At 46.9% G+C, this 243,980-nt stretch overlaps 1 protein-coding gene across 2 annotated transcripts; it reads left to right on the forward strand.

The window, feature by feature from the left end:
* The first annotated feature begins 62,133 nt into the window (after window positions 1-62,133).
* Window positions 62,134-223,133, forward strand: LDHB (lactate dehydrogenase B). 2 transcript variants are annotated; one of them, XM_069628278.1, is made up of 8 exons: window positions 62,134-62,352; window positions 209,721-209,860; window positions 210,753-210,870; window positions 216,426-216,599; window positions 216,753-216,926; window positions 218,375-218,492; window positions 222,509-222,632; window positions 222,886-223,133. In XM_069628278.1, the coding sequence occupies exons 2-8, from the start codon at window positions 209,732-209,734 to the stop codon at window positions 223,051-223,053; spliced, it is 1,005 nt and encodes a 334-aa protein (XP_069484379.1). In that variant the 5' UTR covers window positions 62,134-62,352; window positions 209,721-209,731; the 3' UTR covers window positions 223,054-223,133. The 2 variants fall into 2 exon arrangements, with proteins under 2 accessions (XP_069484379.1, XP_069484378.1); XM_069628277.1 differs by lacking the exon at window positions 62,134-62,352 and adding an exon at window positions 201,547-201,680.
* Window positions 223,134-243,980: the final 20,847 nt, after the last annotated feature.

Below are 243,980 nucleotides of genomic sequence, written 5' to 3' on the forward strand. Positions count from 1 at the left end.
GGGACAGTTATCCTTCCCGTGATCAACCTAGGATGGACCAGAGAACCCTGTACCAGCCAGAGCGGGTGTCCCAACTGGAACACCAGGTCCAGAACTTGGCACAGGATCTGGGTCGCATGTTGAGGACTCAGCAGAACCCTCAGATGAACATGGCGGCCCAGAACCCCTCAAAACAAGGGTCTGGTACTCCAGAGCAATGATGGGGAGAGAACCCCGACAACCCACTGGTTCCCAGGGAGGAGGCACAGGGAGAAGGGGGTGTAAAGCCTTAGAGATGCTTCCTTTCCCACTTGTGAAAAGCCCCTGGAAACCCAGGAACCAGAACCAAAATCTCCTGCCCCAGAAAATCTGCAACCTAAGGAACAGAGGGCGGATAGGAGAAATAAAGGGCCTAAAAATACCCATTTTATGGAGGAGGTTAGAATCTTCCAATTTGAAGGAGAGGGGTCCTCAGAGGATTCTGGGAAAAAGATCTTCTTCAGGGATGGGGGAACTCCTCCCTAAGAAAAATGGGTCCCAAGAGATCCTAATACAGACTGGGTGGATGTGGGGACTGAGTTAAAACCACCCAACATTGAACTTCAAAATGACCTGCCAGAAAATCACCTGGCCCAAACCAATTCTGGTGACTGCATCCAAAAAGGGGTGGGGCAGCCCAGAATCAGAACCAGGGGAGTCCAAACCTCCCCCAATATCCAACTGTCACCTTTTTCTGACAGGTTCCCAAGCGCCCAAACAGAATCCTGCCCAAACTACCCCTCTGTCAGAATCCAGAGCATAGAAATTAACCCACCAATTGGCCCAAAATGCGCATTATCTTTGCCCCCTTGAGGAAAGGAGGGAAGATTGTATGCCCCGGTCCAAATACAGGGGCAATGTACTTTTTTGGCACTGGCGGACACTGGATCCCAAGCCACCCTTCTGTCAAAAAGGGCCTTTGATCAGCTGAATTCAGGAAGGGGGGAGAGATACCACATCACTCGCACCCCTCTTCCTGGACAACTTCAGAACTTCGATGGGAAGGAAATTCCTGTCGAGGGGACTGCAATTTTAGACATTAAAATTGGGCCACACAAGGTAAAACACCCGGTCATAGTTGTGACTCCACAGGGCACACCATGTTTACTAGGGAATGACATCCTGCGTAGACTGTCTCCCCTCATAGATTGTGTAAACAAGGTCCTCTGGACCCAGAGTAACAGACCAATAAAATTAAAACATAGCGTCAACCATGGTAGTTTAAATGGCACATGCCACATGGTTGAACAAAAAACCTGACCAAATTGAATTCCATTTCCAAAACCACCAAATCACTGACGTGACAGTAATTGCAGTAGGATCAACCTTCCTTCCCGTCTCATTCCACACTGGAAGGAATACTCTGAAATTCTATACAAATCAGAAAATCCCACTGCTATAATCCAAAATGATGAGAAATCAGCACAAAGCTTGGCAGACATCCAGAATATTAGAGAACAGTTGTTCATCCCCGTTCAGTTAAATGGGGGGTAGGACTCTGTTCTCGCCTGAGTGTGCGTGAACAACGGTAAGAGCTTCATCAGCGAGGCCATGTTCCGAAAACTCCCAAAAGATCCAGCCATTCCCACATTTAAATTGGTAGACAAATGGGAAATGGACCTGGAAACAAAACACATTTCTCCTGCCTAGCAGGTGTATGCTCAGAATTTCCATAGGCAACAATAGCATAGTCCATAATTGTTGGGTCGTGCAAGATGTCCTTGCTGCATTTTATTTAGGCAGTGACATTCTCAATCGCTTTGCTATTAGTTTGGACCTAATAAACTTCAAAGCTTGGTCCCGATTAGCAGGTAATCCCATGGACTTTGATGACCCAGAGAAAGCATTTAGGTCTGCTCAATTGCTACCTTATGCAGTTGAAATTCAAATTGGAGAGGAAGTCACCATCCCAGAACGGACCCGACAATTCGCACTTAAAGTAAAATTAAAAGAGGACAGAAACTGAAAAATCCTGACGCCTATGTTCACCTTAATGCCCATTTCCAACAGCAAGGGTTGGGGTTAAACCCAACACCACTAGTCAAGACAGAACACAACACCATTCCAATTGTGGTGGATAACAGTGACCTTAGGAGTATCACTCTGGGCGCAAGCAACATTATTGGAATGGCAGTTGATGACCGACATTTTTGCATAGATTTAGGTAATGAACTGGTAGGACCAATCCCCAATGACTATTTTGACAGTGATAGCGAAAAGGACACAACACCAGACAGGATCTTCACCCGGCATGGGGGGAATTTCCTGGTGCACTCTTCCTGCCCTTATGGTCAGGAAGATGTGACCTGTGACTTCAGGAGGGAGGAAGTGATCTTTCAAGTCCACCAGCACTGCCTTCCCCACCTGAAGCCATCGGTCCAAGTCAGTATTGTAACCAGGGACTTCTCCACCCAGCTAGAGGAAGCCGCTGAGATAGCCAAATAAGAAATCTTTCCTGGCTTCAGGCAGATGGATGAAGAGAGAGTCAACCTAGCTTATGCCTGTGAGACTCTGGAGCAGAAGCAAAAATTGAAACAAGTTCAGATTTAGATTTTCAAGATCTCTTTGCGGTGGACTCATATGACTGTGGTCGCACCAAAATCCATACAACAACATTTCCCACGGACCCTGGCATGACTCCAGTGTTTGTGAAGCAATATCACCTGCCCCTCGCATCAATAGAGTCCCTTACAGAAATAATTAAGAACCTTGAGTCCCAAGGGATAATTCGTCCAGTCCACGGCACCTTCAATAATCTGTTGCTGGGGATTTTGAAACCAAACGGCCAGTGGAGACTCTGTGCTGACCTAAAGGAGCTAAACAAATAGGTCCGCACTTCCCGATGGCCTCTTCCCTACATTGACCAAGGGCTGGACCAGATCCAGGGGTCAAAGGTATTCACTGCCATTTACCTGACCAATGGGTACTGGACTGTATCTGTCAGTAGGGAGGACCAATACAAGCTGGCCTTTACCTTCGGGGGGGGGAAGCAGTACACTTGGACCCGAACTCCCTTCAGATACATCAACTCCGGCAATGAATGTAATGTTTTCCTGCATAAGACCATGCCCGACTTGGGTGAAAGGGGTAACCTGGCCTATGTAGATGATGTTTTAATCAAAAGTTCAACTGTGGAGGAGCACATAGCGGTGATCCGTTATGTTCTGACACAGTTGAGGGCTGCCGGAGCAAAACTCTCTTTCCAAAAGACATAGTGGTGCAAGACCCATGTCAATTTCTTGGGGCATGAGATAACTCCTGAGGGTATCTGTCCCCAGGAAAAGAAAGTAGAAGCACTTCAGAAGCTAAAAGACCCCACAACTCTGCAGGAGCTAAGGAGCCTCCTTAGACTGACTAATTACAGCAGAAAGTTCATTGAGGACTATGCAGAGATCACAAGACCCCTGATCCATCTGTTGAAGGAGGGGGTCAAGTGGGAGTGGAGTCCAGAATAAGCTGAGGCAGAAAGACAACTCAAAAGAAGCCTCTCACAAGCGCCTTGCCTAGCTTACCCTGTCAAAAACAAGGGGTTCTTCTTGGAGACAGGGTTCTCAAATACATGCTTGACTGCAGTATTATACAAAAAGCATGACAAGGTCATTAAAGTAATCTCCTATGTGAGTAAGACTTTATCCTTTGTGGAGGAAAAAATCCTTGATTGTGATAAGGCACTCCTGGCAATGGTGTGGGCATTGAAAAATTCCCCCCCCCGTTTATCCAGGGGGAACACATCATAGTGGTGACTCCACACCAGTCTCTGCAATCTCTTCAAAGTGACAGAATCTGTGCCTGAAATGTGAGTAATTCCCGAATTACTTCCTGGATTCTGTCAATGCAAGGCTTTCCTGTTGAGGTCAGATATGGCCAAAACAAGAAGAGTCCCCTCGTGCAAGGTCTGGCTGACTTGCATGATTGTGCCAGAGAAAACTGTCTCGAGGACAAAAGTCTAAAAATAAAGGACAACATGGAGGCATACCTTAATTCACCACACAAAGTCTATGAACAAGACCAGTGTGAGGGAATGCCCACTGTCTATGTGGATGGGTGCTCCTACCATGTTGCCAACAACGGGGAAAAGGAACTTGTGGCCGGAGTGGGGAATGCCTGGGTGAATGATGTCCCAGAACCCTTCGCTGGGTACAAAATCGGTCCCTGCAGTAGTCAAGTGGCAGAGCTCATGGCTGTGCATCAAGCCATCCTCACTGCCATCCAACACCCACTCCACGAACTGGTCATAATCACTGATTCAGATTATGTACAGAACGGGTTCGTGGAGCACCTGGTTAACTGGAAAACCAGAGGCATGCTATGTGCTAATAATAAACCATTAAAACATGGAAAATTAATACAAAATATTGATGATCTGGTCACCTTGAATGGGATGACCATCTACTGGAAAAAGATCAAGGGTCATTCTAAAGTAGAGGGACCAGACAAAACTGGAAATGACCTAGCTGACCAGCTGGCCAAGAACAGAGCCATCCAAGAGGATCTACTTGGGATTGAGTCCCTGTTGGGGGAAATCCAGGACACTGCTATCACTAGGTCCCAGACAAATGCTCACAATGAACTCTCAACTGCCCAATGGAATGAGTAGACCCCTTGATGTTGATTTGATTACGGCTCAAAAAGGGGATCCAATAATTGGTAAGTTTTATCAACACATTGAGTACCCTGAGAACTTTCCCCTGACAAATACCGATTACATTGGGAAAGAGGACCGCAGAGTGTTGATTAAATGTCCAAAAATTTTCCAAATCCAAGACGGATTGTTGGTGAGGAAATCCATATCTGGGCATGACCAATGGGTGGTCCCTACCTCATTCCGAAGCGTGATGCTAAGTCACACCCATGATGCGGCCACAGCAGGTCATCGGGGGTTTCATACGACATCAGAAATCTTACGAGAGGTTGCATGCTGGCCACACATGGGGCAGGATCTCGACCAATACTTGAAGGGGTGTCTTGTGTGTGCACAATTTCAGCCAACATCACTCACACACTGTGCTCCCCTCCAAAAGAGGGGGATGGCACTGCCTTGGTCAGATTTGCAAGTCGATTTTATTGGGCCCGTGATTCGCTCCTCTAGGGGGAACAAGTACATGTTGACCGTAAGATGGTTATTTGCTAAATGGGTGGAATGTCTCCTGGCCCCAAATTGCAAGGCAGAAACAGCAGCTGCCCTGATGATCAATCACATCTTCTCGCGTTTTGGATTACCCCAAAGGATTGAGTCAGACCGAGGTAGCCACTTCACTAGCGAAGTGATGACAAAGATGTGGGAGATACTTGGGGTAAAAAGGAAACTACACATTGCCTACCATCTGACCTCTAGTGGTGGAGTTAAGAGGTACAATAAGACTATTGTGAGCATATTAAAAAAGTTTGCGGCAGATTCTGGGCCAAGTTGGTACATTCGATTACCCCTTGTCCTGATGATCTACCCCTTCTTCTGCAACAAAAATGTCTTCATTTGAGCTGATGACTGGACGAAGGATGGTGCTACCCCAGCATCTGCTCTACAGAACCCAAGAGCAGACTTATATAAATGCCTCCACAACTCATGAGTATGTTGGGAATCTGAGAAAACATGCTTTTGCCTATGCTCAGCGGAATCCAGAAAGATCTGCATACAATATGAAGACCCACTATGACCTTAAAACAACTAAAAAAGAAGATCAAGTAGGAGACCGGGTCTACTTGTACAATTTCCAAAGGAACGAAGCCAAAGAGTGCAAATTCCTCCCAACTTGGCGGGGTCCTTTTGAAATTGTGGACAGAATCTCACCAGTCGCCTACAGAAGCCGCATCCCCAAGGGCAGTTTGACAGATGGGGTTGACAAGTGGGTCCACATAAACAGGAAACCCAGAGAGGGAAAATCTGGACATCTAGAAAAATTATTAAATATTCAGTGATTACACCGAAGAAAATGAGTAAATTATCACTGAATAATAGATGGGGAATATTGCCAATTATTAAGGAATGCAAGTGTCTTTCCCACTGCTGACATCCCCCGAAGATGTGTGGACACAGTAGTGGGAAAATTTCCATAACCATGCTATGTTCTGTTTTCTAGCATTTGAAGTAAGAATCATCCCAAGAATCACCAAGGAAGACCACTCAGGGACTGGGAGGAAAAACCCAAGGAATCCAGAGTATCGTCCCATCCCAACCTGAACTCGCGAGGAGAGCATGTTGCCTCAATTACTGACAGGAGAAGCAACTGAATCTCTCCACATGGACAGAGAAGAACATCCCAATTGCCCGACTCCCTCTCGATTGGAAGTCAAAATGAAGTTGTGAGGGGGGATTTGTGGGATGTATTGACCTACTCTGCTATACTATGCGTCATTGCTCTACTATCTAAGGTGCAAGAAAAAGCAGAAATGGCGGCAAAACCTTTGTGCGTGCCAAACCCTCCAAAACCACGTTTTCCAAAACACAAAAAGATGGCTGCACAACCTGCCACCCATGGTGCATGTGTGATGGAATAGAGCACACACTGCAGAAAAAGTGCCGGTGGGCTCCATGACAAGAAACATAGAGTGCAGAGGGAAAAGCAGCGTTTTGCAAGTGAAACTCCAAAATTCACCGTAAATGACATTTACTTTGCTGCTAAAACTCCAAAATGCCAGTACACACTTCCCAACACTCAAAAGCTTGCTTGGCGCTAACATTCATTTAACCTAATGAAGCACTGTGAATGTACAAAGTCCTGAAAGGTTGAGAGCAAAACATTTTTTCAGCAAAACTGGATTTCCTGTGAATGACAGTTCCTGTCAAAAATCTGAGTGCAGCCACACTGCGCTACCTGTGAATGACAGTTCCTGTCAAATGGGCTTTTCTGATAAAACTGTAAAGTTATCCTTTTTTTTTAATTAGTTTATTACAAACTTAAAAAAAATGTTTTACAGCAGATCAATTTCCTACTTAACTCTACATATCTTTCTCTTTCTTAAGATATACATTTTAATCTTTTATCATGCTGCGTCCATTTTTGCTTTCAAATTTCTTGCTATTAGTTCTAGAAATGCAGTTAGCGCAAACATTATTTTGTTATTCTCTCCGATGTGTAGAGCTCTCCACCATTCTTCGTCAGTATATGTAGAGTATTTATTTCTCTCTTGTCCCAAGCATCTTGTTCTGTCATCTCGTATCGTCGGACATACTAACACCAAGTGCTTCAATGTGTCTTCCCCAATATTGCAGAGTCGACAACTAGGATCTTCTTCTGGTCGTTCTCTTCTTTGATATGAGGTTTCCAGTGTTTCCCATTCATTTAACCTGAATAGCATGAACGTTCGTCTCCTCCTTTTGCATGGGAATTTTGACAGATATTTCGGAATTTTGTTTAGTTTCTTTGCTTCAAAGGGAGTATTTTTCATTCTTTTGTGTTGCCTGTGTCTCAATCCAGTCAGATATTAATAATCTTTTTTTGACTGCATCCGGATTCTGCACTAAGGTTTGCGTGGTAGTGTTCAATTGCTTTAAGATGGTTTCACAATGTCCCTTCCAGGTTTTGTACAGGTCGTCTCTTTTTTCCTCTTTCTTTTGTTTTAGGATATCGAATTATGGAGAGCTATTCTCATCTACAATTTTCCTGTATAGGTTTAGGGCATTCCATGTGATGTTAACATGCATAGATGATAGGCATAGCTCATATCTCATACATGCAGTTGGAAAGCCTTTGGGTAACTTAAGGCCTCTTCGTCATATTACATGTTCACATTGTTTCCAGAACTCTTGCCTGATTCCAAATAGAGCCTCAGCTCCATAGGTCAGTGCAGGGAGTATTTTATTTCTGTAGAACCGAGCCACAGGAACCATGGAGAATTTTTTTCCATACTTTGTGTCGAGTTTTGAGGCTTGCGTAGCAAGTGGATTGCATTTGGATATCAATTTTTTGGTCATTGGTTCATCGCAAATGCTCGCACTTATCGTTACCCCCAGATATTTCACTTCTGAGACAACATTGATGGTCTTGTTGCCTAGCTTCCATTTGAATTTATCACATGCACTTTGATTGCGTGCACCCTGAACGTTCTTCAGTATTAGGATTTCTGTTTTTTGCACATTGATTTCTAGTCATTTTTTCATTTTTTTTCAATGTAGGCTTTTAAGGCATTGATGTTTCTCTGGAGCCCGATTGGTGTTAAGTCCAAGATTGCGCGGTCATCTGCATATACAATCATATTGATGTGTTCTTGATTCCATTTTGGTGGAAAGGATTTTACGTCGCTCAGAGCCTCACCCACATCTGAAATAAAGAAATTAAAGAGCGTAGCTCCTAATGGGCAACCCTGTTTTCCACCCCGCGTAGTTGACATGGGGGCTGTAATATGACCTCTGTGATCAAGGTGAACTAGTACAGAGGTGTCAGAGTAGAGTGCTGCTACAGCTGCTACCAAACTTGGTGGGCATCCTTTGTTTTTCATTTTTTCCCACAGCATTTCTCATGTACACTCCATCAAAGGCGTGGGCCAAGTCAATAAAGGCAACATAAATTACTTGTTTTTGCCTTATCATCTCCATTTTTAGTGTGTTCAGGATGAATAGGTTCAGATTGCAACCCATTCCTTTGACAAAGCCAGTCTGTCGTAGATCTGCGGCCCCTGATGTCGGATCCATGCTGTCAGTTGGATCAGCATCTGACTTGCAAACAATTTCACCACCACATCAAGCAAGGCTATAGGTCTATAATTGGTGACTTCCAATCTCGATCCTTTTTGAAAAATCAGGATGATTATTGCTTGTTTCCAAGTTCTGGTAATTCTTCCCCGTGTTAGAATCATCTTAAACAACGTAAAGCAGAAATCCGCCCACTCTTCAGGGTCGTTTTTTAGCATGAGATTTGTTAGGCCGTCGGGTCCTGGTGCCCTTGATGTACTTAGCCTCTTGATATTATTTAGAATGTCTTCTCTCTTGATACAGAGATTCCAAGGCCCCTCATTTGCCGTTTTAGGTGGTTTGCCATCTTTATGTTTCTGGAAGAGTGTCGTGTAATGTGCAGTCCACCGAGCTTCTGTAACCACATTGCTTAAACTGGCAGCTTGTGGGTTCTCTAGTTGATTTATTGCCGCCCAGAAGTCTCTTGAATTTCTTTGTGATAAACATAGCATCATGGTCTCAGCATCTTTTTGTTCCATTGCAGCTTTATGCCATTTTATCCAGTTTTTATATTGCGTTTTCTTTTTTTTTCTATGTTTTTTTCCTCTCTTGGTTTATTGCTACTCTCAATTGCACGCAGTTGTTTTCTCTGGGTTCCTTTCTTCACGACAACTTCTGGATCATATTCATGTTTTTTTGCGCTGTCCTTAGCTCTTGTTTGTGATGCGGTTTTGTATACTTGGAGAAGAATGTCATACTCCAGTTTTTCTTCTTCATTTTTATTATCACAGTTATTTAATTTGTTTGTTAGATCTTTTTTTTTTGCACCACTAATACGCAGGCGATTACCCCCCGGCAGGACTTCAATTTTTTGGTCCCATTTCGCTGGTTTTTCTGGTGGCTCCATGTTAAAGCTAACAGTAACCAGGTTATGTTCGCTTGCACATGTTTTGTTGACCTTCATGTATTGGGTCTTGTCTGTCATGGCAAAGTTATCTAAACTAAAAGCTGCCGGATTAGCAAATATAAAAGGATTGTTGCTAAAAGGAACACAGATTTCAATTGTTTTTGATCCCACAGATTTAAAGCTAAGAATGTAATTTATCTATGTCATTTGATGCAACAAGTTTGTTTTCTGCTGGATTTTAAGTCAAAGAATTAAGAATAAATTAGCCTGGCTGGTCTGCAAGAAGTGTAAAAACAGGTTTCACCCAAGGGGGTGGGGGCATTCCTCTCAGCAGATACTCACTGGCATATTATAATTGTGGGTAGGACAGACTTTTGTCTACAGCCAGAGACTGAACAATGGCAGATTCTCCAGGCCAGGAAATTGACATGTGAAGAGGTTGTAAACTTGGCTTGCAGAAGGTTCCCAAAGGATGGGGCTACTCCTTGAGCTCCAGAGAGAGACAAAAGGCGGACCATTTGCTGTTAAAAAACATGTAATGAACAATTTTTAGAGACTCATAACTTGCTATCAGAAATGGTGAAAAATATCAAAAGGACAGATTTGGTAGTCTAATTTATGGCTTTACATTTCAAGATGTAGTGGAATTGTGTAACAAATTCGGAACAGGAATGGTGATATATGTGATTTTATGGGAACAGTATTTATGCTAGAAATGTTAAACTTTACAAACACATCTATATGGTAAACACACATATGTGTGGAAATTTGGAGAAATGTTGGAAATTGTTTTCATGAAGAAATTGACAAAATGCTGCAAAAAGGTGAAACAAGATCTCGCAGCTGCAGGATGTTGATGATCAGATACTCCATAAAATGTGGAATCCTTGTATGCAATTTTCATAGAGGTTACAAATGTATAAATATGTATTCAGGACAAAATTTGATTTTGATACTAGTGGCTAGGGGAGGTTTCTAAGGACTGTAAAAGCCAAACCATAAATGTGACATTATCCATCCTTGATCCAATTACTCGGGTGCAAGGCGGAGATGAGGCTCTGATCAAATCCCCGTCCACAGGGGCGAGTTTAGTTAAGCCGGCCCACACACCCATTTTGTGATGTCATTTGAAAGGATAAATAGAGACAGCTGACAACACATAGGGACTGACTCTTCTGATTCCAGCGAAGCACTCTGATCCAGAAGTCAACATCCAGCCCTCAACATCCTTCCAGTTCCAGATGCCAAGGACCAGGCCAAGCAGTAGCTGAACCATTTTCAGCAAGGCCTCAATCTTCAATTTATCCTCACAACCCAGTGTAGCGCTTTGGTGTGAGAAAGCATCCTGAAACTAACATCCAGAAACTATTGCTGCCATAATGCTTGCCTGATGAACTCACCATCCCGCTGATCTGAAATACCCAGAAACAAGAAGGGCAGATCCTGTGCAGTTCTGGTGACCGGCCTAGCTGATCCAGTCCCACACCGGATGTGCTGTTTTTCCTTGATAGATCCAATCCATTGACCAGACTTTCAAAAATCTTAAATCCTAGTGGATTGTGAGTATTAATAGGATGCTAGAGAACTATTGTATACCTTGCATTATCTTGTTCCATTCTGATCTCTGAACTATCCCTACTTTCCCAGCCAGTAGTCATCTTTATTTGTTTAACTCTGATCCATAAATCCCACTTTGAGTGTTTGGATTGGTGCCACCGGGGAAGGTGATGGGGATATGTTACTGAAGTCATGAATCAGTCTCAGAGCTTACTTCGTCCCGACTTGGTTGCCTAGCCTGAACGCTCTAGCTTTGAATGAAAGTATAAGCCATATTTTCTGATTCTAAACTGAAGTCTGTTTCCAAATTTGTGTCTTTATTTTCGAAAAACACCTCTCACTAAAACCTCTAAGATAGAAGCGAAATCTCAACTCCCACGTGCACCTAACATCCTTAGCTACATCTAAAAATCAAAATCGCATTCCGAAACAGTGCGATTGACCCGTTATATTAAAAATCGCATAAGTAAAAGTTTGCCGCAAATTGACATGTGGAAAGGTTTTAGACGTGTGAATTACCTTTGCATTATTTCAAACTTGGCCTTTGAGATCCCAACTGTTTCCTTTTGAGTAAATCATTGCTTGTGTTCGCTTGCATCTGTTCAAAGCGGCTCCCGTAGGAATTTATAATAATTTAAGCATTTTGAACATATTTTGTGTTTTTGCTCAGCCAATTTCAAAGCCATCCTGACAGTTGAACAGTCAAATCGGTGTTTCTCTTGTGTTTAAGGGGGGAAGGTGGGAGTGATATTCTGTTTGTTCTGCATAATTCCTGAATACCTGATCTCTCCTCACATCTATTTAAATTGCCTATTGGTGGGTTGGCGGGTGTTGCAAGGGGAACCCCTGTGCATACTCCTATCTGTTCCAAACCAACTCAGAAGTATTCTTTTCTTTGCTGCATTCTTTTTGTGTTCATTACTTCATTCCTAGTGCATTAAAGATCTTGTTCATTGTTCCTGTCACCCCATTGGTGATTTTTGTTACCTTTTAAAAATATATTGTTATTTTAAATCCTAAATACATAAACAAATAATTACCTTTACAACTAGCCTGATTCCTGGTTCAGTGTAACCTGGGGGGAATTTTGAGGAGGGTGTGATATGAGTGGTATATCATTCAGAATATTGAACTTATAGATAAAAAGAAATAAGGGTTTCATTTGCGCTCTACATGCTGGGCAAGACTTGGGGGTGTGCCTGATTAAAATCACTTACAAGGCCTAACAGCTCCAAATCTGTAGCTTGGGTTTTATTTCGAGTATCAAACAACCGACTCAATGCATTGATCAAAGCGTCACAATCGTAGAGCATATGACTGCCCTCTTCCAATTGCGGGTTTGCCCAAGCTGCAGCAGTACCCCCTAAATGAGAGAGTACAAAATCTGCCTTTGTAGTGGAATCAGGGACAGAGTTGGGGCAGCACAAGAAATGGAGCGGGCATTGATTGAGAAAGGTACAGAAATACCTTAGGATCTCCATTAAAGCGTTCCGGAGGTGCAAGTGGAAACTCGCCACAATATAGACAGGGCCTTGCACCTGCCTAGGAAGCTGCACCCTGGATCCTGACGGTAGTGCGACTGGTGGTGTTGTAGCACCACCAGAGGGAATCACAGCCTGAAGTTCATCTATACGACGCTGCGTAGCATTGTGAGCCACGGCCATGTCAGCATGCAACTCAGCAACTAATTGCACAATGTTTGCCAGGGTCTCGTTCGTATCCATAAGGCTTCTGATATTGTCAGAATTTGTCTCTCTGAAGTGCTTGAACATGTAGAGTAGCCGACAAATTCTTTTTAGTAATGTAACTCTTTGGTAGGCCAAAGTACACACAAAGGGATCTATTAGAAAGAAGATGGAACACCCGACGAGAACCGCAGGCTGCAAGAAGATAACAGAATGATATCAATGCATGTTGCAACAAAAAGAGCAGTGAACATCCACAATAACGAAGGAGAACCTGACCAGAACTCTGGGAGTCTTATGAATTTGGGTAAAAAAACATGGGGTTCAGATCTCTGTGCAACCCTACCAACAAAGGGATAGAGTATATAACAAGACTGAGAACAGAATCGAGGTGTTAAGGTAAGTACAACTGAACTGAGGAAGCTTAACGTGGTTTCCAGATGACGAAGTCCAAATGTCCCGGTAGTTCAGATATTGCATAGTTAATATGAGTTCCAAGATGATACTGTTTGCAAATCTAGTCTGAGGAAACAAGGGCGCCTAAGCTAAGGTGGTGCCTGTCTCTGGTCCCTTAATGGGCCACCGGAAACCGATGGCACGCGGACGCCTAAAGACGTTCCAATAGTAGGTATGTAGAAAAGCAGCAATGGCGCAGTTCGTCTTAGATAACAATGTTGAGTTTGACAGCAGTTGAGCAAGGATCAGTTCAGAGTGTGAAGACAATTCAATCTATAAGCGGTCCGGGTCGTAATGAGGAAGACAATCAGAGTTTGTAGTCGGAAGGCAAACGAAGTTGCGGATGGAGTGCGAGGTTGAATAACGTAGTAACAGGAATTCACATGAGGGCATAAGCTGAGGCAATCCGGGGATGATGCAGCGTTCGGCAACAGATTCGAGTAACAATTACGTAATCACAGAAAGGGGTAAGTGAAGACAATCCGATGGCATGGCAAGGTTCGGGAACAATTTCACAAGAAAGACAAAAGCCAAGAGAGCAACAAAGTAGCTACCTGGAATGAATCAGAAGCACTGCAGCAATGTTACAAGCCGTTTAAATTGTGATCATATGATCTTGCCGTTACGTGACTGGCCACGTGACATGTGAAGTGGACGCCACTGTCTCCAAGGCAACTGCCAACACTCAAGCATTCTGGATATTCCTGTTATGAAAACATTATGCGATGAACCCGAAGAATGCTTTCTGGAGCGTACCATGGAACCGTGATGCATAGAAGCAGAACTTTGCTTGTCTTTATTTCGTAATGCATTATGTGTTGCTGGAAATCTATCGTTAACCCACTGATTCCTGACAGCTGTCAATTGACGCCGAAAAAGCTTTCCGCCGGGTTGATTGGTCATATCTCCAGAAAGTATTACAGTAATTTGGATTCAGAGCTAACTTCATGAAGTTCATACTAGCCAATTTTATCTATCCAGTCGCAAAGATTAAAATGAATGGTAATTTATCAATGCCGATTCAACTGACAATGGGTACCCAACAGGGTTGCCCCCTATCTCCCTTATTCTTTGCATTAGCCATAGAGCCATTGGCTCAAAGGGTCCAGTCTCATGGGCATATTAGAGGTATAGAAATTGCCCAGTCTTATCACAAATAGCACACTATGCAGATGATTTATTATTCTTTACACATAACTTTTACGCAACATTACAACATATAATATCCTTTTTTAAATTATTTCACAGAGTATCTGGTTTTAAAATATACTATACAAAGTCACATATCCTTAATATTACAATATAGGCTGAAAATGTCAAATCCCATTACTGTGAGGACAAAAATGTGGGGGTTTTGTTTTTCCTTTTTTTTCAACTTTTTTCACACAAATGGATGGTAAGTAGGGTAGGGATATTTACTAGACGTGGCGGGTTGTGTGACTGTGAAGAAAAGTGCAAAAAACCAGAGGAAATGAAATCTGCCTGTTCGGCATTCACAGTAATCTTTTCACAGTGATCGCATAGATCCAATATCAAAGAGTCAGAGTATGTAGTGAACTTGCAGAAAGCGCTGTATAGCTTTCAATGGAATCAATTGACTCTAGATCACCTGGGGGTCTAGCTAACAACACCTCATTCACTTTTTTATCAACAGAAAATGCTACCAATATATAAGGAGGAGAAAGACATGACACGATGGGTGCATCATGAGATCTCCTGACTAGATAGGATTACAGCCATAAAAATGACCCTCTTATCTAAACTTTTATATGTGATTATAGCCCTCCCCTATAATTCTCCCCAAAAAGATTTTACAAGATCTTAAAGCATACATATTAAAGTTTATTTGGGCTAAGAAGCACCGTGGGGTTTCTCGCCATCAATTAAAGGCTGCTAGGGAAAAGGGTAGGTTGGGAGTCGCTGATCTCAAAAGTAATTTCTACATAACCCAATTAGCTAAATTTCTGGATAGTTACTCCTCCCCGGATAAGAATAGAACAGGCAGGACTGGGTTTACCGATTCAAGAGTGGTGTTAGATTGCCCCGAAAGCAACACAACCCTAAAGCGATATTGCCATCCAAAAAGACAGCGCTTTATAATTGGGATCAGGTGATTAAGAAATATAGCACGACTTCTGTCCCCTTGTCTCTCCAGTGCTACAGAATCCCACATTGCCACCAGGCCTAAACTCCTTTCCTATTAGGGCATTGTCAGAAGGGAGCTAAATTTCTGGATAGTTACTCCTCCCCGGATAAGAATGGAACAGGCAGGACTGGGTTTACCGATTCAAGAGTGGTGTTAGATAGCCCTGAAAGCAACACAACCATAAAGCGATATTGCCATCCAAAAAGACAGCGGTTTATAATTGGGATCAGGTGATTAGGAAATATAGCACGACTTCTGTCCCCTTGCCTCTCCAGTGCTACAGAATCCCACATTGCCACCAGGCCTAAACTCCTTTCCTATTAGGGCATTGTCAGAAGGGAGAGTAAAGAGGATTGGCCCAACAGTGGATGAGCTATGACCTTTAATGAATGCAAACAAATGTTCATGCTCCCAGATTTAGCTAAAGATACATACATACAATTGAGTCACTGGTTTAGCACTCCCAAAATGACTCGGGGTGGGAGCAGAGAAACTACAAAATTCGAGGATCTATTTATTGGGGACCCTCCTACTTGGAGGATCTCCACGCTATATAGGATTCTTAATGCTAACCTTTTTGAACCTCCACATACTTGTATGACCAAATGGGAGGAGGACCTATGGGCTCCTATAGATGACATAACATATTATGCTGTATGAACTACACCATTCATATCATCACGTTGTGCACAATTGAAAGAGAACAGTTGCAAATTGTTATTCGGTTGGTATCTCACTCCCGAACGGCTTCACCATATGGATCCATCAATAGCCCCTAATTGTTGGCGATGTGGAAAGACACAAGGCATACTATTTCATGTGTGGTGGACCTGTGAACCCATCCAATAATATTGGAAAGAGGTGCTTCAAGCACATAGGTAATGAAGATGCAGGGGGCGCATCTAAGATGGCCGGTAAAAATGCAAAACTAATAACCCACCTATTGGTAGCTACAGAGGTTCACTGGCCCACAATTGGGAAGCACCCAAACCCCAGATATGCTAGAGTGTTGGGGGAGGATATGTTTCGGTGTAGTGTGAGAAACCAGAGGGTGTCTCATCCGCTTGTCCCTGGGGATATCTCTCTCAGGTGGCCAGGGCACGCCCATCGCCTTTGGATCCAGACCCCTCGGGTGGACCAGTGCAGGAGGATAACCTGGGCAAGAGGTCTTCAAGGAGTGGGTGTGAGACAGTCAATGGTAAGATACGGTATTCCCCCCTTTTTTGTTCATCTACCCCATCCTATTTTGTAGGATTTTCCAAAGTCTCAGCCCCCACCTCCCTTTTTGCACAAACACTGGGCCAAGGAAGAGGGTGACTGAAAGTAACCAGATTAACTCTCCCACATCGTACTGGGCATGTCCCGTTAATCGGGTCAGGCAAACTCAGGCACTTTACTCTAAGTGCATACACCTAATACCAATTAGCTCTCCTCAAGCAAATAAAAGGCAACACCTAAAGACACACTCTGAGCAAGGTGGAACACGAGTACGAGTAGAACTTCTGGGACGAAGGCACACCTACTGGAGCAGAACAATGGACTAAGGGACGAGAACAGCGGGTCAAAAACCCCAAAAGTACCCTACTGGAGGTTGTTGCCTCCGACAGGCCGCGAAAGACACGTGGAGAACGCCAGATCCCACAAGTGAAGACTGCATTGTGTTACAAGGACGCCAGCGACCCTCCCGGGGAACAGCAGAGTTGGCGGAGGCAAGGCCAAGCCTGTGGTACTAACCTTAACTCATGAATTGGAAATAGCAAAAACAAGAAAGAGACGCACACTGCTGGTGAGTTGGCAAGCGGCCTGAGAGACTGGTGTGTGTTATAGTGAATGAAGCAGTAAAATTATATCGCAAGTAAAGGCTGCATGCGTGTGGATGAGATGCAAAGAAAGTCAGTAGTCCGGCGAAAGGAAGTAGCCCACACAAAAGTCTCAGTGAAAGGTACATTGTTTGAAGCAATAAAGAAAATGAACAGAAAAAGTGAAGCAACCAAAAGTTAACGTGAACTTTGGGTCGAAGTGGTCCTGCAGTGTTCTGTAAAGAAAGCTACACACATTCGAAAGTCTTTGACATCCATAAGTGGTCTGAGTACGACTGAGGGAGACCCAAAGTATAATAACCTTGGGGAAGGGAGCCCCCTTGCAAGTTTGTGTTGAACTTTAATGTAAGAGGTCTGAGCCTGACAGAGGGGGACCTACGTGAACTGTGTGATAAAAGGTCTGAGCCCAACAGAGGGGGACCTTTGTGAATTTGTGTTGAAGTATTATTTTGTAAGTCTAGAAAAGAGACTTTAACGTGGAAGGTCATGCGTGCTCAATCCACATTTTGGAACTGTTTATAGTGTTGGAAAGCGAGCCAGAGTGTGTCATCCTGCCTACAGGGACAGCCTTACTCTGTGATGTGTAATGTGGGGAGGAGAGCTGGTTCAACCACATTTATTCTTTTGAACATTGATTTTTCCTTTGCATACATTTCTCCTTGCTACACTTTTTGTACAAAAGATAGGGCAGGCGTTAGGTTTTGTTAGCATTGGCCAATTTAATTTGACAGACACCACTAGGACTGCTTTTTTTTAAAATGTGATGGTCAAGACTACTCCCAGTTATAGGGCAAAGTAGGAGTTTCTCAAACCCCAACATTTTCAATAAAGGTTTTACAAATTGTCAGTGTCATACTTGTGATACCATGTCTCCCCTACATATGGTGTCAGTAATGGGATGTGACCCGATTGAGACAAATTGGAGGACCCTAAAATTATCAAAAAGTAGTCACAGAGCCTCAAAACCCTCGACCGCCACACAAGAATCCATAGCCTTTTGATATTTGTAGCAGCTGAGAAGCCACTCTCTCTCCTGGGAAAAGAGGGATGATTCTCACAGAGTTACTCCTAACAGCCCCTGCTGGTTTAATTATTATATTGGTCCCAAAATCTGACCTTGCCTGGAAGTTTGGTGTAGATGTCCTAGCAGGCGTTATAGATCCAGACTTTCGGGGAGACAGATGTCGAAACTCTGTTTGAAATACACCATGGGGACACAATTGCACAGGGAATTTTTGAGAAGGCTCTGTTTCCCTCTTTTGGGGAATAAAGTGAACCAGGGGAAACTGAGAGAGGTAGCTTAGGCTTTGGAGAGGCTGATGAGACACGTATCACTGAGGCAAAAAGAGAAGAAGAACCTACAATCATTCCTGATTTAGCCTTTGCTAACCAAAATGATCCAGCACTCGCAGAGGCTTTCTTACAAGTGATTCGTGAGGGAGAAGTACAAGAAAAGGGGAGCACCTTTTTCTTACTGGAACAGGGATTACTATATAAAAAGGAAACCTCTAGAGAAGGCCTAAGTAAAACTTAGCTAGTAATACCCAAAACCAATCGCAAGATCATGCTAGAGATTGCACATTCTCATTTGACAGGGGGACATTTAGGACAGTCTAAAACGCAAGGTGAAATCAGTGGGAAATTCTACTGGCCAGGTATCCATGCTGACATAAAGAACTAGATTCAGACATTTGAAATATGCCGGAAAACCAGTGCAAATATTCCCTTACCTGCCCCTTTAAACCCGTTACCGATAATAGAAGTCCCTTTCTCCCGAATTGCGATGGATATCTTTGGACCGTTGGAAACTTCTAGACTGGGTAATAAATATTGACATACGCTACCCGGTATCCAGAGGCCTTCACCATGTGGAACAATACAACCCAGCAAATTGTAAAACGACTGCTGCCATTCTTTGCTAGGCTTGGTTTCTCCAAAGAAATTCTAACGGGTCAGGAATCCAATTTCATAAGCAAACCTATAGGTGAAGGCAAGGAATTACTACACCACCTTAAGAACCTCAGCTTACCACCACCAAATGGACGGATTGGTAGAGAGATTTAACAAAACTCTTAAAATTATTTTGAGAAAATTGGTAGATGAGGATGGGAAGGACTGGGATCACATGATCCCATGGACCCTATTTGCAGTAAGAAAGCCCTCTCAGGCATCCACCCGATTCTCTCCTTGTGAGTTAATTTACAGTAGAGAACCAAAAGATGTCTTAGACATACTCCAGGAGACCTTGGAAGTGAGAGAAGAGGCACCTATTCCCCTCTCACAGACAGCTACCCAATTGCGAGAGCACATGAAATTAGTCCGGAGTCTAGTCCACACTCACATGGAGAAAACTCAAGCTCAACAGAAGTCCACCTATGACAAGAAGGTGAATTTAAGATATTTTTCAGTAGGACAGAAGGTATTAGTCCTCTTACCTACCTCTGAAAATAAACTTGTCTCAAAGTGGTCTGGGCCATTTGAGGTGCCAGAGCAAACAGGAACTTGTACCTATATAATAGCCCAACCTGATAGAAAGCAAAAGACCCATCTCTACCATTTAAATCTCTGAAAGGAGTGAAAAGAAAATCCTTCTGCCACCATGTCCTTGATATAGGGCCTCATTCCGAGTATGGAGGTAGTCATGGTGCTATTTGCGCCATGACTGCCTCCCATACCGGTACCGACTCCGGTTTGGTGAAAGGGGGACTTACCGGTCCAGTCCGACCTTGGCGGGACCGGTAAGTCCCCATTCACCAAACCTTTCCCCATTCTCATTTGAGCCCTGATAGGGCTCAATGGGAATGGGGAAGTAGCTAATAACAGTACCGCAAATTGCGGTACCGTTATTAGATCTAAAGTCCCTTAACGGGTCCCGTCCTTAACACCTGGTCAGACCAGGCGTTAAGGAAGGGACCCGCTAAGGGAACTCGGAATAGGGCGCAAAGGGATTACCGGCACCAGTGTCCTTAGCAGTGCCTGTAATCCCTTTGCGCCCAACTCGTAATGAGGCCCATTGTCTTGTTTGGTACCCGAGGAGATAGACAACTCTGAACGTATTCCTCAAGAAATATCTAAACGAAAACAAAAAGATTTGAACAACCTTATTTTGGCATTCTCCAATGTATTCTGTGAGAAACCAGGAAGAGCACAATGTACTTATCATTATATCAGAACTCCAAAAGGAGAAGTGGTCCATTTGAAACCAGAACTAGAACCACAAAAACAAATCGTGTTTGAGGAAGTGAAAAAAATGTTGAAAGCAAACATTATCGAGTCCTCTTGGAGTCCATGGTCCTGTCTTATTGTGTTGGTAACAAAACCCAATAATTCTTGGAGGTTTTGCATAGACTTCAGGCAGGTTAACGCTATATCCACCTTCGATGCCTATCCTATGCAATGCATCGATGAGTTAATAGATAAACTTGGAAATGCCACATTCCTATCAACCCTAGATTTAACCAAGGGATATTGGCAGGTCTCAGTACAAGCACCTGATAAGGAAAAGACAGCTTTTTGACACCCCTGGTACCATTCCAGTTCCAACTCCTCCCTTTTGGCCTGCATGGGCCCTAGCCACTTTCCAATGACTCATGGACAGGATATTACAGCCCTACTCTGATTTCTGTGGGGCCTATATTGACGACATCGTCATTTATAGTAAAACTTGGGAAGACCATCTTTTTCATCTTTCTACTATTATGAGAACCCTCAGAGAGGCCGACTTAACTGCCAAACCATCCTAATGTAAGCTTTTCAATTGGCTGTGAAATAACTAGGCTTCTTTGTAGGGAATGGCAGTGTCCAGCCCCAGCAAGAAAAAGTGAAAGCTGTCCTAGATACCCCCACACCCAAGACCAAGAGAGATCACAGGGCATTCCTAGGATTCATTGGTTATTATCGTAGGTTTATATTGAAACGAGTGAGCTGTACCCATCCCTAGGTCAAAACAACACATTTTGCAGCACATTTTGCAACAGGAATAGGAAGAAAGCCATATGATTTACAGAAAGGTATAAACATATAACAACCCAGTAACGGCCACCTAACATGCTGAGTTGCCTTTGCAATATTCTGCTATCGGATCCCTTGTTTCCGCCTACTATTCCTACACTCACCAAGCAGGTTTGGTCTGCTCATCCCCTCCAATCAAGGTTCAGGGGGTACATTGATGAGACTCGCTTCTCATTTAAGTGAGCAGCACTTGATAGTTTTGCAAGATGCATGCTATTTGTCACCAAGCCTGAACCCACGAGAGTAGACAGAAATCACACCATTCCAAGTGATTTAAGGATCGCCCCATGCAAACACTTTGCAGAATCTCCACAGGTGCAAAATTACACTCTTGGAGCCATTGTTCAAGGAGAATGGATGTAACTGCACCCTCTGCCCCTATGTGCTCTGCTCCTAAGCGTATAATATTGAGCCCCCCACACACTTAACCAAGTGTGTGCACCATGACAAATCCTTTATCTCACTATGCCTTGTCTGCCAAAATTAGAAGTCTCTACAAGTTATTCAGCTCACACTGTCTGCTACTTTATAAAAAGCCACACTCCTGATGTTGCCGCATAGGTAACAATCATTCGTACACTGGACGTCACAGTTTATTTGTCTCCTGCCTTACTCATGGAAATGTGTTTCTAATGTAACTTCCCATGATACATTTGCACATTAAAGACTCATTGGGCCTCATTCTGAGTTGGGCGGTAAGGGTTAACGGTCACCGGTAAGGAGAACGGTGCCGGGAAACCTTTACCGCCCAATTCCGAGGTCCCTTAGCGGGACCCGCAAAAGCCGTGTGGTCTGACCACACGTTCTTTGCGGGTCCCGCTAAGGGACCAGGGTGCTAATTACGGGCCCTCCATTTGCGGGCCCGTAATTAGCGCCTTCCCCATTCCCATTGAGCCCTATGGGAATGGTGAATGGTTTACTAAATGGGGAATTACCGGGTCCTCCAAGGTCGGAATGACCCGGTAAGTCCCCATTCAGCCAGACAAGACCGAGACTCGGGTTTGGAGGCAGCCATGGTGCTAATAGCACCAAGGCTACCTCCAAACTCGGAATGACCCCCATTCTGTGATATAATTTTCTGTAATATCGCTGATGTCACTATTTATGCAAATAAGGTGGCCCACACATCTGTTACCCCACAGGGCCCTGCAAATCCTGGGGCTGGCCCTGAGAAACGAGTTCCAGGATGTCTGGGTCTAGGAAATCAAACTGCACCTTTCTGATGAACCCCAACACATCCAAAACATATTTAGGGTTGCTTGTGCATACCCCAGAGTATTAATTTAAAAATATCGCTCGTTTTTTCTTTCTCCCGCCTAAAATAATTCTAACCCCAATGCAAACCTATGGGAACATTAATTTCTCCTGCTTTCTGTCATGAGATCTCCCTCCCAGCTGCTTTCGAATGTTGACGTGTATGTGTGTGTTCCTGGCCTTTGGTGGGCATTTCTGGGCGGTTTAGGCTGATCCATTGTTTCTCGAGTGCAGGGCCAAGACAAGCTACACTACCCTGAACTCTACCAAACTCTACCAACTCTATCGAAGCCTTATTGCAGGCGTCGGCATTTTCGTCATTTCCTGGATTGCTTGACCAGTCTACGACCTTCTGGTCACTGACACAGCTCCTGGAAATACAGAAACGGGGATTAGGTGGTTTGTGTTGCGACACGGACTGCCTTTGGCGCCTCTGTGTGTGCATGGATGCGTGAACTGTGTATTCAGGGCAGGGGGGTCATGGACATAGAGCAAACTGCAAGGGTCGTGATTGTATGTTTGACCTACTGTGGGGAATGCCAGATAGCTTAATTATAACCTTCCCGCAGACAGGAATGTGTCGGAGCCTAACAAACAGAAAATGCGGGCTGACAGGTCCTGCGGGGTCGCGCCTTGCATCATTCAAGCGCCTAAGGAATGTGTGCTGGAGGAGAAGAGACAAGCAGTGGGAGAGAGGGTAGAGAGGGAGAGAATGATATATGCAAAGAAAAAGAGAGGGGGCAAAATGAGAGACAGGGAAATAGGATGAAAGAGAAAGGGTAGGCGGGACAATGATACAAGAGAGAGCCTGAGGAAGAGAGAGAGAGAATGAAGGAGTCGAGCACTGCGAGAGATGGGGATAAAGAGAGGAGAGCAAGAGAGCACAATAGAGATGGAGAGTGAGTCAGTATAAGAAAAGTGGGAGAGATAAAAACTTGGACCAGCAGCGCATATAAATTAGGACTACTCTCCGCCACCGCACTCCTTCACCCGGCCCAAATAAGCCCACTGATGCCCACCACGTGGGATCCCATAGTGTGCCCAGCACGGCTCCTGCATATAAACTGTGTGATCTGTGAATCTAGGCACATAACTATCCAAGGCGCTTTTGCTCAGATTGATAGTACAGGCCTTGCAATGAATTCACTTCTCACCCAGTCTCTGTGGCAAAGTCAGTTAAAGCATCTGGCTGGTACCTGAAGGGTTGGGTGTTCTAGCCCATGCTGCAATGGCAGACATCTGTCTTAAGCGATATTGACATATTCTGAAACTGATATCATGTTTATTTGGTTTATAATCAGTGACGATTCAATCATTCCCTACAGACAGCTGGGATTGTGTCAGTAGCCACCCTCCTGACCCCAAAAACCAAGACTCCTCATTACGGGTCTGGCAGTAACCATGCCGGTACTATCGGCGGATTGCCGCCAGACCCATAAATATTTACTGCCGCCTGACTTGACGGTAACACCAAGGGATTATAACCCGGGCGCTCTGGAAAGTCAGGCGCCGGTAAATTGTACTTCCCCATTCCCATAGAGTCACATAGGACTGTATTGGAATGGGGAACACGGAAGCACCGGCACCGTTGTTAACGGTTCCTGGTGCTTCCGTTACGGTCTGCCTACCGCTGCCGCTGCATTTTATCTCTTGGGTTGGGGGACAGAGAGAGTAGAGTCCAGTGGCCGAAGTGAGTGGGAACGGTCAGGAGCGGTGTTCCACTACTTTTATTTTTTACTGTAAAACGATCCTCTACTTTTTGCAACCACTTTAACCATTCTGCAACTGTGCTTTGTGACACCGGATATCAGTTCCAGCTAAAGGGAAATCTGTTTCAATTCAATTGGCTGGGAACCATCATGACTGCCGCCCCTGAAATATGTTGCACGTTGCTCCCTTCCTTCCTACTCTGTCTGCCACCGGAGTCACAGTTGCACCACTATTTTGGTACACTTCTAACACTGACAACCACAGTACCATAATCAAGTAAGAGACACAGCACAGATCCCCAGCAGCTGATGCCCCATGGCAGGTTGCGAGGAACTGGTGTTCACCATATGAAAAACAACAAACAGCAACAATACTGACCCTGATTATCTTAGCTATAGCACACACTGAACGGGCACCTCAAACCAGTAAAAAGAGGCCTGAGACATTTATTGATTGAGGTTGCTGGAGTACTGATCTGACCGGAAACACATTCATCCGTGTGCACTCTGCATCCCAACCACTGAGTCCCCCATTTCACAACCAATAAACTTTCCAGAGCATAGAAGCAATCCAATCCAGGGGGGAAATCCTGATACTTAGTGAGCTGAACTCAAGAACCAGCACTGCAAGGGGCTACATCCGCGATGAAGGAAATAAGCATATCAACGACAACGAAAGCTTGACCAAAGCTCAAACAGAAAATAAAAGAGGCAACCGAGACCCAAAACGAATATTCATCAGAAAATAGTGTTAGGCCTAGGCAAGGCATTGGGAATATATATAATTAAGCAATAAACCCTGATGTAGGTGGTCATTATTAGGTCAGGTACTGGCCGAGGGGCCGAGCGGCTGAGTAGCTTGGGCCTTAACGTGGGCCCTGGGCCATTACCAAACCCGGCAATGCCCACCCATCGAGGGGTTTATGGCTTTTACCAACTCGGCATGCATTCCGGAGGGCACATCTTACAAAACAAGATGGACGCCATGGACAATGGAGAGTCCTTTCTTCATTTCCATGACTGCCATTGGCACTAAGGAGAGGGTATGAAAGCAGAAGAGAAGATGTTGCCACAGCCGCAGATAAATTGGGGGTGTTGTGGGGATGGGGCAGGGATTGAGAGTGTTGTTGGTTTTGGGGACGGCTGGCAAGAGTTGACCTTTGCCACAAGAGGCAAGATGGTGGCCTCCCACCGCTTTGGAGGCTCAGAACACAGGCAATACCATGAGGTAAATCCTGTAATCTGCATTCTGTGATTGACTGAGAGGCCCATGATGCCCCCTCCGGGAATTCTAATAAAAGAAAGAACAAAAGGATAATGACTTGAACTATTCACATAAAAATTAAATAGGGTTTTTAAAACGTGCTTCATGCTGGAGTACAGCTTCTATGCGTAAGAGTGGGTATTGAACCCATGCTGCTCAGTGTCATCATGCTTCCAAAACAAGTGTGTTGCCATAGCTATCATCCTATCATCTAGACAATAGGGTGATAGATGCATGATGACAGACCTGGCAACAAAAAATATAAAAACACCCATTGTCACTTCACAGTCCCACCTCTCTGACCACAACCAAATCATTCAATACCTGGGTAAACCTGCTACGGGGTATACAGGGACTGAGTGTTAGGGTTGGCTCTTATACTTGCATGTGTGCTGAGCCAGGATTGATGTCATCATCAGAATGTAGGCTCTGAGTGTGGAGTGTGAGGTCAGAATGTTTAGAGTTGATTGGGTTCTAACCCAGGCAGTTAGATTATGTGAGCCTGGGTGGTGGGAGCCAGTGGGCTCCTGTCCCTTTCCTCTTTATCTCCTAATAACTATGATGACATCTGATCCTTGTAACAGAAGAACCCTAATAAAGTAACCACTATGCGTACCTAGCCTGTGTATCCTGAGTGTCCCTTGGAGTGAACCCTATGACCAAGAGCCGGTCATAACACTGAGACATCAGGGAATCTGAAATACAAATGGACAACTCTCAGCAGAACCAAATGACAAAACAGATCAAAAGTGGAGAGCTAAGTGGGAGGCGTGACTTGCTGCCACACAATGAAGAACGCAAGGCTCTATTGACAAGCAAGTGACATTCATATCATAGCTGAGAAACAACTGACAGTGGAATAAAAAATGGTTACTATTGAATCAGAGGTTTCCACACTGCAGAAACAAGTTTTGTCTCTGTTGCAGACCATGAAGATCCTGGAAATGAGGGCTGACAAAGCAGAAGGCCACTTGTGAAGAAACAATGGCCCTAATTCCGAAGTCGGCGGTAACCTGCCGGTGCCACAGGTGGGCTGCCGCTGACCCGGAAACACTAAATCTGCCACCTAACTTCCCGGTGCCCCGGGAAATTACAAGTCCTGACGGCACAGGAAGTCAGGTGGTGGGTTTGGTAACTCCCCATTCCTGTGGCGTCCCATAGGGAGTGGGGAGACGGAAGCACCGGCATCGTTGATAATGGTGCCGGAGCTTCTGTGAAAAAAGTACACCTACTGGGGATGTTGCGCAGACCAGATCTGACCCTGCCGTGTGCACCAGCCCCTGCAGGCAGACGCGCAGTGTGGCGGTCCGGAAACAAGGGTGCCAAACTTGGAATAAGGCCCACTGGGCCTTCCAGAGGGGGCTGAAGGTGGATTTCCAGAGCTATTCCTGGAACAGTGGTTGAGAGTGTCCTTCGAATCGAAAGGTCCCGCGAATTGGTGTGCAGTGGAAGGAGCCCATAGGGCAGTGGCACAGAAACTGCCACCTGGCGCAAGACTCAGCCTGATGATTTCCAGGATTTTCAATTTCAGACACTCGGATGCTCTCTTGCAGGCTGAAGATGTCTGGGCCTGATCTCTAAAGTTACTGACCAGGATTCTCATGTTCCCTGACTGAAATGCATTCAACAGCAGCATCAGAGCTTCAATGAGGTGAAACAAGTCTTGCAGGACCATGAAACATTACATGCTATTGTATGCAGCCAAGCTTAAAATTATTCATGGTGACCGGAAGTCGTTCTGTGCTTTGCTGCAAGAAATGTGGCAATGGTGAAAGTCAAAGGGGAGCTGGAGCTCCAGTGCGCAAATGAGATCGAAAAGCGGCAGGAGTGATTGACGAAAATATGTGAGGTACCAGTGGAGGCTTACTGAGAAACATTGGCGCGTCAACTGAATCCCAAGTAAGTTCATGTTGCTGAAGATGGCACTTTACAGATGACTGGGAATGGTTGGACGGACATATCATCTGGGGATGATTCCGAAAGTCTCTGTATCCGCCCATGAGTGACACTGAGGATTTATATACTTGCCATTGTGTCCTTTATAGCCTTGATGATTTAGAATAAGGTCAGATTGTTATGTGTGCGGTTGGACAGGGGGTGTTTACTGGGAGAGAATGTTTCTTTTGTTAATCTCTCTGAGTTTTAGGTGTGGACATGCCCCCCTCTATGGAAAATGCCTACCCAATGCCCACCAAGTCGTCATGGTCACAGATTGCCTTCCACAACCATTATCGGTATTGACCGCATTGGTCACATGTGTACTATTATTGTTTGTAGAATTGGGGTCTTCTTGGGGGCAGGGGTATAAGGAGTTGGGAAGGGAAAGGAACAGGTGGGGTGTGTGACGAATCCCAGGGTATTGTCACTGCTCCCATGGGGGGAGCCCCTTCCCATGAGTCCAAGGAGGTTGGGTTGCTACCCAATAATCCCCCTGGGGGTGGTACTCAGGGGGTGGATCTTATGAGGAGGGAAGCCATCCCTGGTACCAGTGACAATTATCTTGGGAGAATGAGGTATAAACCCCCTCCATGTCTGTCCCCTCTTTCTTCTCACCCCACTCAGGCCTTTGTGGTCCCCCACAAGTCTATGTTTTTCTGAAGGGTAGAGGACCCCAACCATACAGATCATAATGGGATGAGGAAGAGTGATACTTACCCAGATAGAGTGCATACAACCACTGACACAAAGAAGAACAGGCAAGGAGGCAAAAGCCCACCGCGGGACCAACATACGCGGTACAGTCAATCGAGTCAGGCCTAGTGAGAAAAAAGGGAAGAAAGACTGTGTACCTTGTCTGATCCTCCCTGGAGGAACCGAGAGCCAGCTGGAGGCTCGCGGTGGAAAACAGGAAAGGCTGATGGAGCCTCCCCGAACACACACTGTATTCCCTGTTGTCCAAGCTGGAGAATTGGATGCCTGGGGAAGTATGGGAGTTGGATTCGCAGGCAGGCCGAGAAGCACACATCGAGAATGAACAGAGCTAGGAACGATGTGAGTACACGCAGAGACTGCTGGAAGATGTGCGGCAGCCCGCAGCAGGAAGTAGCAGTTCTGCAAAGGCGCCCCAGGCAAGTCAGTATTACCATAAATGGTACTTGGGGTACCGTAGCAGGAGGTAGAGATAAAAGAGAACAAAGGAGGCATTTAGGGAAGGCTGAAGAACTCAATCTCACTCATACCAGTTCTTGGGAAAAACTAAGAGACTCACCTGAAAACCAGTGCCTGAGCACAATATACCAAGTGGGGGAAGCCCAGCGAGAGCAGCATACCAGTGTCTTGGACACATATGAAGTCGGGAAAGTCCCCCAAGAGCAGCACACCAGGGTCTGGGACCCATACAAATTCGGGTGAGCCCTGCAAGAGCAGCACACAGAGGTCAAGGACACACGAAAATCCAAAGAGGCACACAATCAAGGGCTTGGGGCCCAGAGCAAATCTAAAGTGTAAAGGGGTCTAGAACCCACACAAAAGAGAGACAAGCTGCACAACAAGTTAGGGAGATCCTGAGACAACCGAGAAGGGTCTGGGACCCAAATAAGAGAGAAATAGAGGTGCGAGAAGTGAAGATAAGGGCTCAAAGACCCATTGCCAAAAGAAGAGCCATTTTCTGGAATACAGAGGTCCACAGTCAAGTCTGGCAGGATAGTGAACCAGACTTGAGGCTAAATTTGTGAACTGGAGAAGAAACAGAGGAAACCCCCCCCCTCCCTCCGATACTTGTGAACTGTGTTTTTGTGATAAGAAGGTCTACAGTCAAGTCTGGCAGAATAGTGAACCAGACTTAATACTACATTTGTGAACTGGAGAAAAGAAGAGGGGAAGAGTCCCCCTTGATACTTGGGAACAGTATTGTTTTGTATACGTGTGGAGGAGCATCCAAATCAAGACATTTTAAGTTAAAGAATCACTTATTGTGTTTTCTCATCAAGAAATTAACATTTGAATTTGCATCTAGAACGAGAGAAACCTCTTTCTGGATCAAGAGGACACCCAATTTTTCCTTAGCTAGTCTAGAGTGTAAGGGACGAAAATAGGTTTGGACACAGAATGGTGGACATTTTACTTTATTAGACATCCTGACAGAGTCCGTAGTCTTCTTGGTGAGGTAGGGCAACCCCTTGTAGAAATAGGACAATATAGGTTTTCTTTTTCTTTACTTTTATATATAAATAATAGGATTTGCCAACAAACATGACACCACTTTGTCAGACTCATACTTCTGCACCCTTATAAATGGTGTAAGGAATGGGACCTGGCTTGGCTAACCCAAACCGGGGAACTCTAAAGTTTACCAAACTTGGTGACAGGGCCTCCAACCCCTCAGTGGCAACTTCAAAGTCAATTGTTATAGAACGAGGGGAAAAACAAATGATATCTACTGGTCAAGTCTTGTCAGCTCTCAAGTGTACCTACATTAGGCTAACATCCAAATCTGGGTTAGCTTGGAATATGATAGCTGGGGTGGTGGACCCCAATTATAGGGGAGATGGTAAAGTCCTCCTTCAAAACAATGGAAGGCAGTCTTACGACAATAAGATGGCAGATACAATTGGGCGAGGGATATTAGAAAAGGCAGTCTTCCCTGACCTGCTAGAAGTCCCTGACTAAGATTAAACCGATATAGGGGAGAAAGGATTTGGTGAAGCGGACATAAGAGAAGAAGCTGAGGAAATTAAAATCCTGCAAGATCTCGCCTTTGCTCAGCGCAATGATCCTATATTAGCCGAGGCCTTCCAGAAGGTGGCATCGGAAAAAGAAGGAAGAGAGAGACGCTTCCTTTTTTTTCTCAAATGGGGGTTACTGTGTAGGGCAGACACAACCCCGGAAGGCATCGTCCAATCCCAAATTGTGGTCCCAAAAAGCCATTGTAGAGTAGTCTTGGAGATTGCACATACACACCTTACTTCGGGGCACTTAGGGGTAGCTAAGACCCCAGGGTAGGTAGTGAGTAGATTCTACTGGCCAGGAATGTTTGCTGAGATAAAAAGAAGACAACCCAACACCTTCCCCCTCGAACCCCCCTTCAACTTTTACCCACCGTAGATATACCTTTCTCCTGCATAAGGGTAGATATTGTACATCCTCTCAAACCATCCCGGCTCGGAAATAAATACATATTAGTCATTCTAGACAAGCTAGTTTTTTTCCTGCACTTCTTTTTTTTTTATTATTGTGTTCGGTTTATGCAATAAATCTTTACAAAATGTATTACAATTTCATAACAACAATATACTAATAATACACTAATGTAAATCCAAATATCTTGATGATTTAAAACATCCGCTTTCTAATACTTCTCATTCATCTAAAATTCACAAAGCACTGGAAATGCAGATTAAACATGTAAAATCAATAAAACAATTATATTAAAACATAAAAACAAACAAACAAGACCTTCTTTCAATTACATTCATGCCTTAGTTTGCATTAACGCCACTTGGGGTTAGATCCCCCAAGTGGCTAATGGACGGACTAGATCATAGTAAAAAAATATATTAATCTATTTATCTATTTGAGGGGATCACTATTTGGGTCTTGGAATTTTCCTTACAGTCAAATAAATAAAAACCTGTTTGATCCGACATACGTCCTTAGAGTTAGGAGGTTGGTTACCTCACCATGTGTCAAGTCAAACATTTCGCTTAATTCAGAGACAGATTAATCAAGTTTATTAAAAACATTATACAAATACAACAATAATCGACAAGTTAAATCAATTGATACATAATAACGCTCACAATTGTACATACAAGCATGCTCCTAAATTATTCCAAGCCCATGTAAATGTCAAGATATCTAACCATTATATATCATACAATTTTTCTCCATTTTGTATTTTTCTTTGATTTAACTTTTCTGGTCATTTTCTACAATTAAGAAAAACAAGCGTGTCAAAGCTAGAACAAGTGCTTGACTATTTCTCCACATACATCTTAACCAAAGGTTATCTCTAGACATCATAGTTGTGTTTATCATATATTTATAAAATATCATGTTACGATTATTTTTCGAAATGGATACAGTATATGATCAGATGTTTTAAAGTTTCAAGCTCATTTGTGTGAGAACAGAATGGACAGGATCCATTTCCACTCTGTAAATCATTGGGGTAGCAATACTGCAGGCGTTCATTAGTTGGCAATTGATTTAGCTTAAATCGCATATACAGCATTTGTGCCTTGTTACAAGGAAACGTAGCTATATAAGGTGCTCTATATCCATGTTTCCTGCTAAATTTAGCATATTCATAGTAAAATGTGTACCCCGCATTTTTCTCTATTAAAACGCACCAGTAGAAATCTTGGTGTTTTTGTTTGACACTTGACAGTCGAGCACCTTGATCTTTCGCACTTACATTTATCGTAAGTAAATTTTGTTTATTCTTTCAACAAAACTCACTATCGAGGGAGAATTAGAATCAATAATCATTTGGTATAAGTCCTCGTACAATGAGTTCTTCAGTGGGTTAATAATTTTGACATAGTTAGTCAGCAAGCGCCATTGCCACTTCGCTGAGAGTTGTAGCAATCCTAGTTCGTGGCAAAGTATAGAGTTAGGGAAGGATAATGCAAGACCTAAAGTATGTTTCCAGAGTGTGCCCTCTAGCATGTCCAAGAGAGTGTCAATATCCGCTAAGCACACATCCAAGACATACAATATTATAGGGACCAACCTTAAGTAGATCAAATTGAATCAGCGGGAGCAGTGAAAATGTGCAATATAATCGAAAGACTAGCTTCATTTGAGCCATCAATGGCTTAATTTTGAGATTTAAATACTCTTTCCACATCGCTCTATAGTTTATATCTGTAAGGGTATAGCCCAGGTAACGTAATGAGAGTGTGCGCTCAATAGGGGAATCGTCTATTGACCAAGTGAACCTAGTTATCTTTCGTTTTTTGTTCTCAAAAATTACCATGTAAGATTTAGAAGGATTTGCCTGCAAGTTGAAGCTGGTAGTACATGCTGCAAATAACTTCAATTTGTTTTGAAGGCCAAAGGAGGTCCTGTCGAAAAAGATTAAATCATCTGAAAAGGTAAGCCAATTTAATAACAATTTGTCTAACTTCACTGGGAAGATGTCTGCATCATTCCATGACTGGCCCAGATCACACATGTAAAGATTGAACAGCACAGCTGTCAAATTGCAGCCCTGCTTCACACCAATATTGGTGGAAATGGGGTCAGTGAGGACTCCTTTTCTATTTAGTCTAACCCTGTAATTTGTATTGGTGTAAGACATGGCTATTATGGCAACTAGATGGTCAGGGATTCCAAACGTAAGCATTTTTGTCCATAGATAGTTTCTAATAACTGTGTTGAATGCGGCCGTCATGTCCAGTGTGGCCATATAAACTGGACCACAATTTGATTATTTGGTTTGTTGCAAAATATGGGCTCAGATTGTTGCATTCAGTGGACACCCCAGGCCTCATTACAAGCATGGCGGTCTGGGAACTACGGTACCAGTAAGCATGCCGGTACTGTAGTCCCCGGACCGCCATACTACATGCTCTGCTCGCGGGTGCCGTTTCACCCGCCAGGTTTTTCCTTGCAGGTGTAACGGCACCCGCGAGCAGAGCACGTCGGATGCACCGGCACAACTTTGCATGTGCTGGTGTATCCGACTTCCCCATCCCCATTCAGCCATATGGGCAGTATGGGGATCGGGAGGCCCTTGATTTTGGCAACCGCAAATGGGCAATTACTGGGTCTGCCGAGCTCGGCATGACCCGATTCTTGCCCATTCACGGGTGCCGGAAAAAATGCAACTCCAGCGGCAACCGTGCCATTTTTAACGGCATGGCTACCGCCAGAGTTGTAATGAGGCCCCCATGTCCTTACAGAACCCCACCTGATATCTGAACAAAACATCATGCAGCCGAATGTATTTTTGGAGCTCTTCCAGAATCAATAAAGAGAAGACTTTGGACGAGGCATCCATTAAGGCTATTGGCCTGAAATTGTTGGGATTGGAAGGGTTGCCTTTTTTGTAAATAGCAATATGCAACCCGCTACGCCAAGGCCTTCCCAATGCAGAACAGCTAAACGCAACACATTCTTAAACCTCATTCCTTTCCTATCCCATGTAGGTTTCCCTAGAGAAATCCTCACAGATCAAGGAACCAATTTCATGAACAAACTGATGACTGAGGTAAAATGAGATCCTTCAGATTAGGACGCTCTGCATGTCTGTATATCATCCGCAGACCAACTGACTCATTGAGCATTTTAATAAGACCCCCAAAAGGATCCTCAGAATACTCATGGAAACAGATGAGACTGGGATGTAATGATCCCTTGGACTCTCTTTGCTTTTAGAAAAGCTACCCATGCATTCCCTAGGTTTTTCCCCATTTGAACATCTATATTGGTGTGAACAGTGGTGGCGCTTATTCGGGGTGTGGGGAACTACACTCCCTCCCCCCCAGGGAGTGCAGCGAAACGTGTTGTACACTTCTGTCTGTATTTATGTGGTTATGCAGAGCAGGATGGTGTGGCGTCAATGTGTAGTGAATAAATAAATAATTAATTATCTTGTGTTGCATTGTGGCTGGGCCTGACCACACAGAGCGGCGCTTCCCATTTCACAAAGTTTTCCTTTAGTGTATATTCTATGGATCTTGTAGCTCTGCGCACTTTATGTAATCATTTAATGTAGGAGGCTGGTGGGGCACTAGAGCAGTGGCCTTACCAGTATTGATGTGCGCAAACAGTGTAGGTTCAGTAGGGTCTGAGCGTCTGCATACAGTAACAGCATTGTAACAGAATTTAAAAATGTTCATTGGCTGATTGTGTGTTTGTGATGGGTGTGCAGTGCCACCTTCTCGCTTGAATTCAGATGTTGCAAAGTTGCCCAGAACATGGTCAGCTAGGTAGTAGCATAATTGACCTAAAAACATTTGACCTAAAACATTTGGTCGAATTTATTCGACCTTTATTTGGTCAGATTTTATTAAATATATATATTGGGGTGGGTAAGGGTATAGATTAGGTTGAGGGGAAGTGTGAGAGGGTGTGGCGGCTCTGCCATTGCATTTTAGACTGAATAAAAGATCAAATAAATTCAACCCAATGTGATTAGGTCAAATGTTTTAGGTCAAATATACTCGAACCGGTGGGCTACACAGAGAAAAGTTAGCAGCTGCAGAGCCTGAGCCAGCCAAGTGCGCGGCCTTGCCTTGCCTGGTGGATGGACCCGTCTGAGTCTGAACGGTAAGTAGTGTGTAAGAAGAGAAATTAAAGAACTGTTTATGGGCCCCCAGCTGCGGCTGGACTATGGACCAGTAGTCCAGCCGCAGTACTGCCTCCAATCTGGAGCCCTGCCCTGGGAATGGAGGCTGTACCGCAGCTGGACTCTGCCCTGCCTGGAACGTCCAGGCTGAGGCAGGTCAGGTTCCAACCAGGCTGAACCCAGTATTCAACAATCTCCTCTGTCCCCCCCCTTTGACAACATGGTCATGGTTGGACTCAGAGGGGGACAGAGAGTGGCAATCTGCAGTTTTGTGGCCTGAAGGGCAGCACGGCCTGTTGATGGTCTGGCTTCCCGCCCACACAGCCGCATCTGAAGCTGCCCGGTGTCACACTGGGGAGAGGCGGCCTCACACTGTCTCACCCAGTGCCTGCCTCCGCGGATTTGGAAATACATACATATCCAATGTTGCCTTCAGTTTGGGGCCTGTCAGAGCAGAACAGATACAGTCTGCCAGCTCTTTCTACAAGTCCTCTTATCAGCAGAGATCGATATCCACGTGTGCTTGTTTCATTTTCTTTAGTCTCTTTCTGCCTCAAGGCGTCTTGTTTGAAGGAGGACAGGTATTTGGCATCAGTGTGTTAACGAATGACACAAGTAATGTCAGAAGCAGTATTCTGTGGAAAATATTCAATGGGAAAATCTACCTTGACCCTTCTAATTGGCTTAAGTTTGCAAGCTGCACTCGGCGCGCGAGACCAATTGGGATGAAAAGGTCGACCTATTCACTTCAAGATTTGTCCAGCAACCACCAAGAGACCCTTGCAATGCTGCTACCCTTTTGCGATTGTTGGACCTTCAGCTTCCCGCATTGTACTAATTTTGAGTGTGGGTGATGTAAACCCTTCTGCTGTCTATCATGCCTCTTTGTGTGAAGGGTGTTTATAGGTCTTGGGACCCAGAGTTTTGAGAGGAAACTCAGCAGCTCTCACATTCTTCAAGATGCTCTAGAAATACCGCTGACTCTATAGTCTTGTTTTTGACATACATTAAGGAAGATGAAAACTCCCTGAGAAGGAGAATAGTTCACGTTAACTAAGGGACTTCACAGATTAGGACTGTGGGCTTCATAATGAGTTTGGTGGTAATTCCTACTGAATTAAGTCCAAACTCGTTTACCGTTAACACCACTCAAACCGGTAGATTGACAGCTGGATTATGAGTGATAGTAAAGCACCGTTATTCAGATTAACGCAGGTTTTCCTGAACCCGCCCTGGAATCGCCTATACACCCTCTCTCTTTAACCTAACTTCAAAATCCATGCAAAACAGACTAGCGCAGCACCTTAATCCCACACAGTTCCCCTAAATATCATCCAGTTTATTCGCCAATGATTTTAGGGTCAAATATACAATAAAATGTGACAAACACACAAGTGAAACACAATAGAATTTATCTGCTGGAAGAGCAGCAAAAGGAAAAAGAAGGGAACCAGTCAGGATGTGTCTCATAGGGGAAGCTCAGCCAGGATTGGTGGACTGCATAATTGGACAGAAATACAAAAACATAGAGGATTTATGGGGGTTTGTAGTCCCTCAGTTGCAGTTTTATTTTTTTAATGTTGTCTGTTAAAAAGAAAAAAAAGGAAAAGTTTGAATTTAAAAGGCTGCTGAAGAGTAAGCAAATAAAGAAAGTGAAGGCTAATGCTCGCCTCTGTGTCTTTAATAGAAGCAAGACTCCCTGAGCTGTAAACCTGGCTAATCTTCATTGACAGCTGGATTACGAGTGATGGTTAATCCCATATTTGGAGTGCATTGGAATGCATGGGGGGTTTTGTGGATTTGGGGCAAGCAGTAATCCTGCCACAGTAAATCCATCAATTTCCACCAAATCCTCAACTTCACCCGCAAATTCAGACTTTGGACAGTGTGCGAAAATGGCAGTAAAGTGACAGTAATTCCATTTTACTGCGATTTCTTTCACATACTGTCAAATGGTGTTATTTTCCACATGGTATATAATTGCCATTTCTGTGCCGCAGAAATTACGTTTTCGCGCTCAAGAAAGAAACGCTTGTGATTGACTCATAGATACAAAGAGTGTACAGTACAGCCTTTTCACATTGCCCTTCATCAAAATAGTTATCTCCCAACAACACTAAATGCACATTTATTGCAACAAACAAGAAATAATAAAATGAGCCACCGATGGCACTCGTGGTACATTTCCTGGATCTATTAATTTGTTTAGAAACAAATTGAATGAATCAAATTTTGTCGCATTTTATTGACAAATTTCTTTACCTCAAAATGCGGGGGAGATCTCCGCACCAACTCTCACCTATCCCTGTAACCTTCCTTTTCAAACTCTCAACCACAACCCAACATCTATATTTTCGAGGTAAAAAAATGTGCAAAATGTGATTGGACCAGTTTCAAAGACAAAGAAAGTGCAGAATACCTTATCCTGAAATAACATGTGCGCTCTCTCCTAATTCGTTTTCAACAATGGGGTTGTGTTAGATGCAAAGAGCACATTAAGATGGTATCAAAGATATGAATGGAAAATATCTCAGGAATGGTACATTTCCTATGTATTGTATTTCATTCTACATTGTAATTACTATAACACATTTTACCATTATTATAGTCTCCATGTGCTTTTCCATTCATACCTTTGTTACCATCTTACTGTACTCTTTGCATCTATCACGCCCTTGGGGACCGAAGTCCAGGATGATAGAGGTCATGGAGTAAGATTAAAATGCATGTGAGCATTTGGCCAAATAGTGCTTAGAGAGGATGGCCAGACTCCGGTATAGACCAATCCATGAGGTCAGGCATGTGGATGAGTGCTGAGGAGAGGAGTTGGTGGATGGCTTGAGTGCTAGAGATGTGTTATGTGTTCAGCATGGCCACATTTTATCAAAGGTCTGCGCTGCATACTGATGTCAGAGGTGTTGAGGCCTATTCAGGTGTAAGTAGGCAGAAGTAATTTGATCGACACAACAGAATTTTGTCATAGTCCTTGCTGTATTCTGATGTGTGTGGGTAGCCAAGGCGGTGGCTAGTGTCCACTGAAGTGGTGCATTATACATACTTAGCAGCTGCAGTGGTGAATTCGCTCATCCATCTATCATTTGTATAGTGCCTTTCATCACAGTTATGGTCCCCATGCATTGTTGGTTGAACGGCCTGGGAAGGGGTCCAAGTTTTGGAACAATTGGGGGTGCTACTATGCATGTGTGCATTTCAGCCATTAACGTTATGCAAGGCTGTCCAGGACCCTGCTAGTCACCCATGTGTGAATGGTGTGTGAATGTGCACGACGGGGGTATACTAAGCACTATTCATGAGGTTTGTGTTTAAGGAGACAGAGAATTTTGTGGGAAGCTAGCATTTGAGTATGTCGTTGAAGATAGCTTCATTCTAATGGCAAAGGTGTTGTGCAATAGTGTTTGAGTTATATGTGCGTGCAGGGTGTGTGGAATGAGCCTGTGCCTTCCACTGAGTTGCAAAGATGCAGTGTGTAGGAGGAGAAAATGAGTTAGTAGTGCAAACAACAATATCTAACCTCCTTGGTTACATCTTAGGACCACAACCAATAGGGCTAAATGGGTGATGTGGCTGACTAACACAAATGGGGTAAAAGCAAGGCCAAGCTAGCTAATACATTTAGGCTAAATGCGAGATATGGCTGACTAACACAAATGGGCTAAATGAGAGATATAGCTAACACAAACGTTCTAATTGCGAGGTTTGGCTGAACTAACACACATCAGCCAAATATGAGATATGTCTGACTAACTCAAATGGGTTAAAAGAAAGGCCATGCTACCCTATACAATTAGGCCAAATGCGAGATACGGCTAACAAAACACAAATGGGTCAATTGTGAAATTTGGCTGAATTAACACAAATGGTCTGTTATAGTTGGTAGTAAGAGTGGTGGGTTTCACTGGAGTACAGCAATGGCTGTCCTTCCCTCCCAGACCACACTTACCTTATTGGTTGCTGCTGGTTAACTGCTGCAGGCGTCCCAGGCGAACATGGCCAAACACAGAGAGAAGCTGCTTCTCTGGTAGCTGCCCTTTGCCTTGTGGCCCTTAGCGGAGGGCTGCCCAGGCAGAGGCTGCCCTAGCTCTGCCAGGGAAGAAGTGCTCCTGGAAAATGGGGAGCCAATCAGCACGGGAGGGAGGCGATAGCTGGGCAGGGAGGGGGGAGGCAAGGAAGGCAAGTGGCATGGGCTGCAAGGGGGGATTGGGAAAATTAAAAACTACAGCTCTTTGGGGGCAAAAGTTTTGCTAGGCCATATCTGATGCACCCTGTCTCCCAACTCGACCCTGAGAACTAAAGTGGTTGAGTTGGGGTCCCACTGGAAACAACACCACTTCTTGGAACATGGGAAGGACAAGACGGCCAATAGGCATGGAAGGGGTGGGAGCTGGAAAGGGAAAGGGGAGAAAAAAGGACAAGTGGCAAGGGCCGCAAGGTGGGATTTGGAAAATTAAAACTACGGCGCAATGGGGGCAAATGTGTTGCTCCCTGTCTCCCAACTCGACCCTGCAAGCTAAAGTGGTTAAGTTGGGGTCACGCCGGGAGCTACACCATTTCCTGGAACTTGGGAAGGACCAGACGGCCAATAGCCCTGGGAGAGATCAGGAGCTGGGCTGGGAAAGGGGAGGCAAGGAAGGCAAGTGGCAAAGGCTGCAGGGGGGATTGCGAAAATTAAAACTATGACGCCATGGGGCAGACGGGTTGCTAGGCCTTACCGGATGCACCCTGCCCCCCATCTCGATCCTGGAAGCTAAAGTGGTCGAGCTGGGTTCGCACTGGGAGCTACACCCCTTCCTGGAACATGGGAAGGACCAGACAGCCAATAAGCATGGGAGGGGGCGGCAGCTGGGCAGGGAAGGGCGAGGAAAGGAAGGCAAGTGCCAAGGGCCTCACGGGGGATTGTGAAAAGGAAAACTACAGTGCTATTGGGGCATACTGGTTGCTAGGCTTTACCTGATGCACCCTGTCTCCCTACTCAACCCTGGAACCCAAATTGGTTGAGTTGGGATCGCGCTGGGAGCTACACCGCTTCCTGAAACATGGGAAGGACTAGAAAGCCAATAGGCAGGGGAGGGGTGGAAACTGGGCAGGGAAGGGGGAGGCAAAGATGGCAAGCGGCAAGGGGAGATTGGGAAAATTAAAACTACAGTGCTGTGGGGGGTGCTCGAGAACCCGGACAAGATGGCAGTGCCACAGCGAAGCTCGGGGCAGCAATGTTAGGCCTGGTGGAAAGTGGAGCAGAGGCACAGCGCTGAGTTACGGGCACGACGGCTCAACAAACTGTATTACCTATCATGCTTTTGCTACCGAAGCAACAGACCTGGGGGTCGCCCCAGAGCCGAGTACGCTAAAAGGGCATAGGTGACCAAGAGCAGCTAAAGGGCAAAGTGGCTGGAGTGGCCTGAGTGCATCTTGGATGCGTGCCTTTTGAGTCGAGGGGATGGCGGAGGTGCTGCCGTTGTGGTGCCCCAACGTGGGTCCATTTTTCCCAGCTCTCAGGAAGAGGGTCGGTCCCTTGAAAGTAGGCACACTCTTTTCTTCTCCGAAGAGCCACGCAGCCCCACTGGGGGACAGAGGACCTAGTCGTTGGCACTTCCATGATGACACAGCTGAGAGAAGCACACACAAATGTGAACGGGCCTGACCTCGGATGGCCCTGGTATGCTGCAGTACTGCGGTGCATAGAGACTGAGACAGGAGGAGGGCATGTCCTTGAACCGCAAGTGAACCTAACTGACTGTGCTACATAGACTGCTTGCGAGAGGCACTCCAGCGTTATGGCGGGGGGGTGGGTCCTGGTAAAGGAAGTGACGTTGGGGAACCAGAGGTGACGGGTGGTGGGAGGAGGGTTGGGCAGGATGATGTGAGGTTGAAATAAAGGAAGACGTGTTACATGCATCTCTGTGTCTGTGATTCTTTGCACGTGCGGTGCACGCAGCAAGGGAGGCTCAACCCAGCGCCAACACTGGCGACGTGGCGGGTGGCCCCCCTGCCTGGCACACGTGCAGAGGACTGCGAGCGAGGGCAGATGCAAGGTAGCATCACGGCCCGTCACTCGCGGGTCATTTAATCACTGCTCCAGCTGCTGGTGCCAGAGCGCAGGGAGAATGTCGGAGGCCCGCGGAGTGGGCGGACGTTTCTGAGGACCAGCTGATAGAGAAATCAGCACACCCGGGCCATGGTGTTGAGACCAGAGGTCTGCTGGCAGACGTTTCTGTGGACCAGCTGATAGAGTAATCAGCACACCCGGGCCACGGCGGTGAGACCAGAGACCAGTGAAGCATCCAGCCTGAAGGCATAGGACCGGAAGAAGGTAGGCCTCAAGGCAACACCCACCCCACAGGAACACAGTCACATCGATGGTGCTCGTGCCCTGAGAGGCGGCCATCAGCAGGAGATGAGTGCAAGGAGGCTCATCCCTTAATCAGTGACACAGGGGGGTGCTAACAGCCCAGCAGGGAGTGGTGCTCGTGCCCCAGAGGCAGCCACACTGTGAGAGACTGGTGGAGAAAACAAACAGAAAGTCAAGATGTCAGGTCAGGACATTGATCAAGGGGCACAAGCCCAGGGACAAGGACAGGGCCCCCAAGTGGCTGACCAAGTCCCATATAGACTGCCGACAGCTCAGATGCCTGGAGCATTCAACGTCACAGACACTAGCAACATGGGCCCCAGATGGAGCAAGTGGATCAGGGACTTTGACTTGTATATGGGTGCCACAGGGCCCATAGAAGATGACCGACAGACATGCCTGTTAAAACTGGCTGTGGGATCTGCCACCAGAGACATCATCAACGAGATTCCTCCCGACTCCATTGGCTCTCTTTAAGAACTGAAAAATGCACTGGCAGTGTATTTTACACCCCACACCAACGTGGATTATGAAAGACACTTATTCCACAGCACCAAACAACAAAAAGGTGAGACGGTGGATGCCTACGTCATGAGGCTGCGCACCAAGATGAAACATTGTGACTTTGCGAATTACACCAACACTGAAGCACTGAGGTTGCAGATCATAGCCGGGTATGAATCGCAGACATTCAGACGAAAGCTGCTCCAAAAACAACGCACCCAGGACGAGATACTCGCGCTGGCCCGCGCTGAGCAAGCCATAGACTGACAGGGGAAAGCATCCACAGACTGCAACCCGAAAGAAAGTCAGAGGAGCTGTTTTGTTATAAGTGTGGGTTTGAATACCCCCACGAGGGGACTTGCCCTGCCATATGATATGATATGATATGATATGATATGATATGATATGATATGGCATTTGTAACGCGCCTATACACAAGTGTTTCAAGTGTTTCAAGGCGCGAGAGGTCAACGGTGTGCCACGTGTGGCGAAGAGGGCCATTTAAAGTCGGTGTGCTGACTCTTCAGAGATAGAGGAAGAGATTGGGCAAGTAAAAACCCACTCAAATACAAGACAAGACCCCAACTCCCCTCAGGTTACCACCCGTGTACCACCTCTCAAGGCCATCCACTCAGGTCAACCCCAATCCCCGTGAATGTGAGTCAGGGGATGACAAATAGAGGAGAGAGAGGAGAGATATAAGAAGATATGTCATGAGAGCGAGACCTGAGCAACGGTCAAGAAGACATGTACGCTACTTACTGGAGCAATCACCATCTGAATCAGACCCCAGCTCCTCAGGAAGCGATCACAAAAAAAGGCATGCGTCTATGCTCTGGGAAATCCCACCACCACAGCACACAGCTCCACTCTGACCATTAAACTAAATGAACAACCCACTGAGTTCCTGATGGACACGGGAGCCACCGTGAACGTTATCAGTGAGGCAGTTTTCAAGGAACTTCCTACAAGGCCGAAGCTGAGCCCCACCTGGTAGACATCTACGCTTATGGTGCCAAGGCACCCCTCAAGTGCCTAGGACAGTTTGAGGGCACATGTAGATACAAAGGACACGAGAAGAGGGTGCCTGTGCACGTTCTGACTACCGAAACAGACAGTGGATGTGTACTAAGCTTCGAAGCGGCGGTCCACATGCGACTCATCCATATTCTCTATAACATCATGGTCCACAAATACATCGACCCAGTAAAAATGATCACCAATCTATACCCCTGCATCTTCCGGGGCATTGGAAAATTGAAAAATAGATGGATCAAACTACACATAGACGAGTCCATACGTCCGGTGGCCGAACACTACCGTGGAATCCCTGTTAATATCCAAAGGAAGTTGGAAAATTAACTTTACAAACTGCTCGAGCAAGACATTATCGAGTCGGCCACCGGCCCCACCACCTAGGTATCACTGATAGTACCGGTCCCGAAGAAAGTGTCCAAAGCAATCAGGCTCTGCGTGGACATGTGGCGCCCGAACCATGCCATCCAGAGAGAGAGGCACTTGGCCCCACGCATCACCGATATGATACACCTTTTGAACGGAGACAAAGTATTTTTGAAGCTGGACCTACAAAAGGGCTATCACCAACTGGCATTGAGTCCTGAAAGCCGCAACATAATCACGTTTGTGACTCATCTACGTCTGTTTCGATACAAGAGGCTAAGTTTTGGGGTATCCTCGGCTGCAGAAATATTTCAGGCCGAGGTACACAATGTCATCAAGCATATACCCAACTGCCTTAATCATAGTGACGACATTCTGGTCTTCGGTGCGGATGTCAGCAAACATAAGGATGCCCTCATGAAGGTGTGCAAAGCCCTGGAAGTGGCCAACTTCACTCTAAATCAGGACAAATGTGAGTTCGGCAAGAGCACACTGAAATTCTTTGGCCACATCTTTTCGGAAACAGGCATGTCCCCAGACCCAGACAAAGTGGCAGCACTAAATGACAATGCACCCCGGCCAACGTCTCGGAACTACGATCCTTCGTAGGGCTCGCAAGTTACTGCACCCGGTACATCAGAGACTTTGCGACAGTGAGTGAGCCCCTGAGACTTCTCACTAAACAAGAAGCCATGTTTCAGTGGACGGAACAGTGTCAAACAGCATTTGAGGTCATCAGGAAAAGGGTCGCCAAAGCCGAGAACATGTCATACTATGACCCAGATCGTCAGACAGAGCTGACGGTGGACGCCAGCCCAGTCGGGGTAGGGGCAATAATGGCACAGAGGGACCGAAGTGATTCCTCGCAAACGCACATCGTCGCGTATGCCAGCCGAAGCCTATCGACTACGGAGCAAGCATATTCCCAGGCAGAGAAGGAAGGCCTTGCGGTAGTCTGGGCCTGCAAACATTTCCATCTCTTTCTGTATGGCAAGCCGTTCCGAGTGGTCACATACCACCAAGCACTGCTGTTCCTATATGGGAACCCCCAAGCCAAAATGCCACCTCGAATAGCACGCTGGGGGTTATGACTACAAGACTATGACTTTGAAATCGTGCACTGACCGGGAAAAGGAGACAACCCAGCAGACTTCTTATCTAGAAGACCCCGGGAGGGGTGCACACCAGAACCCTCAGTAGCGGACAGGTATCTCAGATATCTGATACACCAATCTACCCCAGCAGGGATTGACATTGGGATGGTAGCTCAGGAAACCGAGAGCGACCAGGCACGCCAGATAATCTGCGAGGGTCTTCAGTCGGGCAGGTGGAGAAGAGTCCGAGAGAAAGGAAGAGCATCAGGGGACATGATACACGCCGATGTGGAACGTTTGGCGCAGGTACGAGATGAACTAGCTCTATCCGATGACCACCTTCTGATCAAAGACCGCAAACTAGTGATCCTGCTAGCCCTACGAGACAGGATCATTGAGATGGCTCATGAAAATCACATGGGGATGGCATCAACCAAACGCATGCTGCGCCAGAAAGTCTGGTTCCCCAATCTAGACTCCATGGTAGATGATGCCCTGAAAGCCTGTCCTACCTGTAGCCTCATCACACCAAATCGACACCCAGAACCACTGAGGATGTCAGAACTTCCCCAAGGGGTATGGGAAGCCGTGGCGGCCGACTTCTTCATGCCCATAGAAGGAGGGAAATATGTGCTGGCGGTCATGAATGAGTACTTGCGATATCCCAAGACTCAACTCATTTCCTCGACTGCAGCCCACCATGTCATACCAGCACTGGACCGCATCTTCTCTGCCTATGGTGTCCTGAGTGTACTCAAGACGGACAATGGGCCCCCATTTAATGGACATTAGTTCACTCAGTTCGCAGATTATCTAGGTTTCCACCATTGCAAAATAACTCCTCAGTGGCCCCAAGCCAATGGGATGATAGAACGATTTATGGCAAACCTGAAGCGGGCGCTCCAGATAGCAAAGCTGACAGAACAGCCCAATGAACAAGTGCTAAACCAGATCATGAGAGACTATTGCAACACGCCACACAGCACTACGGGACGGACAGTTATGTTTGGGTAGAATGTCCAGACCCGCATTCCTCAAGCCCCGACACAAGAGTAGGCTGCCGGCCTGGATCGGGAACAGTGAGCAAGAGATGAGGCCGCCAAGGAACGGATGAAGGACTATGCTGATCGAAGGCGAGGGTCCCGGTCACCACAGATCGAGGTAGGGGATGGCGTGGCTGTATAACAGACACAAACCCACAAGCACACCCCTGTCTTTCAGGCAGAGCCACTGCTTGTCACTCAAAAAAAGGGGTCCATGATTACGGCGGAGGGTTCTGTAGGCCCTGTCACAAGGAACTCTTCCCATTTCAAGAACATTCCATCTCTGGAGGTGCATCAGCTCAGTGGGCGTGTAGTTATCCCCATCAATTATGCCTCAGATGACCCATATCTAGGGGATCATGGGGAGACGGATGATTTGGACCTTGAGGGTCCTATGGAACGTGAAGCCAGTGGGAAAACCCCAGAACGGGCAAGTGCCGCCCGCAGCGAGCTCGGAATAAGCCGCTCCACTGGATTGAAGAAATGGGCTAGGAGGCCCGCTTAGGATGTTTGCCTGTTGTGGACATCCTGGCACCTGTTTAAAAAGGGGGAGATGTCACGTTGACGTCTCCGGCGTTATGGGGGGTGGGTCCTGGTAAAGGAAGTGACGTTGGGGAACCGGAGGTGACGGGTGGTGGGAGGAGGGTTGGGCAGGATGATGTGAGGTTGCAATAAAGGAAGACGTGTTACACGCATCTCCGTGTCTGGGATTCTTTGCACGTGTGCTGTGCGCAGCGAGGGAGGCTCAACCCAGCACCAACAAAGAGGTGTCTCAATTTGCTGCAGGATACTCTGAGTGCATGCTGGCAGAAGCCCTTCTGTCATGCGGAGAGCTTACCAATCACTGTGTGTAGTGACTGAGACAAAGGATGTCCATTCTGTCAGAATTGCGGATTTGTGATTTTGAGGCAAAAACACGGCCCATGGCATCTGGGAAGTCCAAGAAGAAGCCTGCTGTGGACGACACCGTTTTTTTTGCACCCCATGGAGGACAACGTGGCTCAGAGAGACCCACACCCCAGGACCCTGTAATGGTGGCGCTGGGTCGCATAGAGCAATGAGTGTCCAGTTTGGAAGGCAAGTTTGATAAACTCACAGAGGGATTGGCTAAACTGGAAGGAAAGACCACCATGCTGGTGCAGAGGGACGGCGAGCTGCCTCAACAGTGCAGGCGGACGCCTCCCTTTGCAGAGAAAGCCAGAGCTGGAGTTGGTAATAAGAGGTCATAAAATAGTGGAGAACAGACTGGAATCTCTGGAAAATGCAATACCTTCCCCTCAGCTGTGAATTATAGCTCTTCCAGAGGAAGTGGAGGGTGAAGACCCCAAAGAACTTTTCTCTACTTGGATCCCTGAACAGCTTAATCTCGAGGTGGTGGAGGACCCGATTTACATAGTGAGATGCTATAGGCTGAAAACATATACATCTAAAGCAGTGCAGGCGTCTGGGTCAGTCCCACCCTGATGGTAAGACTCAGCGACTCCCGGGACAGAGATAGAATTCTGAAGGCGGCAGCAGCGAAGAACACCTTGTTATTTCGAGATCACAGAATTCATCTCTTCCCTGATAATTCGCCCGACACTAACAAAAAAAGAAAGTCACTGAATGTGGTCAAGAATTGTGAGCCGCAGGGTCAAGGCGGGCCTTTTTCGACCTGGTAAGCTCAGGGTGTCCAGGAAGGCCAAGGAATACATTTTCTGGGAGGCGGAGAGGGCCGAAAAATTGCTGAGATCCATTTCATTGCAGAAGCCAATGGGTAACAACACTGGGTGACTGATCGGGAGCAACACAACCTTCCCCCCAAATGTCCTATTTTATAGCAGTGGCTTCCTTTAATTGTGTTGTGCAGTCTTGTTAGCATCTTGTTGCAGTGTGCGGGTTATCGGATCCTGTGGTTTGGGTTAATCAGGGGCCTTGAATTGTAAACTTTGGGTGATCTCCATGAAGGATGGGTTCTATCCAGGTTGATCCCTCTGGGCACGCCCGAGGCGCTATTGGGCGTCCGATCTGGTTATGGGTGTTTCTCCGGTCTCTGCCCCCCCACACACTTGGCGTGGACTTCTAAAGTTACTGCCATATATGGATGAGGCATTTTGCATGTATGCTAGAATATAATATTGGTGATGCCTACTTGTGTTCCCTTGTGTTGTTTTTACAAGTTTGAAGACAAGAAAAATGTAAATAAAAAAAATACTGCGCTCTGGGGTCAAAAAGGTAGTTAGGCCTTAGCTGATGCACCCTGTCTCCCAACTCGACCCTGGAAGTTAAAATGATCAAGTCGGGGTCGCACTGAAAGCTACGCTACTTCCTGGAACGTGGAAAGGACCAGACGGTCAATAGGCACGTGAGGGGGCCAGAGCGGGGCATCGAAGGGGGAGGCAAGGAAGGCATGCAGCAAGGGCCGCAGGGGGATTGGGAAAACTAAAACCATGGCGCTATGGGGTCAAAAAGGTAGCTAGGGCTTAACTGATGCACCCTGTCTCCCAAGTCGACCCTGGAAGTTAAAATGATCAAGTCAGGGTCGCACTGGAAGCTACGCTACTTCCTGGAACGTGGGAAGGACCAGACTGCCAATAGGCACGTGAGGGGGCCAGAGCTGGGCATCGAAGGGGGAGGCAAGGAAGGGAAGCGGCAAGGGCCGCGGGGGGATTGGGAAAACTAAAACCACAGCGCTATGGGGTCAAAAAGGTAGCTAGGCCTTACCTGATGCACCCTGTCTCCCAAGTCGACCCTGGAAGCTAAAATGGTCAAGTCGGGGTCGCACTGGGAGTTACACCGCTTCCTGAACATGGGAAGGACCAGACAGCCAATAGGCATGGGAGGGGTTGAGAGCTGGTCAGGGAATGGGGAGGCAAGGAAGGCAAGCGGCAAGGGCCGTGGGGGGGTTGGGAAAACTAAAACCATGGCGCTATGGGGGGGGAAGGGTTGCTAGGCCTTACCTGATGCACGATGTCTCCCAACTTGACCTTGCAAGCTAAAGTGGTCAAGTTGGGGTCCACTGGAAGCTACACCGCTTCCTGGAACGTGGGAAGGACCAGACGGCCAATAGGCACGGGAGGGTGCGGGAGCTGGGCAGGGAAAGGGGAAGCAAGGAAGGCAAGCAGCAAGAGCAGCAGGGGGGGATTGTGAACATTAAATCTATGGCGCTATGGGGGCAGACGGGTTGCTAGGACTTACCTGATGCACCCTATCTCAAACCCCAACCCTGGAAGCTAAAGTGGTCGAGTTGGGGTCGGGCTGGTAGCGACACCGTTTCCTGGAACGTGGGAAGGACCAGACAGTCAATAGGCACGTGAGGGGGCGAGAGCTGGCCAAGGAAGGGGGAGGCAAGGAAGGCAAGCGGCAAGGCCCACAGGGGGGATTGGGAACATTAAAACTACGGCACAATGGGGCAGAAGGCTTGCTAGGCATTACCAGTCTCCCAATTCGATTCTGGAAAAAGAGATGATGGGTTTCTCAGCCAAGTAGAGTAGTGTTTTGGTTGTAACTGCTTTATAGATCATGCAGGTATTCCTGAACATGGTGCATGCTTGATGGGGTAGACCGTGCAGCCCCTTGAGGAAAGGGGTGATGTGGTCAACATTTCTCTGTACTGAGGTGAGGCATACTGCAGTGTGCTGAATGGCTTTCAGCGGGTGTGAGGTGGCATCTGAGACTCCTACGAGTAGAGAGTTGCCACCCTTCAACTGGAAGATTGCCAGCACTTGGACAACTGCTCTGAAATTCAGGGCAGGGATAAAAGGCTTGAGTTTGCTCTCCCACCTGGTACTATGCTGCTTAAGTCTTCTTGGCAAAGTGTGCTTTGAATAAGAGGTCACTATGGAAGGTAAAGCCAAGAGAATTTCCACTGGGAGAGAGTTGAGGCGTGAATCTGAGCTGTTCTTGTTGCAGGAGGAATAGCTCACCCTCCCCTCTACATTGGTCTATGTACAGTCCTATAAGATCTTACATTGAGGCTATTAAATCGTGTTTTTTTTTTTATCAAGGAAATGTCGGGCCACAGGCATCTACGATTTTTCCTGCAGATGTTTAACAATGCTAATTCCACTGAGTTTTGCTTTCCTGGCAAACTAGCCAACTTTATCAAGTCTATATGGGACGTTTGATATCACACAGAAACAGTGCTACTGTCACAGGTAGCAGATGATTGAATTGTGATAATTTTGCAAATTTGGGTGCCATATTGTGTCTCACTTTGATAACTTTATTGACATTTTGACACTTTGAACATTGAATTATGACCTCTTTCTGCTGGTGTAGAAAGAATAGATTTGTGGCAGGTTTCATCAACTTCAATTAATTTATTGCTACCACATTAATATGTACAAATTGGAGGTTCAACAAATAATTCTGATATTCTCCAATCTGCTCATAGCATTTACTAATTTGAAGTGATAATTCATTTAATTTGAGAATTGTACAGTTAATTTGCTAAGATGAAAGATAATTCAGGAGAATGTTTCTACTGTACGATGCTTTTCCTACCATCTTGTCAACCAATGTTTCCAGATATCCTCCGTGCAAGAATTTTGTTTTCATAATTTTTTGTTGCATTTGTAAATCTTCATTGTCAGATACCAATCCATTAACTCTTCATAGTAGACTTTACGGGGATTGTTGCATACTTGTGTAGGTTATAAATGTTGCTATGCAAGTATGCAATTGTGACTTTTTTTTAATACAAGTTTGTGGCCATGCATTTCAATTTCAATACCCTATCTAATTTGACCATGAATAGAATTTAGATAATATAGTCTTATAGGCCATGAGAGAGGCCATTCTCACGGGCCCATGGCCTGCAACCAGGCCATGGCCCGAGACCAAGATGAGAGTAATAGGTTAGGGAAGGGTCATTATCCCAAGCGATAATGACCCGCAGTATATCCATCTCCGCCATCCCACATCTGCGGGTATCCTCCTTCCAATGCACCAAGGACGGACCCTGGCGTCTTTTCCAAGCAATGGCCACTCACTTCCTTGCTAGTATCAGCATAAACTGGGCTGTCTAATTTCTCATTTTCTGTTGTTTCCCCCCTGGGAGTAAACCCCACAAGCACACCCTCGGGAGTACTCAAAACTAGAGCCAAGTAGTTCATTAATTTTCACTATCCCTGGCCACCAGTAACGTGTCACAACCGAGAACTCCCAGAGCCTATGCCATAACCCCGCTGTCCCCATCTCACAACGGGTGCAATCCCAACTCTGAGCACCATTCATCCATCACACGCCACTTAGTGAGAGTCACATATGTTCCATGGCTGACATTGAAATGAATAAACTGGAACCTTGCATTCTGCAAAACCTTGGCAACCTGCTCCCAGACTTTGATTTGATTTGATTGATTTGATTTATGTATTTATAGAGCACCAAAGCGCTGTACAATGGAACAACAAATACACAGAAATAACAACAAATTAACAGTGTGAGCAAAAAATTACAACTTGAATCATTCCATAAAACAGTGTAAAGAGAAATTACCTGAGGGGGGGGAGAGGTGGAGTTGGAGTTGGAGAGTTGAGGGGACCAGGAGAAGGATTGAAAAAGTGTAGAAGGAAGGGAGAGAGAGAGTAAAGGGAGAGGGGGGAGAGTAATTGAAGAGGGGAAATCAGGGGGGGTTACGAGAGGGCAGGAGGGGGCTTCACGGAGGGGGATGGAGAAGAAGGGATTTAAGGGAGATGGGAAATGAGGTGAGGGTGGTGGAAGATCGGATTAGGAGGGGGAGAGAGTTCCAGTGCAGAGGAGCAAGAAGATAGAAGAAGCAGAACCGGGAAGAAGCGCAGGGGGAAGGGGATACAGTGAGAAGGAAGTGGTCAGCTGAACGAAGGAAGCGAGGGGGGAGTAGAAGGAGAGAAGGGAGGAGAGATAAGGAGGAGCAAGACCATGGAGGGATTTGAAAACAAGGCAGAGAAAGTGGAATTTTAGTTGTAGGTGGAAAGGTAGCCAGCCAAGGTGAGAGAGCAAAGAGGAGATAGAATCACGGGGGGTAAGGAGACCAAGGGTACGAAAAGCAGAGTGGTAAATGGATTTAAGAGGGGCAAGATGAGAAGAGGGAAGTCCAAAGAGAAGAGTGGAGCAGTAGAAGAGACGGGAAAAGATGATTGAGGAAACTAGGAGTTTAGTAGGGTGGAAAGTGAGGGAGGGACGGATTTTGCGAATGTTATAGAGGTGGTATTGGCAGGAGCGGGAGGTGAGGGAGATGTGTTGCGAGAAGTTAAGAGAGGAGTCAAAAAGAACGCCTAGATTGCGAGCATGGGTGGAGATAGGGAGATCAGAAGGAGGAAAATGGATAAAAGGGGGAGGAGAGGGAAGGGGAAGAGTATTAGAGGGGAAGAAAAGGACTTGGGTTTTATTGGTGTTGAGAGAGAGAAAGCGGGAGGACATCCAGTTCTTGATGGCCGTGAGACAAGAGGAGAGTTTAAGATGGATGTCAGGTGTGAGGAAGGAGAACGAGAGAAAGAGTTGAGTATCATCCGCATAAAAATGATGGGAAATTCCAAAGGAGGAGATAACAGAGGCAATGAGAGAGGTGTAGAGAGAGAAGAGGAAAGGGCCAAGTACAGAGCCTTGAGGAACACCGTAAATTAGAGGGAAGGAAGTCGAGGTCTGGCCTCCCCATGAGACAGTAAAGGAACGGGCGGAAAGGTAGGAGGATAGCCATTTTAGAACAGGGCCTTTGAACCCGAAGGGGGAGAGAGTATGGCGCAGGAGTGGGTGATCGACAGTGTCAAAAGTGGCAGAGAGATCAAGGAGGATAAGAATAGAGGATTGCTTAGTATGACGAGCAGACAGGAGCGAGTTGAGAATGGAGGTGAGAGCAGTTTCATTGGAATGTTTAGGACGGAAGCCAGATTGAAAAGGAGGAAGGTGAGAGGAAGTAGAGACGAAGGAAGAGAGTTGAGAGTAGGCAAGGCGTTCAAGGATTTTAGAGAGGAAAGGCAGAAGAGAAATAGGTCTATAGTTAGCAGTGAGCAGTGGATCTGCAGAGGGTTTCTTAAGAATAGGAATAATCATTGCATGTTTGAAAACAGAGGGAAAGGTAGATGAAGATAAGCAGGAGTTGAAGAAAGTGGTGAGGTAAGGGAGAACAAGAGGGTAGATCTTCGGGATGAGAACAGAGGGGAGAGGGTCAGAGGGTCACTTTCCCATTCCCCCTCTGAAATCAGACCACCTATGTCTTTCTCCCATTTACTCTGAACCACCAATTCCTTTGTGGAGGATGTACTCCTCAATACCTGGTAAATCCGAGAGACCCTGGCACTCTGGCACCCCCATCTTACTGTGTCAGGAACACCTACATCAACCGGCTCATCTGCGGTTCCTCCGGGATAACCCTCCACATGGCGGACAGCTGGTTGGTCACCATACAATATGTTCACAAATGCCCTTTGGACACCCCATAGTGGGTACATCATTCCTCAAAGGACAATAGCCACACATCATTAAACATGTCCCCCATTTTATTACACCCCCTATCTCCCAAGTCAGTCACCCCTATCCTCCTTAGTGTCGAGCGGAATCCCGGGTCCACACCCATGGTAAATCTGCACTGTACAGACCAGACACCTGCAGTTTCCTAAGGAGCTTCCTCTAGAGCGTTCTCACCACTTGGAATACATTGGTGGCCACCAGCCCTCCTATCATGCTCCACAGCAGCTCTATCCCCTTCCTGTGAGTCGGGAGGGGCCCCAGCAACCCTGTCAGCAGTACACCCCTCATGTCTGTCCACACCAATACTGCCTGCAACTTCACCGCAATGAAGTACAGCTCATAATCTGGCAAATTAGTATTTTTTTTAATTTATTTGCATTTGTCAAGCACGCTTGCAGCCCATAAGGCATCGATGCACTGTTACAGAAGATGAACAGATTTATGATTTAGAAGCAGGTGCCTAGAGGTCTCATAGTTACACAGTAGCAAGCACAGATGCAGGAGATGACTGATACAGATTCATAGCGAAGGGAGAGGCAATTCAAACAAAGAGCCTGGTTTTGATAGCATTGCGAAAGGCTATGTGTGACTCAATAAGTCTTAAGTGAGGTGGCAGTGCATTCCAGTGCGTGGCTGCTTGGGTGGGGAAGCTGGAGCCACCAGCACGCACCTTTTGCGTTGTGGGTGTGACAATCGTGTTGGCATAGCACGATCTTAAGGGTCTTGTGGCAGTGTGCTTGGTAATTCTGTGTGTCAGGTAGGGAGGGGCAAGTTCATGAAGGCATTTGTGGGTGAGGGCAAGTGTTTTGAAGACAATTCTCTCTTTGACAGGGAGCCAGTGTGCCTGCCTTCTGATTTCGGAGATATGGTCTCCTCTTGCGGTACCTTTGGCTGCCCTAAATGCGTTGTTTTGAACTAGCTGCAATTTGGCAATGTTTTTGTTGGAGGTCCCAACAAGAAGGGCATTGCAGTACTCTAGCCTTGACCCGATAATTTCCCTGGCAATGGTGAGGCAGTTATCAGTTATGGCAGGACAGGAAGGGTCTGGCGGCGTTGAGGACTTGGAGTAGTACACTGAGGAGGCGGCGATAGCATTGACCTGTCTGTCCATGGACAGGTCAGAGTCCAAGTAGACTCCGAGTGTCTTCACGTGGTTGGAGACCTTGATGGTAATGGGTGTCCAGTCAAATGTTTGAAAACAAAGGGTCGAATTACTTTTTGTTCGAAAGTAAAAGGATCGAAAAAAGGTTTGATTTTTTTAAAATGTATTTATTTATATATTCTTTTTTTGTTTAGAATGTAAAACAAGTTTTTTATAAAAAGAAAATTGGAGGCTGGGGGGGATCTTTTTTTCGGTCCTTTGACTGTCGACAAAAAGGCATTTGAGCCTTTTGTTTTTGAAACTTTGACTGTGAACCATGGGAATGTTATCAATGGTGAAGGAGGTGTACTGATCTCCGAGGTTGCCCAGTGTGAAGGATGACCCTATGAGGAGGAGTTCAGTTTTTTCACTGTTGGGGCAGAGCCAGTTCTCTGCCATCCATGATTGGATGGTAGAGTAGATAGTGGTGAGGGTTTTGGTATCTGCTAGGTAACCACCCGTGAGTGGGTTAAGTACCTGTGTGTCATCCGCATAGTTGATATATGAGATGCCAAGGGAATCAAGGATGCTGAAGAGGGGCCTCGTGAAGAGGTTGTAAAGCATAGGCGCGATACAAGAACCCTGAGGAACACCGCAGGTGATGAGGCTGGGAGTGGCGGAGGCTGAATCAGAAAAAACTTTCATGGCCCTTTCTTGGAGAAAGGAGGTGATCCATTGAAAGGCTTTGGTGGAGAAGTTGGCTTGGGTGGCTAGATGGTGGCACAGGGTGTTGTGGTCAACCAAGTCAAAGGCGGCGGATAGATCCAGGAGCAATAGGAGAGCAGGTTTGCCTGCGTCTCTAAGATCATCCATTTGGTTCTTTAAGTCTAGGAGGGCCGTTTCGGTGCCGTGTCGTGGGCGGAAGCCAGATTGCCACAGGCCGAGGAGACGGTTATCTTCCAGGAACATTTGGACTTGCAGGTATGCTGCTTTGTCCAAAATTTTGAGCAGGAATGGTACAGTGGTGATGGGCCTGTAATTCCCAGGGACTGTTGGGTAGAGCAAGGGTTTTTTGAGGAGTGGGCGTACCCAAGCTTCCTTGAGTCCAGATGGAACATGGCCTGACTGGAAGGAGGAGTTAATAAATGCTGTAAGGAAGCGGATAGGGTAGGTGTGGAGTCTTTGACTCTGGCTGGGCAGGTATCACCCTTGCAGTTGGAGGGTTTGATGGAGTTGAGGAGGGCGATGACCTCTAGCTCAGTGATGTCTTTGAAGTCAAATAGAGGGGAGGAGGTGGTCTTAGTGGGTGGTTCAGCGCGCAGGTTAGCTATAAGGTTGGAGAGGGCTTTTTGGTGGCAGCGAATTTTGGTTTGGAGGGTGTTAAGCTTCTCTAGCATGGCAGATTGAATGCTATTATACCACTTGCCGTCTTTGATGACTGATGGGGGGAAGCAGATGGTTTTTCCAGTTCCCTAAAGATGGTGAATAGTTCCTTAGACCCTGACTTGGCGTCAGAGATCCTAGCGTTGAAGGAGGCAGCCTTTGCTAAGGTAATGTTTGTTTTGTAAGATTTGGAGATGGCTTTGAACTTCTGTTTGGTGGATTCAGAGGGGCTGGCTTTCCATGTGGAGAGGGCGATCCTCTTTTGCGCACGTTGGTCAAGAAGTTCTTTGGAGAACCATGAGTTAGCATGTTTGGCTTTTTTAGCTTTTTTAAGAGTCAGTGGAGCGATGGCGTCTACGGCTGACGTGATGACCTCCTTGAAGGTGTTAGCTAAGTTTTCAGGGTTATAGGAGGAAGGGACCTGCAGGGCGGGGTTGAGAAGGTAGGGTGCTAGGTTCTCGACTGTGAGTAGGCGTGAGCTCCTTGTGTAGGTGGCCGGGCAGGGTGGGGCAGGTGAGAGGGCCACTTTCTTGGTTCCAAGGTTGAATTGGATGTATAAAGATACAGGGAACTTTTTGAAACAAATCACTCTTGGACCTCCGCGACTGAAGTTCTAATCACCATTCAGGTGGTGTCGCAATGGTGCGTGCAGGAAAACCGGAGACACTGAGTTCCCCCACTCCGATTGTGACAATAATCCAAGAGACTGCACGCATCAACTTACTGCGCCACAACAAATTTTGAGAGAATTTGAGTTGTTGCCAAAAATTACAAGGTTTATTTATTAATAGCCCCTTATTTGATGACACGTGTTTCGGCACGATCCATGTGCCTTCCTCAGATCAGGGCAATATCCATCAACTTATTTCTCAGCGACACGTGTTTCGGCACGATCCATGTGCCTTCCTCAGATCAGGGCAATATCTATTTGATGCCACGAAATTATATAATTAAGGATATGCAAAAAGTCATGACATGACAATACAGCAAAAAACCCCATTGGGGTGAAACAAAAAACAAAAATGAAAATAAAAATAAAAATATTAATATTGTGAAATCATAGGTTTTACACCATTAACAAAAACACAAAACGACACAAATGGAACATTCATTATATGATAATATAGATCATATCCCGTAACATTACGTGACAGTCATATCAGATGCCAAAACAGCAAATCAATTAAAGTCAGAACATACCATTCGGTCGTCGAGGTTTCATACGAAGAGGGTGGAAATGGGGGTGGTAAATAATTGAAATTATGGGGAGGAGAAGAGGATGGGAGAGAGAAAAGAGAGAAAAGACATCCCGATTAGACAGTATACATTAAATAATACTGCGAGGATATGTTCGGTGGGAAAAAAAACCCCAAATGGGTACAGATAGCTTACCCATCAACTTATTTCTCAGCTACACATTAACGTAGTTTTCAAATGAGTCCCATCAGACTCTATTCGTCTTCTGAAAGTGGAGATAAGAGATAGAGGTCTATTTTGTGTATCAGTGTACTTTGACATTACAGCCATTTGATTTAATCAGATATAGTGTGCCCAATTCATAAGTATGGTTACATGCTAGTACCGGTTAGTTTAAATGCCACAATGTTTGCCTCTAATCACCAATGTATTCGTTTTCGCAGTGCCTAAGCACAATTATTTGAAAGTTATATACATGTTCTTAAACTCATTGTAACCATGCTCTATCTTGGCTGGCGTGTGTACCGCTGTACGGGTACAGGAAAAATAATGTGGTTGCACCCGTGTAGGGGGGAGGGGGGGGGATCTGTTTTCCACCCATAATGGGACCCTGTGCTCATTGGCGTAATAAGGGGTGGGCTTGAGAGCCCCGTTAGGGCTTACCTGAAAGTGTCAGAATTCCCGCATCACGCGTCGGAGTGTCAGAATAGAAGTCGCCATACTGTTTCCTTTATATAAAGAAAGCTGCTGTAGTAATCTTAATGGTCCTACCTCTATTTTCATCCTGTCACAGCTATCGGCCATGTTTTAAGAGTAACACGTACTGTTTCCTTTGTATATAGACTATTGCTATGGTGATCTTAATGGTCCCACCTCTATTGTCTTCCTGTCACAGCTATCGGCCATATTTAAAAGTAAAAAACATTGTTGTTGCCCATAAGTACGTATGTTATCGCAAGGGTAATTTGGGTCCTCCTTGGATGTAGTGGTGGTCGGACCAAGGGATGGGGGTGTTGGTGGTGATGAGAAGGGAACGGTTGTGATGACAGATCCAGTCGAGGGTGCGCCCTTTGAGATGAGTGGGGTCAGATATAGATTGTGTGACGCCGAGGCTAGACAGCGCCTTCTTGAGGGATTTGGCAGGGGAATCCTTGGGGTCGTTGAGCCCTAAGTTGAAGTCTCCCAGAAGTATGACCTGAGAGGTCTTTTTGATGTTGTTGGACAGTGCAGGGATCAGGGTATCATGGAAGTCGATACATGGGCCTGGGGGTCTGTAGACAGTGTGCATGGTTATGGTACAGTTAGGGGAGACATTAATTTTTAGTGGGAGGTAGTCGCTATTGTTGTCAAGCAGTCCTTCAACTTCTCTGATGGCAAGAGTTTCCCTGGCGATGAGGGCAACGCCTCTACCTCTCTGAGAGGTGCAGTCTTTCCTGAGGATGGAATACCCAGATGGAATGGCCAACGATAATGCTGGGCCTGAGCTCCCATCTTAACTCCCAGTTTTGGAACGTATGTAAATCGGAGCCACTTTATTGACGCGAAACCCAGACAGCGTGCAGAAATTACCCAGAATCTCTAACAACATTGGCATATTCTCCCACGGATTCGCCACATATAGTAGTAAGCCATCTGCATATAAGGAGACAATATGCCTCACCCCTCCTGCGACTATCCCTGCTTCTCCCATCTCCTTCCTGAGAAACCCTGCCTGGGGTTCCAATGCCATTGAAAACAAGATTGGCAAGACAGGGCACTCCTGTATCGTCCCCCTGCCTAAAGTCCACTGCGACGAAATCCAATTATTCGTTTTTACCCCTGCTACTGGCTTGCTGTATAACAATCGTAACCATCGACAGTAATTTTCCCCAAGTCCAAAGGCCCTCAGCACCCTAATCAACCAGTCCCGCTCCAATGAATCAAACATTTTAATTGCGTCAAAAGTTGCTAGCGCCATCTCCCTCTTAGCGTCTTTGACCTGATCCATCACATGGTGCAGCCAGGTCAGGTTCATGGAGGTGCTCCGCCCTCCTATAAAGCCGCATTGATCGGGGCACACCAGAATTGGGGCCACTTTAGATAATCTGGCAGCTAATATCTTCCCCTGGACTTTTGCGTCAGCATTCAATAATGAGATCGGGTGGTAGGACACGCAATCTGAATGATCTTTCCCCCCTTCAACAGGACTGTATTTCTACCTCCCCCATTGAACCAGGAAGTATCCAAGCCTGAAAGGCTTAGTCGTACAACTTTTTAAGGTGGGGAATCAAAAGATCTGCATATCTGCAATAGTATTCTACCAGGAAACCATTGCTCCCGGGGGCTCTACCTTTCCTCATTCCCTGCAACGCCCATCCGATATCTGTCTCTTCAATGGGCCCCTCCAGATCCTCCCGCATATTCCCCTGTAGAACCAGCAGCTGTACCAAGTCCAGCAATTTATCTGCCTCTGCCAAAGGATAGGTACCCTCACTCGTATATAGGGACGGATGAAACAGCCGGAAGGTCTTTTTAATCCCTTCTTGCGTACTAATCAGTTCTCCCTCTTCCCGCCTGACCTGCGTGATGGTGCTACCGGGCTGCTCCCGCCACTTTAGCCATCCAGCTTTCCCCACCTCCCGGGCATCTGGACATCACGCCTACTACCATCAAAGTGGGATAGCAAGGCCTGCCTATCACAATGAGAGGCCAGTGCCTCTGCCAGATCCTCCCCCGTCTGACTTCCATCCACAAGATCTTTCTCCAATGCAGACACCACCCTCTCTGTTTCTTGAAACTGATCTTTTAGCACCTGATGCACCTCAATCACCTTGGAGATACAAACCCCTCTGATTGTTGCCGTAAAGGCCTCTCACAAGGTCCCAGCTGATTCCACTGACCCATCATTAACTTCAAAGAACTGCACTATCTCCTCCCGTAGTATTCCCGCAAACGCCACATCCTCCAGGGATTTGGCGGATGGCTTCCATATTCTGTCCGGTAGAAGTCGCTCAAGCCCCTGTAGCTGCATAACCAGGGGTGAATGGTCAGAGATTGCTCCTCCAAATATTCCCCTTTATCAAAAGAATGAAAATCCTCTGCCCCATGAATATAAAATCCAGCCGGGAGTAGGATCCATGGACCCCCGGAAAAAAAAGAACAACCTCTCTCCTCACCGTGCAACTCCTGCCACAATTCCACCAGGTCTACGTCCCCCACCACCTCCCTCAGGGATGTCACTGCTTGCAGTGTAGGGCGCTTGGACCTCCCAGTACTGTCCAGGTGTGGGTCCAGGAGAAAATTGAAATTGAAATCCCCCCCAAGACAAACCAAACAGGCCTTCCCTCTATCCCCCAGCCAGGCTCATTGCCGATGGGTAATAGTCATTATGGTCCACATTTGGTGAGTAGGAATTAACAACACAGAGGTGCCTCACCTCAAGTGTACCCGACAGCACCACAGTCCTTCCCACATCATCTGTGAAAACTTTATCCACCTGGATTGGTACCCCTACTGCAACCTGAATTAAGACTCCTCTGGCGTATGATGAGCATGATGTCCCCTTGCTACTCCCCCCCCACCGTTTCCTAAGGGAATCCAGGTGCCTCTGCACGATATGTGTTTCCTGGAGCATAGCCAGTTGAATCCCATGCCGCCTCAAAAATCCCAGCACCTGCTGGCATTTCAGCCAGTTATCAAGCCTGTCAACATTCCAAGTCCCAATCTTCAGCCCTTCTCCCCCCATTGTGGAATTCCCTCACATCTTCCCCCTCCTGTTTCTGCGAGTACCCCATGACTCAATCTCCCACTCGAACATACAACCCAAGAACTTAAACCCCTATATCTCAACTGTCCCCTCTCCCAATCCTCTCTCTCATCTTCCCCAAAACCCCCCAACTCAAACACTCCTGGTCCCTCACACTGTCCCAGTCTCCTGTGCAGCTATCAGCCCCTCCTAAAACCCCATCTGTGTCGGAACACTCATTATAGTGTACTATCCACTCTATCAGACCTCCCCCTCGAACATACAACCCAGAAAGTTGAACCTCCATGCCCCAACTGTTAACCCTAACCTGTTCCCCAACCATAAGGTTCACTGTTCCAATGGCTCGAAAACCATGTCCCCAACTCCCCAGCCCTTCCCTCTCCACCCTCCCTCCCCCAATAGTTCCTCCATCCCCCATACCCAACACCCATTACCCATTCCCCCATCTGCTCCACCCTCCCATGTCTGTTCCCTCCTCCTCTCAGTCCATCGTCATACCGTTCACCATGCCTCCTCCCTCCAGCGAAGTGATGACCATGGGCATAAGGGGCTCGCCCCCATCAAACTCCCACCCCACCCACCTCATCCATTACACCTCACTGTTACTCTCTCACCCATACACCTCACCCAATGCGGTGCATCAGAGACTACCAGCGCTCTTCAGGTCCACAACTGTCAGTCCCCTGGTCGTGCCTCCCTCTCCACTCTCTCCCCTGCTGCTCTCCCCCCCTCTGTATCACTGATTCCAACCAGGCCCACACCTCCTGCTGAGACAAAACAGGCTTTGCCATCAGCAATAATCTTTAACTTTGCCGGGTAAAGCATCATGTACTTCACATTTAGCTCCCGTAGGTGCTGTCGCACTGCATTGAAAGTTCTAGGTTGCCGCTGCACCTCCAAAGTGAAGTCCGGGAAGATCCGTAACTTTGCGTTTCCCTCCTCATAGTATTCAGCTCTGCGTGAGTCTTGCAGGAGAGTGTCTCTGTCTCTAAAATGTAGTATCTTTGCCACAATCACCCGAGGTGGCCCCCCCAGTGGAGGCCCTGCCTGGCAACCAATGCGCTCGTTCTATAGTGAACAGTTTTGAGAGGCCCATCACTTGCAGCTGTTCCAGAAGTAGGCGTTCAACAAACAATTACACACTGGGCCCTTCCTCCATCTCTGCCACCCCACTAGACATTGCAACGTCTCTGCATCTTCTGCCCTGTACTCCAAAGTCCTTGTTGCTCTGACCAGACCAGCTATCTGATTCTTGAGGTGCAGTAGATCGTCCTCCACCATGCTGACACTCTGCTCCTCCTCCGTCATCCTTTTACATACCTTACGTAGGTCCGCTTGCACCAAAGACATGTCCAACCCCACCTCTTTGATACTTCCTTCCAAAGACGCTCTGATGGCCTGTATTGCCTCCATCAATGACTCCAGTGTAATGCCACCAGACCCCTCCTTTATCGCTCCTGCTCCCTCTTGGGACCCAATCTCTGGCTTGGTCTGTCTCTGCCTCGGGTCTGTATACTTGTCCATTTTCTGCTGGGCCTTGACCATGTTCTCCCTCGGGCTGGGACCCTGTCGCCACATGCCCCTCTGCCAATACAATCAATGCTCTCCCGCACTTGCAGTGTGCCCTCCACCTGGTGTTCCCCCAAGGTACTTCACCACTGCTGCTCACCAGCAACTGGAGGGCAGTCTGTCCCTGTTCAGTCTCTTCGTGCCCTCCACCACTCCTTGCCCCCTTGAGATTTAGTTGACAAGGCCTTGCACGAGACAATAACCACCAATATTAGCCACCTCCGGTCCACTTAGCATCCCCTTGCGAAAAGGCACCTTCCAGGTGGGCAAGGGATCACACACTCTGCCATCCAGCGGAGCCCCAGACCACACACCTTCTAGCTTGCCATGTCAGCTGTGTGCCCCCGACCAAGCTTTTCTCGCTGTGTCTTCCACTGAGGTCCTGCCCATGCACTCCTTCACTGTGTTGTCACTCCCAGCACAGTGCACAGTGCACCCTTGCAGCAAACATCCCAGACCGAGTATTGGTATCTGTGCCCATGCGGGCCGTGCACCACTTCACACCAGTGCTTCTCCTACACCAAGCACTTAGCTGCTGTCTCCCCGTCTGCAGTTGCCAGCTCAACCACAGCCCTCCTTTGCTGACGGCACCTTCCTCCGTGGCTGCGAGCCAAAAAACACGAGTTGGGCTGCCCGAGCAGCTCCACAGACAATTTCCGTGTCTGTCTCCTACTTCTGATGGCCCATTGCAGCCACCCAGCCACAACTCCTCCTGCTGCTCCTCGCTCGCACCCAGCGGGGTGCCGATCAAGCGCATGTGTCCGCTGATAACACAGCACTGCCTTCAGTATCTCCAGCATCCTCTTCCGACCTCCTCCAGCCCGCAACTCTCAGGTCAGGCGCCCTTAGGGCCTTGCAGCAGCCATTTTGGTAAGTGGAATACATTTCTCCCTCACCCGCATTCAAAGGCCAATATCAGCCACCAGGACAGTCTGCCTGCTACCAAATGCACAGTAGGCGGATTGCTGCCTCGTCCTCTCTCTGGTGCTACCGCTTATGCGCCAATTCGTGCGGTGCAAACGCTATATTTTTCAGGATCTTTGTGAGCAATGGCAGGAGTCCATGGGAAGCATGTCTACATGCCGTGCCTGCTGGCCACGTCCCCTTTGGAGTGTTAACTTGAATGTTGCAGTGAAATGAATATCCACCCAGAGAGGCAGTGTATTTTTTAAAAATATTTTTGCCGAAATCATATTATTGTTTCACTGCGTGCTTTTGAAATGGGAATGCTCAGAATGCAGTCAATACTAGTAGTTATTCACTGTACTCCGACAGAGGTGTTGCTGGGGGGGGCTCAGAGGGCTATATCCCCGGGTATTTTGGTTGTAGCCCCAGAAAAAAGCTCAGGAGCTACAGGTAATGTAGGTGGGACAGCACCTACGGGAGCTAAATGTGAAGTACATGATGCTAGCCTTGAGTCCCAACAGTCCTGACATTGGCCTAGCCCTAGATCTTTTCCAGACCTAGCAACACCCCTGCTCTTCAACAATAACAGTAGCTATTGACTGCACTCCAAACATTCTGATTGGCTGACAGGAGGTCAATAACGATCTCCATGTGCTAACAACAAATACTGCCTGTGTTCCTTTGCAAATGTTATTAACATCATCAGTATAACACTTCCACAGCACTAATTGACAGCTCCAATTCTGTCCTATTAAGATACATTCATGCTCAAGTTCATACATGAAGGTATTTGCATAACAGAGAGCAACTATGGCACCCATGGCTGTATGATGCAATTGAAGAGAAAATGTTGCTTAGATCTATAATAATTATATAGACCAATGTGTGATAATTAAATAATGAAGGTACAATAGGCTTTTATTTTGAGAGAATTAACCATCCACTGTCTCTTTGCCATCGTCATGTGCTATCAAACCGTAATGTGAATAATCAATCAAATCACCCGAGCACGGAGAGTTCGTACCACAACAAGGAAAACTATTCTCAAAACTGTGCAACATTGTTACTGTTTTAAGAATGGGAGAAAGAACATAGGTGGGATACGTAGGATAAGGTCACTCCTTTGTTTTAAATGCAAGATTATGGTTATTATTTGTCATTAGTGCCCTCAAAAGGGGGTGATAAATCTGACTTGACACATGTACTATAAATGGTGCCTTCTTAGTAAGACATGTACTTGCAATGCCTGCAGGTTGCCAGCATTGCTCCTCGGAGATGATAGTTTTTGATTTCAGCCTTTTGCCTAATGATTTAGTCCACAAAAGCTCCATAATCCGGGATATGTATGGGGCACAGGATAGTCAAGAACAGGTAGAGAAAAGAGATGACTGTTCCCAAATGCTTAGGATGTCTGGGAAGCCTAGATATGTGGTTTACTTTCTTTCACTTGCATGAGATTACCTGTGCCCTTAAGTCATTGATGCTTTACACACCCGCCACCTTGCCCATCTTGTATTTACTCCTTGGAGTCACTGTGTGATTAGCATATGAATTTCATCCTCATTCTTAATTAGGGGTTACCAGGGGTACACCTGCTATCTTTAATGAAATTACATTAGATTGGGTAAAACCAGGAGATTCTGCGTCGAAAATGAAGCTGCCCACTATGGGATGCTTCCCCTGGATAGGACATACAATGGGAACACCAGGGTCCGCACATACTCCCCATGTTCTGAGCAGAAGGCAAAAGTGTCCTTCTCCACCCCTCCAAGAACCCATTAAAATCAACATCAATCTTTGCAATCAAACACCCATTTTTGGTTTTGGAGTACAGAAGGTGATGACCACCCCGGCAGGTCAGGAACCTTCCCAGTAAAGACCACAATCGCTTTGATTCTGTATTGTCACAAGATCCCTTCAAAATGGGGGAGTTTTGGATTACATCTCTCATAATGCCTTCTCCCCTCAAACCAGAAACCCAGAGCAAATTATGGATTTTACAAACTTGAGTGGGAGACGAAAAAGGCAAAGGGAAGTCCGAAACATGAAGAGAAACTTTCTCCATGAAAGTAGAGCCCAAATAGCTATTCATAATATCAAGACAGCCCACGAAGTAAGCTGTTGACCTTCATCCACTCTCATGCAGACCTGAATAAAGGGGAAGCTCCTTCTCTCCATTCAGCAGCCGGGCTGAAAATGAAAAGGTCCCACACCTTCAAAATTCCCCTTGCTTAAACCCTACCATCTCGCTGGGACCATCAGACACATTTTTAGTACTCTGTATGCGTGGTTAAATTGTGCCCCCTCTCTGTTCTTCAGGCTCTAGCTCTCTTACCCCAGTCTGTGTAAAATCTGTGAGAGGGGCCGCACCTGGCATCGCTGATCACTGCTCTTAAGGGTTATCTCACAGAGATTTCTGTGCCTGCTGCTTTCAAGAGATGTGTGCATGCTTCAACACCTCACCACCACTGGGGCAGTAATTGTCAGACTGTGTGTCCATGTAGGCCATGTAGGTCAACCCCCTCTCTGTTGCACCTCCCCGGCAGTCCTGTATTGTTCTTCCATTCCACATATCTGTACACTTACTTTCACAGCAATATTATCCACAAACGGAGTTCCATAGACTAAGACTTGGGTTCACTCCCAACATCCAGGCGATCCAGCTATTTCTGTCTCATCAGGGAAATTCATTCTTTTCATCTCTTCAATAACCATCCTTTACTGTTGCAGGATACACAAGCATCTTGCTCTTCCATCCAGGTTCCTTTTCCATCTGTGTGATCTTGATGTAGTCATCCTGATATGGAAACAACCATTTCGTTCTCCATCGCAAAGTGGCCCAACTGCCTTGAAATTGTCCTCTGGTCACGCATGCTGCAAGATAGCTGAGGCACCTAGCATTGTGTTCTGGAACTTCTCTGGCAATAAAAGTTTGCACTGTATTCATGGCATAGGGTATGAGAGAGCAGTCGTGGCAACTCTCCTTAGATGTTCTTTCTCCCACCTTTCTCATGTGCTGATACCACATGATATTCCCCAAATGTGCTCCAATATCTAAATAGGTATTCATACCCTCACTATCTTCCTCTGCATTTCTCCTGTGTCTCCCAAAAGTTGTGTAATACTCATGAAGCAAATCAAAAGTAGATCTCATAGTGGGGAGAGCCGTAGGGACATCTTCCTCAATAGATGTACTAACAGGTAAAGAGTGTGAAAGAAGAGGAAGAGAAAGACAAAGAGAACAATCACGCAAGCATATATTATGCATAAGAACATTGGCATACATCTTTCGTGCCATCCTACTACTCATTGCACTTGTTCTTTGTCTTGTACCGTGCCACTTTCCTCTTTAATAATTTTTAATACAATTCATCAAAATTCCTTATCACAAGGCCATTTTTAGGCTCCTGTAAGAAAGTGAGAATATCAACGTTTCTTCTTACAAGCGCAGGGTAAGCTTGGAGTATAAACACAAAGACAGCAAGCAAAAGTCGATGAACATCACTGTCGGTAAACACCAGGGGCCTCATTACGAGTCAGGTGGAATGGGTTAACGGGGTCCGCTAATGGATGCGGACCCATTATTCCCATTCTGCCTGATTACGAGGTCCCCTCGCGGGACCCGGTAAGGATGCCTGGTAAAAACAGGCGTCATTACCGGGTCCCGCAAGGGGACCATGGAGCTAATAACAGGCCGGTTGTAACCGGCCCGTTGTTAGCTCCCTGCGCCCATTCACATTGAGCCCTATGGGGGCTCGAATGGGAATGTGGAAGGTCTGGGCCCGGGTTCCCTGAGGGAGGAATTACCGGGCCCTCCTAACTCGGAATGGCCCGGTAATTCCCCATTCAGGGAACCCGCACCCAGTTTTGGAGGCAGCCATGCCGCTAACAGCGGCATGGCTACCGCCAAAGCCGTAATAAGGCCCCCATATGATTAAATGCTTAGAACAAGTATTCTCTACGAAATGAATCTGGATACTGATCTTGTTTCCAATTTCTAATCCAGAACTGACATTTAGGCATGACACTGACACTTCGATGTGTATATCTAAAGTTCATTTTCAGCCTACTGAAATTCACTGCAAGTCTTTTCACTCACTGCTAAAATATCTATAGGGAGTGTCCATTTGACTTTCAGTCCAAAATAAATCTGTATTATCCACTGATAGTTGCTTGATCACCCTTCTTTTTCGTCATCCATCGAGTATGATCACGCTGAAATTCTTCTTCTTGCCTTGCTTCTGGATCAGCAACAGTGGGAGGGCGGGTCTCACCTTTTTAGGCCTTTACATCCCCTAAGTGAAGCCAAGCTCGTCTCCCTTGGACTTTCACAGCTGAAGGAGTTATATTCTCAATACAAAAGGGACCATTCAAATGTGGCTAATGCCACTTTCCAGTCACATTCTTCATTAGGACTAGGTCTCCAACATATAACTAAGGTGCTGGTAGTAATTGAATTGGGTTGGTTGTTGAATTGTATTCTTCTGTTTTCTGGGACCAACCCCCCTTGTGCTTGACTTAATCTGAAATGAGAGAGATGCTAGAGGTCATACATATTGCAATTTCTCCTTGTTACCTCATATCCCTTGTTTGCTAAAATGGTCATCAACTGATCAGAATCTTGTCTGCACTCATCTCCTGTTGTGCTAGCTACAAATTAAAATGTCATCTACGTATTGTATCACTGTACTCTTAAGATCAATATTGCCTAAATCCATCTGTAGGACTCTATTAAAGATCGATGGGTACTCACACTGCCCCTGGGGCAAACAAGTAAGTTTCAGTCGGGTGTGGCAAAATGTAAATGACGTCAAGTCTTGTGAGTCCTTGTGCAACGGGATCGACAAAAACACATTTTTCAAATCGATCACCGTGAAATATAGCGTTTCCATCGGGATACTGCACAGTATCATCCCTGGATTAGGAACTAATGGAAACTCTGCATCTACAATCTGGTTAATCGGTCTCATATCTTGTATAAATCTCCACGACCCTCCTTTAGATTTTTTGATCAGATACACTGCGATATTACACAACTATTATGTTGGCACCAGAATTCCTTGTTTCATCCGTGCTAAGATAGTCTGGAATATACCCTCCTCAGCTTCTCGAGACATGGGGTACTGCTTTGCTTGAGGTAAAATCACTCCTGGCTTAAGCTTTATTATAACTTCCCCTATTACCTTCAATAAACCTACGTCATAAGGGCCTGTGGTCCAAAGGACACTTGGCACCTTCTCCAAGTCTTCCTGAAAATATGCTGGACGTTACTGCATTATTGTCATTCTCTGTGGGACTTCCCTTTCTCTATTCTTATCCAGTATGTAATGTTCATAAAGAACACCACTTCATCATCTGTTTGGTCTTCACTGAACATGTCGTCATCAGTGATGTCAGTCAATCTGTACCCTTCCTCGAGAGTTATTACTGTCCTCCATGGTCTACCCTCATCATCTACAAGCATTGCAATTTCCTTTTGTACTATGGCTGCTTCCAATTCTATAGGGATAGTCTACCCCCCCCCTCGTCCATAGGTATTCACGGTCTAAACAAGAGCTCATCAGGTATCCTCACAATCTTTCCCACTAAGCCAGGTAGCCATGTCAGTAGAATACTCACTCCATACAGAAAAATCTCGGAATCTACTGGAATGCCTCGCAGAATCACTTGCCCTGTAAATGCCAGCATCAATAAATAGTGTATTCCTGGAGAGGAGCACACTATCCCTTGATCAGTGAATGAAATTGTCATGTTAAGTTTTGTCATAAAATCTTTTCCCAAAATATTAACCGGTGTCTGTCATGAATATAACCAAGGAACAGACAGTTCACACTCCCCTATAGAGACTGGTAATTCATTAGTAAAAGGAACTCCACTTGTAGCTCCAGAGGACCCTTATGCATTCATGGCAATTCCCGACATTGGATATTTTCCTTCTCGTATACATGCATGAGTAGCTCCAGGGTCTACTAGAAAAGAAAAAGAGTTGCCTCCTATCGTCACATCGACCCTTGGTTCCTCTTGAGGGTCTGGTGTCACAGATAGTACTGAACATATTAAGTCACCCTGTGAGGTTTCCTATTGTGGGTACAGGCTCACCTCTGTCCTTGTGAAAGGATTCCCTCCTACCACAGTGACACCTCCTATTCTGTGTGTCAGTACTTTTCCTGTGTTTACTGTCGTGTCTGCATGGGGGCTTGTTGCGACTGCCCTTGCAGTGGATTCATTTGCACTCATTCTTGCTGTTCCACCTGCTGCACTTTCGGCATTTGTGTCTGATACAATGTCTAATCTTGGGTGCACCCTTTGCTAGTCTGTGTACTATATGGTGGAGGATAAGCTGTCCCCATCTTCAAAATTGGCCATTCTGTACATTCCATTGGCTCCCAGATACAAGTGCAATGTGCCCTGTCATCCCACAAGTCCAACATACTGGGGCTACCTGTCTGACAAGTCCTCCTTGAATACACTGATTCCCATTCTGTGTACCTTGAAACCCACCTTGATTATTTTGAAATCCTCCTCTTCCTCTATAGCCTATACCTCTGCCTCGTGCACAAACCCATATCCACCTCGGTCCATCGGGTGCAAATTACTCGTCTGCGATGTACCCACTGCTTCCTGAATTCCAAATCCTTCTCCGCTTGTCAACACCGCTCCTTCTCTGACACATTTTGACCATTTGTTCTGAACTAACTTGGCTTCCTCAATTTTCCTATTCTCATCTTTCTTCTCCTATTTTTCTCCTGCAATAGCCGACAATGGTGTACTATTGTCCACTGTATCTCAGCCCAAGGCTTTGCTTCCATCCCCACGTGTTTCTTCATCTGTCTCTGCACTGGTTGAGGCAACCCCTGACATAAAATGTGGTAAAATAATGCCACTGTCTTTTCCCACAGCTCACGAGTTTCAAGTTGCCATTTCTCCTGAATATCCTGAATGTAAGAAATAGGGTCTTCATCTTCCTTCATCTTGCGTGTCATAATTGCACCCATATCTGATGTGTCAGGATACTGTACCTTGAGTGCTCTCCAAACAACTGCTCTACAATTATTAAACGGCGCTCCATCATGCGCTGTATTCTGTATTCTTGAATGTGCCGCTATTCTCCATATGTCATCAGCTCTTTCCCCAAGAAGAGCTTCCAGGAGACCTTTTATGTCCACTATGGCCTACGTATTTCCTCCTCTTATTTATTCTAATTCATATATCCATTTTCTAGCACCCAAAGTCAAACTGGGGAGCTTACACCTCAAATTATCCTTGTGCATCTGTGGGTGGCCATGGAATATACTGTGGTCTTGCTCCCCCTTTTTCCAAGAAGGGAAACTGCGTAAACCCTGCCCCACAGTCAGATCCTACTGTTAGGCTATCCCTGGCAGGGATGACCATCCCTGTCTGCCTTCTTGTGGCTAACGGCCTTAACCTGCTCACATACCTGGCGACTCTCCCTTCTCACTGTACGATCATCCTCGGGGATGCTCAGGATATGCTATGGAATCTGGTGTCCTATCATAAAGTTATTCCAGACCATACCATCTCACTTCCTTGTCCATTTGCAAGCTTCCTTTAGGGACACACACGCTCCCTCCTCCTACCTCAAGGGTAGATTCTCTTTCCTCATCTGACATGTCTTGTACCCAATGAGTGTGACTACTATCCCCTTAACCCTTCTCCAGATTCAATCCACTTAAAGACAATGCTCGACGTTCATCACTGAACAGGCTTCCCTCCTCTCTTCGTGATTGAGGCCTTAGGGATTGATCATCGTTCCCTCGAGTTTCATACTCGCTATTTTGTCTCAACTGTTGATAGACCTTATCAATCCTTTCTCTGATGCTCTCCGCATAAAATCTTTCTTCGTCTAAGGCAACCCTAGATGCCCCTGACATTGCTTCCTTTATCAGAAGAAACTCTTCTATTCTATCCCATCATATTTCTGGGCTCAGCCCTACTGGTTCTTTACGAGTGAGACTGGTGTCAAAACCTCGTTGTCTCCTCTTTCGTTCCATTTCTTCATCCATCTCTCTTCGCTTTCTCGCATTCCTTCTAATTTTTTCTTCCTCTTGCCCTCGTTTTTCCCTTCTCCTTATTCCTTCCTTTCCTCTTCTTCCCTTTGTATCTGTAATCTTTTGTCCCTTAGTCTTTGTGCTCCTCCTCTTTTTTCTTCTTTTCCTGTCTATTTATTTCTTCTATCACTCTCTGTCTATTGTCATACTTCCTTTGTACTTCTGTCTGTTCTTATTTTCTCTCTTGCTCCTCCTGGTATATCTGTCCTCTGTGGGTGGCCATGGAATATACTGTGGTCTGGCTCCCCCCTTTTCCAATAAGGGAAACTGCGTAAACCCTGCCCCACTGTTCTCTGCTCTTCCTTTTCTGCTCATCTTCTTTCAATCTCTTCTCTCGTTCTTTATCCTTTCTTTCTTGTTCATCCTTATCTTCTCTTTGCCTAACTTCCTCGATACTCTTCTCATCTATTTTAAGTAAGATCTGTCCTCCAATACATTTGTTCTGCATAAGTGCTATCTTGTCAGTTTTATCCTTCTTTCCTTTCCATCTCTTATTTTCCCTGTCTATTTCTGTCGACAATTTCAACCGCTCACTCATTTCTTCTATGTCTTGTATAATCTTATAGATCTCTTCTTTTCTCTTATTCTCCCCTGGACTATCATCACTATTGTAAACGGGGGTTCGTATATCAGATTACTGTACCCTGTTGCCGCTTTCAACTCCTTTAAAGGATCCAAACCTATTTCTTCCGTGCTATCGCCTTTTACTTTGGGCGAGGTAAGGGGAGCTGATGGCTGAACACCTTCCTCCTTTCACTGACTAAGCATCCACTCCTCAGGTGGAGGGTCTTCCCTTTCTTCCTGGTACATTTTGCAGAGCTCTAAAATTGATAATCTTTTCTCTAATTCCTTCCCGTGTACACAGCGTGCAAGTATGTGGTCATGTGTTGCAATACCACGCTTGACAACAGTCCCCCTTGTGGCCACAGCATGAACATTTTATCTGCTATGCCCTTTATCCATTATGCACTGTACTGTTTGTGCTTGGACATGTGCTTTGGTAAGTGCATCAGAGGAGTATCTCCCATAATGACAGTCTCAATTGACTGTCAATCTTTACCAGACTTATGAAATAGCCTTTGTTCTTTTGCTTAAATCACCACTTGTTTCAAAACAACAAATATGAGCATGCACCATCAATCGCTGCTCAAGCCTCTATTTTCTTAATTAGCTATCTCTATATTTTGATTGGTACCAATCACTTTGCTATGCTTAATCACTATTGTGCCTCAACTTTTTCAATTCCTTCACAACTTTTATCGCTCTTCTATATATTTGTTCTCAACAAACAACATACAGACTAGTCCACATTACATATTAATAAACACTGTGATCACCTTTCTCTCTCACCTTTACTTTATACAGTATACAGGGTTTGAGAGGTCACCTTAGGCAAACCTGTTTACGCGTTACATGTTTCTGCTCTACCCCCGCTGGGATTTGAAACATCTCCTTCTGAAACTCCCTGAGTCAGAACTTCTAGGTGCTTACTTTTCTTCACACAATATATCCTGTTACTTAAGAAATTATCACAAACCCAACCCCTTCATTTGCTGTTCCCCTTAGTCTACTCACCATTCGTTCGTTAATAGACTCAAGGCCTTTGGTATTGACTTTGCCTTCCGTCCACAGAGCACCATGGAAACCAGGCAGGGATTTCATTAAAGGGGGACCTGCCCACCGTCTTGGTTCTTCTTGCAAGTTTATTTCTATTGGCCGCTCTCCACAGGAAACCCTGCACTAATGGCGGAGGATACTCGATCGTCCGAAAGACTGGGGACAAACTGGTTTGGATCTTTTCCAACCATCTGCACCACTACCACGTGAACTTATGGTTCTTTAGTATTGTGCATGCAATGGATGGGGTTTGCAGAATAACTCTGAGTCCAAATAATCAAATCAACTCAGGAAGATGGCAGAAGTTGCTGTTCTATTAACAAACAATTATTTAAAACAGGGAGGTTACAATGGACATCAACAGACGTTCATTCTGTGCTTGACAAATTTCACATTAAAACATCCTTATATGCAAAAAATATGTCAGCAATGATGTCATACTATGTGGCAAATAAGAAAAACCTATGAGGTATTGTGATACGTTCAAGGGGACCATCTAAGTATACTTTCTATAAGAGTTGGGATTGTGATTGGCTGTCTACTGTCAGGTGGACAACTTATGCCTACCTCTAAAACATGTCATCTTCAACACTATTAAGTACACAGTATATCATTGCCTCTCAAAGTATAAGGCCCTTCGTTATACGGCCCTCTACAATTGGTTGGTACGCTTGTGCCATGTCTGGAGCATTCGGTTCACTTAGCAGCACATAAGGTCGCTCCAGGGTTCCAGGAGGTGGACTTGACTTTACCTCCCACACAATTAGCCCAACATCTCTCATCACCCATGCCTTCTGCCACGCAGATTGTCTTTGAACTTGGCCTTGCAGTGTATCCTTGGCTGTGGGAATATATGGGAGTACAGGGCTTTCACTATCAGTGTTCTAGGACTCCAAGCCCAACCCTATTTCCATCCTCAGCTCACATGACAGGAGACCATGAATCTGGGCTATTCTGCAGCATTTAAATGTCTTAAATGAATACAACTTGGCACACTTGATAAGAGACGATTCATCCTTCTTAAGTTTATTGCTTTCAAGAATAGATAACCGACCTTGGCTACTTCTGTTTTGATGCCACACCAAACAGCCCGGCCAGGCTCTTCCATGATCTAAGCTTATTCTTACTGCAACACAATTCTTGGCCTTTCCTCTCCATGGGGATCAGCTTACTAAAATTCATGACACTGATGTCCAGCCTCTATACAATGGCGGCTTCTATGATCACTTAGTCTACTTGCGTTTCAGCGGTTGTACAATCATTGAACGGTTGGATTTTTATAGCATTTCGCATGCATGCAATCTTCTTTTCTGCATATGAAAGTTTACTAGATTCTTAACTTCGTCATCAGTTTCCGCAAGAACCATACATTCTCTTCCGCCAGTATTCTCAGCGTGTCACGCTCGTCTCTTGTGACGTCACTAGGTTCTATTTCTCTCTTTTTTATAGTCCTTCAGGGAGTTCCTCCCTCAGATTGTCGTCTCTTTGGGGATACAATCGAAAGGGTTTTCACAGAGGATAGCTTTTCTCAAACAATCACTGCGGAATTGGCACAACTGCTGGTGTCAAACATGGCGCAGTCTCCGACTTCCAACATATAGGAGGCAGGGGGTGGGATTTCCGGCAAAGGCATGCAGCTGCTCCTCTACAACGCATTTTACGTGTGGGTTACATGTTCCAACACATTAATAATACCGAAACTCCCATAAGGAACATCTTATTTCACGGGGGGGCACCCGGACATCGTGACACGCAGAGGAGATAAAGACAAATTACATTTAGATCTGAATAACTAGCAGTCTATACGCAGATATTAAACTCCAGATGGACAGAACACAGGGCAATAAATAAAAGTGTATTTGAAGAAAATAGCTCTCAGGTGATCACGCCACCAGGATATGTTGAGATGCAGATCATGTACCAAGTTCACATGCAGAAGGCAAGAGTTTTATTACAGTGGCATGTGATGTTGTTAGGATCAAAGCGTATGTGATTTATAGGCAGGTCTAAACATATAACATCTCAGCAACAATCACCTAACCTGCTGAGGTGTCTTTCCAATATTCTGTTTTCGGATTGTCTAACTCACTGGTGCCTCCAAACAGCTTTGGCCTGTCCACCCACCGTACCCCACCCCACCTAAATCTAGGTGATGATAAGGCGGCTTTGCTGCTGTGCGTAGAAACACTTGTGTACAGGCGCGTTATAAATGCCATATCATATCAAGTGACCAGCACTTGCTAATTTTGTAAGATCTATGCTACCACTTTACCAACGATGAGTCCAGAGACCAGCAGGTGAGGAGCCAAAAGCCCTGCGCGCCAAGTGATTTAGGAAAGCAAGGGACACAATATGTTTTTTTTTTTGTTTGTAGTTGCAGAATCTCCACAGGGCAAAATGACACTCCTGCCCCCGTTGTTCAAGAGGAACAGCTGCAACTGTTCCCTCTGACCCCTGTGTTCTCAGCGCCTATGACTTTCGCAACCCACAAGCATTTTGTTGAATCAACGCCAATGTTTCAGGAATTTCAAAGTCTGGTTTGTATCTTTGATCTGATGTTTTGTCTCTGGTAAGCTTTCATTCTATTTTCAGCTGTTCCTGTATCTGCTCTCAGGGTTATCACCCCATTATTTTGCGGCCAAAAATGCTGAATTTCGAAATGCGCATTTCAAAGCCTTTATATGTGGAGGGGTGGCTTAGGGCACTAAATATTGTAAGGGGAGTATGTGGAGGATTGCGGGGGGGGTCTCCCCTGCATATAAGTGTGTTTAAATGTGCAGGGGAATAAAGAAATCAGTAGTTTTGGCCGCAGTATTTTATTTTAAAGAAAATCACATAGACCCCTCTCTGGAATAGCGTGTGATACATTTTTCAACTCTTGGGACTTAAATGTTTTCTCTCAAGTGACCCAACTGAGCACAGTGAGCAGTCCCAAAACAACACATGGTGGCAAGAGTTAGAGTGATAGCCCCTAGAAAAACCTGAATTTAGTGCAGCATATGACAGCACACATTTCAGCAACTGTAGGTACAAATCTATAGCATGAACAAACCAGTTCTGTAGAGAAACAGATAAAGTGATGACAGTAGATGTCAGGTCAGCAACACATTTTCATGTTAGCTGTGGGAAAAGGAAACCATCATGGGTCCCATCCTCAATAATAAACGCCAGCATTGCCACTGTAGAACATATTCTCATGCTCTTTGTTGCCCAAGTCTTTCCCCACTCTTCCCAACCTGTGTTACCAGTGCTTAATTTGTAAAAGAATGAGTGCCAATGCCCAAAAAATATTGGCCACATAATGCTGCGCGGGATGCTGCCCGTAGTGCAGGCGCGCGGCCTGCGCCAATTCACTGCTAGACCTAGATCGGCCCACCACCAGCCAATCACACTGCTGCTGCTCCATGTCACATGTTTGGTGCTGCAGCAACTGCTGCCATAGGCTAGTCATGGGATGGAAGGGGAAGGGCACACATGGGTTGAGAAAGCATAATGCTTTAAAGTTGGAAAACACTTTTTGGTTGTTGGAGAATGAGACTGTTTTCCTCACCTCCCCGTGCCTTTAAGCCTGAGATAGGGGATGGTCTAGGCCGCTCCCCCAAGCCCCCTTTTGCACCTCCTTGCTCCCTCCCTTCGCCTGTCTCCTTGTGCCATCCAGTCTGAGGAGGCCCCCCCACCCCTGATCCCCCCATCCTGTTGTTGGAGGGGGATGGGGTACATGGGCCCGAGTGTGTCCGACTGCATGTAGCGGCTATGATGGTGTCTGCTACATTCCTCCTTGCACTCGGCGCATCCACCTGCTTAGCCGCAACACCCCACACCGGCCTTCCACAGGCCCTGCATTTGATTTACCTGGTTTATAAATTCACTTTGGTTTAACCTGCGGCCCTGCACACATTTCCCTTTTCCCATAACCTCCCCCAACACCCCCCCAGAAATAATACACTGTCTCGGGTTGTGGATGTACAGGCCGCAGTTGCTTTATTATCAGGAGGTATCTTACAGGTGCTCCCTTACTTGTTACTTGGTAATACAGCATCAGGTTATTCTGCTCTGAGCTGCACACCCTTACACTCCCCACTTGGTGGATTGTAGAAACTCAAATTTGAGGGTAGGAAAAAGAAAGCCTAGGACACAGTGGGCCAAATCTGTAGGTATTGCAAGTAAGACATTTTACTAACAGGGCAAAGTTTCTATGGCAAGGTGCACTTAACATGACAGGACGTTACACACTGCACAATATTTTACTGACCTCCATCACAGCACCCGCAGACATATGTTTGACTTGCACTTGCCTTCAAAAATGCAGAGGGGAAGAAGGGGGTAGAGAGACAACCTTTGCTGTTGAAGTCAGGGTGAGATTACATTATTTGCCTGGGATCACACACTTATGCTGAACAGCGAAGCAGGGATGTTAACCCAATTTGGGAACAGAACAGCCACCTTCTTCCATGCTTTACATCGAACAAATATTTCAGTTTTGGTTGTCAACAAGACCTACAATACTGTCCTATAGTTTACTTGCAAAATACACACATTGCATAAAAGCTTCATGACAGCATGTAAATCCATATAGCAGCATGTTGGGCCAACATAATATCATTGTACCTTTATTTTCCACATCCTGGATGGAAAACTATAAGATGCAAAAGGCAAAATATTTATTTACCCACTTTATTTTCATCGCTTTAAGACTCACAATGAAATAAGTTTTGTCATAAACTCACTTAGGTTTGGTCTATACTGATTGCTCTAGCTCTCTGACTATGTGTGCCAAATAAGACAAAGTCCTCACTGGCGCATACAAGAGCGTTCTTTTTTCAGATCTTGTTCTTGCCATCTTTTCCAGGGTTGGAGGTAGGTATCCATTGTGTACGCCCATCAAGTAAAGGTCCCTTTTCACTGCTGCGTTGCAATCATTGTACCGGGACTCATGATAGCTCAGCGGCAATGTGCTCCACTTGGAAGCAAGACGACATGAAGCAACACAGGTTCGATCCCTGACTCCTCACTTCGAAACCTCTGGGTATTAAGCGCGTTATAAATACGCAACTAAGACATGCTCCTCCTGTAACTGCGCCTCGATGCCCCCGGGCTGTGTGAGCGCTTTAAAAATGCAAATAAATGAAAAAGCATTCTGTTTCAGTCACTGTTGCACTGTATTTGTCTCTACCCCTTCTGCCCCATCTGACAGTCTGTTAAAGTACACCAAGTATTGTTAATCGGTTACCTCCAGGAAGAGCACCCTCCACTCTGCCTGTTCTTCAGTCACCTCATCCAGGTGTTTTGTGTAATCAATTTACTCTCAAGCCCTTATCAGTCATCACATCTCATAAATGCATCCCCCCTCACCCTTCCTTCAAGCATGAGCATGGTGTTGTTGGGGCATACAATTGTCTCGAGTCGGGCACCAATGAAAAAGTGGCCAAAGTTGCAAACAACAATTCATTCCTTTTGTGACAGACCGAGTAGTACCCACGGGGGAGGCTTTTGGATAAAATGTGAGGCAAATTGTGCATTTTAAAGAGTATTTTTTCAGTGACACTGGCCCAAACTACTAGCCGAATGGTGAAGTAACTCGGCAAACTGGCCCACACGGGACAAAAAAGTGGCCCACATGGACCACAAAAGCTGGCCTACAGTAGCACTTAGTGTTTTGGTTTGTGCATTGCCCTATAGGCCAGTCTGAGCGGGATGCTATTTTTGCCCTATAGGACAGTCCGAGCCGGTGCTATCTTTTCAATGAAAACAAAACACTCAGCCTCTGCATCGCCTGAATCCTTTCCGGTACTCTGCCAGGTGTGCGTTTTGGGGTGAAGGAAGCAGTGCAGTATGTTAGTGCAGTGGAGAGAGGCATAGGTGACAAGACCATGGCTGCTCCTGCCTGCAATCAAAATGGTGTCAAACGGGCGGACGGGGGCCAGAAGGATCGAAATTATGCAAAAGGAAATATGCAAGTGTAAAAACCTGCACATGGCCTCGTGGTGTACCGTGTACCGCGTTGTGAAGGGGGGCTAAACGCACATCACTTGGGCCAAGGATTTTGGGACCCCCACTCGCTCCCCCCCAGGATATTGCAGCTTCGATCAGGTGATGTGGGGCATGGGGCTGGATTGCTAACTGACACAAATGAAGCTGCACGCGCTGTGCAGTCCTGAGGGGGCTGTCTGTGCACATGCTGTCCTGAGGGGCTGTGCACGCGTTGTCCTGGAGGCTGAGAGCACCCAATGTCCTGAGGGGCCGTGTACGCTGTGTCCGGGGGGGCTGTGCATGCAGTGTCCTATGGGGCTGTGCATGCAGTGTCCTAGGGGGCTGTGCATGCAGTGTCCTGGGGGGCTGTGCATGCGGTGACCTGGGGGGCTGCGCACGTGGTGACCTGGGGGGCTGCGCACGTGGTGACCTGGGGGGCTGTGCATGCAGTGTCCTGGGGGGCTGTGCATGCGGTGTCCTGGGGGGCTGTGCATTAGTGATCCCCTTGGCTGCCTGTGCACGTAGTGTGTGGGATGTTTTTACCCATGCATCCGAGCCCTACCAAAAAAAAACTGTGCATTACTGGCATTGAAAACATCATGATGGCCAGAGCTTCCAAGAAAATGCACAGGGAAATGCATGAAGAATAGGCTGCCACCCATTTTTGCCGATGTTATGGGCACAGAAGGGCACTGCCTAAAACCACCATTGGGCTACCCACACAGTAGCCTGAAACCATTGGGAATGGCAATGCTGATTGCCAACAGCAACCTAGAACTGTGGGGAATTCATTTTCTTAAATCCCAAAAATCGTTGCATTACCAGTACTCACCACTATCAGAAAGCCGGCGTTTTAAAACCACCAGACTTTTGTGTAAAACTGAATAAATGAAACAAAACCAGACCAAGGAAAGACTTGCTAAGAGGTGGATACAATGTAAAACTATATTCTGAAATGACTTGAAGGAAGTAATTATTTAATGTGTATGTAAAAATCGTAAGTGATTTAAACTGGGGGACAAAAAGTGACATTTTATCTGAAACCTGGCTTAATGAAACTGAATTCTGCCTGACATCTACCCCCACAGGAGTTAAAACCTGCTCAGCCACTCTTCCCCTTGCCAAAAGGAGTTGTCACCTCTCTGATTAGATTAGGGGTGGAGCAGCTACAGGGAGTTGAACAAAGGCCTGTCCTGGGCCCAGGCAGATGGTTTATTAGGGTGGTCGTAAATGGCTTCCTTTTGAACAAAGCCCTTCCTTGACTCAGGCAGATGATTTATAGGGGAGGTCGTAAAGTGGCTTCCTCTTGGCAGAAACGGGGAGGGGCAGCCCCTCTGAGGACAGGCTGAGCTTAAAGAAAGTGGATAGACTGGTTTCTCCACCATGTGACCTGGGAAGACACACCCCTGTTGGCCAGAATATGATTTTAAGAAAGATGTATAACTCATGGTGCGGACTTGTCAAAATTATCTAAATAATACCATAATTCTTGTGATTTTTCTGCCCACATTTTAAGAGGTTTTAGGACCTGGTGGTATGATCTGGGGGGTTGCTAGCGGAAAATAGGGTCTCACTCCAAATGTCTGCATGTTAAAAATCTGACACTTCATCAATTATTGTCCATACTCCTTGCGCACATGTGTGTAAATTTGGGTAAATGTCCGATATTGCAAAACCAGTTAAAAAGTGCAAAATGTTGCCATTTCTGAATGCAAGCCCCCAGGAAGAGCAGAGTTTGAACAGAGTATACCTCATGTGATATGTGATGGGTGCATGTAATTTTAAACAACTGTGTATCTGTGCAATATGTATTTGAATCAAATATAGATTTGTGGGCAAACTGACCAGGGGAGGATCCTCTGACCCATAAAACCTACAGCATCACTCTGACTCACATTTCCTTCCCCCAATCATGGGAGAGAGGAGAATTGGGCCAATGACAAGTAGAGAGGGGCAGGCTTAGCTAGGCCCAGGCACACACCCATTTTCAAAACACATAAAAAGAGACTGCTGGGACGGGTAGAGAGATTCAAATCCAGTTGCTGCAACGCGCTCTGCCGGACCACACAACATCCAGAAGATACCAGATCCAACACTTAGACTTTTAAACTCCAAAGAACTTGATTCAGAACTCAAAGCAAGGGCCTAAACCCACAAACTGAGAACTCTTCTCAGCAGGCCTCAGCATCCAGCAAACCTAACAGCGGTAGCAGCATCCAGGAGCCGTGCAGATCATCGCTGTGTCCAGAGAAAGCTGTGCAGAAAGATCCAGGAGCTGTGCACAGACGCTGTACCCAGAGATCCAGGAGCCGGGCCAGGAGCAGTGTCAGACCAGACCAGCAGAGCAGAGACCAGACGCTGTGCGCAGAGACCGTCCGGGGCGAAACCAGAACCGAAGCCATCTTGACCCGATCCGTGAGACCTAGACCTTCCAAATAGATTGTGAATACAGCTAGGACAGTGTGAAACCAAATCTCTTAGTTTCCAGTGATATAATTCAATCTATTTAATCTAAGTAGAACTGCCTCCTAACTGTCACTTGTCAATTCTGCAGCCGCATAGCTGTCACCTGTCATTTTTAAAAGCTGTCAGCTGTCAATTTGAGTTACTTTAAATCCGAAAAACGACCTTTACAAAATCGTTCATATCTTTGGAACCGTTTGGTTTAACTTTCCTCTGAAAGCTTAGAATCTTAGCGTTTCAACGAACCTAGAACCGACTTGCTACTCCTTATACTTTCGCTGTAATCGTGATTCACGCATTCGCGAATTTTGCCGCGATTCGTGATTTGGTTAAAAATCCAGCCACGTGTGAAAACAGCAGCTTCCTTGCTTTCCTTTGCCAAACATTTGTTTAACCTGCTAGTTACTCCTAGAGCATTGTTAAAGGGAGCCTGAGCTCATCCCAATTATCTTTCACTCACCCTGAACCTCCTAAAGGGAATTAAAACCATTTTCAGCATATTCCTCACTTCATTGCCAGCACATATAAAAGCATTTTGGGCCTGTGTTTCAACTTCTATCCGTAGTCTAAGCTTGCTGGGGTGAACTGAATTACATTTGATTGCATGTCTGAGAACTGTGTGCTACTCTTCATTTCCTTACAATGCATAAGGGGGGGAGTGGATTGCCAGAGAAAAGTGATTACATTGTTTTGTTGAAATCATATTGAGTATTTTCTGTACTGCATTTTCATTCAACATTGCATCCATCTGAACTTATATAAAGCATTCTCTACCACCTTATTCTTCTGTTCCTATTCACAAGTGTGCTACCTCATCCTTATACTACTCCTGGGTAACCAAATCAGTTTACTAGTAGGACATTATTCACTGTTGATCACTGCTCATGTTTTAAGTGTGATATTAATTATTAATTCATTATAAAAGTGTGATATATATACTGTTAATTTCTTTTTCAAATAAACCTTTTAAACTTGCAAAACAGAACTACTTCTTGGCTCAATGGGGTCAGGGGGATTCTAAGAGAGGGGTGTTATATAGGGGTAGTCATCCAGAACTCATGAACTGGACATAAAGATATATCACTAAGGGTTTCTATTCAGTATCCCAGACTAGGCATTGACTTAGCTGTAGTGTTGAATTGAATCTTCTTACAAGTGTTCTGGTGGGCTGTGCTCACATTGTTTCAGGGGGTATGTGGCTGTGCTCATGGAGTCCAGAGGGGGTGGGAGGGCTGTGCTCAGTGTCCCGGGACTGTGCTCATGGTGACCTGGGGGCTGTGCACGTAGTTTCCTGGGGGGCTTTGCACGCGGTGTCCGGGGGTGACCCATCCCATGTTCAATACTCGCAACTTCCACGAGACAAGAGGGCCACCCGGCCACGGCCACCCCAGTCGGACTATAATACAAAGGGGTCACAGACTCAGCAGGACTCAACCAGGGACGAGGAACACGCATCCGCCCGTGCCCCGCCCGGTCCTGGCCCTTGCTGCCTGAGCTGCCTCAATCACTTTAGGCTACCTTCTGTGGGGCCGCCCAGCCACCGCCACCGCGGCCATGCTGATGAGAAAAATAGGTGCGCAGCGGCCCCACAGAAGGTAAGATTTTAAAAGAAAAAATGTATATTTGGGCGGCTGGGGCCCATCACTTTTAAAGTGATGGGCCCCAGCCGCCACTCAAAAATACATATTTCTTTTAAAACCTACCTTCTGTGGGGCGGGGCCCCGGCCACCGGCCCCACGGAAGGTCAGGTTTTAAAAGAAAAAAGTAAAAAATGTACTAATTTGGGCACAATCCACGGGCCCGCGCCGCAGCAGAGTCATCCGACTCAGTCTGCGCCGCGGCAGCCCTGCCTGGTGGTCACAGAAATTGGCCTGGGCCTGGCACTGCAGTCAGCAGCACACAGGTCACACAGACAGAAGCCTGGGTGCGGACGGGCCCCTGGTGGGGTCCTGACTCCTGGGCAGTCAGGACACCACCAGGGGACCGCACCGCCCCCCGGCCCCCGACCTGGGCCTTCCTTGCCTGATCACTGTGACAGGCTCAGGGCAGGCTGCTGTTTTACGGTCCAGACTTACCTGCTTTTACCGACTGGGACTTGGTCTTCTCTCCTTTCGGGGCCTCAGGCTGGGGGGGGGGCGCACACTGCCACAAATGAAAAAGCAGGCAGAGGGGGGACCCAGGAAGCAACTAGGCCGCACCACGCAGTGCAGCCGGGCAGGCTCTCTCTCTCACATGCCACGCCTAGACGCCTTCACTTCACAGTAACTCATGAAATGAAGGTGGCGCTGCGCTGCCTCCTGTAACAACAACAGGTCACCATGTAATTTCACTGGCCCAAAAGAACAGCCAATGAAAAACTGCACATTCTGTGTTACTATACAGAATGTATCAAATACTGCATAGTAACAACAAAATTGCAGTTTTCATTGGCTCTTGTTTGTAACTTGTTGGTCATTGCTATTGCTGGCCCCTCCCAGGCCCAGCCAGCCATGGCCTGCACCTGCAAGCACAAGAGATCACAATGACAAACAAACCCAATGATTTATAATGAAGCAAAATGAAGTGGAAGAACAAATAAAGCAATTGCACGTGCGCTGGCCCCCCTATGATTAGTTCCGGTGCCCAAAAAAGAGTGCCGGTGTTGGGCACCGGCAAGCACCCCCACAAATTAAGCACTGTGTGTTACCCTGACTGCCTCAGGTCTGTCTTATCTGGTGCTTACTGGCACAGTAAAATCCCATGTGTCTCTCACTGCCACAGTTCTGCCACTATGTCACTCTCAATGTCCAGTGTTTGCCCCACAGTGATCCCAATCATAAAGGTGAAACATCCACATCCCTGTAGGCAACCTTCATCATCTCTTTTGGTAACGTGGGCCAAGGGCACACTATATCTTCAGCAGGGGTATGAACTGATACACTTGTAACACAAACAGCAAAAGGACAGTGACACCAAAATAAAAGAATGTCCAACCAAGGTTCTATAAAAAGAGGAACTTTATTAAAACTATCAGTGCACAAAACTAATCAAAAACAGTACATACACCCCCTATACATTAAACACAGAGAATGCAGACTTTTAGAATGAAATGCACTCTGGTTTGATGGGCAGGCAAGAGATTTCAGCAGCAATGTCAATGTACAAAGACATGTCTGCAAAAGGTACAAAGTTCAGTCTTATCAGTCAGTAGGGCCCTCCAGGGGGGACCGGGGAGGCAGAACCACTAACAGTACCTTTACATCTTACCTTTGGGGCTCAACACCATTAAACCAGGCTTCTAGGGGCTCTACTGCAGTAGAACTGGTGTTATGATGGACAAGACATGCTTTCCCAATGATGAGTCAGCATCAAGTCCGTGCCAGGCAGTAAATCAAGTTGGCATGTGAGAAGGTTGAGTTGATGTCAACCAGCTGTTCAGGTTAGCAATCAAGTCAGCGATGTGACGATGCTTCTGCTGGGTCGAGTTGGCATTCGAGGCAAAAGAGTTGATGGCTTCCAGCAGGTCGAATCAGTGTTTATGTCAGTTGCTTCCATCGAGTCGAGCTAGTGATCAGGTCGAGACGAGGGGATCCTTTGAATGGGTCGAATCAGCGTCTAGTGTCTCGAAGAGCACGTAAGCCGTTTGAAGAACTTAGTGTGCCAAATGCAGCACAGCAGATGTTCTAGTTGCTCAAAGTGTGTTATGCGTGGTGGAGCCTGCTTGGTGATGTCTTGAGCCGGTAAACAGGGTTCCTAGCTGCTTCTGGAATTCTAGGTTGCTGAGGGACACAATCAAGTGTCTCTAGGGACAAAGTGAGTCCTTAGTTCTGAACTTCGACCCCAGGAAGGTTCTGGCACCTACGGGTGTTCCTTCCCCTTTAATGAGCAGGATCCAAGTTCCAGTGCCCAGGCAGAAGGGTGGTGCCTTTGCAATTGTCACCCTCCACTGTTCCCAGGGAATGATCATGGAGTAGAGATTGATGCTACCTTGGAGTCTTCTGTCTTCACCTCTATGCCAGAGGACTTAAGAATAAACAGTATCCCCAATAGAGTTTCCATTGAATACTTCTTCTTTCAGATGCCAGAAATAAATGAACTAAGGATAGGGCTTCCTGTCCTCATAAATGCAAAATGCTACAGCTGATTGGACCAAAACAAGCCTGTTGCCAGTGTTCCAATCAAGGCTGCTATAACGAATAACCTTTGCATTTTGGCATTATACCCAGACTGCTTTGACTCGAGGAAGTAAAGGGGAGAAAAGTGTAGCGAGCCCTAGCAGAAAACAAGATGGTGGAACCCCTCTCTCCGCCTAAACTTCTCCTTTGGCTACTGTAACTCCAACCCCTTCCTCCATCTGCCTACATTAAAATGACTACAGTGATCAGCTTCCCGGTGTGAGAGTGGCTTTGGTATGTCTGCCTTTAAAGCACCAGTTCAGAAGCAACTCCTGTAGAGGGCCCCTGCGTGTTGGAAGGAAGGTGTAGGCCTTCCTCAGGGCGATCAAGGAAGCAGCTTCCTGGGCATTGTCCCACAAGGCTGTTGGGGAGACACTCAGCCCTGAAAGCTAACACATGCCATAGTAATAGTTGAAGCAGACAGTAGTGTGATGTCCAATGGTGTGGCTGCATAACTGTGGGACTCCATTAACCGCCATGCCACAAACAATCATGGCTCATATTTGCAGTTTAATGTACCACCAGGTTTGTGTTCCAGCAGCTGTCAGGAATTCACATATGACCTTTTAACTTGCCCCGCTGCCACTGCAGCGGAGTTGCTGGAGATGTCAGGAGACCAGTCACAGCAAAAAGCACATGCCTGCAATATGTTTTTGTCATGCAGCTTTATGAAAGCGGGTTGTGATTAGTACACCCCCCTTTGAGATGCAAAATGAAAGGGATAGTTCACTCTAAAATTTTATTGGCTAAAAAGATAGCCCATAATCAAATATATGTATAAAAATATTCCTATGTAAAGTTTTGAGCACATGAGGCTCAAACTCAAACATTTCAAGCACTAGGAGGCATCCATTGTGAAATGGATGAGCCTCCTGTGCTTGTGTTAATTTCTGCCCTTGCGGCACTAATAAAGCAAAAGCCAGTCAGCTGTAATAAACAAAAGCTACCATCAAGTGGCTTTTGCTTCATTATTACCGTAGAGCAGAGATTAACACAAGCTGCTGCTGGTAAGTGCTTTCAATGTAATTATTTTTTGAAAGCACTGCAAAATAAATGCTGCGGTTTTCTTTCTAATTCAGAAAGAAAACCACAGCATTTAAAACATTGTAGCAAAACATAATACATCGTTGTATTTAAATATGCTGCGGTCTTCTTTCTACGTTTCCCAGAGCCCAAGAAACATAGAAAGAAAACCGCAGCATTTAGAAATACAACAAAGTTGTATTTCTGACTGCAGTGGCTTCAGCTTTGAGTCTCCTGGGCTCCCCACATCGGGGGAGCCCAGGAGACTCAAAGCTAAAGCCACAGCAAACCTAAATACAACTTTGTTGTATTTAAAAATGCTGCGGTTTTCTTTTTACGTTTCACGGAGCCGAGAAACGTAGAAAGAATACCGCAGCATTTAGAAATAAAATTACGTCGTTGTATTTCTGACTGCAGCGGTATTTAGAAATGCAACAATGTTGTATTTCTGACTGCGGCGGCTTTCGCTTGGAGTCTCCTGGACTCCCCCGACCCGTCACAACGTTGTATTTATAATTGCTGTGCCTTCGCTTTTTGCCTTTTATTTTACATTTTCTGTGCTTCCCTCGGCTTGGGGAGCACTGAAAACATAAAATGAAAGGGAAGGCAGCCTCCCAAGCTCATGTACAGCTTTGTTCTGGCTGCAGTAAGCAAAAGCTCCCAGTAGGGGGCTTTTGTTGCTTGTTAAGTGCCACCAGGGCATTGACATGAGCTGAGGAGGCTGCCTGAAATGGCAAAATGGATGCTCCCATGAAAACGCTTTGAGCCTCGTTTGCTCAAAAGTTTACATAGGAACTTTCATTAAAATTATGTTTAATGCATGTTTTTCATTTTTGCCCATCTGTTGGGACAATAATATTTTTGAGCGCACTATTCCTTTAACTGCCTCATTTTATTACTCCAAAAGACTTTCACACCTTCACCGATAGCAACTCGTCACAGGAACTCTCTGCATATTAAGCATTGGCAGCTTCTCCATAATGAGAGGGTACCGTCTTGTCACTAATTATGGACAGTGTGATACAGCCGCTCTGTGGAATTTATATTTGCTGGTGTCTGTGTACCATTTTCTGTGGTGACGCCTGAGTTGATCAATCCTTCAATAGACACTAATGCCCTAATTACGGGTAGAGTATTACTTCTGGTAGTCATTTGTATTTACAACTGAAGGCACAGTACTGCTGTTAGAGCAGAATTCCATTAATGGGGGTTCTACAGTCTCATTTTATGGGACCCTTCATGTTTTTACTTTTTAATCTCTTTACTTTTTTAGGGTTTCTAATTCATCTTGGTGGTCATAGAGGCTTCTGCTGAAGTCCCCCTGCCACAACATCCCTTTTTGCCTTACTTAACGTAAATGGCATTGGTTCAACCATAGGTTTCTAGGTTCCAGTTGTACCTCTTAGGCACTGCATTCTTGCCCTAGGGTACTTTTATCACCCCACATTGGTTTTAGGGGCTGCTAGACTGGTGTCAGCTAATATTTAGTTTTGCCTTCACCTGGGGTACAAGCCGATTTACTGCGTTAGTATCCCAATGTACCTTTATCATATCCATTGGGGTACTAATGGGTTTGTTAAGTCTTTTTTTGAGTTGTCTTTACTCTAGGCCTATTTGTTTTATGTTTCTTTATTTGTTCAGGGAAAACCACAAGGCAGGCCTAAAATGAAACTCTGCCCACATGGGCTGTATCCAAGAACAGCTGCCTTCATAATGGTTTGGACTTGTTTCAACCAGTGCCTGGCCCTAGCACGCCACTGCATTTTCTGGGGAAGTGAGCCTGAGTGTTTGACGGTTTTTTAGGCCAACCTGGTTAGCTAGCCACCAAAACCTTTGTTTTAAATATCCTAATGGGATTGGTTGGTTGGCAGAAGCCATTGAGTGAAGAAACATACACGGGAAAATCTGTTCCTGAGCTCAGTGCCGCTGGTTATTTGGAAGGGAGCAGGTCAGTTTACCTCATATTGAATTTCTTGTCATTTCCTGACATTGCTGCATTTGCTTCTGGCCATACTTGCTGAATGCAGAGGTCTGGGCATATCTTTTTTGGGGTTTCCAGCTGCTAGGTGTCCTTGCTAGGTCTTCTTCACCCTGCTACTGGTTCTCCTCATCTTTGAGGCCAGACCTTCTATCCTGGAAGCATTTTTATGGGTGTTCTAACAAAGCATACTACATTTTACTGGCAGGGTCTGCCACCTATGTTTTAGAAGCTGCCGCCAACCAGATGTGTGTGTAAGGGATCAAGAGTAAGACTCTAGGATAGAGGCATTTTTAAAGTTGTGTAAAAACTTTATTATCACACAAAAAAGGTGTTGGGGAAATCCTCTCTATCCCTAACTCTAAGAGGGAGTTCCTTGCCTCAACAAAACTAAGGACTGACTGTGTCAGGATGTCTAAATCAAAAAGAGTTCTCTGTCCTGTGGACAAAACCCTAACCTGACCCTCACACGCTAAACTCACTATAACATGAAAGTGGGGATGTCTGTTAGCTTTACACCTACAGCTTTTCTTCCAAAGTTACAAAGCATAAAGTTCAAAAAGGTGAAAAAAGAAATCCAATAAAGTTCCATCAGGAAAGAGGTCCTCCCTTCCCCTGGATTTCTTCTGGCCTTTTAAAATGTCACCTATAACTTGTTCCAAGCTCTCAAGGGGGACGTCTCTTCCCTTGAGCGTCCAATCATATAAAAAGTTTTGGACATACCGTGTCTCGTTGTCTGGGCCTCAAATGTCCTTTACTCAAAAAGGGGCATGGTTCTTCCGTTTAAGACTTTTACTGTACCAGATTTAGGGAATTCTCCCCTTCATTTCTTGCACAACTGGTGTACTCTCCTGCCAGGTGTTTTATTTCTTTCACACTTGGTTGCAGGTCCCAGACTCGCAATATGCCTGTTTTACTCTCCTACCAGGGCTTTTGGTTCCCACATTCACTGCTTGCCTGGTTTACTCTCCTGCCAGGGCTTTATCCATTCAACATTTACTTGTTTTTGTCTCCAGAAAATGATATTCTTAATGTATTGGGTCATCAATGCCTCTTTCAACAAACTCAGTAGATACTCCAGCCTCCTTATGTGGGCTCACTTGCCTTGGTAACGGTATGCAGCATTTGCCATGAAGCACCTTGGTGTCCCAATCTCCTTTTTTGGGTTTATCAGTGTTTGTTGGCAGCTTCGGCATCCCTTGCATCTCAATGTTTCCTTTGCTGCTTGCATGAGGAATGGGAGTGCGGCTCATTGGCTCCTTGGTTTCCCCGTTGCCTTCTCCTTTGTTCTGCAGCTCCTGATGCCAGTGACAACAGTGCGGAAAAACCCTCTCTGCATGACTACCCGGGATGCCACTTTCGCAAAGCCTCCTTGATCCGGTGTCCCTACCAGCATTAGGAGATGTGAGTCTCTCATCCTGCTCGCGTGTGCCATTTTTAAATTTCCCCTCACTTGTAAACATACTCCTACGAGAAGAATGCAGCATTGGCTTCCCTCTTCTAGTGATCCTCTTTACTGCATCCCTCTTCCTTGTCTCAGTATTATGAAAGGGGGGAGATGAAAGCAAGATTGGTGTTCAGAATAACATGGAGATGTATCCACACTACAATATGCCATACATGCATGTGGGAATATGCCATATATGCATGAGGGAAAGGCAAGTGGGTGTCATCAACGAATACAGGTAAGGGTCTAGTTTGACTAATTGGTTTCACTTTGCTTCCCCGGAGGTTGTTCTCCCCTATTTGGTCCTCCTACAGATAGCCACCCTAGTGTCAGAGTCAGGTAGCTTCTGCCTTTCCCTGGCCACATGAGGGGAGATTTTCTCTGGAGAAGTAGTAACGACTTTGCTAGATTTGTCACAGGGGTTGGGAAACCAACACAACACCAAATATGTTTATCTTTGCCATCGCTAATCACCACCATCATTGCTCTGCTACAAGGGCTGTTTTGCTGCATGTTCTATCTAGAGAGGGGCGCCTGCTACCTTTTTTGTAATTTTGAAAGGAACTTGGGGTTGGTCACCCTAAGTTACCTGGGGGAACCCAGACATGGACCCCTTGTTCACTGTGCTCAAAAAGGCACAGCTCCACCTCACTGATGAGGCCCAACAAAGCTGAAACACGTGTATTTGGTTGCTGTTGGTACTCTTGTTCAAAGGAGGTTTGCCTGGCATTTTGGTGCTGGGCTGTCCTTGTGGGCGTGACAAAGACTGATATGCCAATGCTTATTCCTCCTTTGTGAAAAGTACAGTGAGCAAAAAGCAATGGCTGCAGACTCTGAAAGTGGGAAAAAAACACAGGTTATCATGCCATCTTCTATCTAGAGAGGGGCGCCTGCTACCTTTTTTGTAATTTTGAAAGGAACTTGGGGTTGGTCACCCTAAGTTACCTGGGGGATCCCAGACGTGGACTCCTTGCTTGCTGTACTCAGTGAGGCACAGCTCCACCTCACTGATGAGGCCCAACAAGGCTGAAACAGGTGTGTGGGGTTGCTGTTGGTACTCTTGTTCAAAGGAATTTTGCCTGGCATTTCGGTGCTGGACTGCCCTTGCGGTTGGGACAAAGACTGATATGCAAATGGATATTCCTTGTTTGTGAAAAGTACAGTGAGCAAAAAGCGATGGCTGCAGACTCTCAAAGTGGGAAAAAACCACAGAACATGTGATCATACCATGTTCTATCTAGAGACGGGCGCCTGCTACCTTTTTTGCTGTTTTGCTGGTGTGCCTTCAATGTTTGCCTGCTGGACTGCCAGAGTCTGCAGTGTACAGGCTCTTCCATCCTTCTGGAACCATCTATGTCACTGATTCTACTTTTTGATGATGGTTCCATCTAATCTGAATAGATCACGCACACCACAAAAGGCGGCCAACCAAAGCCCTCAAACCATCAGGTTTATAACAACTTATAATACCGAAGCAACAACTTTGAAAAAAATCCTAAAAAGACATTGGAACATATCATGCACAGATCAGGATTTGAGGTCTTACCTACCAGAGAACCCATGTATAACCTACAGAAAGGCACCTAACTTGAAAAATATCTTGTGCTCCTCTCATTTCGTGGAAAATAAGATCACTAAAGGTCAACACCAACTATGGTCAACAGACAAACTTAAAGGATTTTACAAAGGTGGGAATTGTAAGATGTGCGTGTTTGCAATCAATGGACTCAAGGAATGCACAAAAGCAAATGGTTCTAGCTGCACAATTAAGGATATCTTGAACTGCAACTCAAAATATATAGTTTATGCAATCAAATGCATCTGTGCCAAACAATATATAGGCAGCACTATAAGATCACTCAAAATTCGAATTTATGAACACATCCGGTCAATCAGATTGAATGACATCCGTTACCCACTCAGCAAACATTTCCTTGAAAACCACAGAAATGAGGATATTGATTTAATCAGATTCTATGGAATTGAACAAATGACTCTATCTAACCTCGGTGGCAACAGAGAAAAGGAACTACGGAAAGCAGAAGCAAACTGGATTTTTTGCATGGATACTACCAACACAGGTTTAAATGCTGACCATGAGCTATGTAACTTTCTATGACAGCATTTATATATTTAAAGAATTTACATGCACTTTACATTGCCGTTTGGGTTACAGAAAATCGGGACTTATATTTCTTGCCACAACGGTGAAACCTAAGAGACCCTCACCTTATATTATATGTTCATGCCACAAAAGGCCCTAAACATAAGTTATCTCTAATAGGATTTATATTTCCTTCTCAATGTGAAATTCTGACATTCCTAATGACCATTAGGAAGTTGATCATTAATATTTAGCATATTAGATAAATCAAGCATTTACTTAACGGCACACTTGTGTTTATCTTTATGGTCCGCACAATAGTTGCTAATTATTGACATACTATTATCCAGTATGAGCTACAGCGGTGTAAACACCTAACAGGATAACCTTTTAAACCTAGGTTCTAACTTCGTAAGTAAATATAAATTAAGGACAACGGTCAGTCTCTAAATCTATCAAAAAGCAGTCCCAAATGTCTATTATTCGAGGGGAAATTGTGGGCACACAACTTAATAATTTCACTATTATAAGCAGTTCTATAATTGTAATATAGAATTCAAGTAAGATTTCTTTTTTAAACATTTACCGCGCGAGTATATAAAAACTACAAAAAGGGCGTCTGTGACGTCAATGACGCTAACGTATGTATGATGTCATCACGTCACGTTACGTAAATAAATAGCGGCCATTTTCTGGTTGATAAACGAGCAGATCCAGCGAAACCATGCATCCAGCAGCATCCACCTTTTGGAGAAATCCAGGTATTTGCAATTAAATACTTAGGTATATATAATAGCTATTTTTGATTTAAATAGTATTATTTTTATACTTGAATAAGATGTAAGACTCCAATCCTTCATATGGAGATGAGACTTAGCTTTCTATACAAATAGTCCCAAACCAATTAGTTTCTCCATACAAACAAGAGGCTTTTTCTTGTATTCTACAGGGACTGCTCCATAATTTCAAGATTCATGGACCAAACAAGATCATAGATTTAACTAATAAGAATATCATCTGACATTCTGCGAACTATCATTGAACAGTAAGGATTCAATCATGGCATTTTCTGTTTATTTTCAATGAATACTCCAGTTCAAATCTATTGATGAATTCTTTTATGCAACAGAATCTCCACTGTTTGAGACAAAGCTACAACCATATATGTCAATAATTATAATTTGTACTTGCAATGTAATCTAGACGTAAAGTACATAACTTACAACATTGCAAACTGCAGAGTTGTTAAATGTTAATTTGAACTAACTATAAGCCTACTTTGCTGTTCTTGTTCACAATGTTATGTAATTTGGAAAAATCTTTATTTTCAGCGTTCTGAAAATGTTATTTTACCTCCTGAAGAACCACTGCAATTAAAGTGGGGAAACACGTTTTGAGGACTTTAAATATGATCTTTATGTTGAAATTATCTGTGAAAACAACAGATGGAGGACTTCAAATATGACCTTTATGTTCAAAGCATCGGTGAAAACAACAGACATTCTTTAAACAACTTCTGACATTTATGTTCAAAGCATCTGTGAAAACAACAGACATTCTTTAAAATAATTTCATTAAACCACGTCTGGAGCGCCTAACAAATCAGTGTTTGAACCTTTTCTTATTGAAGTACTGCTAAAGCTCTGTACAGCCTCAAGAGCAAACAAATACCCATGTAGGCATCACCAGCAGAATCTAGGATAATCCAAAGTAACCTACTTATCATCCAGTTACTCGCCTGACCTACTCCTCACCAAGGCTAATCTGAAAGATGATTGTTCTTCTGTTGATTGTCAGAGATGTGTTTGGTGCAGTTTCAAGTTATTGGGTGACAAGATCCTTCATTTTGAACTATTAAAGTAGAATCATACTTACCAGGTGGTTTCACAGTATGGGAACCGACTTTCTGGAAGCAAACACTGTGAGCATTTACCTGGGGCCCAGGTTTGCCGGGTTATTTCCGATACTTACCTCAAGGCTCCCCATGGTCCATGGTCAACAGGTTGTGCAGGTCCCCTTTACCCCATTTCCACATTGGATAACATTGAGGGCTGAATCATCGCCGGCTTCTCTGCTACGGGGTCTGGAGCCTCCAAGGGATCTCTTCTTCTGGATCTCCACTAGTGTGCCTGAGGTTGGCTGCAATCTTCTGAGACTGTGGGGAGGAACTGGGAAGTACTTGGATTTTCAGCAAACCCACAAGCCAGCCCACAGATTTTGTCTTCGTATTTTCTATGGGGCACTGTCTTCAACTTTGAACTCCTACACGTGACAGTGGACGGCACTTAATGGGACTGTGGCATCTTTACAGGGCCAAGCCTAGGATTTGTAGAGACTTTCTTTGATTTATTAGATAGTTTTTAATCTTTAGATTACACTCCTGCATAGGAGTTTGCATAGGATATATGCTACTACTTTTTACCCCCTTGGTGTGCATTATGTCTTTCCAGGTCTAGCGGGACTCTCTGACTAAAATATGTACTAGACTTTGGTAGGCATTCAAATTATGTAATCAAATCAGAGGTAAGTAAATTAATGCAGCACAGCTGGAACCAAGTCACAGGTGAATTTCCCAAACTTCAACAGTACAATACCTAAGGAGAATTGGGCATTGTGCCCAAAAGTCAAAGAAGCTACACTGCTTCTTCCAAGAATAAGGTTCTGTAGATACGTTATAATTGTACTTGTGTTGGTGAGCTCAAAGAAGATATTCAACAAGGTTACTAGGTAAGTAAAGTGTGTTCTTATCCTTCAGATGGTACTACCCAGGTATGACTACCAAAAGGCAGTGGAATAAAATATTAGGGTACAAAGGGACTGGTTCCCAATGTTATCCTATGGAGTACAGGGGGAGACAAATGCTTTGTGTCTACTTACCTCCCGACTCTGAATTCCCAGATTACCTGATGGGTGAACTGGGGGTCACTGGAGGTTGGATTTCCCACCATTGGTTATGGTGAGAGGTCACCAGGTGCTGCAGGTGCAAGGATTCTTCTGATCACGCCCAGATGTAAGATGCAAACCCCGGCAGGACTCATCGATGCAGGCCAATGCACTGATGCAGATGCTTCACAGGAGGGGGAAGGCAAGTTCTAGCAGTGGCCACAACAGCAGACAATGGCAGGCATCCTTCCAGATGCAGTTAAAGAAGCTTCTCCAGGACAGGATACCTTGAGGCAGGGAAGGCGACTTGTACAACAAGGTGGTGACCACCAAAATTCTAGGTGCAACCGCAGAACGGCGATGCTTATAGTTAGGTAGCCCATGAGAGAGCTGCCCAGTCCATCGGATGGTCAAGGACACTTCCAAAAGCTCGTGATGGCTGGTTCCTCAAGACGGCGTTGAGTCTAGTTGGTCCCACTAGTCTATGGGCTCAAGCACCGCTCAGGATCTTCAAAGTAGTCCAACAGAGCGTCAATGGGCCAGATGCAGGAAGGAATGGCAGATCTCTTCAGGAGTCTTCTTCGGATTTTCAGTTGGCTGTTTGTCTACATGGGAATCTTGGCCCCAACAATGATCTAAAGAAATGGCTGAAGAAGCATCAGCTATCCCGGGCACGTACATGACCTTATTTGGGATTTCCTGACCTGGCAAGGCAGGAAGAAGGCCAAACTACAACTTGGCCAAAGAAAAAGCATAAATATCGTGGCACGGCCATTTTAGGGCACTAGCCATGTTTAGTAGCCATACGTGGTAAACGTGAAGGTACACACTAGAAATAACAAATGAATTGTAAAAATATATGTGCTGCCACCAGTTTGCCTTTAGGCACATATAAAAGTAACTAAAAATCCCAAGTGTAAAAGGCTAGGGTAATACAAAAGTATTCCTATTACCCTGCATTGTAAGATGATGTGTGCAATGATAAAAAGTTAAAAAGTGTAAAAGATAAAATGAAACATAGTTTCCCAGTACTGCTCATCTGAAGGACTGATCAGTTTCCCCATAACATATGAGCAAAAGGCAAGGGTAGTGAAGCTGAAGGCTTTGCTTCCCTTCAAAAAGTCAGAAAAGGTTAAAAAACAAAGAATAAGGATTGCGGTTCCATAGAAATTATGGAGGGAAAATTGCAATAACAGAAATCTTTCCTAACACTGCCACCCCCAAACTAGGGAAAAGGGGATGTAATCCATCCCGGATGGGTTTCCTGTTCCAGTCGGTTATACATCCAGGACAGCTCATCAGCATTGCTATGTTGTGCACCTGCCCTATACTCAATGGTGAAGTCAAAGCCCTGGAGGCTTACGGAGCACCTGTGCAATTAAGGATTCTCTCCCTTTATGTTCATTAGCCACTTTAAGGGCTTATGGTTAGTCTGCACATTGAAGTGAGTCCCAAAGAGGTAGGGTCTCAGCTTCCCAAGAGCCCACACAATAGAGAAACATTCCTTTTACCCCGGTCGCCCACCCAAGCTCTCTGTGCTTAAGCTGGTGACTAATTATACATATAGGATGTTCCCTGCCTTTGTTATCTAACAGTAAAAAGGACAGCACCTATCGCAGTGGCAGAAACATACTGCAGTATACCTCTGGTAATAAGGTGCACTGAGAACAGGGGCCTGACAAACAGAATCCTTCAGGCGTTGGAAGGCCTTCTCACAATCCTCAGTACAAGTGACTGTCTTTGGTTTCTTAGGAGTCGTGAGGGCAGTCAGGGGTGCAGCTCTGGTAACGTAGCCGGCCATGAAATTTCTGTAATACCCAGTGAGGTCTATAAAAGCTCTCACCTGGGTTTGAGTTGTGCAGGTTGCCCAGTCTTGTACAGCCTGTACATTACTGGGAAGAGGCTAAATCTTGCCCCCTCCAACCTCTTTCCCAAGGTAGATCACGGAACCCTGACCAATCTGGCACTTGATAGCCTTTCAGGTCAGGTGGGCCCGCTGCAGGGCCTGCAACACAATCTCAAGGTGTCTCACATGTTCTTCCAAAGTAGGGCTGGAAACTGCTATATCGTCCAGATTTGCCATGCAGAATTCATCCAACCCATTCAGGACATGGTTGCCAACCTTTGAAAAGTGACAGGTGCATTCTTCAAGCAAAAGGGCATAAGCCTGCACTGGTAAAGTCCTTCAGGTGTTGAGAATCCTGTCTTCTCCTTGCCATTTCCTGTCAGAGATATTTGGTTCTCTGTCATATTTCCACTTTTTTGTAGGCCGCGTAACAAAAAGACCGATTTCTTTTCTGCCGATTTTAGGCAGCCAGCAAAAAGTGAAAATAATATTATATATTTTTTTTTATAACGCGCTTAATACTAAAGAGATTTCTAAGCATGGACCCAGGATTCGAACCTTTGTTGCTCTGCATCATCTTGCTTCCAAGGCAAGCGCGTTGCCACTGACCTATACTACCGTGTCGTGTCAAAATATGACATTGTATTTCCTCCCACCTTCACCCTCTCTGGTGGGATGCTCTCGTAATCGGGGGTGAACCCCCATTTCTCAGCCACCACCACCTCCCTTCCCACTCAGGAAATCCCATAAATATAAAACACACACACATAAACACTCGCACACACACATAACGACTTACACGGAGTCACAGAGCGGTCTTTCTAAATCGATCTTTTTTTTCGTTCTAAATAAAACTACAGTTTCACTTAGGACCAGATATTTGCCAGTACCCTGTAGTAAGGTAAAAGGTGCTAGTCTACTTGACAGCAGCAAGCTTGTCTACCAACCCATCAGTTCGTGGAGGGGGATATGCATCTCTCTTAGATTTAGAGCTCCGTAGTCCACACAGAATCTTAAGTCAGAAGTTCCTGCTTTTGGTATCAGAACCACTTGACTGGACCAAGGGGTGCTGGAGAGGTCAATAGCCCCTAGATCTAACATTATGGTGACCTCAGTCATGATGTAAGACCTTACTTGGTCTGAACTACTACACCTCCTAAACTTGGTAGGCTCACTATTTCCATTGACACAGTCATGCTCACAACAAGGTGTTAAGCTTAGAGTCCAGGGTAACAAGGTGCGGAAATTACCTCAGCAAAGTTTTCAACTCATCTTGCTGTTGTTGAGTCAGTTGTGGAGACTCAAGGTCGGCCTCAATGAAGCCATATAAAGGATTGCCCTGGAAGAGGTCAGGGAGCGGTACAGAGTTCTCTGCCTCCCTTTCTGAAACCAGGAGCAGGGCTCGTCTTTCCTCCCTAAGGATAAAAGCATTAAAAGTAGGTATGACAGAAGAAGGCCCACTGCCTTCTTTGGGGATCTTCAAGGGCTCCAGTCACACTTCTGAGAGCTCCAATGAATCTCTCAATAAGGCCAGATTACTGTAGAGACAATATGGATGACAAATGATAAGTCGCCTCATCTTCCTTCCACATGGCCAGGCTACACTTTGACTTGAAGCTGCTGCCTGAGATAGGCGCAACTCCTTCAGGAAAGCTACCCCTAGTAAAAGTATATAGTAAAGCTATAGTAACTGCAGTCACTATGAGTGGGCTGGACTCAGGTAACCATGTGGTGTTATCAGCGACCACTAGGATAAGCCTATTGCATGAAGATGTAAAATGATTCAGAGGACTAACTGAGTTCACCTCTATTGCCTTAAAGGGTGCACCCACCACTGGTAGTGGTGCTAGTGGATTCCGAATCCCTGTTCCACTTTTGCCAGAGTGCTGACAAGATGTGTAACCCGTGTAGTGGTTTTCCACTAGCACCCCATCTTGGGCCGGCAGAATTGCATGGGTGACCTCTCTTGAGTGATCTTGATATCAAGGTGAACTGTAAGGGGAACTTCTGTAGCAACTGCATGAGGAAAGGCTTCACACCCTGAGGTACCACCAACCTCTTATGGTCCCCTCTAGTGGGCTTGGCAGGCTAACACAGTAGTAACATACCTTCATTTTGGATTATTTGCTTTACAGGGTTATCACCCTCCAACTTTCACCATACGCCTTTAAATGAGGGTTTTCCTTGTTGCCCTTACTAATCCCATCCTTAGGAACACCCTCTTCTGCAAGCAGAATCAGGACTTTTTCTGGGGAAAAAGCTTTCCATATATGGCAATTCCAGACCCGAAGAAGAGAGCAAGAAGAAAGTCAAAGCACAAAATGGCTTAAGAACAAGCAAAAATCTTGTGGCACGTACTTAGTTTATATGGAACTCTAAATGGCATTATAGAGTAAAATGCAAAAGTGCACAAGTAAATAGTAAAACACATGGTAGAACAATACTTGCTGAAACCAGTCCAACCTGGACACATTGTGTTTGTAACCACAAAGTTACAAAAGAAAATATTGATAAGGATACAAAGTATCATAACCCCACTTCAATTTAAGGTGATGTGGGAAGCTTTAAAAATGCAAGAAATCCACAGTAGGAGACATAGGCACTCATTACAAGTTTGCTGGTCCGGAAACAAGGGTGCTGGTAAGCTTACCGGCACTGTTGTTTCCGGACCGGCAATCTACAAGTCTACGGGTGGGTGCCGTTCAGACCTGGTGGGTTGAACAGCACCCGCATGCAGACTTTCACGGAAGTACCGGCACCGTTATTAACGGTGCCGGTGCTTCCGTGGTCCCTATTCCGATGGAGTCCTATGGGACCTCACAGGAATGGGGATCAACATTTTACTGGCGCCTGACTTACTGGACCACCGTGGCTTTAATGCCCTGGTGATTCCGGCAAGTCAGACAGTGTTAAATCATTACAGGTCCGGCGGCTACCTGCCAGTTTTACCAGCACGGTTTCCGCCAGACCCATAATGAGGGTCACAGTCTCCCAGTACTGATAGTCTTAAGGACTATCAGTTTCCCAATAAAAGTGAGCAAAAAGCAGGGGAAGTGACGCTGAGGGCTTTACTTACCTCCAAATTGTCAAGTCAGGGAGCAGACAATAGCAAAAAGTTAGGATGCCCTAAAGAAATGTATGGGAGGAAAGCATCCAAAAGATCACCTTTCCTAACAGCCTCCATTAGGCAGTCGGGTCTTTCCTTTTGGCTAGCACGCTATTCTACCACAAATTAGTAACCCGGCGAGAGCGAAGCAGAATGCAACAAGCATTCTGATTAGCTCTCGCCAGGTCCCTACCCGGCCGGGAATCCCTCCGTCGGGATTCCACGGCCTTTGTCCCCGGCGGGGGGCGTGGCAGCCCCTCAGCCAATGAGGAGGCTCGAAGTGGGGCCATCCCCGCTCCGAGCTTCCCCGCGGCTGAGAGGCTGCCTTTGCCCGCAGCCAGGGACTCGGGTAAGTCCTTTTTTTTTTGTTTTAATCCCTTCCCTCCCTCCCACCCACGCCCCCAACTTACCGTCTTGGTCCTACGTCCCCAGCGGGGGACAAAGGAAGCCTCCAGCTGTGTGGAGACTCGGAGCGGGGCCATCCCCGCTCCGCACCTCCACACGGCTGGAGGCTTCCCTCGTCCCCCTCTGGGGACGCATGTACATTTTTATTTATTTTTTTCGTCCCACTCCCGCCCTCCCAACCCCACTTACTTTCTTTTTGATCCTTTTTTCGGAAGCGGACGTGCGTTCCCAGCGCGTCCGCTCCCGATGGCCGCCATGGAAAGGGAAAACGGACTCCGTTTTCCCTTTCCATGGCGGTAGCCATTTTCTATTTTTTTTTCTCCCGAAACGCCGCAATGCCGTTGCGTTTCGGGACAAAAAAAAAAAGCTTTTAGTGCCCCGGTCACGCAATTTTTGCGGGCCGGGGTACTAGTAGCAATAGAACCCTTGCGTCAGGGGCATTACCGACTCTGGTAATGCCCCGGGGCCCATAGGTAAGGACCCGAGCGAAGCGAGTCGGTAATGCCCCAGACGCTCAGGTTCTATTGCTTAATTAGATGATTACACAGCTCTCACCAGAAGGTTGTGCAAAAATCTCCATAATAACCACCCCTTTAACACCTATGCTAAATTTACCATGGTGAAGCATTTACAGCCAATGATAATTCCATTAACACTGGTAAACCCCATTGTAGAATAAAATAATGCCTTGAAATGGTGGTAACCATTTAACCAGAAATTAGATCAGTTCTTAAGTGATTTTAAACAGTGCAACAATTCAAGAAAGCTGCCGCTACTTGAAGTGTTGGTCAAGTAGGGTACAACAACACTATCCATCGACTGGTCTCTTAAACTGGCCATCTGAAGGAATGTTTTTACTGCCAGAGGTAGATTTCTACCCCTTGCAGCATTTCAACTTGAAAATCATAACAACATGTGTTTCACCAGTAATATTTCTTATACTGATGGAAATAATCTCCAGTGATAATGGAGTACCGTCTTGTGACGAATCCACGGATGTCGTCACTTCTCACCTGGGGGAGCCCATTCCCATGAGGCCAGGGAGGTGGGGCTGTTACCTTATAATCCCCCTCGGGGTGTTACTCAGCGGGTGGATCTCATGGGAATGGAAGCTCCTTTGGCATTAGTGTGCACCTACCCCGAAAGCATCTTCCTACCCCCTTCCACCAACACTGCCTAGTGTTTCTATGTGTTTTTTCCATAGCAACAATATAGGAAGTACTGGGATGAGGACGAGTGTTGACTCCTCAAGGGACATGTATCCTTTAAGTACTGAGACAAGGGAATTAACTCACTAGAAGACCTCAAGCTCAGTACTGAGACGAGGAAGAAGTGCAGAAGCCTAGCGAGCACTCATGAGAACGTGAATGAACAGTCTACTTTTTCCAGAATCCTAATTCGGCAGAACCCATTCAAAACTGAAGCAGGAAATCTGGAAGGTGAGAGAAGCCCTCCCTGGAGGAACCGCGAGATGGGAAGCATACCGGAGTGGAGAAATAAAGAAGTTGTTGCTGGGGACGCTGCCCTGCAGGGAGAACGGTCCCTACCCGGTCCGCACTGGAGAGACTGAGCGTAGCCATGGAGAGAGCAGGCGTCCAGGCCACAGAAGCAGCTGGAACACGCAGTCAACAGGAGATGCGCAGCACGCTAGGTACCAAACGCTGCAGAGCTGCCTTAGCCCACCAGAATACAGCAGGGGTAGTGGGAGGCCGAAAGGATACAAAGGAGAGCCTGCGACAGACGAAGGAACACCGGCAAACCCCTTTTAGGTACCTGGGTTCCTGGGACTGTCAGTGTGCCTTCGGAAGGGCTTGCAAGTGTCCGAACATGTGTCAGGGACCCGTACCCTTTTATGAAGAGTAAGTCATCTTCATAGTCACAATACCTGCCGGGATAGTGAACCAGGTCTGCTGCACTAAAAGGGGAGAATCCTACGGGTCTGGGACGTGCACCCTTTTATGAAGAGAAACCTAAGTCATCTTCATAGTCACAGTACCTGGCAGGATAGTGAACCAGGACTACTGCACAAAGACAAGAGAAATACACAGGTCTGGGACCCTCACCCATGAGATTGGGAGCTCATGTGAGTTGTGAACTTTTGATGTGCAAACCAAGCCGGGGCAAGGGGGGCATCCCCCCTGGCAATATTGAACTTTGAATTGTGAACGTGAAAGGGAAAAAGAAGACAGGGGAAGTGAGGCGGTATCTAGTCCTTATAACGCAATTTCTATGTAGACATGCACATATACCGAAAATCTTACAACGACAAACCATAATGAAATGTATTTGGGTGGTGGGGTAAAGGGTTAATATTGTGTAGAAATGGTTGGGGTGGGTTTTAAGTGGTAGGCAACTGGGGCTTGGGGGGTCCCCCTCATAAAAAAGAAATGTGTTATGTTTGTCATTGCAAGATTTTCAGTATATGTGCATGTGTTATAAAATATATCCTTATAAAGGCATGTAACCAAGTGAAGCATTCCCACTGGCAGTGTGAACTGCATACTAAAGTCTGAGAAGGGCTTGGGGGAAGGGAGTCATTCTGCCCAGACTTTATGAACCGTGGGCCCCAGAGACATCAAGAGAAGGAAGCAATACCTCCTGGTGTTTTGTGAAGCCAGGGAACATTGTGTATTGTAAAGCCAATGAGAAGAAGGCCCGGCGAAAGGTGTCCATCACCTGGCCTTGTGGAAACATTGAGAACCAAACACCTGGACAAGGGAGGCATGCTCCAAAAGCACAATATTGATGCAAAGCTATGGTCAATAAGGAATGATGTTTGAGTTGGACATGTTTCTTTCGAATTGGAACTGAAGCTTTACAGCACCACGAGCTGGAACTGTGTTTCCTTGGAAAGGAACTGAGACCGGAAGAAGGGAGTCCTTCTCACAGGTTAACTTCCCACTACGATTGGAACAATGGTTCACTGTCCAGAAGAAGTGAGTCGTTCTTCTAGGCCAGGAAGATTCACTATCTTTTTCTTATTAGATACAAGAGTGAGGAAATGAAGTAGGTTTTGTGACACAATGGTGGACTCTATTTACTTACTTGGACATTCTGACCAATTCCTTGGTTCCTTATTAGAGGCATTGAAACCCCTCTTAGAGTTAGCCAGTGATAGGTTATCCCTTTGTCTTTGCCAGAATAAAGGTCTTTGCCAGCCACCATGCCACCATTGTGTCAGACTCATACTTCTGCATCCTTACAGTCTGCAGTAGTGTGTAAATGCAATATTAGGGGAACAGTAATCTGGGCAGCAGAGAGCTCATCCACCACGAACAGTAATGTTTGTGTAACAGGCTCCTATATCTCTTACTACTGTCAGGGATGGGTCGGGAAATGCTCTCTCATCTAGAAAGCATCTAGAAAGCACCAAGCCTTCATAGTTCAGGTTGTCCTACTCCCCAAGTTAAGATATACAGAATATTGACCTCCTACTGTCTAGATTCTGACTTATACTAGAGGTGAAGGCTAAAATGCCTATTCTGTCTATCCTTCCTCCGGGGCTCCAATAATTGACCCTACACGTTCCACTATTAGCTATCTAAAAAGGGATTTTGGACTTATCACTCCCATGTACTCCACTCCCTCTCACTTCCTGTGGTTCCCTTCTTGCTACCCTCCTCCCTTCTACTTTGCCCACATTCTCTAGTCCCTGTGTCTTTCTCTTCTGTCCCTCCAATGTCTCTCCTTTTACACCATGCCCCACCCACTGATGTAACTACTGCCTCCCTTCTAAATGCTACTACTCCCTATTCTACACTACTACTCCCTCCTAGACACTACAACTAGTACTTCACACCATCTTATTCTCAAACACTGTTCTTTCACTCACACAAGCACTTCACGTTCACACCCTACACTCCCTCTCTTTAGTGCACTCACCACCCTTTCATGCGTACTCGCAAAAAACACACTACTACTGGTTTACACTAACCAATGCCTCACCTGATCCACCTTCACACTGCACTCCACCCTTCTTCCTACTGCTGGTCTCTTGGCCTGCCACCTCTTCCTCTGACCTCACCCGAGCAACCCATAACTTCTTTCTTTCCGTTCTCATCCCCTGGTTATTCTGCGGTCCCCAGCTGTCAGAGAGCAAACAAGGTTGTGTCTCCTTAAATCAAGGACGACCTTAAGAGAGGAGAAAAAGGACTGGGCACGGGGCTGAGGGAGGAAGAGGAGGGGCTACTAGAACCCGGGACAGATACGTGTCGAGGGGATTAAAGTAGGTTGTATTGAAGGCCGGCTCCTGTGTATTATTGGGTGCCCCACCCGGTTAGCCTCTTCCTGTTATCCCGTGGTCTAGACAGAGACCACAACACTGGCCAATCTGGCCCTGGCATCCCAGCATTGGAGGTGTTACCATACTTGCCAACCCTACCGATTTAGGCGGTAGGATACCGCTTTTGAAGCAGTCCTACCGCCTACTGATTTTTTGACACCAAATACCGATTTTTTTTGGTACAAAAAAAACAAACAAAAAATGTTTTGTTTTTTTTTACATTTTTTTTTTTGCCCACGCCAGCTCGGGGGAGTCTTTCAAGGGCTCCCCCGAGCTGGCATACCGGGAGAATGCGCGGCATGCAGGCTTTTAATGTCAAAGGCACCCATGGCGGTGGGCTAAAGTGCCCCTCTGCCGCGGGTGCCTTTGGCAAAGGCGCCATTAGCCCCCCACCATGCCAGCTCGGGGGAGTCTTTCAAGGACTTCCCCGAGCTGGCGTAGCAGGAGAAGGCGTGGCATTCAGGCTGTTAATGTCAAAGGCACCCACGGCGGTGGGCTAAAAGCGCCCCTCCGCCGCGGGTGCCTTTGGCAAAAGGCGCCATTAGCCCCCCACCACGCCAACTCGGGGGAGTCTTTCAAGGACTTCCCCGAGCTGGCATACCGGGAGAATGCGCGGCATGCAGGCTTTTAATGTCAAAGGCACCCACGGCGGTGGGCTAAAGCGCCCCTCCGCCGCGGGTGCCTTTGGTAAAAGGCGCCATTAGCCCCCCACCACGCCAGCTCGGTGGAGTCGTTCAAGGACTTTCCCGAGCTGGCGTAGCGGGAGAAGGCGTGGCATGCAGGCTGTTAATGTCAAAGGCACCCACGGTGGTGGGCTAAAAGCGCCCCTCCGCTTCGGGTGCCTTTGGCAAAAGGCGCCATTAGCCCCCCACCACGCCAACTCGGGGGAGTCTTTCAAGGACTTCCCCGAGCTGGCGTAGCGGGAGAAGGCGCGGCATGCAGGCTGTTAATGTCAAAGGCACCCACGGTGGTGGGCTAAAGGCGCCCCTCCGCCCCGGTTGCCTTTGGCAAAAGGTGCCATTAGCCCCCCACCATGCCAACTCGGGGGAGTCTTTCAAGGGCTTCCCCGAGCTGGCGTAGTGGGAGAAGGTGCGGCATGCAGGCTTTTAATGTCAAAGGCACCCACGACGGTGGGCTAAAAGTGCCCCTCCACCGCGGGTGCCTTTGGTCAAAGGCGCCATTAGCCCCCCACCACGCCAACTCGGGGGAGTCTTTCAAGGACTTCCCCGAGCTGGCGTAGCGGGAGAAGGCGCGGCATGCAGGCTGTTAATGTCAAAGGCACCCACGGCGGCGGGCTAAAAGCGCCCCTCAGCCACGGGTGCCTTTGGCAAAAGGCGCCACTAGCCCCCCACCACGCGAACTCGGGGGAGTCTTTCAAGGACTTCCCCGAGCTGGCGTAGCGGGAGAAGGCGCAGCATGCAGGCTTTTAATGTCAAAGGCACCCACGGCGGTGGGCTAAAAGCGCCCCTCCACCGCGGGTGCCTTTGGCCAAAGGTGCCATTAGCCCCCCACCACGCCAGCTCGGGGGAGTCTTTCAAGGACTTCCCCGAGCTGGCGTAGTGGGAGAAGGCGCAGCATGCAGGCCTTTGATGTAAAAGGCACCCACGGCGGTGGGCTAAGGGCACCCCTCCGCCGCGAGTGCCTTTCACAAAAGGCGCCATTAGCCCCCCACTACATCAACTCCGGCGAGTCTTTCAAGGGCTCCCCCGAGCTGGCGTGATGGCAGAAGGCATGGCAGGCGCCTCATTGTCATTGAATGCACCCGCGGTGGCGGGCTCACTCAATGACAATGGGCTGCTGACGCGCCCAATTCCTATCATTACCTCCTCACCTGACTATTTTTGAAACTTTAAGATTCCTACAGATTTTTGGTCACAGAATGTTGGCATGTATGTGTTACATAGAAGAAAATCTACATCTAGTCATTAGCCCCACCCCTTTCCTCCATGTGGGGCTGCTGCGGTAGAACAATGGTGGTTCATCTTGGACAATGTCCCTGTTCGTGTTTGGCGAGTCTGGCCTGGCCGGCCCTAAGGTAAGTCCCATTTTATTTTGGTTGGGTTTGAGTCCCTGGTAGTCTAGGGGGCAGGCGCTGGTTGCAGTCATGAGTGGGCCGAGGCAGGCGTGCTGCGCACGACTTTGGACACGGCCACATAGGAAGGCTGGCTTCTTGTTCTGCTGTTTGCTCCCCTCTGGCAGCTGTTGCATGTTGCTGGCTCAGGACTCTGAACTGGTGTGCTGGGCCTCTGGGCCTCTCCCTACTGACACTCCCTCTCCAGGCAGGTCATCTTCTTCCGTGTGCAGTGTTTCTTGAAAGAAGAGTCAACATTTGGAGTCATACGCAGGGGGTGATGCAAACAGATGCTGCACCTAAACCAACTGCAACATGGGGAGGGGCCATGAATTGTGGTGTGGCTGGCTCTGGATTTCTGCCTGGTTGAACCCCCTGCCAGGCTGAAAGGGGTTCCCATCCTCTCTTGACAAAGTCAGAGAACACACCTTGTCACACTAGGAATATTCATTTATTTGTTATTTTTTTTGGCAAGATGTGTGTGAAGCCTGCTGTTCATTAGTTGTAGCTAACCAGCAGATTTTTTTTATGTTTCACTATCAGCACAATAGTGCATTGCACAGTGATAAAAACATACATGGAGAAAGAGCACCCCACAAACGTTACAACCATACAAAGATGCATTTATGTGTTTTTAATTGCACCTTGTTTCCGTTCTAGACACCCTCTGAGGAACATTTCACTGTGGATAGGCTGACAGTGCAACACAAATGTAAAAAGGCTGTTTTGTTATTGTTGCTGTTCACCTGAGTGTCTCCATCCCGAAGCGTTGATCCACGTTTCACAGCATGTCACTTTAATGCATTCAGGCATCCTTTGTGAGCAGGGCCCACATTGATTTCCAAGAAGGGTGCCTGTGCAAACATCCCACTGATGTGCTTGCGCTTTGCGCAGGACCAGTGGCAGCTCACGTCACTAGGATCTTAAAAACAATCGGGGTGCCAACTGTCAACATGCAGTTGACCTACAACTTGTGATACGGGTACAATGTTCCCAACTACATGTTATACTTACATTACAAGTAGAAAAGCACAAGAATTTATGCCAAGTCCTTCATTAGGTCAAGGAACTCTGCCGTGACTTAAAATATATACGGCCTCATTGCGGGTTTGGTAGCATTCTGGCGGTAAATCTGCCGAAATACCACCAAAGGGAATTACTGTTACTGCCACTTCGTCCCGTGGATTTACAACGGGATTACAAGTGGTGGTAGGTCGGTTTTAGTCCCCATTTTTGGAGTCCATAGGACTCCATCTGGATTTCAACGGAATTACGGCAATTCCGCTGGCGGTAATTCTGCCAATTTCGGCCGTAAGGTGACAGATTGTAGTATAAAAATTGTAAGGATGACAGGAGACGTCTTGGTAACAGTGATGTCCTTTATTCAGCACACAACATCATTCAGCATATATTGATGAGTGGGTGATAAATCCCCTTGAGCAGCTTGCCTCTAAAGTAAGGGGTTGCAGCTGGGAGGCTGTAATGTCTTCTTCTAGGCCTGGGGCCTAATTCTCGGAGGAGCTGGGAGAGGACGTCTTCCCGCGTCCTCTGCTGCTCCCGTAATGCGCGCCGAGCGCGCGGGGGCGGCCCTAGTGGCCGCGGCCGAGATCTCGCAAGAGTTGCGGCTCTTGCTATATCTCTACACACCTCCCCCTGATAATGCAAAGGCAGTTCATTGCAATACATAGTCATTGTATCTCACCGGTCTTCTGTGTTCTCTTCTTGGCCGGTCACCTTTCTCGCTGTGGGCATCCTGGTGTTCCAGTTCTCGTTCTGCTGTAGGTACATCCGGTTCCATCTCTGTTTCCTCCCTTTCTCCGTCATCATTCTCCGGCTCACGTTCTTCTTCTCTCTCGCAGTCCATTCCTCCTTCCGCTTCCGATCTCTCCGGGGTCCTTGCTCTCTCTTGTCTCTTCTGGAACAGGGCCACTCTTTCCAGGTTCCAAGTGCGCCCGTCTTCGGTGCGGACGTGGTTGCTTCCTCTGTGGATCACTTTTATTGGTCTGCTGTATCGAGAGCCCGTGATTTGATCCTTTGCCGGTAGTCGTATTTTGATCCAATCTCCCTCTTTAACGTCTGACGCTTGTTTGGTTCTTCTTCTTCTGTCACTCCACGTTTTCATGCGTGTTTTGCTGTTTTCAATTCTCCACACCACCTCTGACATGTCTACTTCTTCATCTTCTCTTACTTTGGTCAGCCATGGTGGTATAAGCGTCGAAGCTGCTCTTCTCCCTCTTAACATTCGAAACGGGGATATTTGAGTGATCCCGTTGGGAGTAAGTCTGTAGGCTGCTATGGCCTCTTTGGTTGTCTTGAGCGGGTCCATTCCGGAAGCAGTTGCTAACTGGATAGCACCTTTTATGAACCTGTTGGCTCTCTCTACCAGTCCATTGGCTTGAGGATGATACAACGCTGCTTTCTTCTGGTGTATGTGGTGCTTCCTCAGGAATTGTTCCATGTCCCTTGAAACTAGTTGTACCCCATTGTCCGTTACCACTTCGTTGGGGAGTCCTTCCCTTTGAAAAATTTCAGTGAGGACTTCAATTACTGTCGCTGTGGTGATGTTTGGGACAAACTCGGCCTCAACCCACTTTGATAAGTAGTCCACTAGCACTATGCCATAGCGATGTTCGGGCGCCATCGCCTCCAAGGGTCCTATGAAGTCTATACCTACTTTTGACCACACCGCTTCTGGTACTTCTGTGGGAATCAGAGGCGCCTGTCTGACCTTTAAGCGCTTGTCGCTGTTGAGGCATTCATGACACCTCTCTATCATGGTGCGAATCTCTTGATCCATGGACGGCCACCAGTAGGCCTCTCTCACTCTGCGACGGGTCATAGTGTTCCCTAGGTGGCCCTCGTGGGCTCTGCAGAGAATAGTCCTTCTCATACCCACGGGTGGGATTATCTGGTCCGTTTTCAATATTATTCCATCTGTTTCTGATATCTCATCTGCCACCTTCCAATAGGGCCTCATGCCTTCTGGCATCGCTTTTTCATTCGGCCACCCTTCCCTGATCCACTCTCGTATTCTCGCCATGGTTGGGTCCTTTCCGTCTTCTTCCAACCAATGCTTCTCACTGAGTTCCAAGTAGTCCAGTGCTTTGAGATCTGTGATGGATGCCACGATGCATTCCTCTTGCAAAAACGTGGTGGCCTTGTCTTTACCCTCAGGTAATCTCGACATGCAGTCTGCCTGCAAATTCTTCCATCCTGAGATGTGCTGTACTTCAAATGTGTACTCCTGCAGTTTGGCTGCTATGCGTGCCAACCTGGGTGTTGACGCTTTGGTGCCTCCTGGGCTGAGCATGTGGATGAGGGGTTTATGGTCGGTTACTAACCTAAATTTTGTGCCCCACACGTATGTTCTGAAATGTTCTACCGCCCATGCACACGCTAACATTTCCTTTTCTATGGTGGAGTAATTCTGTTCGGCCGAGGATAAGGCTTTCGAGGCAAAGGCTACCACATGTTCCGTGTCACCTTTCTTCTGCGTTAGGACGGCTCCTAATCCGTACGCACTGGCGTCTGTGGTGATGACAGTACCCCACTCAGGGTTAAATGGTTGAAGACACAGCGCTTCCATTATGTGGCGTTTTATGCTTTCTACCGCTTTCTTTTGAGGTTCTTGCCACGAGTACTCCGACCCCTTTTTGAGGAGTTCGCGGAGGGGTGCTGAGGTTTCCGAGAACTTAGGGATAAACTTTGCGTAGTACTCCGCCAGTCCGAGGAATGACCTTACTTCTTCTTTGCTGGTGGGTTCCGGTGCCTTAATTATGGCCTGCATTAAATTTTGTTTGGGGCTTATCCCTTGCTCGGATATTTTGTACCCTAAGTACTCAACTTCTTTCGCCTTGAATACGCATTTCTCGTAGCGTAACCTCACCCCTGCTTCTTGCAGCTTGGTTAGGACAGTTCTCAATGTGGCATCGTGTGTCTGTTCGTCCCTTGCATAGACAAGGATGTCATCCTGAAAATATGCCACATTTTTGACCTTCCGTAGTAGGACATCCATCATTCGTTGAAAAGCCGATGCAGCCGAAGATAAGCCGAATGGCATCTTGGTGAACTGATAGGTGCCAAACGGAGTGATGAATGCTGTGAGGGGCTTGGATTCCTTGTGCAATTGTATTTGGTGGTACGCATTTCTCATATCCAGTTTTGAGAATATTTTGGCTTCTTTCATCATAAGAAGCAGTTTATTTATGCTCGGTAGCGGGTAACTGTCCGTAATGACTTCCAAGTTTACACTGCGAAGGTCAATGCAAACCCTTAGCTCTTGTGAGTTGGGTTTCTTTATGAGCACGACTGGGCTCAGCCACTCTGAAGCTTCAACTTCTTCAATGACGCCATCCATCCTCATTTTGTCCAATTGACTCCTGAGTGTGTCTCTCGCGGTTGCTGGTACTGGCCTCACGCGATGTTTGACTGGGATCGCATTCCTTTTAAGCATTATTTTGTGGACAAAGCCTTTGATGTGCCCCAGCTCCTCCGAGAAGAGTTTGGGATAATCACTTTTGACTATTGGTACGCTCCTCCCGCAGACAGAGAGTACTTGATCTCCCGTGCTGGGATCCAGTTTGATTTTCAATTTATCTTGGTCGTCCCATCCTAATACTGCTGGGCCCTCTTGGCTGAAATACACTCTGGTGGTGGTTTCCCTTCCTTTAAACTCCACCTTCCCATTGATATAGCCCAGTAGGTCAACTGACGCACCTCCAAAAACCGTGGGTTTGTGCCGTGTGGTGAGCACTCAAACCTTTTCCATCCCCAACATTTCTTTGTATGTGCGTAGGGGGATTATGGTGAGGTCAGAACCTGAGTCCGCCATGACTTTTGTTTCCATCCGGTCGCTTTTGATTATGCAATGGGGTTTTTCTCTCCTGGCCCGTGTGCTGTTCACCATGATGACGGTGGGTCTCCCTTCATCTTCCGAGGACGACTCTCTTTCCGTGTTGCGACTCATGTTGACGTTTGTGACTTTCTTGTTTCTCCACCGACACACAATCGAGAAATGGCCAATGCGTTTGCAGATAGCGCACTCCTTATCTCTGGCTGGGCACTCCCTGTCAAACGCCAAATGTTTCGTGCTTGTACACCTGTGGCATTTCAGTGGTTCTCTCGTGCTCCCTTTTTCTTCTTTCGTGTTCACTACTTGTCTCTCTTTCTTCGGGCGAAACGCCACTGCTTGTATTTCAGTGGAGCTATGGCTTCCCGTGAGTTCTTTTCGTCTCCCAGCTGTTTCTTCGACTGCTCTGGAAATCTCCATTGCTTTCTCTAGCAGCAGTTCCTTCTCCATAATGAATTTATCTTGCACTTTCCTGCTGTTGGTGTGAACTACCAGCATGTCGCAGATGAGGCTCTCGGCATTGTTGCCAAAGTTGCACAGCGCCGCCAATTCACGTAGCTTTGTGACGTAGTCGTCAACGGGTTCTGAGGCTTCCTGTCTGCGGCTATAGAAATGTATTCTGTGCAGAACCGTGTTCTCTTTACTGGCAAACCTTTTTACGATTCTTCTTACCGCTTCCTTGAATACGTCATCGTTGTCACCAACCACCTGGCCCGGGGTGAGACTTTCAAACACCCTCTGTCCTTCTACCCCTAGGGCGTTAAGTAACATTGCCCTGCGCCGTGCCGCCGAGAATCCTGCACCGCCCACTGCCTCTACGTATGTCGTAAATAACGGTTGCCATTGCGGCCACGGGATGGCAGGTTTACCTGGAGTTTGTAGGAAGGGCGGAGATGGTGTCGCGCCTTGCATGGTTCACGTGGGTTGTAGTGGTGATCCTCGTCGCCAATTTATGTAGTATAATAGTTGTAAGGATGACAGGAGACGTCTTGGTAACAGTGATGTCCTTTATTCAGCACACAACATCATTCAGCATATATTGATGAGTGGGTGATAAATCCCCTTAAGCAGCTTGCCTCTAAAGTAAGGGGTTGCAGCTGGGAGGCTGTAATGTCTTCCTCTAGGCCTGGGGCCTAATTCTCGGAGGAGCTGGGAGAGGACGTCTTCCCGCGTCCTCTGCTGCTACCGTAATGCGCGCCGAGCGCGCGGGGGCGGCCCTAGTGGCCGCGGCCGAGATCTCGCGAGAGTTGCGGCTCTCGCGATATCTCTACACAGATTCACCTCCTTTTTTTTGCTGGAGGTGAATCCTCCACTTCACCACAAACTTGTAGTATGGCGGTGAGGTAATGCGGCGGTAACAGAATTACTGCTGCATTAACGCCATTTTTACTGCACCGCGGCACTCGTAATACAGCCCACAGAATTGTAGGTGGACATGAATAAACAAGAAGGATGCTTTACACAAAGTGGTACACATCATAGACAACAAGGGTTCGGCTTGAATTACTGTGAGGTACCTAAGTGAAATTGGATGTTGTGCATGGTGGAGCTGGTTTTTACTTTTGAAGCCTATTAGAAATCACCTTTTTTCCATGAGGATGAGTGAGTTGCTGCTGTGGCTGGATGTCACATGCCAGACTGCCAGTTGCAGCTGGTGAACTTTAAAGCAGACAGGGCATGGATAGTTGAGCAGGATAAAGTGAAGCAAAGGAGACAGACCAACACCAAGGATTGGAGGTGTTCTCCCACTAAGAAAACAATGAAAGGAAATGGGACTTCGGGATCGATTTTAAAGCACAATTATTGGAAAAACGTTCAATAATAAGCTATAGGAATCACAGGTATGTCTAAAGTAGAGCACGTGAGATAGTCCAATGCTTCAGATGCTGCCATAATATACATGAGTGTTGCTCCGCAGCGACAGGAAATCATGTATGTGTCTATCGGAAAAGAGTGGTCTTATTGAAAATCTGGATGCACAATAGACAAATACTAGTGAAACATCACTAAAGCCTTGTCTGATGAAGTGTGCAACCACCACACTGGAAAATACTCCCACCCTAAATTATGTACAAGCAGATTTACACCAGTTTTAATTGTTGTGCCAAGAGATATGGTTCCATAAACTGTTTGTGTGTCCTGGCATCTGCTCCTTGCACTGAATGTATTTAAAGGAACAAGCATCGACAAAGGCAACATATTGGTCTCTTGTTTAGGTATTAGATAGGCATGTTCCCAACACTGCCATAATAGGGCTAGGTAGCGGCACCATCTGCCATCTGTTGCCATTGTATGGCCAATGAATACCATTTCTTGACAAATGTGAATAGCATGCCTACACAAAAGCCAAATCTGTTGGCTTTACCAAGGTTTGTGCTTGTAAATAAAATGATATGATAATTTACAGAAAATAAAAGGCAATCATAATACCTCCTGCTCCTGCTCTCCGAGTCTGTTTTTGCCATCTACTACCTGGGTGGATACAATTACCCAGCTACACCGCGGAGCAGTCGCGGAGTCCGAGCAGAGTCAGTTGCAGTCTCTGCAGGTCGGACTCCTTCTCCTGCTCCTGCTCTCCGAGTCTGTTTTTGCCCTATACTACCTGGGTGGATACAATTACCCAGCTACACCGCAGAGCGGTCGCGGAGTCCGAGCAGAGTCAGTTGCAGTCTCTGCAAGTCGGACTCTTTCTCCTGCTCCTGCTCTCCGAGTCTGTTTTTGCCCTCTACTACCTGGGTAGATACAATTACCCAGCTACACCCCGGAGCGGTCGCGGAGTCCGAGCAGAGTCAGTTGCAGTCTCTGCAGTCCCTGACAGGACCGGCAGAGGGATGGCAACCGCCCCTGATCCCCGGCACCAGCAAAGCCCCAACACCTCCAGCGAGACACTGGATGAAGAAACAATGCACCTCAGAAGTTCGCGGCAACTCCAACCGCCCGCTACCCATCTGTTTTCCGCAAAACACCCGGTCAATTTGAGACCACAAGCTCTGCTACCCACAAATGCCATCTTGTCAGGCAGCGGCCAAAAAAAGCGGCAACAACCAGCCAGAAATCCCCAAAGAGGAGTGATCAACCTGGGGCGGACTCTCTTTTTCCACTGATTGAAGCTCCAAACATACAAAAAGCTTCAAGTAAAAGAAAGAACAACGAGACGGAAGCTCCTGCAAAACTCCTCTATGAAAACAAGGAAAACTCTGCCGCAAATGACGCGCACGAGGAACTCGCTTTGAGCAACCAGCCCGTGCCCTGTAACACAGACTGCCCCGACCGGCCAGCCGGAGGACCGACCGCGACGGTACTGCCTCCACGGGAGCACAGGCTCGGTCAGGAAGCGGCGGCAGCGAGGCAGGCAAAAGCTGCAAAACAAGCAAACGGCTGCGCTCTACCAGAACTGGCTCTTACCGTTGACTTCTGCCTGGAACAGAGGATTCAAAGCAGACGAGCAGGATTGCCGTCCCATGCCGCGAGCCAGGCTGGGGAGCAGTCTTTGACTTCAAGGGCGGAGGACCCGCCAGGACGAAAGGGCGTGGCGGCTTTAGCAGTCTTGGCCATGGAGACTCGCGCCCTGATACACGCGGGCAGCCTCAAGTCTGCCGGAGCCTCTGGCTCACCACCCCTTCCATCCACGGAACCAGTGGACGGCTCACACCTGAGCGAGTCTGAACTCAGCGCGGATTTGCTAGCTCCCCCGGAGGAGACTAGTGGAACTGCAGAACAGCCTGAAGAAAATAAAACGAAAGCCGGAGAAACAACTGTCCCCCCCGAGAATGCTGAAGAATGATCCTAAAATAAGCCCTCAGACAAAGAAAAAAAACGGCGCCCAAATCCCAAAGGGCGAACCGACCAACACAAAAAATTGCAAAAAAAACCAGGACAAAAGAACCCAAAAAGACTTGGCCAAACTAAGAAGACTCAGAAAAGAGTACCAGCGGACACCATCCCGAAAACCATGATATGCAACTCCTTAAAGGAACTGTTTGCCAGACAGGGCAAAAGAAAACATGAGGTCCTCATGGAACTAACAGACAATGAAATACTCGAGGCTCTGAAGGACCTGCAACCAGCAGTAAAGACAAGAAAGACTGCCCCAATATTCAAAGCCAGCAGGGCTCCAAACACTACAAAAGACAACTTACCTATAAACCTCGCAGCCGAGCCTGCACAAGCCGAACCAAACACAGCAACGGGGTTGGCCGAACCGCCCTCACCATTGGGGCCTCAAACCACAAATCAACCCTCTGAATCTTCACCAACTAAAGACTTAGGAGACGTAGAGGCAGTCCAGCCCTGCAACATCGAACCCAAGAAAGCGGATGAAAGCCGGGAGACTGGCAGGCAAGGCAGCCAAATAACATCCACGCCGGACCATCCGGAAGTCTTCCTGAAACCTAAACCCTCAAGATCCCAACACCCGAGAATATCTGCAGATGAAGAATGGCTGCTCTATGGCGGACAAAGTTCGGTGAGAAGGTCTTCTCTTCCACACTTCTCACGCGAAGCCCGAACATCGAACCATCACCAGGAGCCGAGGGCTACCCAAGACTCCAACTATGAGGCTCCCAATAGAAACCAATCAGACCCACTGGGTGCGCAGAAAGAAACCCCTACAAAAAAAACCCCAGACCCAACGACAATAATGTCGGCCATAACGATAGGCCTATCGCCATTTGGGAAACTCTACAAGTCCTTAAACGAGACACTAAAAGACCACACCACGTTAATTGCTATGCTCCACACAAAGCTAATTTTCATCGAAGGCTTCATTACCGCGAAAGAAAATAGCACAAAAACAAGCCAGGACTCGTCTAAACTCGCCTATGCAAGCTCGAAAGCGAACAAAATGTCAGTAATGGAACCCAAGCCTAAGAGCTCCTGTGTACACACACAAACTGATGCCCTACAAGGACCCTCTCAATTTGTATTTTCGGGCACTACAACCAAAAATGGCGCGGTCAACTACGATCAAAGTGAAATCATATACATTAGTGAAGAAACATAATCCAGATCGTCCAAACATCGAATCGAACACATTGAAAAAGAGCCATCTTCAAGTCAAAACGGAAATCAAATCGAATCAAACGACAAAGACCAGGCTTGCCCGATCTTCTGCCTACAACATGGAACATTGTCAGGGAAAACAGATACACTGGAACCAGGGCCCACACTCCAGAAGGCAAAGAAGATCCAATCCTTAAAGCGTAGCCCTCCCACTCTTCAGGGCCCTCCTCTCGTTTTTAAGATCACAAATGACATAAGAGCTAAACACTCGCCAAAAACAGTAGAAGACTTTCTGGCGGACGACCAATTAATGAATATCAGCGAACATCTAGAAAAGGACCTGACAAGTAGTTTGCAAACTGGAAATGACCAAGTTGAGAAAAGGGAAAATAGGAACAGCCCACTGCACCAACAAAAGAGCCCCCCATTTTATACAATGGAAGAACGAAGAAATAATCTTCAGAGCACTTCAAGACCAAACCAAAACAAAACTAGTCAAAGAAAAGTATCATTTACCTCAAGATCTGAGCCTCCATCTTTTCATTAAGAAACCCCAAAACTGGAGAACCTACATAAATACAGAGAAAGAGACAGAAAATCAAGCAGAGACGATTCATGACGTGAACCAAATAAAAGGAGCTCAAAGGATCACCGATCTCAAGAAAATGAGTTGACAGCGAGACCCCACTATAAATCAAAAACTGAAAAATACCATGATCGACGCTACCCCACTAAAATATCCGTCTGGACTCTAAAAATAGAGCAACGGTCAGAAAATCGGAATTAAATTATTCTCAACAGAAAAGGAGTCCTAACCCTCTTTGGATTCATTCCAGCACTTCGCCAGATTAAATCAGAAGACCTGAAACTAGTGAACCTTATCACTCTAACCATAGAGCAAAAACCAACTTGCACATTCCTTCAAAGAAAATACAGATGCTAATAATCAACAAAGCAGAGGACTTAGCTAAACTTGGCCTTAAGGTGTTTGAAAACTCGATGAAACCTAAAGAGCAGAGAGAAACTCAGGAAAATGACCCCAGGACGCCGAAAAGCAAAGGCACTGCGAGTAACAAGATAAAGGACCATCCGGTCACTGAGAAACTATGCCAGGAGCAGGCAGACCCTGGAAGAAGAACTGAAAGGAACCCAAGAAGCGGGATAAACAGAGTCCTAAACCCTCAAAATAACAAACGGAATTCAGCGAATAATGAACCCTTAAAAAAAGGTGCGCCTAAGGCGCTACAAACAAGCAATTCAACTCTTACGAAACAATCAGAAACTCAAAAACTAAATGAAAACCCGCAGGGAATCTGGTCCTGGCTGCCAAAAGCACTCGCAAAAAAATTGGACAAATAGCAACTCGAAGGTTGGCAGAGCGCCGACAACGACACCTTGCCAGCCCACAAATTCCCACAGTTCTAAAACTTTGTTCCTGGAACACTCGGAGACACACCCACTTGACGACTCGAAACGATGCTGATCTGGTATCATTCGACATGATTTGTCTTCAAGAAACATGGCTCATCGACAAACCCATCCTGGACGGCTACGACATAGTCCTGGCACCTGCAAAAAAAGGCCTCTTAGGCCGACCATCATCTGGATTACTCATGGCATGCAGAAATGGTGTAGGTTTAAGAATGAAAGAAACCTTGCTGTCAAACCAATCCATACTGGCAGTACTCATCGATCTTGAAGGCTGCGAAAGGACGTCAAGCACAGAAATAGCGATCTTGAACACCTACTGGAATCCGGCACTATTAGATGCAAAAAACTTCGCTCATATGATGGAAGAAATAATCGACGAAATTCAGTCAAATCGCCAAGTCTCGTCCTTCATAATCTGTGGAGACCTCAACATCGCTCTCAAAAACCCCAGCTCAACAGAGGAGAAAAACTCCAATTCAACAAAAGCAACTCAAAAAGGAAAACTTTGGTGCAAACTGATTACCTCACGGCAAATGTTAAACCTGGACATGGTCTTCTCAGATAAAGACCGCTTGCCGACCTGGGAACAGGGAGCGTTGCGAGCAACAATCGACTATACCTACGTCTCCCGTCCCTTTTTGGACACCGTAACAACCTTTAAGGTGCGTAAGACAATAAACAGTGACCACAACCAACTAATAACAACGTGGTCAACCAACTTCTGCAGAACCTGCGACGAACCATTTGGCATTGAAGTAAATAACCAGGGAAATAGGCTAAAACTTTCAACATCGGCAGTAAGGAAGCTCACACAAAGATACTCCGAAGGGGGTATGTCGGAGGAAAATCCAGTACCTGACTATGTGCCTCTGCTCGTGGCTTTTTCCACAAAAAAGACAGCTCAAATTACCGACACCAAACACAAGCATACCTATGATGCCTAGTTAGCCCATAAAAGACGCAAATTTCGAAAAATCAAGAGGCAACTGAAGCACACACAGTCCAGCGACCAGGGGTCAAAACTAGCAGAAGCCTCGAGAAACTACAGAAATTGGGTTAAAAACCATTGCTCAAACCTCTACCAACAAGATTCGGAAAAAGTACTGAAGGCGATTTGCGGCAACAAAGCAAGAGAATTTTGGTCCCTCATAAAAACCACGTCATCATCAAAAAAAAAAATTGATTATCAACTCAATGGGGGAGCAGAAATGGATCGATCACTTTTCAACGCTCTTTGAATCTGCAGCCAAAGAGGACGTTGGGCCTAGAGAAAACGACCCCTCGAGCTGGTTATGTTTCGATGACCAAGAAGAAATCTTCGAGACTCTAAAAAAAACTAAAAACCTCACGAGCGTTTGGCCCAGATGGGATTTCCAATATGGACCTTAAACGAAATCCGGCAGAGTGGTCAAAACTACTAAAAAAGATCTTCATGAAATGCGCAAAATCTAAATCCATTCCACCATCCTGGACCAAGGCAACCATCGTCCCGATTTATAAAAAGGGGGATGTGTGTGACTCTACAAATTTTCGGCCAATCGCCCTTCTAGACTGTATTGGAAAGGTCTTCGGAGCCTTACTGCTGAAAAGGCTGCAAACTTGGACTAAACTTGCACCATGCCACGATCGATTCCAAACTGGCTTCAAAAAAAACATTGGCACAGCGGCGAACATCTTGGTCATCAACATATTAAAAAGCAAGGTCCTTGAAGGAAAACCAAAAACTTTTGTGGCCTTCGTTGACCTTTCCCAGGCCTTTGACCTGGTAGATAGGTCACGACTTTGGTCAAAACTTGAAGGATGGAAATGTCCAAAGGAGATCCTTCTACCACTGAAGGCCTTGTATACAAACACCACCCTCAGAGTACGATTAACCCCGCAAGGTCAAGTCTCAGCAAAAATCCCCACAAGCAGGGTGGTCAAACAAGGTTGTCCTCTTGCTCCGGAGTTATTTCTTGCATACATGGGCGACTTCAGTGCAACAGAAGATCTTACAAAAACCTTTCCGCCAAAACTGGCCGAGGTACAAATCAGCCGCCTTATGTACGCCGACGACCTCGCCCTGTTCGACCAGACCCAAATAGGTCTACAGAGACAATTGACAAACCTGCTACACTACACAGCGAAAAATAATCTACAAATCAACAAAGAAAAAACAAAAATACTAATTCTAGAATCAGCATCGAAAAGATCGGACAAATTCAAATGGTATCTAGAAGATACAGAAATTGAAAGAACAAAAGAGTTCAAGTACCTGGGAGTGACCCTTGACAGTTCCCGCACAAAGTGCAATGCAAGAAAGCCTAAAAATAAAAATCAGAAAACTAGCAGCACAAGGCAAAGCTATAGATCTCAAATTCGGAAAATGTTCAACAATCCCGGTAATTGAATTCTACAAGAAAAAAGTAGTACCATCAATTACATACCGAGCTGAAGCAATGCCCCAAATTCCCAAAAAACTCTGGACAAAGCTTGAAGGGCATTTTTGGAGAAAGGTGTTGTGTTTGCCAAATTCAACTTCAATGCCGGCGATTCGACGAGAATTGAGCCTCCTCTCTTTAGCAGGCACGGTAAATATCAACTCGGTCCTGCTCTACCGCAAGTGCAACGCCCAAGACAAACAAAACATCTACACAATGATTGGCGGGGAAATGAAAATGGACACAGTGAAAATGTTGACAAAATGGAAAATGGAAAATTTTGCATCACTGGATTCAGTAGCTTGTACAGAAGCCGACCTGTCCTCAAACCCGGCCAGAGTGACCGAAATACTCAAAAATCTGGACTGGTCAATCACCATAGCAGATGCTACAGCAAATAAACTTTTAAGTTGTCTGCCTCACAACCAGTGCAAACTAAACGAACTCCAGAGGTACATTAAAAAATTCCCAAACAGAGCTTCCAGAAACTACCTACTCAGGATAAGACTAAACTTAATCGAAACAAACGAGATTCGCCACATTCGAGGTATCTCTGAAACAAGCAAGTGCCGATTCTGCGGCGCCGAAAAGGAAACAATTCGCCACATACTAATGGTCTGCCCAAAAAACCAAGCGATAAAATCTGCTTACCTCGACCACCTACTCGCAAACGAACACTTTGATGCGGACCAATGGTGGCTAAGACTGATTGGAGGGGATCGAACAACGTGGCAAATCGCCTTGGTAAAGATCATCCAAGAAACATTGAAAATCCTGGGCATAGGCCCCTGAGGACTTGCGGATATAACAAAACAAAAATTTTGTAAAGTTCCATTTTGTAACAAATACAAATAAAATAATAATAATAATAATAAATAATAGCTGGTATATGCCTAAGTGCTGCCGGCACATGCCAGTTTATTTCCAAAGTAAATCTGAGAGTTTCTAAAATCATATGGGTTGCTCTTGAGAACATCATGTTGATGTTCAATGGTTTGAGGGTGCTGTCACTAGTGGGGTGCTTACTTTGCTAACCTGAAATGATTGCAGCTCAAATAGGCCAAGATACTCTTAAATGTGTTGTGTCAGCCTGACAGTTTAAACATTGGCCTGCACATTTTTACATTACCAATAGACATTCCATTGCAATCTTGAATCGAATATCACTATGCCCGTTTTAGCTGCATCATCCTAGTTGTGCCCGATTTAAGCGTAATGTTGTGCTCGTTTCAAAGTTGTCCTCAGCAAATGGCCATGCAAGTCTCAATAGTGTCATACAATTAGTGTCACAGCAAAGTGCATTGCCATGCTAGTTTAAACATCCTCCACCCCCAGAAAATGACCATGCCAGAGTCAACTGTGGCTTCAGAAAATGACTATGGTAATTTCAGCAATGCAACATTAAAGTCTGAGGACATCCCCACGCTAGTTGCCACATCAACACAGGAAATAACCACAACAAATTCACATTGCTTCCAGAAAATTGTCATGCCAATATTCAATGATACTGGCATGGCAATTTTCTAGAAGCAATGAGAATTACTGTGTTGTCCCAGTTAAGGACATTGGCGTGTTACATTTTACATTGTGCCCGTACTAGTTTCACGTTATCTCCAGACAATCAACATGCAACTTTCCCAGTGCCCATGGAAAATGGTCACTCTAGCTTCAACAATATCATCCAAGCAGAAGTGGCAGATTGGCATATTATCTGTAGGGCTGATCCCACCAGTACATTGTCCCATGGCATGTTCTCATTGCCCCCAGAACATTCCCCATCCAACTGTCATTTTGCCCCCAGAAAAGGTCCATGCATTTTCCAACTTTGTTGATCCTGTTTAGCATATTCTCATGATGGTTTCAAAATTGCGCCCAGAAAATGGCTATGTCAGTTTCACATTGTCCCCAGGAAGGTCATGCCATATCCCAGCATTTCTCCAGTTAAGAACAAGTACATTGTTTTCTACAGGCGATGTAGAAACTGGCATGGCCTAATCCATAATTGGCACAACCCTGAAATTACACTGTTAAGACAGAAATGCCAACTTCTGGAGGCAATATAAAACGGACATGGGGGCTTCAAATTACCTCCAGAAATTAAACTGTTGTGTCATGTCACTTTGAATGCAAGTCATGCACGGCCATTTTACATGTATTTGGGAGGAGTGTGTTCTTTATAACATAGGGACTGCAACCTTTTACTATTTGATCTTTTACTTCAGTTGAGGGGAAGAGATCTTCCATTTACCAATCTGCGGAAATATATACGCCCATTTGCAGCCTATATGGCAAATAGTACAAGCGGTATATCCAAGGCACTTCCACAGGAGGCTTTGAGGTAGCAGAATCTGTGGTAAAAGACAGATACATGCCTGTGGTCCTGCCTCGAGGTCAACTGCATACGCAAGAAACCTATATTTTTTTGTTTATTATGCAGTTAGTCACATAAAAGGACTTTTTATACATTTTACATCTGAGAATTTAACTCATAAATCCTTAGCAAATAAAGATGTATATAAAACAAAGAAATGAACGAAGAATAAAAAATTAAAAAAACAAGGAATAAAACAGAATTCATGAAAGAACAAAATTCCATACTTGAATTTCTTAAATTTGTTCCAACTATAAAGAAATGTTTATGAAATTCAATTCATTTAAACGTTTTAACAATGCAATAGACAACGAAATCTCCTTTCCAGTTGAGACTCCATGGGCCTGAGTCATGGAAGTGTTTTATAATGGCACAAACCCATAGGAAAACATTCTACGAATCAGGCCCTATGTCAAAAGTCCTGGGTGGAAATCCGGTCTATGTTGTGAACAAAATAAGAAAAGTATTTTTCTCTGAGGACCAGTGTGGCTGTACGTGATATCAACAGGTGTTTCTTGTCTAGCCCAAGAAACAAATAAAGGCATTCGGAAATGCTACTCGGCCACTTAACTGGGCTATCATGGAGCAGTCTGCTCAGAAGAGAGCTGTGTGGCACTTTCTATCTGTGAGCAGTCTGCTCAGAAGAGAGCTGTGTGGCACTTTCTATCTGGGGGCAGTCTGCTCAGAAGAGAGCTGTGTGTCACTTTCTATCTGGCGGCAGTCTGCTCAGAAGAGAGCTGTATAGTGTCACTTTCTATCTGGGGCAGTCTGCTCAGAAGAGAGCTCTGTGTCACTTTCTATCTGGGGGCAGTCTGCTCAGAAGAGAGCTCTGTGTCACTTTCTATCTGGGGGCAGTCTGCTCAGAAGAGAGCTGTTTGGCACTTTCTATCTTGGGGCAGTCTGCTCAGAAGAGAGCTGTGTGTCACTTTCTATCTGTGAGCAGTCTGCTCAGAAGAGAGCTGTTTGGCACTTTCTATCTGGGGGCAGTCTGCTCAGAAGAGAGCTGTGTGGCACTTTCTATTTGGGAGCAGTCTGCTCAGAAGAGAGCTTTGTGTCCCTTTCTATCTGGGGGCAGTCTGCTCAGAAGAGAGCTGTGTGTCACTTTCTATCTGTGAGCAGTCTGCTCAGAAGAGAGCTGTTTGGCACTTTCTATCTGGGGGCAGTCTGCTCAGAAGAGAGCTGTGTGGCACTTTCTATTTGGGAGCAGTCTGCTCAGAAGAGAGCTTTGTGTCCCTTTCTATCTGGGGGCAGTCTGCTCAGAAGAGAGCTGTGTGTCACTTTCTATCTGTGAGCAGTCTGCTCAGAAGAGAGCTGTTTGGCACTTTCTATCTGGGGGCAGTCTGCTCAGAAGAGAGCTGTGTGGCACTTTCTATTTGGGGGCAGTCTGCTCAGAAGAGAGCTTTGTGTCCCTTTCTATCTGGGGGCAGTCTGCTCAGAAGAGAGCTGTGTGGCACTTTCTATTTGGGGGCAGTCTGCTCAGAAGAGAGCTTTGTGTCCCTTTCTATCTGGGGCAGTCTGCTCAGAAGAGAGCTGTGTGGCACTTTCTATCTGTGAGCAGTCTGCTCAGAAGAGAGCTGTGTGGCACTTTCTATCTGGGGGCAGTCTGCTGAGAAGAGAGCTGTGTGTCACTTTCTATCTGGCGGCAGTCTGCTCAGAAGAGAGCTGTGTGTCACTTTCTATCTGGGACAGTCTGCTCAGAAGAGAGCTCTGTGTCACTTTCTATCTGGGGGCAGTCTGCTCAGAAGAGAGCTGTGTGGCACTTTCTATCTTGGGGCAGTCTGCTCAGAAGAGAGCTGTGTGTCACTTTCTATCTGTGAGCAGTCTGCTCAGAAGAGAGCTGTTTGGCACTTTCTATCTGGGGGCAGTCTGCTGAGAAGAGAGCTGTGTGGCACTTTCTATTTGGGGGCAGGCTGCTCAGAAGAGAGCTTTGTGTCCCTTTCTATCTGGGGGCAGTCTGCTCAGAAGAGAGCTGTGTGGCACTTTCTATCTGCTAACTTTGGGAGAAGTCATGGTAGATAATAAAAAAAGAACACGGGCTGTCTCTCAGTAGGCATGGTGCATTTGGTACAGGCTGTACGAAAACAGTAGGTGTATTCTGTGTAGTAATTGAATATACCAGCCCACACATACAATGATGGAATACGGTGAAGTCTGGTGTCCCAGCACAGATCTCCAATTCACCCCCACCCCACCCAGGGGGGCACGTGCATGCAGGCTATGCGCCTGGAGTTATATTAAATGCTGGTTTCAGTCTTGCCATTGACTATGTAATATAATATATGCAAAAAGGCAAATGTATGCAGGAGTTGGGCCCAATTTGATTCTAGTCAGTGATCAATGAGTAGGAAGTGCTGGGAACTGACTCCCTCTATTCATATGTGCTCTGTTAAACATGGCTGTTTTCACAGTTCCCGCACTTTTGATTTTTTGTGTAAAGCATATCGCTTCTTTTTACACTTGTGATCGATTGTCTGCCACAAATTGAACAATGTGGCCTCCTACTGAGCATAGAGGCGGTCAGTGCAGCAATGGGGTTGGATTTTTCGCGATCCAGGATCCGCCAAAAATTGTCTCCCCAGCCCCCAGATCTGGGGAAGCCAAAAGCCCCTCCTCGAGCCACAATGCAAAACTGCACCCCACTCTCGCATTGTGCATAACACTTGCAGGCTAACCTAAGAGATCAGGGGACATCTGTTTCGTTTATCATTAGCTGGTCACATGGAACAACGAGCAGAGCGCTCACTTTGATATCCATGCAGACTCTGAGGCTGCCGACGCAGGTTCAGTCTTTCATCCTTCCGAGGTCGATAAACGAGGACCACACACCGTGCAGCGCTCAGATGGACGAAGGTTCGTAGCGCTATATGAAATAGTGCGTAATTATTTTGTTTTCCAGTTGAATGCATTGAAGCTTGAGCAGAGCTCAAGTTACAGGCACAGCAGTGAGTGGGTAATGGGGAGCAACCATGGTCGGTGGGATGCCCCTTGATTTTGGGTTGGAGTTGCGTGATTAGAAATGGGTGGGGCGCATTAAGCTGCATGTTGTGTGAAACAATAACCAAACGGCATGCATTTTCTTTGATCGCGTTTCTTTTAGTCCTAATAGCAGAGTTGTAAAGCTAAAGCAGATATGTTAGGCTTACATCACTTTGCTTGTTGACAATTGTACGTTTCCATTAAGAATTGGGAAAATAAAGCTAGTCATAATGGTTTTGGTCAACATACTGGGCCTCATTAGGACCCTGGCGGAGAGGGTTTTACGCCAGCGCAGTGCATGGCGTACCTCTCCGCCATACTACGAGTTCCCGTAGCGCCATGGCGGCCTTTTCCGGCTGGTTTTACCAGGCGGAGAAAACCATGGCGCTACGGGACCTCGTTGTTAATTACGCCACCGTATTTTACGGTGGCGTAATTAACTCCTTCCCCACTCCCATTATACCCTATGGGGCAAAAATGGGAATGGGGAAGGGTAAAATGGGGAATGGGGATTCACCGCTCCGCCAAGGTCGGAATGGGGCGGTGAATCCGCCAACCCCCATGGCGCTATCGGCGGCTTTCCGCCATGCTTCGCGGTGCATTTAGCACCGCGAAGTACGCCTGGGTCCTAATGAGGCCCACTGTCAGGTTGGTTCATTGTGTGAGTTTTTCACGCTTCAAGGTGATCCTATAAAACAGAATCTTATTTGTGCTTTGCATTTTTTACACTTCCACAAGCACATACATTGCCTGTGATGACGCCACGCCCTAGCCCAGCGCCCATCGCTCTGGAGGAGTGGGTTTCACAGAGTAACATATTTCTCTCATGGGGCCTCATTAGGACCCAGGCGTACTTCGCGGTGCTAAATGCACCGCGAAGCATGGCGGAAAGCCGCCGATAGCGCCATGGGGGTTGGCGGATTCACCGCCCCATTCCGACCTTGGCGGAGCGGTGAATCCCCATTCCCCATTTTACCCTTCCCCATTCCCATTTTTGCCCCATAGGGTATAATGGGAGTGGGGAAGGAGTTAATTACGCCACCGTAAAATACGGTGGCGTAATTAACAACGAGGTCCCGTAGCGCCATGGTTTTCTCCGCCTGGTAAAACCAGCCGGAAAAGGCCGCCATGGCGCTACGGGAACTCGTAGTATGGCGGAGAGGTACGCCATGCACTGCGCTGGCGTAAAACCCTCTCCGCCAGGGTCCTAATGAGGCCCATTGTCTGCACAGAAGGCCGTATAAACATCACTGCGGTCTGCATTGCCTTAGAAATACCCCAGGTACATAATTGCAGGTCAGAAGAAAAAACGGACTCACAGTTCAATAAGTTATTGTACTGGCCTAGACATTGAATTACAGGTTTCAGGTCCCTAATGAAATCAGTGGCCCTTTGGGCAGATGTACATTTATGAGGATACATCTGTAGAAAAAGAGGCAAATTCTACAAAAACGTCGCTGTTCTCTGTATTAGAGCAGGTGCATGGACTGATGTAACCAGTTTAATACACAGAGATAGAGTTATTTTCTTGGCGTTAGACATTATTTGGGGAAGAGAAGCAATTTTAGCTCAGCGAGGAGCTATAAAAACTCCTCATTTTTCACAAGAGGTAGAACTTTCCAGCATTCCTCAGGGCTCGAAATTCTGATTGGATAAGTAGTAGCTAAAAGCAGCTTCTGGGTATCGAGCATTAACCAGTGACAGGCAGGGTCAGACTGGGGCATAAAATTGTCTCGAGCACAAATTAAAAAGTGGCCTAGAGTTGCAAATGGCAATGGCAATTCATTACTTTTGTGACCAACTGTTTGAGTAGTACACAAAGGGAGGATTTTTATAAAATGTGATGCAAATTAAAAAATATATTTATTCAGTAACACTGGTCAAAAGGACTACCCGCATGGTGAAGTAACTTATCAAACTGGCCCACATGGGCCGAAAAAGTGGCCCTCTTTGACCCAAAAAACGATCACACACTAGAATTTAACATTTTGGGTTTGGGGATTGCCCTATTGCCCAATAGGCCAGTCCGAGCCTGGTGACAGGAGCTACCACTGGGGAACCAGCAGCTTGTAAATAGCACTCCACAAATCTCACTTCCACTAAAGGTGCAAATATATCACTTTGTCCATAATTTATGACCCCCTTATGCTTTAAATGTTGTATAGATGTGTCCTAATGAGTTAAATTCACATAGGTGTGTGTGCGGGGGTATCCTTTGGCCTGGGGAGCCAAAGGTAGCTCCTGGTAGCTGTTGATGTCAAGCTAACCAGGCTCATCTAGGCCACAAGCAGGAGCTAAATAGCACCCCCCCCCCTCGACACCGCCAATTTCGAACCCTGGCATATATATTGTCATTCGCCCTGCATGCAAGGCGTGTGGCACATTGTGCTTTTAGACAGATTCAGAAGCAGACCTCAAATCTGCATGACATATAACCTGGTTATGTTTTGAAGGCCAGTGATGCTGAGACTGTTACACTGTGTTCTATTCTCCACACGCGACCTCTACGGGTAGTAAGTACTCTTGACTTTGAGATCCGATATAAGTTGCTTTAAATTTGTTTTTTCTTTGTGCGTTTTAGCGATACATCCAGGACGATAACATTTCAATTGAAATTCTGCCTCTTGTGTTGACATCAAATGTTGCATCGGCCAACTTGCTATTTAAGTTGGCAACTGTGTTATCAGTAGATGCCAAGTTACCTCATGCCACACCAGCTTTTTTAAACTTTGCCAGTTACCACCCAAGTGGTCAAAGAGTGCTGAAACCTGTCCAAAAACAAATATATTGCGCCCCCGCCTGTTAGGCCCAGGCATTACTCTGCAGTGGAAGAGTAACAAGCCTTGGCAAAACCAACAGTTTTGGCTTTTGCGTAGTAATGGTATACACATTTTTCAGGTAATGGTATTACTTGGCCATAAAATGGCAACAGATGGCAAATGGTGCAACTACCTAGGCATATTATGGCAGTGTCAGGAAAATGCCTATCTAATACCTAAAAAAGAGACCGATATGTTGCCTTTGCCGATGCTTGTTTCTTTACATAAATTCAGTGCAAGTAGCAGATGCAAGGACACACAAACTGTTTATAAATCATTTGACTGAAGGCATGCTTGATTAAGACAGTTTCATTTAACTAGTACGTGGTTAATATCTGCAAATAAGCCATTAACTTTCAGATGGCTACTCAGAAAGCACAGAGCTAGCTCAGAGAGATCCCAGAGGGATGTGTTTTTGGCAGGGGGGTAGGTAGTGTGTGGAAATGGCTATAGCGGCTAGCATGACAATGGGTGGTGAATGGGTGGCTAAATAGTCAAACAACACCCGCGGTTTGTATTCCCTTCCTCAAATCGCATCTCTCTCCTCATGCACTTCCCATGATAATAGTTTTGGCTTTTAGACAGTGCTTCCAGCATCACTTAATAGCAAAACTAAAATAAGAGCGGCTGGATAGAATCGGAGGTATAGGGTGTTTGCTAGTAAGCCTGCATGTAGCAGGAGTGTAGGAAAAGACATTTCAATTATAATATTAATTTGATTATTTACAATTGTTCATTTATATTAGTATACAGCACACAACTGTTGATCAATAATATAAAATGTTGTATCTGGGTGCCCACAAATGTGACTATTTCAGAGACTAATTAACAATGAAAAAGTGCACCCTTTCTCTTTTTTTGGAGAATGCTGGAATGGAACCCGTACATCAATCTTAGCTTTTATATGCCATCTGTAGTCACTATCCATCTAAAAGTACTAAATGCCTACATTACTTACCGGTAATTCTCTTTACTCATAGTCCTACTCTTTCCCATCACAATACTTCGTTTTGATGCCCCACCTCTCTTGACAGGAACTTTAATTCCAATCCAAATGTTCCGCCCCGCCCTTCGGGAGGCATAATACCTCCCTTGACCATTCCACCTCACTTAATCATTTCTCACCGAGGATCCTGGACCCTACCATGCCATACCGGAAGGGAAAGGCAGGTCACAAGTACTGTTATGAGGAAGAGAAGGGGCCTCATTACAAGTTTGCCTGCGCGGAAACAACGGTGCAATTGTTTCCGGACCGGCAAACTATGAGTCTGCTGGCGGGTACCATTCCGCCCGGCAGATCTGACCCTGGTGGGCAGAACGGCACCCGCCAGCAGACTTTCATGGAAGGACAAGCACTGTTATTAACGGTGCCGGTGCTTCAGTGGTCCCCATTCCCGTTGAGTGCTATGGAACTATGTGGCTCCACGGGAATGGAGATCAACATTTTACCGTATCCTGATTTACCGGACCGCCGGGGCTGTAATGCCCTGGTTATTCCGGCAAGTCAGCTGCTGCTAAATCACTACGGGTCTGCCGGCTACCTGCCACTCTTTCTGGCACGGTTTCCGCTGGACTCATAATGAGGCCCAAGGACTAGGAGTAATGAAAACTTTAGGTAAGTAACCTAGGCATTTCTGCAACATCCCGCTTCCTCGTCATAGTACTTACTTTTGAGGACTACCAAATAGCTAGCTGGCAAGGCCTCTGAAACACAGCACAAATTCATGCTTTAACACACCCCATCACCGCCTTTATTGACAGACAACTATCACCCAGTTCCCTCAGTATGTACCAACACCCAGAACACCGGTAGCAAAGGCACAGGCCTTCTGACTGGCAGCATTCAGCTGATAATGTCTGATGAAAGTATTTGGGTCAGCCCACATAGCCGGTCTGCAAATGTTCTTCAGAGAAACTCCCCGGTCACGCACACAGGGTGCCTCGATGCCCCTAGACGACCATCTGTGAATCCTCACAGACAGTCACATCCCGGCCCCCTCGAATGGTATACACCTGATTGTTTGAATCCATCGGCTAAGGGAAACTACTGAGGCACTTCAGTTATCATATCACAAGACATGTCTTGACCCCCATTCTGTAAAACCAACAAAATGTACATAACAGCACTTCAGGGTAGATGGCCATCTGCATTTCTGAAGGGAATGGGTCAGTTGAGGAGTAAAACCCAGAATTCGCCACATTTGGATTGGAAGAAAGGTTCCCATCAAGGAAGGCAGGCCTCACAAGTAGGTACTGGGATGAGGGGGAGTGGAGTGAGGTTAATGGGAAGGAATCCAGTAGACTTATGCCTAAATTACTGACCAGTAATCTTCTTTACTCCTAGTCCCATACTTCTTCGTCACCGTACTTACTTTTGGGGCCAGCCTCCAATGATAGGAACCCTTTTCCAATTAAATTGTTCCAGCCCTCCACATAAGAAATAGTAACTCCTTTTCCCATACCCTCTCAGACACCCAGCTCACGGAAGGCCCTAACTCCTTCCCTTGTCCCAAAGAAGTCGAAGTCCACACATGTAGAAAAAGGTTATTGTGGTTTTTATTACAGCCAACAAAACACACAGGGGTCATATGCATGGAGGAAAGTCCAGGTACATCTCACCGCAATCTGGCTCGCAGGCCAGTTTTCATGACATGTGATGTCACATTCTGCGTCACCCGTTGGCTCCCTCCCCAAAACCTAACACCACTAGGGATAGGACACTGAGTGGTAGTTCCAGTATAGGAAAAGAAACTGAGGCTGCCTGGAAAAAACTTCCATCAGAGGCCAACAAACTCAAACTCACCAAACTTTCCTCCCTCTGTAAAAAAGAAATATGTCGATCAAAACGAATATCTGATGACACGTGCACATCGCAAGCAAAGTCTAATATGAAGGAACTATTCACCATTCTGAAATAAATAGAGACACCCATTGCACCACTCGACACCTGTACTAAAGATAAAAAATGGTGCTCAGACATCCAACAAGCCTTAGCCAACAAAATCACCGCCCTACAAAATAAAATTTCCTGTAACAGAGCCTCCCTATATGACCCTCCTCCATCCAAAACAACTGGGAACACCAACAATGACAAATCTACCCGATTCAATTTCACCAGAGTCGCTACTCCTGAAGTGGAAAGAATTATTCTGTCCCTTAAACCCTCCGATTGTCAGGGTGATCTCTGCCCTGCACAGTTCATCAAGGATGCGGCCCGAGACCTATCACCCTTCATAATCAAACTTATCAACGCGTCCTTCTCTACTGGTATCATCCCCGCTAACCTAAAACAATCCTGGGTTCTCCCACTCTTAAAAAAGCCCACTCTTGACCCATCCACACCTACCAACTATAGACCAATTGCTACAGTGCCTTTCCTACTAACAATCTTGGACAAGGTAGCTTATATACAAATCCAAAAGCACCTGGAGTTACACCACCTACTAGGTGCGAGACAATCTGGTTTCTGTCCCCAACATGGAATGGAGACAGCCCTCATTGATCTCAAGACCCAAGTGGACGAGCTTAGAGATAGTGGCAAATCAGCCCTTCTCCTTCTCCTGGACCTATCGCTGCGTTCGACCTGATCAACCACATTATCCTATGCAACCACCTCGACAAAGCAGCACATTTCTCTGATAACGCTATTTCCTGGATTAGATTCTTCCTAAATGATAGAACAATGATGGTTTTCACACCGCTAGCAGCTGCTGACCCTATACCTATCACCTGTGGTGTGCCTCAGGGGTCTTGCATCTCGCCCACACTCTACAAAATTTTTACTAAGCCCCTTTTCAATGATTTGGATCATCTTGGTATCACCTAAACTAACTATGCAGATGATACCCAGATCCTCCTCCCACTTTCAGGGGATTATGAAAAGGATTTGGCCTTGGTGAACAGAGTATACATCATCATCCAGGCATGGATGGCCACGCATGGTCTATGCCTGAATGATAATAAAACCAAACTTATCATCTTGGGCACCCCCGCTAACCTAAAAAAACTAGGATCTGACTATTCCGCATTCATAATTGATGGCAACAGTATTAAAGTAGAACACGAGGTAAAAACACTAGGCGTCTACCTTGATTCAAACCTCTCATTTGCCAAGCAGGTCAACTCCCTAGCGTCCTCTACAGATTCCACGTGCAAACGCATTCGCACAGGCAAGCCGTTTCTCTCTGATAGTAGCTGCACCACCCTGGCCAGAGCCCTCATCCTGTCTCGCCTGGACTATTGTAATGTCCTTTATTTAGGATCGACTAAAGCTACTATCAAAAGAATCCAAACATTACAAAACAAAGCCCTCAGAGCGGCATTAGGCATTTCTAGAAGAGACCACATTTCCGAGATCAGCCGCCAGAACAACTGGCTCCCAACAAAGGACAAAATCCTTTAAAAAACACTGTCGCTCACCCACAAATCCCTCAATAATGCAGCCCCCATCTACTTGGCGGAGAAATTCCATAAACAGACATCCTTGAGACCACTAAGATCAGCCAATAGAGATCGCTTCTCCATACCCAACTTCAAACACTCTACTATCGGAGGTAACAGCTTCCCCGTGAAAGCAGCCAAACTGTGGAACTCCCTGCCCCCTATTCTGAGAGTTGACCAATCCTACCAAAGCTTTAGATCCAACATCATTCTGTGGGTGAAATCTAATAACTAGTAAAATCAACTCTGCGTAACTTTGCATCTAGGACTCCATACTATGATTGCTCCTGCTCTATGGAGTAACCTCCTCTGCCTCTCCCGATCTGCTACCCTGTGGTTAACATAACTGGCATATCCACGGTCTGCACACCTAGACCCACTCCCGCCTTCACACCGCTACAAATACCCTTAATTCTGTATATATTGCCTCTGCAAGATGTCTGCATTACTTGTATACTATGCCTGCAAGATGTCTGCACTATCTGTATATATAATTACTTGTATATTTAATTGGTATATAACTATAACCCACTCCTGTAAATAGACACCACCTGTATATACCTCCTGTAAGTATTACTTGTATGTAAATTCTATATCTCCTGTGTAGTAACTAAGCTTTGCATATTGTCATGACCCACACTCTGAAGACCCCCTAGCCAACCTATGGGCCAGGGAGAGTCTTGATTCCAGTCCCCACTAAACCCAAGAAATTGCAGCCTAGGCCTTCCTGGGGCCAGTCCTGGTGCCTTTGGCGCCAGGCTCATGTTTGAATATGGACTTGTGCTTGGGAACTACTTTTCATTAATGCCAGTCATGTGGAGGCACCCTCATAACCTGGCTCCTTGAAACCAGGCTTGCAGTGTAGTGTTTTTCGGTGTGGTACCATGGGGACTATTTTACCTGGACTTCTTTCTTGAAGCTATTTAAACCACACCCTAATAGATTGACACGCTTCGCGTTAGTTTGCATTTCTGCAACGTAACGCTCACCGTGTTCAGCTTCAGCCACGAACCTCGGAAGAACAGCACCTGCAAAGGAAAGGAGAAGACATTGTGAGAAAAGGCAGCAGCTTACCTGAACTTCATCGCCAGCGGTCCGCAGCTCTCCCGACCATCATCCTGGAACCAGCACTCCTTCGGATCGACGGACCTGTAAAAGAGAAGGAACAAGGCATTAGACATTGTACAATTAACCAACTGTGCCAAAAGGCTTAACTCGCCGGCCGCTCCTCAATCAGCATCACTACGGAAATTCCATACTCCGACCGAGTACTGCGACCTGTGGAGAGGAAACGATAACAGGTTAGCAAAGGCAAGGCATCTTAAGCGCAGCACATAGCGCCTACTCACCGCATCAAGGCGCTCCATAAACGCCCATACTTACCGGTGAAACACACATTCCACCTTGCCACATATTGGACTTCCGCGTACCTAGGAAGAAAAATACATTGTTTAAAAGGCATGCAAGAACAGCAATATTCACAGCAATCAGACCTACCTGAAAGACCTGAAAGACTCAAGACGGGCCGGCATCAGTGAAGCAACTCGATCGCCATTGCCCACCAAGCACAGCGCGCCCCTGCCAAGACAGTAGGACGGAGAACCCGCCAACATCTAATACAAGGTGAGGAGAAGTCCAGAAGGGTCGCAGACCTACAGGGAGGTGGGAGGCTGTTTACCCCGGTTGCTCAGTCCTGAACATAGCTTACCTGTATTCCAGGCAGAACTCTTCCGCTGGTCGCATCTGGGCATCGCAAGGAGGGACATCTGAACCCCAACTGCTGGGTGGCGCCCCCGTGGAACCAGGTGAGCGTAACACATATATGTGTAACTGCTGCGCCCTGTCACCCCTGGGTATGATGCGCATTATAAATAATAAACAAACAAACAAACATAGGAACCTATACAGAGGTGATATTAGTGGATGCAGCTGTGTCAGGTGGTGTGCTTGGATCGTCACCCCAAAATTGCTACTGTGAAAACTTTACATTTGGTAAGCCCTGTGATTGGTCAGTGGCCCCCAAGCCTGGGACAAACTCTGTTCCCAGCCCGCGACACGCCTATTTGGAATACATGTATACTATGTGTCAGCAAGGTGCAACTATGTGTCATCGTTTCTAATAGTGTGTAGAAGACTAATGTCATGAGAGCATTCCATTCCCATGGTACGAGGTAGCCGGAGAGTTGCGAGTTTGTTGCAACCCGCTGTCTGGTCATGGGACGGTTGCTTCTTCCCAGCCTCCGCGTCCTGGCCCAGTATAAGCTTGGCCGGGTCACGTGTTTGGAGACCACTCTTGCAAGCTCGATTGATTCGAATTAAGGTGTATTTTGCAGGGAATATTCCTTGCTGCAGCCGGTGTCACCTTGGCTCTGCGTGTGGAATTTTATTCGCAACATTGTGGCCTTGGCAGCGCTGTCACTCCTACTGTGGCTGTTCTGCTTGAACAGCATCTTGTGAGCCTTGAGTAGATTCCTCTGTGACAATCATGGCCTACTGTATTTCCTAAGCCCTAGTCTTCTAATAAGTGTTACCCATACTGTACATAGGTTAATGCATCATGGCTGCCAGGTGCCAGATTCCTTGAGTGCTCCTGTCACGCCATAGGGTTAGTTGCATGTAAGCATCTGCAAGCATTTGCACAAGCTCTTCTTGCTTCTTGAGTTTCGGCGCTGCTTGTAGCAAGCTTAAGTAGCAAAATAATAAACGTGCTGACAATATGTATATGGCAAGGTCCTCTAACTCATAGGGCTGTACGCGTGTGTTCTTCATGTAGATTGGGTGTGTGAGTGTCCTGAATGTGCGGATTGCATGGGTGCTTCCTGTCTAACGTGCCCATGTCGCTGTGATGTCTCTAACGACTTGAGGCTGTACATTTAGTCGATCTGTCCATGTAATCGTCTCCAGCTCTGTCTTGTCTCTCCTCGTCCACTATAGGTTGAGTTTGTGTTACTGTTGTGTTGTATAGTCTGCTGGCAGGGTACCTTTCAGAGTAGTTGTCCATGGTGGGAGAATTGGGGATTGGTGTGTGCTCATGGGTTCGACGAGCATGTTGTCGTTGGTGCTTCTTCCCGTTAGGGGATCTTTCAGGACGGAAGGCAGTTTCGGATTTTCCCTCTTCATCATTTCCAACTGAAGACCATGACCCCTAACATCCCATGCATGGAGGGAGAGGCGGGTCAGAAATACTGCAGTGACGAAGAATAAGACTAGAAGTAATGAGGATATATTCCCTATACAAGGAGTATGGCTGCTTCCCGAGGAGGAGAAGGACTCATCCAAAATATATATTTTTGTTTCCATATGTTAAAGCTAGAGCAATATATATAAGGTTCAAACTAAACCTACTGCCTAGCTTGGGAATCATGGGACCGAGGTTAACGATAAAGGAACAGAACGTGTAGATTGTGTAAGAATGCCACACACAAAGAGACCATTAAGCATCTAGTCTTGTTCTGTGAAGCAACGACCCATCTAAAGTACCGCCACTCTACTTTTCACCAAAACTTTAATACCACGGTAGGCGACCAGACTCTCTGGGCAGATCTAATGCGGGTCAACAGTATGATATGATAGGTTATTTATAACGCGCTTAATAACCAGAGGTTTCTAAGTGTGTACCTGGGGATTGAACCTGTGTTGTTTCGTGTCGTCTTGTTTCCAAGGTGACAACGTTGCCCCTGAGCTATCCTCCTGAGAAGAAAAGTGCTTCATCTACATTGGATCATTCTAGACGTGTTTAAAATGCTGAATGTTACACTGCAATGCGACATGTTTTAACTCTACTTGTGAACTTTCCTTTTAAAAATGTCTTTTCCTTTATATATTTTTACACCTATGTAATGTGATATAATTGTGTTTCATCTTTTGTATAGTGAAAAGGTTCAAATGCAAACCAAAACACTAATAAAAAAGTAATGAGGATTACCATTAAGTAATCTAAGCATCATCCCCATGCCTCCCTTTCTAGTATCAGAACTTACTTTTGAGGAATTCCAAATAATGGGCCTCATTCCAAGCTTGCCGGTCCGGTAAAAAAGTGGAAGTGACAACAGACACCAGCACTTTCACCGGACCAGCAACCTATGCATGAGGCAGACCACCATATGCTGAAACACCGCCGCCGGTAAACAGATATCCGTTAATAAAGGCACCAGTGAATCCGTCACCGATGTGCACTGGCTGACTCCCTAAGCCATGATGGTAATACCGCCACAATGGCAACACCACCACATCACAAGCTTTACCCTTCCAGAAATACCGCAAACAAAATGGCGGTAACACAGTCAAACGCTAGGCAGTGAAACCTCCACCTGAAAGCAGGCGGTAAATTGCAGAAAATGCATCCAGGTGTGGGGAACGAGGCCACAAGCGCACCCAATGCATCCCGGTGCACCCAATGCAGCATGGAGAAGTTGAAAAGGCCCCACCTTCAACTGACACACTTCCAAACACCACATTTCTGCCACTGACTGCAGTCAGCATTGACCTGCAGCTGCTCCATGCCACCATAGCGCTGCAGGGGATGGAGGACCAACAGCGGGCACAAAAGGCACTGGATAGGAGGATGAGGATGAGGAATCAGGGGAAGAGAATGAGGCGCCATGCAAGGCATGCACCCATACCCCGTGAACGGGTCAAGCCATGGACCCTCAGTGGCATGCAAATCCTAACCCTGTACCGCCTCGACGTGGAGAGCATAGCATATGTCCTCCGCATTATCCAGGGAGACATTGAGAGCAGGATTGGCATCTGCACAGTCATACCACCTCTGGTGAAGGTAATGTCGGTTCTGTATTTCCTAGCAACGGGCACATTCCAGCATACTGTAAATCAGCTGCACGGATTAGCACAGCCAACATTCTCCAAAGTTTTGGTGGAGGTGCTGGATGCACTCCTGCTGCATGTGGAACAACACATTGCACTCCAAACCACCCTAGCACAGGAGAATGCCACTAAGGCAAGGTTCCATGCCATGTCAGGCATGCCCAGTGAGGTAGCTGCCCTAGATTGCATGCATTTTGAGCTGGTTGCACCCCATGCCCAGGAGGAAGTCTACAGGAACTGGAAGCAGTACCATTCACTGAACGTCCAGGTCACCTGTGATACAGACCTCATGACCACCCACTGCTGTGTCTGGTTCCCAGGCTCAACCGATGATGCCATGGTCCTGCGAAACAGCATGCTTCCAAAGTACATGGAGGGGCACAGAGGACAACGTACTTGGACAGTGGGTGAGTAAAGGTCATGTGAACACTGAAACAGCTGGATTGGGAGGGGGCTAGCCACAATTGCAATGATTGGTCCGGGAAGTCCTCCACAAATACCAGACCCTCAACCCCCTTCCCCGCCAAGAGAGGCTGCTGTCCAGCGCCATGTGACTTCACACATCAAGCAGCAATGAATGGCCCAACTGGGCAACCCAAACAGGCCACAGACACACAGGACCACAGGTACCACAATGCCACAGTGCCAAACACACAGAAAGCATGGCCTGCAATTGGGCACAGGTGGGTGCATAGACAAGCAGAAACCAAATGTACACAGGGGTACATGCCCCTCTGGGAGATGTACATCCAACATGCCACAGCACACCGCTGTACCAGTAACAAACGTCACAGTCAGCAGGATCACCATCACATCATCACACAAGTGAATCAATGAACTGCATGGCACACTGTGCGTCAGCATGGGATGCCGACTTACAAACACACGTTGTGCGAACAGAAGGACATGTGCAAGCTGTGGGCCCATGTCACAGCAATGTGAACCATACATGAGATGTGTGCCAGTTGAAATGAAACAGGGGGACCCCTCAGCAGGAAATGAAATGACATGTGACCCAGATCATTCCTGTGTGCCCTTAGCCATGGCTGCTACGTATGTGGGGTGTGAGCATCATTAGGTATGTTTGACCCTCGCCCCCTATGTAGATGGGGGCTTTCACTGGAATGCCCCACTGCCACTATCAGACTTGAGCAGGACCTCCTTAACTTCCGGTGACTTCGCCAAACTTTGGCCATCCCTACCTCCTTACCACTATCCCTTCCTTGCCAATCACTCCTCTGCCGCAGACACCTGTGGCCTGGACCTTCATGCCACTCTCAGGGTACCAGGCACCTGCCTACTTAACATCACCATCCTCCCAACCCTTCCCCCCACCGAACTAGCGGGCACCCTACCCGGTGGATGTGCACTCCACCCTGGGGTCCACTCCAGCCAAGAACCTAGCCCGTGCCCTTCCACCCTGGAACCCCTCAGCACTTCACTCTCGGCCCCACAACAGCACCTGCCCATACATTGTGTCCCCTCCCCTATCTCCTGCACGTCTCTTTACATCACTTGTACGACCAAATGCCACATGGCCTAGTAGGACCACGATTGCATATGTACTGTCATTTGGTATTGTTTTTTTTACATCTCTTGTCTCTTCCCCATATTGCTGTGTTGGGACTAGAAACACTATTTCGTAGTGTCTGCACCTCATGAAAGCAACATTCATTGAAATTAACAGAAAAAGTACACTCCACATCCAGTGGCCTGTATGCAAATAGGTGTAGTGTGCTACCAAATGTGACCTGTCCTGTTACCGTGGCCATTGTGTCACTGCTGGAATTATGCACCCATCCACAGTACCTAATTACATGCTCCCATGGCTGTATCCCTTGCAGGTGACTCTGTCTATCCGCAGATCCAATGGTTGATGACTCCCCTGTGGAATCCCCAGACACCACAGGAGGTGGCATACTATCGTGCCAATATTCGAACCAGGGTGGCAATTGAGCGCACATTTGGCCTGTGGAAAGCACACTTCCGATGTCTACATCGTACAGGGGGAGCTCTGATGTACAAGCCAGACAAAGTGGGCAATATCGTGCTAGCATGCGCCGTGTTGCACGATATATGCATCCGGCATAACATACCCCTGTCCCCAGGTGTGGAAATTCCCCCCCCCTAATGATGATGATGCTGTGCCTCCGGGTGGCACACATGAGGACACTGTGCGTGCAGAGGCCAGGCTGGGTCGGGAATGCTCGCCAGGAGCTAATTGAAAACTTTTTCTGATGCTGCCTACCTCTATCCCTATCAATGCATCCTTCACTGTTAAATGCACACAATAAAGGCATGCACACAATGATTAATGTCTGATCAAGGTTACAAGTATAAGTATTTATATTGTAAAGTGTCAATCAAAATATACATGTATTGAACATCCCATCACCCACCCCAACAACACCCTTTGTGTTTCACCCACCCCAATAGTATGCATCAGCAACATTACTTTGTGCCTCACTTTCGTGTGCATTTGGGCTTGGGGTATGGTTCCTGGAGCCTTGTGGTGAGGTGGTGCATGGAACGTCGCCTGAGCTTGCTTTCCTGTAACTCCTCAGTGGGTGTTTTGGAGATTGAGGGCTCAAAACCCTGAGCACGGATGTATTGCAGTATTAACTGCATGGCCTGTGTTACGGCTTCTGCTGAAGCAGATGTGGTGTATGTGTGCTCACAGACCCTCGGGCCAAGTGTGACCATAGCAGCTGTTGCATAACCCAGAGCGTGTGCCATGCGGCGGCTGCACCCCTGCATGCAGTTGCATATTTCACGCATCTCTGTCAGTTGTTCCCCAGCCATTGTGTGGGTGTCCGCCTGCTGGCACTCTATCTGGTCCAGTCGTGAGAGTGTTGCCTGCAGGTTGATGTCCGGCAGTGATGTCGGGCTATGTGGGCTTGCGGGTGTGGCTGAACTGAAGCCAGGTGTGGTGTTTCCCTCATATTGCTCATAAAACTCCATGGCCACATCATGTTTCCCATTGGAGTCAGGCTCCTCAGCATTACCCACCTGTGGCATCTGGCGGCAGGCATGGTGCGGGGGGAGATTCATGTGGGGGCGCTGTCCCGTGGCACGTGTGCACTGTCACTGCCTGTGCTGTATTTAGAGTAGACAACAGTGTGTGCAGGGAGGCACTGGTGGTGGCTGGGCTGCAACTGCAAGAGGTGGTGGTGGCTGAGCTGAAACTGCTGGAGGTGGTGGTGGCTGGGCTGCAACTGCCGGAGGTGGTGTTGACTGGGCAGCTGCAGGTGTTCCTACTGGTGGCAGGGGCTGGGCCCGCAGCACTGCCATGTTGCTTGCTGTGGCCTGCAGTGGGTCTGGCCTGCGCAGGAGTGGTGGCTTTCCTGGTGGCTGCATGCAAGGGGCCTGCCTCATTGCTGTCTGTGTAGAGGGTACATGTTGGGGAGACGAGATGGGATGTGAGCTCTTTGCCACACATGCATTCTACCCATCCCATGATATGTGTGTCCCAGTGTTGTTGGTATCATGTGTCTCACGTGGGTCCTATTGTTCAGATGAGGTCCATGCAGGGCGGAGGCTTATGAACCGGGTTAGTCCATGCAGGGGGGGTTCATGTTGGGTGTGTGTGATGTGCATGCTGCCATCGACTAGTGTGCAGTGCGTGACATGCCATGGGTCAGGCCACTTGCCATGCCTGTTACTTTGCACTCTGCTGTTGGATGCATGCAAATGGGATGGGGACATGCACATGTACATGCACTTGTACTTAATGGCATCTCCTTGGATCTCCGCTCCTGCCTCAGCACCTCCAATGCCTTTGATCCCCTCCATGTGGAGGATGCTGCTGAGGCGCTCCTCCCACGGCGTAGGGGCTTCATGGTGCCGCCACCAATGGCTGTGCACTACCTCCTGTGCTTAGCTATGGCTGCGCTGACCTTGGCCTTGAGGTCTCCCACCTCTTGCGACAGTTCTTTCTTGTCCGGGGGATGGATTTACAGCTGTCAAATTGGCCACCACCTCACCCCATATGGCGCTCTTCCTCTGGCAGCTTTTCTTGCGCTGCCTGGCTCCAAACAACTGCTCTCCAAACACTGTGCACCAGGGCAGTCAGTTCAGCATCAGCAAACTTTGGTTTGCATTGGCGGGGGTCCTTGCCTGGGGTGCTCTGCTCCTGGGACATCTTTTTCTGGTAGTTCTGGGTTCGATGGATGTTGCTGTGGCAAACATTGGATTCAGTTGGATTGGGGTTTTATAATGGCCGCCGCATTTCTTCCAGTTTCCGTGGCATTTCTGTTTCCGGTGCCGGTATTAACGCCATTCCGGTGTTACTGCCATCTTTGTGGCAGATCCGTTAGTCCGAAATGTACTGCCGGCTATTGCCAGATGTTCAACCCCTTCATCTAATAACACTGCCAATCCAGTATTGCCGCTTCCGACATGGGTTTGTGTGCGTGCATGTGTACTAATAGTACGGCGGGGATTCCGCTGCACGCCCAGCTGGAAACGCTAATACCAGATTGCCAGTATTAACAGATTTTTTACGGGTAACTCAGAATAAGGCCCAATATGTTGACATGGTCTATAAAAACCACACAACATACATGTATGCTGTAACACGCCCCATCGCCAACTTTATTGAAAGACAGCTGGCACCCACTTCCTTCAGTGCCCACCAGCCCCCGGAAGACTGATTCCAAAAGCACAGGGCTCCTGGCTGGTCACATTTAACTGGCAATGGCTAATGAAGGTTTTGGGGTCTGACGATGTGGCCACCCTACAAATGTCCTAAAGGGAGACCCATCCTTCCCCGAGCAACCGCCCAGAATGTCACCATACATATAGTTGACTCATCTTGGATCAGAGGCATCTCCACTGACTACCATGCCATGGAAATGATTCTAATTGTTCTAATTCAGAGGCTAATGGAAACCAGCAAGTCCTTCTGCCCAGTCCCTCATGCCCCATAACTGACAAACTATCCACCTACCGAAAACCAGCCGTCCTTCCAATGTATGTGAGCACCGCCCAGCAGACATCCAGGGAATGACACCACTCCTTCTGCTGTGAGGAGGGATTTGGATGAAAGTTGCCAGCACAAAGTCCGGAGACCTATGGATTTTGACACCAATTGTGCCATAAACCCAGGATCACATTGAAGAACCAAAGACTTGATTCTCAAAAATGGCTCTTTAAATAACAGAGTGTCAATCTCTCCCTCTCTCCCAACTGTGTACGGATGTAAATGTAATCAAGAAAATAGTCTTGAGAGTCAACAGTTTCAAGTCAATTTCTACCATTGGCTCAAAACATGGATCTGGAGGGATTTTAATACCAGTAGAAGATCCCAAGCAGAGCCCCTGAGTAATCCACAGGCCTGGAAGGGACAACGCTCTGCCACATGCACACCACAATAGCATTCCCTTCAGAAATGTCCTCCCAAGGTTCACAAAATGCCTTCAATGCAGCCCATGGAGCTCTCAAAGTAGATACAGCAAGGTCCTTCTGAAATCCAGCAGACAGGAATTGCAGTACAGCTGCCATGCCACCAGGCATGGCCTGAGCAGCAGGTGACACAATAGTTGCATGCCCATTGAAGCACTTCAGAGTTGCTGGCCTTCTGAAAGAATGCAGGGGCTGAGACACCTAAGGAGTAAAGCTTAGATTTTGACAGTCCCTCCTTTCACTTTCCTTACCAACCATCTCACCAGACAAAGTCACTGGCCACCCCTCGAAGACCTCAACGGGATGGGTATCACTGAAGCACCCACATTAGAGCCACTCCCAGACTCATTACCAGATGAAACCACTATTGAATTGGCCAGTGGCGCAAAAGCAAGATCATCTTCGATCTGCAGTTATGACACCTAATGGAAGGAAATCATTCCCAGTGAAAAGATATTTTTATCTTTTTAGAAAGATCTTTTCACTAAAGGGTCGCTTTAGAAAGACCGCTCAATGACTGCATGGAGCAGACTTTCTACAGCAAACTGTCACGCCCTTGCCGCACACAAGTGTGCACAGGAGCTGACAGGCTCTACGGACCAGGAAGCAGAGGGCGAGGAGAACTGGGGGGGTGGGGATGGGGGGGGATGTGTGTGTGTGTGTGTGTGTGTGTGTTCGTGTGTTCGTGTGTTCGTGTGTGTGTGTGTGTGTGTGTGTGTGTGTGTGTGTGTGTGTGTGGTGGGGGATGGGACTGAAATCCCATGGGAGAGGGTGGGGGTAGAGGGCTGAAGCTGAAATCCCGTGGTAGATGTTGGGGGTGGGGAACAATGGGTGGTCCTGGGGGTGAAAAAAGGAAAACTGCATTTTAAAGGTCTGAAGAGAAAAAGATCTTTACCGATCAAAAGAAAATCGGTCAAGGTAAATCGGTCTTTTTCTCTTGCGACCTTTAAAAAAAGTTCATTTCACATAGAAACCAGGAAACACATATAGCATCCCCCTTGTCACAAAATCTGCAGGCCACCAAATCTGGAGCAGAAAAACAGATGATGAGCATTCTCCAGGGAGGCAAATAGGTCCAGGATAGTTCAGGAAACCCAAACCGTGCCCCAATCTCCAGGCACATTGTGTTTTGTAGTGACCTCTCCTCAAAGGAGGGAAACACCCTGCTGACCCAGTCCACAGTGCCACTGTTCACTCCAGTGACATGCACCGCCCTCGGGAATTCGAAGTGTGCTCAGAGCTCAGGTCCAAGTCCCCCAGAGCCATAGACCGAGTGCCCCTTTGGTGATTCACAGAAGCCACAGCTGACGTATTGTCTGTCCCGACCAAAACAGCTCACCCAGTTTAGGGTGAGGAGCCAAAAAGTGATTGGCCCAGGTACCGGCTGACCAGACGATCCACACGCCGCAGAAATAACACAGTTGTCCTGTGACAGGCTGACCGTCAAGACTTCTGCCCTTCTTTCTGAGAACAGATTTTGGAGGACAGCCAATCCACCCAATGCTTCCGTTTCCACACAGTTGTCCTTTGACAGGCTGACCGTCAAGACTTCTGCCCTTCTTTCTGAGAACAGATTTTGGAGGACAGCCAATCCACCCAATGCTTCCGTTTCCACACAGTTGTCCTTTGACAGGCTGACCGTCAAGACTTCTGCCCTTCTTTCTGAGAACAGAATTTGGAGAACAGCCAATCCACCCAATGCTTCCGTATCCACACAGTTGTCCTTTGACAGGCTGACCGTCAAGACTTCTGCCCTTCTTTCTGAGAACAGATTTTGGAGGACAGCCAATCCACCCAATGCTTCCGTTTCCACACAGTTGTCCTTTGACAGGCTGACCGTCAAGACTTCTGCCCTTCTTTCTGAGAACAGAATTTGGAGAACAGCCAATCCACCCAATGCTTCCGTATCCACACAGTTGTCCTTTGACAGGCTGACCGTCAAGACTTCTGCCCTTCTTTCTGAGAACAGATTTTGGAGAACAGCCAATCCACCCAATGCTTCCGTAGCCACTGCTAACTGGAAAGAAGACCAAAGGCAGGTAGACCTGTGGAACCTATGTAATTAAGAATGAGATGGATTGAACGTATACCTGAGCCTATCAGTGTGCTTCTCCACCATCCACACTGAACAATTAGGCCCCCTCAATTGGTTGTTTTAAAGCCATCGCCCCCTGGGAACCTTCCGCATTGCAGGTGAGCATATGGCCCTTTGGGTACCGTGCTTGCAATGGATGGGGATGTAGAATAACTCTGACACCAAATAATCGAAAAAACTCAGGAAGATGGTTTATGTTTATGTTTATTGAATTTATATAGCGCTTTACGCCAAAGCACTTTACAGAGTAACAACAAGATACAAAATTGAAAGAATCTTATTTACAAACGTGAAACAAACCATATGGAACAATTTGCTCAAGGGAAGAGGAAGGAGGAGGGAGGGGAGAGGAGGAGGAAAGTTAAGGGGTATGAGAGTCAGGTTCGAGGTCAGCGGGGTGGGAGAAGGGGGGAGGAGGGGGCAGAAGGGGGATGAGGGGGGAGGTACCCCAGGTAGCCTCCTACGCCTCTTGGTAGCAGTGTCCAGTGAGGTCAGTGGGAGGAGGGGTGAAGGAGGGAGGTGAGGGGAGGGGGGCAGGGTTTTGAGGGGGAGAGGGAGAGTGAGGAGAGTCAGGGAGTAGAGTGGAGAAGAAGGGATTTCAAGGAGGAGCGTGATGCGGCACACGGGGCAGGGGGTACAGTGAGAAGGTAGAGATCGGCGGATCGGAGAGAGCGGGAGGGCTGGTAAAATGAGAGGCAGGAAGAGAGATAGGGGGGGCGAGGTCATGGAGAGATTTGTAGACAAGACAGAGGAATTTAAATTTCAATTGTGAGAGGAAGGGAAGCCAGCCGAGTTGAGAGAGCATGGTCGAAATAGAGTCATAAGGACCGAGAAGACATAGAGTACGGATGGAGGAGTGGTAGATGGATTTTAGGGGAGTCAGGTGAAAAACAGGGAGTCCAAAAAGAAGAGAGGAGCAGTAGAAAAGGCACTGGAAAATAAGGGAGGAAATTAGGAGTTTAGAAGCGTGGAAGGTGAGGGAGGAGCAGATCTTGCGGATGTTGAACAGGTGGTGCCGAGAGGCGCGAGAGGTTAGGGAGATATGGTTTGAAAAGGAAACAGAAGAGTCGAGATGGAGGCCAAGATTGCAGGCATGGGACAAGATGGGGAGATTGGAAGGGGGAAAGTGGATGAAAGGAGGGGGTATGGGGAGAGAGTGTTAGGAGGGAAGAAAAGCACTTCAGTCTTGTCAGTATTGAGGGAAAGAAAATGGGAAGACATCCAGTCTAATCCGCGCTCCGACCGGGCCGCCAACAACAAAGCACATTTGCAGCATAAGCGGCGCGGCTCGCTCGACTTGACCCCCCCCCCTGGCAATTGGAGATCTCTCCCCGGGGGGCCAACGCGGCTCGACGAAGCGAGCCCTATAGCGGGAGAACGGAGAGAGTGCACGATCCGCCCCTCCCCCATCGGGCCCGAGTGGATCCCTCCGAGGGCTGGAGGGCGGGTAGCTGCGGGCGGACGATCGGGGCTGCCGGTGCTAGTGGTGGTGCGGCGGCCCCTTCAGTGGAGCGGGTTCAGGTGTGACCCGGGGGTGTGGTGCTGGCGGCGGCCGCGGCGCAGAGCCGGCGGCGGACAGATGAGCGGCCCGGCACAGGCAAGGACGCGGCGCCAGGCTCGAGAGGAAGGGATGGAAGCCTGAGGAGGCATCGGAGGCCGGAGAAAATGACGGATCGGGGCGGACCGCTTGACAAGTGGAGCGGGGGCCGCCCAGGGATACATCGGCTGGAACAGGAGGGGAGTCCCCCGCGAGGTGGATAGCGAGGACACCCGCATATCCAGAGTGTGGAGGAACAGAACCCCGGGGGGGGAGAACGAAATTTGGACAATATATGAATAATATCCACCGCATAGCGGCAGTATTTATACATAAGCGAAGGCGGCAACCCTCCCCCTAAGAACATCATACCGCATAGCGGGTTGGCCTGCCCCGCCGCCCCGGAATTATACGAGCGGTGGCGGTGCTGGAGTAGCCCCCCCCTCCCAGAGCATTGAAATTAAGAGCAGTGGATCAGGGACAATGGTGGAGGAGACAAACCAGGAGCTCGCCGGGGGGAACCGCCAGTAACCCACATTGAGGGGGGACCAGGTGCAACCGCACCACCACAGGCGGGTAGCAGCAGAAAGGTCTCAGGAGGGACTCGGAACCACATGCGCAACGCCCAGAAACGGCAGGGACACTGCCCATACTGGCATTGACGAGGTATCTACAGGTGGAAGGTCAGTCAACAGGACAGCAAGTGGGCGTCGCAGCCCCATCAAAATCCCGGTCAGACTTCTCCACCATGTCAAGAGCAAAAGGGAAGAGCAACACTACCCAACAAATGCCACAATCCACTAAAAAGGATGCAGACATTTTGCAAATGTGGTCAGTAGAGTACTCATCGCAATCGAGAGGGAAATCCCTGGGAGGACCCCGGGGGGAAAGCGAGACACCCTCTCAACAACTACAACCTGCGACAAGAGCTGGCATGCAGACCTGGTTTATGGACTTGCAGGAAAAGTTCATGTCTACAGTGCAAGAGCAGTTCACAACTATGAAAAGCGAAATGAAACAAGTGGTACATGATATGAAACTCGATATAGCCAACTTAGAAGAGAGAACTGACATGGTGGAGAGAACGCTTCAGAGTCTTGAGGAAGATACGAAGCAGGCAAGTGAGACACAAGAACACCTGGTACGACTCACCCATAACCTGGAGATACAATGTGAGGATTTGGAGAATCGCTCCAGACGCTCCAACATCCGTATCAAGAATATGGCCGAGTCAATACTTGATAAAGATTTGAAGGAGTCGGTGAAGGAAGTGTTCAGAGATATTCTGGGAGTGCAAGACACAGAAGAAGTTGGTATAGATAGAGTCCACAGGGTAGGACCGAGAAGAACTGGGGCGCCAGGAGAAAGACCACGAGATGTCCTGGCGGCTCTCTCCTCTTATCCGCAGAAAGAACAGATCCTGAGGAGGGCCAGGGAACTGGAGCATATTAAAATGAATGGACAAGACATACAACTGTACCAAGATTTGGCTCTAGTGACCCTTTAGAAAAGGAGAGCTATGGCCCCGTTGGTCAAAGCGCTGGTGGCGAAACAAATTCGCTACAAATGGACCTTCCCATTTGGGCTACTGTTCATGTGGGAAGGAAAACAGAGGAGAGTGACCACGTGGGAGGAAGGTCTAAGTACGATGGGACTTCAAGAGGAAGAACAGGAACGAGAGGAGACTACACTGAGGAAGGAGTGAATAAGGAAACCAATGGGCTGGGAGTCAACCAAGCAAAAGAAGGCAAACGCAGGAAGGGAGCCCAGGAGAATAGAACCATGAGAAACTCTGGAAATAACTGCACCTAGGACCTAAGTGTGGAGGTATTGAGATAAGGAACTAAGGGGGGGACGAGTGATACCGGAGCTGCATGACCAGTATGCAGACGGCGGCCCGGTTTTGACCCACCGGGTTGGATCTCTGATAGGACAGGTGGTACAGTGGGGTTTAGGATTCCCCACGAAATACCCCCCGAGGGTATGGAGGGCAGGAAGCGAAGGGCGCAATGCCCTAGCATCATTAGGAACCCTAGCCCTGCATGGGGGAAAGTTGTTGGGTTTTATAGTTCATTGTGGGGATGGGGAGTTAAAGGGAAAGGGGAAGGGGACCGGGGGTATGAATGAACGGTGGCATGTGCTGAGGGGGACTCAAAGCCAATGCAAAGACGTATAATGGTATGGGGATGATTCGCATATTAACCTATAACATTAGGGGTATGAACCTACCAACGAAGAGGGTGAAGCTGGAAAAACAGGTTAAAAGGGGTAAAGCTGATATTCTGCTACTTCAAGAAACACATATCAGAACCAGGGATACACCAAAAATACGCATAAAAGGGTTTAAAATATGGGCACAAGCAACGACAATGGAAAAGAAAGCAGGGGTGTTGATTGCGGTGAAAGAAGGGAAAGACACTAAACTGATAGACACAGTCATAGACAAAGAAGGACGATATGTCTTTGCCAATGCGGAGATAGAGGGATATCGTGTTACTCTTACCTCAATATATGCACCTAATCAGGGACAAGATGGTTTTCTCAGAGAGGTGTTGGGAAGGTTGGAAGCCTTTGCAAGGGGGGAGGTGATCATGGAATCATGGCTTGGAATCCACAATTAGACAGAAGCACGGGGTATATGCACTGCTATGGTGCACCATCAAAGCGCCTCAAACAACAGATGGACCACATGGCCTTAAATGATGTGTGGAGGGAGCTGCATGGGGAGCAGAGGGGATATACATATTTCTCGCATGTTCACAATTCTATGTCCAGGATTGACTATTTCTGGGTATCGGTGGGTCTCATGGGTATGGTTCAGGGGTTAGAAAGGGAGTGATAGCATTATCGGACCATGCGCCACTATGGCTGGAGATGACTATTCCGGGGAAAAAGAATGGGGTCTGGCGGTGGAGGCTGCCACTGGATCTGATACAGGACCCGATAACCGGGGATGCCGTAAGGGAAATGATAGAAGAATACTTCGTACAGAATGTCACCGGGGAAGTCGCTCTGAGCGCAGTATGGGATGCGTTTAAAGCGGTGATAAGGGGAAAGATGATTGCACTGAAAATTACGAAGCACAAGCAAAGATATATGTGGGAAAAAGAGCTGGAAAAAACAATTGGAAATATCCAAGTGGAGCTATTGTCACACCCCACTAAAACATAAAAAAAAACATTGAAACACACACAGGGCCAACTAGAGATGGTACGCGCGAAAGATGCAGAAAAGAACCTACTTTATATGAAACAGAGATATTATATAAGAGCGAACAAAGCAGACAGACTCTTAGCGATGCAACTTCGTGCAAAACAGAAAGAAACAACAATTAAGGCCATGCGAAATGCGAATGGGGACATACAAACACGCACACAGGGCATGGGGGAAGCATTTAGGGAATATTGCAAACTCTCTACTCCACTGAGCGCCCTAACGCAGACGCCCAAGACTCCTACCTAAAATCCATACCAATTCCACGGATTTCCGTGGAGGATAAACAGACCCTTGAAAACCCAATTAGCGAAGAGGAGGTTAAAAAAGCAATAAATGGGCTCCCTGTAAATAAAGCACCAGGCCCAGATGGCTTTACGGCCCCATTTTATAAAAAGTACTCAGACCTACTGACCCCGTTCCTGACGCGGCTCCTGAATTCATTCACAGATAATGGCAACGTGACCCCCACAATGAACGAAGCGAAAGTGTTAGTCTTCCACAAACCAGGTAAAGATCCAACATTCCCGGCATCATATAGACCGATATCCCTGATGAATTTAGATGCGAAAATCTATATGAAAATTCTGGCAGCGAGGCTCTCCCCGCTTCTCCCAAAACTGATAGGTATGGACCAATCAGGCTTCATTCCTGGGAGGCAAACCCGTGATAACATCAGGAGGCTCATTCACCTGGTGGAAAAAATTGGCATAACTAACGCCCCTGCGATACTGCTATCGGTAGACGCTGAGAAGGCTTTTGATCGGGTTGAATGGTTGATGTTAGTTAGAGTTCTAGCGTACATGGGATTTGGGGAGCAATATATAGCGAGAATCAGAGCGAACTACAACTCCCCATCTAGTAGAATAGCCATTAATGGAGAGGTGACGTATAAAATACTGATATCAAGAGGGACGAAACAAGGCTGCCCCCTTTCTCCATTGCTGTATGCTATCTTCTTAGAACCTCTGCTCATAAAAATAAGGCAATCTGAACTTATTAGAGGAATAGACATGGCAGGACAGCAACACAAGGTGATAGCATACGCGGATGATATGCTGATTACCCTGGCAGATCCTGAATCACATTATCAGCAGCGGTGGGGGAGTTAGAAGAATTTGGAGCCATATCAGGTCTAAAGATAAATAGGAAAAAATCAGAAATCTTAATCCTGGCGGGGGACAGAGCAAAGATATATGGGGAAGTTCAATTACTGAATCTTAAGATAGTAGAAAAGGGGGATAAAATACCTGGGAATAATGGTACCGCAGAAAATTGGGCAAATTTATGGGGAAAACTACCTACGGCTTCTTGCCAGCATTCGTAGAGAAGTGGGTAGATGGAATCCACTACAAATATCTTAGTGGGGTAGGATCCAGTCAGTTAAGATGACTATCCTCCCAAGGGTGCTGTACTATTTTCAGGCTCTCCCGGTGGGTGTCCCCCATACGTTCTTCAAAACTCTAGCAAAATTGGTCTCGTCATATATATGGAAAGGGAAGACTCCGAGAATGGCTAGGGCAATTCTCACGGCACCAACCAGGGAGGGGCGGATGGCACTTCCCCACTTTCAGAAATATTATCAGGCAGCACAGTTTAAGATGCTGAGAGAGTGGTTGGGGGAGAACCCACAGCAGATTTGGGCCAAACAGGACAGGGCAGTTGCGAGAACCCCACTGGTAGAGCTCCTCTGGAAACAGAGACAACGCAGACTTCAGAACCTGGGGATAAGCGAAATTATGAAGACCACACTGGCGGCGTGGGATTGCCAAACACGGAAAGGCACAATGTCCACAACACTGGGACTGTTTACGCCCATTTGCAGGAACCCGCAATTCCCACCGGGGATGGAACAAGGGGCATACGTTTCTTGGGAGGAAACAGGCATAACAAAAATAGGTGAAATGTTTGTGGACAATGAACTTAGGTCACTTGAATCCTGCGTTGCATGCCCAACTACCTCAAAAGGGGACAAGTATATATACGAGCAGTTAAAACACTGGCTAAACTCCCCGACCATCGCCAAAGCAGCTACTAGGGCCCTTACACCGTTTGAGACATACATTATTTCTGTCACACACACTCTTGTACACACACCTGACAATACTGCCACTCCTGCCCGTGCTCACCATGCCCAAAACTCTAGAATCACTATAGCTCGCCCCACTCCCTCTGTCCCATCTCATTTCGCCTTCACATATCGGCATTCACTTGGGCCCCCTGATGACTCGCGTGCACTTGCACGCCTCAGCCACAACAGAACGCTCTCCAGGTTGCGTCCTTTCTTGCATTGGCAGCTTCCTTGGCGCCTAGGTTACCGGCGGAATGCTACTATGCTTCTGCGTTGCGTGACCAGCGCTGTACACTCACGTGACCTGGAAAACCAATCACGTGACGCGGCAGCACGTCATGTGATGTGAAGTAATGCCAGAACCGCAAGTATTTAAACGCGGCTTTCCGTGGACTCGTTGCTTCACAGCTGTTCTTTGCAACCTGTTTGGCGTTACATGTTCCTTTGGATTTCTTGACTTTTCTGGATTTTTGACCTCGGCCTGTTTACTTGGACTTCGCTTGGATTATCTTGCTGTCTTTGTTACTTTGGATCATCCTGTACATCGAACTTGGACTGTTCATTGGACTGAAAAACGGATTTCCCTTTTGCATCTGGCCTTCCTTGGAACTTCTTGTTTCAAGCTTCACAGTATCAAATCACGTTCTTGTCATCAGGTGGTGCTCACGCCATTTTTGGGACTACTGTCTATCTGCCCACGTGAGTCCCGGACCCCTACCTCATAGGTTCATTACATTTCTCCTGATACCTCTGGTAAGATCTTTTCACATTATTTGGTACTGTCATTTACTGTCATTTGCTTGGTACTTAATCAGTATTTTCTTGCAGCGGATTGGGGTCCCAGAGGTTTGCGGTTCCGGAGTTGACCATCTCCACCTGTGGCCTCAACGGTCGCACAGGGAGTGACTTTGAGTTCTCTCTGTGTAGCATTTGGGGACAGAGGACTCTTCTGCCTACGCGACAATTTCCAACTCAGGGGCCAAGAAATGGGTGTCGACTCTGTATAAATTCATAAACTCACAGGGAGAGGAAATTAAATGGTCCTACATGGTTAAGTGAGGCAAAACGTTAGGGGAGGACCCAACGAAAAGTCAGTGGGAGGATATTTGGAAAATGATCCCGAAAGTGACCCGATCGGCACAAACCAGAGAAATGTGGGTCAAAATAATGACACAATGGCACTACACCCGCGAAAAACTGCATTCTATGTTCCCCAATACGTCTAATCAATGTTGGAGAGGCTGTGCTGAAGTGGGAACATGGAAACATATCTGGTGGGATTGTATGGGCATCAGGCCCTTCTGGGAGGAAGTCAGAGGTGAGATGGGCAAAGTGTTCCCGGATGTGGGGCGGATTGCAGAAGGGGTGTGGCTGTGTGGAATTCGAGATGACATAACAAGGCTCTACAATAAATCTCAATGGAGAAGTTTTATGGGACTCCTCATAGCGGCATGGACTACAATTGCCCAGAATTGGAAGAAGAAAGATACCCCATTGACTTTCACTTGGCTACAGAAGGTATGGGCCCAAGTAACGATGGAGAAAATCACCCACATAATCCAAGGAACGAGGGACAAGTTTGCGAAGGAATGGGAAGGGACTCTGCATTATCTCCAGTCAGACTTTATGGAACAATGGTGCCCCCATAATATCAAAGTATCAGACATTTTCAATGCATAAAAGAAATTATTGAAAGCTTGATGTCATGTACCCCCAGGGTGCGAGGGGGCAGGGGGAAGGGGTGTTATATTGTTTGATGTTGATTTTGTGTAAAACCAATAAATACAAGTTTTAAAAAAAAAATCAGAGGGAGAGAGGGGAGAGTTCATGGAAAGGTCGGAAGTAGGAAGGGAAAGAAGACGAGAGAGGGTCTGGAAGATACGGCGGGGTGAGAAGCTTGTGAGTGGAGGAGGTTAGAGTAGAAGGAGCACTTGGCAGATGTGAGGCAAGAGTCGTAGAGAAAGTGATAAGAGAAGTAAGAAGATTGGTTAGCCAGAGAAGGGGATTTGAGCCAGCGCCGTTCGAGACGACGGAGGAGGCGACGCATTGACAGAAGGTGAGAGGAGAGCCAGGGTTGGGAAGATTTGTGAGAGGGTGAGAAGGAAGTAAGAGGATAGCGTTGATCAAGACTGGAGGATATAGAGGAGGATAGCGAGGAAAGGGTGTCGTCAGCAGAGAGGGATGAGAAGTGAGGGAGAGGGGGAAAGGAGGAGTAGCAGGAGTCGAGGAAGAGAGAAGGGTTGAAATTGCAAAGATCGTGACGTGAGAAGGAGGGAGAGGAGGGAGTGGGGGAGGACAGTGAGGAGGAAGGAGGGGTGAGGGAGAAGGAGAGTAGGGCGTGATCGGAGAGATAGTTGGGGAGAGACGATACGGGGGAGGAAGAGTGAGATGAGAGAAAGATGAGATCGAGAGTGGAGCCAGAGAAGTGGGTGGGGGGGGGTTGGGAGGGGAGAGAGGAGGTAGGAGTCAAGTAAGGAGAGAAGAGGGGAAGAGGGAAGAATGAGATGAGGTTGAGAGAGGGAGGTTGAAGTCGCCAAGAACAGAGAGAGGAGTAGGGGAGGGAGAAATGAGGGAGAGAAGATGGTCAAGGTCTTCATAGAAGGAAGAGAGGGGCCCAGGGGGTCGGTAGATGATTAAGAAGGAGATAGCATGAGGGTGAGTAAAGGATTTATAGAGAAATTCAAAGGAAGAGAAGGTGGGAAGGCGATTAGAGACATTTAGGGTGAAAGAGTAGACCGAAGCCGCCGCCGCGGCCTGAGGGGCGTGGGATATGAGAGAAGGAGGAAGAGGGGGTGGAGAGAGATGCAGGAACAGTGGAATTGAAGGGGGGGATCCAAGTCTCGGTGATACAGAGGAAGTGAAGGTTGAGTCGGAAGAATAGATCAAGAGCCGCAGTGGCTTTATTACAGATGGATTGGGCGTTCCAAAGGGCAATGTTCATGATACTGGAGGGATGGACAGTGGGGAGACGGACAAGATTGGAGCGAGAAGGGATAGTGCGAGGGGGAAGGGGCGGGCATGGGGGAGTTAAGAGGGAGGAGGGCATAAGGATGAGCGGAAGGAAAAGGAAGAGGAGGAGGGATAGGAAGAGGGAGAGGGGGAGGGAGATGGAGGGAGGTCGATGAAGGGAAGGACAGATAGTGTGCATGACAGGAATTGGATAAGGGTGATTGCTGGTGGCCACACGACAGAGTAACCACAATTGGAGGAAGTGTCAGGAGCTGTTGCAGGTTCGGTAGAGGGTAGGGTGAGAGGCCTGGGGGGGGTGAGGTAGTAGAGAAGGGTGGGGAGTTACAGCAGTTGAGTGGAGGTGGTAACAGCAGGGCATCCGGGCGGGTTGGTGAGGGTGGTAGGCTTCTTTAGAGATCAGCAGGAGAGCATAGGAGAAGTGAGGTCGGCAGGATCCAAGGTGAGGATTTGCTGCAAGCCCACGGAGTGATTAGCGATCGCTCTGGCAGGGAGTAGGAAGTGCCGTCACTCGTAACCAGTGGTGCAGGTAGGCTGGGTCGCTTGATGGTTTGCGACAGTGCGGGGTTGAGCAAGGGAGTAGAGGGAGGGAGACCCAGCTCTGATGGTAGTCACAGTGGTGAAGCGGCTGCGTGCAGAGGATCAGACGGAGCGAGACACAGCAGGCGGTCCTTGGTGAGAGGGTGAAGTTAAGTGCTGGCAGTGCAGTTACAGTTGAGGGGGTGAACCGGCAGTACAGCTACAGATGAAGGGGTACAGCAGTCTGTAGAAGAGTGGGTGGTGGTCACTTGCAGAGTATGAGTAGTGGCAGTGAGAAGGGCTACTTCCTCAGTGTGGCAGAGGGTCACTCCAGGGACTGCAATGGTGCCGGGCTGGGCAGTGGTTCAGGCCAGCCCGTTATAGAAGGGAGGCATGGCACCTGGTGGGAGTAGCAGTGGGGGAAATGTCAGGGGCAGCAGCACGGTGACAGGCGCAGCCCCTGCAGGGGTCCCTCGGATGTCAGGGGCTGGGGGCTGTGGCGGCTGGGCGCTGGAGGAGGCACCGCTCCTGCTGAAATGACTGGAATGGGGAGCAGAGAGGAGGGCTGAAGAGGAGGTGTTGTCTGGAGCTTCGCACAGCCAGTAGATGATGCAGCGCTACAGCGCTCCTTCGGGGGTGACCTACTGCTAGGATGCCGCTCCGGGAGACGCGGCAGTGGGGCTCCCAGCTATTTCAGTCAGAGGGCCAAGGGAGACGCACAGGATGGTAGAGGGTAGGAGTGACCAGGCGTTGAGGGAGCAATGATGGGTCAGGCCGCAGGGGGGCCTTGTAGGGGCAGGTGCCTCACTGATCCCTAGGGAAGTGGCCCACAGCTAGGATGCCGCTCCGGCAGGCACAGCCATGCCAGTGAGGCTCCCAGCTGCCTCAGCCCGCGGGGCAGCGCCGAGTGTGATGCGCTGGAAGGTGGTAGTTGAAGGAGGGCTCGTTGGAGCAATGCTCCTCGCCAAGTCCAGCGCAGCTGCAGCGCTGCATGATCCCACTGCTGCCGGCTGCCTCAGCCCGCAGGGCAGCACCGGGCGAGATGGTCTGGATGGTGGTGGTAGAAGGAGGCCTCTTCGGGACACGGCACCTCGCCGAGTCCAGCGCAGTGGCAGCGCTGTACGATCCCACTTTTGCCTGCTGCCTCAGCCCGCAGGGCAGCGCCAGGCGAGACGGGGTGGATGGTGATGGTGGAAGGAGGCCTCGTTGGGACATGGCGCCTCGCCAAATCCAACGCTGATGCAGCGCTTCACGACCCCTTAGCTTCCAGCTGCCTCAGCCCGCAGGGCAGCGCCAGGCGAGACGCGGTGGATGGTGATGTTGGAGGAGGCCTCGTCGGGTCACAGCGCCTCACCGAGCCCGACGCTGATGCAGTGCCTCACGAACACCCGGATGCAGCCAGTGCCGACAGTATTGCCAGTCACGGGTATGTGATGTCGTCTCGATCCAGCGGCGGGGGAAGCGGCGTGGGCGAGTCTTGAATGACTGTGGCAGCGTAGGGGAGCGCAGGAAGGCTCAATGTAGGGAGGGAGGAGGCCGCATCAGAGAGATAAGGTGGATGGAGGGTGCCATTAGAGCCAACATTTTATCCATAGGAGCTCCCAGGATTAGGAATAGGAATCGTGAAAGTTGGGTAGAGAAATTGTAGTAAATACTGCAATTGATACGGTTTGTGTCAGCCTGATGAGAGGAGACGACGGGTCAGGCTCCCGAGCTTCTGCGCCCCCTGGTGATATATTGCTGCTATATGCTATATGGTTGCTGTTTTATTAACAATTATCTAAAACAGGGAGTTACAATGGACATCAATGGACTTTCGCTCAATCTCTCAGTGAATTTTTCATAAAAACATCCTTTTATACAAAAACTATGTCAGACGTGACATCATATTACGTGACAAATAAGAAAGACCTACGAGGGATTGTGAAGAAGAACATCTAAGTCTACTTTCTATAAGGGGTGGGATTGTGATTGGCTTTCTACTGTAAGGTGGACAAGTTTTGCCTAACTCTAAAACATGTCATCTTCAACACTATTAAGTACACAGTATATCATTGGCTCTCAAACTATAAGGCCCTTGGATATACGGCCCTCTATAATTAGTCAGCATGCTCGTGCCATGTCTGGAACATTCGGTTCACTTAGCAGCACGTAAGCTCAGACCAAGGTGCCAGGAGGTGGACTTGACTTTACCTCCCCACCCAATGAGCCCAACATCGCTCATCGGCCATACCATCTGCCATGAAGATTGTCTTTGAACTTGGCATTGCAAAGTATTCTCGTCCTTGGGAATATAGTGAGAGCATGCACTATCATTGTTCTAGGACTCCACGCTCAACTCTATTTCCATCATTAGCTCAGGTGACAGGAGACCAGGATTTGGTCCATTTTGCAGCATTTAAATGTCTTAAGTGAATAAAACTTGGCATACTTGGTGTTCTTTCTTTGCACTTTAAAAAGGGATAATTCAGCTTCTCACGTTCACTGTCTTCAAGAAATAGATAACCGACCACGGGGTTCCTTCCTCAGATTATCATCTCTTTGGGGATACATTTCATGGGGTTTTATTAACGGATACCTTCTTTCGAATACTCGTTGTGGTATGATCACAGCAGCTGGTGTCAAGCTCGGTACAATCGTAGGCTTCCAACATATAGGGGTAGGGGAGTGGGATTTCCTGCAGCTGCATGCAGCTGCTCCTCTACACTGGCTCTCATGTGCAGGTGTCTCCTGCCAGATACAACATTCCCCATAGTCATAGCCACTGCCCTCGTCCCATCAAGCGAGGTCTAACAGGAATTGAACTTGAAGCCTCATTTCCTTCAAAAAAGGCACACAATCATTCCCCTCCAGAATTGCAGAGTCTAGTCTCTAAAAGCCCTTCAGGAAGGTCTGGGCCGTATATGAAGCATATGTATTAATACTCAGAGCCAGGTGCACACCAGCATATGACTTTTTAAAAGTTGCATCTGCCTTCTTATTCACAGGATCATGCGCTGCTGTTTCCACTGCAGTCATAGATGATTGGCCCAACAAGCTGGCCAAGATGGGATCGTTCTCCACAACTTTATGCAAAGAGACATCCTCCCCTTTCAAAGGACAAGGTGTGAACATATATTACAGGATCGAGATCTGTTCCAGGTCATGCCACTTCGGAAAGACCTTGTATATGTTATCAAGAATCAGAGGCAACCACAGCTTGGATGGCTTCTTAAATTGCCATGCAATCCGCTATATGTGCCAGCATCTTTCCCAGTGTTTTTTCTATCAAAACATTTGCCTCTGGGGTCATCATCCTGCTCCAACTCTTCAGGACAACAAACAATCCAAAGAAGGGAATGGCAGTGGTGAGGAAGACATATTCACCCACTTAGACCTCCGCTCATCACCTTGTGGTTCCTTCAAATTCCACAGTACTATCTTCTGTAACCTCTTGTCAGAGGCATGACAACACTTCCCATGACTCCTCCTCTTCCCCCCCAGATCAGTGAGGGCGCAGAGGAACAGGAATCCTCCTCAGACACCAGGTCCACATGCTTGTGCTTGCAAGAATGCTTTCTCCGAGGATATGACAAGACTCCAAGGACCAGCACACACCAGCTCTTGGGTTAGTGCCTGAAAAAACAGAGGCTGGCCATGAGCCCCACTGGGAGCCCCGCACAACAGAAACAAAATGTGTTAAAAAAAGCATGCTCCTGTAACTGCCAGCAGCACTTACAGGAGCACGCCTGCCTGACTTCCCGCCCTAGGTGCTTGACTTGCTGCCCCACCCCAGCCACTCACTGATTGGCAGGGACAGGACAGGAGGATTGCACAGCACAGTGCAGCGGCTAGATATGAATTTAAAGGTAAGTGAGCACAAAGAGTTGGTTGGCAGTTCATACCAACTCTTACTGCACCTCCGGCACACGTTCCCCATGGCATATCCTGTGCCCCCAACCTTCCCTCACTTTTCCAAAAACACTGCTGTTGTTTCCCGCCAAAGTGCCATCATCTTCTTTACCCTGTGCCAGCTCCACTCCCCATCTCAAAAACATATACCCCCCCAAAATGCCACCATCCCCCTTTTCCTGCCCCAGTCCCTGCGTCTTAGAAAGATGGCTGCACATACAGAGCGAGCTGTCATGTCAGAAGGTGTAATGGGCGGTGACGTGTGCCGTCACCACTCGTACCAATAAAGACGGCCCCGCGTCGGCATAGCTTTAGTGCATGAGCGGAGACCGTGTCAGTAACAACTCCATCTCCTTCATTGCGTAGGCCCCGTCCCTAAGTACCACTGGTACCCACCCATGGGACATAACACTGGCGACAAAGGGTAATGAAGAGCAGCTCAGGGTTCTGAGCTGCACGGACCCGCGCAATCGTCCCCTGCCTGCAAGGGAGTGGCAGTGTTCTGACGCCCGTGTTTGATGGAGCGTTCTATGTCCTGCCGCCATGATGCCTCACATAACAGTATCCCGCCGGTAAGAGCGTGATGAGTCCCCCCACGTGTATTTAATTATTTATGGTACTGGCGGTATGCCACATTTTTGGAACCTCCATGGAAGGATGGATCCTCCACAGTGATGGAAATTTCATGAGTCTGTGCCACCCACATTCTTGTTTCTACCCAGCTGTACTACTCACACAGCAGGACTCCTTCAGTAATTTTCTCACTCTGACAGTCCTGGGTGGAATCACCAACAGAACCCAAGATTAGTGTTGAGGCTGTCGGTGGGAGAGTGCATGTCCGCCCTGGGGTCCAGTGTTTCGATAGAGGTGTGACTGGTGTAGCTGAAGGGTTGCCACTCCTGGAGGAGTGCCTGTGCGCACACCAGACATGTTTGGCCAGTAAAGGGATAGGTGTCTGCTGGTTGTGGCTCCTGGTAGAGTGCCTGTGCGGCCCAGTCACCACAGTTCTGCCCATAGAACATTTGGTTGCTGTACATTCTGTACTGGTCCACGTGTCTCAAGACCTTCCTTTTCGCTTCTGCTTTCTCTCTCTCTCTCTCTCTCTCTCTCTCTCTCTCTCTCTCTCTCTCCTGCTGAGGTTCTTGTCTGCTGCACTAACTGGTTACATGGCCTCCCTCTGAACCTTATCGGGGCCAGGATCCTTCACGACCAGTAGCCCCATCCACTGCCTCCGGGCCTACTGTGCACTAAGTACTGTATCTTCCACCCTACAGTCCCCTCCCTTCTCCACTTATTTAGAACCGGCTACCCAGGTGGCACTTACTTGAGCTTTGCTCTGCACTTTCCTTTTTCCCTCCCCCTGGCACTTCTCATCTCCCTTCCCCTTGCACTTGCACGATCTGAATAACACAAAGCCTAGTAAGATCGCTTGTTTTGTTCCCCTTGTCTTTCCATTCCATGTCTTGTCACGCCTAGAAACACTTGTGTACAAGCGTGTTATAAATGACTTATCATATCACATCATACCCTATGCTCCACCGACGGCTCTTTTGCCGTGGATGTCCCTTCCCAAAATTATTACTTCACCTGCATGGTGAACACGGAATATGAAACGTTCAACATGAGGTAGGCTACACAAAGAGCTGGTGAGAGCTTGGACGGTTACTATAGGCTCCTGTTCCACCTTGTATCTACCAGTGCATGGACGGATGAAGAGGAGGCACATCTGCAACTTATAATAGGATGCCAGTCGATGAAATTGCAGAGGCAGATCCTGCGCGAGGTGGGCATCACTATACCTCACATATCGGAACTGGAACGCTCTCACGAGGTAGCAGATGCCAGAGCGGCCCGGATGGACTCAGCACTTCAATCTATCAAACTGGAGGTTGTGTGCGCGTTGGGCAGACAATCATCTGTCAGAGGAGGAAGAAGGTATCCATGGCAGAGGAGAGATCAGCCTTGTGCTGCCAATAGCACAGCATGCAACCTGTGTGGTTACGACCTACCCCACATAAACAAATGCCCAGCTAAAGATCACACCTGCAGAAGATGTGGCACCCAGAACCATTTTGCTTGCTTATGCAGAGCACAGGCTCCTGTGACTCATTCAAGAGGAAGAGAACGTCCGAGAATAATGTTCGAACGCAAGGTCTCTCATCGTGGCAGTGGAAGAAGCTCCACAAGAGACCATCTATTTTTCAAGAGGATGAAGATGAAGAGGATATCTTTTTCATTTCATCTTTGTTGACGGTCAGTGGGAGAAAGAAACACCAGCCCAAGTGGGTGGTGAAACTACTGGGCACGGGCTTACTGGTACTCATTGATACTGATGCATCCGTCAAAGTTATGGCGGACGCCCACTATCAGGCTTTTCAAGCCCCATCACCTCTGAAGAAGACAGACGCTCGCATATTCACATTTGGAGGCAAGACCCCACTGCCCCTGGAAGACGTCTTTGTGGCTCTCGTCCGATATGACGAGGTGTTGATCAAAGCATGATTTTTCATACCCCGAGTGAGCAACCAGACCCTGCTTGGATGTGCTGCCACAGATGCACACAAGCTGGTGCACTTTGCCTACAGTTTATTTGTGGAAGATGTACAAACATTGGTTGGAAGGTTCAGTGATGTCTTCACAGGCATTCAACAGATGGTAGGTGACCCAATGAGACTCCACATTGACAAAACTGTTCATCCCGTAGCACTTAAACATCGGAGGGGGCCTTTTCACCTACGAGAACAAGTGGAACAGGAGCTCCAAAAGTTAGTGGACCTAGACATCATTGAGCCAGTATAGGGCCCAACCCCATGGGTCTCCCCCATCGTGATTGCCCAAAAGCACAAAGAGCTGGATTCCATCAGAATATGTGTGGACATGCGCCTTCCAAATAAGGCAATTAAAAAGGAGTGTCACTTTACGCCTACCATTCACAACATCATCACTGACCAACAGGGGGCCACGTTCTTTTCCAAGTTGGACCTCCGTGCTGGCTAGGCTACCATCAGCTAGTGTTGCATCCGGAGCGGAGATACATCAGCACCTTTTCAACCCACAAAGGGCTCTTTAGGTACAAGAGGCTCAACTATGGAAGTTCCTCGGCTGTAGAGTTTTTTCAGAACACTATTTCGTGTTGCCCTTCTAGGCCTGTTGGGGGCTATAAGTGTCAGTGATGATATCTTTGTGTTTGCCCGGTCAGAGTCTGAGTATCTAGAGCGCCTGAACATGGTATTAGACGCATACATGCCCTTAGACTGAATATTGCAAAAGTCTGAGTGTGAGTTCCTAAAGAGAAGGATTGCGTCCTTCATGTTAATTTTTCAAGAAGGAGGGGTTTCCGCTGACCCTGCTAAAGTCCAGGACATTCGCATTGGCCATGGCTAAAGAGACGGTGTCCAAGGTGAGAAGCTTCCTCGGGATGGTCACCTACTTTGGCTGTTTCATTAAGAACCTGGTGTCGATTTTGGAACCCCAGAGGATCTTCACTGAAAGGAAACAGCGTGGCAGTGGATTCCACTAGAAAAGCAGGCGTCTGATGACATCAAGGCGGCCCTGTCAAAGGAATGCAGATTGCCACTGTTTTACCCCTGTCTCGAGACCAAACTATGGATATCAGCCCCTTTGGCCTGTGGGAGGTTCTCACTCAAATTGTCCAGTGGGTGACGTCCAGACGATTGCTTATGCAAGCAGAGCCTTGAGTGTCATGGAACAGCACTATTCCCAAATTGAGAGGGAGGCGCCAGCTGTATTTTAGGGGTATTAACACTACCATTTATACATTTTTTACAAGTCACATGTTCGGCGCTTCGGCTAAACCCCCAGCCAGAATCAAAAAGTGGCTCCTGGCACTGCAGGAGTACAGCATGACCCTGGTGTACAGACCAGGTACAGGGAACGCCACTGATTACCTATCTTGAAACCCACCTAGAAGTTTGCCACCACAGGATGCCATTGAATCTGAGGAGTTTGTGGGGCCATTAACTGCTGGGGCTGCCCCAAACTCGATGGAAGTGGAGGAGCTGAAGAGGATGTCGGAGAATGAAGAGTGTTTTGGCATAGTGTGTGACACCATGCCACTAGGCGAGTGGAAGAACATTCTAGGGAACCTCGACAAACACACCCAAGAGGCCAAATCCACCCTGACGACCCTGTGTCGTGTGCGGCAGGAACTGACCTTCACAGAGGATGGACTGCTGCTGCGCGGGTCCAGATTGGTGGTGCCAATTGCGCTGGGGAAAAGAGTAATACTATTGGCTCACCATGGCCACCATGGAGTTGCAAAGACCAATGCCTGACTCTGCCTCAAGGTGTGATTCCCAGCGCTGGAAGAAAAGTTGAAAGAGTTCGTAAAGGGATGCATTTGCTGCCTGGGGGCCGCCTCCAAAGACGCCGAGCCTTGCATCGAGTACATGGACAAGAGTGAAGCACTATGAGAAACAGTACAAATGGATTTTGTTTTGGCTCCACTCACAGGGACACTCATTTTCTGGTTGTGGTGGACCAGTGGTCCCGACACCCGGAGTTCGAGTTTGTACCATCGACAGCTCTGCAAGATGTTGTTCCCATGTTGGAGAAGATATTTGCTGCCCACGGGTATCCCAGCATGCTGTGCTCGGACAATGGGCGCCCATTCAACAACGGTGGGTTCCGGGAGTTCATGAAAGAGAGAGGAGTGCACCACAGGAAGGTTACCCGTGTGCGCCATTCAGTCTTTAAATACGGTCTTTCTCATCGCCCATGGCCAAGGAACCTGCGAGAAGAGGGCTTTTGTTCCGTTTTTTCGAATACCGCATAACCCCACACTGCCCTACTGGAGTGGCACCTGCTCTGACTCGCTGATGTTAAAGGCTCTATGGTGACCGCCTTGGATAGCGTTGGAACTGTCACCCGTAACTCCAGCTTCTTTCAGAGGGTGGCAAACTCCCTGCCACCAGAGAAGGACATTCTCTCACGAGAGGCATACATCAAGAAATGAGAAGGGACCTGTATGATAGCAGGCCCGCCGCCGCCGACCAGCGATGGTTAACGCAGAACGATCTGGAAGGAGAGGTCTTTAACCAGGGAAGTAACCCCGGGAACAGTCAGAGCAGAGAAGATACCTGACTCTGCAATCCAGGCACTGGCCGGCATACCTGGGAGACTATGTGACAGATGAGTAGTATTAAGATGATGAGTAGTATTATGATGCCGTTTTGATTATGCATGCATCGCTTGTTATTGTGTGTTATGTTGTTCAGTTATGAAAAAGGAGTGTCATGTGACAAGATGTAATGCGTGATGATGTGTCACCACACGTACCAATAAAGACGGCCACGCATCGCATGTCTTTTGTGCACGAGCGGGGACCGTGTTAGTAACATCTCCGTCTCTGTCTCCTTCATTACATAGGCTCCGTGCTTATGTATTGCTGGGAGCCCGACCCAGCAACAAGTGTGTGTGAGTGGACTTTGTTGGTGGTGGGAGAGCCTCGCAGACACTCCAGTAATGGAGACTCTTCGCAATGCTGGGTGAGGGGGTCCAGTTTATGTGAGACTGAGCTCCAGTGGCTCCTGTTTGAGCTGGTGTTTCCGGGATGTTCTCCTGCTTGTGTCATGCAACGCATTCCTACCTGGCGTCTGTGGCCCCGATTCCGATTACGCACTTCCTAATTCCTGTCACGTCTTTCGTGTCACGTCCACTTAGCGGTCTAGTCTTTGTCCGCTTAAGCGAACGCGGCGTTATTAAGCCACACCCTATCTTCCTTCTGTGCGTTGCAACCCTTTACGGTCAGCTGTGCTTTCTTTTGCTGCCGCGGTTTGCTATACGCTGTATTTCTGGCTCTGCTGAGCTTTCCTCTCTCTGCTCCTCCTCATCCTTTCGGGTTCCGATTCCCGGGACCTCCTTCTCTCTCTATTTTTCTTCTTTTTCTTTTGTATATAAACCGTCCTGTTTGCCTGCAGTTTTCCATTTTCCTGTAGTAGGAGCTATTTGAATTTCCTACACTTCATGTTTCTTGGTTATTCTTTCCTCACTTTCCATTTCTGAGATTTGTTGATTTCCACTGAGTTCTGCTGCTACTACCTCCATCAGGATACCCACCTGCCGTTGTGATTCCCCGGGGTTTTTGCCTACACTTGGCTTTTTTCCCCTTTCCGGTCCCTCCCGGGAGGGGGTCACGGTCAGGTTGTTTCTTTCGCTCTCACTGTGGCTTCTTCTCGTGGGAGATATCCGCAACAAAGAAAAAAAGAAAAGGACTACAGAGCACATTGAACTCTCAGCTCTATTGATGAAGACTCTGATTCAACAGGTGAGGAGGTGGAGGAGGGAAGCAGGGATATTGACGTCCTATCAGTGGAGACTGCTGACAGCTTGTAACAGGCAGTTGTCCTACACCTGGGCGCAGGTAAGAATGAATGAACTAGCTTTGGAGGCGTCGCGGTCTCTGAATTTATTTTCTTTATTTGCCGAGCGGGTGGGGCTGAGTCCTGCTCGGTTCATGTGTGAGGCAGCAGTTCCATATTTGTTGCAATGCAGGTATGGCTGTGGCTGTGTGGCAGGGAAATGGGCAGGTCTTTATCCTCTGTTGCCCACCCAGTCTGCGGATGGCTTATTGGTTGCAGGACAAGCCGATGGACCTGAGGCCTGCTTATGTAGTCAAACACGCATTATGTATTGTGGCGGGCAGTTTTGCCGAAATCACCAACCACGAGGGTCCTTTGTTGTCCTTTGTAATCCGATCGGACCTCCTTTAGTTCTTTGATCAGGTGAGTCATGACCCGATTCTTAAGTATCCTGATAATTTGATTTGGCGTATTGTACTCGCTAGCACAATTATTGACCAGGTAACACCAGGAATCTGATATGCCTGATAAATTGTCTGCCTGTTTCAGGGGATTATTCCACAGAAACAGACAATCTTTGGAATTTGGCCGTCCGTCGCCACAGGAGGGATCGCCAGCGTTTACTATGTAATGTAAGCACGGCATTGGTAGTATAGTGTTTAATGATATTTGGCACAGACAAACTAGACATGCTTCCGAATGTCAGTGGCCAATCAATGGAAGCATTCAGATTCCTCGCATAGAATATTTAGAGTCTATATTGTTGAAGAAAAAAGCGAGACCTGCAGCATTTGATGTATTACAAAATTGGAAGAAAGAAGCTATGCAGTAACTTAAAAGTGGAGAGAAACATCCGCGCCGACATATGTCCAACGCAGAGAAAGCGTTATTGTATGATCAAAACAAACAATCAGAGTCAGTTAGAAATATGGATAGGGCTTTTCAACTTGGCATTCAGAAAATATATCTGTCTAAAGATTTTCATGTGTCTGATGAATTTATTGATAAGCTTCTAAATGAACAAAGGCCTGGTGCCACTGCGCCACCTCTTTATATTCCTATTCCTGTTGCTTTACCTCTTCCTACTGTCATTCCTCCTCCCATAGTAATTCCTGCTCCTCCTATCATTCCTCCTATTGCTCCTCTTCCTCCGGTTATTGTTATTCCTCCTATCGCTGCTCCTCCACCTGTACCTCCGCCTTTTCCTACTGTTACGGGTCTGGTAGATTTGTCTTCTGCACCAGTGATAGTACCTTTGTTACCGATTATACAAGATTCTTCTACTCTTTCTCTTCCAAGTGGTTCTGTTCCGCTTGTAGTTCATAAGGGAGCGGAATCAAAGATCGTAACTCGCAGTACTGTGTCTAAAGAGAGAAAGCGTGATTTGACTGCATGGGCTAGAAAGTGCATGGAGAAGGGTGAACAATCTGATGTTTTTGCCACACTCTCTAATCTAGAAAGTTTTCCAGAGAAAATTGTTTTTATCGAATGACTGGGAATTCATTTATCTGTAATGTGGAACAGACTGAATGATGTAGATCTCCCACAAAAGTTGAGGGATTTGAAAGTTTTAGCATATTCAATAGATACTGCGGAGAAAGTATATGAGCATGTCAAGAGGGTTTTTGAGTATAGAAGGAAGTTAGAAAGGTTACGGAATGAAGAAATTGATGGTGATAGTTTGAGCGCTATTTTTGTACAGAAACGGTTCCTTCCTCTTTGTAAGTCGATGAGTGAGGAAACACAAATTTGCACAAAAGATGCAATTAGATGGATTACAGACATGTCGATATCTCCCTTAGAAGTATATGACATGTATAGTCACTATACGCCAGAAATGCAGAGGAAAGTGATACAGGTTATGGTAGAATGCCTACAGGGTGAATGTATAAAGAGAATGATTTGTTGTCCCGCAGAATTATTGAATATCTACAAGAGAGCTTTTTCATCTGACACTCCTTCAGCTGCTTTAGCGCTCGATTTAGCTCTGCTGCTCAGTAAGCGTTCTGAGTTTCCTATCTCTCAGTTGCCTATGAGAGAGGTTCCTCCGACATTTGTCCCAAAGGTTGAGGTTCCGGCTAATGCCGCAGCAGGTACTGCTGCTTACGACATTCCTGCACATTATGTATCACAGTTTGTTCACGTCCTGTTCTCGAGACAGGAAGTGAACACTATTAGACAATCCATCCCAGATATTAGAAAGAATCCAACAGGGTTCTATAAAGAGATAGAATCTGTCCTGCAGTTGTCAGTATTTACTCTGAGTGATATAGATTTGTTATTTCCCGTGCTCCTACCCATTGATTTGTGGAAACAGATTAGGTCAGTAGATGATACAGCAGGGTTAGGGGACACATGGGATAATATGGTTAGACAAGATAGAGATAGACCAGCTGGCGAGAGACTGCCACAGGTAATACTGCCTTTGCCTGATAGAATAGTGACAAAACTGAAAGCCTTCATTCCTGAGAGAAGGATTGTCTGGGACAAACTTACTGCTTGTGTCCAAGGAAAGTCTGAGGGTGCTACCGAATTCTTTAATCGGTTTGAACAAGTGTTTTCGGATTTCAGTGGATAGGATTTGAGCAGAGAATCTGGAAAACGACTATTTGTAGACAAATTTGAGCGTGGATTGTTACCTGACACCCAGTCGCAAATTATGACTTTTGAGAGCGCTTGGCAAGCTAAGTCTCAGTCTGAAGTATTGCATATGGCTCAGCATTATGAAAACCGAGTCAATAATGAAAAAGAGAGGATCGAAAAGAGAAAGGGAGACCGGAAAACTAAGGTTTTGTTGCAACAGATTGTTAGTGGTCCTAGAGGGGGTAGTACACAGTTTAGGGGACAGTATGATCCACAGGGTACTGCGCCGTTGGGTCCTGTACATGCGAACCAATGTGCTTATTGCAGACAAGAGGGTCATTGGCAAGCACAATGCCGATCCTCCACCAGAGGTCGAATAACACATTTGGTATCATGGGTAGACGATCCAGAGGCCGCCCTGGGGCAGGGGTCCTAGTAGAAGTCAGTTTTCTCAGAATTTACAGCCTTTTTCACAAGACAGTCAGTCACCGAGTGTGGATAATAGAAACATTTTTGATCATCCTTCTACTGCATATCTCTCTGAAGACCTTCCCTTTGATGATATATTGTTTCGCTAGGATTGCCCGAAGCAGGGTTTGGAACCAACGCCTATTCCCCTTAATCAGAAAGGTCACTAGGTTGAAATGATAGTGGGAAATAGGAAACATCTATTCTTGATAGATACAGGAGCACAGAAGTGTTCCATTGACCATTTACGGGTTCCAAACATTCCACTGTCAGGGCAAACCAATGTTTCTGTAGGGTTTTCTGGTACACCAGTGGTTAGTCCGGTTTCTTCACCGGTACAAATTACACTGGGTCCATTCACGGATCACTGTCTGTTTCTTTTGACAACGAACTGTGGAGAGAATTTGTTGGGGGTTGAATCTGTTAAATGCGGTAATTCATTGTTCTTCGGATGGAGTGCGTTTGACGATTTCACCATGGCAACTTTCTGCCTCGCAGTTCCTGACTAGACATTTGCTGCCGGAATTTAGTGATGTTCCAGAGTGTTCCGCAGTGTTTATGGGCGATTGATGACAATGATGTCGGTGTTTTACAAATTGAGCCAAATTGAGCCTGTTAAAATCATTTTGAAACCGGGGGTAAAGTTGCCACGTATTCCTCAGTATAAGATCTCGGTTGATGGTGAGCAAGCTTTGAAGTGTATAGTTTCCGATTTTGTACACCGGGGGGTAATTGAAGAAATTGCAGGTAGTTTGTGCAATAGTCCGATTTTGCCTGTGTATAAGAAAGGAGATAATGCAATTCCTTTTTGTTTTATCATTGATTTTAGGTGCTATCAATAAGATTGTTGCTCCACAATTTCCTATTGTCCCTGATGTAACAACGATATTAACTATGATCCCAGCTTCTGGTACTCATTTTAGTGTCGTAGATCTTAAGAATGCTTTCTTTAGTATTCCTATACACAAGGATAGCAGATACCTGTTCGCGTTCACCTTAGTGGGACGCTCGTTTACATTCACCCGTGCACCACAAGGATACAAGGAAAGTCTGAGCATTTATAGTAGGGCTTTGAAAGAGTAGCTTGACACACTTGAGTTGCCTACCACTTGTACATTGCTTCAGTACATAGATGATCTTCTTTTAGCTGCTGATTCAGAAAGTGCCTGTAAGGAGGGCACTGTGCTGTTGCTTATTTACCTAGCAAAGCATGGACATAAAGCTTCACTGAAAAAGTTTCAATATTGTCGACAGGAGGTCGCCTATTTAGGCTATCTCCTGACAAAGGAGGGAAGAAGGTTGATGCCTGAAAGGATTAAAATCATTTCTAGCATATCTGTCCCAAATACACAGAAGGAAGTCAGAGCCTTAATAGGAAGGGTTTCTTACTGTAGGCAGTGGATCCCGAACTTCTCACTAGTGATTAAACCAATGTTGGCTTTGACAAAGAAGGGCATTTCTTTGCCATTGCCGTGGAACTTGGAACACCAGAAAGCGTTTGATCTGCTCAAGACTGCACTGTGTTCCGCACCAGTTTTCGGCACACCAAATTATGAAAAGGCCTTCGAGTTGTATGTGCATGAACGTGATGTATGTGCTTTGGCTGTATTAACGCAGGAACATGGAGGGAAGAATAGGCCGTGCGGTTACTTTTCTTCCGCCCTTGATCCTGTCGCATGCGCTTTGCCAAGATGTTTGAGAGCTGTCACTGCTGCTGCTGCGTCTGTAAAACAGAGCGAGGGTATGGTCCTAGGCCATGCTTTAACTTTGTTGGTACCTCACTCTGAAGATGTTCTATTAAATAGAACACAAACGCAACACCTCACCACCGCACAATTAACGAGATATGAATTGATCTTGTTTGCACCGCATATAAAAATAAAGGTGTTGTGTATTGAATCCGGCTGAACTATTACCTTTTCCGCAAGGTACTGCTTGCAGTGACGAAATGTCATATGACTGCCTTTACACCACAGAACAAGAGACTAAAGGCAGGATTGACCTGAAAGATACACCTTTGAACAACCCACAAGGGAAGCTGTTTTGTGATGGCTTTTGCTTCAAACTTCCGGATGGTACATCCACGGCTGCTTATGCCATCACCACACTAAGCATGATTGTGGGCACCAAAATAATTTTGCATAACTCTGCGCAGGCCGCAGAGATTATTGCATTGACTCGAGCTTGTGAACTTTCCAAAGGGGTTAGAGTAAACATATATACTGATAGTCAGTATGCTTTTGGGGTAGTTCTCAACTTCTGCAGACTTTGGGCAGAACGAGGTTTCTTGACCTCACATGAAACGAAGATTCAATATGGCTCCTTGATAGTGCGGTTACTTTCAGCGCTTGCACTTCCCACTCAGTTAGCAATCATGAAATGCGCAGCGCATCAGAAAATCATAAATGATGTAGGAAAAGGGACCGCTTTTGCTGACCAGATAGCCAAACAAACCGCTAGTGATCTCTATACAGATATGTACACTACAAGGGAAGCCACATATGTTTGTACCATAGATGAAGGTATTGAATCTGTAAAGAATATCCTAGCCGATGCCACTTTAGAAGAAACTAAGCAATGGGCTGAGGGTTTGGCGAGGTTGGATGATGATGGGTGTTGGGTGGATAAGTTAGAGGGAAAATGGATGCTGCCAGATGCGTACATTACTATGATGGTCGCAATGGCTCATGGGCGCACCCATATTTGTGCTAGGAAGGTTTGCAAAATGTTATAAAATGCCTGGGTGAACGATAACATCTCGAAGACAGCTGAGCGTTTTGTCCAGAGTTTCATAATCTGTCTACAGTACAATATGGGGAAGGGCACATCAACCCCAAGGGGTAGTTTTGGTCCACTTCTGTCCCCTTTGAAGTGATCCACTTTGACTTAATTGAAATGGAGCGTTGTAATAATTTCAAATTTGTTTTGGTTGTTATTTGTGTGTTTAGTAAATGGGTTGAAGCCTTTCCTGTAAAAGATGCCACAGCAATGACAACGGCGAAAACCATGCTTAAGGAATATTTTTCTAGTTTTGGTTTGCCAAGAGTCATCTGGTCGGACAATGGTCCACATTTTATCGCTGCTGTAATTCTGCAGATATGCGCGGGATTACAGATCGATAAACGGTTCCATTCGGCTAGACATGCTCAGAGTGCTGGATTGGTAAAGAGACACAATGGAATTTTGAAGAACAAGCTCGCTCAGACGTGTCCCTGCACCAAATTGAAATGGCCGGATGCCTTACTGATAGTGTTACTGTCAATGCGCACCACCCCACAGACTAAGACTGGGCTCTCCCCATATGAAGTGGTCATGGGTAGGCCAGCTATCATTTGGAATTTTCCAAAACCCCGGTCCCTGAGGGACATTGAGCATGTACTTCTTTCTGATTACTGTGACCGGTTAACTAAAAATCTGTATTTGATTTACCAACAGGTGCGAGAAGCCCTTGCAGCAAAGTACGAGGGGCCAGGTCATAGTATCCGACCTGGGGAGTGGGTGCTCGTCAAAGCATTTGAACGAGCATCCTGTCTCGCACCGCGGTGGAGAGGACCGCACCAGGTTCTCCTGGCCACACAGACGGCGATTTGGGTGGAATGCAAGAGGCACTGGATACACGCGTCGCATGTCTAGAGGATACCCTTCCCTTTGCCACATGATAAAGGAGATACGGGGAAACCTACCTGCTCTGCCCCAACGATCATTCAGCATTGAGCAGTACTGAGAGCGCTTCGGAGACACTCCCTGAGCCCGCGGGGCCTGGGGAAACAGTTGCTTTATCGCCACACTCTCTCACAGATCCTTTTGCATCTCCGTCTGGTTCTGTTGCAAATTCATCACTTCCATCAGGAAGCAACGACACGTTGTTCGCAGATCCCACTGTACCAGGAGTCACAAGATACAATCTGCGTCCACGGAGCTAGACTTACTGCACGGTTCGGCTGTGCCAACAGGAAAATCATCATAGGGCTTGTCCGTTGCCCTATCTTTTGCATACAAAGGAAAGTTGTTGGCTGGGGATAGGGAAAGACTAAGAAAACGCGTGATCTGGAGATCACCAGCAAATGAACTACGGCGCTTTTCGTTTCAAGGGAACAATGCCTGCTATCGCCTCTACCCGTACGGAAAAAATAAGTGACTCTGTGGCCAGTAAAGACAATGGACAATCAAATACATAGTCTTTTAAAACATATTGCTTTCTTGTAATCATGTTAACCGGTTTCACAATAGTAATTGCTTTAGGATTTTGGTACATGGAAGAAATACGTCCGCTCGAAACGTTTTTGCCTACTGAAAATGTACCTACTGTATCTACACCTTTCATGCGTCTGCACACTCTATCTCCTAGAGACTCTCAACACAGACAGAGTTACCACAATAACACATTAGTGCTTATAATGAATGCAACACACACCATTTTGAACAGGTCTAATTGTTGTGTCTGCTCTCATTTACCGCAACATGGAGACAAATGCTCGGGCTGGTATATTCATCCTTTGCCTCTGACTACTGCATGTTATGCTTCTCTAAGGGCACTAATCTATGGCTGATGGAATGATAGCATCTCGGGGAACTTTGATGGAACGAATTTGAATGAGTTTGAGAGACGAGTTCTAAATGCCCCTGGGATGTTCACTTTTTGCAAATAGAAGCAAGCTCAATATTGCTTCCATTAGTCCTTCTGATAAACTGTCTTGACCTTTTCAATCTCTGATCTCCTTCAAGATGGCTCCTATAGGCAATAGGGATGCCACGCCACCTTCCTATACTGTTAACCACAGCCCTGACTCAGTTTCTTTCTGCATACAGAGGAATGGTACTCAGTCAATGGGTGATTTCAAGGGTTGCACCAATGTTGCGAACTTGACCAGTGAGGACAGACCTCTGGATGTAGGCGAACCTGTCTATTTCGTTTGCGGTAATTAAGCTTTCCCATGGCTACCTAGGGATTGGCAGGGAACCTGTTATTTAGGGATCCTGTTACCAGGGGTATTTATAGCTAGTACCACAGAAATCTCTAGGGCTCGTCCAAGGCGGGATGAGAATGGCGATACTTTGTCGCAAGTTCTGGGAGACATAGCGAAATCCTTTGTACCTTTCTGGGGGAAAATACTAAATTCCAAGGATATTAGGAGACTAGCGAGAGTATTGGAGAGAACCATCAACCGGACCACTGACATACTCTATAACATGACTCTAGAACAGAAAGCAATAAGGTTAGTGGCACTACAGAATCGGATGGTGTTAGACGACATCCTGGCTGAGCGTGGTAGAGTTTTCAAATTAGTGGGGTCCTTAGCACGTCCTTAGTTCAGAAGTGCACGTTCCCGAGGGAAATTGGGATCTTAGCGCTTGGTTCTGGGACTTCTTACGATCTTGGGGATGGAAGCTACTTTCAGTCTTACTGATTATTCTGGGTGTTCTGTTGTTTTGCTGTTGCTGTATACAATGTCTTCCTGCCATATGTTCAATGTTAGGGGGATGTTGTGCACAGACTATGGGAACATTAGGACAAAAGGTACGCGCACAAGAAAGAATGGCCAATGAAGTTGTGTTGAAAGAAATTTCTGTTACAGACCTTATGGCGATTAATATCTCTGATGATTGTGATTCAGGTTGTATGGATATTGAGACGTGGAGTTACTCGTAAAGTGACTAGTTGTAGTTTAGCGCTTGGTTTAGGCCAAAAGGAGGGTTTGTTAAACGGGAAATCATATTGTGCCTCCTTCTGATTTATATTGGCCTAAGCCTAGTCGCTCTGCGAGGAAAACCGCATTGCAAAGTTCCGATTTTGGATCGACTTCGCCGCCATTTTAGAATCATCCGCCATTTTGATTTCTGTTCGTATGTGAATTCTCTGTTCTAAAATGGTGGACAGTGTTTAATTTGCAACCAAGCCTTCCTGACCTTTGAGCCTTGTTAATGGTTAGACTGTCCGAGGGCCAACTGTTTAGGCTAGGTAATGCGACCTTGCACCAAGTTTGACTTGTTGTCCTAAGATCGTCTGTATTATCAAACCTAATCCACGAATACACATCGAGGGCAATACTATGTAAATGACGAGCGTGGACACTGGCAGAACTACATTGTGAAGGGATATGTACTAAGACTCACTGCTAAATCCAGGAATACACTTCGCCATTGTAACTTGTTGGAAACACAAACCTATGTAATCCATGTGCATATTATTGTATGAGCTATATGTGAACTCGGCACAAACTCTAGACCGCAGATTATTAACCTGTAGAGGGGCTAGACAATATTGTAGGAAATGTATAAAAATGTAGATGTTTAGATGTCCAGCACTCTCCCTCCTCACTCTGTCGGGCTGGTACTCATTGCGGCGTATCGAGAGCCAGATAGCTATCTGTATCAGATATGTGTTTCTTTGTAACTGCGCAGTATTAAAGATCTGTAAATCTTTATAGCCCATGTTTGGTTATTTCCTTTTTGTGGTACTCAGCCTCGATATTTCCTTGCTTTTACACCTCCATAGCTGTTCCAATGCCATCTTCGCTTTGTGGGTCCTCAGCACCAATGTGTCCACCACAGACCTCCACAAGCCCTTGTAGAGCCGCTTTCAGGATGATGGAAGCACTCATCCTCCGCTGCCGCCTGTGCCAGCTCACGGATCGGCACTGAGTTCGGGGTGGCCGACTCCACCACCAAGTGCGGAGGAGGGCGATAAGCATGTTGAATAAATGTTGTTATGTACCGCGACTCAAAGTGCAGCACAACCTGATGATATCCAGCCCTCCGGTCCAGTTTAGAGAAAAACTGGGCTCCCTGCAGTTCAGCAATAATGTCATCTATGGTGGGGGTAAAATGGCGTTCACTTTTAATGGCTTTGTTTGGAAGCTGCATGTCCACACATATGCGCACTGAGTCTGGCTGCTTAGGCTTCCGGCCGATGACAATAGGGGACACCTACGGTGTCAGGCGTTCCACCTTCTCAATAATGTCCAAATCAACTAAGCTGCCGGTTCTTTGTCAACCAAGTCCCTAAGATGAAACGGACATGGCGATGCTTCAGCGCAATCGGCTGGATGGACTCATGGATGTGGAGCCTCACCAGGTCATCTGCCCTGCGCCCGATGCCCTCAAACAGACGACTGTACTTCGCAAGGAGTCCTTGTACATCCTCCACATAAACAGAGTAGACGAACCTCACGAAGCCAAGTGCCTCTGCCGCTGCAGAGCTCAGCAAGGTGTTACTGCTGACGGTCATCACATAGAAACAGGGCCTGATCGAGGCCTCACTGTGTCTTACTTTGGCTACAAACCCCCCATCCAACGGAATGGGTTGTGCGCTAACAAATGTAAAGATACATGCCTTAGGAGACAATAAATAGCCTTGGCAGGTGTTCCATTGCATCATAGTGTTCCCGTGCCATGACATTCACTGATGTCCCTGTGTCAACCAGCACCGGGACCTATGATCCGTTCACCTGTACCAGGCACCGTGGCTGTCTCCTGTTCTTGGACCGCAGAACGCCCACACTTGACGCGAACAACACGTTCTCCTCCTCCTCCTCATCATCGTTTTCCAGAGGGGCACCTTGCTCCCCTTCATCAACCTGGGCGACATTGGGCGGGTGCTGTTGCCGGAAGAACCCCACTCTAACGGGTCCCCTCGGGACCATAACCGGTGGCAGTGGAGCTCTGCACATCCGGGCGTAGTGGTCTGATGCCCCTCATCGGCCACATGTATTCCCCTGCGCAGGGCACTCTGCAGGGTGTGGGAAGTCATATCCACACTTCATGCAGGAGTCCAGTGTTCTTGTGCCACGGTCACGCTGGTTACCACCCTTCTCCTAGCGCCTCTGTTGCCCTGGCCACGGCCTACTGCACAGACCTCTTCTGACTTCCCTGGGCGCACCCCCATCTCCATTCTGGATGCCCGGACCTCAGACACCTCCTGGCACCATCCAAGCTCCAAAATGCAAGGCAGCAAAATTCCTGGTTCGTGCAGCACCTGTCTGACGTGCACCCTTGGATCAGTTGGTTGCGGATCATCGTGTCCAGATTGTCCCATGCACATGGCAGAGACAATCGGCGCAGCCTGCCGTAGAAAGTGTCCAATGTCTCATCTTCTGGTCGGGTGGAGCACATGACAAAACGTTCATAGTCAGTGTTTGCTAATGGCAGGAAGTATTTCTTCAGAGCGATTTTAGCTGCGTCATATGAAGCATTGAGAGGCTGCAGAGACTGAAACACCTCATGTACTGCAGGCCCTGCAGAAAACAGCAGTATTGCCACCTTGCTGTCGTCGTTGGTCTCACTGACGTACATGTCGAGCATGGCAATCCACATCTTCCATCTTGGCCCCAGAGTGGACAGAGCACCCAAGATGTCAAATTCGGGTATTGGTTGAAGTGCCCCTTGCTGTCTCATAACAAGTGGTCCCTGGGGAGCTGGAGGTGCTGCCGCCGCCTTACCATCCTGCTTGGTAGTGAGCGCACAGGCACCCCACCCAAACTAGATTGTGCCACAACTCACAAATCTGCACACCGAAGTTAAGTGTGACAATGTCCGTCAGGCACTAATGATGTAGCACACAGAGGATGAGTGTGACAATGTTGATGAGACACTGCTCCTGCAGTCTTCTGATGACTCCTCTACCACCATGCAAAAAGGCCTAGACTGTTTTCCCAGGCACCCTGGAAAAATGTCCAAAATATGGAAATTATAGGGCACCAGGCATGCACCCAGAGCACCTTAGGTCAGCAGTGCACGGATTGGGCAGATGTTGCTGCCAAGGGACTTTGTAGTCACTCCAGTGGCTCCAGAAATTGAGCTGGGTGAACACAGGGGAACAAAGGAATTGCAGGCCTCCCCCAGCTCCTCACCTCTTACTCGACGAATGAAATGAAAAATATCACTTCAAAAGCACAGCATGTGCAATATCAACTGTTCTGCTAATGAGGTTTCCAAAAACTCATCCCAGATGGCGCACAGGCACTCTACTTTAGAGCCGCGACTATCCAGAGCTGGTGTTAAAAATGGCGGCCAAAACCACGTGCCTTCTCCCCTCTCCACTGCATTCAGAATGGTGAAATAATCATCAAAGAAGAAAAAATATATATCACCGCCTTCACCGCCGTGCCCGGGTTGATATTATCACCTGCTCCGTCACTATTGTGAAGAGTCTCCGTTACTGGAGTGTCTGTGAGCCCCTCCCCCTACCAACAAAGTCCACGCACACATACTTGTTGCTGGGTCGTGCTCCCCGGTCGCACTGCCGCAGCCGGGAATGGCCACTTTATTTATACTGCATGCGGTGGAGTGCAACGTCACTTCGCCGCGTGCATGTGCCCTTAAAGGGGCAGCACCATAAGAATGGAGCCCCGGAGGCATGCTCATGCTGCTTTCCCCTCCCCTCTATGCAGCAGAGGATACATACACTGCCACAAAAGGTTGCCCCTACAAGCCTTGAAGTGGGAGGTTAAAGGTCCCTTTCTGAGGCACGGCCTTTGATAGTGGCAGGCCAAGCAAGCTTCTTCCCGGGGCACAGAGTGGGGATGGGCACAAAAGGTAGGGGTGAATATGCACTAGGGAGAAGAGCGCCCCATAAGCACATGCATCTTTGATGTGCAATTGCCCTGCAAAGTGGAAAGTATGACAGCTGAAATATCTGGTGGGGTGTTAGAGTCGGGTACTATGCGGATTTGCAGATTGAATGAATACAAAAAGAAAGAAAGTGCATTCTGCAAGGCCCATGCTCGGCAGCCCACAGGAACAAAAATGTGTAACCATCTGCACTGTAGCTCTGATCAGCAGCTGATAAGCTATGCCTTAATCACTCTCTCTCTCCTATTTTTGCGGGAAAGACAGGTCAAGGGTCTGTGTACTTCTGAAGTTCTTGTTACACAGTTGCTTTATTTGCGCTGCTGACAAAAGCCAAGCATTTCTGCAGGCCCAGCACTCACAGCTTTTCATCTTACAGCTCAGACCCAGATGTTCAAGAAGGCAGAATCAAAAATACATATAGTAACACTCTGAGAGCTCAATGTATTTGTTTTTCCTTTCATTCTGTCACTTTTCGTTGTTTCCCATTTGGACTTAAGGAAAACTACAAGTCCCAGATTTCCAAGTAAAAACAGAGCTGGCTGTCCTCCTCTCACGGGGCCATGGGAAACTTGAGATCTTTGCACTTTTGGTGAGCAGTGAGATTTGAAAATCAAGCGAAAATGTTAGTTTGGCCAGCAATAATATGGCTATGGGGCTTTTCCTTTTTCATACAATTGTTGTGCCTGGGCAGGCAAATCCCTTTGCTTGTAAACCTAGAGGAGAGACAAATAGCCCCCTTCTCTGCCTTTTACTAAAAGTTATATATCACGTGATCAGGCAATGATAAATTACGTTTGGGGTTATTTTGCTTTATGTCTTTGTTTGCAAATAGCATAGGTACAATCACACGGATACCAGTTTAACCAATATTTAGCTGATTAGATAGCTCACTGAGTTAGGCACTTAACACTTTGCTATGTACTCCATCTGCAGGCCACAAGTTGGGATCCTGCCAGCATTAACTCAGCCTTTCCTTTAGGAGTTTAAGAATTACATTGGGTAATACAAATTTCTCAAGATTCCAGTGGCCATGCATAAGAAGGCCACCTAATCTTGTTTTGCTTGGAATACTGGGACATGTAGTTTTCCTAAAGTAGAAATGGGAAAGAAAAAAGTATGCTTCCCAGAACCCCTTTGGATTCTCAGATTCCAAAGGGAAAAAACACGACCGGGTAACCTTTCCATGGCCATTTCAGGAAACTCCAGAGCTGGTAATAGTATTACCCATTTAAATGGTACACAGTAATGGCTCTGTCGTCACAGGATTCTTAGATACATGCAGGCAGCCCGCCCCGCCCCATGAAATTCCTGGATCATTTCCTTAAATGGGGGTGTTCAGGTTTTGAGTAATGGCATAATCCTATGGAGTTTTGGCAATTTCCTGGAAATTGGGCTTTAAAATGCAACATTCGAGCATGTTTTCCAAAATGTACTTTGGGAAACCCTCTCTATGCCCCCCGGCCTGCACGTTGATGACATGGATTGGGCAGATGTTGCTGCCAAGGGACTTTGTAGCCACTCAAGTGGCTCCAGAAATTGAGCTGGGTGAACGCAGGGGAACAAAGGAATTGCAGGCCTCCCCCAGCTCCTCACCTCTTACTCAACGAAAGAAATGAAAAATATCACTTCAAAAGCACAGCATGTGCAATATCAGCTGTTCCGCTAATGAGGTTTCCAAAAAATCAGCCCAGATGGCGCACAGGCACTCTACTTTAGAGACGCGACCATCCCGAGCTGGTGTTCAAAATGGCGGCCAAAACCACGTGGCTTCTCTCCTCCCTGCTGCATTCAGAATGGTGAAATAATCATCAAAGAAGAAAAAATATATATCACCGCCTTCACCGCCGTGCAGGGTTGATATTATCACCTGCTTCGTCGCCACTGTGAAGAGTCTCTGTTACTGGAGTGTCTGTGAGCCCCTCCCCCTACCAACAAAGTCCATGCACACATACTTGTTGCTGGGTCGTACTCCCCGGTCGCACTGCCGCAGCCGGGAATGGCCACTTTATTTATACTGCATGCAGCGGAGTGCAATGTCACTTCGCCGCGTGCATGTGCCCTTAAAGGGGCAGCACCACAGGAATGGAGCCGCGGAGGCATGCTCATGCTGCTTTCCCCTCCCCTCTATGCAGGAGAGGATACATACACTGCCACAAAAGGTTGCCCCTACAAGCCTTGAAGTGGGAGGGAAGTTAAAGGTCCCTTTCTGAGGCACGGCCTTTGATAGTGGCAGGCCAAGCAAGCTTCTTCCCGGGGCACAGAGTGGGGAGGGGCACAAAAGGTAGGGGTGAATATGCACCAGGGAGAAGAGCGCCCTATAAGCACATGCATCTTTGATGTGCAATTGCCCTGCAAAGTGGAAAGTATGACAGCTGAAATATCTGGTGAGGTGTTAGAGTCGGGTACTGTGCGGATTTGCAGATTGAATGAATACAAAAAGAAAGAAAGTGCATTCTGCAAGGCCCATGCTCGGCAGCCCACAGGAACAAAAAGGTGTAACCATCTGCACTGTAGCTCTGATCAGCAGCTGATAAGCTATGCCTTAATCACTCTCTCTCTCCTATTTTTGCGGGAAAGACAGGTCAAGGGTCTGTGTACTTCTGAAGTTCTTGTTACACAGTTGCTTTATTTGCGCTGCTGACAAAAGCCAAGCATTTCTGCAGGCCCAGCACTCACAGCTTTTCATCTTACAGCTCAGACCCAGATGTTCAAGAAGGCAGAATCAAAAATACATATAGTAACACTCTGAGAGCTCAATGTATTTGTTTTTCCTTTCAATTCTGTCACTTTTCGTTGTTTCCCATTTGGACTTAAGGAAAACTACAAGTCCCAGATTTCCAAGTAAAAACAGAGCTGGCTGTCCTCCTCTCACGGGGCCATGGGAAACTTGAGATCTTTGCACTTTTGGTGAGCAGTGAGATTTGAAAGTCAAGCGAAAATGTTAGTTTGGCCAGCAATAATATGGCTATGGGGCTTTTCCTTTTTCATACAATTGTTGTGCCTGGGCAGGCAAATCCCTTTGCTTGTAAACCTAGAGGAGAGACAAATAGCCCCCTTCTCTGCCTTTTACTAAAAGTTATATATCACGTGATCAGGCAATGATAAATCACGTTTGGGGTTATTTTGCTTTATGTCTTTGTTTGCAAATAGCATAGGTACAATCACACGGATACCAGTTTAACCAATATTTAGCTGATTAGATAGCTCACTGAGTTAGGCACTTAACACTTTGCTATGTACTCCATCTGCAGGCCACAAGTTGGGATCCTGCCAGCATTAACTCAGCCTTTCCTTTAGGAGTTTAAGAATTACATTGGGTAATACAAATTTCTCAAGATTCCAGTGGCCATGCATAAGAAGGCCACCTAATCTTGTTTTGCTTGGAATACTGGGACATGTAGTTTTCCTAAAGTAGAAATGGGAAAGAAAAAAGTATGCTTCCCAGAACCCCTTTGGATTCTCAGAATCCAAAGGGAAAAAACACGACCGGGTAACCTTTCCATGGCCATTTCAGGAAACTCCAGAGCTGGTAATAGTATTACCCATTTAAATGGTACACAGTAATGGCTCTGTCGTCACAGGATTCTTAGATACATGCAGGCAGCCCGCCCCGCCCCATGAAATTCCTGGATCATTTCCTTAAATGGGGGTGTTCAGGTTTTGAGTAATGGCATAATCCTATGGAGTTTTGGCAATTTCCTGGAAATTGGGCTTTAAAATGCAACATTCGAGCATGTTTTCCAAAATGTACTTTGGGAAACCCTCTCTATGCCCCCCGGCCTGCACGTTGATGACATGGATTGGGCAGATGTTGCTGCCAAGGGACTTTGTAGCCACTCAAGTGGCTCCAGAAATTGAGCTGGGTGAACGCAGGGGAACAAAGGAATTGCAGGCCTCCCCCAGCTCCTCACCTCATACTCAACGAAAGAAATGAAAAATATCACTTCAAAAGCACAGCATGTGCAATATCAGCTGTTCCGCTAATGAGGTTTCCAAAAAATCAGCCCAGATGGCGCACAGGCACTCTACTTTAGAGACGCGACCATCCCGAGCTGGTGTTCAAAATGGCGGCCAAAACCACGTGGCTTCTCTCCTCCCTGCTGCATTCAGAATGGTGAAATAATCATCAAAGAAGAAAAAATATATATCACCGCCTTCACCGCCGTGCAGGGTTGATATTATCACCTGCTTCGTCGCCACTGTGAAGAGTCTCTGTTACTGGAGTGTCTGTGAGCCCCTCCCCCTACCAACAAAGTCCATGCACACATACTTGTTGCTGGGTCGTACTCCCCGGTCGCACTGCCGCAGCCGGGAACGGCCACTTTATTTATACTGCATGCAGCGGAGTGCAATGTCACTTCGCCGCGTGCATGTGCCCTTAAAGGGGCAGCACCACAGGAATGGAGCCGCGGAGGCATGCTCATGCTGCTTTCCCCTCCCCTCTATGCAGGAGAGGATACATACACTGCCACAAAAGGTTGCCCCTACAAGCCTTGAAGTGGGAGGGAAGTTAAAGGTCCCTTTCTGAGGCACGGCCTTTGATAGTGGCAGGCCAAGCAAGCTTCTTCCCGGGGCACAGAGTGGGGAGGGGCACAAAAGGTAGGGGTGAATATGCACCAGGGAGAAGAGCGCCCTATAAGCACATGCATCTTTGATGTGCAATTGCCCTGCAAAGTGGAAAGTATGACAGCTGAAATATCTGGTGAGGTGTTAGAGTCGGGTACTGTGCGGATTTGCAGATTGAATGAATACAAAAAGAAAGAAAGTGCATTCTGCAAGGCCCATGCTCGGCAGCCCACAGGAACAAAAAGGTGTAACCATCTGCACTGTAGCTCTGATCAGCAGCTGATAAGCTATGCCTTAATCACTCTCTCTCTCCTATTTTTGCGGGAAAGACAGGTCAAGGGTCTGTGTACTTCTGAAGTTCTTGTTACACAGTTGCTTTATTTGCGCTGCTGACAAAAGCCAAGCATTTCTGCAGGCCCAGCACTCACAGCTTTTCATCTTACAGCTCAGACCCAGATGTTCAAGAAGGCAGAATCAAAAATACATATAGTAACACTCTGAGAGCTCAATGTATTTGTTTTTCCTTTCAATTCTGTCACTTTTCGTTGTTTCCCATTTGGACTTAAGGAAAACTACAAGTCCCAGATTTCCAAGTAAAAACAGAGCTGGCTGTCCTCCTCTCACGGGGCCATGGGAAACTTGAGATCTTTGCACTTTTGGTGAGCAGTGAGATTTGAAAGTCAAGCGAAAATGTTAGTTTGGCCAGCAATAATATGGCTATGGGGCTTTTCCTTTTTCATACAATTGTTGTGCCTGGGCAGGCAAATCCCTTTGCTTGTAAACCTAGAGGAGAGACAAATAGCCCCCTTCTCTGCCTTTTACTAAAAGTTATATATCACGTGATCAGGCAATGATAAATCACGTTTGGGGTTATTTTGCTTTATGTCTTTGTTTGCAAATAGCATAGGTACAATCACATGGATACCAGCTTAACCAATATTTAGCTGATTAGATAGCTCACTGAGTTAGGCACTTAACACTTTGCTATGTACTCCATCTGCAGGCCACAAGTTGGGATCCTGCCAGCATTAACTCAGCCTTTCCTTTAGGAGTTTAAGAAAAAGCATAACATTACATTGGGTAATACAAATTTCTCAAGATTCCAGTGGCCATGCATAAGAAGGCCACCTAATCTTGTTTTGCTTGGAATACTGGGACATGTAGTTTTCCTAAAGTAGAAATGGGAAAGAAAAAAGTATGCTTCCCAGAACCCCTTTGGATTCTCAGAATCCAAAGGGAAAAAACACGACCGGGTAACCTTTCCATGGCCATTTCAGGAAACTCCAGAGCTGGTAATAGTATTACCCATTTAAATGGTACACAGTAATGGCTCTGTCGTCACAGGATTCTTAGATACATGCAGGCAGCCCGCCCCGCCCCATGAAATTCCTGGATCATTTCCTTAAATGGGGGTGTTCAGGTTTTGAGTAATGGCATAATCCTATGGAGTTTTGGCAATTTCCTGGAAATTGGGCTTTAAAATGCAACATTCGAGCATGTTTTCCAAAATGTACTTTGGGAAACCCTCTCTATGCCCCCCGGCCTGCACGTTGATGACATGGATTGGGCAGATGTTGCTGCCAAGGGACTTTGTAGCCACTCAAGTGGCTCCAGAAATTGAGCTGGGTGAACGCAGGGGAACAAAGGAATTGCAGGCCTCCCCCAGCTCCTCACCTCTTACTCAACGAAAGAAATGAAAAATATCACTTCAAAAGCACAGCATGTGCAATATCAGCTGTTCCGCTAATGAGGTTTCCAAAAAATCAGCCCAGATGGCGCACAGGCACTCTACTTTAGAGACGCGACCATCCCGAGCTGGTGTTCAAAATGGCGGCCAAAACCACGTGGCTTCTCTCCTCCCTGCTGCATTCAGAATGGTGAAATAATCATCAAAGAAGAAAAAATATATATCACCGCCTTCACCGCCGTGCAGGGTTGATATTATCACCTGCTTCGTCGCCACTGTGAAGAGTCTCTGTTACTGGAGTGTCTGTGAGCCCCTCCCCCTACCAACAAAGTCCATGCACACATACTTGTTGCTGGGTCGTACTCCCCGGTCGCACTGCCGCAGCCGGGAACGGCCACTTTATTTATACTGCATGCAGCGGAGTGCAATGTCACTTCGCCGCGTGCATGTGCCCTTAAAGGGGCAGCACCACAAGAATGGAGCCGCGGAGGCATGCTCATGCTGCTTTCCACTCCCCTCTATGCAGGAGAGGATACATACACTGCCACAAAAGGTTGCCCCTACAAGCCTTGAAGTAGAAGGGAAGTTAAAGGTCCCTTTCTGAGGCACGGCCTTTGATAGTGGCAGGCCAAGCAAGCTTCTTCCCGGGGCACGGAGTGGGGAGGGGCACAAAAGGTAGGGGTGAATATGCACCAGGGAGAAGAGCGCCCCATAAGCACGTGCATCTTTGATGTGCAATTGCCCTGCAAAGTGGAAAGTATGACAGCTGAAATATCTGGTGGGGTGTTAGAGTCGGGTACTATGCGGATTTGCAGATTGAATGAATACAAAAAGAAAGAAAGTGCATTCTGCAAGGCCCATGCTCGGCAGCCCACAGGAACAAAAAGGTGTAACCATCTGCACTGTAGCTCTGATCAGCAGCTGATAAGCTATGCCTTAATCACTCTCTCTCTCCTATTTTTGCGGGAAAGACAGGTCAAGGGTCGGTGTACTTCTGAAGTTCTTGTTACACAGATGCTTTATTTGCACTGCTGACAAAAGCCAAGCATTTCTGCAGGCCCAGCACTCACAGCTTTTCATCTTACAGCTCAGACCCAGATGCTCAAGAAGGCAGAATCAAAAATACATATAGTAACACTCTGAGAGCTCAATGAATTTGTTTTTCCTTTCAATTCTGTCACTTTTCGTTGTTTCCCATTTGGACTTAAGGAAAACTACAAGTCCCAGATTTCCAAGTAAAAACAGAACTGGCTGTCCTTCTCTCACGTGCCCATGGGAAACTTGAGATCTTTGCACTTTTGGTGAGCAGTGAGCTTTGAAAATCAAGCGAAAATGTTAGTTTGGCCAGCAATAATATGGCTATGGGGCTTTTCCTGTTTCATACAATTGTTGTGCCTGGGCAGGCCCTTCCCTTTGCTTGTAAACCTAGAGGAGAGACAAATAGCCCCCTTCTCTGCCTTTTACTAAAAGTTATATATCACCTGATCAGGCAATGATAAATTACGATTGGGGTTATTTTGCTTTATGTCTTTGTTTGCAAATAGCATAGGTACAATCACACGGATACCAGTTTAACCAATATTTAGCTGATTAGATAGCTCACTGAGTTAGGCACTTAACACTCTGCTATGTACTCCATCTGCAGGCCACAAGTTGGGATCCTGCCAGCATTAACTCAGCCTTTCCTTTAGGAGTTTAAGAAAAAGCATAACATTACATTGGGTAATACAAATTTCTCAAGTTTCCAGTGGCCATGCATAAGAAGGCCACCTAATCTTGTTTTGCTTGGAATACTGGGACAAGTAGTTTTCCTAAAGTTGAAATGGGAAAGAAAAAAGTATGGTTCCCAGAACCCTTTTGGATTCTCAGAATCAACCATTTCAGGAAACTCCAGAGCTGGTAATAGTATTACCCATTTAAATGGTACACAGTGATGGCTCTGTGGTCACAGGATTCTTAGATACACGCCCCTCTCCGTGAAATTACTGGATCATTTCCTTAAATGGGGGGTGTTCAAGTTTTGAGTAATGGCATAATCCCATGGAGTTTTGGCAATTTCCTGCAAATTAGGCTTTAAAATGCACCATTCGAGCATATTTTCCAAAATGTACTTCGGGAAACCCTCTCCATGCCCCCCGGCCTGCACGTTGATGACATGCTTGGTTATAGTTTGGCATGGCCCATAAACCCCAACTGTATCAGAGTTCACCAGCCAGCTGCATTATTCCTTGCAGCAAATCAGCGGCAAACAAATTGGCACAGAACAGCAGTCTGTAGGACCCACCAGAAAGAAGGAGAAAAATGCTGTAAGGAATAAGACAGCTCAGTGCCAGGGGATCAGGAAAGAAGAGGCAGTGATATGATATATTTTATTTCTATCACGCTTGTACACAAGTGTTTCAGAGCGCTGCAAGGCAAGGGAGGGGAACAAGGGAGAACAAAACAACGATCTTACTAGGCCCAGTGACATTGAGAATGTGCAAATGCAGGGGAGAGGGAAGGGGAAAAGTGCAAGGGGGAAGGGAGAAGTGGAAAGTGCTGAGCAAAGGATAAAAAAACAAGTGATAGTGCAGCCAGCAAGTGGCAAGGGCTAGGTTTAAGGCACAGACAGGGGGTGTCTGATAAGTGCAGAAAGGGGGGGGGCTGTAGGGTTACGGATACAAACCCAAGTGCAAGTGTTGCCAGGAGGCAGAGCGGGTGCGAGGCAGGGTGGGCAAGTACCTGGGCCCAAAATCAGAGGGCAACCAGGTGCATGATGCCAAGCAGAACAGATCAGCAGGGGGGAGGAGGAGAGAAGGCAGAAGCAAAGAGGAAGGTCTTGAGGTGCTTTGGGAAACGGAGATGGTTCTCCTCAAGTTTCAGAGTGGCAGGGAGGCTGTTCCAGATGGAGGCCCCAGCCGAAGACAGAGATCTACCCCCAGTTTGTTTCTTTGAGAAACGACTGACCCTGAGGGAGTTGGAGGTGGAGGAGCGAAGAGCTCGAGAGGGAAGGTATTTACGGAAGGAGAGTTGAAGATATCTTGAACCCAGGCCCCAGAAAGCCTTGTGGAGAATGCAAAGGGTCTTGAATTTAATCCTTTGAGCCACTGGGAGCCAATGATGAGATTTCAGGGCTGGAGAGATACGATCCCAGGGCTTGAGGCCAAGGACAAGTCTTGCAGTCCTGTTCTGGGTGAGTTGCAAAGGGCGGAGAGTAGAAGCTGGGAGATTTAGAAACAGACTGATGCTGTAGTCCAACCTAGAGAGAACCAGGGCTCGAGAGACAGTGAACTTCTGGGAGAAGGATTAGAAAGGGCAAAATACCTCTGAGGAGGTGCAGTTGGAAGTTTGACTTTTTCAGACATCAGAGATTCGTGCAGAAAAGGAAAGATTGGAGTCGAAAATGACCCTGCGGTTCTTAGCCTCGCAGGTGGGGTTAGTGGAGTGTCAACGGAGGCCGGCCAGAGGGTGACAGGAACAGAGGGTGAAGGTGTGCCGATGAGGAGGATCTCTGTCTTGCTGGCATTAAGGCAGAGATTGTTGGCGGCACACCCCTCCTGAATAGCAGACTGACAAGCTGAGATGAGAGAAGGAGAAGAGGTGGCCGAGGGAAGCCTAAAAATGAGTTGAGTGTCATCTGCATAGCACGAAAAATGTGTGCAGAGAGCGGCAATGCGATGCGCGAGATTTGCCAGGTGTTGGTTGAAAAGCCAGGGTGAGAGGTTAGACCCTGTGGAACACCGTAGGGAGAGAGAGAGAGAGGAAAGGAAGCCCCCAAGTTGGACCTAGGGGGGTCGATCAGAGAGGAAAGAAGTCAGCCAGGCCAGAGCCTATTCAGTGATACCCAGGTTGTCATTGAGACGGTTGAGCAGGATGGTATGTTTAACCGTGTTTTAAGGCAGAAGAGAGATCGAGTAGGATGAGGACAGAAGGAGTCAAGGTTGGAAAGCCGGTCTTCACGTATGTTCAAGAGAGCAGTTTCCGTGCTTCTGGCAGCTCTAAAGCCCAACTGATTGTCATGGAGACAGCCAACAGAATCTGTGTGAAGGTTAAGCTGTGAGATGGCCAGCTTTTCCAGGAGTTTGCCCAGGAAAGAGTGATGGAGATCCGGCAATCAGGCGATAGTTAGCCGGACAAGAAGTGTCAGCTGTGGGTTTCTTGAGAAGAGGGTGCACAAGAGAATGCTTTAGCAGGGAGGGGACAGCTCCTGAGGCAAAGGAGAGGTTGCAGCAATCGGCCATGGCAGGAGCAAGGGTGTCATTGGGGTCCTTCATGGTTTTGAAAGAGTAGACAGAGAAACAGAGACATGAAAGGAAGGAGATATGTACAGCAACAAAAGCTTCGTGGTAGTCTTAGAGAAAACAAGAGGAGATATGGAGTGAGTTCTCTGCTGGCAGATATGATAGAAACAGAAGAAGAAAAATGGGTAGAAAAATCATGCTAGAGAGATGGGAAGGCTGGTGGAATACAAACAATGAAGAGGGCCTGAAGTGGGAGAAGAATTAGGAACTTGATGGAGTGACTGATAGAGGTGAAATGAAAATATAGGTGAGCAGTGCTTTAAGTGGGATTAGAAATGGAAGGGGGCTCTCGTTAGGGGGGTGGCCTAAGTATGGGTGTGCTTAGGCCACGCCCCCTATCGAGAGCCCCCCCCTCGCCCAAGGGGTGGGGGCCTGCTAAAAGAATCCTAGCTGGAGCGCACTGGCATTATTACCTTTAATACGCCGAGCCCCTCCTTTTAAACAAAAGATGGGGCTGGGCGCATCAAAGGTGTGACACCAGTGTGCCCCAGTAGGCAGCCTTTTCATTCAAGAAGCCCTGTGGTGCAATGCTTTAAACACAGCCTCCTTGAATGAAAGTGCTGCCTGCTGCTGATGGCTCTGTACTCTGAAACAACACGAGGGCTGGACTGCCCAGCTCTCCTTTTGCTTTCGAGTAGATAATCATCAGACAGCGTGAGGAGCCCATGGGCTTCATGCTGGGTGATAGCTATTTACTCTGAAACAAATGCCAGCCCTCCTCCTGTTTCAGAGTACAGACCCATCAGGCAGCCCGCAATGCACGGTTACACCTGCTGCTTGCAGGTGTCTGCACTTCGGTTTAGAAAAAAAGAAAAGGCGATGCCTTTTCTTTTAAACCGAAGTGCTGACACCTGCAGGCAGCTTGTGTACCATGCAACCGCTACACGGGCTGCCTCAGGTGTCAGCATGGCTGGGGCTAGTCAGGGGAGGGCCCCGGCAGGGCCTCGGCTCGGGAGCCTTTTCTGGAGACTGCCGGGGCTGGAGCCTGGGTGGCCCCGGCACACTTAAAGCACTGGAGGTGAGTGAGAAGTGCGACACTTAAACTTGGAGGAATATAGCGGAGTCTCTTACAGTGAGTGAGAGGGAGTCAGAACAAAACTGGGAGAGGTAAAGGTGATGGCAGAGATAGAGGGGTGCAAGGCAGACAAGGACGATTGTGGTGGAGGGATAAAGAAGAGCCGATAGTGGAGGGGTGTAGATGGGGGTGAGAGCCAATGGTGGGAGGGAAACTGGGAGCAATAGTTGAGTGAGAGCCGGTGACAGGTTGTGCAGGAGTGGCGAGCGTGGTGATGGAGATTGTGATGCGAGCAACCAGATGGTTAGAGAGGCACGGAGCATGTGGAGATGGGAGAAGAAAGTGAGGCAGTGGATGGTGAGAGAAACGGTACGCGTGGGAGGCAAGAGCGAGAAGAGTGAAAGAAAGGGAGATTGAAATGAAAAGGGAGGTAGAGACCAGTGACCAGTGAGGGGCTGAGGGAGAATAGGAGAAGGAAGTGGGAAGAAGCAAACGAGATCAAGGGAAAGATATGGACAATTCATAGCACGAGGCATCGGTTTGGGTGGGGAATTAGTTAAAGGTGTCAAGGGCCTCTGATTTGTGTAGGTTACCTCTTCCAATGGAGCCCCTATGGTCTATTATGATACACAGTGAAATCTAGGAGTGCACTCACCACATTCTGGATCTAGAATCATCGCACTCCACAGGAGGAGGAGTTTTTGCCTGGATATGTTGCGTTTTACCTGCTTGGTGGTGGTGAGTAGAGGTGGGCAGAGGCGTAGCCAGGATTGTCTAACAACAGGGCCTGAAACTAACGTAGTTGGGCCCAATGCAGTGACATAAAAGAGTTTGGGTGGGACTTGCCCGCTCAGGCCCTGCCCTGTCTACGCCTCTGGAGGTGGGCGGAATTAAAGGATAGTTCCGGGACTTTTTTTTATTGTCCCTTCGGTTCGGCCATGTGTTTTTAAGCATAAATCGGTAAATCGTAGAAAACTTTCCTATGGACCTTACCCGACTTTTCGTCCATTAACGCACTCGAAATCAGCTGCCATTTTGTGATAATCCTATCACTTGCCGCATCGCCCTGGCTGACCTGCTTTTGCGGCACTAAATCAAATCCTCCGCCCCTGAGCCTGTCATCAGCAGACGCGTACCGCCCATTTCCCAACGCCAAAGCACGTCTCGTGTCAACAATCGCTGCGCCTCAGCTAATGAAGTGTCGCCATGGAAATGGCAGGACGCCTCTTTCCTCAATAAGTATAAACACACCGTTTCACAACACACAGCAGCAGATTTTCGATTCCATTACTCTCTCTGTGTTACTTTGAGTATTCTGTGACTCGTTTCTGTGCTCTGGTCAGCTACCTTCGCCGCTTCTAGGCCTTGTGAACACCTGTACCATCTCTGTAAATTATTTTACTTTCTTTACCACACAATGGCTACAATAATGCTGTATATGTACGAGCCCGAGTACACCGAGGAGGAACTACTGGAAAGGCAAGCACGCGAAAACGATGGGGATTCGGACGGCAGTTGGGAGGACCAGTCAACGGATGAAGAGCCTGGACCATGTCGCATGGACGGCGTCTCCACCTGGTGCACGTGCAATCGGTGCGAGCTAATGCCAACTGAGGAGGAGAACTGCTGCTGCCGTGAAAATTCCGGGTGCTTGGCCTACATTTCGGAAGGCGAGCCAAGTCCGCAATGCATCATCGAGCTGCCAGAGTTCAGGGAAGCCTGCCTCTCACGGACCGTGTTGAGGATGATGATGGTGCTTATGCACGAACTTCGCGGCACTGTTCGTCCGCGTAATCCGAGTAACGAGTACGTATACTCTGGTTGTGATGTCAGTGATGCCACTTGGTTCCATATTGTGCATTTTCTAGATAGAATTTTTTTCAAAGCAGAATGACATTTTTTACCTGAATCGACATTGATAAGAAAGTTTTGTCATTTTAATACAGTTTGCATCTTTCTTTTTCACAGGTGGTACAGGCTGGTGGCCTATCGTTGCTTCACTTGGTGGCTTCACGGGAGGCTCGGACACCGCGTTCGGAGAGTAATACCTGCCTGTGCGGTACTTGCCATTAGACAACATTTCCCCAGCGACAGTGGACAATACCGCGGACTTTCCCTGGATGTGCTGCAACCGGAACTTTACAATGTGTAATGTTTATTATTTATGTTCAATTGAAATTAAGATCTAAAATAAAACCCAACATATATTTTAACAATGGTTGTTACCACACCACTTTGTTCAAGCGTTGGCAATAAAAGGCCGTTGGATTTTATTGATACAAAACATGGTTATAGGTAAATAATCAATATGGTTGATCATAATAAATCATCCTTTTGGGCCCCGGGTACAGAGATGACCCCCTCTGGCCCGTTCCGCCTTGCCACCACAGGCCAGCCTGCTGCTGACTAACTGCCTAGGCATCCAGGGTCTCCAGGGTGAACTGCACCCATATATTCTCCTGGGAGGGTGAGGTATTTATAAACTCACCCCCCTGCCTTCCATGTACTAGATCCTGCAGCCTGCCTCTTACATGCAGTTAGATGGCCTCTCCTTGGTGAGGCCCTGCGGCAAACGAGTCTTGTCTGCACGACCACCGCCCCAATCCACCCCCCCGCCCTATCAAAGGCAGTTCGCATCGGGGTACTTGCGCTGGCAAGTGGAGCTGTCAGGGAGCGATAAAGGCCAAGAGGTGCCAAAGACCATGTACACTTCAAAGTGGTCTATAGAGCATGGGTTGTTGTTCCCATGTCTACCTCCAGACCCCGTGTCTCCTGCCAAGCATCCCCCCTCACGCTGGACGCCCCCCTGCAATCCACATAAGAGTGTCTCCATTCACGAGTCTTCCTGTGTCTTGTCTGCACGACCACCGCCCCAATCCACCCCCCGCCCTATCAAAGGCAGTTCGCACCGGGGTACTTGCGCTGGCAAGTGGAGCTGTCAGGGAGCGATAAAGGCCAAGAGGTGCCAAAGACCATGTACACTTCAAAGTGGTCTATAGAGCATGGGTTGTTGTTCCCATGTCTACCTCCAGACCCCGTGTCTCCTGCCAAGCATCCCCCCTCACGCTGGACGCCCCCCTGCAATCCACATAAGAGTGTCTCCATTCACGAGTCTTCCTGTGTCTTGTCTGCACGACCACCACCCCAATCCACCCCCCCCCCGCCCTATCAAAGGCAGTTCGCACCGGGGTACTTGCGCTGGCAAGTGGAGCTGTCAGGGAGCGATAAAGGCCAAGAGGTGCCAAAGACCATGTACACTTCAAAGTGGTCTATAGAGCATGGGTTGTTGTTCCCATGTCTACCTCCAGACCCCGTGTCTCCTGCCAAGCATCCCCCCTCACGCTGGACGCCCCCCTGCAAACCGCATAATGCCACGGCATATTCACGTCATTCATTCACAAACACACCCCTGTTTCGAATTCTTTATAACCCACTTCATATTTCTAATGAGAACTTCTTTGCGCTTTGCTAGTCAACCCGTGAAGGTGCTAGTTATCTGCTCTTCCTCTCTGTGAACTTCCGTGACCACTTCGAGCAAACTCGTCAGTTTGCAACCTGTGAACTGCTCCCTGTTCTATGACAAGAAACTACTCTGATCCCTGCATCTAACTGTTTGTTCGTCAAGGTAAGGCCATGTACCATAATCATTTTGCGTCCAATTTTTTTTAAATTATATCTATTTGCTAGTAGTCATCAAATTGCATCCATGTTTTCTTTTCGTTCAAGACAGTACATGCAAGGAACTAGTCACATGTTCTGAGTTTAGTCAAATTATTTTTCTATTTTTTTAAAGTTATTCAAATACTTATCCGCATGTGAATAACATGTAAAGTTCCAACAACCAAAACGAACCTTGCATTGAACCTTTTATGTGTCATTTAATTTTTTAACACATTGGTATTCATAGAGAATTGTTGATCTTTACTTTTCAGAACTTTCCACAATGCCTGCCTGTTCCATTGGCGGTTGCCCTTCGAAGACCCATAACAAATCTGAAGGTACTATAATGCATGTTTTCCCTAAGACAATAGATCAGATAAGAGAATGGGTCCGATATTGCGGATATCCACCGTCTGAGCTTGAAAGTAGAGTCCTAGAAGTCTTTGCGGACAAGAGGGGTGATCGATACTGCATCTGCAGCAGGCACTTTAGCTCAGACATGTATTCCACATCATTGCTAATAAAGAAGAACACACCGCGAGCGAAGCGAAAATTGCTCTCAACCGCTATTCCCACTCTATTCGTCCACATCCCTCCACTGGTGAGTCAAGTTTACGGATTTATCTCTCGGCCTTGCGGTAGTGTGTAGCATTAGCTAACAATAATTTCCCCATTTATGTATCCACTCAATATGAAGGCGGAAGATTCTCCATCTGTGTCGTTATTGCAGTCATCAGCCACTTCAAGCGCCTATCGGGTAATCTTACTTAGCTATTCTGCCACTGACTTGTTTTAGGCATGTAAATCAATAGTTTTAATTTATCGTGTGATTATTTTACCTAATGGTACACCCTTGTACTCGTCCTCTAGTCTTTGTTTTCAGTTATAATTATTGTTATCCAAAATAATGCAAGTACTGTCTTTCAAGGAGATGCTGAGGAGTCCAACGCATTGACGACAACCGTTGATGTCACTCAGATGCTCGAGGTACGTTTCCGGACAGTTCCATCGATGGAGATCATCAGATCTTGCATTCTTGTAGCGTGATTGTTACACACAATGTTTCTTTCGTTTTTAGCCATTGATATGTCCTTCTGTCGTCGCCCTCCTATGTGTCTTCTTTTTTCAATATTGTGTTCATTACTAATGAAAGTCCTATGTTTCAGGGAGTCGATGGAGCATTAGTCCAAGAAGAAGGGGGAGCATGCAGTTACGGGTCGGCGCAACAGCTTGCAGAAGTGTGCACCGCAGTTACATCGTCCCTTGATGTTCTTATGCATTTCGAGGTATGGATACTGACAGTTCGATCAAGCAAAATCATATGACGTGATTACATCCGCTATACTTCCTTCTTTATTAACGCAAGTACTATGTTTCAGGGAGATGACGGAGCTTCTTCTACAAGAACATCACCCCTAGTAGTTGATGCAGATCTCTGGGTGGTGACACTTCCAACGATCGAGCAAATCGAATCATATTTAGATATCCATTACTTATGTTAGACAACTGATCATTTGTGCAGGTCTATTTAGATGAGCCGTTGACGCCTGCACAAAGTTTATGTTCTTTTTAACAAAATAGAAAACCATACTAATGCAATTACTGTGTTTCAGGGAGTTGCTGAAGCGTCATCTTCAATAATATCATCAATGGAAGTCTATGCGGAGCCCGAGGTATGGATCTTGACAGTTCCATCTAACTAGATCAACAATGCGTGAATAATTGTCGTTTGAATGTTCTACACAAAGCGTTCATTCGTGTTTTGCTATTGAGATGTACATGGGTATTGGTCCCCAAGTCCAAGTACATTTTGTGTTTTCAATATTATTATACATACTAATGAAAGTTCTATGTTTCAGGGAGTCGATGGAGCGTCAGTGCGTGGTGGATGTGCTTATCATGAAAATATAGTCGTTGCAGCGCAAGAGGAAGTGGAGACATGCACACACGAGTCGGAGCAACGGCGTCCTGATGTTGAAGTTCGAGGCAAGAAAGTTTCAAAGAAAAGAAAGCAAAGGAAGGTTAGTGTCCTGGTCACTATATTATGTTGTTTTTCACTGTTAATAGTTCAATACTGTAAGTTGTGTTTAAACTGAACATCCCTTTTCCAATCTGTCCTCTAGTTGCGAGTGGGTGTACGAACTAGATCTACACAGACAGTGAAGCGAACGAGAGATGTTGCTTGTTAAACCTTTTGGCAGGGACTTGAGACTGGAGATGCATCCTGCCAATCGGAAGAATATGAAGTGATTGACAACGGAGCTATACCACCACCAGCCATTGATAGTGAATGTCCTCCTGGTAGTTCGGATGCAGTCGGAGATCAATTCACAGAATCCACACCCGCAAAAACTAAGACCGCGAGAAAGTTGAAGAAATTGTTTTATTCACCCATCGCCGGAGAAGGAACAGATGTTGCAATGGAAGAGAATGAAGTGGACGACAATGAAACACCATCAATATCACTGAACATAGCGGAAGACGATATCAGAGATTCTACCTTTCATGTGAGTGACATGTCCTCAACGTTACAGGCCGAACCAGCTGGGATGCAGAGTGACAGTATAAGGAAAGAGGCCAAATTCATTGTATTCGATAGTTGTTTGATGGATATTATTATTCGGATGAAATGTGGGCATTCGGTAGGTGGGGAAGTAAGTGGGAAGCCATTGATTAATGTGACTCGTGCTATTCGAGGCACTAACCTTAAAATACATGCCACCTGTACAAAATATCATCCTTTCTCATGGTCTGCACAACCCATGCTGGGGCAACTGCCAGCAGGCAATCTACTTTGTGCAGCGGCTGCACTTTTTAGTGGTTCAAGTTTTAAAAAGTTAGAGTCTTTCTTTCAGTTTGTGGGAATCCATTTCATTGCGAAAACTCAGTTCTACAAATACCAAACCGATTATCTATTTCCAGCCATTAGCGAAGCTTGGAGAATGGAAAAAATGTCTATTGATAGTACATTCGCGGGCAAACGGTTCAGGCTAGCCGGTGATGGACAGTGCGACAGCCCAGGATTTTCAGCCAAGTACTGCACCTACCACTTTCAGGACATGGAAAGTAAGAAAATTGTGAGTTCGGTGGTCGTGCAGGTGTCACAAAGTACATCCTCAGTGGCCATGGAGAAAGTTGGCTTTGTAGCATCATTGCAAGAACTACAATCACGGGGAATGGTGATCGACCTGATAGCCACGGACAGACACGTTTCAATTGCCAAGACAATGAGGGAAGAGTACAAAAATATAAATCACCAATTTGACGTTTGGCATCTTGCAAAAACAATCAATAAAAAAATGTCGGCTGCAGGTAAAAAAAAAGATATGCAAGGTATTTCACAGTGGTCCAAGTCAATCAGCAACCATCTTTGGTGGAGCTCAAAAACATGTGGAGGGTCGTTGGAAATTCCACTGGAAAAATGGCGGTCAGTAATGCTACACTGTAGCAACGTTCACCGCTGGACCACAAACCAACATTTCAACAATTGTGAACATGGCCATTTGTCCACAGAGGAGGCACGGAAGAAGAAGTGGTTGATTCCTTCATCACCCACTCACAAAGCCATTGAAAAGATTGTATTTGATAAAACTATAACAAGAGATTTGAGGGGACTCACGGAATTCTGCCACACAGGAGATTTGGAGGTGTTCCACAATATGTGCCTAAAGTACAGGCCAAAACGATTGCATTTTGGCATGGAGGGCATGATAAATCGGACTCTTCTAGCGGTCTTGGCACATAACCATAATGTTGGCCGTCAACAAAGTAGGACGACCGAAACTTTAGGGACGCTTCGCTACAATAAGGCCTTCACTAAAAGAAGTAAACAATGGGTGATCAAACCAGTGTTTCAGGATATGCAATATGAGTTTATTGAGAGACTTATTGTTGATGTCCTAGATAGGCACATACATGGAGTTGTGAACGAACCTGTGCAGGGGACAACTGCATTGCCACCCAACATTGCCTCTGTTCCATGTCCACCTAAAGCAGAGCTCATTGAGAAATACACATCACGGTTTAAATGATTGTAATTTGATTGTCTGTTCTCTTGAGTCTCCTCATGTTGCAGGCCCATTGAATATGTGTATCTATGTAATGTGTAAATAAAAGTGATTGCTCAGTGTACATGCAATGTGTCTATCCAACCTTGTTTATTTGCGCATTAAATTAAACCAAACAGTAATATAAATCATTTTTCAAAAAATATAGAATGTCTCCGTATTTATGGTTCTCTGGGGCTGCAAATGCACGCAGACAAAATGCAAAGATGGAGTGTAAATTTCAAGTCCTGTGAGATGGCCTTACACTGAATGTAGCTAACTAGGAATGTGTGCTCGTTCAAAGTGAAGGTCAGCTGCTTTGATTTTTTGCTGGGTGCCGGAATGGCCCAAGACTCAGTATAAGGTTCTATTGTTATTTGACCTTGACAGGCCGGGACCATCCCGAAAGACTTCTTTTTGGGGGTGTGGTGCAATAACGTAAACGATAATGAATATAATTTCAGAAACGAAAGCCATTTAATGTTCGTTCATTAGAAGAAATAACGTCGGCATAGAAGGAGTGGTATTTCGGGGCTGCCCTACGCACAGACACAATGGAAAATGCAAGTATAATGTAAGTAACTCTTTAGATTAGTTTATACCGCAATTTAATTACTATACAGTAGCTTTAAAGACGGGTTAAGTTGTACTTGTTCGTTCTATGTGGCATATTGTTTTGTACCGCGCACTATCCTGAGGAGAACCATCTCCTTTTACGGAAGCACCTCAAAACCTTCCTCTTTGCTTCTGCTTTCTCTCTCCCTCTCCCCTGCTACAACTGGTCCACTGTCTGCAACCTCGGTCCTGGGCCCTTCCACTCTCCACCTGCCCTGCCTCCCTGTCAACCCCTGCACTGGGGAACTGTCTCAGTATCCTACAGCCCCCCCCTTGACGTATAATACCCTGTTGCACTGTCCTAGCTATGAAATAATTTCCCGACCTAATATATAAAATGAATAATTTTAATAAAGATCTGATGGTGAGACTAATTTCATTTTTTATGTTTTTAAAACAGGTACATCCTTCATTATTGTATGTGTCACGAGTACCAGACACCGGCGGATGGCTTCTACAACCGCCAGTTGCTTCTCCGCGTGAACAACGTGACCACCCTGACCATTTTATGGGACGATCGCCAAGTACAAGTATGCCCTTACGCGGTACTAACGGCTAGATGCAACATACAGACCGTTGTGGTGGCATAGTGCCTCGTTGTTGGAACAGCCATGCGATTATCAGTGCGACCGAAGAGCTTATTTTATCGTAAACCAACACCCTGTGTACTGCACACGAACATCGCTTGCCTCAAGACGAACTATTTTGGATCGAGAGCAAAGAAAAATGCAAATCGCTGAATATTCTCTAAACATTTGATGTCCAATAAATGTACTTTAACAAATTTACAATCTTGCGGTTTGATTTAAAAGTACAGTTTCATATTCCGAATTGTGGCGCGCTGTGTTGTGAGCTGATCTGTGTTGGTTTCCGGGTTCTGTGTGGAGTCGCGTAGAAGACGCCTGGGCGCGTTTGCCTACGCAGCACAGTCACGTCACGGAGAGAGGTGGGGAATATGAATGTTTTGATAAAGTCTGTTTCAGGGGCGGGGGATTTGATTTAGTGCCGCAAAAGCAGGTCAGCCAGGGCGATGCGGCAAGTGATAGGATTATCACAAAATGGCGGCTGATTTCGAGTGCGTTAATGGACGAAAAGTCGGGTAAGGTCCATAGGAAAGTTTTCTACGATCTACCGATTTATGCTTAAAAACACATGGCCGAACCGTAGGGACAATAAAAAAAAAGTCCCGGAACTATCCTTTAACATCGGCGGGGTGAAAGAGGTGAAATACGCCCGATACCCTGCTCACTGTGGAGAAGATTTCAGCCTGTTCTGCCTTTTTCTTTGGTGACATTACATAGGTTTTTGGCTTAGGTACGTGAAGTTTCTGCCCTTTGGGCAGTCAAAACTTTTTATGGCCGCCTAATTGACTGAGATTTTGCACACCTAACTGCAAAACTGGCCAAAAATGAAATTCTGGGCAGGGAAACAGTCAAAATTCCCAATTTTGCTGTATGAGCGACATAGCAGAGAATTTTCCCTGTGGGCCCAAATTCCGCCATTTTCCTCACGTCTAGTGGTATTCCACATACATTTCAGAACTCTACCCAATCTAATAATAACTGGTCTTTATATTCTGTTAGGTTCTCTGGAGTTTCTGTTATATTTTGAGGTCAACTCAAAATTCATTTTAGCACTTGACACATAATGGTATAGAGCACTAAATTCATATTTGCCAACCAGCATCTGGTTGGTTGAAATCATATGTTCCAGCCACAATACATCATCTTGCACTACAGAAAAACCATTCCTCCTATGCAACTTAGTATTTTTAGACACATTTCACCCCATCTGCTGCCATGTTTTTGCCTGGGGCAAGAGGTGTACACTATTTATTTCTTAGCATTTTTAAAGCGCTCACACAGCCGGGGACACCGAGGCGCTGTTACAGGAACATGTTTCTCTTAGTTGCGTATTTATATGCCTGGAGGTTTCTAAGGGCGGACCCAGGAATCGAACCTGTGTTGCTTCCGGTCGTCTTGGTTCCAAAGCTTATGCATGGATGGAAAGTTAGCGTCAAGGGAGTGAGCAGCAAACATATGAGGGGGCGCATTTTTGTTGTTTTCCCTCGGCACCATATTGCCTTGAAGAATAACTGAGGGGAAATGGAAAAGGCAGGGTATTATACCTCCTGGACAGAACCATTTTAAATGGAAAATGGTTCCTGTCAGTGAAGGCTGGGCCTCAAATGTAAATACAGTGGAAGGAGGAAAAGGGACGTTGAGGTAATGCCCACGCCTATGGTCAAAGCGCTGGTCTTGTAAGCAATACAACGCAAAGCAATAGAGGTTCGAATCCCAGATCCGCCTCAGTATTAGGCGCGCTATAAAAACCCACCTGAATAAATAAATTGGCTGCCAAGTATACTAATGCAGTGAGGGTCGCCTTGAATCAGGCGTGTTTTCCATATAGCAGTGATTTGCATGCTAAAATGTGAATGACCCTATTCATACATGACAACCCTCCTGATTGGGAGGCTCACGATTTTTTCACGAAAAATGGTGCTATTTTTACTTTCTCGATCTTTAAATATTTCTAACCCTAATTCCAATGGGAAAACACAATTCAGCGATTTCTGTAAAAAAAATCTCCTTCCCGCGACAAATGTGTGCCATATTTATAGTGTTAAAAACAAGTCAAGAGCTAAATAACGCGTGTTTGGTTAACAAGAGCAGGAATATCTTAGGCTGGCCGGAGGCCTTTAAGCTTTTCGGCTGTCTCACACACTTGTCCCTTTAAACAACCATTCAACATCACGCCCTCAATTATAGCACACGCTGCTGTAGTTTATCAGCACACAGATTGACCCAATTGAGTTAATCTATTAATTAGCGATAACGCCTTCATAAAAAGAGGCCTCAGCGGAAACGCTTCCTCTTTCTTTCCCAAGCCAGTTCCGGTAGGTAGTTCAGAAGGCTACTGTAATCGGCTGTGTGACATGAACCATGCTTGCTGGAAAGGAGAATTGTTTTCACCTGGGTAAAATATTTATTTGCGCGCACTTGGAAAAAGTAAGTAAAAGCACTGATAATGTTATCAAGTGCTGGAAGTTCAGCATACAGTGCGGCCTCTCTTGGAAGCCACGCTTTGTGGAAAGCTGTACAATATAAAAGCTGCACAATATAAACCCTGCATTGTTAGCTGATAGCAGACGCTTATTGGGTGTCACTACACGGCAGTTACTGCCAATGCCAAGAGGTTCCATGTTGCTCGGGAGACTTGTACAAACACTGCGTTTTTGTTGGCATAACTTTGAGCGCTGGGGCGCTTTTTTTTTTTTTGGTAGACCTCTCACGCCCTTATGTGGTGGCGCTTGGCACGTGCCCTGCAGTGTCGAGGAAGGGCCCTGGAGGGACGTCCTAACGGAGTGGTGTGACTCCTGAGGTCACCTTGCGAGCCTTCGCGGAGCCTGTGTACCTTGTTTGTAAACCTGTCGGCATACTTCGGCAAGAGCACAGAAGTGACCTGCAACTGGCGTGGTGCAATGAAAAATGCCTCTTTCTGGCAAAGATGCAAATGAGTGCATATATGGGCATATGCTTATTTATCAATTGTTCATGTTTTGTTATTAGTAATGGACAAAATGTGTGTTATTTGCAAAGGGTATGGGTGTAATGTACATTTACCAAGGGGTCTTTCCTTGGACAGTGTGGCTTGGAAACATTTAAAGTGACCCTCCATATCTGTTTGACATTTAGCTTTTTTTTTTTTTTGTCGTTCTCTAATATTTTACTAAATGGGAAAACACTATTTCCATAAGTTTTCCTAAAGGCGGTCCAGGTACAAGCGCCTGGGGGGAAACTCCTCGCTTTAGCCCACTCAGAGGCGGGTCGTGCCCTGCCCTCTCCTGGCAGCTCGGCTTGAGATCTGTATTGCTTCCTGCCGCCTCTGAAGGCCTCTTTGTCAGTGAGATGCCCCCTGGGCCCCGCGGCCCATGTCCAGGCACGAAACAATGGCCTTGAAGAGGGCGGGCCGAGCCCTTCACATCCCAGTCTTGTCCTTGAAGGGGATTGAGCGGGGTTCAGGGAGGTGTGGTGCCTCTTTACCAATCGTAACCCCGGACACTTGAGATGGATGCCTGGGAAGCCAATCATCATTGTGTAACGTAATCGGGCGCCCCGCCCTTCGTCTCGCCATCAGGAGGGCGAGCTCGGGCAGTGAGCACAAGACTCGCACTCATCCACGACCACCACCAGGCACGGTCGCGCCATCCCACCCCACAGATTCCTCTGCACACGTACGTATTTCACTAACCTGTCTCCGCGTGTTTCAAGGCGGCATCCCAGTGCCTGACATGGCAGCAGCCGGGCTTGGGGACCAACTTCTTCCTGGCCCGTCTAGGGTGCCGCGTGGCAGCTATCAGCCTTCGGTTTCTGCCGGCATGCACCTTGTGTATGGCAGCGTGTTACCCGGGCCACTGTACTGTCTTATCTTACACTTACAATCTTACACTAAACTGGGGTGTGCAACAGCGTGCATGTGGCAAGGGAGGGAGCATGGATTTTTAAAAAATGTGTTCCCCAACGAATTCATGGTTTGGAAATGCTGTTGGTGAACACGCTGTTTTGGACTGAAGTGGGGCGGGGGAGAGAGCCAAGTGTCGCATTATGTGCGTGCGATAAATATAGGGGTTTGGCTGCTTTGCATTTTGAGGACGTAGGAATGACCAATTTATCAAACTTGTCTGCTAGTAGTTTACGTCTCTCTCTCAGCATGCAATACACACTTGGTATGGTGCTCATTGCCTCTGTTGGAGTAGTCACCCTGACAGTGAAATGTGTCGTGCCTACACAGAATGGTGATCCGGTAAATTCCTCCACTGAAGTTCATCCCCACCCGCATCTTAGTATCTTGCCTCGGTCTTCTTTGATTCCCCCCGCCTTCTAGCATGAGTCTTCACTTACCCACATTTGTTTCAACTTTTATTACTTAGCAGAATGCAACAGCAGAACTTGACATCACCCAAATGTTTGCCCCCTCAAGTTTCAATTCCCCCCCCCCCTCTTGACACAAATTTTTACTTTTTTCTTTTTTTTTCCTTGAGTAATATTCGAAGTGCTTTTGGAAATCGCTCTGTAAACTCACACGGTTTAAGGGCCGCCTTCGGGCTATAATGCACGCCCAATGTAGTCACAGTTGCATATGTGACAAAGGATAAGGAGTGGCGTTGGTGCTCATTTGTCCCGTCCTTCACATGAGGTTCAAGCCTCATGTTTTTTGGGCGTAACCTCACTTACCCCAGTGCTTTTATAAGAGCACTGACAAGGAATGTATTTTGACAGACCTTGTACAATTTCTCGTCAAGAAGGCACACGTTGTTGGTACATATCACTGCTTTAATCTATATTTTTCATTTGAGCTTATTGGCGGCCAAACTTGAGTAAGCCCCGTAGACTGGAGGGTTCTCGTTATCACAGCCTAGGGACCCACCCCAAGCTGTAGCGTGACTGTAAGCAGAGGGTTATAAATTGGGTCCTTATTTCCCTACTCATGACCACTCCCGAGGGCTAAAGAGTTATGCAACTAGTGTTTTTGGGGGTGGTGGGTAGGAGCATACAAGCAAGTTGTAATGTTGAATGTGGAGCTAATTTGTGGAGCTAATAGTGGTATTAACACGTTCATAGTATGGGGAAATGACTGTTGGTGTTCTTTGCCAGCGTTGTTTCTGCCCTGCTAGTTGGGCTAATGGTCAAGTATTCTTAGAATGGGGTTCATACCAGCGATTATAGATTGCATTCTGATTAGCTGTGAGGTCTATAATGGAATCAATGAGCTAAAATGGCCTCGAGAGATGAAACCAGCTCGGGGGGGGGGGGGGGGGGTGTCTGGCATCACTGAGTAGGCAGGAGCTACTCCTGGGCAACCAGGAGCAAGTACACAGAGCACGGCCAATCTAATCTTTCAATGTGGACTGTCCTAGTTCTTTAGTTCTCAAATGCCTAGCAAGCAATGACTCCTGGTAGCCATTAGTTTCAGCTAAGCAGGCTCTCTCAGGCTAGAAGCAGGAGCTGAATGGCTCCCAGCAGGGCTAATGCTAGGTCTGTCGAAGATCCGGGACTAGACTAATGTCAGGATTGTTGGGACTAGCCTTTTGGTTGTAGACCCTGAGATTCTATCCGGGGTATAGCTCCCTAAACCACCCCCCCAACCATCCAGCAACGCCTCTTGGCTCACATTCATTTTACTCTCTTGTGGACCGACGTGGGAGGAATGGGTCAATAATTGATGCCTTATTTTTCCAGCCTCCCAAATTATCTGAATGCAGTCACTATCATTAAATATTGACCGCATAGAAATGGCCTCGGGAGTAACAACCAATTGGTAATTGTGTTTTCGACCCCCTAGCATCCAGTATCTTGGCAGTACTGGGTGCTTATGCCAGTGTTCGACCATGAAATTGCAGTGTTAACGCATTTTGCAGGCCTGGTCTTAGAGACGGATGTCTGACAATAGGGGAAACAGATGTGTTCTGACGTGATGGTAAAGTGGGCGGCTGGAGGCAACTGGCCCCAGAACTGAACCGCCTGGTCTTCATTCATCCGGAGAGGAGAATTTGGCACAGCTGTGCTTGGTGCCAAGCAATATTGATGGGTAGTTAAATGTTTAAATTACACCCCATTTCACGTTTGTGACATGGCAGTACACAAAGGCACCCATTTGGCAGGGATTGCCGGGTTGCCTCCACCCTATTTGCAGCCATGTACTTAATGGCCCCTCCAAGCCAACTTGCTCAGCAAGAAAGTGCTATTGCCTAACACCATCCCAACTTTCTTAGATCCAGAAATGCCCAAAATCAATGTTCAATATGTGGGAGTAGGACTTCTTTTGCAAAGTTGGGAATTATTTTTAGGAAGTGAGTCCCAATGTGAGTATTTTATAAGGGAACAATGTTATGCAATTTTTGACCTAGTTATTCATGAACCTTAAGGCACATGTTCAAAACTCTTCCAGGCAGCAATAAGTCGTTTTCTGTGGTACTAGGTGCGCTACTGGTCCCAACCCCCATGCAGCTTTGTGGATGAAAGCGGGGGCACTTGTTCCCTATATATCGTTTTTTTACACCATTTTGTTTTTGGGTAGTTTCTGCCTATTTAGAGTAAAAGTAGGTGTTTATCTGTAGGGCTGCCGTAGAGTATATTGTAGTATGGCATTTTTAGTTGGAACATAAAATTGCTTGGAGATCTGACCTGGACCTCGTTAATGGTACAATTGATCACTGTCTTGTGTAGTCTGATCTGGTCTTATTGTTGAGCTTAACGTGCCAATGGGTTAGCTTTTGGTATCGGCTCAATTGTGCCTGCATGCCAGGTCGCCAGTGAGAGTTTCGGGGCTAGCGGATCTGGCCTTGGGCCGGATGGGTGGCTGCCCGGGGCACCCTGCTATTAGACAATTACCACAGCAGCTCAGGAGTCTGAAGGTCTCACCATAACTGGCATAGTGCTAGAAGGCATGGCAGGGGCCCTATTGAATTTAAATGCCCTCCGCTATCGGGAGCGGAGGGCATAACAGAGCGCCTGCCGTGAATATTGATCTGCTTCTGTGATTGATGCTGGTGGCGGCTTTCATCTGAACTCTGCTGTAGCTGGTGTCCACTGGACTCAATCCTTTAAGATATCCTTTGGGTGGAAAGCTCAGCTCTTGGACCTGGCATGCCGTGTGATTCCCCTCACCCCAGTATGTGTTCCTCAGCTGGGGGACTAGTCATATGCAAATTACCAATGGGGGTCCTGGGAGTCCCTCTTCCAGACATTAGTCCTGGTTACGAGAGACTTACCCAGAGTCTTTAGCTCACTATCTTTCACAGAGAAGAAATATCCCAAACATATCAGTCTTTGTCCTGCCCTGGGGCAGTCCAGCACCGAAATGCTAGGCAATTCTCCTCTGAACAAGAGTACCAACAGCATCCCCAGACACGTGTTTCGGTCTGGTTGCTCCTCATCAGTAGGGAGGAGCTGTGTCTAAGAATAGTGAGCAAGGGGTCCACGTCTGGATTCCCCTAGTAACTTAGGGTGAGACCCAAAGTTACTTAAATATGCAATTACCAATGGGGGTCCTGGGAGTCCCTCTGCAAGACATTAGTCCTGGTTATGAGAGACTTACCCAGAATCTTTAGCTCACTATCTTTCACAGGGAAGAAATATCCCAAACATCAGTCTTTGTCCTGCCCTGGGGACAAGTCATAGCCTGAATGGAGGATCTCAAGTCTTTTGTGCTTTCCTGGGATAGGTTGTAGTGGAGCCTCATCCTGCATGTCTGCTGCAACAGTTAAGCTCCTGTCCATGCCTGTGTTGGCCTTCAAATGGACTGCTGGGATGCCCCCGCCTTTGTGGGGAGGTGACTGTCATGCCACGCCACCGTGCCTCTCACCTCTGGGGGTCACTGTTATTCTGAACAAGCTCCAACTTTGGTGGAGCAGCAAAAATAAAGCAGGCGGGGGCGTCAGGTTTGAATACAACTCAAGGCTTGGAACCGCACTGTATATCTTTTGAGGCTGATATAAAAATTGGCTACTTGATATTACACTAAAAATTGGTTACTTGATCTTACACTAAAATAAAATGTGCTTTCAGGTTGGCTTGTACGGTTACTTTTTCTGGATCGGCAGCAGGTCTGCTGCTGTGGTGTAGGCAATACATCTGGTCTGAGTCCTGGGTGCTCGGAACTGAAAGCATCTCATCGAATATCCTTTGTATGCGATCCAGACATCAATTAATCCATAGATGTAACCTCCCCTTTTCTACCTAGCGTGCAGTGTACTTCTCAGCTTATCACATCCTTGTTCGATTGCATCATGTAATTATATATGAGCCATGTATCAAGTGTCCGTGAAATTAATGGAGCCAAATAGGATATAGAGGACCTGGCTACAGGTAAGGGGTCAGGGCTGGGCCAGACAGTATTCCTATTTTAGTTCTGTAAGGCCGATCGCACAGTACCTTTGATCGTGTACAATACAGTTCTTATGTATACATTATAGCCAAGAATGCATATTTGCTTGCATGATAAGACTGTCTTTATCCCTGCAAGTTCTACTTCTTACAACGTTGCTGTTTTGAATAGGTTGCACCACTAGGACTCTTGACTTATGGATCAGAGATGGCATGTTTTTGTATGTGGCACTCGGGTGGGGGAGAGGGTGGTTTGAATATTTGTGCCAGACTTGACTGATTTCTGACGCCTTTACACTGGAAAGAACCAGTTGTGATGCCACATTTCAGCACATGGTTTCACCATTGTCGGCAATCCTCCATGAATGCCACGTTATGGGGGGGTGGGGTAATTGCTGATTTGCTGATTCAGATCCACAAACTCCTTTTGTTAATGTACTTATTCTTGGTCCGAGACCCTCCACTATTTCCAGATGCTTTGTGCCCTAGAGCTTTAGATGCTGGTCAGGTTTTATCTGAATTACCCCCCCCCCCCCCCCGGCCTGGAGGATTACTCTACATGCTGCCAGCTAGATCAAATACCCTTCAATGATTGTCTGGATATCCTGTCGTGGTGGTCCTGCTCAATGTTCCTGTATGTTCAACTTCATTTTGAATATGGGTAGGAAACTGGGTCAGGTGGTAGACCCTGATCAGGGTCCACCACAGGAGGCCTAGCTGTTAACAAATGTTATGCCGGGCTCTTTGGGTATAATTTTGGTCAGATTCTGTTTTTGAGGGGTCTTTCTTGTTGAGCGGGCTCTATTCCCCCCTTATTTGCGTTTGTTGGAATGGGGTCATTGCGATGCAGTGCATGTAATAAGCCTGCAAACCTGACTTTACACCAGAAGGGTGTCCTGTGTGGACTAATCCTTTTGGGTGATGAATCGTAGGCGTCACCCTTTATTTCTATGGTTACCCACCTCTTTCAAACACCATTTAAACTGCTGCTTGCTTCTTTAGTCTGCTTATCTACCTGTTTCTTCACTATTGGGTATGTGGGTGACTTGCCATGGAAATGCACCATTTTAGGTCTGGGACGAGGTCGCAAAAGCCTGGCACTGGACGCTCCATCTAGTTTCTGAGACATGGAGGTTTATAATCTAGTCTTATTGCATTGTCTCTACAAATGTCTGGGCTAGACACTGTCCTTTGCCAGGGGTGACTACCAGTTGCCACTGTCTGCTCCCATCTTGCTCATTAAAGCATCCACCAACTTCATGTGGCTGACGCGTTATCCTTGTATTTCTTCTCTACCCCCCTCCCCACTTCCTGCATCCTGGAAGTACCTGGGTACTAGGGCAATGAGTGTGTACAAACACTGGGGATATTCAATTGTTGCATTGTACTAGTATATTGTTACTTTAGTCTAAATGTGTTAATACAAATCTAGAAATATGAAGCTTAGCTTCTAATAAGTTGCTTCTCCAAGCAACAAGATTGTGCTAGATCTTCCTTCAGCTGGGGCCTCGCTCTGGAACTGCCTCCCTGAAACTTGAGGAGAACCATCTTTGGTCCCAGAAGCACCTCAACCTTTGCTTCTGCTTTCTCTCCTCCTCTCCCCTGCTGGTTTCCTGGCCAACATCTGATCTCGTGCCCAGGTTCCCTCCCCGGCCAGTTACACACCTGCACTGGCAACCTCTGCACTTGGGGACTGTTGTCTGTATCCCTACAGACCCCCAGCACTTATGTCTGCACTTAACCCTGCACTTGCTGCCAGCTTGCCCTACATCTCATTGTCTTTTTTATTCTTTACCCCATGTACTGCACTGACCCACCCCACTCCGCACTTTTCCTCTTCCCCTGCACTTGAGCGATCTGAATGACACCTGGCCTACTAGGATCGGTGTCGGTCTTCTGTTTCCCCCTCCCCTTGCTGCATCGCGCCTTCAAACACTTGCGTATAGGCGCTTTATAAATGCCATATCCCAATGCAATGCAAAGGTGTTCATAGTATTGACTAGCTCAACATCACTGGCAAGACCTAAAGACCTTTGATGCAGACATGCAGCTGTCATGCATGGTAGTCATGGCCCACTTGATCAGCATTTTATTTCTTTTATACAGGTGGCTACTGCCACACTTGAAGCTGTGGGGTTTTGACTTGACAGTAACGTCATGATTTGCATATAAAACACTGCGCAAAGCAGTGACTGGATGAAAATAATCAGTCTCCTAACATGAGACTGATTAGGGCTCTGCTCCATGGACTTGTGCTTCAATGGGTCACATCTCTCGCCTCTGTTTTGGCTACGTAAAGTGTGGCTAAAAATTAGGGATGTATCGAACTTTGGCTTCGAGTAAGTATTGGGACAAATTCTGGCAGGGGGCATTCTGGCAGGGGGAGGGGGAGGAGCTATCTGCTCTGACCAAATAGTTTCTTGCTATTCAGCTGTTGCCAAATACTGTCGTTCTGAATGCAACAAGAACTCAAAGGCAAATATAGGCTTCAGTTTGCAAAACCAAATGAAATAAGAGCAGACACTTAGCCACAAGGCCAGACATATTGTAATATGCTCTTTACGGCATGTTTTGTTACAGATTCTTAAAAATAAAAGGTGCTAACCTTTTAAACTTGGCCAGCAGCAATACAGGACTTTTCTCTTGGATGCTTTTATATGCAATGTGCACATTTCACTTTAGGATACATTCAGTTCCTGTCATGTCACCTAACATTGCGCATGTCACAGTTCCCCCACCCTCCTTCTATTTCAAGGACCTGAGTTTAACATATCAGAATACGCTGCATATGTGTGTATAGGCGAGGATAAGTTAAAAGTGAGCAGCGTTTGTACCTATGGGCCATGCCCATGGAGAGACATTAGTAATTCAGGAGACTAGCGGGGCTCGGTTATGTCAGGCACAGTAATATACCCCACCGAACAGGCCTTTCAGAGGAATTTTTGTTGGGTAATCAAAGTGGGCCATTGTGCGACAGCGGGTTGCATTTTGTTCAACCGAGTCCTTTTGCATTTGTGAAGCCTCCTACTTTGGCTGGCACTGGTTTTGAATATGCAACAACATTCTGTACACTTGGTCACTTCCTTTTGGTGAATCTGCTTTTTCTGGCTATTTTATTTTAAAGATGCTGCATTGATTACAGTGAATTTTTTTTTTTTCAAGTTTGAAACTTGATTTATTTTATTAAATGAAGCAACTAGTTGACAAATCGATTCGTTATTCGGACGAATACTATATTACTAAATATGCTATTAGGCACAGCCCTACTAAAAATTGGGACTCCTTCAATCCGCATGCACCCTGGTACCTGTAGATTGTTTGCAGTGTTCAGCACAGCCAGTAGCAGAACTTTTCACTGAGTTGTGCTTTTGCTCATTTTTTTCCCGTAGTTTAACGCAAAATGGCCACCATCCAGGAAAAGCTGATTAATCATGTTACTGATGAGCAGCCTCCAGCACCTACCAACAAAGTCACAATCGTCGGAGTTGGTCAAGTCGGTATGGCCTGTGCGATCAGCATCCTGCAAAGGGTGAGTAGTTGTCACGTCGTTTCTTTTTGTTGAATGAACTTTAGAAATCTCCCTGTGCTTTAATTTTTATGGATATGATTTTACCCAAATTTTGGAGTGATAATGGTTGGTCGGGACCTTTTGGTTTATGAGATGGGGAAAGTGTAAAGCTGACAATAGTTTTATTTTACTAAACTATTGTCAATAAAATATCTTCCTGGTGAATGTATGTGACATTGTGATGGCCAAAACGCTGTTAACCCTAGTCCTGCGCTAGTTGCCCTTTTCAGTGCTTTAAAGTACGAGGGACTTCTGCATTTGGGCCACCTGATGGCTAGAATTCTTGCAGGACTAGCCACTTTCATGTAAATGTTGTGAGGTTAAAGCAGTGAGTGACTGGACCTTTTTGGTTTGTTTCTGTAAAATGCCATTCCGTGACGTGAATCGAGCTTGCACGGAGCATCGCTGGCGTTTCAGCCACTTAAGGTTAAACGTGTGCAGGCCCAGCGTAAACCTTCTGTTGGTGGGATGCAAGGACTGATCTAATCTGAAATATGATATATTTTATTTGTAACGCACTCGTACACAGGTGTTTCAGAGCGCGAAATTCAGCCGTTTTTGCTTTGACCAAGTCGGTCCTTTTTTTTTGAATTCTAAACTTAATTCTGTAAACACTCGATGGACCATTTTGTTCAGTAAAATAGTTCAGAGGAAAGGCTGTACACTGGTTACAAGCTTAAGAACCGATGTGTTTGAGCTCTGCTTGTAAATGGCAGCCAGAGTCCCAGCCATTAAGGCTGAGTAGAGTGAAGCTAGCCACTCCCTTGTCAGCAAGGATGGAAAATGGACACGGATAAAGATAGCCAGCCTTAACCATCAGCACTCTAACACATCCTTTATTTTTTCTCTTCAGGATCTCTGCGATGAACTTGCCTTGGTTGATATTTTGGCCGATAAACTAAAAGGCGAAATGATGGATTTGCAACATGGGAGCTTGTTCCTTAAAACTCATAAAATTGTCTCAGACACAGGTAATGGGGGCGGGGGGTGCGCGGCTAATTAACGCAGTATCCACTGCAGCTGTGTGCTGAGGTGGAACACCTGGCCACGGGTGTTGGGAGGGTGTTCTTACCCCCAAGTATTTGCGCTTGGTGGTATTGGTTCTGGAGGTAGCATTAACCTTTTCATGAGCAGCGAGTGTGCACAGCATGTTTACGTTTTTAAATGCCAGAGCAGGCAATGATTTGCTCGCATGTAAGGCACGCCAGGCTTGCAAGAACTACCTTACTTGCAAGGCAGGGAGACTATCACTTGCATGTTACTTGATCTCGGCTGTCGAGTATGGATGTCTGAAAGTTGTATTTACTGTGTGCAGGGAGTGGCCTGCTTCACTGCAGGACTGACCTTTGGGTAGCAGCGGTGACCTGCGCCCTTTTACAGAAAGCCCTGGTAAATGTGGTCACCTCCCACAATGGGGCAAGCACATTTCTCTTGGATGTGGGGGGAAAGTATGTAAACTACGAACTTGCCCTGCATGTCTAGTGGGGGGGGGGGGGTGTTTGTGTGCGGGGAGGGGGGGGTGTTTAAGAATTTGACGCCTTTTTTATTTTTATTTCGGTGTTGAATCTTGTGGGGGTGCATTGCTGTTAAAATGTAGGTGCACAATGTTGCTTCTGAATCCAGTCAACACGATTTACAGCAGTCTTGGCTTCTGTTGCGCGAGGTCAACCTCGTGTGCTATATAATGCCCTTATTGGCCTGGTATGCAGTGTAGCGCTTCATCACTTGAATGTGAGTACAGAATCCACTCTATGGAGTGGTATTCTTCGACTGTTGCTGGACAGCCCCCGCCCCTGCAACTAGGGTCCGCTAGCATCGATTACTGTTGGACTCCCCTGTTGCAGCGGAACCTGTAGGACGTGCTTTCAGAATGGCTGCAGTGGAAGCGCGCTCTGCTGCGGCCACACGGAATCTCCACAGAAGAACCTTCTTGATGAACGTCTCATTCACTGAGATGCCATTGGACTCAGTAGGGTATGGCACTGTAACTTTGAGCACTGCTGACCCAAATCTTAGCAACTCTATGCTCTGGATTTGCAAGTGTGTGGGGAGCTGTTTTTGCAGCCCCTAGTACTTTGAATTGGTGCCAGTGTGATGTTCTATGCCTCACTTGGCTAGTGATGCAAAATACATTGGCAGTAAATTTCAATGCAAGCATGTAGCACTTGCAAGTTCCCCTGTTTTTGGCACACGGTCAGGATTGGTACCATGGCATTCCGGTACATAGGCTACATTGACTATTGAGCCCTTTCAAAGAACTGATTTGCCCTGGATCCCATCATAGGCTAGAATTTCACTCGCAAGCCCTTTAACCAACAGAGCGCAATGCCGACATTTGCCACAGTCTAGCCAACATGTTGGGACTGACCAGCCATCTCGTTCTCCACACACTTGCTTAATCAGTTTCGGGTGGATAGCTCGGGGGCTATGCGTCTGTCTTTGGAGCAAGACGATGCATGGCAACACAGCTATGAGTGCTGGTCTCGCGCTTAGAAACCGGTCTTTGGTATGAGTGTTATATCACTAGCGGCTATCAGTGGGTGCAAATTCTGATTCCCCCCGTATGGGTTTGATGTTTACAGTATAATACAACCACTGCGTGTGTTGTACTAGATTTTAGATTTGTTTTGTGGGAAGTTACAATTGGCTCGCCGTTTTGGCCAATGCAGGTCTTTCCCAGTTCACTTGTTGCATGGACCAATGCATTGTGAACTGTAGGAATATCTTCCCCTTCAATTTCCTGGTAGACTCCCGAATAAGATGGCAACATTCCATTTTCCATTGCTGAAGAAGCAGATTAGGGAAGACCTAACCTCATTTTCGCTAGACCATGGCAAATGCTCATATTGCTCAATAATGCCTAATGTAGCCTATGTACTGGGAATGCCATGGTACGACCTTGTGCCAAAAAAGAGCATTTGATACATGCTTGCATTGAAATTTACTGCAAATGTAGTGATACAATAAAACATCACACTGACACCAGTTCAAAGTACTCGGGGCTGCAAAAAGGTCCCACAGACGCATGAGAATCCAGAGCATAGAATAACTAGAAGGAAAAGAGAGATTTGCATCACCAGTGCTTGGTTAGAGTGCCATACCCATACCCTACTGATCTGCGTCCAATGACCTCTCACTGAATGCCACCTCAATGGAGGCCAAGATTCCTCTGGAGATTCAGCAGGTCTACTTGCGGCCATTCTGAAGGGGCACTTCCTATCGTTTAATCGAGCCAATGGTTTAAAGTTCAGCATTAGCAGACCCTAGTTTCAGGGGCAGGTGGGGGTCTGTCCAGCAACAGTCTAATGCTCAAAAAAAAATGCATACATTTCACTTATATGCTACCAGAACCTGTCTGCTTGTTAGCTTATCCCTTCCACAGCACTTTGATCGTGCTACTCTATTTAGTGACATTGTTCCAGATGGACGCGTAAGGTTTCGATTCTGTTTTGACAGTAGACCAACCGCTGTGACAAGATGCTCATAGGGTATCTTACTGGGGTCATGTAACCTCGCTTGGTTGGGGCAGGAACCCATGATAGTCCGAAATTATTTTTGGCCAAAACTGCCATTAAATGGCAGGCACATGCACTTCAGCAAATATTGAGCGACCCTTCTGCAGACCTGACCCAAGTACAGACATGTGTTCTTGCTCCAGCGGCACTCTGTCTGACCAGGCCATTGGTCTGCAACCTTTGGCTCCTGATCTTTCAGGCTACAACCCACATTGCTCCTAGTCGGCACAGTTTGTGATGGATAATGGCTGTAGTGAGGCTGCATATCCCTGCCTAAAGTCACCATACCTAGAGGGCTGCCATGGGAAGCAGTTTCTACTAGAACCAGCTTTTTGGGTGGTCCAGGCGTCAATGCAGCATATTATAGGATATGCACCACCTGACATCCCAAATTTCGCACCGCATCTCTGCAAAGACTTGTTGTACTGTACTTTTCTCCACTATCGCGTCCTCATATTTGTCCCTACTTTGAGCCAGTGGGCTGTAGTTGGGTGTTTCGGTATGCAGGCAGCCGGTACTAAAACGGAGCTTCACAATCATTACATTCTGACGAGCCTACATAATTAACACCGCACTCCATTGGTCAGGTGGAGTTGTTCGAACTGTTCAAATACTTAAGCATCCTGTTAGGATCGTTGAGGTTTCAGAACACGGGTGTCCCGTTCATTTGTAGTCTCTCTGCACTGGATGTGTTCGTTGAGGTTTCAGAACACGGGTGTCCCGTTCATTTGTAGTCTCTCTGCACTGGATGTGTTCGTTGAGGTTTCAGAACACGGGTGTCCCGTTCATTTGTAGTCTCTCTGCACTGGATGTGTTCCTCTGTTGTGGGGCACTTGCTTGTGGCAAAGCACTTCATTAATGGTTGGCGTGCTACAAATACCTGTGCGTTGAGCTAACCTAATGGAATCTGAGATTGGACACTCTTGAGCTGCTAAATGCACTCTACTACAGTGGTTTTCCTCTGACCTGGAGGAATGGTGTTTTCTCTAGGAGTCTACATCGGTGTGCCATGAAATGCAGGTAGGAGTTCATCTTTTTTTAATATCGTGACACTTGTAAATTGTCTAGCCTTGGCGCTTAAGGATTAATTTGCCCATCGATGGTGGCACCACCATCTATAGTCTCCTGAGCCTATCTGGTTTTAACTGCTTCCCAGAATGCATTGCGTCTTTGAACTGTAATATAACCCTTTTCCTAGGTTGCAAACTGATATCCAAGTGAAGTGGTGCTGGCCTCCAACTGAAGGCGAATGTGGTGTTTTGGCTTTGTGCATGGGAACTGCTGGAGCTGTCCTCTTGGATTGCCACGCCGTCTCACCTGCCACAATGGTGTCCATGTTTCCTGGTGTGGCCTCGAATGCGTAGGTTCTCAGTTGCCCTAGCCATGTGGTCTTTGCACTATACCATTTCCTGTTGGTGGTTTTAGGAATCTTTGCTTGGTGATGGGCTTCTATAGAGATTTAGCTGTTGGTCTTGGGGTTCATGGGCATGTTGCATGTCTGACTGGCCCTTGTGCTGTAATTTCTGGGGACTAGTGTGACTTGGCGCTGTTGTACTGTCTACTTCCTGGTGCTGAAACTTCCAACCATTTCCAATCGAAGTTCTAATATCCAGGTATCTGATATATATGTGTACTCTAGAGTGGCCAAGTATCCCACGCCCCAACAGATTTGCACGCTGGCTGTCCCAGCATATGCATAACCGCTTGCACTGGTGGCAGTGCGTCTTCTGCTGGTGGGGTGGGGTGGGTGTTAGAGGATGGCAGTCGGCTAGGGCCACTGGTGCCGAGTCACTTGGACAGTGAGCTTGCGGTCCCGTCTGTGCATACTCTGTAGTGGTGCTACCACACTCTACCTGTTGCCATCATTGTCCCTCTGTGGCCAATCGCTTACTACCTTTTGCTCCTCATCTGACGAGTGCTTGGTTTTGTCACATGGCTGACGCGTGCATTTTGGTTCCTAGCTCGTGCAACGAGCATGGGGAATGTATGATCTAGTGACACCAGAAACTTCTGGGTACATTGGGGGGGGGGGCGTGGAAGCTGGCTGAGCTGGAAGCTGTGGGAAGAGTGGGTGGGCTGGCAGATATGGAGGGGAGCATGGATGGACGAGCTGGGAGGGTGAACTGGGAAGCAGTAGGGAGGGTGTGAGCTGGGAGGGGGCTGGCGGGTAAAGGCATTACTAGAAACCAGTCATGCAGATACTTGCTGCTACATTTTTTTTCCATTGCTACACCTCTGCTGAGGCAGTGTCTGTCCCACCGATTAAGCTAACGAATGGTGCTGCACAGTTGCTGAGACTCGGTGTCGGAAGCGTAGGTCTAACAATTGCGTTAGAGTTCAAGGTATTACTGTTGAATGGATCAGCTTTGCTTTAATTTTATTGTGAATTGCTTTACTGAGTAAAACCTTAACTTCAAATGCATAGGAAGGGAATTCCTCTTCGCAAATGGACCAATCCATAGTTTACGTAAAGCCTTCATATTTAACTCTTTGCTTTTAGGTTACTAGCTACATACTTGCCCGAGGTCAAAAGGGGCTAGGTCCGACTGCATGAGCAGGTTGTCACCCCCTCTGAAGGCTGCCATTAATTATTTAAGCAATAAGCACTTTTGGGGGGGCTTCACCTCATAACGGCCTGGGTCTCGAGTTATAAGGTCTGGGAAGTGAGCCTTCACACTGGGCCCTTGATGTCTGAAGCCCCCCAATTGGCACCCTGTGTTTTAAATCTGTACAACCCGGGATGTTAATGGCAATGTTTGTTTGAACTTGCTGCCTTGCAGTTTTATGGTAATTCGAACAAACGATGGCCGCCAAGCAGGGCCCCAGATGGGATGCAGCCTGCGATCCGAGCAACCTGATGGTTGCTTCTGTCGCCCACGGGTGCTAATGTGAACAAAACCATCTTGTAAAGCTTAACTTGTGTGTTTTGCTTGGCCAGCATATGTTGCTGTTTTATTCTGGTGGCCTGTTGGTTGTGGAAATTGTCTGATCCTTAATTTATCCACTTGTAGACTATGCTGTGTCGGCAAATTCCAGGGTTGTGATTGTAACTGGTGGCGTCCGTCAGCAAGAAGGGGAAAGCCGGCTGAACTTGGTGCAGAGGAATGTTAGTGTCTTCAAGGGCATCATTCCCAAGGTAGTGCAGTACAGTCCCAACTGCACCATCATTGTGGTGTCCAATCCAGGTGAGTGCGGTCCATTGAGCATTCCATGGTGGGGGGGGGAGGGCATGGGGAGAGGTTCTGAGAATGGAAGGCATTGGCATAAATTTCACCATATGTGGCGTTTGCACATGTGTAGGGTTAGTCTTGAGTTTGCTTTGTGATTTGTCTCCTTAGTGGATGTTATGACCTACGTCACCTGGAAACTCAGTGGGCTGCCTAAACATCGCGTGATTGGCAGTGGTACCAACCTAGACTCTGCTCGCTTCCGTTACCTCATGTCTGAGAAGCTTGGTGTCCACGCTTCAAGCTGCCACGGTTACGTTTTGGGAGAGCATGGCGATTCCAGTGGTAAGCGCAGAGATTACATAGGCATTTTCTTTGTTTAATGTAACATAGTGGCAGTAGGCCGTTTGACAGCAAACCAGTTAAATTCAGGGTGTAAGTTTGTGGCAAAATGGGGTGGGTAGTGGAACAGGGATGTACCTCTGGTGTTATCCAATTAAATAGTGCTTGGCCACAAATTAAATGAGTGGTCTGGCTACAGGATGCCTTTATTGGCTATTGACCATTGGTGGATGGTGATATTGCAGTGTTTGGCATTCAGAGTGGGAGCTAAAACCAGCTCCTGGGTGGCATCCCCCCATTAGGAGGGAGCGACCGCATTATTCCCTCATGTGGAAGTTATATTTGCATAGTTTTTGCCCATGATGTCATGTTTGTAAGCCTATAGAGCAAAAAGTAGCTCCTGGCCACGGTTGGCTTAATGTAACCTGGCTCTAGTGGGGCAGGAGCTAAATGCCCCCCTCAATTTCGAACCCTGTATTAGGGTAGCTTGTTCTGTAATGGTTACTGCTTTAGTTTTGAAGTCCCTTGTCGATACTTCAAGCTGAAGGTACATTCTTGCTCCAGCAGTTCAACAAATGCCGGATGTAGGGTTGCTTTTAGAGCTGAGAAATTTGGGAGGGCAGCCAGTATTTTCTCCACTTTGGCATGGGGGGGGGGCATGGTTGTAAGCTTGCCACAATTTGGTTGTGCCTGTTTAGGTGGTGAAGTCCACTGACTTGTGGCAGTAAATCCCGAAGGGATTTGGGGTGCACCTGGTCTCTTTTGCTGCAGCACAAGGATTTGGTTGGCTCAAAGTTGACATCCTCCAGGATTCTATGGCCCGAACATGCCACGCTGGGCACTTGGTGGCTGCATGCAGGCAGTTGCTATGACTAGGGTAGGCAACTTTCCCAATGGAGACTCGCTTGAGTTCCGCTTTTCTAGCGGTCCTCTCCGTGGTTGTAGTGCTAAAATCCACCAACGCTGCCCCGATTCCCCACTGGTGTCCAGCTTTGATTGGTGGAGACCTAGTAAATGGCCTTATCTTAATGTAAATGGGTTGCCATTCAGTTTGAGGAACTTTGGAAGTGTCACATGGAACGGGAGGTATAATTCCTTAAATGCTGTCCATGGGCTGGGGGTGAGGGTGCAGTACATGGGGCAAATCGTTGGTCGGAACAGATCTGTTCATGGTGGCCTGTTGGTGCATGGTTGGGAAGACTGGTGGGCTAAAATCCTGACTGTGGGAGACCCCCTTTTCAATACTGACTATCCTGTGTGATCCCAACTGATCATCCTGGCATCTTCTCTGAAAATGTGTTGGGTGGGTGTTATTGGAGCTGCACGTTCTGGCACACATCTAATTGGGTTTTTACTAAATCCCGACAACCCTGTAACGGCGCAGACATGAATTTCACATTCGATGCCAGAAGAGCACATTGTTGTAACAAAGCCGTGACTGCTTCTTTCAGTGGCTGTTTGGAGTGGAGTTAATGTCGCTGGGGTCCCACTTCAGACCCTGAATGCAGACTTCGGCTCAGATAAAGACCCTGAGAACTGGAAGGAGGTTCACAAGCTTGTGGTGGACAGGTAAGCAACGGCATGTGGGGGTCTTCTAAAGTGTGGCTGGTGGTGCAGGCAAAATGAAGCCTTAGAATATTATTGCATTTCAACCCGAGGCTTGCCTTCAAATGGCTGTGCAAGACGCTTGGGTGAAGAATGAGGAGGAAATGAGGCCACTTCTAACTACGCTAGCAAGTGCGCTCCATAATATGCCAACAAATGATTCGCCTGAATTGGAGTCATTCTATTTCTGTGCCAGCCTTGGGCATGAGCATGCAGTCGTGCATGGCAGCCTCAGCAGTGCATTTCAGCTTTGCTTTACGAGTACATTTTCTGGTAGCGCTTGCCCCCGCCCCCATGTCATAGTACATATTGCTAAAGGGGTGACTCATGGGCTCCTGGGTGGTGATGGTATGGTTAATTAACCTATATCTGAATTTGTTAACTTAAGCTGCAGTTTCAGGTACGAAGGCGGCAGCCCGCTGAACAGGGTTAGAAATGGATTCTAAGATCATTATTGTGCAATCAAATTTTACTTATCAACCCCTTCCTGTAACCCTTACGGCCAGAAAGCTTGCATGTTGGCTGCACCGCTGAAGAGCTGTCAGTAGGGTACCTTGCTAGAATTACCCCGACCCCCACACCCCCACTTGATGGCCTGAAACTTGTTGCATGGCTTGCAGGCTCCCCCTAAATCCATACCAAGTACTTCTAGGCATCGCCTAGTAGCTAAAACCCCAGGCACATGATGGCTCCACTATAGATCTTCACCCAAGAAACGCCTGAGTATTCCCTAAACGATTGGCAGCATTGTCTAAACCTCTCCTCGTTGCTTTTTGGACTAAGTCTAATGACTTGGCAGGTACCACGTGATGCAGGTACCTCGTGATGCATAACGGGTGTATTGGCGCACGTTCACCCCCTAAGCGGCATCTTGGCGCTAATAACAGCTTGTTACCCAACTTAATTGTAATCATGTTATCTTGGAAGGATGAAGGGCTGAGTCGACCTGCTGAGATTTGAACCTGTGACCATTTGGCCAAACGCAGGTTAGTGGATGCATTAGTCCGTTGAGCAACCCGGCTCTGCAACAGTGCCTTGACGCGCATGAACTGGTCCATGTAGCAGAATCGTTACTGATCATACTGTTTAGATCGACACATGGATGCTTAATACAGACCCTCAAGTTCAGCTTGGCTGACTCCGTAGATGTGCGAACTACCTTGGGTTCATCATTAATATTTGTGGGTGTGGGGGGGGTTCTTGTGATAACGAGCAGCCGCAAAAGCCATTCAAATGTACCTTGGCCATTCAATAGCCTTGTTACAGGAAACCTAATTACTTAAGTAGGAGGGTGGCGGCTGCTTCGGAGTGCCCAGGCTTGTCTAAAACACTGGCGTACTGTGCCCTTGCCCCCAGAGTACCCCAACCTTAATCGGCTGGAAGTGAGAATGACTGAGGGGCACGAAGTATGTGAAGAAGCTACAAACAAGATGCAGTCGCGGAGGAGTGTTTAGCCTTGGAGGGGTGCATCTCAGGCCTGATGTGGACCAAGGTTCAGAAAATGGCCTTGTGTAGTTGCAGTGAGAATTGTAAGATTACATAACTCTAGCCTTGGATGCATGGGGCTTCATGTCTGCTTGGGCAATAGTTTACTCCTACAGTCTACCCAAATGCCCGTATATTAAAGCCTGAGCCAAGAGTGGCATAGTCATATTGTATAAAGGCAAAAGGGTAAAGTAAAATGTACACACACCTGGAAACGTGGGCATCCCATATCGGAGGATACTAATGCATAATTCTGTTGTGGGGAAAATGATGCCGTTTGCTCCTTATGCAGGCTGTGGTCATGTTAATTAGGGCAGAGGTGGTCATTAATAGGTGGTCGTTAATAAGGATCCACATTGCCAGCCTGGAAAATATGGCTTTGACAAATTGCTGATCTGGAAATGTTCACATCTCCAACAATATCCATAAACCTTTTCTGCAGCTACTGCTGTGCAATGAAATGCTGAAAGTAGACCAGTTTGTGGGCTGCCCTCTTTCAGTGATCGATCATTCCCCCTGAGCAGTTGATGCTTTGTACTGGCTGCACCAATGGGAGAAACACTGTTCCTCGGAGCACCCCATTCAGGAGATCTAACAAACCGAAGCTTGAAGTCTTGCTCCGTAGCCAAATGGAGTTTGTGCAGCGTTCGTACTACTGGCATCGAATGTTGCGACGTGTGTAAATAACTACACTAGTGCAGATGAAGCACATTAAGTACAAACTGGTCACTAGGACAATTTGCTTTCATGGGGCGAAGAGTTTCTTTGGCAATTAACAAAAGTTTCAGCGGGATGTTGCTCACCCAGTCTGCTTGGGAAGGCCAGCTAATGTGAAGAAATTGCCAAAAACCAGGTTTATTTACATGCAAAAGGTCTCCCTGAACTAAGACTGAGCTCGTCACATCCCACAATGCTACATCGTTTGAGTGGGAAAGTATTTGCTTAATTAGTTTACAATTATCCCACCACCCTCATTGGCTACTACCGGTCCACTGGTCCCCTCCATCGTCCTGGTTGGATCCAGCTACAAGATTGGTGTTTCCAACTTAATTGCACACTATTGCACCCCCTCCGTTCCAGACACCTCTGTTGGGAACCACTGTAAGTCGGCTGTGCCTTGAGACCATAGACCTTCTCGTTATACTGTACACCATGGCGCGCACAAGCTGCCTCCCCATCCTTTACTTGTTTACTAGCATCACTTCTGCTCCTCCTATCCCTCAAAGGACGTTTCAGACACATCTCCCCCTTCTCTCCTTCAAACCCCAGGTGCCCACTATTGTGACTGGGGCACTGCCTTTGAGTCTGAATTTCAGGGATTTATGCCTACTTGTAACTCATATGTATGACCACTCTTTTAGTAGTGCTCTTAAGTCTCAGCTTGGCCTCTTGGCATCCTAGAACCTGATGCCCTGCTCATGAAATCGGTCCTTCAAAAGGCTCATCCTTACCAGCGCGCCTTTGTTCCCACTTCAGGCCCTGCAGCTGGATACAATTGGCTTTTATCTGTGCACCTCGGGTGCCGTGCCTCTGATCTCTGCGCGTCTCCTTGGGGACAGGGATTTGTTTTCAGAGCTCGGCTACAGAGCCACAGCTCCACCTCAGGGCCTGCATTTTGTTACACTGTACTCTGCCACATCAAATGGCACCATGTTAACGCTGAACTCTCGCCAACCAAAGCACCTTTCTGACCCACCTGTCGCCTCTTCTGCACACCTTACTTCAGAGCATACCTTTTGAATACAACCACTAAACATGATCTTTAACCTCTGCAACATGTGTTGCTCGTTCTATGTTGCTATATGCAAATATCTAACCATAACTGAACGTATGCTGTTGTGCAAACCCAGTCTGCTCCCACAATAGTTTGTACTAATGGGTCTCAACCTGTACCCTTTTTACCCAGCTGGGACGTTGTACGTGCATTCCAACACTATGACCCAGCAGATGTCTGAATTTGTTTTCTCCGTATTGTACCATCAGGAGTGCGCAGGCCACAATGTCTGCAGACCATGTTTGGAGGCATGTCCAGAGCACCTGTGTAGGTGTTATCCCAAAATACTGCCCCCGCCCATATTACTGTTTGCAGCAGCAGTACTATTGACTGCACGAAGATGCTACACCTATGGCCCAAAACCTGGCGTGTCAATGTTGTTGCGGTGCAGTCCCTGTTGCATGGTCAATCTTCTTGAATCTTTTTGATTTCAGGCCTTGTTTGCACCCCATGTTTCTGTGGCATCTTGTGCGTGGATGCCTGCTGCAAGAGCTTGGTGTATGACTGCAAATTCTCAGCAATTTCTTATCCAGGCATGATCACCCTGTAGCATATTTAAACCTTATTCTGCCGGAATAGGTTTAGACTGCATGGAGCACTGTACTGCAAACCCTTCTACATTGCACAGTGAATGCGGTAGCTTGACCTGCAAGGACAAGGTGTTGCCGCGTGGTTTGTTTTGTTAACCAGGTGTTTGAGCGTACTCTCTTCTTCCCTCTAGTGCTTATGAGGTCATCAAGCTTAAAGGCTACACCAACTGGGCCATTGGTTTAAGTGTGGCGGAGCTGACGGAATCCATTGTCAAGAATCTTTCCAGGGTTCACCCAGTGTCTACTATGGTCAAGGTGAGGTGATGTTCAGCTGTAGCGCTGTATAGCCGAACTGTTTTATGCTAATGATAGATGGTACACTGTTTGCTGCGCATCTGTGGTAGCAACCAGCAACAAAGTTGCTTCTATATAAAAACCTACTCTTGCAACCAATTTGAATTCATTGCATTATGTTGGGCAGTAATTAATTGGGCTTGTTTGGCCTCCTGTTACGTGCTGCCTGAGCCTTTTATGCATGTAAGAATACTCTTCTTATTTGATCTTTCAGGGGATGTATGGCATATCGGAGGAAGTGTTCCTGAGCCTTCCTTGTGTTCTCAATGCCAATGGACTTACCAGTGTCATCAACCAAAAGCTCAAGGATGACGAGGTGGCTCAGCTCAAGAAAAGTGCTGACACACTGTGGGGCATTCAGAAGGACCTCAAGGATCTGTGAAGGCCCCATTAATAGTAGTAGCACTTGTATATCCAAGTCCTGTTACAAGAATTTGCTAAATAAATCTGCAAAAAAACGAGTGTCCCGTTATTGTTATCTATCTTAACCCACTAACTTGAGCTTAATGCTGTTGGTTAAGCGAATCTGGCATTGATAATGTGTGCGCATATATTCAATGGGAGCATGGGCTTCCAAATCTAGACATTAGTCCTGCTGTAGCCACCCACATCACTAACCCCTGATAAGTAATTGTCTACCTTCTACAGATTCATTTTCTTTGCGGCCCTCAGAGTATCTTGCAATGGCTGCCGTCATTCCTCGTGACTTGAGCTCGCACGCTGCATGCAGATCCCATACTGATCAAACTGGCAAAAACAAGTGGCCACACCCTCTACTCCCATAAGTAACTTGCTCTGACCTCGGCCTTTCCAGATGTTAGTTTGGCTTTCTGCACCAGTTTCTGGCTGACGGCTCCACCCCCTCTATCCACTCCTGGCCAGTCTTTCTTTCATGACTACAGCGGGTGGCCCAACCCTGTACAACATCGGTGAGAGGGGGGGGGTTGAGACTGGGAAGCTTAAACCGGGAAAACTGTACTAGAAACTTCAGTACCACATGCAACAAAAAGCTCAAAATTCCACTTACTGTGGAGTAACAGTTAGGGGCTGTTGGATGAGAAACATTAAAGCTAGGGTGCAAGTAAATTTGTGGTCTGATCAAGTGGTGAAACATAGCTTGTGATATCAGTGGTGTGGGCAATGCAGATCAGAGGCAGTTGTCCATTTGATAATGCAGAAGGGGAGGTGGGGGGGGATCGAGCCTGCTTCTTCCAGAGTTGTAGCCACCGCTGGCATCCCGATAGATGAGCTTGTTCTCTGCATCAGCTATGAACTTCGCTTTAGAAAACCTTAGTTAGGATAAGTTGAAGCCCATACTGGGATGGGACCGGAGCTAGAGAACTAATCCCACTTAACTTTGATTCCATTGGCCAGCACTATAATCATACTCCTGCGAGGGTTGATATAGCTGGAGCTACCGCTTCTAGGCTAGGAGTCTGGTTAAAGGAGCTACTTTTGGCTCCCTAGACCAACTGGTGCATTACATGTGACATTAACCTTTAGGTATTTGAGAATGTTAATGAGGAATCGGGCATCACATGCCCGTTTAAATAATGGGCAGAAAGTTAGTGTGAATCTCATGTGGAGGTCACAGTACACAAGGTGCTAATTCCTGGTTCCCCAGCAGTAGCGCCTGACACCCAGGAGCTGGTTTAAGCACCTGCTCGTTGAACCTTAATTTCAAACCAGTCTTGTAGCCGGAGAGCATGAAACCCACTCCCCCAGCCAGATTGTCAGAGGGAATTTCGATAGAGCTTTTTTTAGGACAGCCCACACAAACCAACCCCACATGTTTCACCAAACCTCTACCATCTACCCTTAAAATGTGTGATTCAAATAGACTAGCTATCCTTGTTCCTAAATCTGTATGTAACGGTTTTCCCTAAATACTGATTGTTTATGGACATCAGGAATGCAATGCTGAATTTTAGTACTTGACTGCCTTTTGTATCCAATTAACTTTTCAAAGATGAGCCATGTTAACACCTTTCGCTGGTGGGCTGTTTGTCAGATCAGCAGTGTAGAGTCAACAATACTTGCCAGTTGCTCAGCTACAGGTTTCGAACTATGAACTAATGTGCTTTAAATGAGTCTGGCATGCAAATACTCATTGGGTTTGCCCCTAATACACCATCTAAAGTCCCGGTTTACGTTCCCTTACTGGTTGGCCGTGGAATCGGAATCAAGAATGGGGGTGTGAGTTGGTTCAGTGACTTTTTTTGCCACTTTGAATCCTTGTAATTTCATTTGATAAAATAATTGATCCCCTGCTGGGATATCTAACACGTGCGGTTCAGTCTACAATTTCGCCATGATACGAATACTTTGGATCAAAGTAACTGGGATGCAATGAATTGCTACTATAAAGGGGTCCAGTGTCCATTTCATAGTTGAGTGTAGTGCTGGGTAGCAGGGAGTGCAAGGTTGAGGGAGCAGTGGTGGTTCGGTTCTATTCTTATTGCTTAGTTAGCTGGGGCCTGGATTGTTCTCTTTAGGAGAGAGCAGAATGCAGGCTTTTTACTTTGGGGAGGGGAACGAGTTACTTGTAGACAGGTGATTATATTGCAGGGAGGGGGAAACAAATGGGGTGCACTACCATGATTTACATTAAGCCAGTACTAAATTAAAACCATGATCAAGTGCTTGATCACCTGCACCTCAGTTGAAGAGGGTGTACTGCTAATCTTGGAGTCTCATCGTGTAATCTGCTTCACTAGACTTTGAACCTTTTAGTGTTTGGGAGAAGTTTCTCACTTATTACCAGGTGTAAATAAGTAATTACTAATTTAGTGAATTTAGCCTTGCACTCCTTTATCTCAGTGTTCCATGTAGTTGGAGTAACCCACATGATGGCTAATTTAACTTGGCCCTTATAGCTTGTCTGTCTATGCATTGAGCTCCCATGCCAATTGGCGGGTCGGGGATTTATTTTATGTTTATAGGCTACTAGAACTACCTGGTATACTAGGGTGATCATTGTTTGAATATATTTACCTGAATAAGACAGTGAAATAAAATTCACTGGCAAGTTTGCCCAATGGATTGTTCCAAGAACTTAGTTTGCAGCACACTTGCAAAGGGAACCGAGTCCTGGAGGAATCCAGCCTTGTGGTGCGAGGGGTATAGCTTTTGTGGCATATTTTCCTTGTGCTTAACGACGTGGGGGAATGTTGATTGGTGGAATTTGTAATATTATTCCAAAAATCTTGCTTTGGGGAGGGAGTTGGTAGGTGTGGTGTAAAGTGAGCAGAGGTTCAATAACGGTATAAGGTTTTGCCGAGGACACTCATGCCATCGATGGCTGATGTATAGGCAGTATAATATAAGGCGGTCTAGGTGAAGGGAGAGCTACTTGTCAGAAGATGGATGCTTGAGCATTATTAGAGTAAATCTGTATGGGGCTGAGCAGTGGTCCTGGGGCAGAAGCTCGAGCCGATTTCAGTGGCAAACCAGCATTTTCCAGGAGATTCACAGTACGATCAATCCCAAGCCTTTTATTCGGTGTACACCGTTGAGAACAATTTAATAGTTGATACATAAAACAGTTAATAAATTTCATAAGTAGGTCACCTAAAAATTACATGTTAGAATAGTTAGTGATAAGGAGAACCCAGAGGAGAACAAGTTCACAGCCTGAATAACCATCAACCCAATCAAACTACCGCTGCGTTCTGTCATCGGTAAGATCCAAGGATCCCCAGAAGGGCACAGAAGCCCTGGCCCATCACACCTCCAGCTGCTGCAACCTCCAACATGGGCACCACAGATTTGCCGACTTTTCAATTGGCTAAACGTGCGCCAATGCCATTGGATCATCTGAGCCGGAAAGTGAAGCCAGCTGTCCCCTACGGCCGAATCACAAGGCCACTTGGCCTATCTGCATGGCGCCACTGCTTGACGGGTTGGCTGTAGATCTCCACGCCCCTGACTACACCTGGGTGGAATCTCCACATAAGTAAGCCTCATGTACATACATAACTGTCCTCATGGTGCCTATATAGCATTCTGGAACGGGTTAGTGAGCTTTCTGTCCTACAAACTTCCTAGTACCATGTCCAACACCGTTACTCCCTCCCACCCGTCAAGAACCCACCACCTCCTATGCCGTGTCCTGATTACACTAATTGCTATTCTCCCAGGCACTAGCAATAACTTGCCATCAGATTACAGTCCCAGATTCCCCATGGAAACACTACACTGCCTGTAACAGTTCTTTGCCGACGCCAACCAGTACTGCCCCTAACGGCAAATGCGAGAAATCCCCCACCTGATCCATTACTAACCTACAAGCCATCTATCAGACTAGGACGATGTCCAAGCCCTCTCCATTCACCAAGATGCTCTCATATCATCCAGGTGTAGTCCAAAACGACACCAGGGCTGAACCCATGAAATGCACGCAAAACACTATAGTAGACTGCCAGCCGACCCAGAAATGAGAATATGTAGGCCCTCAAATCAGCCCAGAGGCTCATTCGTATCTCTATCCCCGCCATCTATGACCACCTGCCTACAGACCACTATGCAATGCACCCTGGTAACTACAGCCTCCAGAAACTAAACTGGGTAGCAGAACATTCATGGCGCCCTTGCACTACTGCCCACCTCATATTCAAGGCCAGAACCTTCTACATCCTCCAACCAACGCAGGTAAAGCCTCCATATGCATGGTCACCCAGAAAACAGTGCCTCATGTGTCCAGGATAGCAAGTTCTTCCTAAACCCAACCTACTCGGACCTCGTCCTCTCTCAATGAAACACCTTCACAAATCCACAGCTGAAAGCCCTCAACCTACTGTGATGGCCGACCACCAGCTCCTCCATGCAGCCCTTAATGCCTGATCACTCACCGCACATGCATTGGACATAACCTCATGACCTCCCAGAAATTAGATATCCTAGTAATATCAGAGACTCGACTCATCCTGCCTGCCCTCTCCTTGGCACTACCAGAGGGATTCATCCTACAGACGGGACAAACTGAAGCTAGAGATGGAGGTGTCGCCATCGTTTACAAAGACTTCAAATCAGACATTGAGTACCCCAGCATCGCACACTGAACTACATTCACTTAAACTTAACACCTCTCCCTGACTCCCATCACCATTCACATTATATACAGACCGCCTGCCCCATGTCATTTGAAGAACTCCTCCACTCAATCGGTAACATCAAACCTGTGTCCAGTCATACTCGTAGGCGACCTCCCTTGAACCTTTAGAGACAGCTGCAATAGCCCTAGCCAAGACTCTTACTGATCTAGACTTTACTCGTCGCATCTCAGAACCAACTTGCATTGGATATCAACCTTAACCGCCAGATTTCCATCACCTAATGCCCCTTGCTCTTGGTCAGACCATCCCATTATTCGCTTTTCACTTGCCATACAGAAACAATCACCACCAGCCACTCTAGAGCCTACTGTTTGAGAAACGGCACCATAGACTCCATCACGCCCCTCCTCACCACCTTGTTTGCAGAATGTGTAAACTCATCAGGCCCATGGCTCCTTTATTACTCCATGACCAATGCAGTTAACCTGGTAGCTCCTCCTCCCAAGAAACGCTAAACCTATAAGTCATTAACTCTATCGGCCTTTTCCTCCAAAAAGGCATGTGGATAACACATGGAAGAAAGACCCTACCCTCCTCAAATACACCTTTACTAGCATAACCAATTAATACACACCGGCCCATCAGCCTATAACCAAAGAATAGCCAATGCTAATTCCAATTCACAGGACTCCTCATCCCTGGAGAATAGAGACCTTGTCTTCACCATCAAGGATGAAACCTGGTGCATCAGCATCCAAAATGCAATGCAACCAGAAAAAAAATCAGCCAGCCTCACTAAATTGCCCTCGTACACCGGGACAAATCGCGACACCCCAGTCTTCAGATTCAGAAATGTAACCGAATTGGAAGCAGCAAATATTGAAAACCCTTAAACTTTCTAGCTGTAAAGGGGACTGATGTCCATCCTCAATGCTCTGCAACAGTAGTGCCGTTCATAACCAGATTTATCGACGCAGCTTCTTCATCCAACCTAGTCCAGTCTAAGAATCCTGTGTAGTCCCACTGCTTACGGGAACCCTCCCTAGACCGCCATTCTCTTCTATTGACCTATCACCACAGTATCCTTTCTCCTCCAAATACCGACGGGCAGCCTGCATCTAAATTCAGTCCTTTCTCGAAGCTAATCGCATCCTAGGGATGCACTAATCCAGTTTCCGCCTGGGCTGTGGCACAGATTAGGCCCTACTGGATTAAAAAATGCAACTTGATGTATTTTTATTTGACACTCGCTCGTACACAAGTGTTTCAGAGCGCGAACTTGACCACATCAAAGATTACGGTAAGCAAACCTGTGCTCCTTTTTTCTCCTGGGCGTAACGGCTGTCGTCGACCTGGTTGACAATAACTCCTTTGTGCCATCACCTCACAACTTCAGCCAACCTTTCTGTTGATGCTGCCTTGTGGATACCGTTTCCTGACCAACATGTCCTTGAGTCTTCTGACGTAGCAAGCGTGCCCCCATCGTGTTACCATGCTAATTCCAATTCACAGGACTCCTCCAAATCCTTGGAGAATAGAGACCCTGTCTTCACCATCAAGGATGAAACCTGGTGCATCAGCATCCAAAATGCAATGCAACCAGAATAAAAATCAGCCAGCCTCACTAAATTGCCCTCGTACACCGGGACAAATCACAACACTCCAGTCTTCAAATTCAGAAATGTAACCGAATTGGAAACAGCAAATATTTAAAACCACAAGGTGCCTGTGTCTCCCCTCCACTATACAGTATCTTCACCAAACCTTTGTTTGACCTGCTAGATGCAATTGGCATCTCCTGCACAAACTATGCCGGTGACACCTAAATCCTCTGCCTCCCCTTATCTGTATCCTTCCTGGACGATACTCAATCCACAAAATCTATGAAACCATCCAAACCTGGATAGTGGACAACCACCTATGCCTAAACAATAAGACAGATTCTCCTAGTGGATTCCTTGACCTTGCTCAAGAAACTAGCGAATTTGCCATACTGTTTCCATGTTCCAGTCTCTTCGGGGTTCACCTGGATGCCACTCTTTGCAAACACTCAGTTTAGTTGTGTATGCCACCAAGGAGGCAACTATCAACTCTGCTAGACACTTCACCCACCCCCAAGCTGCCTGACCATCGCCAGAGTGATCATTGGAGCAAGACTTACTACTGTAATGTCCTCCTTGCTTGGAACATCAAAACTAAACTTGGATAGATTACAAGTAATCCAAAACCATGCTCTGTGCAGCCTTGAACATCGCCAAGAGACTATTTCTCAGCCATGAGAAACGATGCTCTGCCTACCATGAAAGGATCATCTTTAAAACATTATCCATCACCCACAGATGCCTATCCAACACTGCCCCAATACCTATCCCAGAAGATTGAAAGATGCAAGTCAACCAGACAAGTAAGAACAACCCATGAAAACCACCCAAAGTGAAAGCGGGTTGAGTTTCCCTTCAATAGTAGCCAAACTTGAACTCCGTCCCGAACTCAGCAGAAACCAGCAAAGCCAGTAGGCGGAAGACTCTAAAACTGGGCTTTTTCGCCTAATGTGACCCTATTGATCAATAAACTCCAACCATAGCTAAGTAGAAACCTTTTACCTCAGCATATGTGGAAGTCTTGTTTGATGGCCACTTTTCCTTCTACCATCTGTTCATGCTAATTAAGTGTAAATGGTTGCAACAGCGCTCTGATGCCCTTGGGCGCTTTACCAATGTAAAATAAAATTGTAGAGCCATTAGGAAGGCACCCAAGACGGTGCCTCTCCTTGAATTCTAAGGCAAGTTGTTTGGAGGAAGCGGCAGTGCTACTCTTGAAGGTGGTAGGCATCGTGGGGGTGGAGGGGGCTGTGCAGAAGTAGTGGTCTAGTTGAACTGGACATGAACATAGATTTGGTGGGGTGTTTTGAAGCGGGTCACATTGTGGATGTCTAGGTGATTGGTAATGCACTCAATTCAGTATAAAAGGGGGCAGTCGAGGGTGCTGACAGACTAGGTAAAAAATTTCTGGTTTCATGCGAATATTTATCTGTATACCATTGGCTGATTTGGAGCTAGACAGTTGCTCTCTCTGCTATATCTAGCATCAGCTAGCTCCTTTATCTATGGAGCAGAATGGGATATCTACGTAAGCCACGGAGTTGTCGCAGTTGGTGAATCTCATTGTATATCTGGGGTTGGGGTCTAAATGGCGAGGGGGCTGCTTTTGAAATGAGCTACCACAATTGTGAGGGGGGCATCAAATTCAGTTTGACACCATGGACCAGCTCAGTGGGTGAGTAAGATGTAAGTTCCTTTTGAGGCTATAGGATTTGTGCTGTAAATCGGCTCAGGCAATGAGGCGGTAGGGATGGCAGTCAATGGGTGTTCATATGGCAATAGATGGGTCAGCCAATTTTGATGGATGGCAGTCAGTCATAAACACTCCGACATGCCACAGCCCTCGAACATTCAATGGTGAAGGTGAGGCAGAGCCAGTGTAGAGCTGAGGATGCCATTCACTGTTCAGAGTCATGTGACTAGTTAGTTTGGACAGGTTGTGTGTTGCAGAAGCCCAGCAAGTGGTGGAATTGGGAGGAGCAGAAGCATGAGGTGAATGCAATCGAAGTCATTGGAGAAAGTAGGATCTTTGGTAAGCAATATGGGTTATGGCTCGGGGGGGGGGGGGACAAACTAGCATGTGGGTGAGCAAAATCTAATGTGCATGTGGCGGAGAGGGCTATCGGTTGGTGTTGATGCATGAATTGCTACGGAATAAATTGTGTGGCACTGAACTAGTGTGCTTGGTCCATTTGGTCCAAGATTTTGAAATGGGTTACATTGACTATCCAAGTCATGAGATTGCTCATTGTTTAAAATCAAATGTTGCTACAGGAAAGACTACTTGATACTGCATTAAAGGAATGGTGCGCCTAAAATATTTATTTCAAAAATAGATAGGCAATATAAAAATATACTCGCACCTTTTTTCTTTTTAATTCCTATGTAAAATCTTGAGCTATTAAAGGTCAAAATTTGCAAAAGCAAGCACATGGACACATCCATTTTGTGAAATGGATGCCCGCCTCTGCTGGCTTTTGCGGCACTAATGAAGGAAAAGCCAGCCAGCTGTAGTAAACAAAAGCTACCACTGGGTGGCTTTTCCTTCATTGGTGCTGTACGCAGAGGACGGGGACCGGAGACTACAGGCAGAAAAGCTGCAGCTGCATCTCGGTAAGTGCTATATTTTAAATAAAAATAAACACTAGCTGCGGGTTTTTTTGCTAAATTTTCTGGGCTGGAGGAGCCCGGAAAACCTAGAAATAAAACTGCAGCTTTAAAAACGTAGTATTTATGTTTGCGGTTGCTTTTGAAGCGACCGCAAACATAAATACAACGTTATTGTGTTTGAAAACGCTGCGGTTTTTCTTTCCAAGTTTCTCAGGCTCCTCTGGCTCGGAGGAGCCTGAGAAACCCGGAAAGAAAAACCACAGCGTTTTCAACCACAACCGTGTGTTTCTGCCTTCCTTGGCTTTCACTTTGGGTCTCCGGTGCTCCCCCAGGAGAGCACTGGAGACCCAAAGTGAAAGCCAAGGCAGGCAGAAACACACACGGTTGTGTTTACATGCCGCTGTGTTTCTGCCTACAGCTGATTTCCCATTTGGGGCTCTCGGGCTCCCCACGGGGGTTTGAAAACATTGCGGTTTTTCTTTCCAAGTATTTCAGGCTCCTCTGAGCCTGAGCAACTTGAAAAGAAAAACTGCAGCGTTTTCAAACACAATAACGTTGTATTTGTTTGCGGTCGCTTCAAACGTTTTTAAAGCTGCGGTTTTATTTCTAAGTTTTCCGGGCTCCTCCAGCCCGGAAAATGTAGAAAAAAAACCACAGCTAGTGTTTATTTTAATTAAAAAAATAGCACTTACCGAGATGCAGCTGCAGCTTTTCTGCCTTTAGTCTCCGATCCCCGTCCTCCGCGTACAGCACCAAAGGAAAAGCCACCCAGTGGTAGCTTTTGTTTACTACAGCTGGCTGGCTTTTCCTTCATTAGTGCCGCAAAAGCCAGCACAGGCGGGCATCCATTTCACAAAATGGATGCGCCCATTTGCTTGCTTTTGCAAATTTTGAGCTAGAATAGCTCAATTTTACATAGGAATTTTTTAAAAAATTGCAAGTATATTTTTTTTAATATTGCCTATCTATTAAAATTTTAGGCAAACCATTCCTTTAAGGCTGTGCTCAACCCTGGAATATACAAGTTTACTTGACCTGTGGAAAACACTGGGAGTATTATCGTAGCTGATGCAAAACCAACTTGGAAGATAACTGGTGCATCAAACGGACGAGGGAGTGCCTTTTTCAAGCTTGCTGAATAATCTGGGAATTACTTGGACTCGTTCAATTTCGAACTACTAGACATATCAGTGAGACAAATGAGAAATGGAAACGCCTCCATCTCAATTTACAGGTGTTCCTGTAGATCCAACAGCCTATCAACTGTGACTGGGTAACAGAATGATAATCGCAAAGAAAAGCATGGGGAGATCTGATCTGGTGATTGGAGGGAAAGGGGGGGGGGGTTTGGGACATCAGCTGAATGAATCGTACGAATGCTGGATTCCGTGTCAAATTTGAATGCTGCAGACTGGGACCAACATATGAACAGTGACTTGGTCTCCCATTGGCAAAGCTGCCCGCAACGTTGACTGTTGAGTAACACTAACTACTAAATGGGAAATCTGCAGGAACAGAGTAATTGAGATGCCATCTATTCCATGTAAGTCACTTCCAGTACTTTAATGTGAAGTCTTGTATGGTGCACTAATTCCATTGTTGGTGGCCTCTGTGTAACTAGCAAGAGGGTGTTGTGGTCATTGATATCGTGGCAGAAGTGAAGTCTGGAGTGAGTGCAGGCTGGAAGTACCAGACCTTTAGTGGTAAACATTTGAAAAGATGTTGGGAGTGTACGGGGGGAGGTTGTGGAGCCCAAGGTCTAAAATTGGAGCATTCTGGTTAAGGTGTAGGTCTGGGCAGACTGGGAGCTAAACCTGTGAGCTTCGTCCTAGCTAGATGAATGTTATGCCTGAAGTTGCCATGTATTAGGATTTGCATGTGTTATGAGGTGGTAGATTTTTGATGGAGTTGGTTAGTTTGGGAGTAGAGAAGTGATCGGGCATACAGTGATGGATGGGGAAGAAAAGGGCTCTGCCATTCAGGTATGATCGAATTGGCTCCATCTGGGGATGATTATAATGGCCTATTAGTTTGCGTGAACATTGGTTCAATACCAATATGTTAAGTCCTTGTGCCAGGCACTGTAGCCACCTGTGTGGTTTCCTGATGCTCTGGCAGAACATTATAGCAAGGTGGTGGGATAAGTTTGAGAGGTGTATTGTATTTGGTTAGTTATATAGGGCTCTTTTCCCCCATTTGTATGGCCTAAATGCGCTTTTTCTGGGTTGGAACGCCCTCAGTGACTGTAGTCAATATGTCAAGGAAAGTTCTAGAGGTATAGGTTAGGAGATGCATGTTTACATTTTTGCTGGTCTAGGACTTTGGTGGCTGGCTAGGCTCTACTAAGCAGCCTGACTGGTCCAGGCACATGGGAGGGTGCTTTTGGAGGTTGGGATAACTGTTGATTAATTCGGTGTGTGGCTGGCTAAACCGAATGTATTTTCATTGTTGGTCACCGTATGCTAGTGGCAGAGGTGTTGAGGTACGTCTGGTGTTTCAGTGTGGATGGTTATATGTGCTGCTAGAACAGAAAGCCTAGCTGTTGCTGCATTCTATGGTGCATGGGTGCTTGGCCGTGTCTTTCCGGCCTGTGTCCACAGATGTGGTGTAGGTATACTTACTGAAGGTCTTCAGTTGTTATACGTACCGTCTTCGGAGATGTTCTGCTGGTGAGATCCCCTTTCAGAGCAGACGGTGTGGTGTCGTTATTCATGGTCGCTCTCGTGAAAAATGTCATGGGATGTGCTGAGCGAGGGTGGGTTTATTGCACTGTGCCTTAGTGGGGAGAGTGGGCTACTCTGGACTATTTGTCTCATTGTTCGTGGTCTCCCTTGTGGAAGGATCTGATGAGCGCCGGGCGTGGTGAGATTGTTGCGGGTGTGCGCCAGCGAAGACTGCTGGGGTACTTGTCGGGTGGGAGTGTTGTGCATGGGGTGATGGTGTCAGGTGTGCCACAGAGAAGGCTGCTGGCTTACCTGCAGTACTTGTCCAGTGGGAGCGGTGTGCGTGAGGAGATCGTTTCAGGTGAGCTGCGGCGAAAGCTGCTGGCCCCTGTGTTGTAATTGGTGTAGAGGTGTTGTTTCAGTGGCTTAGTCTCCGGGTACCCTGGATCACGGGAGTATTGGGAAGAGCCAGGATTTAAGGGCCTTCCTGAATTTCGGGTGGTTTTCAGTGTTGAAAATGTGTAGTGGTAGGGAGTTCCAGATGATTGGCGCCTGGACAGAGAAAGAGCAGCTAACCGGCCTTGCTGAGCTGTGGGGTGGAATCACTATGTGAAATGCTGTGCCAGATCTGAGGTTCCTGGAGGGCTGGATGTGAGAAATGTTTTTTCGGAGTAATTCCGGGCTGGTGGTGTGGACTGCACGGTAGGTGATATACATGGCTTTAAAGGTGGTGCGTTGAGCAATTGGGACCCAGTGGAGGCCTCTTGGGTAGGGCTGATGTGTTTTCTGGTGGATAGGTTAAGGAGCAGGCGTGCTGCTGAAGTCTGGATTCTTTGGAGTTTCCTTAGTTGGGATACTGGGACTTCTAGGTAGAGGCAGTTGGCGTAGTCTAGGCAGGACAGGATGATGAAGTTGATGGCTGAGAAATGGTTGGGATAGGTGAAGTAAGGGAAGATACGCCTGAGAATCCGTATATGGTAGAAGCATATTTTGGATACGATGGAGGTGTGGGTGAGAGATGGGTCGGAGTCCAACGTGCATCCAAGGTTGTTTACCATGTTGGACATTGCTGGTATATGTCCTAGAGGTTTGGGCGAGGGAAGCGGCACTGTTTTCCCACAAACTAGGATTTTGGTTTTCCCAGGGTTGAGGATGAGGTGTTTGATCGTCATCCAGTGGTCATTATCAGAGAGGCATGCCAACAGGTCTGTGCTGCCAGAGCCTTTGGATTTTGAGGATGATCTAGGTGTCGTCTGCGTAGTTGTAGCAGGTGAGATTGGACGAGCGGATGATTGTGGGAAGGGGTTTTATGTAGAAGTTGAAGATTAGGGGTAATGTGGATGCGCCTTGGGGAACACCTTTACTTACTGGTCGTGATGTGGATGTGAACTGGTGGAGGTGCATGATTTGTGATTGATTAGAGATGAAGGATGAGATCCAAGAGGGCTGTGCCTCTGATTCCTAGTGTTTGTAGTCTGTCTAGCTCTCACACACAATGCATTTCAATTACGTAAGGTTTTATACCTCCTATGTACGTCAGATGAGACTTGACCCTACTTGGCAAACAGTAAACACCTGCCGGGTGGAGGGATTGGTTAAGGGAACATCTATATCTTTGTGAGTTTTGGTATCACGCCTTGAACAACCTCTACGTAAAATAGTTGATAGGCTTCTGCAACAGTGTATAGTCCACCATTGCATAGGCCCTCCTGATTGGTTGGCACTGACTAGTTGGCAGCACGTAAGCAACGAAACCCAGGTGCAGAGGAACAACGTCAGACAACTGCCTTCCTTAACTCATTAGCCTACGATCTCATCAGTTGGGCCCTAAGCCAAGGCTTCTTCTCCATAGTTTACCTTGTTGACTGTTCTCTTCCTCTGAACTTTAAAGGGAGCAAAGGTACATTGCTATCTTTGTCTGGAGCTTTATGAATAGGCCTGGTTTTCTGGTCTTGTACCACGTGTGCGGAGACCATGATTTTGTCCATTCTGTCCTTCTATTTAGTGCTATTTTATTCAATGATATTGGGTGCTATTACTGGTCGGTCTCTGGAGACTTGGTTGCTCCATCTTCAGGTGCTTTCTTTTTGATTGTACAATACTTGGTGCTCTGTTATTCACTCCTTTTCCTAATCTAATAGAAATATGTCTGGCGTATGTAGCTTATCCTATAAGACTCCTTTCGTGCCTTGCAGTTGCTGCTTCCTGTGGCATCCTTGATTCTGAGCCTATCAAATGTCCTTTGTTCTGCACGAATTTGGATTCCAGCGTGCCTCATCTCTGCAGCCTGGGTCTCGAGGTTTCTCGCTTTTAATTACAATGCTGACGTCCATTTTCTCAACATTGCTGCTTTACTAGCGTTGTTTCCTACTCCAGAAAGCTTCTACATCGTCTTATCTACCTTGTGTTTCTACGTATATACATCGAATGCATCTCTTCATCTAAGTCATGGGTGCACAACATACGGCCCGCAGGCCAGTTGCGGCCAACCATGGCATTTTGTCCGGCCCGTGAGGCACAGACTTTCCTAATGGAGTGCGGCCCGCAAGAAGCATCGGCTGTCCTCCATTAGGAAAGTCTTCCAGACAAAACACTGGCCCTCATTGGCTCAGGGCACACGAGCCACGTAGTGTGTGCGCTACACTAATGGAGGGCCAGCACTACGGCCTTGCCACGCACACGCCAGCCGTAGTGCCAGAGACCTTGCCAGCATTCCAACTAGCCTGCCTTCCAGCACGTCCGGTAAGTAATCTGTTTGTGTCGGGTATGTTCTGGTTTATGTTTGTGTGTATGGTTGTGTTGAGCTGTGGGGGTGGGTGGCGGGTGTGCATGAATGTTTGTTTTTGTACGTTTCTGTATGTTGAGATGCGGGGGTGGGAGGTGTCGGATATGCATGAATGTTTGTTTTTGTATGTTTGTGTGGTGTATGTTGGGGTGGGGGGTGTCGGATATGCAAGAATGTTTGTTTTTGTACGTTTGTGTATGTTGAGATGCGGGGGTGGGAGGTATCGGATATGCATGTATGTTTGATTTTGTATGTTTGTGTTGAGTATGTTGGGGTGGGGGGGTGTCGGGTGTGCATGAATGTTTGTTTTTGTATGTTTGTACTGTGTTGAGATGCGGCGGTGGGAGGGTGTCGGGTGTGCATGAATGTTTGTTTTTGTATGTTTGTGCAGTGTTTGAGATGCGGGGGTGGGGGAGTTCGGGTGTGCATGAGTGTTTGTTTTGGAGTGTAAGTGCGGTGTATATTGAGATGCAGGGTCTGTATGGGTGCATGCTTGAGAGTTTGTATGCTGTGTTGGGGGATGGGGTTTGGGTCTGTATGGGTGCATGCTTGAGAGTTTGTATGCTGAGTTGGGGGGGTTCAGGTCTGTATGGGTACATGCTTGAGAGTTTGTGTACTGAGTTGGGGGGGTGTGGGTCTGTATGGGTACATGCTTGAGAGTGTGTCCCGAGTTGGGGCGTTTTGGGGGTTCGGGTCTGTATGGGTGCATGCTTGAGTGTGTGTCCCGAGTTGGGGCATTTTGGGGGTTCGAGTCTGTATGGGTGCATGCTTGAGTTTGTGTGCTGAGTTGGGGGGTGGGGGACATGGGGCATAGTGTTTACTTGAGGGGTGGGAGCCATGGGACATAGTGTTTGGTTGGGGGTGAGGGACATGGGGCATAGTGTTTGGCTGGGGGTGGGGGGGCCATGGGGCATAGTGTTTGGTTGGGGGTTAGGGGGCCATGGGACATAGTGTTTGCTTGAGGGGTGGGAGCCATGGGGCATAGTGTTTAGTTGGGGGTGAGGGACATGGGGCATAGTGTTTGCTTGAGGGGTGAGGGACATGGGGCATAGTGTTTGCTTGAGGGGTGAGGGACATGGGGCATAGTGTTTGCTTGAGGGGTGGGGGCCAGGGGCATAGTGTTTGGTTGGGGGTTAGGGGGCCATGGGACATAGTGTTTGTTTGGGGGTGAGGGACATGGGGCATAGTGTTTGGTTGGGGGTGGGGGGACCATGGGGCATAGTGTTTGGTTGGGGGTTAGGGGGCCATGGGACATAGTGTTTGCATGAGGGGTGGGAGCCATGGGGCATAGTGTTTGCTTGAGGGGTGGGAGCCATGGGGCATAGTGTTTAGTTGGGGGTGAGGGACATGGGGCATAGTGTTTGTTTGAGGGGTGGGGCCAGGGGCATAGTGTCTGGTTGGGGGTGGGAGCCATGGGGCATAGTGTTTGGTTGGGGGTGGGAACCATGGGACATAGTGTTTGTTTGGGGGTGAGGGACATGGGGCATAGTGTTTGGTTGGGGGTGAGGGACATGGGGAATAGTGTTTGGTTGGGGGTGAGGGACATGGGCATAGTGTTTGCTTGAGGGGTGGGGAACATGGGGCATAAAGTTTGCCCGATGGGTGAGGGACATGGGACACAGTGTTTTCTTGAGGGGTGGGAGCCATGGGACATAGTGTTTGGTTGGTGGTGAGGGGGTCATGGGACATAGTGTTTGGTTGGGGGTGAGGGGGCCATGGGGCATAGTGTTTGGTTGGGGGTGGGAGCCATGGGACATAGTGTTTGCTTGGGGGGTGGGAGCCATGGGACAGTGTTTGCTTGGGGGTGAGGGACATGGGAAACAGTGTTTGCTTGAGGGTTGGGAGCCACGGGACACAGTGTTTGGTTGGGGGTGGGGGACATGGGGCACAGTGTTTGCTTGAGGGGTGGGAGCCACGGGACATGTTTGGGGGTGAGGGCCATGGGGCATAGTGTTTGGTTGTGGGCGGGGGCCATGGGGCATAGTGTTTGGTTGGGGTGAGGGGGCCATGGGGCATAGTGTTTGGTTGGGGGTGAGGGGGCCATGGGGCATAGTGTTTGGGGGTGAGGGGGCCATGGGACAGTGTTTGCTTGAGGGGTGGGGGCCATGGGGCATAGTGTTTGGTTGGGGGTGAGGGACATGGGGCATAGCGTTTGCTTGAGCGGTGGGGGCCATGGGGCACAGTGTTTGGTTGGGGGTAAGGGGGCCATGGGGCATAGTGTTTGGTTGGTGGTGGAACCATGAGACATAGTGTTTGGTTGGGGGTGGGAGCCATGGGGCATAGTGTTTCACTCCAAGAGTGAACCCAATAATAAAGCTAAAACAGGCACAGTTAGGAGATGTACATCCTTTGCTTTTTGAGGAAACCTGACTCAACCAAGGCCATAATCCTCTTGGGCAACCCAAACAGCAAACTATAGCAGTCCAAAATAACAATGTCCAATCAAGGGTCAATAAATTATATATAATTTAATTAAACAGACGATATACAATAACTAAATAGAAATAAATGGAAAATGTGTAGCACAAAATGTAAGTTTGAAATACAAATAAAAATTGTTACCCCTCAAAAACACATTCTTTTTCCATGTGTTTAATACAAATTGGGGGTTGAAAAAGCCTCCTGCCATGCCCCGCCTATCGCCCCACCCACATTTACTTTTCGGCCCACTATATCCATCATGTAAGGTACTTTCGGCCCTCTGTCAAAATCAGTTGTGCACCCCTGATCTAAATGTAAATGGTCTTCATATTTGCATATATACTTATTTTGTCTTTAGTCACAGCTTCATTCTCTAGATAGCCATCCATCAGTTTCAGTACACCCTTCTATCTTCTCTTCTTAATGATGTCCCTTTCCATTTGTCAGACTTCACTTACAATTGGTATATGTCCAGTATATGTCCAGTGGTGTCTGCAGGCTCATATCTACTGCATCAGTTCAAGGGTAAATTTAATACTGTTTAATACGGTTGTCTGAGTGCATAACTTCTCTTCATTCGATGTGGTATTCGATGTGGTATTGGGATGATAGCAGGTGTCATGCACAGTGTTCTTTCATGGTTTGTATTTCTCTGGGGAGGGAGCTCCACATTTTTAAAGCTAGACAAATGAATGCTTATCCATCAAGTTTTTTCCTTGTGTATGGTTTAGGTTCTAGTCTGATGTTTTCGATGGATCTGAGTGTTCTAGGCAGCTGGTAGATGGTGATTTTCTTTTGTATGAATTCCGTTCCTAGTCTGTGGATTGCTCTGTTAAGCACATTGTTTTGAAGGTGATTATTTTTTTGACTGGGGGCCAATGTAGCATCTTAGTGCTTTAGTGATGTGGCCCCTTCGTGAGAGTTTGAGAAGTCTGGCAGCTGCGTTTTGTAGACGTTGCAGTTTCTTCAGTTAAAAAAAAAAAACACTCCGAGGTATAAGCAGTTGGTGTCGTCCATCCTGGAAATGAGGGAGATGATGGCTCACTCTTGTCCTAGTAAAAATTACCTGAACCTTCTGAAGTCATTGTTCAAGATGATCAGGATGATAACATCTACTATGTCCTGAATTGTGATGATGGCTCCGAACACCCTCTTTCTCAAGGCCCAGATGCTTGGACCCCTACAAATGACCAGGGGATTGGCCCACTACCCTTGCTCATGAAGCAGAGCCTGATATCTTTTTTGGACGCACCTCCTATATCCCAACCAAGTGAAGCCTCCCCTATTGATGATCAAATGCTTTTCAATAATATCCTTAGAAAAGCAGCCAACCATTTTTAAATTGTCACTCAGGAGGTGATGCCGGATTCTGACTTTGTAGAGGACATCCTCAAGGAAAAGGTACCAGTAAGCCAAGGTATCCTGATTCTTAATTCTATTAAAGTGAATCCACAGGTTGAAGATTATTTTTGCCCTGGGCACTTTCCGTCAGGACTCTTGGTCGTTACCACAACACCACGCGGGAGTGCTCTTGTCTTAATCCATATCGCTCCCTGATAAAGACTGCAAAAAACTTTACACCCTGGGCAAATAATCACTTTTATTTTGCAGCCTTCAGTAAACGCATTGCTAACGCTCACCTTGCTAGCTTTAATAATGTCCAATGAGGACCGGTACAAGAGGATATCCAAAATGTGCCTGAACCTACAATGTTGAAGCTGCTTGCAGTGGTGCAGAAGGGATGTCAAGTCACACAGCATCTTGAAAAACACACTTGATGCCGCAGAGACTGTGGGTAGGGTGTTGATTGAAGGCACTCTCTTGAAAAGACAGCCATGGCTTAAAAAGTCTGGGTTTAAACCCCAGACACAGGGTTTGCTCTTTAACAAACCTATTGAGGACTCGGCCCTCTTCAGCAAGGGGGTGGACATTGTCCTTTAGACCGCGAAGGAGCACAAGACATTAAAACCTTTTAATCAGATATCTGCCAGACCGTATGTACAACACAGGGTCTTCAATACCTGCCGATCCTTTCGTGGGAAGTCCTTTCCCGGGACTGCTCAGGATCATGATGGCATTCTGGCCAAGGAACATCTGGCACCTGTCAAACCCTTCAACGGGATATTGGCTTGGCAAAGGTAGGGGAAGAAGGGCATCAGCCAGAGGCTCCCCTACCAGCAAATGTGACTGATTCAGGTCTCCTCACATGCCACGCCAGTAGCACAACAATTAACACGCTTCACCCATGCATGGGAATAACCTCAGATCAGAGGGTGCTCAAGACTGTTGGCGATTGTTTTACAGAGTTTCTTCATCCACCTCGATACCTGCCAAAGAACAGAAGACTGTCTCCAAAACATCTTCATCCTCCTGGAGGAAGTACAGACCCTGCTACAAAAGAAGGGATCTAACTAGTCCCAGATCATCAGGTAAAAAGGGTATTCATTCTTGTACCCAGAAAGGGATCTAACCATGCACCTTGTATTAAACCTGCAAATATGCCAAGCCCCAAAATTTCAGTATGCCAACTCTGCAGGAGGTAATACTGTTGCTGAAGCAAGGGGATTAGAAGGCCACCTTGGATATGAAAGATGCATATGCATGCTTTCATATTTCAATGTTGCCAGTGAACACAAATTACTTGAGGTTCAAGATGGAGAGCACTCCTTATCAGTTCAAAGTACTCCCTTTTGGCATTGCCTTAGTCCCAAGGGTGTTTACCAGGGTACTGGCAGTGGTGACATCTCACCTGCACAGACACCATTGTACCCTTATCTTGACGACTGGCTCATAACTGGGGACTCGCACCAGGCGTGTCTGGAGAACGCCCAAAAGACTATAGACCATATTTTCAGCCTGGGGTTCTCCAACAAGAAAGTCAGGTCTTGTCTCAGCCAAGTCAACATTTCTCGGGGCCCTAATTCAGACAGAAGATGAGCTTGTCTTCCCCCTCCAACGAGAGGGATCAAACCATGTACGAGATCCCTCAGTATGTAGTCGGTTGTCTGGTAACCATATGGAAAACCATGCAGCATTTGGGGGTGATGGAATACTGTCTTCCTTGTTCCACATGCCAATCCTCGCATTTGTCCTATGCAGAAGGAGCTCGTGAGCCAATGGTGTCAGGCAAGCGGTCAGTCGGATGATCTGCTGGTTGTCTCGACAACCCTCCTTCAGTCTCTGCAGTGGTGGTCAAAGGAGAACCTTCCGAATGGAAATATCCCACACCACCCCAGGTGTAGAAGCCACTCTCACCATGGATGCCTCCCTATCCAGCCAGGATGGGGAGCTCACCTTCTACACAAAACAGCGCACGGCACATGGTCCCAATCCGAACGAACAAGCATATCATCCTGTTTGAGCTACTGCCTTTCCAACTCAACTGCAAGGGAAGATCACTCTGGTCTTTGCAAACAGCACCTGTGCCATGTATTACTTGAACAAACGGGGGGTACTCACTCTCTATGGCAGTCCAAACTGTCAAAGTGCATTTAGAAATGGACACTCTAAACATGACATGTTACTCCTGTCCCAGGGCTATGCAATCTTCTGGCAGACGTGCTCAGCTGAGACGTGCAGGTGCTGATAGAACAGGAGTGGCTATTGCACAATCACATTTTACACAAATCTTTGCAAAATGAGGTCATCCAGACACGGGCATTATTTGCAACACTGGAGAACGCACAATGCCAGACTATGCCTCCTGGTATCCCCAAAGATAGCCCAAAGAGAACATGGTCGGGGAAATATGCCCACTCTCACAGGCCCCACCCCCAGTTCCCCTCCTCAACAGGATAGTTCACAAAATGCACCAAGAAAAAGTTGCACTAATCCTGATAGCACCAATGTGGGCTCTTCAGCAGTGGGTCTCACAAGACTGTCACTTCTCCGGTGAAGCTGTCTTGCCTGTACAACATGCTTTCCCAAGACCAGGGGACAACTCTGCACCGATGCCCCCCCAAACACTCAATTTGGCAGCATGGCTCCTGAGGTCATAGTCAGGGCATCGCCAGCTGCCTCAAAGGTGTATGGACAATCTTAAGGAGGCATGGAAACCTGATACTAGGACTGCTCAGGATCATGATGGCATTCTGGCCAAGGAACATCTGGCACCTGTCAAACCCTTCAACGGAAATTGGCTTGGCAAAGGTAGGGGAAGAAAGGCAGCAGCCAGA

This window comes from Ambystoma mexicanum, chromosome 12, assembly GCF_040938575.1.
Source record: "Ambystoma mexicanum isolate Mex_15411 chromosome 12, UKY_AmexF1_1, whole genome shotgun sequence".
Classification (NCBI taxonomy): Eukaryota; Metazoa; Chordata; class Amphibia; order Caudata; family Ambystomatidae; genus Ambystoma; species Ambystoma mexicanum.

What these genes read in the sequence shown, in the direction of transcription:
- LDHB (XM_069628278.1), top strand. Translation starts at nt 209,732, where the DNA reads ATGGCCACCATCCAGGAAAAGCTGATTAATCATGTTACTGATGAGCAG. An exon ending in TAAAATTGTCTCAGACACAG is followed by an intron (nt 210,871 to 216,425) that starts GTAATGGGGGCG and finishes ATCCACTTGTAG; the next exon opens with ACTATGCTGTGTCGGCAAAT. An exon ending in AGAGCATGGCGATTCCAGTG is followed by an intron (nt 216,927 to 218,374) that starts GTAAGCGCAGAG and finishes TGCTTCTTTCAG; the next exon opens with TGGCTGTTTGGAGTGGAGTT.